At 29.9% G+C, this 208,883-nt stretch overlaps 5 protein-coding genes and 2 long non-coding RNA genes across 7 annotated transcripts; 1 reads left to right on the top strand and 6 right to left on the bottom strand.

Moving 5' to 3' along the window:
- The first annotated feature begins 13,803 nt into the window (after window positions 1–13,803).
- Drgx (Dorsal root ganglia homeobox) lies at window positions 13,804–130,999 on the top strand. The gene is made up of 8 exons (XM_065500815.1): window positions 13,804–13,921; window positions 48,721–48,844; window positions 78,976–79,067; window positions 79,207–79,308; window positions 106,298–106,402; window positions 106,506–106,987; window positions 129,753–129,913; window positions 130,371–130,999. Exons 2-8 carry the CDS (start codon window positions 48,748–48,750, stop codon window positions 130,997–130,999), a joined length of 1,668 nt encoding a protein of 555 aa, XP_065356887.1. The 5' UTR covers window positions 13,804–13,921; window positions 48,721–48,747.
- Window positions 131,000–140,738: 9,739 nt separating this feature from the next.
- On the bottom strand, window positions 140,739–141,213 carry LOC135951364 (male accessory gland serine protease inhibitor-like). The gene is made up of 2 exons (XM_065501003.1): window positions 141,055–141,213; window positions 140,739–140,992 (listed from the first exon to the last, which is right to left on the bottom strand). The coding sequence occupies exons 1-2, from the start codon at window positions 141,119–141,121 to the stop codon at window positions 140,811–140,813; spliced, it is 249 nt and encodes an 82-aa protein (XP_065357075.1). The 5' UTR covers window positions 141,122–141,213; the 3' UTR covers window positions 140,739–140,810.
- A 6,430-nt stretch (window positions 141,214–147,643) lies between these two features.
- Window positions 147,644–154,829, bottom strand: LOC135949867 (tissue factor pathway inhibitor). Its single transcript, XM_065499315.1, has 4 exons — window positions 154,676–154,829; window positions 154,185–154,589; window positions 148,171–148,323; window positions 147,644–148,105 (listed from the first exon to the last, which is right to left on the bottom strand). The coding sequence occupies exons 1-4, from the start codon at window positions 154,773–154,775 to the stop codon at window positions 147,843–147,845; spliced, it is 921 nt and encodes a 306-aa protein (XP_065355387.1). The 5' UTR covers window positions 154,776–154,829; the 3' UTR covers window positions 147,644–147,842.
- A 12,013-nt stretch (window positions 154,830–166,842) lies between these two features.
- On the bottom strand, window positions 166,843–167,847 carry LOC135952076 (uncharacterized). Its single transcript, XR_010576011.1, has 2 exons — window positions 167,205–167,847; window positions 166,843–167,130 (listed from the first exon to the last, which is right to left on the bottom strand). It is a non-coding gene; the product is annotated as an uncharacterized LOC135952076 (long non-coding RNA).
- A 4,727-nt stretch (window positions 167,848–172,574) lies between these two features.
- On the bottom strand, window positions 172,575–173,236 carry LOC135951430 (uncharacterized). The gene is made up of 2 exons (XR_010575973.1): window positions 172,902–173,236; window positions 172,575–172,842 (listed from the first exon to the last, which is right to left on the bottom strand). It is a non-coding gene; the product is annotated as an uncharacterized LOC135951430 (long non-coding RNA).
- Window positions 173,237–173,783: 547 nt separating this feature from the next.
- cutlet (chromosome transmission fidelity protein 18 homolog) lies at window positions 173,784–183,858 on the bottom strand. The gene is made up of 11 exons (XM_065501820.1): window positions 183,745–183,858; window positions 182,768–183,689; window positions 182,342–182,700; window positions 181,921–182,266; window positions 181,214–181,316; window positions 181,018–181,151; window positions 180,728–180,962; window positions 179,962–180,137; window positions 179,542–179,902; window positions 176,104–176,167; window positions 173,784–173,998 (listed from the first exon to the last, which is right to left on the bottom strand). Exons 1-11 carry the CDS (start codon window positions 183,836–183,838, stop codon window positions 173,898–173,900), a joined length of 2,895 nt encoding a protein of 964 aa, XP_065357892.1. The 5' UTR covers window positions 183,839–183,858; the 3' UTR covers window positions 173,784–173,897.
- Window positions 183,859–187,812: 3,954 nt separating this feature from the next.
- Window positions 187,813–204,876, bottom strand: LOC135950337 (alpha-tocopherol transfer protein-like). The gene is made up of 7 exons (XM_065499882.1): window positions 204,576–204,876; window positions 190,262–190,481; window positions 190,096–190,187; window positions 188,994–189,147; window positions 188,620–188,924; window positions 188,394–188,544; window positions 187,813–188,322 (listed from the first exon to the last, which is right to left on the bottom strand). The coding sequence occupies exons 2-7, from the start codon at window positions 190,446–190,448 to the stop codon at window positions 188,276–188,278; spliced, it is 936 nt and encodes a 311-aa protein (XP_065355954.1). The 5' UTR covers window positions 190,449–190,481; window positions 204,576–204,876; the 3' UTR covers window positions 187,813–188,275.
- Window positions 204,877–208,883: the final 4,007 nt, after the last annotated feature.

Raw genomic sequence — 208,883 nt, 5'->3', positions numbered from 1 at the left:
ATGGGAAATTGCAACTCAAACCACCGACGACTACTAGCATGTACATTAAATTACAAAACTCTAGTTAAATTGTTTTGCAACATGACCGACTGTTAATATACTCACTCATAGTACATTCTACACATTGAGGCACCACACATACGACAATTGCAAAATATTCGCTTGTGAGTGGTTGTGTTCCTAGGCAACACGACCACCACCAATTGCACCCCTTCTATCACCATATCTCCTTGAGTAAAGGCCTGTTTTGCTTTCAATTTGGCAAATTGTTTTAAAATTGCTTTTTAACTTTTGTGCTCCTAAACAGTGTGAAAAGGAATGAAAACATAATTTCTCCAAAAATTTCAAAATACCTAAAATCATTAATAACCTATGATTTTTTTGTATCAAAAATTCGATATATCTATAATCGTTGAAAACTTGGTAAATAAGCGTAAAAAGGAGGTCGATTTGTGATTACTCATATTTCTGTTGAAAAATCGATTTTCTATCTAAAATCGTTAATAACTTGGTAAATTTTTGATGAAAATTCGATTTTTTATATGGAAAATTTAAAAATATCTAAAATCGTTAATAACTTGGTAAATAAGCGTTTAATTGAGAAAAGCAGCTTGATCTGTGATCACTCATATTTTTGATGAAAATTCGATTTTTTATATGGAAAATTCAAAATATCTAAAATCGTTAATAACTTGGTAAATAAACGATTAATCTTGAAAAACAGCTCGATCTGTGATCACTCACTTTTTTAATGAAAATTCGATTTTTCGTATGAAAAATTAAAAATCTCTAATATCGTTAATAACTTGGTAAATAAGCGATTAATCGTGAAAAGCAGCTCGATGTGTGATCACTCACATTTTTCATGAAAATTCGATTTTTTGTGTGAAAAATTCAAAATATCTAAAATCGTTAATAACTTGGTAAATAAGCCTTTAATCGAGAAAACGAGCTTGATTTGTAATCACTCACATTTTTATTGAAAATTCAATTTTTCGTATGAAAAATTCACAATATCTAAAATTGTTAATAACTTGGTAAATAAGTCTTAATCAAGAAAACGAGCTTGATTTGTACTCATTCACATTTTTAATGAAAATTCTATTTTTCGTAACAAAAATTCAAAATAACTAAAATCGTTAATAACTTGGTAAATAAGCGTTTAATCGTGAAAAGCAGCTCGATGTGTGATCACTCACATTTTTAATGAAAATTCAATTTTTTATATGGAAAATTCAAAATATCTAAAATCGTTAATAACTTGGTAAATAAGCCTTTAATCGAGAAAACGAGCTTGATTTGTAGTCACTCACATATGTAATGAAAATTCGATTTTTCGTATGAAAAATTCAAAATATTTAAAACCGTTTATAACTTGGTAAATAAGCGTTTAATCGAGCTTGATCTGTAATGACTCGCAATTCTGATGAAAAATAGATATTTTTTATGAAAAATTCAAAACATCGAAAACTGTTAATAGCTTGGTAAATAAGCGTTTAATTGAGAAAAGTAGCTTGATCTGTGATCTCTGATATTTTTGATGAAAATTCGATCTAGATCTATGATCACTTATTTCTGATCATTAATTTAGTAATGTGAACAAAGTATTGAAAGCCTTGTACATTATTCATATAAATAAATAAGAATTTTTGAAATTGTTCAAAACATTGAATAAATTCCTTTGAAAACTGTTCCCATACAAGTTGGTGTTTGTGTGTGTTCGGTGTGGTTCTTAATGCCACACACTTTTACCTCAAAACATAATGCATTTTACGATTGCGCCACTGTCGTCAGCATTACAGTAAATTTTGTTGCTTGTCTTTTTTCTACCCGCAAAATGTATTTACAAATATTTGAAACCAACTCCATAGGTACAAGTATTTATATAAACGAATGGTACGTAAGTTTTTAGGCCCAATGTTTTTTTGTTTTTTTTTTAAAAAAAGAGATGTATTACATTTTGGCGCTTAATGAGGGGCTACCATTATGAAAATTTTATTCCCATTTTTATGACTAAAAATTTTACCATTTCCATTTTGACTTTTGACTGAAAATGACTTCATCTTGTACGTTTTTACATTTAAAACACAAATAAACAGCAAGAAGGACCAACAAACAAATAATAAAAAAGAAATTGTGAATAAATTGTGGAATGAATACTATTATTGCTGTTCGTTCCCATTCTACTTCACTGTATGTAGCTGTAGTTTGACTTGAGTTGGCTGGCTGGCTTGACTGGTGCTTAATGTTTTCATTTTGGTAGTTGGTTGCTATTGCCGAGTAGTAGTAGAAATGTTTGAATATGTACTCAACTCAAATATGCATGACTTTTGCGGCATTTGGGCCAGGATACTTTCATATAATGACTGCTAAATTGTTCTGGTTGTTGTTGTTGTTGTTGCTGGTAAAACTTTTATGCTTGTTTAAATTTTATTGCGGTCGCCATCATCATCTCCGGCTCTTATTATTTCTTTATATATTTTTTTGCTCCAGTGCAGAGGTGGAGGTATGCCACACACTCAAGTCGTTTAAAACCGTTTGCTAGCCAGAATTCACTAACAACTAACAACCAAAGAAAAAGCCATAAATGGAGCAACGAGACAAGTTGAAAATACATATTTGTTATTCTTTTATTCATTTCTGTTTTTATTTTCATATGTTTGTAAGTATTTTTCGACTTTAAATATATATTCTCAATTATTTTAAGTTAAATGGTTGAGCATTCATTTTACAATTCTCTGTTATTTATGACTGACAATTTTGTACATCCCCAACCTCTAACAAATGCACACACAAACACTTACACATATCCCAGCAGTTCTGGATTACAGTCCCGAATTACTGATTACACAAATAGCCACGTGACTAGTTCTTTTAACAAGTGCATATCCTAAGTAGGGGGTCAATTGTCACTACATAGATTACTAATAGACTGTCTAATAGCTGGTCTAAAGTAGTCAACGCATTGGATTCACATACCGCTTACGTAGAGTCAATTACCTTACAAGCTACCTAACTGTTCGGGTGCTAAGCGCTAGCTAATTTACCTCAAATAGTTAAAAATACATCTCCTAGACAATTCAATAACCTCTCTACGCTTCCTACTACTACTCTCCAATACTTTACTTCTGAAGGGAATAATTACGACTTTCTAATGCTCAGTACAAAATAAACGGTTAAAGAGACTACACTCTGTATTACTAAGAGACACTTAAGTGACAATTGACTTCACGTTAGATTACCTAGGATGTATAAAGTAACCAATTGTATTATCTCAAATAACCAAAACTATATAAATTCGAGTCAGCCCAGTGATCAGACATTAGCGACAATTACTGCCTCTAAGGGATACATTGGTAACTTGTAAAACTGCTGGGATAGGAGTAGTACACACAAATGTATTAGTGAAATTTTAGTGGCGTTTACTATAATGCATGTAATGTAATGTGATGCCATGTTGATGCCTTGCCTTACCATGGCTTGGCTTCACTTGTTAAATGTGAAAGGATGTTTGTATGTTTGCCTTTGTATCCTTTTTTATGGAGTTCAGTTTCAATTAGGTTTTGAAATATTTATGATATTAGCGCAATAGGTAAAAAGGATTAAATATAAACAACAAAATACAATAAATAAATTTTATGACGCAAAATATTTGGATATAAATAAAATAATATCAAACTGCCAACTGGTAATAAAGTAAAGTGAAAAATGTACTTAGTAAATAAAATTATGTGGATATAGTTAGTATAATCTATGTAAGTGTAGACTTGTATTTAAAGAAATTCATCACTTTTAATAGATTTTCTTTGGAAATTTATTATATACATTTTTTAGTTTAGCAGACGATCCTTTTTTTAAAGGACATTTTAAAGGAATCGTACTTACATATAATAAGATATTAACCTGAAAATTATTTATTGATATGTTTCCCAACAGGTCTCATGTTGGAAATCGAGGATATAACCCAAGCGGTGAAGTCCTCTTTCATATCAAATTGCCATAAGGATTACCGAAGAAAATTCAAGGGTCTAGGCGAAATCTCTCTCAGATTTCTAGCTGTCTATGTATCTATATCATGTCTGAATATATCCTCTATCTTTTTGTATACAAAGTTAAGACAACTATCCCTTGATCTAAGACCAACTCCTTCACATACTGCAAATATTTATGTTTGGAAGATACTACATAAGTTTCTCCGTCTTAAGCAATGTTCAATCTCAGCATCTTAAACAAAAATATTAAAATTCCAGTAACATTATCCTTCCTGGAACCTTCAATAAATACAATATTTTATTTAAATTTTATTATAAGCTAAGCTGAATAATTGATACTTCATGTAATCGGTTTTTGTGAAGATATTGAATAATTTGATTCGAATTCTAAACTGTTTCGTTTCTTAATCAAACAACTGGAAAAAGGATTAAGCTTGATTGAATGTATTTTATTTAACACTATGATGTAAAGTTCAAAATACTAACTGCATCAACTCAAAAATTGGAATATTGTTGGATAAAAAGCTTAACTTTTAGCATATTGTTCGAGGAGTAAATTTTAAGAACTATGGCCGCAACAGATGTGTCTATGCTTTATGTGAGTATCTACTTACCATATCGGCCTTAACTCACTGTGATCTTAAAACCGAATAGAGACAAGTCATTGTCTGACTTGCAAGGAACACACAATTGCCAACTCTTTGTACATTGAATGCATGGATCAATGCACAAGCACCTAGCTTAGGAGGTCAGGCTATCTTATTCCTGCTATCCATAGCTAGTCAATCTGCAAAACCTCACTCCGTCACTCGTAATCCTATCCGACGTATGATCTTTGACTTCAAAAAGCCGAAGCCGATAAAAGTCAAAGGTGCCGATGAAGCACACCGATTGCTCACCTAATCTTATGATGGTGAATGTGTTCCATCGGTTTCAATGGTTTGTTCGGTTCAGAAGTGGTGATTTTGACACGGAAGACAAAGATCGTAAGGTCAGACAAAAAGGTTTGAAGACCAAGAATTGGAGGCATTACTCCATGAAGATTGTTGTCAAACTCAACAAGAGCTAGCAAAATGTTTGCAAAGGCTGGGAAATTGGGTACCATACGAAATGCTGATTGAACACTATAAAAGAAAATTATCAGCGAATCTTACTTGCGATGAAAAATAATCCGAAGCGTTAGAGATCATATGTGAAGCTTGCCCAACCAGCCAATTATCCATGGCGCTTAGTTAATTCTCTATATTTGGTGGGAGCAAAATGGTCCTATCTATAATGAGCAGCTGAAATCTGACCATACTATCACAGGGAACCTTTACAGAATGCAACTGATTCGTTTGAAGTGAGCATTAGCATAAAAACGCCCAGAATATGCGTGGTTGCCTCACCCGCTTTATAGTCCTGACCATGCCCCGTTCGAGTACTATTTGTTTCGATCAATGCAAAACGCTCTCTCTGGGATACGCTTTATTTTGTAACAGAGCATCCGAAATCGGCTTGTTTCGTCCTTGGCCTCAAAAGATGAGCAGTTCTTTTAGCGTGAAATCCATATGTTGCACAGTGGGGGATCTGAGAAAAAAAGTGGAAATAAATCTGTAACTTCTAAACGAATAGACCTATTTTAATAAAAATTCACATGGCTATAGATGAGGTGTTGATAAGTTTAAGTTTTGAATTTGGGCGCCGAGCTACAATGCCTCAAAGTGGGGTATATCAAAAATTAAAAATGATGAAATTGCAACAAAACTGAAAACGCTATATTTGTTTCCAACGTTAAAACAAATAATTTATAAAACCTTTATAAAATAGCCCATTGTATTGATTTAATGTAAGCAAACAATTTATTATATTCATGCACTGTTGTGGCAGTTATGAAGAAATATATATACTGGTGTTGTAAATACCGATGTTTGCACTTTTCTGAGCTCCTATTTGAGTTGCATCGTCTTATTTTTCTCGATTTTTATTTTAAGTAATCTAAAAAAACTCTTCTATTCAAAAAGTTCCAAAAACTCTCAAATTATTTTTAATTTAAAAAATATGGACATTTTTTAACTTTAGAAAGTCTGGAATTTCAAGGGTGTTGGAAATACTTTAATCATCTGGGCGTGACAGTTGGATGATGGAACAGTTAAGAAGAACTTTCTTTTAAAAAAAAATAATCTCTGATGTTTCTTTTTATGAAATGATTAATTTTGTGTACACATTTCATAATATATTAATTAGAATTGATGGTCAAATCAAATTCCAAAAAAGTCTAATAAAACTTCTAATTTACATCTGACTGATAAAGATCTATATATATTTTTTTAGAAAAAAAATTATGTTCTACTTTGCACATCTTATCAATAATAGGTTTATTTACATCCAAAAAAAGTCCACTTCTCTGCCTTTCTCTGCCACTTCATGTAAAATATAACAAATTGTTACCGATGATAATTGATAAAATATGGAAAATATTACAAATGTTTTTTTCAAGGTAGTTCTTGTTTTGTTAACATTTTGAGATAACTAAAAGCCAGATTTTCAAATGGGGTTTTAAAGTATTAAGGCAAAACATAACGTAATTCAAAATAAGTCCTAAAACACTAATAGCTCATATACTTTTTCTTTTGGCCAGTGTCAAATTTTTGTTGCAATTTCATTCCGCTATATGTTATATTGAATCTACTAGGCGAGATCTGCCCCAGGTGCCCCAATTTGGGGCATTGTGGCTCGGCGCCCATTAGATGTTATAAGCCCAAATTCAAAACTTAAACTTAAACAACACTGCCTCTATAGCCATGGGAACTTTTATTAAACTCGGTTTATTCGTTTAGAAGTTACAGATTTACTTCCACTTTTTTCTCAGATCCCCCACTGTGTGTTGTCGGAAAGAGGGGAAAAGGTCATAGCTAACAATGGCCAATACGCATTTTTAAGTCTTACACCCAATATTATAATTACATAAACTTATGTAAATAACTCATGGTTTCTAAAAATGATAAGGCTAAATCAGTAATTCCCAAAATTTCTAATAAAAACTTAATAAAGTAATAAAAGTAATTGCCCAAAACAAAAAAACCCCTATTATTACATTCAACTAATTACATTTAGAAAAACAAACATCAACATAAATACAAATGTATATTGCAAGTTAAATGCATTTAATTTTCCATGATCCTATCCATTTATCAAAAATGAAATCCCTATTTACAAAATGGAATTTATCTTCAAATAAACTCAAATAACTAACAGACACACACACATAAAAACAAACAAATAAAAATCACTAAACATTATTAATTTACTGAATGTTTGCAAAATGATGATGATACTCGTAATTAAGACAATGAAATGAAGATGATGTTGGTTGGTTGGTTGCTGTTGTTATTATTGTTTTCTAATGGTGATGATGATTATGATGATGAGATATCCTTAGGTAAAACAAGCTTAAACGTGTTGATGAACTTATAAAATCCCAACAAAATGGTATTTATAAACATAGAAAAGCCAAAAACAACAAAACTTATATCTATACAGATGCTGAATCAGTATACAAAAACAAAAAAAAAAAAACTAAACACAGATACATTTACTTACAGCTACACATTGTAGTTTTGCCATAAACAAGAATTCATTTCCTAATTGCTCTACAAAAATAATATAAATGTTAGAAGAATTAAGATGAAAAAAGGAAAAAAACCGACATTATTTCATATATTCTACAATATTTTGTGTGAATCTGTTTCGAGGTAGAAAAAAAGGCAGCAAAAAGCTATAATAGCAGCAGGAGCAGCAGTCGAAGTGTAGGAGGTTAATATGTATAAAGGATAATAAGAGTAAAATAAATTATTATGTGTTTAAAAGTATGTGTTTGTATATCTATTTATGTACGTACAACAAATAATAAAAAAACATTGAAAACAATAACAATAAAGGCAATAATTCCCGATAATAAATTAACTGAATTCACTTGCTACAACGAGTGGCATTAAAAAAAAACCCCAACAAAACAAAACAAAAAACAACAATAACAATACAATACAATAAAACCCCACCCACCTATACATACAGACATACTAAAATCTGTGTATATAGATTAGGATGGCCCCATTTGTATCAAGGAAAAATAAGGAGTCGATGTTCTTAACTAAAATGAAAGTTTAGTTTGTTTGAGGGAACCATTTCACAAAATGTTTGCTCTCGCATCAATCAGTTTTTGATGAGCAAAGGTTAAAAAGTTCCTTTTCCAAGGTTTTTACGATTTTTTTATTGGGTATATGATATAAATTTATTCAAAGTATTGGCCATTGTTAGCAATGAACTTTTCCGCCCCAATATAACTGCTCATCGAACGAAACAAATAGTAGTCAGACGGGGCCGAGCGTTGTCATAATGGAATATTTCGGTTTCATGTCTGGCCGCATATTTTGCTCGCTTCAAACCAATCACTTGCGTTCGGTACAGGTTTCCTGTTATAATCTGATTTTGGATATATGGCTTTGGTGTCGATTCGTCTGGTTGACCAGGCTTCACATCGCAAATAATGATTCGGTGCAAAAATTATTTTCTTTTATAGTGTTCAAGCAGCATTTCGAACATGTAAAATCGTCTTTCAAATTATTACGACTTCAATTCGTATGGTACCCAATTACACTGCTTTTGGTTGAATCCTGCTGCACGCAAACGTTTTGAAATTGATGCTTGAGTAGCTCCCAATGATTTGGCAAGCTCTTGTTGAGTGTGACAATAATCATCATGTTGCAATGCCTTCAATTCTTGTTTTAGTTGGTTGGCCTGGGCGATGTTTGTCTTCCGTGTCAAAATCACCAATTCTGAACTGCACAAACCATCTCTCGCACGTTGAAGCCGGTGGAACACATTCACCATAAGCTTCGGTAAACAATCGGTGTGCTTCAGCGGCACTTTTTTTTCAAATTAAAGAATTAAAGCAAATGACAAAACTCGACATTTTCGAAGCAAAAAAAAACTTTGTTGTTTACACTGTAATGTTTTACAACTTAGTGACCTTCAAAATTACAGTAAAAATTTAAAAAACTTAAAATTTTGAAAAACAAATTACAAAAGTTCAAATATTTGTGGACAAGCAGGATAAGTGAAAGAGCATTTCTTTGTCCTTTGCGAGAAATATGAAAAAAATCATAAAAACCTTAAAAAAGACCTTATGATCCAGCTCACTAAACACTTATTCTTAGAATGAATTTAACTTTTATTTTAGTTGGGAACATCCTCAAAATTTTTTGGTGCTTCCATAATATACATAGATACACACACATACATACATATATTAATATGAATTTAAGGATGTACGAGTACTAACATAAACAAGTTTTAACAGTACTTGCTCGTGTCTAAAGAACACTCTATGATTTTGAGTTTTCTACAAAATTTCAATATTTATACCTTACACCACCATAGTTCGATAAAATTGCCCAAGGACGAATCCTATTGAAACTGTTTCATTATTTCACCTAGCCTCTATACAAATATCCTCCCAAAATTGTACTTCATAAATACTTGCTTTATATAGATATCCATACAAATGTTTCCACAAATATATTTTCAATTCATAATTGACCAAAGCTCCCACTTCCGAAAATTACTTTAACGAACATAAAAAAAGTTACCCCTTAACTTAACTTATCCACTGTAGTTCTGTATGTTTTCATGAATTTTTAGTCATGAGATCTCCGAGACCAAACATTGTCTGTCTGCGTTTCCATGACAATCGCAATCAGACAACATCTGCAATAGTTATTACGTAGGTACTCATGCGATCCGGCATTTGAGGGGCGAAATCTTCAAAATCCATTTTGTGCGAGAACATATCAAATCATACCATCTGGTTACATTTGATGAATGCTTGTGATTAGTTAATATTCGTTTAAGCAATATATATCAATAGTCAAAAACTACCGATTAAAGTAAAGGCTTCCATGTTCACACTTCTTTTCGTAATTGCCCAAAAACTTCCATATGAAATTGATTAAAACTTGCTTTATATCTTAATTTAATTCAGAAATACTGAGCAACGAAACATACATATAATAAATATGCGAATCTAAAGATTCGCACTGTCTTGCTTCTATATCCCTTATTTCACCAATTATAAAATGGCCAGAAACTATGCCTATAATAAGTTTAATCGAGTTCCTACCAAAAGTGAAGGGAGTCCAGGATATTCTAGAAGTAGTAATGGAAGTAATATTCAATACCGCAATCAAGGGTATATGAAAGACCCGCTGAGCCACAGTTTCCCGACCATGGTATTCATGAAATTGAGAAAGTATTACGTTGGATTTGAGATCCTTGAATGATGCAGGTCTGTTCACGTAGACATCAATCGTCGACTTCTCAAAATAAGTTTAACTATATATTTCGATGGCATAAATGTTTGCTTGGAAAACAGTGCAAGTATCATCAGAGAACATTTCCAAGCCAGTGGCCATTTCCGACGTGTAAACTGAGATCATTTTTAGATCAGTCAGTCATCTCTTGTCAGTACTCCGATCATTGAGTCCTAAATCAGAGATGCATTGGATGTAGATGTCGAGAGGAAGTATGTAGAGAATTGTCCTCAGACTGGTCTGAGGATTATTTGGATAATTATGGAGAGAGTAATAACAAGACTACTACTGCCCAGGCGCGGATCCAGTGGGGGTGAAATAGGAAATTTCCCCACCCAAAACCGAAAAGTTTTCATATAACAAAAGGAATACAAAGAAAAATGTAGAACAAATTTTAATTTTACCATCCCCCCAAACGGTTGATCAGGATCCGCGCCTGCTATTGCCATAGGTTAAAATACATATGTCTTATGACCGCTGTGTATATGTAGTGTACAATAGTTCGAGTATACATTTTCCTCGACCGATGATAGAGTACGCTAAGACTGTTTTCATGAGATCACTTATCATTGAAAGAATTTCTTCCTTTAATGTTATCTGCATCAGCATATCATAAGCTATGCAAACGTAAAAAGTTGAAAGTAGTTTTCTTAAAAAAAATAAAATTCGAGGTTGTTCAACATTTCGCTTGATAATATTATGCGATTATGCTGATTTTCAATACCAAACTACATAGGAGACTGATGAACATTCTAGATGAATTTCATTAATTAGGAATTTATATTTTGGACGTGAGCGTGTTTTACACAGACAGACGGTTTTAGCTACATCAAATTAGAACTTCCAAAGAATCAAGAATATTGGGGGTAAAGAAAGATTTGGTCAATTATATTCGGAAATTTCGTAACAGAGGAGTTTGTGATTTTAGGGAAAATGAGAAAAAACAAGATTAAAAACAAATAAACTCAAAATAAAACAGGTAGTGTTTGAGAGCTAAAAAACCTAAGTCTTGTTGTGTCAGCCATGAAATTTGGGTGAGCGATTCTTTTTACTCTCAGCATACTCTCAGTTGAGCCTCTAGTTCAACCCAATGTGACATCGTTCAAATAACCGGAGCGGCTTCGAAAGGTGACATGAATTCAGGAGATACAATTTTAAGACTCTGTCGTCTTCAAAGCGCCTAAGAATGTGATGGCCTGGGTTATGTTGAATTTGAGAGCATCGGTTGATAAGGACTTCCGAAAATCGCAATGATGTCATATTCGTGAGAGATAAACATATCCTCAAATTGTTCATGCTGAATTACAAAATGTCACATCGTTCAATTTGAGTCAAAATACGTCACTTTCGAAGATGCAAATCCTATAATAATGTTGTGTATGATTAACCAAATCAACGCATTATTCTTAATTTTGTAAAGATTTTCAATGCTTCAGCTACACACTGTATATCAATTTGTTAGTATGAATATTGATGGTATGGCTTGGCTGGTTGTTTGTATGTTTGTATGTTTGGTCTGGCGAGGAGAGGAAAATTAATAAAAATAAATTGAGTTGTCAAAAATGATATTCGAAATAAATTCCTCAGTGAGTAATCGTTTTGAGCGCCAAGCTTTACCAAGAAGAACAACAAAATCTATATGTACATACGTACATATAATAAATAAATATCATGACCACCCAAAAAGACACCCAAACATACATACATACATAAGTATGTACTACACTCGCAACAAACATTTGTGAACGAATTTCTTTAATACTGCTAAATGTAAATGCCTGACGATGAAAATCCAATTTCATTCTTCTTCAAACCATTTGCCATCTCACTTCCACTTGCTGCTACTAACCGAATGGGTTTGGAACCCAGAAAAAAAACAATCTTAATATTCTTTTTATTTCAAGTTGCTGTAGCGGAAGCATGGGAAAACCCTAAAATAGCTGTAATAAAATAAAGTATCAAGCTTCTTTTTTTGTGTTTTGCCAAACAACCTGCTCAAGTGGGGGGAGATAGAAAGAAAGAACCTAAGGGAAACAAAGGCAAGAGAGCACAACACTTGCACATATCCACACACTCCTGTTAAAAGAGGCCATTGTCGTAAGCAAACCATATACAACCCAACAAACGAACAACATCCGTATCCACTATAAATATATGTATGTAGCTACTTCAACTACAACCAACTTCACCTTCAACATCATTAAGTTGCAAAAACAACAAGAAAAAAATTGGAAAAAATTGAATTTTCCAACGAAACGTGAAGAAAATTCACACAAAATGAGAAAATTGTCTTTTAATGAAGACCCATAACAGAGTTAAAAATATACAGAACCGAAACACAAGAAAAGCAAAACGAAGAGGGGAGGGGTAGGAAGCGATTGAGGTGGAGGAATAGGATAAAGAAAAACAACAGTAACAACTACAACAAAATCTATTAAATTAAATCTATCACTTAATGGAATAAACAGCAGAGTGTGAGTGTGAGAGAGACAGAGAGAACAAACACAAACTCATACACACACTTTAAATGCACTGCATGTTAAAGCATGAACAAACAAAATAGAACAAAACACATATTGAGTCTGCGCTTTGGCTAAAAAATACAGGGAAATTTCTCTCAAATGTTCAAATATTCACTCTAAAGCAGGGCGGTCTTTTAAGATTAACCCCTCGTTTTTATACAACAAAAAAAAACCCTCATAGACGCCATTTGTACGAGGAGTTCCACAAAAGCAGAGTGGTGAGCGAAGTGTATGTATTTGTTTGTGTGATACAACAAACACTCTAGTAATCGCCTGAATTTGTTGGATTTTTATCACTTGAAGCAACAAAATTGTGTGATATTTGTTGATGCAAAATAAACCGTTAGATCATTCGCTATTTAGCATTACAACTTAGCGGTCGTGTGTAATTCTTGTTAAATTGAATAATAATAAAAAAAACAACAAAATTAAACCATTTTAACGGTAATAAATACTGTTATAAATGAAACGTCAAATCAGTGACAGCTTAAACCAGAAGCAAAACAACAACAAAATAATTGTACATTAATTAAGACGTAAATTAAAATATATAATGAAATAAAAACTTCAAATAAAAATTAATTAAAATCAAGTGTTTAAATAAAAAAACAAATATTATTAGTAAAAATATAACAAAAAAAAAGTGTTTTAAAATTAAAAAAGAAAAGTTTTTCTAAAGAAAAAAATACTTTTTGTTTTCAATACTCATTTAAACACCTAAGCTTTTTCAAAACCCCACATGCTTCCAGCTCATCACCATTTATAAGGATAATTAACTTTCGAAATTGTGTGTTTAAACCCCCCAATAAAAAAAACTTTTGTTCAAATCTTTTACATTCATTTTTATACGGTAATTTAAACTTTACAAAGTTTATAACGTGCCGCACACATTTGAAAGGAGTTAGTTGCTACTATTCTACTCCTTTGTCGTATTAAGTGTGTTTAGTTGCTAAAAAAAAGGAAATAAACTTTTTCCATTCTAATCGCACGTAAGGCAGAGTTTCTTCAGGAAACTCGCCAAACAATTGCTGCCAAAATTTTCACAGACGGGAACAAGGTAAAATAAAATATAAACTTTTTATTTTTGGAATAACTAAATAGTACCTATGTTGTAACATTTTAGTTGGTATTTTAAGTTTTAAAAGTTAAATTAAGTTAAGTTACTTTTGGAATTAGTAGTACAAAAATGTCGGCTCATTTGTCCTGCTTAGATTTCGCCAATTACATGAAAATCGGATTATATCCAATGGATTGTTTTGAATTAAATTCAATTTTGAGACCAAAAACATGGTTGTGGTAAACATATTATGATAAGATTTATGATTGTAGTCCAAATATATCATTATAATTAAATGTAGTTGGAATATCATTTCATACAACATGTTCTAAAGTAATAATATTATGATCCAAAGCTATCATAATGTGACCCAAATAAGTCATATTAGGGCCCAATAAAAGCCTATTATCATCAAAAGTAACACAAAATTTTATTAAGGGTGTGAAGTTAAATTCGTAAGTTAAATACGTCCCACATATATGTTAACTACTTAACATAGCACTGTTAAATAAAGTAAATTTGAAAAACATAGTTTTTTTTGGCAAAAACATAATAAAATTAATTATTTTTATTCACCAATTAAAGAAAATACCTTAAATTTAAACTTTTAGTTAAAAAATAAAAAAAACGTCTTCATATTAAGATTAAAATTACAGTTTGAATATGTAGTATTCAAGTTCATTGGCGGGCCACTTAGGGCAGACCTGAATGGGGTTTGGATATGGTGGGTCAAAGCCGGGAGGGAGTAGATATCAAAACTGTATAGGGTATACCCAGTTGTTTCTCAGGGAGGGCGCTACGATGAGTGGACTTTGTTCAATTACTTTTTTAACATTTATGTTCAAAGTGTTATAGGGGCCATTTAGGACAGACCTGAATGGGGTTTGGACATGGTGGGTGAAAGCTGGGAGGGAGTATATATCAAAACTATATAAGGTATATCCAGTTGTTTCTCAGGGAGGGCGCTACGATAGGTGGACTTTTTCAATTACTTTTTTAACATTTATGTTCAAAGTGTGATAGGGGCCATTTGGGACAGACCTGAATGGGGTTTGGACATGGTGGGTGAAAGCTGGGAGGGAGTAGATATCAAAACTATATAGGGTATATCCAGTTGTTTCTCAGGGAGGGCGCTACGATAGGTGGACTTTGTTCAATTACTTTTTTAACATTTATGTTCAAAGTGTGATAGGGGCCATTTAGGACAGACCTGAATGGGGTTTGGACATGGTGGGTGAAAGCTGGGAGGGAGTAGATATAAAAACTATATAGGGTATAACCAGTTGTTTCTCAGGGAGGGCGCTACGGGGGGTGAAATTTGTTCCAAAATTGTTGTAATGTTAAAAGTGTTATAGGGGCCATTTAGGACAGACCTGAATGGGGTTTCAACATGGTGGGTGAAAACTGGGAGGGAGTAGATATCAAAACTATATAGGGTATACCCAGTTGTTTCTCAGGGAGGGCGCTACGGGGGATGGATTTTGTTCCAAAATTGTTGTAATGTTTAAAGTGTTATATGGGCCATTTAGGACAGACCTGAATGGGGTTTGGACATGGTGGGTGAAAGCTGGGAGGGAGTAGATATCAAAACTATATAGGGTATACCCAGTTGTTTCTCAGGGAGGGCGCTACGAGGGGTGGAATTTGTTCCAAAATTGTTGTAATGATGAAAGTGTTATAGGGGCCATTTAGGACAGTCCTGAATGGGGTTTCAACATGGTGGGTGAAAGCTGGGAGGGAGTAGATGACAAAACTATATAGGGTATACCCAGTTGTTTCTCAGGGAGGGCGCTACGATGGGTGGACTTTGTTCAATTACTTTTTTAACATTTATGTTCAAAGTGTTATAGGGGCCATTTAGGACAGACCTGAATGGGGTTCGGACATGGTGGGTGAAAGCTGGGAGGGAGTAGATGTCAAAACTATATAGGGTATACCCAGTTGTTTCTCAGGGAGGGCGCTACGATGGATGGACTTTGTTCAATTACTTTTTTAACATTTATGTTCAAAGTGTAATAGGGGCCATTTAGGACAGACCTGAATGGGGTTTTGAGATACCGGGTGAAAGCTGGGAGGGAGTAGATATTAGAACTATACAGGGTATACCCAGTTGTTTCTCAGGGAGGGCGTTACGAGGGGTGGATTTTGTTGAATTACTTTTTTAACATTTATGTTCAAAGTGTTATAGGGGCCATTTAGGACAGACCTGAATGGGGTTTCAACATGGTGGGTGAAAGCTGGGAGGGAGTAGATGTCAAAACTATATAGGGTATACCCAGTTGTTTCTCAGGAAGGGCGCTACGAGGGGTGGAATTTGTTCAAATACTTTTTTGAAGAATTTTTGTGTAGAAATACGTAAACATGTACGTACTTATTTTTGCTTACACTATAAAAAATAGAATTGTACCAAATTGCAGACTATTTTTATTTTTGTTATTGTATATTTAATACTTTTTGAACAATCTAAAAGGCCGACTTTTTTCGACTGGAAATCGCCAAATACAAAAAATATTTAATTAAAACCATACTGCCCAGCAAAAACTTCGCTTACAAAGGCTACAATGTCTTTTTTAATAACTTACTTTTTAAGTAGTAAAGTCTAAAAAAAACAAAATAAACAAACAAAACAAAAAAACTGTTACTTTTTTCAATTTGCCCATTTTATTTATTGCATGTTTATTTTTAGAAAAACAGTAAAGAATATTGCATTACTGTGTGAAAAACATTATTTGATGTACAATGAAATAACTAAGCACTGGTATAGTGAGCACAACGGCAGACTACCAAACGGAAGGTTGTAGGTTCGAATCGGGTCTGCGACTTATTATTTTTTTATTTTTATTTTTTTGTGTAAATAAAAATTCTATAAATAACTCTACTAACAAAACAACTGATTTCTGGCCAAAATATAAAGGATTACTTTTGGGACATCGCGAACAAAAATAATGACTTCTTACAGTAGAAAAATAAGTAGTTGAATCGTCAAATTCCCCTTATTTTTCGGCTTATTTGTAAGAGAAGTTTTTGCTGGAATATTTTGGACGGAAATAAGTTGTTTTGTTAGTAGAGTTATTTATAGAATTTTGTATTTGCAAACAAAAAATAAAAAAAAAAAATAAGTCGCAGGCAAGAGTCGAACCATCAACCATCCGTTTGCTAGTCTCTTGTTGTACTCACTACACCACTACTTAGTTATTTTATTGTGCGTCAAATAATGGTTTTCACACAGTAATGCAATATTCTTTTCTGTTCTTCTAAAAATAAACATGCAATAAAAAAAATGGGCAAATTGAAAAAAAGTAACAGTTTTTTTGTTTTGTTTGTTTATTTTATAGTAAAGTCTAAAAAACAAAAACAGTATACTTAAAAAGTAAGTTATTAAAAAAGACATTATTTGTAGCTTTGTAAGCGAAGTTTTTGCTGGGTAGTTTGAGAAATTCAGCAAAAACTTCGCTTACAAAGCTACAAATAACAAAATAAACAAACAAAACAAATAATCAGTTACCATTTTGGAACAAATTCCACCCCTCGTAGCGCCCTCCCTGAGAAACAACTGGGTATACCCTATATAGTTTTGACATCTACTCCCTCCCAGCTTTCACCCACCATGTCCAAACCCCATTCAGGTCTGTCCTAAATGGCCCCTATAACACTTTGAACATAAATGTTAAAAAAGTAATTCAACAAAATCCACCCCTCGTAACGCCCTCCCTGAGAAACAACTGGGTATACCCTATATAGTTTTGACATCTACTCCCTCCCAGCTTTTACCCACCATGTTGAAACCCCATTCAGGTCTGTCCTAAATGGCCCCTATAACACTTTGAACATAAATGTTAAAAAAGTAATTCAACAAAATCCACCCCTCGTAGCGCCCTCCCTGAGAAACAACTGGGTATACCCTATATAGTTTTGACATCTCCTCCCTCCCAGCTTTCACCCACCATGTCCAAACCCCATTCAGGTCTGTCCTAAATGGCCCCTATAACACTTTTAACATTACAACAATTTTGGAACAAAATCCACCCCCCGTAGCGCCCTCCCTGAGAAACAACTGGGTATACCCTATATAGTTTTGACATCTACTCCCTCCCAGCATTCACCCACCATGTCCAAACCCCATTCAGGTCTGTCCTAAATGGCCCCTATAACACTTTTAACATTACAACAATTTTGGAACAAAATCCACCCCCCGTAGCGCCCTCCCTGAGAAACAACTGGGTATACCCTATATAGTTTTGATATCTACTCCCTCCCAGCTTTCACCCACCATATCCAAACCCCATTCAGGTCTGTCCTAAATGGCCCCTATAACACTTTTAACATTACAACAATTTTGGAACAAATTGCACCCCTCGTAGCGCCCTTCCTGAGAAAGAAGTGGATATGCCCTATATAATTTTGACATCTACTCTCTCCCAGCTTTCACCCGGTATCTCAAAACCCCATTCAGGTCTGTCCTAAATGGCCCCTATAACGCTTTGAACATTAATGTAAACAAAGTAATCGAACAAATTCCGCCCCTTGTAGCGCCTTCCCTGAGAAACAACTGGGTATACCCTATATAGTTTTGATATCTACTCCCTCCCAGCTTTCACCTACCATATCCAAACCCCATTCAGGTCTGTCCTAAGTGGCCCGCCAATGAACTTGAATACTACATATTCAAACTGTAATTTTAATCTTAATATGAAGACGTTTTTTTTATTTTTTAACTAAAAGTTTAAATTTAAGGTATTTTCTTTAATTGGTGAATAAAAATAATTAATTTTATTATGTTTTTGTCAAAAAAAAACTATGTTTTTCAAATTTACTTTATTTAACAGTGCTATGTTAAGTAGTTAACATATATGTGGGACGTATTTAACTTACGAATTTAACTTCACACCCTTAATTTTATTTTAATGGGTTTTAGTTTCAATGTGCTAAATTCCCAATTTAAAAAAATATTATTGGTAAATTCATGTTGTACACAGAGAAAACAGATTCGTGATAGCAACCGAATTTGTTGCCAATCAAATGATTCGGTTGCACACATAGAATTTTTCAGTTCTAACGATAGAAAGTCAGTTGATAAAGAAGAATTTCAGTTGAGGCAACCAAACTTTAGTTGCCTCTTCCAAAATATTGTGGCCACAACTGTAAAATTTGGTCACTAAGACAGAATCATTCGATTGGCAACAAATTTGGTTGCTATCACGAATCTGTTTTCTCTGTGTAAGCATTAGGAAAACTAAAGATATTATACAAATCGTCATCTAAAATGCAAAAGGAGAAATAAAAAACATAATAAAATTAAAAGTGTTGTGGTTACAAATATTATATTCTTTTTTTTAACAAAGTCGTTATTTTTAAAAATAGAAAGCTAAAACTTTGTGAAGACTTGTGCCTTGATGCGCTGGACCAATATCCAAAAAAAACAATAATACAAAATCATTCTATTGGGTGTATGACTTAGAAATGCAGGGTTTTTTCAAATGTTTAGCATGTATTTTGAAACACTTGTACAATATAAATTTATTCAAAGTACTGACCATTGTTAGCTTTGGCCTTTTCCCATCTTTCTGGCAACATATGAATTCCGAGCCAAAAGAACTGCTTATCTTTAGAGGCCAAGAACGAATCAAGCCAACTTTGGATAGTCTGTAACAAAGTGAAGCGTATCCCAGATAGATCATTCTTCATCGATCGAAACTAATAGGGCAATATCTGGACTATAAGGCGGGTGAGGCAAAATTTGCCAATCACTTCATTCTAAATAGTTTTTAACAGGTATTGCATAATGTGGTTGAGCGTTGTCATGATGGAATATCTCGGTTTCACGTCTGGCGGCATATCCTTGTAATTTTTCGGCAAATACTCGCTTCAAACGAATCAGTTGCGATCGGTACAGGTTCCTTGTGATGGTCTGGGCAGATTTCAGCAGCTATTAATAGATAGCAACCTTTTGCTCCCACCAAATATAGAGAATTACCTTAGAGCCATGGATATTTGGTGTTGGTGCCGATCCCGCTGGTTGTCCTGGGTTCACATACGATCTCTTACACTTCGGGTTATAGTAATGGGTCCATTTTTCATCGCAATTAATGATTCAATGCAAAAATTATTTTCTTTTATAGCTTTCAACCAGCATTTCGGATATGCAAAATCGTCTTTTAAGGTCTCTCGGCTTCAATTCGTTTTTTTTTCCATTACTCCTCTTGGGAGCATATGGCTTCCACAAAGCCAGATGCAGTTGTTTTCGCATCTTCCCATGTAAGATTGCACTGTCCTAGATCTTAGAGTATAGTGCGTCTCTATGTATTCTTTGGACGACCACGGCTTCTTGATCCTTGAGGGTTCCACTGTAGCGCCATCCTTGTTATACTGTCACCTCCATTTCCTACATTTTATTTGTGTTAGTATTCGTATGGTACCCAAATTCGCTGCTTTTGAATGAATCCTGCTGCTCATAAACGTTTTGAAATTGCTACTTGAGTAGCTCACAATGATTTTGCAAGTTCTTGTTGAGTTTAACAACAATCTTTATGGAGTGATGCCTTCAATTCTTGGTCTTCAAACCTTGACTTCCGTGTCAAAATCTCCACTTATGAACCGCACAATGGATGCATATTCACCATAAGCATTGGTGAGCAATCGGTGTGCTTCAGCGGTACTTTTTTTCAAATTAAAGAAGTAAAGCAAAACTTCCCGCATATCACGCTTTGTTGGCACAAAATTCGACATTTTCGAAGCAAAAAAAACTTTGTTGTTTACACTATAATGCTCAATAACTATGTGATAATAAATGACAGATATGTACACTTCAAAATGACGCATTTTTAAGTCATACACCCAATACAAATGTTGAGAACAAAATATCATTAAAAGTAATCATATTTTGTTTTCATACGTACTATGAGCACACATATACCCCCGTATTCATAAAAAAATTTAAATTTAAACAATGTTCTAAAGCAAAATTTCCATACAAAATTTAATTTTAAAATGTTGTTTAAATTTAAAAATTGTTTATGAATACGGCCTATAGAAAATTAATTTTTAATGGTTATTTGTAAGTTAAAATGTAAATAGCTGTAAATAGTTATCATTCTTTACTTGTTTGAAAAAAAATTGTTTCAGTGAATCATACCCAAATTTATAATTACGTTGAACATACAAATGTGTACAGTAACTAAAATATTGTTGACATTAATATAAAATAACAATTATTTGTAAACGACAAAAATATATTGTTACAAAGAACACAGTATAGTTGACGTAACCGTGCCGAACCATGTTTTTTCTCTGCTTGTGGATGTGTTCTTAAAACCCCAATATTTATTCACATTCCAGAGTTCTGGACAGTCATACTAAATCCGTTAAAGATCGCTATGATATGATTATGATGTGAAATATGTGAGCATTCTGCATTGTACTAAGAAAGACAGTATTGGTTGCATGGTCTGATTGTTCTTCGACTTGTCTGTATTCAAAACCAATCTGAAGTCTGAAATCCGGCATTCAGTATGTTAAGCTTATTTAAGTAACAAACCAAACTGTTTAACTGTTAAAGATAATATGAAATATGCCTTAAAATACGAAAAACCTTCCTGTAAAGTTTCGAAAAATTCTTAATTTAATTTTTAAAATCAAATCAAATTACATATTATATTTTTTTACCATTCCACGAATAGCTTAATTCTCTAGTACTTCAAATGTATTATATTCATTCCTCTGTGAATTCATTCTTTATAGAATTAATTCCTTATGAAATCCTTCTTGTTTTCTCCAATTTAAAGTCATTTCAAAATACCTTTATAAACATTATTGAATGATTAAATTTTTTATTAAATTTAAATCTATTATTCAATTCATTTTGTAAATTATTAAAAATAAAACAATAATAAATTGAATGACGAAAACACATTTTCATTCAATTTGGATTAGATTCTTTAATCATACAAAGACTGATTGAATTTTATTACGAATTAATTAAACAATGATTGAATTATATTAAAATAAAAGCCTTTGACTGAAGCTAAAGAATTTGTGTTGTTGGGAATGATATTATGTAAAGAATTCCTGACATTTTTAGTTTTGGGAAATTTAACAAAATGGCTCTCTTTTCACATATGGGCAATTCCACGAGAATCGCTAATACGTCTGAAAATACAAAAACCCTTGAAACTTTTTTTCAAGATGATTTGAATAGAAGAAAATAATAAAATGTTACTATGTGAAAGTATTTAGATCATAATACAACATTTTAAAGACAACAATAATAGATTAAACTGATTATATTTAATTTTTTAATGTTTTAGGCATGAATTGAATTTGACTCCGATTGTTTTTTTTTGCTATTGTCAAATTGTTTATTGAAACCGAATGTATATTTTCTATTCACTTCTTTAGTTTTTGTATACATATTTTTACAGAATATATGTATATTGTTTTATTATAAGAGAAAAATCTGTCACGTACAATATTAAATTTTATTTATTATAAAATCATCCAAAGATTGTTTTTATTTTATTATAACGGATTAGTGTAGTGTAAGAAATTAAAAGAAAACAACGCCTCTCACGATTCGAATATTTTCGCCTATTTCTACATGTACCACAAAATGAGTTTCATTTTATGTCACGTACGATATACCCTTATTTCGCTCAATATTTTGGACAACAATATTTCGAAAGAACTTTTTATTATTTTAAAATATAGTACCCTCTGAATGGAACATAAAGACCAAATTATTTTTCAGATACTCTTATTTTTGCAAAATCTATTCCACTCTATACGCGTACAAATGTCACGTACGATGATATGGAATTGCCCATATGTGAGTGGCACAATAACAAAATACATGGCAATACATTCCCATGAATTAGGTTTTCAACAACAGACTTTGTTTTTTTGGCTCTCAGTTAACTATCTAGTTGTCATCTATGATAACACAGTTTTAGTTTTGCTTAACAGTTATAGCCTATGGTCCCATACTGATTCGGGATCTTTCGTCCATTTTAAAGTGTTTATAATACCGTTAAATAGGTTTTGAAAATTAGCTTTTAGCTGCGCTACTGGCATTTTATAAAGTTTATAAAGAATTAGCCAATTTCGGATACTCTGTTCTATGGTGAAGCATATCCCCGAGAGAGCGTTCTGCATCGATCGAAACAAATAGTATTGGGACGAGGCAAGTTTTGGACTATAAGGCGGATGAGGCAAAACTTGTCAATCACTTTATTCTAAATAGTTTTAACAGGTATTGCTTAATGTTGCCAAGAGTTGTCATGATTTAATATCTCGGTTTCATGTCTGGCCGTTTATCCTAGTAATTTTTTGGCCAATGCTCTCATCAAACTTTGGTCAGATTTCAGCAGCTCATAATAGATATGATCCTTTTGCTCTCACCAAATACAGAGAATTAACTAAGCGTCATGGATATTTGGCTTTGGTTTTGATTCGGTTGGTTGCCGGGCTTCACATACGATCTCTACCGTAATGGATCAAATTTTTCATCGCAAGTAATGATTCGGTGCAAAAATGATTTTCTTTTATAGCGTTCGGAAATGCAAAATCGTCTTTAAGGTCTGTCGGCTTCAATTTGCATGGTACCCAATTTCCTTGCTTTTGTATAAATCCTGCTGCTTCATCCAAATTACTGCTTCAGTAGCTCCCAATGATTTTGCAAGCTCTTGTTGAGTTTGACAACAATCTTCATAAAGTAATGCCTCCAATTCATGGACTTCTAACTTTTTTGGCTGGCCTGGGCGATATTTGTTTTCCGTGTCAAAATCAGGACTTCTGAACCGTACAAACCATCTTTCGCACGTAGAAATCGATGAAACACATTCACTATAAGTGTGCTTCAGCAGCAAAACTTCCCGCCATGACACTTTGTTGGCACAAAATTCAGTATTTTCGAAATAAAAAAACTTTGTTGTTTACAAATTAACATATAAGTTATTGAAAACTAAAACTACAAAAAGATACACCATCTATTGTAAATCCCACATTATTAAGTCATACACCCAATAGTAGTCTCTGAGAATCATGAGTTAACTAAAGTTAAAAATTTGATACAAAAACTTTTCAATCCAAATTATTTTCATTATTATTATAGATTGCAACCATTTTATTAGAACAAAATATTTATGTATGATTGCATGTGTGTAAGTACGTTGCATCATTAATATGTTATGTTATAAATTTTTGATTAAATTTCGCGATTATTATCAATGTCCCCTGGTTTGTCGGTCGATATTATTTGTAAAAATTCTAGCCACACATGTTGCATCAATACAATCATTTAGAGTTGAAAACAACAACAACAAAAAAGGCATAAATAATTTGACTCAATATAGAATAAATTGAATACCCTCCATTAGAGCTCCTTTCTCAATTAATTTGTGGTTTATCAATTTAATTTACATTTGTTACGGGGTACTCGCATCTATCTATCCACTTCTACATTGAGTGCGTGCATGCATTGGAAATGGTACGAGTAACAACAAAATAAATATAAACGATACAAATGCAGCAGTGATAGTGGCACAGAGTCATACCCTGTAGTTCTAGGAGACTGTCCCGAAGTTATGGATTTATCGTATCATTTAGGGTGACAACTAGTTACATAACTAGCTACGTAACTAGTCATTTTAACACATGCATACCCTAAGAAGGGGGGTCACTTGACCGTTTTGGATTAAAAGAAGACTGTCTGATAGCTGGTCCATAGTAGTCAACGCATTGAATTCACATACCGGTTACGGCTATTTTAACATGTACGGGCTCTATTTGATCCCAAATATACAGTCCAATAACAGATTGCTTATAAACAAAACTTCCTCCTACAACTCTCTAATAGATTAATTCTGATGGGTAAAATAACTACTTTCTAAAGTGCATTACAAAATAAATATTTAAAGTGACTACACTCTTACTTAGAGACACTTAAGTGACAATTGTCCTCACGCTAGGCTACCTGGGATGTATAAAATAACCAATTGACTTTTCTCTACACTACAAACAGCACATAAGTGACAAATGATCCAAAATATATGAATTGGAGTCAGCCAAGTAAGCAGATATTAGTGACAATTACTGTTTATAAGGGATACATTGACTACTTGCTTAACTGCTGGGATATGGTACTGGTTGCATCGACATCGATTATATTTGCAACATATGTGTGTTTTATATGAAGCAGGGTTTCTGACGGCAATAACAAAACAGCACAACCAATTAAAGGCAAAAAAAAAACGAATATTTATTTATGAAAATGGGAAATAACGTTTGATTGGAATAATTCAATATTGATTTCAACCAATGGATGAGTCCAATAATTAATGGCGGCGGTTGGCAATTATATTTAAAAATAAAAATGTGGCAATTTTGCAAAAAGGCAACCCAACCAACCAACAACTTTAGCTGCATATTAGGGGTTAAATTTTTATATTTTTTTTTCAACATCATCATCATCATCATTATTAATTAAACAATTTGCAAATTAATTAAATGTTTTGTTTTTCTTTATTTTTAACTAATTGTGAGTTTAACATTTTTCTGCTAAAGTTTGTTTGGGTAGAATTTATGTTTTTCAGTTTGAAGAGGAAGTCCTTGAGAGCTTTGTTGTGAGTAGTTTTCAAGGGTTCTTGGACAAAATGTTTATTTAATTTGTGTAAAAGCGTTTAATATCACAGGCAAGGTATGAATTTAAACACTTCATTTATTCACTGATTTTGTGTTTTTTTTTTTGTTGAAATAAACACCATGTGTACTCGAAACATCTTGATAATTTTATTTATAATACACTGGGAAAAATATTTCTTTTTGATAATCTTTGTTTTATGATGGAAAGAAAGCAAACTAAATTGCCAAATATTATGACGTTTACAATTTTAAAAATGGTATTCAGATTGTTTGCTCTAACTAAGTTAGCGTTTAGATGTTTATGCCTGATCACCGATTGGAGAGATTACTCGACAAGGAAATGTCTCATGCAGTAATTGAATTGTTTCACGGGCTGCACAGTAATTTACAAAGATTTTATTGTGCAAAAATAATTATTGAAACATTTTAAAGAAAAAATGTTTTCGACCAATTCTGAAAACATGAAATATCTGATGTAGTGATTTGTTGTTAAGTAAAAATTTAAAATATGAACAGATTAAGATATCGTAACAATAATTGGAACTAATATACACCCAAAGTGATTGCTAGAACTGGTTTGCTATTGTCTTTATTTAAATACCAAAATTCGTAAAACGGACAAAATAGTATATTCCAAAAATATTGTTGTTTTCTTTATTTATTGTGTGATGTTAAATTTTGTATGACCGAGACGCTTATCTTTGGCCTATCGTCCAATTACTCTAACTCCAACTATAAACCCATGTAAATGCAAATCAACTAAGGAACACTTCAGGTCTAACTATTAAGATATCTCCAATCGTTCAAAAGCTACAGAATTATTTCTAAAATAAAATGTTTCTTGTTGAACAACACTCCTCGACTTTTTGAATTTCCCGGCTCTTAACTGATAAGACAACACTGCTCCTGTCAACAGGCATCTGTCAGTTGACTCCTGTGTCATTTAGTTTGTGTTTGACAGCCATTGACAGCAGACTACCTACCTCGTGACTTGATGAGAAATTGGAAAAAAGTGAATTTCATCTACTCATTAAGCATTATTTTTTGCTGAAAAAAACATCACTCAAATAAAGGCTAATCTTGATAAATACTATGGGAACTCTGCACCATCAATTTCAATGGTAAAAAGTGGTATACTGAATTTCGTTGTGGCCGTACAAGCACGGATGATGCCGAATGTTCTGGAAAAACACGATATGATGTTGGACTATCGGTGATTGAAAATGCGAGAGATTGTGCAAGCCATAGGCGGCTCATATGGCTCAGTGGTTTCAATTTTGAAAGATCACTTGGATATGAGAAAGCTTTCCGGAAGATAGCTGCCGAGTTTGCACAACATCGAATGCTCAAAATAGTGCACTCATGTACAGTTTACAGAGCAAAAACCAATGAATTAGGCTACGAATTGCTCCCTTATCCACGCAATTCTCCGGATTTTGCCCCGAGAGACTAATTCTTGTTTCCATTTCAGATAACGATATGAAGAAATAGCTCGGAAAGAGATTTGATTGCAACGATCTCACAAACAAATACCTATTTTGATGACCTCAACAAATCTTATTTTATGGAAGGGATAAAAATATTGGAGAAACGTTGGAAAAGTAAAATAATTTTCATTCAAAAAGGCACAGACTTTTGACTAAATCATAAAATTTAGGCAGAAAGAACTTTGTTAAAATGCCGCGATATCGAGCAACAGTAACAGTCACTGACTGACCAGCCTCATTTTCGAAGATGATTGGTCCAATAATGCCTAGAAAGTTCACACCAAACAGTGGCATGTTTTGCATTTGGTTTTCGACAAGCTCATGAGATGTTCTCTGAACCATATATACGGAAATTTTGAAGATTAATAAAGACATCAAGGCGAAAATATAGTTAATCGTTGGAATGATTTTGCTTGAACTTTTTTCGATGAATATGATTATTAGGCTCTTCTGGAGATTTGCAATACTTGTTCACGACTCTGAATTGATATTCCCGGGCTTTCACTAACACTCTGACGCTCTGTTTCGGTATTGACATTTGATCAGCATGTTTTTTTTATGACCAATCCCTGATTTTTTCAATTACTCTCTTCACAGTTAACAAAGTTAAATCAATATTCCCACCATTTTTTTAAGAATTCAACAAATTCATTATTTTACGATCATGGCTACAGTAAACTGTCAATTAATCCCGCCTATAGATGAATTTGGATCAGTCATGTGACAGGTCTTTTACGTATATAATTTTCGCAAGAGACACGCTGAACTATGAGGATCTGACCGCACAGAGAAAACAGATTCGTGATAGCAACCGAATTTGTTGCCAATCGAATGATTCTACCGTAGTGACCGAATTTTACAGTTGTGGAAACAAAATTTTAAAAGCGGCAACAAAAGTTTGGTTGCTTTAACCGAAATTCTTCTTTGTCAACTGACTTTCTGTTGATAGAACTGAAAAAATCTATGTGTGCAACTGTATCATTCGATTAGCAACAAATTCGGTTGCTATCACGAATCTGTTTTCTCTGTGCGGGTTTGTGTAATAAAATATAAAATTGTGTTTATTACAGATCAAAAATCAACAAAATCCAAGTCAACGTTTTATGAATAGGAGTTTATTTAAAAGAGTTTGACAAATTTTTACAAGAGTATATAAATTTTTGATGATTGATGAATGAAATTCACTACATAATCTCTAAGAAGATCATTGAAGAGTAAAGTAAATTCATATACTAGTAGAAAAACTGGATTTTTATTGTTAGGACAGACCTTTTCAACCACATAGTAAGTAAATGTTGATGAAATTATTTTCAAATCTAAATGCGATCGAAATGTAAAGAATAATGCTGACCTAGTTCACAAACCAGCAGCTTAGCATCAAACAATCATAATTACCTAAAAAAAAAACAAATTTAATTACGTTAAATATTTAAAAGAAAAACTTAATTGAAGATCACTGATCTTAACACTAATTAATGCAACCCTGAAACTCTCTCTCTCACACTGCTTAAAATGCTCATACGTTTTAAACAAATAATTAAATGTTGGCTTAAGATTTAATTTTATATGCCACTAGTTTTATTATTTTTATACATTTTCCAACTTGCAGTAGGTATTAAGAAGAGCAGAGTAAAAAAGTGCATTTAACACGTGCTAAATCTATTTAGCTGGGCTTTGCGGATGTAGGCACTTTTTATTTGAATTTAGATGGACGTAATGAAATCAACGCTATACTTAATTTAAAAATAACAATATGATTGCTAATGTGTCTGTCTGGTGATTTTCAAATTGCTGTAGTTAGTTAGATAGATAGTTAGATAGATATTCGTCTAACTAGCAAGCTAACTAGCTATGTGTGTTAAATGTCCGTCTGAGAGTAAATGCAATTTCAGACCTAATTATCTATCATTGTGTGTATGCTTGGATAGTCTAACTTGGAAACACCGCATTTACATTTCTAATGCTGCTGCTGCTGCAAGTGATACTCGTAATAATGATGATATCACTCTAGCAGTTACAGAGAGCAAGTGCAAGAGAGAGTGTTGCAAATTGAACGGATGCAACACCCACCCACCTCTACGCTTAATGACATGACATACATTTTGTTTAAACTTGAGAGAGTAAATAAATTAAATAAAACACTTTTTGCTGCTGATTTTTTTGTGCAGATTGCACTTCTAAAGCAATAAACATATAGGTTTTTTTTAATATGAAACTTTTCCGCCGGTTGTCTTGTTTTTTTTTTTTGTTCGCTAAACGTATGTATATTTTTGAGTTCATTAAATTTTTATCATGCAGTTTTTTTTCTATTTCTATTTTATACTAAACTAAATTTGATTGTCCACGGTTGTTGAAAAGTGCCTGGCAAGTTTATAGTAGTTTGTGATAAGTGTGCTGCTATTGTCTCATCATCATCAGCAACAACAACAACAACATCGTCATCTCATTGACTGTGATTTCGAAATAAATCTGTTTGTAGAAAAATCCAACAAAGATCACGATTTCAGTTTAAAACAATTGTTTTCTAAATTCAATTATCGTTGGCATCACTTTAAAATTGTTTGAACAAAAAAAAAAACAACAACAAAAAACTGTAATAAAAACTCAGACAGACTGAGAGAGAGAAACGAACGAACGATACCAGCGCTCTTATATCACAACTAATTCAACATTCAACAAAGCACACGTTGACAATGACACTTGCAAAACACAAAAAACAAGACGACAACGACAGCAGCATAAATACCCCAGAAATCTGGCGAATTTGTTTTGTTTTGCTATTGAAAACGAAATGGGGTTGTTTGTTTGAAAGTCCTGCTCCGTTTTTACTTCAATAAATCCTTGTCTTTTCATTTTTTATTTTTCTATTTCCATTGTATTCCTTGCTAATGTCTTGTTTTATTTTCTTTGTAATGGTAACAGTTTGACTTGCGTTTTATGAATTTTTGATCTGTAAATTGCCTTAATTTTCTATTTAATTACACAAATACAACAGTCATCATCAGCATATGTCTATGTCTATGTATTGTAGTATACATGACACTTATACATAGAAATACTTGTAAAAAGGGTTAAAGGGCGTTTTATTTTCATTGTTTAAAATTAAATCAAGTTATTCCTTTATATGCTAAATGAAAGAGCATGAGTATAACAAAGAGAAAGTTTACATAAATATTCTATTGGTTATATGAAAATGAAGTTGTAAATTTTTAACGTAACTCACCCAAGAATTGTTCGTTTTAAGAACTTGTCTTGGGAATACAGTTGGAAATTATGTTACATGATCTAGGGTGACAATGCTGATCACCGGAATGTTCTCTTTATGCCTACATATGTAGCTCTGATATACATAAATACATCAGTATTTTACCAAATATTGGGAAAGCTCCGAAGTTTTCTAAATAGTCATTTAACTTTAATAAACATGTTAATAATGCAAAATTTTAAAACATTTTTATGCTCCAAAAATTTCATAATGATGAGAAGGCCATTTATTAATTAATTTAATAAATAAAATGTCTGTCAATGTACATATTCATACATACATATTTGATAAAAATTAAACAAATTGAATTAAATTGTTTATTTGACAATAACATTTTACTGAGGAGCTAAACCATGCTTGCACTAAAAATATTATTTAAAAACATTTTTCAAACGAAAAATATATAAACAAACCAATAATTATTTGAAAAATTTATAATTTAATTAAAATTCATACAAACATTTTAATATTTTTTGAAAAGACAAACAAACAAATACATTTATAATTCCCAGCAGTTCTAGTAGACTGTCCTAAACTAGTGATTTTACCAATAATTTAGGGTGACAATTAGTTACATAACTAGCTACATAATATGAGTATTGACCCTTTGGATTCACATACCAGTTAGATAGAGTCAATTACCTTACTAGCTAACTAACTGGTTACTTGATCAGCTGCATAAATAGTTATTTTAACTTGTTGACTTCAAATAGTCAGATGAAACGACATCTAATAGACAGTTTCTTGTTAACAAACCTTACTCCCACAACTATCCATTATATTACTTCTGGTGGTTAAAATAACTACTTTCTAAAGTTCAATACGAAATAAACGTTTAAAGTGACTACACTATTGATTACTTAGAGCCACTTAAGTGACAGTTGACTTCATGCTAGATTACCTGGGATGTATAAAGTAACCAATTGACTTTTCTCTGCACTACAAAGAGCATATCGCTGGCTTAACATGCAAAGGCTCTAGTCCACTTTTTTTAGAAATTGAGATTTTAATGCAGTAATGTAGAATAAGTAAAAATACATTGATTAAAAAGAAAAAAAAGTTCAGTTATTTCGCTTTTTATTGTTGTTTTGTCCAATTTATCACAAGAAAAAGCTCTAAGTCCCTATAAAAAGTACAGTTTAACAATTTCTGTCAAATTGTTCAATGACATGTATTAAAACAAGTAAGTAAATGCGCTAAATAATTTTTCTTTTAAAATTTCAATAATTTATTTTCGGAAGAGGGTGTTATATGGAACTATGACTAATTATGGACCGATCGGCATGAAAGTTATTTGCGTTGAATTTTATGTGTATACCAACATTTTTAAGAGATTTATGCTCGTTAAAGTGATTTTTGGGAGCAGTTATATAGGAGCTATGACTAATTATTAGGGTATTCGAATTATTCGATTTTTCTCTTGTTCGAATAAAACGAATAATTCGAATAAGAGATTTTAACTTGTTCGAATAATTCGATCACATGTTTAAAATTAATCGAATTATTTGAATAATTTAATTTTTTTTTTAAAAAGTAAAGAATGAAATTTTGATGTCGATTTTTTAGTATTTTATTGTTAAAGAAAAACAAAAAATAAAGTTAAAGTTAACAATTCAAGTATTGATAATGTTAAAAAACATTCGAAAACAAAGTCCATCATTAAATTTTCAACATAAATATTCTGATGAGATTAACTCCCGAACAATCTACTAAACAATTGACTAGCAAACCCTTTAGTTTCCGTATTGGAGATATGCTTTAAACAATTTGAGCTAGTTGGACATGATCCTGAATTCAAATACAATATAAACGTATTAAGAACTTTTTTATGTCGTTCATTAATTCGGGTTTTAAATTGAGTATCTAATTCTTTAGTAAATGAATTGTTCACTTTTTCTAAATTATTTATAACAAATTGTATTATACATCAAGCTCTATCAACGTTGACGAATCTTTGCTTAATAAAGTGGTCTTGGGGAATTACACAATAAAGGTTTGCAATATTTGTTTTATCATTCGATTTATTAAATATTTTGATTAATAACATCACTTATATACATACATACATTTTAAGATCATGGCCTTCATCTATTTCAATGTAATCATTATAAATGTCATCCTTAATATCAATTTCGACGACCGTTTCAAAATCACATTCTCCATCACATTCAACTCCATTTTAATCTAAGTTAATATTTTGATTATTAATTGCGATTCTTTTAATATTTCTCCAGTTAAATAACAAAAATTTTATTCCATTTCTTTTATTTTCATTGGTTCCAGTCCTAAGTTAAAAATTTTGAAAGATTTGTTTTTAGAATTGTAACTTCTTGCAGTAATATTTACAGGAGCTATCGAAACACTCATCGACAGTGATCGAAAGTCTCTTTGTCTTTTGTTGTCAAATTTTAGAAACAATACAAATTTTGTGAGTCTTTATTACATATTTAAATTTGAAATTATGATAAATTTAAATATATATAAACATTTATTCGTTTTATTCGATTATTCTACATAAAATTGTTCGAATTATTCGTTATTCGAAAATAGCCATTTTTAAATTGTTCGAATAATTATTCGTAAGAAATTATTCGATTAATCGAACGATCATTAGTCGAATGAATACCCTACTAGCTACGTAATATGAGCATTGACCCTTTTTGATTACAATGAGACTGTCTGATAGCTGGTCCAAAGTAGTCAACACATTGGATTCACATACCAGTTACATAGAGTCAATTACCTTACTAGCTAACTAACTGGTTACTTGATCAGCTGCATAAATAGTTATTTTAACTTGTTCGGATGCTAATTGACTTCAAATAGTCTGTTGAAACGACATCTAATAGACAGTTTGCTTGTTAACAAACCTTACACCCACAACTCTCCAATATATTACTTCTGGTGGTTAAAATAACTAATTTATAAAGTTCTATACGAAATAAAAGTTTAAAGTGACTATACTCTTGATTACTTAGAGACACATAAGTGACAGTTGACTTCATGCTAGATTGCCTGGGATGCATAAAGTAAGCAATTGACTTTTCTCTGCACTACAAAGAGCATATACGTGTCATATGATCCAAAATATATAATCCAAAATATACAAAGTCAGCCAAGTGATCAGACATTACTGCCAATTGCAGTCTATAAGGGATACAATGACTACTTAGCTTAACTGCTGGGATATAAATATTGTTTGCAAACTACTACAGCTTTTATAAAGAAAGTTTTTTATATAAAAATATGTGGAAATGTATATGTATATTCGATTTTAATTAATATTGAAAGTTTTATATTTTTTTTTCTAAATTTTAATCTCATAGAATTGCATAGAGCAGTCAAAATGTGTTTGCATGCAGTTATATTAGTCAAGTTTAGTAGTTTTAGGCCTAAAATGTGACCGCATTTAATTGTGTGTTCACACCACTTGAAGTCTCACTCACTACTAATGGGGAGTTACAGGGAGTCAGTAAAAATGTATAAATGTAATTTGAAAATTTGAATTTTGATAGACTGACATAATAGTGCAAACATCAACAACAGCAACAAAAAAAAAACAGGATGTCCACACACATCTGTGATAGAATTTACATCAATATTCGAGTAGAACTAAAGCGATGAATGATGTGTGATGATTGGTTGCAGTTGGTGTGATGATGATGGTGATGATGCTGCTACATTCACGAATTTTAAGTGTTTGTGAGGCGAGTGTTTGATGGACATGTTTTGATTGAATTTGCATTTGAATTAGATGATGTAAATGATACAGATACAAAACAGCTTTCATTAGCTAAAATAATGATTATGATGTTTGCAACTGATACATGATGATCATGATGGCGATGATTGTTATTGTGGCGGCGTTTGTTCGTTCGTTGGCTCATTTGCCAGAGAATGAAAAATAATGATACTTTGGATGCTGGTGTTTATGCTGTTATGCAAAATGAACAAAGTGTGCCACAAAATTTAATCTTCCCAAAAACATGTTACATCATTTAGGGAATCAGGGACGAGCGCAAAAAAAAAAACTACAAGTTTGAAAACCAAACCAACTAATTGAAGGCAATAACTGTTTTGTAAAACCTAAGTAGAACAGCTACATTACACGAAAAAAATTACTACATATTAGAAAATATTAGAGAAGCTGCGATTTAAGCCAGTAGGCTAGGCTGGCTGGCTGGTCGGCTACACCAGTTGTTATTGTTGATGCTGTTGCTGTTGCCTCTACCCTTAAGCTGTGATAATATTTTTCGCTGATTTTCTACTTCATTGTCTGCTGCTACTTCATGATGGTTTTGCTTTGTTTTTATTGTTGCACGTTTGCTGTTTAATGTTAAGGAAGTGACATTTCTGTGTGTGTATGCTTGTGTCTGGCTGTGTTTGTGTTAAAAACTTAATTGAATTTCGCGTGTGCGCAGCTTTCATTGTCTTGTTGCAAGTCTCGGTAATGCATTACAATTGGATAATTGCATTTACTTTGTTAATGGCAGCCGTACAACAAAAACAAACCATCATCAGCAACATCATAAAAAAACGAGTGCCACTGTCAACCCAAAATTTAATTCAAATTAAAAAAAAATATCATCAGAAAAATGTTAATGAAATGAAAAATTACTTTAACTGGGGAATAAAAGACACACGATTGTTGGTGAAGCCAGGTCAATATGTTTTGAATTTAAAGAAATTTAAAAGAAAATTAAATATTGAATTGAATTCAATTTTAATAAAATTTTCTAAAATGTTTTAAGAATACACTTGTTGATGAATTGTTAAAAATTTATTAAAATATTGATAAAATTGTTTTTGGAAGAAACAATTTTTAAACTAGTTCACTGAAGCAACAAAAGTGTTGTAAAGATCTGTAACGACTGCTTGCAGCATTCATCATATTTATAAACATTTCAATCAGTAGAAACTTCTACTTATCAACAATGTTGATAACACGCTGTTATTACCATTGTTTATAAGTACGACAACATTAACTGTTAAAGCTGCTAACATTAACATTAAGTCTGCTAAAAGCTCAAGAAATAGAACATTCTAGTTTTGGCCGTTAGATAATTCATGAAACTACTAGAATGCACTGTGTATATAAATAGCACTGTTAGAGTTAACATCAACTGTATTACCAGTGTGTTTTTAAAGTATGTTATAAAATTGTGCGTATTAAAAGAGAGTGACAATTTAAATTGTTGTGTAAATTTGTATAAATAAAGAGTTGTTTCAAATTATAAACTACTGATCGCTTTTATTTGCAATTAAAATAATAACAATTTATTTAAAGGAAATAAACCATCGTTTTTAAAAGGTAAAAACGTAACAGTATTAATTTCAAGATAAAAGGAAGCGTAATTTGCAACTGAGTTATACTAGTCATTCCTTTTTTATATGTGTAACATTTTCAACCAGGTATATTTCAATATTTCCGAACATATTGTATGCTCCTACTACTTTACTAATATCATCAACAACCTCATATGTTTTAAATTAATTTTTTCATATATATATTTTTTTCATTTGTTTATACATATTCGAATTATTGAAATTTGTATTAAGCTCAATCCCTGACATTAGTATAAACCCCATTTTCAATAATAAATTTATAAATAATTTATTTAAAATTAATTCATATGCTGTAAAGAAATGTCAATTCATTTACATTATGACATCAACAAACCAACCTCATCAAATGTGAATAATATACACAGTCATCGCAACAGGGTCCATCCATATTACAAATACAACTGCAGCAGTAACAACAGCAACTCAACAATAATACACAGTGGGGCCAAAAGCAAAATGCTGGTTTTCAAATTCACACATCTTAAAAATCAATAAAACATACGAAACACTTTTTAAACCCTTCACCATGAGTTTTTCATTCCGTTTGTAATTTCTACTATTCGGTTCGGTTACTATTTAAAATTTAGAAAATCGGCTCACAAATGGCTGAGATATAAGCAAAAAACCATGACTATATTTATTTTCTACCTGTTTTTGATCTATATATGGATTACTAAGTCATTAATATAGACAATATGGACCTTTCCAACGACGTATATAACGCTGTAGTAATTCTGAACTACAATTTAAAAAAATTAAAAAAAATTCCATAAAAATGGTTTCAACCATATTTTTTCACTAATAAAGTTTTTCTTCAGCAAAAAAATTTAAAAAAAATTGTTTAATTTTTATCTTAAAATATTAATGAATAAGCGTCTTAATTAAAATAAAACTTAAACTGTTCAATAAAAAATTCTCAAAAATGCCACACAAGAAATATCTTGGGTATTTTTTTTTTGCCCAATATAGTTCTTGAATATTACCTCGTCCATCTGCGACATACAATTATTGATCCGGAAGTTGTGAAAATTCTGCCAAAAGTCATCATCCATCACACAACAGGTGTATTTTTATATAAAACAAGCGGATACCCGGTGTGCTATTACGCTAAAAAGTATTTGCCTTGTTATTGTACATAAAAAATATTTTTATATTGTAGTATTTCACTTCTTTTTTAAATAGTAGTATTTTTACTACTTTATAAAAAAGTAGTATTTCTACTACTGTTTGAAAATAGTAGTATTTATACTACTTTTTATAATAGAAGTATTTCTACTACTTTTACTTTTTTTAAAAAAGTAGTATTTCTACTCCTTTTTTGAAAAAGTAATATTTATACTCATTTTTTTTTTAAAAAAAGTATTATTTCTACTCCTTTTATTAAAAAAAGTAGCATTTCTACTCCTTTTTTAAAAAAAAGTAGTATTTCTACTCCTTTCTTAAAAAAGTAGTATTTCTACTCCTTTCTTAAAAAAGTAGTATTTCTACTCCTTTTTATGAAAAAGTAGTATTTCTACTCCTTTTTATAAAAAAGTAGTATTTCTACTCCTTTTTATAAAAAAGTAGTATTTCTACTCCTTTTTATAAAAAAAAGTATTTCTACTCCTTTTTTAAAAAAAGTAGTATTTCTACTCCTTTTTTTAAAAAAAGTATTTCTACTCCATTTTTTAAAAAAAGTAGTATTTCTACTCCTTTTTTTAAAAAAGTAGTATTTCTAATCCTTTTTTTAAAAAAAGTAGTATTTCTACTCCTTTATTTAAAAAGTAGTATTTCTACTCCTTTATTAAAAAAGTAGTATTTCTACTCCTTTTTATAAAAAAAAGTATTTCTACTCCTTCTTAAAAAAAAAATAGTATTTCTACTCCTTTTTTAAAAAAAGTAGCATTTCTACTCCTTTTTTAAAAAAAAGTAGTATTTCTACTCCTTTTTTAAAAAAAGTATTATTTCTACTCCTTTCTTAAAAAAGTAGTATTTCTACTCCTTTTTATAAAAAAGTAGTATTTCTACTCCTTTTTTAAAAATAGTAGTATTTCTACTCCTTTCTTAAAAAAGTAGTATTTCTACTCCTTTTTATAAAAAAAGTAGTATTTCTACTCCTTTTTTTAAAAAAAGTAGTATTTCTACTCCTTTTTTAAAAAAAGTAGTATTTCTACTCCTTTTTTTAAAAAAAGTAGTATTTCTACTCCTTTATTAAAAAAGTAGTATTTCTACTCCTTTTTATAAAAAATAGTAGTATTTCTACTCCTTTCTTAAAAAAGTAGTATTTCTACTCCTTTTTATAAAAAAAGTAGTATTTCTACTGCTTTTTTTAAAAAAAGTAGTATTTCTACTCCTTTTTTTTAAAAAAAGTAGTATTTCTACTCCTTTATTAAAAAAGTAGTATTTCTACTCCTTTTTATAAAAAAAAGTATTTCTACTCCTTTTAAAAAAAAAATAGTATTTCTACTCCTTTTTTTAAAAAAAGTAGTATTTCTACTGCTTTTTTTAAAAGTAGTATTTCTACTGCTTTTTTTAAAAAGTAGTATTTCTACTCCTTTTTATAAAAAGTAGTATTTTTACTCCTTTTTTAAAAAAGTTGTATTTTTATTTAATTTTTTAAAAAAATTTTAGCATTTATATTACATTTTTTAAAAAAAGTAGTATTTCTACTACTTTTGCCGTATGGGAAAATTCGAAAATCGGCTTTACGAATGGATCTAATGTAGTGTTTAAGCTGTCTAAAACCATCTCCACAAAATTTTCTTTCAAATGAAACCGGTTTGGAGGTAATCGGTTGGATGGTTTTAGAGTCTATAACGGACTTAGGTAGAAACATTTTTTGTGTTTTATATATGTTTATAGATAGAAGATCTGACCTCAATTTTTTCGCTCGTTATTTTGTTTCTAAGTTCTTTAATACATTGCGATCTGGAACTTTTTAAACTTAATACGAATTCAACCCAGCATTAGCTTTGGTTCCGCTCACAAAAGAATCAGAGCATTTAACTTTACGAGCTGCTTTTCTGATAGAAGTTTTTGGTGCTCTTCGAAAGAGCTGTTCGACTTCTTTATCTGTTAGATCTTTCGGTAGCCCCCAAATTACTTACATACATGATTCATACATCAATATATCGGTTATTGAAGCCGGACCTACAATGGGTCAAAATCGGGAAAAAAATTTTAACCAAAATTTGTTTTTTTACTAAATTTTAAAAATAATTTTAGTTTTTTTAAAAAAATTAAAAACAAATTTAAAGAAATTACAAATTTGTTTAAAATTTTCATTTTAGAGAATAATTCGGCACAGCCGAATATAGATCTCTTATTTGTATTTATTAATTTAGTGATCTAAAATTTACTTCTTTGTAGCTTTTTTGAAAGTTCTTTATAAGTACTCATATTGAGTATTGTTTTTTTATGAAATTAATAAAATAATTCGATTAAGCTTAATGAATTCAAATATTTAGACAATTTCTTCCAAAATTATTAAAATAGCAGATTAATATATAAAAAGTGGCATTATATATTATTATCCGACCCACTATGCAACATTAGCTTCTAGAATACATCATAATGGTCACAATAGAGTCTGCATGAGAGTGCGTTGTAAAGGTCCCTTCTAAATAAATATTATAAAATTTCCATTTGTAACAAATTAAACATTATCCTGTTCATTCATTTATTTAATGAATTTTTCGTTTTTATTACTTCGTTTTTGGTGGGGGGATGGGTGGTGTTAAAAAGGGACAACAAATAAAAACTATACAGTTGTAATGAACACAAAAAATTATGCAAAATTTACACACGACACTTCATCTCTAATGGAATTTTATATCCTTTGTACACAGAATCACACTCATGTGTAACAACTACAGCAGAAATATATTTAGTAGTAAAATATTAAAATAAACTGGGACCCCAGGTGCCTGGTAATATGAAACCAAAATAAATGTTCTCCCAGCACACTCGCACTCACAGTTCCACTAGCATACAGAACACCAATGTCTAGTACTTACTATATTATTTTTTATGAGGGGATGATTATATTTTTCTTTTTTTTTTTTTGCTCCCAGTAACCACAAATGTTGGCATTTTTGGTTTTTATTTTTGTACAACCTGGGAATGTTAAAGTGGCCGCCCATTTCTGGTTCTCCGTGTTGGACTCAGGTGTTTTATTAATATTATTTATAGCAATAGATATGTGCGTTTGGGTTTATGGGTCTGTGCTGTAAATGTTGAATGATTTTATTTGCTAAAATTCATGCCGTGTTGAATGCCGCGAGTAATTTTTGGCGCATGGGGAGCAGAGGTGTTAAGCAATTAGTTTTAGTTGATTTTAAATGAATATTTGAATTTACAAATTCAAATACATTTAGCTATTATTTTAGCAAATTCTAAGTGTGTATGTATTTATGTGAGTATTCTGAGGATAAATGATGTACAATTGAGCGTAAAAATATGGGTAATTTATTGTGAATTATATGGTAATATTAATGAAATATTTCATTATTTCAAAAACGATATAAATTAATTTAAATTATTTGACTATTCGAATAATATTTAAACATTTCTGTACCCATTCTAATTAACACTTTGAGTTCATTAAAGTTTTAAAATTAATGAAATTAATTATACAAACAAATTTTTCACATATTTTGTATGTAAAAATTTCAAATGTTCAAAGAATTTAATTTTGAAATTATAAAATAAGTTTATAATGAATGGCCTATCAATTTTATAAAAGCAGGATGTAAATTATCATATGGGCAATTCCATATCATCGTACGTGACATTTGTACGCCTATAGAGTGGAATAGATTTTGCAAAAGTAAGAGTATCTGAAAAATAATTTGGACTTTATGTTCCATTCAGAGGGTACTATATTTTAAAATAATTAAAAGTTCTTTCGAAATATTGTTGTCCAAAATATTGAGCGAAATAAGGGCATATCGCACGTGACATAAAACGGAACTCATTTTGAGGTACATGTAGAAATATGCGAAAATTTGCGAATCGTGAGAGGCGTTATGTTTTCTTTTAATTTATTACACTTAACGAAATATTTTTCCTTTACAATCCGTTATATTTAAATAAAAACAATCTTTGGATGATTTTATAATAAATAAAATTTAATATCGTACGTGACATACCGTACGTGACAGATTTTTCTCTTATAATAAATCAATATTTATTCTGTAATTATATGTATACAAAAACTAAAAAATTAATAGAAAATATACATTCGGTTTCAATAAACAATCAAAGTCAAATTCATTTCATACTACATACTAGCTAATTGGGAGCCTAGTTTTCGCCGCAATTATAGCCTAAAACATTAAAAAATTAAATATAATCAGTTTAAACTATTATTTTTGTCTTTAAAATGTTGTAATATGATCTAAATATTTTCACATAGCAACATTTTATTATTTTCTTCTATTCAAATCATCTTGAAAAAAAAGTTTGAAGGGTTTTTGTGTTTTCAATCGTGGTAGCGATTCTCGTGGAATTGCCCATATATGTTCAGCAGTTAGAAAATGTTTAAGAAATGTTTTGAAAACCTGTCCATCAACATATTTTTTGAATCACTTTTAAGTTACTGAATCGAAATCGTGCTACTGAGTATCAAAGTTTGTCACCTCTAGTGTGGGAAATAGCGAACATCTTTTATGGTACTTTTGTGTTGTAAATGTTCAATAAAAATACTGTTATACTGAACATTTTCTATAGAAAATACTGTTACATTAAAGACTTTTCATAGAAACTACTGTCATACTGAAGATTTTCTATAGAAAATACTGTTATACTGAAGATTTTCCATAGAAAATACTGTTATACTGACATTTTTTACAGAAAAAACTGTTATACTGATAATTTTCTATACAAAATACTGTTCTACTGATTTTTTTTTTTACAGAAAATACTGTTATGCTACAAATTTTTTATAAAAAATACTGAATATTTTCTATAGAAAATACTGTTCTACTGAAATTTTTTTATAGAAATACTGTTATACTGACATTTTTTACAGAAAATACTGTTATACTGATAATTTTCTATACAAAATACTGTTCTACTGATTTTTTTTACAGAAAATACTGTTATGCTGAAAATTTTTTATAAAAAATACTGTTATATTGAATATTTTCTATAAAAAATACTGTTATACTGAATATTTTCTATAGAAAATACTGTTATACTGAATATTTTCTATAGAAAATACTGTTATACTGAATATTTTCTATAGAAAATACTGTTATACTGATGATTTTCTATAGAAAATATTGTTATACTGATTTTCTATAGAAAATATTGTTACACTGAAATTTTTTTACAGAAAATACTGTTATGCTGAAAATTTTTTATAAAAAATACTGTTATACTGAATATTTTCTATAGAAAATACTATTATACTTAAGTTTTTTTATAAAAAATACTGTTATACTCAAGATTTTCTTTAGAAAATACTGTTATACTGAAGATTTTCCATAGAAAATACTGTTATACTGAAATTTTTTACAGAAAAAACTGTTATACTGATAATTTTCTATACAAAATACTGTTCTACTGATTTTTTTTTACAGAAAATACTGTTATGCTAAAGGTTTTTTATAAAAAATACTGTTATACTGAATATTTTCTATAGAAAATACTGTTATACTGAAGATTTTCAATAGAAAATACTGTTATACTGAAGATTTTCTATAGAAAATACTGTTATACTGATTTTCTATAGAAAATATTGTTATACTGAATATTTTCTATAGAAAGTACTGTTATACTGAAATTTTTTTACAGAAAATACTGAAGATTTTCTATAGAAAATACTGTTATACTGAAATTTTTATAAAAAAATACTGTTATACTGAAGATATTCTATAGAAAATACTGTTATACTGAAATTTTTATTGGAAAATACTGTTAAACTCAATATTTTTTAGAAAATACTGTTACATTGAAGATTTTTTATAGAAAATTCTGTTATACTGCAGATAAGTGGTTTATAAGATTCGGCACAGCTGAGTATAACACTCTTACTTGTTTACATTTCAACAAAAATATAAAAAATACTGTTATACTCAAGATTTTCTTTAGAAAATACAGTTATACTGAAGATTTTCCATAGAAAATACTGTTATACTGAAATTTTTTACAGAAAAAACTGTTATACTGATAATTTTCTATACAAAATACTGTTCTACTGATTTTTTTTATACAAAATACTGTTATACTGAATATTTTCTATAGAAAATACTGTTATACTGAATATTTTCTATAGAAAATACTGTTATACTGAAGATTTTCTATAGAAAATACTGTTATACTGAAGATTTTCTATAGAAAATACTGTTATACTGATTTTCTATAGAAAATATTGTTATACTGAATATTTTCTATAGAAAGTACTGTTATACTGAAATTTTTTTGCAGAAAATACTGAATATTTTCTATAGAAAATACTGTTATACTGAAATTTTTATAAAAAAATACTGTTATACTGAAGATTTTCTATACAAAATACTGTTATACTGAAATTTTTATTGGAAAATACTGTTATACTCAAGATTTTTTTTAGAAAATACTGTTACATTGAAGATTTTTTATAGAAAATTCTGTTATACTGAAGATGTGGTGGGTTTATAAGATTCTCTTACTTGTTTACATTTCAACACAGTAATTTCATCCAAAAAACCATTATTAACACCCACTTTGGTGTATTTTAAATGAAAGAAAGTCTTTCATTTCAGGGCCAACAACATTTGTATTCCTTAAAAAATAATAAAATAGAGCGAAAAAGTTGTTGCAATTTGTAAATGCCAGTGCAGAGCAGTGTCTACTTAAATATGCATTTACAGCAAATAAATTAAATGCATGTGCGGTGGAAAGAAAATTGTACAAAATGAAATTAATTTAAAGCAATTGCTTTGTTTGAGGACAATTTAATCAATTTATACATACAAACTGATAAATTAAGAAAATGACAATACAACAATGACAATACAATTCCATAACAAAAGCCAACCACAAAACCCACCCATTACTGCTCTCACAACGAAACGAATGACTTGAATCGAACAAAACTCTACTTGATCAAGAGAAAACAAAAGAAGAGAGCTGGGCTGGAATGCTAATGTACTGCTGCACTGATGCATTTAAATGCAATAATATTTTCCCCCTTTGCAAAATGCAACATAACAAAAACGCATGTTGTGCTGGCATTTTATGACAGTGATCTTAACAAAGTTTCATAAAACTAATAATTCCAGCAAGTTTATTTATAAACCATGTACTTGCTCTGTATTGTAAATAATAATAATGAAACTTTTAAAAAGGAAAAAAAAAACAAGCAACAAGAATAACAATAATTGATTCTAATTGAATCGAATTAAAGGTGCAATTGACAATATTAACTCACTGACAAAGATGAAATATAAAGAGATGCATTTACCGCCTTTCAAATTGTTCTGTTGTAGTATTTATTAAATGAATTGAAAAAAATATTATTCATACTCATATGAAATATAACCATTCCCCTGTAAGACTTACAACTTACAATTCTTAATGATTTGTTTTTATATTTATAAAGAAAAATATATTTTCTTTCATTACTTATACAAAAATGTACATGTTTGTTTTGGATGTGGCACCCGTATATTGCGTGCACCCCTTTCTTCTGTGTTGTGTCCCCTTTTTGGGTAGTAATTGCCACCGGGTTTTTTATTGATGTAATTCTTTCAATTACTTTAATATTATGCCGCATAATAATTGAATATCAATTGAATTTCTAAAACAAATTATTATTGATTCAGCTTAAAGCGTGATTGAAAATTAAAAAAAAAAAAACTGAATACAAAATTTATAAAATATAAAAATAGATGCTAGATAAAAATCTTTTGAACAAATATTTTTGTTATGAATTTAAAAGTTATAGAGATTTTAGGACAAAGAACATTTTCATGTAAATTTTTGATAAAATAGTGACTCATCCTTACACAACCTAAAGCAAAACTATGATCTGTACGTTCAGTCCAATAAAGGGTGTTTCATTAAGCTCTTCCTATCATTAAATTTAAATAAATCAAATTGTGTGTGAGATATCATCGACCTTTAAAAAAAACTTTAAAATAAGGATTTTTTTTTAAATTTTTATTTTTTATGTTGAAACATTTGTACAATATAAATTTATACGAAGTATTGTATCTTTCTTGCTACATAAGGATTCCGAGCCAAAATAACTGCTCTTCTTTTGAGGTCAAGAACGAATCTATCCAATTTCGGATACTCCTTTCCAGAGTGAAGAATATTCGTACGGGGCAAGGTCTGGACTATAAAGCGGGTGGAATAAAATTTTCCAACCAATTCATTCTAAATACTTTTTAACAGTTACTTTTTCCATAATGTGACCGTGTCATGCTGTAGTATAACAGTCTTATGTCTGGCCGCATATTCTGGGCGTTTTTCGGCAAATGCTTGCTTCAAACGAATCAGTTGTATTCGGTACAGGTTCGCAGTGATGGTCTGGCCAGATTTCAGCGGCTCATAATATATAGATCCCATCAAATACAGAGCATTGCCTTAGCACCATGGATATTTGGCTTTGGTGTCTATTCGGCTGGTTGGTCGGTCGCTCTCTTACGCTTCGGGTTATCGTAATGGATCCATTTTTCATCACAAGTAATGATTCGGTGGAAAAAATATTTTATTTTTTAGCGTTCACTCTGCTTCAATTCGTATGGTACCCAATTTCCCTGCTGTTTGATGAATTCAGATGCTTGCGAAATTGCTGATTGGAGTAATGCCTCCAATTCTTGGTCTTCAAACTTTTTTGACTGGACTGGGCAATCTTTGTCTTCCGTGTCAAAATCACCACTTCTGAACCGAACAAACCATCCCTCGCAGGTTGAAACCGATGGAACACATTCAGTGTAAGCTTTGGTGAGCAATCGGTGTGCTTCAGCGTCCACTTTTTCAAACTAAGTCCCGGTCCACACTGTGAAACATTTGCTGCAAAACATTTGAGTTTGTGGATGAAAGAGGAATGAAAAAGGGAACTTTGTTTCATGTACATGAAGTTTTTGTTGAGTATGTCATCCACATTTATTCGTTCGTATTCATACTGTACAGAAATGTCAAAAACTGAAAAGCAAAAACTTCACTGTGTGGACACGAATGCAGTTTCAAAAGAGAATTTAAAAATGTTTTGCAGCAAATGTTTCACAGTGTGGACCGGGACTAAAGAAGTAAAGTAAAACTTCCCGCATATGATGCTTTGTTGTCACAAAATTCGGCATTTTCGAAGCCAAAAAATATAATTGTTTACACCATAATGTTCAATAACTAAGTGAGAAAAAAATGACAGATATCGAGCCCTTAGCGCCAAATTATCGTAAGCGACAAATTGGAACAAAAATGGACATTTTTATTTTTTTGGCTATAATATCCATACCAGGGTCGGAGTTATCGGAATCCTTTACAAAATAATTAAAAGCATATTGGGCCATCTAAAATCGGTTACTATATTTTGATATCGAATATGCGATTTGAGAATTTTTGCCCTAAAATTTAATTTTACATAAAAAATAGGTGTTTTTTGATTGGCCCTGGTCCCCTCGGTAACATAAATTTTTAATTTTTTTTCATTTAAAATATTTTATGCAAATTTAGCTTTCAGATAGTATAAATTCCTTATACATCCTCTTAGATATTTTTTGCGATAACTTAAAAAGAAAAAGTTTTTTTTTCCCAAAAAATTAGCGAAAAATTGTTTTTTTTTTTAAATTAATATGGATATAACTTTGTCATTATTTTTAAACAGTTCTTTTTCTATTTGACACATACTTATGTTGTTAGTCTAATGAAGGAAAACTGGAGAATTCGGAAAATATTTGGATATGCTGTTATCAAAAAACTGGAGTAGGTTGGGTAAAACTGTTGAAAATTTAATTTTCAAATGTGAATATCTCCTAAGCTATAAGAGATAATTGATAATACGACCAGGTCTTTTGTAGCGCTCGATGAAAATATTTTATATGTGTAATTTTTATGAAATCGTAACATACCCGAGGTGTCCTACTTTGAGGACACTTGGTCGCGCCCCTGTTGGGCACATGAGGTCCACGTTCAGAACTTAAACTGGACAATACTTCTTCTTTGCGCATGTGAAATTTCATTTAAACCAATCTAACCATTTAGAAGTTATTTATTTCCCTTTTTTCTATACCACTATGTGTCGCTTACGATAAAATTCGTTTTCTGTTCAATGTAAACATTGACTTACGATAAAATCGTACCCCCTATAATTTTGAAGTTATTAACAATTTTGATATTCTGAGAACTCTAAGACATCAGTCGATCCATAAAATTTTAATTTTTGCAATAAAAAAAAAGTTTAGAAAATGTCGCTTACGATAATTTGGCGCTAAGGGCTCGATATGTACACTTCAAAATGACATATAAGTTATTAAAAACAAATACCGCATATTTAAGTAATTCACCCAATTTATTTTCTGTACATTAACATTAAAGTAAGGAGAGGTTAAAATCATGCAATGGCCATATTAAAGTGTACATTTTCTTTCTTATATTGGTACTTCTTCGTAATAGTACTTTTTGATTTTTCTTAATTAATAAAGCTAGAAACATTTAATTGTTCTAATTTCCATCTAAGTGAAGAAAAAATCCATATAAAGTGGAACTTTGAGTTATTCTTGAAATAGTACTAATTTCTAAAACAGTACTTTTAAACAAGGTACTTAAATACTGACAATATTGTTAATATTATTTCTTTTTAAAAATTCCTTTAATGAATTCATCAAATTAATGCTAGTTATTTATAAAATCAGGCAATGGTAATATTAAAGGGTACATTTTCTTTCTTATATACATAGATACTTTTCCGTAAGGTACTTTGCCGTAATAGTACTTTTTGATTTCTCTTAATTAATAAAGCTAGAAACATATAATTGGTCTCATTTCCTTCTAAGTGGGTATTTCCTTAAACTACATTCGATAAAGGGGAACTTTAAGGTAATTTTGGATTGTTCTATTTAATGAATTTAGAAACATTAAATGATGGCCTACATTTTTCTGAATGAAAAAAAAACTACAAGGAAGGCATAGTGGTACTTTTTCCTAATGGTATTTATACCCTACACCAACATAGTGAGGAGGGTATAATGCGTTTGTGCAGATGTTTGTAACGCCCAAAAATATTAGTCTAACACCCACCTTAAAGTATACCGATCGACTTAGAATCTTTCTGAGTCGATTAAACGATGTCCGTCCGTCTGGTCGGCTGGCTGGCTGGCTTTCCATGTAAACCTTGTGCGCAGAGTACAGGTCGCGATTTTGAAGAGATTTTGATGAAATTTGGTACATAGGACCAAGGACCAAGCCTATTGAAACTGGTCGAAATCGGTCCACTATTTCACCTAGCCCCCATACAAATGTCCTCCCGAAATTGGACTTTATCGATCATAAATGTTTAATTTATATATGTATCTCCACAAATTCCGCTCCAAATAAGTTTTATATACACAAACTTCATGTCACCAAATTTTGTTACGATCGGTCCATAATTAGTCATAGCTTCATTATAGACCCGCTTCCGAAAATCACTTTAACGTGCATAAATCGCTTAAAAATGTTGGTACACACACAAAATTCAACACACTTAACTTTAATATAGACATAAATCACACGACCTAATTGTGATCGGTGATCGGTCCATAATTGGTCATAGCCCCCATATAAGGACCACTTCCGAAAATCACTAAAAAATATAAATTATTGAAATTTTAAAAGAAAAATGTTACTTAGTGTAGGGTATTATATGGTCGGGCTTGACCGACCATGCTTTCTTACTTGTTTTATTTCAGCTCCTTGCTGAGGCATTTAAAGATATAGAAAAAGTAAAGATATTTTGGAAATGGTACTAATTTCTAAAATAGTACTTAGAGGTACTTAAATACTGACAATTTTGTTAATATCATTTTATTTTAACAATTCCTTTCATGAATTAATCAAATTAATGTTTGTTATTTATAAAATTTATAATTTCATTATCTTAATTTTTGGCTACTTTACAGTTGGGTCCTGCTGCTGCGGGAAGAGGCATGTTTTGTTATCAATGTCCACCCGCTTTACATCCCTGTGGTCCGCATCCACCACGTTTGCCTACGCTGGAATATCCTTTTGCAGCCACACATCCATGTAAGTACAACTACTACATACATATGTACATCTGTAAACAATGAATCACAATATTATCTCAGCAATTCTATCAACAACATCATCATCATTACATGCTTGTAAATTCAGCAACATATGGACAAAGCAAAAAACAACAACGAAAAAAAAGAGCAATCCTCAATAATAATAATAAAATCATTATAAATCTTTTATTTATTCACTCTTAGCAGAGATAAAAAGCTAAAGATAACTTTTACGCCAAAGTGCTCTACATTGAAAAGCAACCAAAAACAAAAAAGGAACATTTATTGATGATGTTGGTTTTTTTTTCTGTTTTCTAACTACGTTTTCAATTGAGTTCTTCCTTACTGTCACACAGGATGAGTGTGTTGTGTTGCTAACAGATGCATTAATGTTTTATTCTATTAGCGTTACTTGCGGAATAACAAAAGTCCTTTAGAGTATGAGAGCACGTACGTTCGTTGGTGTTGTTGAATGGAAATAAATATGTTTGTGCGTAAAATATCCGATTACCATTTTAAGATAATAATTTATGGTGCCAGGAATTTAGTCATATTTTTTTTTGTTGTATTTCAACTACTAATACTTCTAATGTTGTTGTATTTCTTGAGTACTTTTATTTATTATTTTGAGGGGTTAATTGTTTAAGGGTTGTTTGTTTATTTTCTTTTCTGTTTGCTTTTTTTTTGGTAAAGCTACTGCTGATGATGAACATTTTTCTGTTAGATTGTGATCTAATATTTTATTATGATTTGATTGAACTCTATATTAAATTATAAAGATTTTTTTTGACAAAAACATAAAAAGGCTACAATATGCTAATCTTTGTAAAAAAAACTTGTGATAAATAGTAAAGAAAAGGTTTTAACTAAAGAAGATTGTAGGTACAAGATAGATTTCAAATAAAAATAAAAAAGTCCTTTTAGATTAAATATTGTATGTTGTTTTTGCGCTGATTTGTATCTAAGATAATTTCAATTATTACACTGGTCCCTTTTACCCTTCAGTCACTCTATATTCACAAATAAGGTGTACAACTTTTGTTTTTATTAATGAAATAATTAAAAAGGCATTAATGCTTCTCTTATATGTGATGATAACTCATTATATTCACTATATTACATAAAATAAAGCCCTTAACACGATCACATTTTACGACACACATTCGGAATAATATCATATTAAACTGTTTATGATTTAACATAACTAGAGAGCTATATGTTATATTTACATCAAATACGGATGCTCTCTTAATTTTTTGAAAGTTGGATTTTATTTGTGTCCCAAAAGTCTTATGTAAAGTCGTATCGTCTAAAGTTGCCATTAATAGTAATGATATTTTAGCAATTACACAATACTTTGCTCATTATTAGATGGGAAAATCTCTTCTAGAAATTGAATATTGGTTTCCAGGCTATTTGATCTTGAGTCTAATTAAATAGAGCCATAATAATATACATATGTCGTATTCAACACACATTCGGGGGACAAAAATGATATCACACAGGTAGCATTTAATTTTTTGGAATTTAATGATTTAAGCCTCATATTCACGATGTTTGGTTATTTTTATACCCTTCATCAAACAATATACAACCCAATATATCCAATATATATATCCTGGTAAGGCGCGGATCCAGAGGGGGGTGAAATGTGAATTCCACCACCCCAAAACCGAAATGTTTTCATATAAAAATTAAAAAATAAGAAAAATGTAGAACAAATTTAAATTTTTTCCTCCTCAAATGGTAGACCAGGATCTGCGCCTGATCCTGGGTCCTCATGAGATTCTAAGAATATCTAGCTATTGGATATATCGGGATTTACAATAGATGGCGTATCTTTTGAACGTGGTTTGCACGTGGAGCATGTAAAATCATCGGGAGCTACTCAAGCAGCAATTTCAAAACGTTTGCATGTAGCTGGAATCATTCAAAAGGGAAATTGGGTACCATACGAATTGAAGCCGAGAGATCTTGAAATACGATTTTGCATGTCCAAAATAATGCTTGAACGCTATAAAAGAAAATCATTTTTGAACCGAATCATTACTTGCGCTGAAAAATGGATTCAATACGATAACCCGAAGCGTAAGAGATCATTTGTGAAGCCCGGCCAACCAGCCGAATCAACACCAAAGCCAAAGACAAAATGGTCTCCTATCTATTATGACAATTAAAAAAATCGTGGAATACTTTTTTAAAAAATACATATGAAAAAAATGATTTTTATTGAGTTTTTATAGATAGACATTTTTTAAAATTTAAATAAAAATTTTATTTATGAATATTTTTTTAATGAAATTTTGCATTTGCATTTTTGAAAAATCCCAAAAATTAGATTTTTTAGTTTTTTGTCTCTATTGTCCATACCAGGATCGGAACCCTTTACAAAATACTTAAGAACATATTTGGCCATCTAATATATTTTTATATCGACTATGCGATTTGAGAATTTTTGACCTAAAGTTGAATTTTACATAAAAAATAGGCATTTTTTGGATGGACCTGGTTCCCTCGGTATCAGCCAATTTTTAAATTTGTTTTCAATTAAAATATTTAAATATTTTCAAAAAGTATAAATTCCTAATACATTTTCTTAGAAATTTTTTAGATAACTTAACAAGAAAAAAAACACTTTTTTCCCCCAAAAATAAGCGAAAAATAGGCTTTTTAAAAATGTTTAAATTCAAATGCATATAACTTAGGATCCAGTCACGATTTTTAAACAATTCTTTTTTTGTTTGACATAGTGGAGAAAATCGGGATATATTTGGACCCGCTGTTATCAAAAAACTGGAGTAGGGTGGGTAAAAATGTTGAAAATTTAATTTTCAAATGCGAGATATTATACGAGATAATTGATTGCTACTATGAGGTTTTTTGTAGTGCTCGACGAGGAGGTTCTATGTTTGTCGAAGAAGAAATAAGATCGCTTTAAAAATGTAATATACCCGAGGTATCCTACTTTGGGGACCCCTGGCAGCCCCCCTGGTTGGCCCATGCGGTCAAAATTCAAATCGGACTAAGGGTTTAGAAATTATTTACCCTTTTTTTCTATACCACTGTGCAGCGATTATTAAAGACAAACATTGGCCGATTTCGGAAGAGTACGAAATAAATATTAATTCAATATTAATAATTTGAACTTGGAGCTGAAAATGGTCGGGATAGTAAAACTAGGCGTGGGGTTAATTCTCTAACCCGCAAGAGTGCCTCAAGGCATGCATTACAAAAAACACCACTTATCTCAAAAAGTAATTATAATTTATTTTTTAAAATTTAACGGTTACTTTAATTACAGATTTGTTAACATTTCACTCGAAGGTCGAAATTTATCGGCGTATTATATTTCATAGTTTTTTACATTTTTGTTAAAAATTATAGGAATGGCCACCACAGATAGACCACAGCCTTGGCTCAAGATCAGTTGGTACTCCACAAGAAGATCCACAGCCACGAAGTTCAAAAGTGGACAAAAGAGCAAAACATCCAGCTAATGACGTCCGGTATGACAATATTGACCACTTTCCAATCTGGTTGGGCAAAAAATATGGTACAAACTATGCAAAAAGTCGCAAACACTGTGTGCCTGCTCAAAATGCGATCTTCATTTATGCTGCTCAAATGCCAAAAATTGTTTTTATGAGTATCATCGTAGAAAGTAAAATATAATTTCTTATTTTTTGTATCTTTTTCATTAGTTTTTCGATAAAATCGTATCATAATTAATATTTACATCTTATTGTTTTTTTGCACCTTAACCGGCAACAATGCCCTGAGAGACCCTTTACCTTTTTCCACCTGGTTCCTAAACTTAATTAGCAAATTAGTTTCTGATGGCTGTTATGAGTTTGTTGGGTAATAATTACCCCAAAAAAATTATTCGACAACTTTTTTTTAGCTTTTTAAAGCTTGCGGGTTAAGCTACGTTTCCGCATACACCGTAATCGCCAGCGAAAACGAAATTCCATACATTTGCACCGAAAAAAAGTTGGTTTCAGAAATCGGCAACGAAAATTGGTAACGAAACGGCACCGATCAATAACGAAAAACCTGTCATTTGGGGCCGGAACGAAAACAACTTCAAGTAGGTTGTTTTCGGTGCTGTAGGAACGAAATTATTTTAATTATTTTTTTATTTCAAATTTAAAGAAAATCAAAATGAATAAAAAAAATAAATTTTCTTTATTGGAAGAGGAAAAAATAATAGATTTTGTCAAAAATAATGAAATTATATTTAATTTCCAAATGACAACTTAAAAAATAATTCCGTTTCTGTTTTATGCCGCAACGCATCCAACTGAAACGAAAACAATTCAGAAACGAGACGGTGACGAACACCAACGTTTTTCAGTTTCAGTTTTCGTTATCGGCGCCGATTACGATGTATGCGAAACGCAGCTTTAGAGGGTTAATATTAATTGAATAATTTAGGTTGTAGTAGTAAAAGTATTCAACGTATTCATCGGTCCACGATTTTACCTAGCCTCTAATTACTCTGGAATTATATTGTAAAGTATGGCGAAAATCGGGCAACATTTGTCCCTAGTCCCCATACAAGGTCCCCCCTCAGAAAATGACTTGAACATTCATAATTGTCTTATACTTAATAATTAATATAGTGATGAAATTGGCAATAAATAAATTTTATATGAACCTAAATCTATGTTGTGTAAAATACTGTAATTATTAAATTGTTGGCAAAAGTAAAACAAAATAAAATAAAATAAACAAAAAGTGTGTGGTGTATGTAAAAATAAAAAATTACTGTTACATTACAAACTTTAATTAAAGCTACAAAATGCCGCTACTATTATTACTGCAAAAAATTACATATGGAAAATCATATTTCCCAAAGAAAATTTCAAAGGCGGTTTCATTAAATACTTTTTGATTTGCTTCGACAAACATTTTGGGTTTTACAATATTTAGGAAAATTTACGTGAATAAATGAATTGATTATAAAACTACAATATTTTTATAACTTTTAATTTAAACACATTTACATAAATTGTAACATTTAAAGGGAGATATATTTACACTAGTATACATTCAGATACACTAGTATACATGGTGTATTTATGTATGTATGTAAGTAAGTAATAAATGTATATTACATGTTATGTACATATATGAAGGTTTGGATATTGCTACAATGTGTACTAAGTTAACACATTAATGGAAATTTAATAATCACTATCAAAAACAGTCAGAGAGACACCTGAATATTATGTGCAGCAGTAACAACAACAGCAATAAATTGCCAACATCAACAGCATCAGCATCATCATTGCCAACTCAACATCCAATCAATACGGAAAATCTACAAACAACATCAATTTACATGTAAAAAAAAACATGTAAAAGTAACGTAAACTGCATGCAGTACATACAATATGTTTGTTTGTATGTTTGACAATAAAATTTACAATTCTCTACCCGGTAATTTACATTCCATTGCAAATAACAATTTTATTTATTTATTTATTTCGTTGCTTTTTGTCAATATTGCCAGTATTCACTCTCTGAATAATTGTATCAAAAAAAAAAAATATTGAAAAATTTTAAAATCATCAACAGAATAAAATCAAAAAAAAAAAATAAAAAAAATGATGGAAGGCACTCCTGAGTTTTTTAATCTTGTCATTGTCGTTGTTGTTATTCTACCTTGCTCCTGCTGATGACGGTTGTTACTGTGTCTTTGGCTTTTAAAAAAATTGTTGTAAATCGAATCAAATCGAATCCCATTCAATCAAATTGTTGGCAAATTGCATTCACTCTGTACATTTTTTTTGGTTGTTTTTCTTTATTTTTTTTTGTAGCAGTGTGTTGTAATTTTTTCTTTTTGTTTTTAACGTTTTTTATCTTCTTTTTTCGTTGTTGTTGTTTGTTTTGGTTTATTTTAGATTGCTTTACTTTTGGTGTTTGGGATTTACCAAATTGAAATGACAATTTCATTACTGCCACAATAATTTCTGTTTTTTTTTTCATCAAATTGAATTTTAGAAAAAAATGTTGGTTGCTGTTATCCTGCATATGTCGTTGGCTTATTTTGGAGTTTATTTTTTTAACACAAACTATAAAATTTAAATAAATATTTAATAAATTTTTGTGTAATTTAAATAGGACAGTTTTAGTTAGACACTAAACTGTATAATTATTTGTTACATAAACAATTTATTGCTAAAAAATGTCTTTAAATTAAATTCTGATTGTTTTAGATTTAGAAATTAAGTTGGGTTAGGTTAGTTAGGTCAGATCCAATAGGTCAACTGTAATGATCTCAGTAAACTATAATTTAAGTATTTTGGGTTAGAAAGTTCGATTTTAAGTTTTATTTTTAGTTTAATTCATTACAAAAGGTTTGGGGTATACTGATTTTGTCATTCCGTTTGTAACACATAAAAATATGTGTGGCAGACCCACATTAGTATATATATATTCTGTGTCCTCATAAGATTATAAGACGACCTAGTTATGTCAGTCTGTCTGTTGAAAACACGATAGGACCCAAACGAAAGGAGTTAGCTGGCTGAAATTTTCCACAAATACTCCCTGTTGATAAGGTATCGAAAATGGACAATATCGATACATGATTTCCACTATCCCCCATACAAATGTCCTCCCGGAATACTGTTTGAACAGTCATAAATATGTTGATTAAGCGGCAATCCTGATAAAATTTTGCACAAATTAGTTCTAACTACTCTGAAATTATACTTTAAAGTATGGCGAAAATCGGGCAACATTTGTTTCTAGTCCCCATACAAGGTCCCCCATTCATTTAATCATTTAGTTTGTGTTTAACAGCCATTGATAGCAGACTACCGAGTGACATGAGGAGAAAATCGAAAAAAATCAATTTCGTGTTTTGCATTACAAAACACCAATTATTTCAAAAGGTAATTATAATTTTTTTTTTAAATTTAACTGTGACTTTAGTTACAGTTTTGTTAATATTTCCCTCGAAGGTCGAAATGCATTCTGACTTTTAGTTTTTGTTTTAGCTCGTGAAATATTGTGTATTATTTTTTTTTTTTAAATCAAAGTTTTAATAACTTTTAGTCGCCCGATCTATTCGAAATATTTTTATTAGTTCTTTTTCATTAGTTTTTCATTAAAATCATATCATAATTATTGTTTTTTACACCTAAACCGGCAATAATGCCCTGAGGCACTCTTCAGCTTTTTTTACCTGGTTCCAAAACTTAATTTGCAAATTAGTTTTTGATGGCTATTCTTAGTTTATTGGGTAATAATTACCCTAAAAAAAATTATTCGACAATTTTTTTTTAGCTTTTTAAAATTTGCGGGGTAGAGGGTTAAGCATTATTTTTTTGGGGAAAAAACCATTACTCAAACCAAGGCTAAGCTTGATAAATACATGGGAACTCTGCACCATCAATTTCGATGGTAAAAAAGTGGTTTACTGCATTTCGTTGTGGCCGTACAAGCACGAAAGCTGCCGAACGTTCTGAACGACCAGGTCTCTAAACTCGAAACAATTTAAAAAAATTCACGATATGCTGATATGACCGATCAGAGATTGAAAGTGCGAGAGATTGTGGAAGCCATAGGCATCTCACATGGCTTAGTGGTTAAAATCTTGAAAGATCACTTGGGTACGAGAAAGGTTTCCGCAAGATGGTCGCGTTTGTTCACGATCATCCGCAATCGTGTGACAACTTTGCAGGAGTGTTGGAGTTTTTGCGTCGTTTCGTAACCGTGGATGAAACGAGGATCCAACACAATACACCAATGAACAAACAGCTGTCAAAACAGTGGATTTCTCGGGGTGAATCGGCCACAAAGAAAGCCAAGGTGGGTTTGTCAGCCAATAAAGTCATGGCGACCTTCAAAAGGGTAAAACAATCAACTTATGCCAACTTATTGAATAGAAAAATGTTCTTTATCACCAGGACAATTCATACGTGTGCAGTTTGCATTGAAAAAATTCATGAATTATGAAAATATTGCTCCCTCATCCACCCTATTCCCCAAATTTAGCCCCGATTGACAATATCTTGTTTTCAAACCTTAATAAAAAGGCTGGGTGGAAAGAGATTTGACTCAAACGATAAAATCTTTTCACAAAAAAATACCTATTTTGATGAACTCGACAAATTTTATTTTGTGGAAGGTATAAAAATATTGGAGAAACATGGTTGAAATATAAAATTATTTTTTATCCAAAAAATTGTGTTTCATTCAAAAAGTCAGCGACTTATTTACCCGCCCTCATATTTACCTAATAATGGATCTATTTGTCCAGATAGAAAGAAGCAATTCGAGTTTAATTTAGGTTGGGCGAATATAAATCAGACAATCATTCTTTAATACAATTTTATATATCAGTCGTATTTAATTTTTTTCACCCTCCTTTACATTTGAACAATCGTTAATGTTTAAATTTTAAAGTAAATCATAAATATTTCATAATTTTCCATACAACATGACAAATATACAGAAGTCACTTTAAAACATTTATTGAATCACAGAAATAAAATTGGTTAAGAGGATTATTGCTTTAATGTCTGGTCACTTGGGCGAAAAAAACAGCAAACATAAAAAAATAATAATAAAAATCCGCTTTTAAAAACTCAGAATTGAAATGACAGGGAGTTGGAAAGGAAATCATTTTTAAAATCAACAAATATTTAAAGCATAACGTATGGCGAAGGGAAAATATTTGTAAAACCGTTTGGCAATTGGGGTATTCACACGGTCTACTTACTATTTGGTCATATTGTCATAATGTCCTAATTTATTATGATAGTTTAAACAAATTTTTGTTGTGTCTCAAACAGAAAATTTTTAAACTAATAAGACTATAAAATAATACTTTTTTTGTTAAAAACACAACAAAAACTATTATAATATATTAGGAGATTATGACAATATGACTAATAGCAGACCGTGGGAATACTCCAAATGATTCATAAGTAAAATAATACAACAAAAATTTGGTAATGACTTGTGAATTTCAATCATAATACTTTTCAATGAATAATATAATTTTCAATGACTACTACATACTATCAGCCTTACTTGGAAGTAGTTGTATAATGACATATTTATTACATGTTATATAACTGCTTACTTTCAAGTCATTGTTATGAGATTTAGTTTCTATCTCTACCATTTTAGGACCGATTTGACGTATGTCAACGATTTCGCTGATTTACAAATAGTCCAACATTACCCCACTCTCCCTTTAACTATAGTTTTCTTTATAATTCATATTACGTACTTACGTAAATATTCCAACAATTCTCCTTTAATAAACATTCAATTGCATCTTTCCTACAAAAGTGATATTAAATCTCATTAATAGCAAGAATGAATGAATATTATTTGACTTTCATTTTTCGTCTTCTTAAATAATTTATTTTGATGTCTGTCTCTTAAGAGGAATATTATCCTCGGATAGAATATAATAATATATGTATGTGTATTTATGTATGAATGAATGTATATAGATATGATTTACTAACTAAAACACCTTGAGTGAAATTTAATCTTAACGAATAGTTTTACGAAAAACACATTCAGACTCTCTCTCAAACATACTTATGGGGATAATTGAAAGACAGACGGCATCAGAACCCGGTAGTTCTTGATATGAAAACGAACTCCCTTTTTGGCAAAACTTAAGACAAGAGAAAGGACTTTAATCATATCTATAGTAGATCCCAAGTTATTGAGAGTGGTGTATAAATTGTTTAATTGGGACTGGTAAAAGCACTAGTCCTAAGTTATATAAGTGGAGGTTAATGACCTCTAATAGAACATTATTTTGTTAAATTAGTAAAATAGTCAACTGTGTAGTTCACTCATTTCTCTCCCTTAGAACTACTGGGAATTCTCTTGTATGAGTTTGAGTGCAGCTATATGTGTTTAATGTAAGTATTTAGTAAATGGTTGGTTAGAGTCCATTAAAAGGAACTTGAGACAGGGCCATAATGTGCTAAAATACCTATAAATATTACAAATACATAAATAACTTTATTTCTATGCATGTGTATGGGGTGGTTATAAATACATTTTCATACAAGTGTATGTACACCATTACTGCCACAAGAGTTCAAGAACTTTTACTCATAACATCCTTGATGCAGCAAGTGTGAGTAATACAACTACTAATAAACTAATAATCGTATTATCTAAGTGTGGAAATATGCAACTACTCCTACTACTACCACCTCTAATAAAAACTCCGATTACTCGTAGCTTCTAACTTTAGTTACTGAAATTTTCTCAAGTTTTTTGGCTTTTAAAGTATGTGTGCTAAGGAAGTTTTAGAATTTAGTTTAGTTAATATTAAGGATAACGTGTTACTAATTAAGATTTTATAGATTAAATCTTTACAACAAAGTTAAGACAACATTCTGCAAATATTAAAACACCTGCATTACAAGTAAATAAATATGAAATAGTTATATTTTTTCTTATTATTAAATACACATATCAAAAAGTTTAAACTTTTGATGAAAGACATGGAACATTTCTAGGTATTATAAAAGAAGGACTGGGACAAATATTTATCCTTTTTCTGTGTCTGTAAAGGATAGAACATCACCATGAGTGGCAAGGGTATATAAAAGTTTGTCATTCCGTTTGTAATTTCTACATTTTTCATTTGTGACCTCACAAAGTTTATATATTCTGGATAATGTGTCCGTCTGTACATATGTATGTTGAAATCAACTTTACATAGCCCCCAAATAACTTACACACTTGATTAATACACCAATATATCCACTATAGACCCGGTTCGGTTGCTAATTAAAATCGAGAAAATCGGTCCACAAATGGCTAAGATACATATAAGGAAAAAATCAGGACAACCTCGATTTTTGACATATTTTTCATCTATATCTGGATTACTATGTCATTAATATCGACAATATGGATATCTAATGATAGATATTTCAAAGTCCATTGCAACGATGTATATAAGGCTATAGTTAGTTGGACCAACAATGGGTCAAAAACGGGAAAAATATTTTTGAACTCGAACATTTTTTCACCAAAAATTTTTTTTACATAATTTTTGTTTCACTAATAAATTAAAAAGAAAATGCAAAAAATTAAAAAACAATTTCAAAATTTTTTTTTTAAATTTTGAAAAACAAAAATTAATTTTATATTTTAAAGTATAATTTGGTGAAATGTATATAAGATTCGGCACAGCCGAATATAGCTCTATTACTTATTGAGCTTAACTTTCATCGCAACGTTAATATCCGAAACTTTTGATCCTTGAATGTTATAAGCCCGACATTAGCTTTAACTTAGGATATAAGGGCATTCTCACGGTCAGGAACGCGACATTCGTAAACCTTTAAGTGACAAAATGAACAAATACATTTGTCTCTAGTTTACATTTTTCGGAATTATTTTAGTACCCGTATGTTAGGAGCAAAAAGTAAATTTTACAAAAAAAATAAATCTCGTTTTTGACTGCATACCAATATAAAAAATTTCTTTTTTTTTAAAAACGATTTTTTTAAACTATAGTAGAATTATGGTTTCATGCTGTCATATTGAAATATTTAAATTCATTACTTTTTTACAGCTTTCAGTATGATTAAGCACGCGACATATTTCCCGTCACGTTTGTAATAAGGATTAGTTAAGGCATAAGACTTAAAACTTTTCTTTAGCTTAATTTTCCAGCTTTATATTTTTCAGTAGCTTGCTTTGTTTTTATACCCTTCACCATGAGTGGCAAGGGTATATATAAGTTTGTCTTTCCGTTTGTAATTTCTACATTTTTCATTTGCGACCCCACAAAGTATATATATTCTGAATCGTTATAGATAGCGGAGTCGATATAGCCACGTCCGTCTGTGTGTTGAAATCAACTTTCTGAATCCCCCAAATAACTTACATACATGAATGATACATCAATATATTCTTCCGGCTCGGTTGCTATTTAAAATCGAGAAAATCGGTCCACAAATGGCTGAGATATAAGGAAAAAACCAGGACAACCTCGATTTTTGACCTATTTTTGACCCATATCTAGATTACTAAATCATTAATATAGACAATATGGATATCTAATGATAGATATTTCAAAGACCTGTGCAACGACGTATATAAGACCATAGTACAATGTGTTAAAATCGGAAAAAATATTTTTTAACCCGAATTTTTTTTTTCACTAAATATTAAAAAATTAAAAACTAAAAAAAAAATTTTTAAAAATTAAAAAAAAAATTATAAAATTTTAAAAAAAAATTTAAAAAACAATTTCGAAAAAACAAATGGAAAAAAATTTAAATTTTGTTTACCTAAAAATATTTAAAATTTTTACTTTAAAGTATAATTTGGTGAAGGGTATATAAGATTTGGCACAGCCGAATATAGCTCTCTTACTTGTTTTTTTTATAATTTAGTGCAATACTAGATTACAACGATCGCTGAGTACTGATAACAACCCATAATTTAGTTACAAGAACACGACATTAGAATATGAACAAAATCAAACCAAAACATTTTTGGCTTTGATTTCATTTCATATCCCTTTTGTTTTACCCGTTCTAAGTTTCCTCTCCTGATTGAATTTTTTATATTCAGCCCAATTATGAATAAAAAATTCCGCGGGAGTTTGTTCCCCGGGAGTTTTTTCCCATTGAATTTGTATAGGAAAAATGAGAAAAGGGAAAAAACTCCCGGGGAATTTTTATTCATAATTGGGCTGATTAGTTATTTTTCTCTCCATTAAGAACGAATAAACCATGTGCTTTTAAAAACTCGAATAAGTATTAATTAAATCTTTTATATTTCTAAAATATATTTTGATAAAATTAACTATGTTGTTGCCAAAAGTAGTTGTCATGAAAAATGTGTACGCGCATTGCTTACTCATTTAATATAATTTTATTCTAGAATTGACAACCAATAATTGTCACAATGAAATTTGTCTTTCTCATCATGATGTTGTGGAATCAAATTTTGCAAAATTACTAAAATTAGTTAGTAATTACATTAAGCTATCACTTCCCCTTCAACAAAACACTACCAATATTACTAAAATACTAATTGAAATGGGTGGGACTATTCGTTAACAACATGACAGATCTTTAAAGAATTAATTCATTTTGCTCAAGATTATGATAAATAAAAATAAGTTGTTATAGCAATACGCACTCAAAGAAAAAACATGGTTGTGGTGAACATAATGGAATAGTTTCATTTATGATTGGATTATATAGTTGCTGCCAACTTATAATGTTTACCATCATAAACTATAATCATTTGATTCTACTTAACCATAATTGAATCCCTTATAATAATAACACGGTGCTACGATGAAAAAAACTTGGAAAATGGCGTAGCGTGGGTTATAGGTCTTGCTGATTGCTACAAATTGTCTCTAAAAATTTCAGAAACACCCCTAAATTCAGAAGTTATTCTGAAAAAACCGTTTTCAGTGATGTTCGTCGACTTATCGACATGTAGCTTAGTCAGTTTTAGTCCGACTTTAAATTTATGCATTTTTTGTATACATTTTTAAGTTATAAGTATTGTTTTTGTTAAGAATATCTAAAAGAAAAACAAAATTTATCAACATTTTTGATTTTAGTCGCTTTTCATTGCTTATTTTGATATGAAAGTTTATAAAAATTTATACCAACATATATAGAAAATTTAGTTCTTAACAAAACATGGTTTTAATTATTCAAATCGTATGAAAATTCTAAAAGTTATTCAACTTTTAATTAACACCATTTTTAGTATTTTCTCCCCCAGCGCATATATGTAAATAAAAATAAAAAAAAACCGTTTGGAAAAAAAATATTTGTAAAATTTTTGAATTTACAAGGTAAATTTTTTCTAACTTTTTTCAAAAAAGTTTAATAACTTTTGCAAATATAAACCGATTTTATCAAGTAATATCTCATATTTCCCATATAAAGTTGTCTTTGTGCAAAAACGAATAGGTTTTCATAGAAAAAAATTAAATTAACTATAGTTGAATATGAAAAATTACGAAAAAAATAAAAAATAAAGCGAAACTTTTTATAAAAACTTACGCAACTTTTCTTGATTTACATTTTATGCATAAATTTTATGAAAGCTTAATTCTTTGTCTATCCATAATTGTTTAAAATTTTGAAATCGGTCTAAAAATGTGTGAGTTAGAGGTACTAAAGTACTACGACCTACCTTAAAACAGTTTTTTCAAAATATCTCAAAATTTTGAGGGTGTTTCAAAATCTTTGAAAACGGTTTTAGTCGCTTTTCAAGTTCTGACAAAAAGTGTCATTTTGTAGCAGAGTGATAAAATGACAAAAGATAAACATCAAATTTGTTGTCTCATATTTTAGTTTATAACTTTTTCCCACTAATCTGAATTATGTGATTTTCAATACCAAACTACTTAAGACAATAATAAATATTCCAGGTAAATCTCATTCAGTTTGGTTAAGTATTTTGGACGTCAGCATGATTTACACACACTAAAAGTTAGAATTTCGTGAATAACATGTGGGAGCTTATTTGGACGTTTTTAGGAGTTACGAACGTACAAAGTCCCCCCAGAAAATATCTTGAACATTCATAATTGTATTATAATAATTAATATTGTAATGAAATTGGACATAAACTAGTTTCCCATAGAAAGCCAATACTACACATTGATGGTGGGTATAAAGACTAGGAACAGTCAAATATAAAACACTTACTTGTTTATGTATTGCTATAATTTTTAATCAGATTATGTTTCAACTGTCATATTATAATAATAGCATAACAATAATATTGTTACGAAATTTTACTTGAATTCAAATTTTAACGGCTGATTTAAAAGTAGCAGAAAGCTTTCAAATAGCAGTGCTGTAATAGCAAACTGTAACATATCTGTGGGGATTATTAACATTGAATAAAAGCTTTCAGTTGACCATTGATCGTAAGTATGGCAACGTTTTTGCTGCGACCGTGTATTCGAATTCGAATATTCAGTTAAAGAACATTGTAGAAAGTACACCACAGATGGCGTATGTATTAGAAAGCTCTAGACAGTTAAAGAGCAATCTAGAGTGCAGATGGCAGTAGTGGCAATAGTCGCAGAGGTTGCAGTCGTTAGTGAGTTTATCAGAGACGCTTTTCGAATAAACATCAACTGAGTGCCTTAAAGAGTGCTGCGTTTTTCAAGTGAATTCGTGTACATTATAAAGTGTGTCTGTATTGCTGAGAATTTATAAACGTGTATAAAATAAAACATTGAGTGACTATTTAATTCTGTTGTTGTACATTTTAAATAAATGAAGAATTGTTACAATTTTCAAACTACTAAACGGCTTTTATTTGCAATCAAAAGTATCCGGTTTATTTAAAGGAAATAAACTAACGTTTTGAAAAGGTTAAAACGTAACAATATGATTGTGACCAACTATATTATGATTACACCTCAACTACAATATGGTTCTGTAAAAACATGATAGCTATTATGATTCCATTAAGCCCAACCATATTATGATTATTTTTAAACCAAATTGTATGGTTGTGGCCACCATATTGGAGTATTTGTTATCTTGTCATGATTATAAAATTAACAATAGTTTTTCATAGTTATCACTATTTATGATAGCTTAGAACATAACATAGTTCCAGCAACCATATCGTAAATGTATTTTCTCTACGTGCTGGAAAAAATTGTCACTTAATAACAAAACATTCTTTCATAATTCTGTTTACTCTAATTACATTTATTAGAGAATATCAATATTCATTTATGCTAATTTATTTATACTCAATTTCAAGTTATGTACAAGATATTTATACACAAACCCACATACAAGGAGTATTCATTCATTCCATTCAGTCCTTTGTCTTGTCGTCACAAATGAGTCAAGTGTTATTAGAGTCTACTGTCAACTGGGTAATTATCACAAATTAAGTTTAGCAACATGCAAATCCCAGCGAACACATGTTTCTACAACAATTATAACAATGTAATGTAACGATGATAATGACGATGATAATGATGATAATAATGCCACAGGTCACACAACCCACCCTTCTTAAATCCTGAAATCCAACACACACAAACATTTGTAGAATTTAGCATGCAGCACTTATTTGTTCAATAATTTAACAATGGATTAGATACTACTACACTTACATACATACATATGTAGTTGATACAACAAAGAAATCTTGCTGCCACTTAAAACATTGTAGCATCACAAATCAAACTTGAAAATCCAACCATCTAAGGATGGCATCTACACAAAGTACTGGTACAACTACAAGCAAATTCTGGTATCAAACAAACCGCACTTGTCAAGAAGACAAGGATTAACAAATCTATAGTTGCAAAACTGAATCAAATAGACAGACAAGACAAGCAGGCAAAGTTCGGGCTACAAAACACACACAAATCTACAAGAAACTCCCCTTTTTTGTCCATAAAAAGGGTGTTAAATGTACAAACATTTACACACAAACAAACATGTATTTGCTTCCGAAAATCTATCACAATTAGGATAATGATGTGGAAACCGATGATGATGATGAAGCTGAACAACCCTTAAAAAGTCAATAGTCTAGTATTTTTACTCCAGTACTCTACTGACTAAGATGCACACAGACTTGACTTGCTTTTTGCCTTATTGCTCGATACGTTACAGATAGATGCTTATAATGAAAGATAATTCAATTTTCAGACAGTTGGTTTAACGGTAAAACCATCATTAAAGGATTTTTCTTTCAAACCCAAACTCAAACACAACTGATGAAATGTTTCTTGCTTTCCTTCCGTTTACTTCTTTTACTTTACTTTACATTTTTATTTACCTTATTACGTTTTCCCAAACCACTTGGAGACTGTGTTACAAATCAAGTAGACTATCATTGGTAATCAGAAGAAATTATTATTGGCATCATTATCATTATCAAAAACATCAGCATCATCATCATCATTCTTTTAAACGATAATTTTATTACTTAAATAGTAAGAGTTTTACATTGAATGCGAAAGCAAGTTATTTTCTTTCGTTTTCTGTTACTGTTTTACTACATATTGATGATTTAAAACAGATAATGGCTCATAATGATCATTAAAATGATAAAATTATATTTTTATTATAATTTTTAAATTAATTTTAGTTTGAAACCTTATTTTACACAACACAGTGGGGCTGAATACCAAAAAAGTGATACTACATTATTATTTTAAAAAAATACATGACTTTTTTTAGATGTTATCTCACATTTTGGTCCATAACTTTTTTCCCACTAAACCGATTTGGCTGAATTTCGACGATGTAAAATACCCAGCAGATAAATTTACCTAAAAGGTAACTTGACATTAATTTCAAATCAAAAATCACCAAATATTTTTATTTCACTGTTGGTGGTGTAGGAAATACAAAGATTTATAATTATATGTATTCCAAAGAATTTCTTAGATTAAAAAATCATGCTAATTATAGTAAACTAGCTGAACCCGGTCCGCGTTGCTGGACCTTACAATAATTCTGATTTTACCACGCCGCTCCTCCCACAGACCGAAAATCAAAAATCTGAAGATTGACTTCAAAGTACTGGCCATTGTTAGCTATGATCTTTTCCCAACTTTCTGGCAACATATGGATTCCGAGCCAAAAGAACTGCTCATTTTTTTAGGCCAAGAACGAAGCAAGTCAATATCGCGGATATTCTGTTCCAAAGAGAGCGTTCTCTATCGATCGAAAAAACTTGAAGTCGTACGGTACAAGGTCTGGACTATAGGGCAAATGAGGCGAAACTTCCCGAGCAAAATGAGTGTTGTCATGATGGAATATTACAGTTTCATGTCTGGTCGCATATTCTGGACGTTTTTCGGTCAATGCTCGCTTCAAACGAATCAGTTACGTTCAGTACAGGTTCCCTGTGATGGTCTGGCCAGATTTCAACAGCTCATTGGTTCCACCAAATACAGAGCATTACCTTATCGGATCCATTTTTCAAAATCTCGGCTTCAATTCGTATGGTACCCAATTTCCCTGCTTTTGGATGAATACTGCTGCATGCAAACGTTCTGAAATTGCTGATTGAGTAGCTCTTAATGATGTTGCAAGCTCTTGTTGAGTTTTAAAACATTATTAATGGAATAATGCCTCCAATTCTTGGTCTTCAAACATTTTTTAGCTGGCCTGGACTATCTTTGTATTCCGTGTCAAAATCACCACTTCTGAATCGAACAAACCATCTCTCGCACGTTGAAACCGATGGAACACATTCATCATAAGCTTCGCTGAGAACAAGTGAGGTTGTAAAAATCTAAAATTTCATGTGACCCTAAAAAATATTGAATAAACCTATTTTACAGGAAACCTTCCAACGATATCTAATATGCAAGTTTTATTACAATCAGATTTTTGGTACTATCTTCTGTACCAAAAATCTGATTGTAATAAAACTTGCCCTTCAAAGTTGACAGATTTTCAGTGTTCAAAAAACCGAAAATTTTTAGGTTATTGTTGTTGTTGTAGCAGCAGTGTATGCTGAGTTGACAGCTCTTGCCCGAGTGACCTCGGGTCATTCCGGTGCGGAGAACCGGCTGTCGTGGGAATGACCATTTTCAGATATAGTATCTCGAAAACTAGATAACGGATCGTCATTCGTTTTGATTCTGTTGATAGATATATTTATTAAGAATAAAACTGAAAAATGGACCGTTTGTTTTGTGTTTGGCCAGGTAAATCGATATTTACCAATTGTTCATTTTTTCAATATTTCTCAAATTTAATGGAAAATAAAAATTGCTATATTTGCCATATTTTCAAAATAAGTTCTTTGATTATTCCTTTACTTACTGCAAAAATTTCCAGTTGTCCGTCTTTTGCTAGAGGTAAAATTTTGAAAAACGACAAAAATGTGTTGCATGTATTTTTGGACAATTTATGACATATAACCGTGAAACCCCATTAGATATATTTTCTTTTACGGATTATGAATAATATTTTACAAACAATTTAAAAAATTTGAAATCTTTTCTTAAATATTTTACAAAAACCTAAAAAAAAACAAGTAAGAGAGCTATATTCGGCTGTGCCGAATCTTATATACCCTTCACCAAATTTTTTTTTTTTTATTTATTTATTTCAATGTCAGTCGTAAGCCTATAAGGCCAATTAACTGCAGATAAATCTTATAATATGACATTATAATTAATTTTAATTTTATATATAAATTTATGTTTTAATACGCCTTTACATTTTACAAAATTAACCCCCCAAAAATATTTGTACAAACACAACTGTTAAAAATACAATATTCAAAATTTAGTTTTAAAACAAGAGAAAAAAAAATGATTTAGTCATCAGCAATAAGATTTTATACTTATAGATGCATTTTAAAAATATTAGCAAAATGTGTCACCTTATGCGTAAACTTTCTTTCTGAATATGGAATTACTGAATTCCAAAGCCTAGCTACTTCCATTAGAAATGATCTGTTCATAGCTAATGATGAAAATGTTGGATATATTACTGAATGAGTCCTATTTGAAGTACCGAAATCTAATTTATCAGCTAGATAGGGAGGAGAGTTATACTTCTTGATCCTGTAAAACAAAATCATTTGTCTGGAAAAATCACAGCCTAGTAAATCTAATCTATGTCCAGAAACGTGCTCTCTTACTCCGAGCCTGTATATATATCTGATAACCCTATTAAAACACAACTTTAGAATATCATAATATTAATAGGCAAGTCGATTTCTTTAGACCCCTTTTACGCTCACAATATACATAAAATTTGGGCAAGAAATATACCATTTTAAAGGGATTTATTCACAGAAGTGCAGAATATATATTCTATTGAAATCGGTTCAGTTTTTTAGGAGTTATAAGCGTTTAAAGATGTTACTAACACATATGCAAAAACGTGTACATGTGAACCTTAAGCTAAAAAGTAAACAAAGCAAGGCGTGTTTGTCCAATTTGTTGTTGTAAATAAATAAGAGAAACAATTAAACCGTATTGATTTCGCTCTGTTTTAAGTGAGAGTTGTTATAGAAAACAAAGAAGAAGACTTTAGTAATTTAAATTCGCTTTAATAAATATATGTTGAAGCTGTTTTATTTATTTTCTAACTCCCATATGCATAAACAATTTTAAAATTTTTATAAACCTTTGACAAATTTAAATCTGTTTATGCATATGGGGGTAAATATGTAATTGTAGATAAGTTAATAGTTATTTTATAATTGTGACGATTTCCAACGGTTTATCACTGAATGAAGTTTAATGAAAAATGGGGCGGGTCGGAAAAAATGGTGAGTCGCCTCCCATACAAAGTAAATAGTTATTTCTAAATATTTTGTGAACTATAATTGCAAGATTCCTCAAACTGAGTCTAAATGGCTCTGTTATAATTTTGCATAGTTTCGCTGAAATTGTTCGGGATTGGAATAGTGGGCGTGGCACACCCTATACAAAGTATATAATTAATTTCGAATATATGTAGAACTATAATTGTAAAAGTGTTTAAACTTTTAGCGAATTAATTTCTTATTACTGTGCGGAGTTTAGCTGAATATAGACGGAATTAGATTAGAGGGCATAGCACCCAAAATGGGAGAGGTGGGAAACGGATGTGAGTCACCTCCCATACAAAGTAATAATTGCAAGGTGCTTCAAACTTTGTCCACATAGCTCTCTTACCAATTTACACAGATTGGCTGAAAATGGTCGGGATTGCATTAGTGGTTATGGCGCAAAGTAAATAATTCATTTTGAATATCTGGAGAACTATAATTCTAAAAGAATTTAAACTCTGTATCAATCAATTTATTACCATTCTAAGGAGGTTAGCTAAAAACGAATTTATTCCTGATCCCTGTAGGAATGACCCCTCCCTTATAAAGGAAGGTTAAAGTAAAGCTTGATATTTACATAAAAGGTTTAATAATGGGTGGAATCAGAGCAGTGGAGTGGTGTCTCCCATACAAAATTAGTTAGTTATTTTCGAATATCAAGTGAACTGTAATTTAGAGATTCTCAAATTTTGTATGTGTTATTTTCGTATTTCCATTCATATTTTTTTAATTTTACTAGGGTAGGGGTAGCGAAGTACACCGGGTTATACTAGTTTATATTATCACGTGATGTACAGCTAAACATTTCTAATCCATACATAAATAAGGGATAACATAAAGCCATTCCCACTCTGCGTCTGATCGCCAATGGTAAGTAAGTTGAAACACTGTATAATCTACGCAAAGTGAAAGACACTCGTGAGACCACAAAATTTATATGTCGATCGAAGCTCAATTTTATTTTTTAAAATTATACTTTAAAATAAATTTTTTTTAAATATTTTTAGGTAAACAAAATTTAATTTTTTTCTTTAATTGTTTTTCAAAATTTTTTTTTTGAAATTGTTTTTTAATTTTTTTAAAAAAAAAAGTTTTTTCAGAATTTTTTAAAAAAAATTTTTTTTAGATTTTTTTTAGTTTATTATGTTGACAAAAAAATTTTTTATGAAAAATAAAATTCGGGTTCAAAAATATTTTTCCCGATTTTGACCCATTGTAGGTCCAACTTACTATAGCCTTATCTACATCGTTGCAATCGAGGTTGTCCCGGTTTTTTGCTTATTTCTCCGTTATTTATGGACCGATTTTGTTGATTTTAAATACCAAACTTCTCGAAAGCATGTCTGACAGAATTATTGAAGATTTGGATCCCGAAGATATCTGGGGTCTTCAGAAAATTGATTTCAACAGACAGACAGACGGACAGACAGACGGACATGGCTTAATCGACTCCGCTATCTATAAGGATCCAGAATATATATACTTTATAGGGTCGGAAATGAAAAATGTAGAAATTACAAACGGAATGACAAACTTATATATACCCTTCTCACGAAGGTGAAGGGTATAACAAGTAATCCCGCTGTGACTAATTATGGACCGATCATAATAAAATTTGGTGAAATGAATTCAGTATATATAAAACTTATTTGGAGCGAAATTTGAGTAGATGCCTATATAAATTAAACATTTATGACCGATAAAGTCCAATTTCGGAGGGACATTTATATAGGGGCTTGGTGAAATAATGGACCAATTTCAGCCAGTTTCAATAGGCTTCGCCCTTGTGCCGAAAAAATGTTATGTGTCAAATTTTAACAAAATATCTTCAAAATTGCGATCTGTACTTTACGCACAGACGGACGGACATCGTTTAATCGACTCAGAAAGTGATTCTGAGTCGATCGGTATACTTGAAGGTGGATGTTAGACTAATATTTGTGGGCGTTACAAACATCTGCACAAATGCATTATGGAGAAGGCCCAATATGCTGGTGTAGGGTATAAAAATACGTTTTTGTTATAACAAATCGTTTTCTTTCTTAGTAAGAAAACACAGTTTTTGGAAGATACTAATCGGGGTTTATATAAATGGATAAATTTTTAATAAAAAAAATACAATTTTTATAAAAAATCGCTTCTGCCTTTTTTATGAAACCTGGTTTTACAAAAAATATATTTTTTAAAAGAAAAACTATTATTTTAAGAAAAATATGATTTATGATGAAGATTTATCGAAAATTTAGTTACTTTGAAATTGGTTAGTTTTAAATTATTCGCCTAATTAACTGCCCTTTATTATTCGCTTAATCGGTTTACATTCGATCAACTGCTTTCGTTGTGTACTATATATAAATATATATATATATATATAAAGTTTTAACTAGTAAAGGGTTTAAGGAAGAGAAAAATACACTAAAATATCCAAAGTAATTAAATAAAACAACAGAAAAAAACTGCTCCTTTTTATATTATAGCAACTATAAATTAATTACTGCTTTAATTATTAATAAGTTTAAGAAATTTAATAATTTAAAACAATTTCTATGAATATATAAATAACTCATAGAGGAAAATATAAATTAGGCTTTTTTAGATTAAATAATAAAGAAAGAATAAAAAAACAAAATTTGAAAAGTGAAAAGGATTCCTTAAACAATCACAAACAGGCAGGCAGGCAACAGTTTTTTATTTTTACACCAAAGAAAACTCTCTCTCTCACATACACAGTTGCAGTAGATGTTACAAACACAAACATTCAGCTACAACAAAGCTGTTGGCAACTAACAGTATTACTGCGCATTAAAGGATCCCCAGAGACATAGAAAAGAGAGGCAGGCAAGGCAGGCAGTATAACTTGAATTTAGTTTAATGTGTTTTGTTGGATTAATACAACACAAATGTATGGGTATGATGATGGAGAAGAGCAGAGGAGTTGAAGTCAAAGGAGTTAAAAGCGTAAACACTAATGGAAGCACACAATTCAATGAGAAAAAAACAAGAGGAAAAAAGCAATGGCCGTTTGTTTTGTAAGTAGGTTACACAACAAATACTAACTAACACAAATAAAAGAAAACTTACACTCTCATACTTAGAAAGCAAAAACATTTGTATCTGTGTGTGTGTCCTGTATTTGTAAATGTATAAAAGCTCTCTAATCCGATTATATTTAACAGAAAATTACAAAAGTACACAAACAACATTAGAGGCAGGCAGGCAGCAGCATCATCATCAACAGCACTAAATACTCGAACATCTATCTGAAGCCAGCAACTAAAACAAAAAAAAGCAGCAGAAATTGTTGCCACTAAAGGTTGTTTGTAGCAAGTGCCTGCTTTGCCAACTCCAAGTCTATTGTCGTAGCCAAGTACCCAAGTTTATGGTTGACTTCCTTTTGCTGTTTCGGTTTTTTATGATGATGGTGTTGTTGCTCCTGCTACTGCTGTTTTTATTACTTTCCCAACTAGAATATTTTTCCAGCAACACAACAACATGAGAAAATTAAAATTAAATTTTGCAATTTGTAACTCATTATTTATTTAAAACAAATTGAAAATTAATTTCGCATAGAGTCAAAAATTGTATTCGTTTTAAAAAAAAAGTTGTAAAATTTATGGCCCAAAGTAAGAGATGGAGAGAGAGAGAGGGGATCAAAATAAAATGTAAAACTTTATTTTCCTTGATGAAATACAAATGTTAACACTCTGGTGTTTTTTTTTTGTTTCCTGCTGCTGCTGCTGCAATGTAGCATAATACATTTTTAATCATGTTTAAGGATGTAATGAAAGGCCTAAGGTCAATTTGATATCATGGTCACTGTAATGTACACAATCATTCAAACATACACAAAAATATATTTACACATTTACACATATAGAAGAGTTTGTTTCATTGTTTATTTATTTATTCATTCATTTATTTGCTGGACATCATCATCATCATGATCATTATATACTTACGAGTACATATGTATGTACACATGTTTATATAAAAGCTGCTACATTTGTAAATATTAATAATGAAATATATAAAGTTTTTATGCGAATAAAAAGTGATGGAAATGTGATGATTTAATTATTTGTAAATAAAAATGAAACGACTTCAAATAAAATAAATAAAAAAAGTAAACAAATGAAGTTAAATTATAAGCGAAATTATATTAAACCAAAAAAAAGAGATATATGTATAACACTGTGCTACAAAATAAAATTAATTAATATATTCGGCAAGAGAATAATCATGCAGTTTTTTTTAAATAAAAAAAGAACACCAACATTAAGCCACCATTACTCAAATAACTATATTTATCAATAGCGATAAAGTACAGCTACCGACATAAACGTAAATATCCTTAGAGCTAAACTACAGTTTCGTTGTTCTCAATATTGGCTACCGTTTTATCGCTAAGCTACCGTTACCTCAAAAAATACTATCAGCCGGGCTACCATTACCGAAACAATGGAAAATAGCATAAATAATTCTGAATCATATTTGTTTTCCATAGTTGAGTTTATTGAAATCTTAAAATGTTAAAATTTTGTGGTTATGCTGAATATGTCTTTAATACTGTTCTATAAATAATTTCAAATTATGAAAATTATTTCAATAATAGAGTTTATTGAAATCTGAATCATTTAAGTCACCCCTTACCATCAAATCACCAAAAATTCAAATCAGATTTTTTTTTTCGAACACAAAAACCGAAAAACAATGGCCCTAACCATAGAGAAAACACATAGAGCGGAAACTCTCCTGTCAAAGACCTAACTCAGTTGTCAAAAACCTAAGTGGTGAGAATGTATTAGTAAAAAAAACTATGTCGAAACAAAAACAACACTCGTATGTGTAACTTTTTTGAGTAATTTTTTTGTTTGAGTTTTTTTCGAGTTTCCGCTCTATGTTCTCTATGGCCCTAACTATGAAAGAAATTTTAAATTTAAATTTTATTTTAAAATAGAACTTTTGTTTTTATTTGAAAAAAGCTTCAAAACTTTTTCCAACATATACATTCAAATAATTGAAAATATTTTTCAATGAATATAAATAAAAAGAAGAAATTTCAAAAAATTATAAAAAATATTAAGGCCCTAATTTTGTAAATCACGTCACAAAGTGATATTTATATGGAAAGCAAAAACAAAATTTCAAAAATTTTAAAAATTTGTTTTTGTTTTATATACAAATTCTTAACAGAACAAACGCACCAAAATTCAAGCGGTTTGCCTTTCATAATTTGAAAATTTTGTATATAAAACAAAAAAAAAATTTTAAAATTTTTGAAATTTTGTTTTTGTTTTCCATATAAATATCACTTTGATGACGTGATTTACAAAATTAGGGCCTAAAAAATTGTACATAAAAGTTCAAAACAAAAAGCTTTTTTTTGAAATAATAAAACTACATTTTAAATTATATTTGAAATTTGTTTTATGGTACGAAATTGTCATAATAGTCAACTTTATGGACTTAAAATAGATTTTAAGGCTTTCGTAGTTAGGCTGAATATTTTATAATTTGGAGCCTTTCAAAAACTGGGTACATATTTATAAAAAACCCGAAGCAAAAATAAAAAAAAACTATTTTTGATATAAAATTGTTTTATTCATAAAAGACCAAAATTACCCCTATCGTTATCTTTTAACCATTTTGATACCGATGCCAATCTGATTTTAATCAAAAACAATTTTACATTAAACAAGTAAGAGTGCTATATTCGGCTGTGCCGAATCTTATATACCCTTCACCAAATTATACTTCAAAATTTTAAATATTTTTAGGTAAACAAAATTTAATTTTTTTTCCAGTTGTTTTTTGAATTTTTTGAAAAAAAAAATTTTTCGATTGTTATTTTAAATTTAATTATTTTTTTTTTTAAATTTAAATTTTTTTTTTTTAAATTTTAAAATTTTTTTTTTTTTAAATTTAAAAATTTTTTTTTTTAAATTTTAAAATTTTTTTTTTTTTTTAAAAAAAATTCGGGTTCAAAAATTTTTTTCCCGATTTTGACCCATTGTAGGTCCAACTTACTATGGTCTTTGAAATATCTATCATTAGATATCCATATTGTCTATATTAATGTCTTAGTAATCCAGATATAGGTAAAAAATAGGTCAAAAATAGAGGTTGTCTTGGTTTTTTCCTCATATCTCAGCCATTTGTGGACCGATTTTGCTGATTTTAAATAGCAAAATTCTCGAAAGCATGTCTGACCGAATTATTGAAGATTTGGATCCCGAAGATATCTGGGGTCTTCAGAAAACTGATTTCAACAGACAGACAGACAGACAGACAGACGGACAGACAGACAGACAGACAGACAGACAGACAGACAGACAGACAGACAGACAGACAGACAGACAGACAGACAGACAGACAGACAGACAGACAGACAGACAGACAGACAGACAGACAGACAGACAGACAGACAGACAGACAGACAGACAGACAGACAGACAGACAGACAGACAGACAGACGGACATGGCTTAATCGACTCCGCTATCTATAAGGATCCAGAATATATATACTTTATAGGGTCGGAAATGAAAAATGTAGAAATTACAAACGGAATGACAAACTTATATATACCCTTCTCACGAAGCTGAAGGGTATAAAAAGTTATTTAAAAAAAATCCGGATTGGAATTTAAAAAAAAAAATTAAATCAATAGATTTTTCATAAAAACCCCAATTCAATCAAAACTTAAAACAAATAAAACTTTAATTTTAAAAAAACTTATTTTTATATTACAAATAAACCGAAAACGATTTTGAATAAATTTTTTTTTTTATAAAAAAACGTATTGGCATCGTCCTAAAACTGGAAACGAGTGTCTTTCACAAAAATCGTTTTATAAAAAAACCGGCTTTCAGAAGAAATATTTTTTAATACATTTTTTTTATAAAAATAAACTGAAAACGATTTTTCATTAAAAACAATTTTTTTTATAAAAGACATTTGTATGCACGCAGAGAAAAAATATAGTTGGGCATGGTTACTGTAACCATTTCAATATTGTTACAAGTTTTTTAACTATATTATAGTCACAGTAAACATTTACATGATTGTGGTAACCATAATATGGTTAATTTACGATTCACATGATTGTATCAACCATATATATGGTTACAGTAAACAAATATATGGTTACAGTAAATATATATATGTTTGTGACAACCATTCATATGATGAATGACTTATCATATTATGCTGCTCTCGGCTTAAGGCTTATCATAATCTGAGACAACATATTATGATAAAATTATTCATCATAAATATGGTTGCCACAAACATATATTTGTTTACTGTAACCATATATATGGTTGATACAATCATGTGAATTGTAAATTAACCATATTATGGTTACCACAATCATGTAAATGGTTACTGTGACTATAATATTGTTAAAAATCTTATAACACTATTTAAATGGTTACAGCAACCATGCCCAATTATATTTTTTCTCTGCGTGTGGGGCCTAGATGAACCAATTTCAATACAAAACAAACTTATCCGCAGAGAGAATTTGTGAAAAATGTGTTTTCGTGTTTTCAAGAGACAGACAGACGGACAGACATAGTGAGATCGTCTTAGAATTTCATAAGGACCCAGAGTATAAATACTTTTGTGGTTACAAACGGAATGATAAAATCAATGTACCCTCATCTTTTTTGAAGGTGAGCATAAAACAGAAACGACATTTATAAAAAAACGATTTTTCACTAAAAACAAATATTTTTTTTTATAAAAAAACCCAGGTTGTAATCTTCAAAAAAGGGCCATTTGATAAAAAAAAACAAGAGATGAATTTCGATTTTTCATGAAAACTCCGATCCAATGAAAAATGAAATCATAATTTTTTCATCAAAACCCAAATTCTTATAAAAAAAATAGATAGATTTTTTGTATGAATTAAAAATGCGTTCAAAAGATGACGTATTTTTTGAACGCTGTTTTGTTTTTAATAACTTATATTTCATGTTGAAGGGTATTCCCACTTAGTTATTGAATATTATAGTGTAAACAAAAAAGTTTTTTTCTTCGAAAATGTCGAATTTTGTGTCAACAAAGCGTAATGTGCGGGAAGTTTTGCTTTACTTCTTTAATTTGAAAATAAAAGTGCCGCTGAAGGACACCGATTGCTCACCAAAGCTTATGGTAGACAAAGATCGCCCAGTCCAGCCAAAAACTATTGAATTGCAGGCATTACTTCATGAAGATTGTTGTAAAACTCAACAAGAGTTTGCAAAATCATTGGGAGGTACTCAAGCAGCAATTTCAAAACGTTTGCAAGAAACAGGATTCATCCAAAAGCAGGAAAATTTGGGAACCAAACGAATTAAAGCCGAGGAATACGAGAGACCTTGACAGACGATTTTGCATGTCCGAAATCCTCCTTGAACGCTATTAAAGAAAATCAGTTTTGCAGCGAATCATTACTTACGATGAAAAATGGAACCATTATAATAGCCCGACGTTTAAAATATCGTATTTAAAGCCGAGTCAACCAGCGCAATTGACACCAAAGCCAAATATCCATGGCGCTAAGATTATTATCTGTATAGGGTCCTATCTATTACGAAATGCTGAAATCTAGCCAGACAATCACATGGAACCTGTACCGAATGCAACCGATTTGTTTGAAGCGAGCATTGGTCGAAAAACGACCAGACATGAAACCGTAATATTCTATCGTGACAACGCTCCGCCACAAAAAAAAAGAATTTAGAATGAAGTGGTTGGAAAGTTTTACCTCACCCGCTTTATAGTCTAGACCAGGGCACACTTAGAAAGGTGACTGCATCACTACAACAATACAAAACCAACAGGTACATTGTTTCTGTTAAAAAGTAGGTGAACTGTCAAAGTTGCCTGTTGTTGTTTTTGCTTTTGGGTTTGTTGTATTTTTCGCCACAACAACCACAAGTGAATTGACAATTCAAACTGAATAAAAAAAATAATCAGCTGTTTCATCGCAGTCACCTTTCTAAGTGTGCCCTGGTCTAGACCTTGCCCAGTCTGAATGCTATTTATTTCGATCGATGCAAAACGCTCTCTCTGGGATATGCTTCACTTTGGAACAAAGTATCCGATATTGGCTTGAATGATGGGAAAATGTCATAGCTATCAATAGACAATACTTTGAATAAATTTATATTGTACAAATGTTTCAAAATAAAAGCTAAACATTTTAAAAAATCCCCGATTTTTACGACATACACCCAATATGAAAACCGTATTGTAATCTTTTAAAAAGCACGTTTCCATAAAAACAGAAAGCTATTTATTTTCATTAAGAAATTATTTAGTGTTTTATAAAAACATGGTGATGCCTTGCAATTACTGAACAACTTACATATTAATGACTGCATTACTTAGAAGTAGTTTGGTAATGGCTGACATATAATCATTTTGTATTTTTTTTAATCTCTTAGAAAATAATAAATGAAGAATAATTTTCAAAGAGAATTTGTAATAGATTTAAGAGTAATAACTTATTTAATAAATAGTTTTTTATAAAAAGCTGGAAACTATTGTTGATATCGATTACATAACTACTTACATGTAACGACTATAAGGTCTACAGAAGGCGTTATTTAAAAAAAAGAGAATTGCTGGTTAGTTACTAAGACGGCGGGGAAAATTTGTAATTTTGTAATAAGTACTTATGTAAATGTCTTAAAAGTACTTACATAACATATGATAATTAAGTTACATATTATTAGAGTACTTCTAAGTAATGAATAGCTGTGATTGTGATATTTTCTTGGTGTAATTTAATCTCTAAATTTCTTTATTTTTCATTTTCTTTTCAGACACCAGTTATTCATACCATCCTGCCATACACGATGAAACATTTGTGCGACGCAAGCAAAGACGTAATCGCACCACATTTACGTTGCAGCAGGTAGAATTACTTACTTTCTTATTTACTAAACTTTTTATCGCTATTTTGCAAAACTTTCACAAAACTTTAAACATTCTTTACACATGGTTTTATTTACTTTATTTTGTTTTCTTTTCTATTTTTGTAATTTTTTTCACAGTTGGAGGAACTAGAGACTGCATTTGCCCAAACTCATTATCCGGATGTTTTCACACGTGAGGATTTAGCAATGAAAATAAATCTAACGGAAGCCAGAGTACAGGTGGGTAAAAATTAAATAATGAAAATGTTTAAGAATAAGAAACATTAAATTTGTTACTTAATAACATTTTTTTAAAATGTGTTAGGGTTGTTAACAATGTATCATTTACTTTTGTTTGGAAATTTTCAAATTGTCTCAAATTTCGTTTTTTTATTCCTCTCAAGAGGATTCTGATTATTTCATGCAAAACGACCCCTTTTTATGGGATTTTTAGTGTCCTTATTACAATAATGTTGTTGTATTTATATTATTCATACTTAAAAATATGTCATGCATTGTGATCAAAAGGATTTTTTCATGTTTCATGCTAACTTCTGTTTTTTTTTGCTACTTTTATTTCTTATTTCATTTAAAGAATATTCAATTTTATTAATGTTTTCTGCATTAAAAGTTGAGAGTAGAGTCATAACCCAGCAAGATTTTGAACAATATAAATAATACAACTTATTATAATAGGGTTTAATAAAAAATTATACTCTTGTAAAAATACATCATAGCAAAATTACAATTTTTTACATAATTGTCCATAATAATCAAATAATTGTTTATTCTTTTCGACGATTATGTATATTAGAAATTAATTTGATAATCATTAGAATGAGCTTAGATTTTAAGCCTTGTAACTGCTTTTGAGTATTGTAAAAATGCAATGGTGATTTTGCAAAGAGTTTTGTCCATACATTAATGTTATTTTTATATTGTAAGCTGAATTTAAATTATTTATTATTATAAAATAAAGTTGCTGGGTTGTGTTTTGTATTTTTTTTAACAAAAGTATTTTTATAGTAAAAAGTAGAAATGATTGTTGAAGTTGTACTGTTTTTCATAAATAAAATTCCATTTTAATTCTATGCAATTGTTTAATTATTTAAAGCAATAAAATTGAAAGTTTTATTTGTAGAAGGAAATTTTCAAATCAAATAAAGATGAATTATTTGAATGTTTAGTATGAGTGTGATAATGGCCAGGAGGTAGGTCGTCTTACTTAAAAGGATTAAAAGTTTATTTGATAAAAGGCTCGAAATATATGTTTTTAGATATAATTTATAGACTTAGTACGATCTAGGTTTAGAAGAGCCTAATCGCAAAATACATGTTTTAAATAAAACTATCAGTTCGATTGGAGTAATGTTGCCCTGTTGAAGTGTATATTTTTTTGAATGTTTCCATTTTAATTTTTTTTCTTTTATTACGCTAGAAGGACTTTAACTTTTAGAAAAATGTTGGAGGATATCATATTTTAATTGTTATCCAATAATTCCCAATAATATTAAAAAAAAATCCCCAAAACAGGAAATTTGAAGATTGTTGCTCATAATACCCCATTTGTTGCGAGGCTGATAGAAGGATTAAATGGTTTATTGAGAACATATTACAGCCAGAGAAAAATATTGTTTTATATGTTTAATGTAACCATTTCAAAATGTTAATATTTTTAACAATATTATAGCCACAGTAATTATTTATAAGATTGTGGTAAGTATAATATGGTAATGTTAAGATTCCAATTCTTGTCGGAATCATGTTCATGAATCATTATATTATAATATGTGGTTCTTAGGTTATGATATCCATAAGCCGATATCAACATAATATGGTAAATCCTTCATCATAAAAATGGTTGTCACAAAAATATCGTAACTTTACCATATTGTGGTTACCTCAATCATATAAATAATTAAAGTCACCATAATATTGTTCAAAAACTTGTAAACATGTTGAAATGGTTAAAGTAAACATGTACAACTATAATGTTTCTCTTCGTGTAGTACTCCACATTGTATTCCGTTCCCAGCTTTGGGTTTCATTTAGCATATTTGTATACCCTTCACCATATTCTGGGTCGATAAATATAGCGGAGTCGATATAGTCATATCCGTCTGTCCGTCTATATGTTGAAATCAACTTTCCAATGCCATAAAATAACTTACCTTCATGATTTAATATATGCGTTATAATCCAACTTAGATTGTTATTTAAAATCGAGAAAATCAGACTAGAACAGGAAGATTTTAGATTTACTCAGCTATTTCAAGCAATTTTTTTTTAACGAAAAATTTTTTTTAATAAAAAGCGTTTTTTAAGACCCATAGAAAGGAAATTTTAAAAATATTTGATGTATGGCTTTAAAATGTAAAGTATTGAGCAACATATGAATTCCGCGACAAAAGAACTGCTCATCTTTGGAGGCCAAGAAGGAATCAATTCAATATCGGATACTGTGTTCCGAAGTGAAGCGTATCTCAGAGAGAGAGGGTGAATTCCAAAATGTATGCAATGCAGTCATATCCTCATCAAGACAAAGCATACAAACGCGTAGTTAAAATTTAAAAATATCTTATCAAAAACTTAGCAAAACTTTCCAACCATTTCATTCCAAATAGTTTTTAAAAGGCATTGCAACATGTGCGGTTACGGTTACAAACAAATCAGTTGCATTTGGTACAGCTGTGATGTTCTGGACAGATTTAGGACGCGTTTGGCCCCACCAAATACAGAGCATTACCTTAGCGCCATTGATATTTTGCATTATTGTCAATTCGACTGGTTGGACGGGCTTCCATACGATCTCTTACGCTTCTGGTTATCGTAATGGAACCATTTTTCATCTCAAGTAATGATTCGGTACAAAACTCATTTTATTTCATAGCTTTCAAACATCATTTCGAAAATGCAAAATCGTCTTTCAAGGTCTCTCGACTTCAATTTGTATGGTACCCAATTTCCCGGCTTTTGTATAAATCCTGCTGCTAGCAAACCTTTTGAAATTGCTGCTTGAGTAGCTCCCAATGCTTCTACTAGCTCTTCCTGAGTTTTTCAACAATCTTCATGGAGTAATGCCCCCAATTCTTGGCCTTCAAAACCTTTTTGATTGGCCTGGGCAATCTTTGCCTTCTTTATAAAAATCACCACTTATGAACAGAGCAAAACATCTCTTGGACGATGAAACCGATGCTTTGGTGAGTAATTGGTGTGACTTTTGGTGTAAAATTAAAAATTAAAGCAAAACTTCCCGCATATAATGCTTTGTTGTCATAAAATTCGACATTTTCGAAGCAAAAAAAACTTTTTGGTTAACACTATAATGTTCAATAGCTAAGTGAGAATTAATGTACCTTTCAAAATGCAAACATTTTTCAGCTGCTCGGCCTTGTCCCATTTTTAGCGATAAAATTTTGAAAAAGACATGGTTCCAAAAATTTCAGTAGATTACCTTCTTTTACGGATTGTAAGCAATATTTAAAAATAAATTAAAAAAAAATTAAATCTTTTCGAAATATTTTATAAAAAATTTAAAAATAAATTAAAAAATTTAAATCTTTTTTGAAATAATTTAAAATTGTAAGAAAGCTTTTAAAATTTAATATTAAAAATCAAAAATTTTAAAAAATATTTTATTTTACTTCCCATAAAATTTATTTTTCTACAAATTTAAAAATTTTATAACTTGATTTCGAGAAATGGACCTGTCAATTAGACTCCAAGGTTGTGCGATTTGACACCTCATGATAATTTCCTGTGAGAATTCACTGGTGTATGCTGATAAACCAGCAACAATGTACTCCAATATAGTTCATGTTATTCTTGAAACACGGCCAGTAATGCTTGAATGTAGAATGCCTTTGGTCAAGAACAGCCGCGGTAACTATATGACCGAAATCATTGTCAAATGTTAATGACATGGGATTTACAATAGATTGCGTATCTTTTGAAAGCAGTTTTTGATTTTAATGACTTAAAGGAATAAATCTTTATAGTTTTTTTATTTTCCCCCAAAGTTGAGAAATATTGAAAAGCATATAAAATGGTAAATATCGTATAACCTGGACAAACATAAAGTTCACAGTACAATTTGATTTATTCTTTTCTTAATAAATAGACCTATCAATAGAACCTAAAAGAATGACGAACCGTTATCTACTTTTCCAGATACTGTATCTGAAAGCCGACCAAATTACTTAAAAATTATATGTTTTTTTTGAACACTGAAAATCAGTCAACTATATCTTCTGAACCAAAAATCTGATTATAATAAGACTAGTATATTTGAAATCGTTGGACAATTTCCTGTAAAATATATTAATAATCAAATGTGCAGCGTCTAAACCTTTACAAATGGAGCATTTTTCTAGTAGTTTCCGTTTATAAAAATTAAATTCTTATTTTCAAAATTTGACCAATTTCACAAATTTCTTTTTTATTAAGCTAAAAAGCAAATGAAAAGCCTTAAATATTAAAATTTAATTGCTGTAGTAAAATTAACACGTTTTTATCTTTGAAATATTCAGGTACTCATTCTCATATTCTTTCCTTCCTTCATATACAATTATACATATAAATAACTTTATAATTAGAGTAAATAAAACACTACTTAAGTTTACGTTTTTTCGACACTTATGCAGGATAATTGTGCCGGAAATAGACTTAAAATCTACCACTAGAGAACCCTAATAGCTTTAGACTCGCAAACTCAAAAACACCAACACACTTCTACAATTTTATCTCTTTTAACACGGATGTTTTAAGTGCTCAAGAGTTGAACTACAAAGAGCTGGCAAGTGAGAAATGGAAAAAGAAAGAAAAAAAACTGAAACAGAAAAGGAAAGAGATTGAAATATTTTAGCTCGTTAAAACGACAAATGTTGGCAATTAAATGTGTTGTAGCATTTAAAAGTAAACATGATGATTTGATGTTGCAAATCTTTCCGTACGAGTAAAATAAAAAGAAGGATAATTTGTTTTATAATAAACAATACAACTAACTAAACAACAACCGCTAATGAACGTTTTACAGAGGAAATAACGTGCACGAGTGTTTCTTTTTCCGTTCAAGGAAAAAGTACTAATGTGTGTATTTTGTTTTGTTTTTTACATAATTAGTTAAGTTTTTTTCTTTTTTTTTTGTATAACAAACATTATATTTGTGTTAATTACATTTTCTTTATTTATACTAAAAAAAAACAGCAACTTTTCTTACATGCTTAAAAAGTTGTGACGATATTTTAAGCCTTGAGTTGTCGTACTTCCCTTTTGAATATGAAAATAAATGAATGATTTTGTTTCTTTCTGTGGGTTTATTTTTGTGTCTTGTGTCCAATAAATTTTCATTTTAATCTTTTCGTATTTGCTTAATAAACAAATTAGCATTACTAAAGGTTTTGCAAAAAAAAAAAAAATACAATTTGATACCTCTTAAAATGTATAAAATTAAAATTTACATGCTATTTTGCATAAGACACTGACTGACTTGACTGACTAACTGACACATCTCAGCAAATCAAACTAAAATGCTTTTGATTAAGTTTTTTGAGGATTAATTGAGGATGTGTGTTTGTGTATGTGTGTGTGTGGTGTAAAATTAGCAACAATTGACGTCAAATTTGAATAAAGTTTAATTGAAGACAATTGTGTATTAAAATCAGGTAAACGAAACATGAGATAAACTGTTAGATTGAAATGAGTGTGGATAAATAAAAATGAAATTATTTATTTATAAATACATTTAATGATTACAATTTGTTTATTTGTTAAGAAGAATTTATAATGAAACCTTAAAGTACCTAGCAAGAACTTAGTAATAACTGATTTACATACATTTAATGGCCACTACATACTGTCTGCATTACCTAGAAGTGGTTTAGTAGGCGGAGTTTAAAAAAAACGATTTTGCGTATTATAAACCTCTAGCATTACATTAAAGTATCCAGCAAAAGCTTGGTAATAGGGGTTGTCATAGAATCCAATCATTGTCGGAATCGGTTTTGAAAACGACTGAAAATGTAATACATTGGTCTTGTGAAATCGTAAGTTATTGGTTTTATATTCGATCTAAAATTAAATTCTTTATCGAATAAACAAAAAATTAGATTGGATTTCATAAGTCAAATGTACATTTTTTGTACTTTTCAAAACCGATTCCGACCATGATTGGATTCTATGACAACCTCGAATACCTTGAAGACCTCTACACACTGTCTGCATTACATAGAGCCAGTTTAGTAGACGGTATTCTAGTGGCTGCTTTGCGTATTAAAGAATTCTTGCATTACATCAAATTACTCAGCAAAAACTTTTAACTCAAATTTCTATGTCTGAATAAAATCTCAAATATGTGAGGAATTCAAGTGGCTTAAGTTTTCATTTCATTGCAAAATAAAATGGGCATTTGGTATCATTTGTTCCAATAACAATAGTTTACAAGGTTTTTGCTCATGAATTGAAACATATGGGGATTTGTGTATTTAGGTCTTCTAACTTCTGAAAAAATATTAAAAAAAAATCCTGGACGTCAAACTTTTGAGATATTTATTAAAAAGGAAACATATAATAATGTACATTAAATTAGGACAAAAAAATTAAAAGTGAAGTGTTTTATAATTATTTTCATTTGTCTCCCTCATGACACTCCAACAGTAGTCTCCTAGCATATTCTGATCCCAAAAACCTTGATAATTCCACTCGAAAAACTTCAAATCTTGATGGAAACGCTCTCTATGTTGGTCACTCATGTGTCCGGGAAAAAATCCACATGAGAATGTAAAAAGTGAATTTTAAGGGATATATTTTCAACCAATCAGTTCAAAATTATGTAATAAATTCGCAACAATATCTCTGTAATTTTGACATTTCTTATTCCCCAAAAATTCTTGAACAACAAGTTTAAAAGAATTCCATGCTGCTTTTTCAACATCGGTTAATAGACACTCAAATTTGGTATCACCCAAAATGTTTCTTATTTGAGGACCCACAAATAGCTTCCACAATTTAGCCTCAGAAAGACTCGGGAACACGATTCATAAATATTAAAATGCTGGTTTTGTCTTATCTAAAGCTTTTACGAAATTTTTCATTAAACCTAATTTAATGTGGAGTGACGGCAAAACTATTTTTTGTGGGTCAACCAAACTGACATTTTTATACCCTTCACCTTCGTGAGAAGGGTATATATAAGTTTGTAATTTCTACATTTTTCATTTCCGACCCTATGAAGTATATATGTATATTCTGGATCCTTATAGATAGCGGAGTCGATTAAGCCATGTCCGTCTGTCTGTCTGTCTGTCTGTCTGTCTGTCTGTCTGTCTGTCTGTCTGTCTGTCTGTCTGTCTGTCTGTCTGTCTGTCTGTCTGTCTGTCTGTCTGTCTGTCTGTCTGTCTGTCTGTCTGTCTGTCTGTCTGTCTGTCTGTCTGTCTGTCTGTCTGTCTGTCTGTCTGTCTGTCTGTCTGTCTGTCTGTCTGTCTGTCTGTCTGTCTGTCTGTCTGTCTGTCTGTCTGTCTGTCTGTCTGTCTGTCTGTCTGTCTGTCTGTCTGTCCGTCTGTCTGTTGAAATCTATTTTCTGAAGACCCCAGATGTCTTCGGGATCCAAATCTTCAATAATTCTGTCATACATGCTTTCGAGAAGTTTGCTATTTAAAATCAGCAAAATCGGTCCATAAATAACGGATATATGAGCAGAAAACCGGGACAACCTTGATTTTTTATCAATATCTGGATTACTAAGTCATTAATATAGACAATATGGATATCTAATGATAGATATTTCAAAGTCCATTGCAACGATGTAGATAAGGCTATAGTAAGTTGGACCTACAATGGGTCAAAATCGGGAAAAATATTTTTTTTTAACCCGAATTTTTTTTTCATCAAAAAATTTTTTTTGTCATACATTTTTTTTACAAAAAAAAATTTAAAAACTAAATAAAAAAATTTTAAAAAATTTGGAAAAAACTTTTTTTAAAAAAAATAAAAAAAAAAAAAATTAAAAACAATTAAAAAAAAAATTAAATTTTGTTTGCCTAAAAATATTTAAACAAATTTATTTTAAAGTATAATTTGGTGAAGGGTATATAAGATTCGGCATAGCCGAATATAGCTCTCTTACTTGTTAATGTTCATTTACCTGGATATATTCACTACAATTTGTGCAAATCGAATGAGGGACCCACTTTTTATCCCGATTTGTAACGGGGAATCCAAAATAATGTAAATAAGCATTTTGCAGTTTTTGTGTTATAGGAAAACCTCGATTTAACTGAATATTTTTACCGCAAATAAAACAAAAATGGTCTGGGTTGATAGTTTTTACTTTAGAGTTTTTTATTTAATAGCGATTTCTTAACGTTTATCTACAAAAAGGATGTTTTTATTTTTTTTCCTGTTAATTTTTTTTGGAATTTGTCAAAACAATACAACTCTGAAAGTATCTAGTAGCTTCGCCAGAGTGTTGAGTACCCAAAAACGATGTAAATACCTAATTACCACAATTCGGTACACTACAGTATGCATTAGTAGTACTCAGGTGAAAAATAAAAACCCATATATGTATCTCAAAATTTTTACCTATATGTGGGAAACAAAAAAAGGTCAATTAGCTAGCGTCCCTAGCTCTTCTCAAAAATATAAGTTTCATTCAATGAGCAAATAAAAATGTTTGATTTGTAAACTAGTGTAATTTTTCTTAACATTAATTGAATTTTTTATTTTATTTTACTTATTTGATTAAACCCAAAAAAAGCAAAAACCCACAACATAAATCTTTGAAAAATTGCATAGAAAAAAGCACATGATACCAAACGATATCAAATTTCAGGCAGACATTGTTTTATACAAAAAATTGTGTTACAAACTTTTGGTTTTATATCCCCTCCTTCCATCCTTACTACAAGAAAACATTTGTTAATATTACATTTAAACCAGTAATTTTTTGTTTTTTATTACATTAATGTATGTAAAAACGAAAGAAATAAAAATAAATTTTTATAAAACAAGAGCCACTTGTATATTAAAATATATTACGAGTTTCCCCTGAAGAGCTTAAGCGCTGCTCTGGCATTAGCCAACCAGACGTATGAAAAGACTAAAAGACAGACAGTCACTCACTCAGTCAGTTAGATTGCTGTGAGTTTGGTGTGTTAAATTTAACAAACACCCTTGTCAATTTTGGTACAAAAAAACAGTTTGGCAGTTATGTCATTTATGTTGGCTAAAGAAAAATCTCCAAATTTTACCTTCTTCAAAAAACTAAGATAAAAAATTATAACTTGTGGTTTCCTGTACTTAGCAAACAAATTACTAAAAACACTATATTAAAGATAATTTCATAAAGTCAAAAATTCTCTAGTTTTGCTATAAAATTCCATTACATATCATTGTTTTGGCATTAAATTTCAAGCAATAAAATAAAAACATCCCAAAGTTTGCTAGGTGGTTGAAAGAAAGAAATACATGGCAAGTATGGTTGTTGTTTTTTTTGTGTGAGAAATGACAGTAGCACGTGTTTGAAAATTGACATGTATGAATATTGTTTGTTAAATCTAAATTAAATTCAAAGTATCAAGTGTCAAAATTATTGTTAACAATTACATTAAAATTACTTTTTCTTGCTTATTTTTAACTTAAACATCAGGTTCACTTTATTTTCCATTTTGAAAATAATACTCGCATCTCAAGAAATTTGGTTTTTGTATTGTAGTATTTTGAAAAATCTCCAAGGATTTAAAAACAATGAAATTCTTGTAGCAGTGTCATGTACAGGTTAAATGTAAGAGTAGTAAAGTGTCTGGATATGGACTAGCATTTGACATACAGTTTACACAGGGAATGTAAAATTTGAAAGAAATTAAATAAAAGTTCACACGCTTACAGAAAGTAGTAAGTAAATTTGATACCCAAATCAACTATACACTACTGTTTTTTTCAAATTGGGTGAGATTCATTTGAAATAAATTATTTTTGGTGAGAAAACTTGATTAGCTTTAACCTTCATAAGGTCTTCGAGACAAATATAACCCAAATTTAAAATAAAATTGAATTTTTTTAAATCGATATTTTATGACTTTTATTTAATTTCAAGAAAAAAACATTGGAAAAAAAAATTATTTATTTTCCCTTTAAAGGGACCTTATGAAAGTTAAATTCATTTAATTGTGAAATCTGTTACTGAGAAATGCGTAGGAAAATATTGTTGCATACTTCTAGGCTTACTACTTTGTTTACAAAGTTGTGGATTTTGAGCGGTTTTTGGGAACAGACTTTTTGTTTTTTGGAGACAGAAAATATCGGTTTTAAAAATATAATGAAAGATCTACATATATTGTACTTACATAAATTATTAATTGGATGTCTATAATCTGCTGTTTGGTAAAATGTTTCGCATTTATAAGTTATCACTACTAATTTTACATATAATCTCCATTCATTTGCTTATGATCCAATGAATCTAAAATTACTAAAAAAAAAATAACAAATTCTTCACTGAAAAATTTTATTTTTCAAGAAAACAAATATTTGGGAAACTTTAATTCCATTTTGGGAAAGAGGAGAAAAGTAGCTGCCAGTCAACCTTTGCTGTCAGAAACGTCATGCTTTACCTTGCCTTATATTCGGCTATTGTTTTCCATCAGATCGGAACACAAATTTAAAAGTTCTAAACATCATTTCGTGGGATTGGTGATACGTTATATCTTAATGCCTTTATCTATATATGGGGGATTTCACGTCAAATGAACCAACTAAAATCGATGTCTTCCGATCGGGATGAAATTTACACCAAGGTTATACACAATTTTTCAACAAGATCGGTTCAGAACTCTCTGAGTTAGAGGGGGTCAAAATTTGACATTTTGGCCAAACATGTGATTTTTCTCATCCATGTAACTTTTACCTATTGTTTTTAGCAAAATGTGTTCCAAATAGTTTAGATAGCTATTTCTTCAATTTTCGAAAAAAATATTTAAAAAAAATAAAAAATTTTTAATATTTTTTTTCCGAAATCAAAAACTTTTTTAACTTTTTTTTTTAAAATGCGCCCTTTTTTTCTTAAAAGAAAGCATGGATATTTTCCTTTGAGACCTATTTGGTGGCTTAGTGGGATGCGAGTGGGATATCTTTCAAAATAAATGTTTTGTAACTCAAAACATGCAATTTTTGATTTTTTTTTGGTTCACTTGACGTGAAATCCCAAATATATAAAAGAGTAACGTTACTGACTGACTGAATGACTAACTGATTCATCATCGCAAAGCCCATACGACTGAAGCTAGAATCATGAAATTTTAACTGTGGATTCCTCCCTCCCCAAAACGACTCACTAAGAAGGAATTTTTGGAAATTCGAAAAAAGGAAATTCGAAAAAGGGTAAATTCGGTAGCCTTATATCTTCAAAACTAATAAAGATTCAAAACAAACAAACTTAAAATTGCCTGTTACTCCATTTAAAAAATAAGCTGACAGGTGTTTCGTACTTTTTCGAAACTCAAACCTTTTAGGGGAGAAAACGGTGTATCTCTTAACCAATAAACATAGAAACAAAATTTTAAATTGTATTGTATATTGGTACTTTTTGGAAATTCGAACCCTTAAGGGATAAAAATTTTGTTTATTTTTGGTAATTTTTCATAAAATAAGTTTTTCTATAATTTGACATAGACATACGAATATTTTATTATGAGCTCCCACAACGATACAGAAATTTATTTGAATAAAATTTTACCACCGCAATTTGGATAAAAAAGGTACCAAAAAGGCAATAAAATCGGGAAATACATTTTATTTTAAATAATTATGCCAATTTTGATAAATTTTTAACATTAGTTCCTGGATTCATACAAAAATTTATATTGGGCCAAATCCGGCTAAACAATTTGGTACTTTTTTTAAAACATATTTTTTCTTGGGCATATTAACACAGATTTTAATCGTTTGAGACATGTCTGTAGCATAAACAATTTTGGCAAAATTAAATATTTTTAAATATCAAACGGTGTTCAAGTAGGAAAAGGGAAAGTGGTATTTTTCTCCTAATGGTGCTTTTTTAATACATATTTTAAATTATTTCACTTATCGAAATTAAATTTAGCTGATATGTATCTGAATGGATTCCGCGCCAAAAGAATTGCACTTCTTTTGAGGCCAAGAACGAAGCAAGTCAATATCGGATATTCTGTTCCAAAGTGAAGCGTATCCCAGAGAGAGCATTCGGCATCGATCAAAACAAATAGTAGTCTGATGGGACAAGTTCGGGACTATAAAGATGGTGAGACAAAACTTCCCAAATTCTTCATTCTAAATAGTTTTTAACAGGTATTGCAACATGTGGCCGAGCGTTTTTATGATGGAATATTACTTTTTCATTTCTGATCTCATATTCTGGGCGTTTTCGGACAATGCTTGCTTCAAACGAATCTGTTCGGTGCAGATTCCCTGTGATGGTCTGGCCAAATTTCAGCAGCACTAAATACAGAGCATTACCTTAATGTCATGGATATTTGGCTTTTTTGTCGATTCGGCTGGTTGACCGGGCTTCACATACGATGTCTTACGCTTCGGGTTATCGTAATCGTATTTTTCATGGCATATAATGACTAGGAGCAAAAATATTTTTTTTTAACGTTGAAATCGTCTTTCAAGGTCTCTCTGCTTCAATTCGTATGGTACCCCTACATTTGGATAAATCATGTTGCTCGCAAGACTTTTTGAAATTTCTGCTTGAGGTGCTTCCAATGATTTTGCAAGCTCTTTTTGAGTTTGACGTCAATATTCAAGTAGTAATGCCTCCAATTCTTGGTCATCAAACTTTTTTTCGTTGGACATTTAACAGCAGAAACCATATACTTACTTTGAAACCGATTGAGCACATTCACCATAAGCTTTCGTGGGCAATCGGTGTGTTTAAAATTAAAGAAGTAAAGCTAAACTTTCCGCAAATGACACTTTGTTGGCACAAAATTCGACATTTTCGAAACAAAAAAAACTTTGTTGTTTACACTATAATGTTCAATAACTAAGTGAGAATAAATGACAGATATGTACCCTTCAAAATGACATATAAGTTATTAAAGACAAAAACTGAGTTCAAAAGATACACCATCTGTTGTGAATTCCGTATTTTTAAGTTATACACCCAATAATAAAAATATTAAAAACAGTTGGTTTATTGTGTCCTGATTATGATTCCGAATCAAAATTTTACAAATTCAAAATGGCGGCTTGAATATGGCATCATCGATTTTCATTTATTATTTGATGCTACTTTATATAAACGAAACTGTTAGATTCTTGTTCGCTGAACATGGAAATAAAGACAAATTTTCAATATATGATAAATAATGAAAAGTCGGATTCAATATGTTGAATTACAAGTATTTCGTGCAATAATAGAATATGAAGAGTTCTCAAAAAAGTAATATCGAAACGTATGGTTATTTTATCGTTCTACAACCACTTTTCAATGGTTGCGGTTTGCAGAGTGAGAGAAAAAATAAATTTTTCAGTAGGCAACGAGTCTTAACCAGGAACCAGCTGATTCATATCTGTGTAATCTATATATATAAAAATGAAATGATCCATGTATGTAATGTCATCACGTGAGAACGGCTGGAGCGATTTGGCTGATTTTTTTTATTCGTTTCGAAATTTTCAGGAGATGGTTTGTAAAGAAAAAAAATTAAAAAATTACGGCTAAAACCGGCTTTTTTGAGTCCAGTCAACTGTAATAAAAAAGCCCCTAAAGTATGCAGTACAAATTTAGATATTTTATTTGCAAGTAAATAAGAACAGGCAGAGTTGGAGAAACTTGACGAACTAACACCAGTAAATGCTACCGGGCGAAGCCGGGGCGGTCAACTAGTCTGTAATAAATACGGAAAAATACGATTTGAAGGTATTACTTAATAAAGAATTTGAATTAAATTTTTTAAAATTGTCCGAATTTAAAATTGTTAATTGATTTTAATTAATAATCGCATAAGGCGCATTTTTAGACGTAGATTTCACTGTGGAACCTTTTCGGGGTCATTGTCTGGGGGAGCGAGAAATTCCAAGTCAGGGTGATAGTACAAGGACAGTATAGTAAAACCTCCAAAGGGCCTTCGGGTGTCTCCTACCCACCTCATAGCTGCTGATATATCTATTTTCTGACCTTATTCACGCAGCTTTAACAATCAGATTCATTCATAGGAAATATATTGAAACACTATTCCTATATCTTAAGTGTGCTTTTGGCCAAAAACCCTAAATCCTGAATAGTGGAACTTTATTTTAGATAATTAAAACATATTAAAAATAAACTATATGTAATTGATTCGTTATACATACTGCTATAAAAATAGCTAGTTAGTTAATTCAATAACTATACTCAAAGTTGGGCATCTGTTTGAATCTTAAATATTTAATTGCACATTTTTACTTTTACATATAAACATTTCCATAAAATAAGGTGTAATTTTCCCATCAAAAAAAAAAAATTCTTCAACTACTTGCCACCACCCACTTTATCAAATGTAATAAGCTGCTGCTTTCCTCCTGACATAGTATAATAAAATTCAGTAATACTTTATAATTTTTCTATTAAACAGACGCATGATTAAACAATTTGTCAAATAAAATCGGTCTAATAGGCCATGACTGACTCTATGTATCCCTTTTACACAATTGTGGTGGCTGCTGCTGCTGCTGTTCAAATCGTAAATAATTTGATCTATTGCCAACCAGAAAAAAAAGAAACCTTAAGGCATTCCATAAGTTAGAAAAAAAAACAAGGAGAAGGCAGCCCTTCTAAACAATTGCCAGTCAGCCAGCTATATCTATTTATTATTGTGCATTAAGTTGTTAAAATAGTTGCTGAGTATTTGGAATTTAATATTCATGAAACCAATATTTAAGCCCGCGGCCAACAAGAAAAAAAAGGGGTGGTAGCAGTTGGTTTTTCGTTTCACAAATTTCAGTGCGCCTTAGCACAATGGGTTGAAATTGTGGATAATTGCATTTGGTGAAATAATCCTTTAATGCCACTCTCTGATGTCGATGCTGCCACAATGATGATGTTGAATGAAGTTTCTTATTTTTATTTTTTTTTTGCTAAAATGTTCATTTAATGGAAATAAAAGGGTGTTCCTGGCTGGTTGTTGGTAGCAAACATCAAAAAGTGCTTGTGGTTAGCCTCACACATAAACACACATTCACTCGGATTGGAAAAATGGAAGGGGTAGGGAGCATAAAGAGTTTGTTGGCTGAAAATACGCTTAAAATTAACACATCTGTTCTCTTGTGTTCTGTGTTGTTCAGTTCTGCTCGCTCTTACATTCTTTAGTTCATTACACTTGAACTGCATTTGCTGCCACAGGACCTCATTGTTGTTGTTATTATTGTTGTGTAAACGAAGTGTTGTTGTTTATTTTTGTAAGCGTTTTGTACACAATTTTAACAATTACCATTTGTTTGTGTGTAAAACCAACCTCAAATGTGTGTTTTTTTGTTTGTTTAAGTGAAATAATGATGATGTTTTCTATTCACTTGTTGTAATTATTTTGAACACATACTGTTGGTAATTGTAACAACTTATAGTCCTTGTTGTGAAGGATGATGTTGTTGTGATTTTAAAGGATGTTTGCTAATAATGCTTTATCATGTAGACAATTGATAGTTGTTTGTTTGTTTCAGTTGGTTTCATACTTAAATAAATATTGAAATGATATTTTTTGTTAGCTTGAGGTGTTTGTTGCAATTGTTGTTTCCATATGGCATGATCGGACAGGCTCATAGGAAAACTTGTTTGAAGGCTAATTTTCTTTTATATTCCAGGAAATATCTCTACTATAACATTGAAAGAACATTTTAAAAACAAAAATATGTTTTTGTTTTTAAAGGGGTTAAACGTTAAACATGGATCTATTTTAAATAACAAGTTTTAATATTAATCCCTACTAGATTTAATTTACATTTAGATGTTCTAAAGTACTGCTCGATCTGGACTGAAACGGAAACGAAAAACCTTTTTCCTATCCAATGTTCTTTCAATCTCTAGACTTCTGTGTTCGGATATGAAAATTTAAAAAAAAGTTCTTCAAAAACTTTTCAATATAAAACCAATTTTGTTAATTTCAATATGAAAATTTTACCCTAAAAAGATTTACTTAGATTTTTTTTCGAGAGGTAAGAATTGTCATTTCGTGGGCATGGCCGATTTTATTGAAACTCGGCATACGTTCTTCTTTTGTTTCAGAAAATATATGTACCAAATTTCTAGACTTTTACTTGGATACGAAAAATTTTATGCGAAAAAATCGATTTGGACTGTATGGGTAGTGGGCGTTGGGCGTGGTCGATTTTGATAAAATTTTATATTTTTCTTAGTTTGGTCCATATAATTCTCGGTGCCAAATTTCAGCGCTCTACGAGCACTCCTTATAATTTTTGCCAAAAAATGTATGAAGCTATCCCTCTGTGCGTCATGTGCGGGAAGTTTTGCTGTACTTCTTTAATTTGAAAAAAAAAAATGCCGCAGAACCACACAGATTGCCCACCAACGCTTTTGGTGAATGTTTCCCATAGGCTTCAACGTGCGAGAGATGGTTTGTGCGGTTCAGAAGTGGAGATTTTGACACGGAAGAGAAATATCGTCAGGCCAGCCAAAAAAGTTTGAAGACCAAGAATTGGAAGCATTACTCCATGAAGATTTTTGTAAAAATCAAAAATCTTGCAAAATCATTGGGAGCTACTCAAGCAGTAATTTCAAATGTTTGCGAGCAACAGGATTCATCCAAAAGCAGGGAAATATAGTAACATACGAATTGAAGCCGAGAGACCATATCCGAAATGATGTTTGAACGCTACAAACGAAAATCATTACCTGCGATGAAAATGGATCCATTATGATATCCCGAAGCTTAAAATATCGTTTGTGAAGCCCTGCCAACAACGATTGGCCACATATTGCAATACCATTTAAAATTAATTTAGAATGAAGTGGTTGGGAAGTTTGTCCTCGCCCTTTTTATAGTCTAGACCTTGATCCGACTACTATTTGTTTCGATCGCTGCAGAACGCTTTCTCTGGGATACGCTTCACTTTGGAACAGAGTATCCGATATTGGCTTGATTCGTTCTTGGATATGGCATCGAAAGCGCCTTTCAAAAAACCAAATTTCCTCGAGATCCGCCAATTTCAAATCAGTATCCAGTATCCCATAATAGCTACATACAACTGTTAAAAAGATGGGGGGAATATTGATTTTGTCATTCCGTTTGTAACAGATCGAAATATTCATCGCAGATCCACTCTGGGTCTTTATGAAATTTTAAGACGATCTTGCTATGTCCTTCTGTCCGTCTGTCTGTTGAAGGTACGAAATTTTCTACAAATATTCTTTGTTGATCAGAAATGTTTGGTATTGTACATGGGCAAACTCGGTCAAATAGAACAAGAGTTATGGACAAAAATATGAGACATCCTGCAAAAAAAGATAATATTTCCCAATTTTTTTTTGGCAATGCAGACGGTTGAAGTTTTAATTTGAAATTTTGGATACAGAAAAATTTCTGTTGAAAATGGTAAGAATCGGTTAATGATTTTTCCTAGCATCCCTACAAATTGCTACCCGGAATATGGTTCTATGATACATAAATATCAAATAGTAATATAAATAAAAATTTAATTTAAAATTTAATAAATCTCCAAAATCTAATAAAAATAAGTAAAAGTTTTATCCAATTTTATTCAAATGTTCTGCAATTGCTTATTAACTGACAGAGAAATAATATAACCTAAAATCAAAAGACTCTAATATAAGAGTGAGACAAATTTGGCGGACACCTCTGAATTATATCCCTAAAAATCATTCAAACAGATCTATAAAAGGCTGAGATTGGCAATTTGTATGCATTTCTACTTATAATAGGATCACAATTATTTTGTTCCCCTTTGGAATATCTTTAGATAAAGATTATGATATTTCATTTCATTTAACATTTCCACTTGAGATACTTCCCTTTTGTTACTAACAACTAACAAGAGAGAAGGGAAATTAAATTTTGTTTCTTTTTCTAAATAAACTTTATTTTGTTAGATTAAGGGCAATTTGCAAACAAACTCCTTAATGCATGTGTTAGTTTTTCCTCAACTAATGAGACAATTAGCTTTACGATTTGTGTTTGTTTTATGCATGACAATAAGATAAATTATCATTTCTTCGTTTTTCCCCAAATACAACTGCTATACAAGGACACATACAGACAATCAAATATAGTAAGTAAATAGATACATATATGCAAGGGAACATCCTGTTTTTCTTGTCGATATTGTTTTTGTGTGTGTGTGCTGTTTCCGTTTCCTGTAGACATGTTATTGTGTGGAAAATAAATAAAACTTATAAAACAAATGCTACCATAATTTTACTTTACTAACTTGTCTACTAAGCCTGTCTCTCTGTTGTTTTGGGGCATAAACAGGGAATATTTTTCTAATCAAAATTCAAATTTTCTTTCTTTCTTTATTTCATTTCGTTTTGTATTATTTTTATTATCATCATCTTACTACTACTAGCTTTTGATCCTTAGAGTGTAGAATCTTTTTCTTTTACTATTCGTATACATACACAATCTTGATATGTATGTAAATATTGTAAATGTAATCATCATCATCATCAACATTTCTATATACGTACATTTACATACTCTTGTACATTAAATACATATAAAATGTGTTTATGTAACAATAAATTGAATTGTTAGCATTAAGTATGTAAGTGTACTCGTTCGTATATGTATATTGTAATATTGTACATATTTGTTAGTGGAATGTAAATGAATGTAACAATAAAAATCTATCTAAAAGGTCTTCATAATGCTTTTGTTTTATAAAATAATGCAATCAACTTGAGACCTTATATACACACACTCTTGCATTCATAAATTCATACATATTTACTCTACTCCTGTAATGTATATATGTATATTAGGTTGGCCCTTAGTGTGCACTTTTTCGATTGTCCCAGTTCTCAAGTTCTAAAATGGTTTTATGTCATATTCAAATAAATTGCAGAAAATTAAAAAATTGTTTTTGATTCTATTAAACACTAGGCATTACTAACACAAATGCTCATGGGTTAGCGTGGTGTCAGAATTTCTAGAAATTTGATTAAAAGTAACAAATTTCTAGAAACTACTAAAAACCCAAAAAAATTTAGAAACTTTACTATTAATAGCAAATTTGTAGAAAATTTACTATAAATAGCAAAATTCTAGAAACTTTACCATAAATAGCAAATTTAGTAAAAATAAGAAAATTTATAGAAACTTTACTATAAATAGCAAGTTTATAGAAAATATACTAAAAATAGCAAAATTCTAGAAAATTTACTATTAATAGCAAATTTAGTATAAATAAGAAAATTTGTAGAAACTTTAATAAATAGCAAATTTTTAGAAAATTTGCTGAAAATAGCTCAATTCTAGAAAATTTACTATAAATAGCAAATTTACTATTAATAGCAAATTTAGTATAAATAGCCAATTTCTAGAAACTTTACTGTTAATAGCAAACTTAGTACAAATAAGAAAATTTGTGGAAAATTTACTATAAATAGCTAATTTCTAGAAAATTTACTAAAAATAACAAAATTCTAGAAAATTTACTATAAATAGCAAATTTACTATAAATAGCCAATTTCTAGAAACTTTACTATAAATAGCAAATTTTATACAAATAAGAAAATTTGTAGAAACTTTACTAAAAATAGCAAAATTCTAGAAAATTTACTGTTAATAGCAAATTTAGTATAAATAAGAAAATTTGTAGAAACTTTACTATAAATAGCAAAGTTCTAGAAAATTTACTATAAATAGCAAATTTACTATTAATAGCAAATTTATTATAAATAGCAAAATTCTAGAAAATTTACTTAAAATAGCAAATTTACTATTAATAGCAAATTTAGTATAAATAGGAAATTTGTAGAAACTTTACTAAAAATAGCAAATTTAGTATAAATAAGAAATTTTTAGAAAATTTACTATAAATAGCAAATTGTAAGAAACCTTACTATAAATAGCTAAATTCTAGAAAATTTCTAGAAACTTTACCATAAATAGAAAAATTTTAGACAATGTACTGAGGTTATTTATTTCAAAAAAATGGTAAATTACACTCTGATTTTTTTACACTTTTACACAACAAAATTCCACAAATAAAATAAAAAAATTTTCAAATTTTTTTTTCTTGTGTTTGTTGTGTAAAAGTGTACAAAAATCAGAGTGTAATTTTCCATTTTTTTGAAATGAATCCATCACTATAAATACCAAATTATTAGAAATTTTACTAGAAATAGAAAAATCCTAGAAACTTTAATATAAATAGCAAATTTGTAGAAAATTTACTAAAAATAGCTCATTTCTAGAAACTTTAATATAAATACGAAAATAACTATTGGGTGTATGACTTAAAAATGCGGTAATTTTTAAAAATTTTAGCTATTATTTTGAAACATTTGTACAATGTAAATTTATTCAAAGTATTGGCCATTGTTAGCTATGACCTTTTCCCATCTTTTTGGCAACATATGGATTCTGAGCCAAAAGTACGGATTATCTTTTTAGTCTATGAACGAATCAAGCCAATATCGGATACTCTGTTCCAAAGTGAAGCCTATCCTAGAGAAATCGTTTTGCATCGATCGAAACAAATAGTAGTAGGATGGGGCACGGTCTGGAATATAAATCGGGTGAGGCGAAACTTCCCAACCACATCATTCTAAATACTATTTAACGGGTATTGCAACATGTGGCCGAGCGTTGTCATGATGTAATATTACGTTTTCATGTCTGCCCCGCATTTTCTGGATGTTTTAAGGGCCAATGTTCGCTTCAAGCGAATATGTTAAGTTCGGTACAGGTTTCCTGTGATGGTCTGGCCAGATTTCAGCAGCGCCTTGGATATTTGGCTTTGGTGTCGATTCTGCTGGTTGATCGGGCTACACACGATGTCTTACGTTTCGGGTTATCGTAATGGATCCATTTTTCATCGCAAGTAAAGATTCGGTGCAAAAATTATTTTCTTTTATAGTGTTTAAGCAGCATTGATATACAAAATTGCCTTCAAGTTGACTCAGCCTCAATTTGTATGGTACCCAATTTCCCTGCTTTTGAATGAATCCTGCTGTTGGCAAACGTTTTGAAATTGCTGTTTGAGTAGCTCCCAATGATTTTGCAAGCTCTTGTATATTTTGACAACAATCTTCATATAGTAATGCCTGCAATTTTTTCTTGGTCTTCAAACTTTTTTGGCTGGCCAGGGCGATCTTTGTCTTCCGTATCTTCTCGCACCATTCACCATAAACTTCGGTGAGCAATAGGTGTGCTTTAGCAGCACTATTTTTCAAATTAAAGAAGTAAAGCAAAACATCCCGCATATGACGCTTTGTTGGCACAAAATTGGACATATTCAAAGTAATAAAAACTTTGTTGTTTACACTACAATGTTCAATAACTAAATGAGAATAAATGACAAATATTTACCCCTCAAAATAACATATAAGTTATTAAAAACAAAAACCTCGTTCAAAAGATCATCTATTGTAAATCTCGCATTTTTAAGTCATACTCCAAAATAGACAACGAAATTTTGTAGGAAATAATTTTAACAAATTTGTAACCAAAAACTAAATAAATTTGTAACATGAAATCCGCCAATTTTGTATTTTGAATTTACCATTTATTAGATTCGAAATTTTTTTTTTAATTTTTGAAAATTTCGTTTTTGTTATGAGATATGCTTGGAATTGTATGATAATTATATCAAATTATAATGGTTTAGCGATGCCAGAATTTTTTTTTATATTTCATCTTAAAACATCTTTACATAAACTATATTTAATTTGATTTTTTTTCATCATAAAAATTGTCAGCATTTCGTTTTTAGATGAAAAATTATAATTTTAGATCTTGGGAGCATTGAAAATCATAACAGTAAGGGCCACCCTAATGCATAGATTTTTACTTAACTCCTTTTAATATATATATACGTATATCAGTTCTCATTGTGTATGTGTATGTTAGCTCTCTCCCTGACTACTGACTCGCACAATATCCTTTTATTATTATTTTGTTATTATATTCATATTTTTCCACTTACTCTTTTAAGTTTAGGTGTGTGTGTGTATCTGTGTACCTCCTTCAACCACCCACCAATTTAACCATTATTGTTTTTTACCGTTATTTTATTTCATATATATTTTTTTCCCATATTCTTCCTTATTTGTAACGCCCTCACTTTTTTTGTTCCTTTTTTCCAGTTCAATTTTTTTTTTGGGGGTTGTTTGCCCTTTGCCGCGCGCATGTTTCCCCATTTTTATATTGTTTTGTTGGGGTTTTTGCTTAAAGGCTCCATTGCTTTTTCTTTTTTTTTTGCTCCTTTTCTTTTTATTTTTATGCTTTTCCTGTTGTTAGCCTTTGGGAATCATCGATTTCAATTTAGTTAGTTGTTACTTATAAAATGAAATGAAATAATCTTATAAATTACATTTTCATATTCTTTTCTCTCTTGCCTGAGCTTTAGATTTGATAGCATTTTTTTTATTATTATTCTTATTAATTTGCGGAATGTTGATACAATTTTGTTTAAGTTTGATGAACATAATTTGTTTTTCTTTGTTGAACTTTTATGCAGAAATATAGAGGATAATTGGGATTAGTATTAAATTTATGTAACACAGAATGGGGCAGTTTGTTAAATGGAACTTAATGTAGAGATTACAGAGAAATTATTGCACTATAAAATAGAAAGACAACAAATAATAACTTTTCACATTTTAAAAATTTTCAAATGCTGAAAATAAGAATTACACAGAGAAAACAGATTCGTGATAGCAACCGAATTTGTTGCCAATCGAATGATTCTAACTTAGTGACCGAATTTTACAGTTTTGGCTATAGAATTTTAGAAGGGGTACCAAAAGTTTGGTTGCTTTAACCGAAATTCTTCTTTATCAACTGAATTTCTGTTGCTAGAACCGAAAAATTCAATGTGTGTAACCGAATCATTCGATTGGCAACAAATTCGGTTGTTACTACGAATCTGTTTTCTCTGTGAACATTTGAAATAAGTTTTTGTTTTTTAGTGAACTTAGTATCCAGGATATATTAAAAGAAATCGAGGTAGTCGCGGCTGATTGCTCATATCTTAATCTAAAAATTATTTAAAATAATATATAAAAATGAAATGGTCCATGTATGTAATGTCATCACGTGAGAACGGCTGGAGCGATTTGGCTGATTTTTTTTATTCGATTCGAAATGGTTTGTAAAGAAAAAAAAATTAAAATATTACGGCAAAAACCGGTTTTTTTGAGTCCAGTCAACTGTAATAAAAAAGCCCCTAAAGTATGCAGTACAAATTTAGATATTTTATTTTTAGTTTAAAATAATTGTTGAAAAATAAACAACAGCAATTCTAGCAAAAATATTATTCAAATTTTCATTTCAAAATTTTTTAATTTTTAGTGAAAAAAATTGTATGCCAAACATTTTTTTTAATTATACTTTAAAATAAAAATTTTAAATTTTTTATTAATTTTCTCCAAAATTTTATTTTTTTTTTTTAATTTTTAGTGAAAAAAATTTTATGCCAAACATTTTTTTTTTAATTTATGATAAAAATTTTTTTTTGGTAAAAAATTCGGGATAAAAAATATATTCCCGATTTTAACCCATTGTATGTCCGACTTAATATTATATACGTCGTTGCAAAGGTCTTTAAAATATCTATCTATCCTTATTTGTAGCAACCGAACCGGGTCTATAGCTGATATATTGATGTATGAATCATGTATTTAAGTTATTTGGGGTCTACGGAAAGTTGATTTCAACATATAGACGGTCAGACGGACATGACTATATCGACTACGCTATCTATAACAATCCAGAATATATATACTTTGTGGGGTAGCAAATGAAAAATATAGAAATTCATCATGGTGAAGGGTATAAAAAAAGAATATAAGACCTAATAAGGAACAAATAATTATCAAATAATACAGAACTTTTGTTAAATAAATCGTAAAATTAATAATTTTTGATACTAAAAATCTTCAAAATGTCGATAAATATACAAATCTAGGTTCCAGGGTTATTTTAAAACATTTTCGGACGTGTGGATGTAAAGATAAATAATAAAAGTTACTGCTGATTGTAAAATTTGAAACCCGGGAGAAAATTCGAACCACTTAAATTAGTTAAATTGGTTAAAGAAAAATATTCTAAGATCGGTTAAATCTTTGGAATAAACATTTATAACAATATACTAACATTTTGGAACAATTTCTTCGAGTTATTGGACTCAAGAAATAGTAAGAAAGTCCAAAAAGTAATTTTTATTTACTAAAAAAAAAAGTCGACTATTCAAAAATTTTAAAATTCGAAAGTTCAAAAAGTCAACCATTAAAAAATTGTAAAAGTCGAAAGGTTGACTTATTGTTTCAATGATAGAACCCTAGTAAGAAACTCCTTTAACCCTTTCAGACATTAAATAGAATTAGTTGAGATAAAAAACTGAAAATTTCAGTGTAGGCTAATTTGAGGCTGCTAATTAAGAATATGAAGTCAAATTACAGGTAAATCGTCACACGTGCCTGCCAGATGAAGTCAAATATATTGGGCTAATTTTCTTAAATGACATGTATCTCATAAATAAAATTTAAAAAATTTATGTAATTAATTGCAATTAATACACAAATATCTAAACTAATACTCAATTAATACTTACACAGTTTTAAAAAAGCACCGAATATTACTATGTCTAACACATTCTTATAGAACGCTGACGTACTTCTGAAAATAACTTAATTTAACAAAAACCAATAAAAAATTAGATGTTTAAATCACATATACATATATACAATCTAGTAACACTTTTTTGATAACGCTATTAACTGTAAAAATCTATCCAATTGCGTCAACGCTACATGACTTTAAAAGGAAAAATCCAAATGTCCAATATGTTAGACAAAATGTCTGAAAGGGTTAATAATTATCAGGGAAACCAAAATATGCAAATGCATGTTTTTTCTGGTGAGTCTAATGAGATATTTACACGTTTCAGAACTATTTAAGAATTTTGGCATCGATTTGTTAGTGCATATTTTTGCATTATTTTACCCTTAAATGCATATTTTTGCATATGTCATATTTTTGCGTTTTTAGGGCATATTTTACTGTTTAATAGCATATTTTGACTTTATCGAAAAAAAATTTTGTCTTACTTATTTTTCGCTGTTGTGTTACTTGTTTTTACTTCCTTTGTTTAAAATTCAAAATTGAAAACTAGATGGGTTTTTTTTAATATAAAATAAGCACTATTTTAATAATAGCGCCATCTAAATATCAAATTTTAGTTCTAATTCAAACTTAACCGTTCTAAGTGTTAAAGAAATGTTGTCTTTTAAATTTGCTCCTATAACATCAGTTGATGTCGAAAGAACATTTTCTATGTATAAAAATGTTTTCAGATCCAATAGACAACCATTTTTATTTGAAAATTTAAGTCAATATTTTGTAATTTATTGCAATAATAACCTTAATTGAAGAAGTGACTTTATATTTACATATATAAAATATCATCAAAAAATACCTCTCGAGGTCTTTACATAGCTTAAGTTCCTATTGTTTTTATGTTGTATTTATTTTTTGCTATACTTGTTTTAGTTTTAGTTCTTGTTATTTTTGTTTATTTTTTTAAATAAAAGTATATTTTTTGGTTAAAAATTATGTAAAAGTTTGTCTTTTTAAGGTCATATTTTTTAAATTTTAAGAGCATATTTTAAAGTTTTTACTGCATATTTAAAGCGCTTAAAACGCTTTTTTAGAGCCTATTTCCGGTTTCCCTGATAATTATATACATAATTAAATAGTTAAAAGTCCATGAGAAACCATTTACAACGTAATGTCTTATATTTTTATAGAAATCATAAATGAAAACTATTGTTTGTTGTTAATATTAGTTTAAAAATTAATTATTCCAACTTTTATTTTACAATATTTCGTTCATAAATAATTCAGAAAAAAGTATGTACTTAATATATCATAGAAATAAAAATACTGAAAACAGTAAAACAGTACAGAATTCTCCTCCCTCATGAAACAAATTCTATAATTTCGGTTACTTTTATTACTAGAAATTACTATTTAAATCAAATTGAGCACGTGTAAATAAAGTAACGGTAAGAATTTTGTATAAGCCTTAAAGTATGCAATCATTTTCATGCGCTTAACTTTAGTACTTTTTTCAAACTAAAAATACTGTTGAAATAAAACAATTGCCCTAATATCTTCTTAATTACTAAACTTATTATAATAAAATATATATGTATAAAATTGATAAAGTTGACCCTAAGCTTTCAAATAATGTAAGTATTAAGACCTTTAACAGTTTACTAGGCAAACTACAGAGTGTTGAAGTTATTAACCTCGACTGTGAAAATTGTTGAACTTAATAATTGTTATTAAACCTTGTTACAATAAAATTAAACTTAAGCGTTAAATTAATAAGTATATACTTAGGTTAAGAACGATTTGCTAGAAAAATTATTCTAATCTCATCAAAAAAGAAAGGATGGCAGATTTAGTAAAAGTACTCAAATATAGCTGAACAAATAGCTATATTGAGTGAAAACTTTATTCATACTCTATGAAAGTTTTAAATTTTATAATGATTGAACTTGCCTGAGGTTTAGTATTTCTATTATTTGTTGAAAATGCTAGCATATGCATTACAAAAATATTGAGTTAAAGATTTCATTTTTTTCAAACAATCTTTGTTTTTCAATAAAACAATAATATTATAATTCTAATTCCCTTATTATAACAATAACTTTTCCTTACACCTTTCTGATATAAAATAAATTCCTTCTCTCCTGGTTGCTGAACAACCATTTGTATCACTATCTAACTCCACCTTCAGTTTCAATTTCCATTATAAGTAGTTTATTTTTTGTTTAAGTGAAAAACTTGTTTAAGCGTGAAAAATATTGTGTTTAGTTTAGAAACTTTTTCAATTTATTTGCACATTTCCAATTGCTTCAAGCAATTGAAAAACAAACCATATTGTTAGACATACATACATATATCTACTTTTTTAATATTTTCTTTTTGTTATTTGTGAAACTATTGTTGAAGCATTATGGTTAAAGTAACAAATTTCTATTTGTTTTGTGTTGTAATTTTAGGTTTGGTTTCAAAATCGTCGTGCCAAATGGCGTAAAGCAGAACGCCTTAAGGATGAACAACGCAAGCGTGAAAATGGCGATTGCAGTAGCGTGTCATTGGACAAGGTAAATAGATAGATAGATAAATATAATTTAAGTTCTTCTTTTTTGATTGAAGACAAACAAAATTAAATAAAATTAAAAAATTTTGTTTAATATTTTTTTTCAGCTGCATGATAGCCGCGAATCATCCCCCGATATAACTGGAGAAATGGATGATGATGAGCCACATCATCATCAGCGTTCTCATAGTCCTGGACCGGGTTCATCACACTTGAGTCCTCATGGCGGCACAGGAGTAGATTCGGACAATGAAAGACCCTTGTCATCGAATCAAATGAATAGCGGTCATTCTGGCTCACAATCGGTGGGCTCAATAAGTGCCGGCTCACCCTCACCGGGAGCCAGAACACCACGCAATCCTACCAACAGCCCTTCCAACTCACGCAACACCGATTCACCCATTGAAGTGGGTGGACCCATATCATTGTCAACGCGTTCAAGTAGTGCCTCGACAACGCCCACTACCAGCCTAAATACGGTTACCGCCCAACAGTTTGGCACTCATATATTTGGAACATTTGGCAGTTCGAACGCAGCGGGCCATAATCATAATAATAACAACAACAGCCATAATAATAATAATGAAACGTAAGTAAAGTTAGTTTAATTTATATAAAAAGGTAATTTCTCCAAGTCCTCCTAGTTGAGGACATGTAATGGCACAAATAGATAATCAATTTTAATGTAAGACACGTGTACAACAATTTAGGCATCATTACACTCAACAAAGAAACAAACAAACAGCTCCAGCTAAGAAAAGATCTTAATGTTTCCGCCAAGCATCATGTTTCCGCTGAAATCCCAGCCATATCCGTTTAAGATTAACACTGACTTTGCTTTAGCATTAAACGAAACAGTGGCAAAATTGTATTTTTCAACTTTAGTGGTTAAATTGTTTAAAAACATTAAGGCAAATATTTCCTTTTGACCAAACACAAAACAATAAAATAGAATACAACAAGCAAAACAGAGAAGTGTGCAAACAATTTTGAAACCCCCTACACACTAAAAATCATTTCAAAACAAAACACCCTGTGAATTATAAACAAAAACAAAACGTTTTATATAAAAAAAAATTTAAAACTTTTTTCTTATTTCTCTATCAAACTGTGAGGTTGTTGGTTAATTGCTCGAAAGTGTAGCATCAAAACATTTGCAATTATAGTCAAATTTAAGTTTTACACCCTCATTTCTACTTTTTTTTCATCCATAAACCTGGGGTGACAACGACAACGACAAATTCTTAAATAAATACTTTAGGAATTCTATTAATAAAAATCTCTTGTTGTTACTGTTGTAACTTAGACTCACCCCTAATTGTTGTAACAAACATTTGTGTTTGGTTGTAGCAACATACGAGTACTTAAATCGGTAAGTGGCTTAATGATACCCCAGCAATTAGCAGCATCATAATGATGAAAATGTTACAATAATTTTACCAGTATGAGGACAAACAAGCTAATTTTAATATGAGTGTATAAGAGATTGTGTATTTATACACTTACACACTTGTTTATTGAGTCCTTAAAACGGCCATTATAATAAAATTTATTTGTTGTCATTTTCAAATTTATACAAAAACACAAAAGAAAGAAGGGGTTGAGTTAGGAAAACAAGGATATTTTTCAATTTGTTTGTTTTAATGTTGAAAACCTATTACAGGTCGTGTGTTGACAAGAGCCAAAAAGAGGTGTTTTGAAAAGTTTAGCGAAATTAAAAATAAATAAAATAAAGCAATTTTAATATACTTTAAAGATTAATCGTTTGGTTGGGAATTTTTTGCAAATATTTTAATTAAAAATAACATAAAAGCACTTACCGATTTCCAAAAGAGACAAATTGAACTGTAATTAGAAAAAAATATATGAAATTAAAAACAGGACTGTAAGGGTTATTTTGTGACTTTAAAAATAAAAATCCATCTAAAATAGTTATTATTCAATGTAAAAATAAAATTTCGCATGAAACTCTTAAAAAAAAGTTTTAAATAGCCATCATAAAAAACTCATTTCAAGAGTTTTATTTTTTTCCGCACTAAAATTAAATTCATTTGAGGAGTTTTATTTTTCCCGTCAGAAAAAAAAAACTCATTTGAGGAGTTTATTTTTCTCGTAAAAAAAAAACTCATTTGAGGAGTTTATTTTTTCCGTCAAAAAAAAAACTCATTTGAGGAGTTTTATTTTTCCCGTCATAAAAAAAAAACTCATTTGAGGAGTTTTATTTGTCCCCGTCAGAGAATAAAACTCATTTGTGGAGTTTTATTTTTCCCTTCAGAAAAAAAAAACTCATTTGAGGAGTTTTAGTTTTCTTCTCAGACAAAAAAAAAACTCATTTAAGGAGTTTTATTTTTCCCGTCATAAAAAAAACTCATTTGAGGAGTTTTATTTTTCCCGTCAGAAAATTAAATTCATTTTATGTAAATTGACACCTAAAGCTTGCCGCTGGTCAAGTCATTACAATTTGTACAGCACCTTGCATTGCAATTGAATTGTCATTAAAATAAAATCAAGTGTTTTTTTTAATTTGTTATTGTTTGATTCCTATTATCAAATTGTTGTTGTTTTTTCATTAAGAAATAAATTACTACAAACATTATATCAGATAGACTCAATGAAGAAAGATACTGAAAAAAGTAGAAAATAAACGAAAAGAGTTTTATTTTTGCGTAAGAAAAATAAAATTCCTCAAATGACTTTTATTTTATGAGGGAAAAAATAAATCTCCTCAAATGAGTTTTTTTTCTGACGGGAAAAATAAAACTCCTCAAATGAGTTTTTTTATGACGGCTATTTAAAACTCTTTTTTTTAAAGTTTCATGCGAACTTTTATTTTTACGTTGATAAATAACTATTAACTGTGGAGTTAATTCTGAAAGAGTACGTCAATACGATTATATTGGTATATAACACTATTGGTATATCCGTTAACTCCAACATAGAGTTTTTGATTTAAAATTTTCTGGATAACCGTCATTTACGGTCCCTGAAATAATCGTATTACAAAACTAGTCCCCTTATTCACTATGATATTTTCTAAATTAAATCAATTTAATATTGGGTGTATGACTTAAAAATGCGTTAGTTTTTTTAAAATGTTTAGATTTTATATTGAAGTTTTTATTTGTACAATATAAATTTATTCAAAGTACTAGTTGACCCACATCAAAACGGGGTCCCTTCGACTCTACTTGATTGTTCGCACGTAGTGAACTACCACGTAAACCAACTAGTTGACCCGCCCGGTATCATTTACTAATGTTAGTTCTTCAAGTTTCTCCAACCCACATACACCTGACTCTTATTATTTATTAGCAAATAAAATATCTAAATTTGTACTGCATACTTTAGGGAGCTTTTTTTACTAAAGTTGGACTCAACAAAAAAATTCCGAGTTTTACCCGGAATTTTTGAATTTTTTTTCTTTACAAACAATCTCCTGAAAATTTCGAATCGAATAAAAAAAAATTAGACAAATCGCTCCAGCAGTTCTCACGTGATGCCATTACATACATGGACCATTTAATTTTTATATATATAGATTGCTATGACCTTTCCCATCTATCTCCAACATTTGGATTCCGAGTCAAAAAAACTGCTGATCTTTTGAGGCCAAGATCGAATCAAGCCAATATCGGATAATCTGTTACAAAGTGAAGCGTATCCCAGAGGGAGCGTCCTGCATTGATCAAAACAAATAGTATCCGAAAGGGCATTTCCCTGCTTTTGGATAAATCCTGCTGATTGCAAATGTTTTGAAATTGCCGATTGAGTAGCTCCCAATGTTTTTGCAAGCTCTTGTTAAGTTTGACAACAAACTTCCATCCATAAATCAATCTTGTCATAAAAAACATTTTTGAATACATAATATTTTGATTTGAAATACAATCAATACAAGTGCTAGCTAGTACGACTGTAAATAGCAAAACATAACAATAGCAATACGATTATATACTTCGGAATTAAATTGAGTGTATGTAAACAAGTCCTTACCAGTCCATTAATGATGTCTTTCTTTCTTTCTCTCTATCTCGATGTGTGGCGTATGCTGTGTGTTTTGAAGTAAATTGAGGCAAACAAAACAAAATTATTGCCAACTTAACGCCTTTTGCAGCACAGTGGGAGAACTGCCCCGTTTGTGCTATTGAAAAAAACCCCCAACTAAAAAACGATACGCATACAAACACATCAGGGGGTCGTGAACAATGAATCAAAAAAACCTATACATACGCTTTAAATACAAAAGGACTTTGCAAAGTGCCAAAAGGCATACAAATGTCTGTGACTGCTAAAACTAGCTAAAAAAAAAACCAAACAGGAAAATATAAAAAATGTGGCCATTGTGCTAACAATTCAACACACAATTATTAAGCAAAATAAAAAAATTGCGAAAATAAACAACATGACAATGTTGTATAGGAGTTCATATAAATGATGAATATATGAATGTCTGAATTTAGTTATGTATAAATAATTACGCATAAACAAACCACAAAACACTCAATATTACACGAGTCTGATGATGATGATGATCCCTTATTTAGACTTTGATTTCTGTCTGGCTGTTTATTATTCTTCGGATTATTTTTTGCCAAATTCATTTACAAATATGTCAACATTAAACTGTAGGACTGTAATAAGGGGAGAGGGGGTGTTCTGGTTCAATAAACAAAATTATTCAAATTAGTTACAAATATGTATGTATATTTTGTTTGTTTGTTGTTTTTTATAGAAAAAACTTAGTTGTAATTTCTTATTGGGCTTGAAAATCAAACTGGTACAATAAATTGGAAAATTTATGTAGAAGAATATTTCATAAAAATCTGTTACTAAAGAGTGAGCCAGAAAAAACGTATACATACATGATTTTATTAAGTTAAATAAAACTTAAACCGTTCAATATAAAAATTCTCAAAAATACTTAAATTTCATTCTTTAAACATTAAAATCTATATTTATAAATTTATCCACTTTTTCAGGAAATCCACCCATTAAAGATTTTATAGTTGCTTCCATTACCATTTTGAACGAAGTGATCCACTTAGGCTTAAAATCGGACATGTCCTGAGATACCTTTCCTGAGTTCTTTAATTCTTTTCTTTTACAAGAGCCCAATACCTTTCCACAGGCCAAAGTTCTGTGGTACAAAATTTACATTATTGTTTGAATACCACTCAATGGCCTATTTTCATAGTTGCATGATGCCAAATCGGTGTAGAAATATGAAAGCACTCTGTGCTGTTTTAAGAAAGGTAAAAGCCGCTTTTGTACACACTCCGTAATATATGTTTCTGTGTTTATCTTGCCTGATGTCACAAATGATTGTCTTCTTTTGCCACAACTGCAAATGGTTTGCCACACAATAAACTTATTGCGGAATTTTGTTTGCTTTTTTGTGCGGTATTGTTCTTGAACATTACCTAGTCCATCAGCCACATAAAATTCTTGACCAATTTTTTCGCTCGTTTTTTTGCATCTAAGTTCTTTAACGCATTGCGATTTGGAACATTATACGACTTCAACCCAGCATTAGCTTTGGCTCTGCTTACAAAAGAATCAGTGCATTTGCCTTTACGAGCTGCTCGCTTCAAACGAATCAGTTGAGTTCGGTGTACAGGTTCCCATTGATGGTCTAGCCAGATTTCAGCAGCTCATAATAGACAGAACCCTTTTGGTCACACCAAATACAGAGCATTACCATAGCGCCATGGATATTTGACTCTGAACTCGATTCTACTGTTTGGTTGGGCTTTTATAACGTTTAAGCAGCATTTCGGACATACAATATCGTCGTTCAAGCTCGATCGGCTTCAATTTGTATGGTATCCAATTTCTCAGCATTTGGATGAATTCTGCTGCTCTCAAACGTTTTGAAATTGCAGCTTGAGTAGCTCCCAATGATTTTGCAAGCTCTTGATGAGTTTGACAACAATAATCACGGAGTAATGCCTCCAATTCTTGGTCTTCAAACTTTGTTGGCTGGTCAGGGCGATCTTAGTCTTCCGCGTCAAAATCACCATTTCTGAACCGAACAAATGATCTCTCGTACATTGAACCCAATGCAATACATTCACCATAAGCTTTGGGGAGCGGCACTTTTTCAAATTAAAGAATTAAAGCAAAACATCCAGCATTGATGCTTTTTTGGCACAAAATTCGACATTTTTGAAGCTAAAATAAACTTTTTTGTTTACACTATAATGTTCAATAACAAAGTGAGAATAAATGTGAGATATTTTCCTTTCAAAACAACATATAAGTTATTAAAAACAAAAACCGCGTTCAAAAAATACGCCATCTGTTGTAAATCCCTCATTTTTAAGTCGTACACTCAATAATAATTGGGTCAGATCTAGCGATGTCTGTCCTTTTGTCTGTCTGTTGAAAACACGATAGGGGCTAAACGAAAGGAGGTAGCTGTTCATAAGGTTTGTTTGGTATTGAAATTAGTCCATGATTTCATCTAGCCCCCATAAAAATGTTCCCCCGGAATACGGCAATCATGATACAATTTTGCACAAATTAGTTCTAAGTACTCTGAAATTATACTGTAAATTATGGCGAAAATCGGACAACATTTTCCCCAGTCTGCATACAAGGTCCCCCTCAGAAAATGACTTTAACATTTATAATTGACTTATAGCAATTAATATCATGATGAAATTGGACACAAACAAGTTTTATATGAATCTAAATATTTCTAACAACTTTTGTGAGGATTGGTCCATAATTGACCCTACCTACCCTCTATAACCTCTATATCAGAAAATATTTTATTGTCAATCTCTATCAAATTCTGTACATTTTCGGACCATAACTGATTCAAGTTCAAATAGAAGGTCAAAACTACATATTTCTTGTTAGTTTATGGCCACTATTATGAGTTGCATTCGACAAACGATATTCGTTGGCTATCGACTATTGAATATAAAATTCGTATTATAAGTTGGCATCGCTGTCGAGGTCTAAGGTTGTAAGCAACGAATGTGCGCCATAATACCAAATGACAATTCGTTCGATCAGCTATTTCGACTACAGTCGAAAATCGAATTTAGTTCATAATAGGCACCTACATATATAATTTTCTTACTTGTTAGTTTTTTAAACGGTTTATACAACAAGTGGATATGGCCGCGCTATCTTTATCGATCAGAAAATATACTGTATGGAGTTGCAAATGAAAATAACAATATAGTTATACGTATATATACTCCTATCACTCATGGTTGAAGGCAATTGAAGCTTAAATTTTATTCGTATTTCAACCTTTTTATTCATTAATCTATTTTTAATACTGTACTCAGGAGTTTAAACGAAATTGTATTTATTTTGGCGGATTTTTTCTCTGATTTTATAAGGCTTATTTAATATAACAGAAAAATCTCTTTTTCATTTTCTTGAAAACAATAATGAAATTTTTAATAAACAAATTAAGGCAATATTAAATTATTCATTAAGTAATTAATAATAATGCACAATAAAAATGAAGAGAGAAAAAAAAGAACATAAAATAACTCAACACAACACAATCAACTTTTAACTTGTTTTAAGCACAACAACAAACACATGCGACAAACCCACTTAAACTCACACACACACATAGACTTGTGTTCATGAATTTTCCAACGGTTTCATTAAAACGGAAATTAAATTTAACATCCTCTCAAATTTAAACAGTGGAGGGAGGGTGTGTGTACCTACATATTTTTAACTTTTCTCATACTCAAACTCATTTATTAACAAATACATAAAAGTGTGCATATGTATATGAACATGTGTATTTCAAAATGAGTATGGATCTGTTGATTAACCAGGCTTTTGGCCCAAAGGCTTTGATTTTTCAACTGACTGTGCCTGTGTATGTGTGTTCAAATTAAAAAACTTTTTGACGAAATTAATACAAAAATCTTTTTTCAAAAAGTTTTATTTCATTTTTTATTTTATATTAAAAAAAAGTTAGCGTGTGAAAATTTGTAATTTTATTAATTAATTACCAAGTGAAAAAAAAGCTGAAACTTTGTCTGAAATTTTTAACAACAGAAAAAAAACAGCACAGCACAAATTTTCCTCATTCATTTGTCTTTTATTTTCTATCCTCCAGACCAATTAGTCCTGACACAACAACTGCAGCAAACACTTGTAAAATCACAAGATTCTTTATTTGTTTTTTTTTCACTCTCTCTGTTGTTTTATTTTATTTCTTAATTTGTATAAATTCTCTCATCTTTATTTATTTACTTGTATGTCTAACTTAAGTGTAGATGTGTTAAGAAACAGTGGAGTTGGAAAAGGAATTTTCATCAGATAATTTAATAAAATTAAAGACAAATATTAAAATCCTTTTGGGGCGCTATTTTGGTTGCAATAATCTAGCTTCAATTTGTTTCGAAAATGTGAAGGAATCAAAGATTAAAATTTCAAGGTTTGTGAGTCTCCTTTAGATATTAAGGTTGTCATAATAATCGAAGAAAAAAAATATATTTTTTAATCGAATGAAAAATATTTTTCAGTATAGAATTCGATCAATAATTGTCGATACAACGAATACTCCAATAAATTTATTTTCAAGTTAAAATTAAAGAAGAAAATATGCAGTTTATTCAAAAACCTTTGAAGAAAACACTAATTTTTCAATCGACTTTGGATTAACACACCAAGATCAGATCAAACTGAAACTTAAAAACGAAAACCTTGACTATGGACATGGGAAAAGTCTACTAAAGACATGTTCCAACAAAGCGTCATATGCGGGAAGTTTTGCTTTATTTCTTTAATTTGAAAGAAATACCCCTGAAACACACCGATTGCTCACCAAAACTGATGGTGAATGTGTTCCATCGGTTTCAACGTGCAGGAGATGGTTTGTGGGGTTCAGAAGTGTTGACTTTGACACGGAAGACAACTATCGCCCAGGCCAGCCAAAAAAGTGTGAAGACCAAGAATTGGAAGCATTACTACATGAAGATTGTTGTCAAACTCAACAAAAGCTTAAAAAATTATTGGGAGCTACTCAATCAGCAATTTCAAAACTTTTGCGAGCAGCAGAATTCATCCAAAAGCAGGAAAATTGGGTACAATACGAATTGAAACCGAGAGACCTTGAAAGACGATTATGATGCTTGAACGCTATAAAAGAAAGAAATTTATGAACCGAATCATTACTTGCGATAAAAATGGATCCATTACGATAACCCGAATCGTAAGAAGACCGACCAATGAGCCGAATTTAACCCAAAGTCGAATATCCAGGGTGTTAAGTTAATGATCTGTATTTGGTGAGAGGGTTATTATACACTGCTGAAATCTGGCAAGACCATCAAATGAAACCTGTTCTGTACGTAAGTGATTCGTTTGAAACGACCATTTGAGAAAAACACTCAGAATATTCGGTCAGACATGAAACCATAATATTATATCTTGACAATGCTCGACCCCATTATGCAATACCTGTTAAAAAATATTTAGAATGAAGTGGTTGGAACGTTGCCTCACCCGCCTTATACTCTAGATCTTGCCCTGTCCGACTACCTATGTGTTTCGACTAATGCGGAACGCTCTCTGGGATAATCTTCACTTGACCTCAAAATATAAGCAGTTCTTGACAAGATAGAGAAGTCAACATATCCATGTTGAAATCAACTTTCCGTAGCCCCAAGTAACTTACATGATTCATACATCAAAATATACACAGAAAAAATTATATTTTAATTCCAACATTTATCCCATATTGAACTGGTTTCAATTATTTCATAATTAAATCAAGTATTCATTTGCTCAAAAACTAAATTTCTTGATATTTTCTATTGAATTTTGAGTTTTGAATTTGAATATTTTGACATAGATAATTGAGTAGATTATTGAATAGATAATTTTCGTAATTGAAACACAAAAAATAAAAAAAATGTGTTTTCAATTACGAAAATTATCTATTCAATAATTTTTGTATTTGAAATTCAACCAATAACGAAAATTGTATATTCAATTGTCAAAATAATCAAATTCAATAGAAAATATCAAGAAATTTTGTTTTTGAGCAAATGAATACTTGATTTAATTATGAAATAATTGAAACCAGTTCAATATGTGACAAATATTTGAATTGAAACGGTTTAAGAAATAGTTTTTTCTGTGTATGAGAATTCTTCTGGCCCGGTCTGAATTCGGTCTGACCAGGACAACCTCGATTTTTGACATATTTTCGATCTAAGTATATCTGGGTTACAAGGTCATTAATATATACAATATGGACGGACATCCAATAATAGACATTTCAAAGACCTTTGCAACGGCGTATATAAGGCCAACGAAAATCGGAATGGGTCTAAATCGGTAAAAATATTTTTTACACGGATTTTATTTTTTACCAAAAAAAAAATTAAAAAAAAATTTCCTTAAAATTTGTTTTGCTTGTAAAAATATTTGTCTTTTTTTTATTTTTTTTAATTTTTTTAATTAAAAATATTTAAAATTTTTATTTTAAAGCAGTGAAAGGTATATAAGATTCGACACAATTTGTTTTTTATAATCGGGGCTTGCCTCTTTAGACATTTTTAGATAAATCTAAAATTTTTCTTAAAAATTGGCAAAGTTTCAATTTTCAATTTGATATATTCTTAATGACTGAATTATTCTACTTGCTTCTTTTCCAACTAATTATCTGTTGATAGAACCGAACAAATCAATTGAAATAATAGAAAAATATTGTCAACTTATAAAGAAATTCCAGACAAACAATTCCCGAAAACCAATATTTCATCACTGACTATGTGTAATTTTATTAACAAATCTCTTATGGTTTCCAAGATAAAAAGTTTCTAAACCACTGTACGTCAAAAGTTTTGACAGCTTCAACAAAAAAACTAGATTTTATCAAATACTCCTAAAAGTATACTATTAAATTTAAGTGCCTGGGACAGAAACACTACCAGAAAACAATTTTCATATTTTTGTATGATAAACTCTAATATTATTTGAAATCTGAGTGATTTTCATACAAAAATTTCAAAATTGTTTGCCGGCTGAGTTTTTGTATGAAAAAAAACCAAAAAATTATTGAAATCTGAGCGATTTCATATAAAATTTTAAAAATAGTTTTTCTGTAATTCTTTCCCTATTAACTGATTACAATTGAATTCATAACTTACACATGAAAATGTTTGACGACTGTGACTCACTGTGAGTGAGCCTAAAGCTAATTGCTGTTGCAAATGAAATTGCTGAAGCTTTTTCAACTTGTTCTAACTTTTTTGTATGAGTATTTAGCTGAGTTGTTGTTAGTGATGATGTGTTGTTGCCACGTCGTTCTTACCTCTCTGTATGCCTGACAATGTGCCTGAATGTGCACATAAGAAAATCTAATTACGACCAAAGGATGAGTGCTTAATTATACGCAAACAATTTTGTTTTTACTCCGAGACTCTCGAGCAATGAAAATTTATGTTTTTTTTTTTGTTTTTTTATTATTTTGAATTTGTACTTTCCATTGCAATCTACCACTTGCAACATTCAACATAGACAAGCAGTTATACAAATGTTTCAAAGACTTTTTCCATGAACACAAATCTAAGTTTTATCCAAATGCAATTAACTACAATTAGGGGTAAAATAATAGCAGAAAAAACTAGTCATTTAGCTTGTAATACATATGAAAGCTATGACTATTTGTAGGATCATAAATGTTACCTACTTCAAGAATTTAAGATTTTCCTGGAAACAAATTAAGTTTTCTTTTTTAATACATTTAACTTGATCTATATTTTGTTAACAATTTCAATCAGTAGCTTAACTTTTCTAACAAATTTATGAAAAGCTTGGCATCACCGAATAATAAACCAACAAAACAAATTATTTGCACAATTTCAAGGTTTGTGCAAGTCAGTTTTAGCACAATTTGTAAGTGAAAATATAACTGGCTTGTGCAAACCTTAAATTTGAGCAAAAAGTTTGTGTCATTGGTTGCTATTCTGCTTAAAGTTTGCGCAAATTTGTGTAAATTTTTCTAAATTTTGAAGCATTATTTAACTTAAGTAAGGAACACACAAAACAACTGACTTGCACAAACTGGAATTTGCACAATTAACTTATGTCGCCCGTATAGAAACCCCATGATATCCTCAGTAGGCGAGACCACAGACTTCTTAAACCCCGTTAGTACCTTCATGAATTCTTGTTAACTTTTTAAATCAATTTAAAAAACAAAATTCCTATTACGGCTCTTTTTCTTTGCAATATTTTCTAGTTGAATTTTGAGTATGATTAAATATCCTCAAGCCAACAAGAACAACAACAACGACGACAAAATGCCATTATAAAATGCAAAAACCAACAGTTATTACTCATACCACCTTCAAAATTCACAACACATACCCCCCCCCCCTCCATCACATCCACCATCTAACCTTATCATGACCATCAACCAACATCATCGTCATTTTAAATTCTCTTTCTTTCTAAATTGTACTAAATAAAAGTGAAACAAAATAATTTCATTTGAAAAACATGAATAAAATGAAAAAAAAAGTTTATTTAAACTTCATAACCACTAGGAAAGAACAAAATATGAAAACCAAAAAAATAATAAAAAAAAATACCCTCGAATACGATTAAGGAAAAAATTGTATAAATCGCGAAAATATGTGAACATTTTTTTTTTTTTTTTTGAACATGCATAAACGAGAGGAATTATATAATGAAAATTTCATTTCAATTTGCGGCTTTTACGATTTTTTATTTATCTTTGTTGGTTTTTCACTTTTAAGTGGCGACAGTGAAAATAAATCCAACCAAATATAAAATAAATTAAATGACATGACAGGACATGACATGAATAATGGCAACAGTTGTCCACCCACAGGTTTGACAGAATTGGCGATATGTACCAAAAGTTGGGGATTTTAAAAGAACTGAAAATTTCGTTTAGAAATACGGAATTTCATGGGAGACTTTATAAAATATTTTGAGTATTTTTGGCTAAAGTATGCCTTTAGCATAAGTTTGTTTTTATTGTAGATAATGAGCATGAAATGAATAATGAAATTTATTTCAACTTTTTTTCATATTCTTAAGATCGAAAATGGAGATTTTATTACTTTCCTTCAAAGACATTTATTAAGTACCATAATATATTTAAATCAAAATAAGTATTTGCAAAAAGTTTTCTAACGTATTTAATAATATGCAAAAAAGTACTTTTCCTAAAATCACATTTTTCACAACTTTAATGTGTTTTCATAGTATTTATAGCTTATTTTTAAATACTTATTAAGAAAATACACTTTTTATAATAGTACCAAACAAGTTCATTTTAATAAAACAACTTTTACAAAAATTACCATAAAAGTACTTTTTTCCATTTCAGTTTTTTTACAAGTTTAAAGAGTTTTTTGTTATTTAGTTTAAATTTTAATGAAAATTATAAAAAAAAACATCTTCAAAAAAGTACTTCTTTCTGTTTTTTATTTCTTAATTTTCAATTTGTACTTTCCATTATAAAAAGTACTTTTCCGAAAGTCACGTTATTCCCAACTTTAAAGTGCTTTAATAGTATTTATAGATTGTTTTTTTTTATTAAGAAAATACACTTTCACAAAATAGTACCAAACAGGTTCATTTTAATAAAACAACTTTCACAAAAGTACCAAAAAAGTACTTTTTTGCATTTCAGTTTTTTACAACTTTAAAGAGTTTTGTTGTTGTTATTTAGCTTAAATTTTAAGAAAATTAAAAAAGCATCTTCAAAAAAGTTCTTTATGTTTTTTTATTTTGAATTTGTACCTTCCATTGCAATTTTAAGTCGGACCTACAATGGGTCAAAATCGGGACAAATATTTTTTAATGCGATTTTTTTTGACTAACAACATTTTTTTGTCATCAAATTTGTTTCACTAATAAATTTAAAAAAAAATTGCAACAAAATTTATTTATTAAAAATTTTTTAAATATTGTTAACCTAAAGATATTTAAATTTTTTATTTTAAAGTATAATTTGGTGAAGGGTATATAAGATTCGGCACAGCCGAATATAGATCTCCTACTTGCTTTTTTGTTTTCTATACGCTTAGAAAAAATTATCGGTGTAACTTCAGTTTCAATTTTTAAAAACCAAAAATTTTAAAATTTTTCTAAAAAATAATTTTTGTTTTGCCAAAAAAAAATTATATTTCTAAAACGACTGCGAAGATTAAAAACCTGTTAAGCTTAATGGTAATTTTATTGCATAATTTCGTTTTTTTTCAGTTTATTCAAGAAACTAAACCGTTTTTAGTTACGCGAATATACATATATTGTGCAACCTGCTCCATTTTCGAAATAACGAATTAGTTTAAGCTTGGGTGCCTTTCTTTACAGAAAAAAGTGTCAATTTCGTAAACAGTGTTAATCGAATAATTTCATTCAGTGTTTAAAAAAATTATACTTTTTTATCGATTATAAGAATAATTTTAAATTGAATCACAAGAAAACCCAGAACTTCGAATTAATTAATTCAATTTGAGCTTAATTCACTAAAATCTTGATTCGGAATTGTTAAAAGGTTATTCGGGAATACAAAATTAATATTTTAGTAACATTTTTATACTAAATTCCCAATTTTATTGAAAAAAATTACTTAAGTCCTAGATAAATACACATAGATCGGAAACTCTCCTGTCAAAGACCTAACTCAGTTGTCAAAAAGCTAAGTGCTAAGAATGTATTAATAAAAAAAACATGTGAAAACAAAAACAACACTCGTATATGTGATTATTTTGAGTAATTTTATTGTTGGAGTTTTTTCTAGATTCCGCTCAATGTTTCTCTATCAGTCCAATTATGGACAATTTTTCCTATTCAAATTCAATGTTAAAAATAAGAAAAGGGAAAAAACTCCCGGAGAATTTTTATTCATAACTAGTTGACCGCCCAGGCTTCGCCCGGTATCATTTACTAATGTTAGTTCGTCAAGTTTCTCCAACACTGCCTGTTCTTATTTATTTGCAAATAAAATATCTAAATTTGTACTGCATACTTTAGGGGCTTTTTTATTACAGTTGACTGGACTCAAAAAAGCCGGTTTTAGCCGTAATTTTTTAATTTTAAAAATTTAAAAAAAAAATCAGCCAAATCGCTCCAGCCGTTCTCACGTGATGACATTACATACATGGACCATTTCATTTTTATATATATAGATAGATAGAAGATAGATTGGGCTGTATGACATAAGCCTTTTTGAATAGATTTAAATTCAAGAAAATTTTAGGGCCTGATTCAGAAAACATGAAAGGAAAACATTTTAATTTTCGTTTTATGAAAATCAATCAGTTTTTAAATCATTTTTGAGTATACAAACATTTTAAATCACTCGACATATTTTATTAAGCTCTCGATTTGAATTAAATAAAACTTGAATGATTCCTTAAGGAATTAATTCTTAAAGGAATGAATTCAATATGTTTGTAGAACGCTTAAGTACACGAATTAATTAGTAATGAATGGTTTAATGGAATTGTTAAGAGGATATATTTAATTTGCTTTCGAAAATTTAATTCAAAATTAATTATTTCGAACATTCAGTTGGTTTATTTCAATTCCTTCAGTTGGTTTATTCAATGTTAAAAAAAAGTAACTATAATTATACAATTTAAAGAAATTATTTATGTATAACTTCATTCGTTAAATATTTGATTTGTTTTTTTTTTTCAAAAACATTATTTTAATGTATGGGTGCCCTAAATTTAAACAATCAAGCCTTTGATTTAATTTGTTTTTATTATAAAGAATCCAGTGTCATAATATTTCTCTTATTACACCCGCATTTTCTAAATGATCGCATTAAAAAAATATATTAAGAAATTTAAGAAAAAATTTTGTTTATATCCAAACTCACAGGCAAATAATGTGTCGTAAGTGTGTAAATAAAAATATAAATATGAATAAAAATCCAAAATCGTGTCAATTATTATGTTTTCCAATTAAATAATTAAAAACACTTAAATGATTATAATTATTTAAGAGACTGAGAGAAAAAAGGGGGATATTTACATGCAACCAATCCATTATAAATTCTCATTACGAAACAAAACAGTGGCAATGATCTCTTCTCTTACAGTTTGTATTCGTTTAACAAACGATAAATATTTTGTTGTTGTTGCCATTGGAAACGGCTGGCTGGCTGCATTATTAAAAGGCCTCCCATATTTATATGACTCTTAATTAATTCTTAATTGAAGTAAATTAAAATATTTTTACTGTCTAATCGTATTATTCATAAACATTCAATTACAAACTACAATATATATTTTTTTATTCATACTCAAATACTTGCACACACCAAACCCATACATAGCTACATATGTATATAAACATAAATATATTTACACAATTCGCAGGGATAGATGAATGAAAATTCTATATTAGGGTGGCTGCTATTGGCAGAAATATATAATATAAATTTGAAAATTTCGGAAATGAATGTTTCACAGTATAATTTTTCTATAAAAAAACTTTATTAACCTTACTGTTTTATGTTAAAAGAAGTTTTTTGTTTAAAATTAGTATCACCCTAATGTTTGCTCTGTTTTAAAAAAAAAACAATAATTGTCATCATACAATACAATTTTTGTATTTTAGAAATATGCAATAGTGTATCATGTATCTATAAAGCAACTGACTACTTTGGTGGTGGCATGAATTGCCTCCGCTGATAGTCAGATACTATTTTTTTTATTTATTTTTATAATTTTTCATAAATTTCAATTGCAATAGTTTTTATTTTTATTTTTTTTGTATAACGACAATGATGCTGATGATGGTTTATGATTAATTGAAATGTTTCATTTATCAGTCTATGCCCATATAAACAAACAGTCTATGTAGTATTTTGTTATTTTATTTGTTTTTTATGTAATTATTAATTAATTGTAGAAAATTGAATTAATTTATGTTTACATAGCAATTAAAACCAGTAAGTAAGCTTAAACAACAAAATATTTATTTATTATATGCATTGTATATGGATATTTTGTTGCTAGCTATTTTTAATTTAATAATTTTTAATTGAAAAAATACATTATTTTAATAATTTGTTTATAAAACAAAATTCTATTGTATTAAAATTGAATTTGTCGCTTCGTTTAAACTGCTATTTAATAGATTTTTTAATAAATTTAGTTGTTAGTTTTGTACAGGTTACAATTACCCATAAAGAATAGCTAAGGAGTGTGTTAGTAAAAAATGTAACAATTAAATACTACAATGGTTGTCTAAGGGCACTGCTACACGTTCAATATATGTTGTGATATTTGGATCGCGATCCATTTAATTGGATCACTCAAAGTTAGGTTATTCTGCAATTTGGATCGCGATCCATCAATACTGCATGCCACATGTTCAATAAATATAGCGATACTGGATCGCGGTCAATATATATTGAACGTGTAGCAGTACCCTAAGGATTTGAAACGTTTAAAAAGTAACGATATTTTGGCGTAATTTTATAATAACTATAATTTAGCTGCCTTAAATTGTTAATAAAGTTTTAAAGAAGAAAATCAATTTTAACCCTTAACTGGTGTCGATATTTCTAGTTACGTAATTGGTATCGAGTGTCCAAATTGACCCCATTGAAGAAATTAAATATCTTCTAAACATTATTTTAAAATTGTATTTTTTTATATTTTAAATTAAACAACATTTTCTTATATAGACTCAGAAAAAACTATTTCTTAAACCGTTTCAATTCAAATATATATCACATATTGAAGTGGTTTCAATTATTTTATAATTTAATCAAGTATTCATGTGCTCAAAAACAAACTTTCTGATATTTTCCATTGAATTTTGAGTTTTGAATTTGATAATTTTGACAATTGAATATAAAATTTTCGTTATTGGTTGAAATTTAAACACAAAAATGATTGAATAGATAATTTTGTAATTGAAAACAAATTTTTGTTATGTTTTGTGTTTTCAATTACGAAAATTATCTATACAATCATTTTTGTATTAAAAGTTCAACCCATGGTATAATCAGTTACCAGGTACAATTATTAGAGAGAGTTTCCAATGTACACTAGGGTGGCCCTTAATAAACGAAAGTTGGATTTTGGCCATTCTCACCCTCCAGTTTGGTGAACATTAGCAAAAAAATCATCCTGAAAAAATGTTAGGTAAATCGGTTGGGGATAAGGCACGCCCTCTGAAGTTTTGAGATGCATTTACAAGGGGAAAAAATGAATTTTTTTCAGTTTTTGTAAAAATTTTGCCATTAAAAAATTACTTTTGTAATTTAATTTAAAAGAATCGAAATGTGTACGTAATTGTCGTTCTAATGAGATATAAGAAACAGAAATCGGTCAAAAAATGTTAAAGTTATTAAAAATTCGCCAGGCCTTTAACGTGTCTCAGGCCACTTGAATAAGAAATGTAGGAACAAAATTAACATCTTTTGATAAATATTAAAATAAAAGCTAATTTTTACTTAAAATATGTCCATATTTACTTGTATATGAGTTTTTGTCTTCGTAGGATACCGTTAACCTACTCTTAGTATGATCAAAAAAATAAAATTTTTTTAACGGCAGTTTCAAAACTCCATTTTCAAATTTTTAAAAATTTTGTTAAACAAATTTAAGAATTTTTTGATCATCTCATTGGGATTTATTAAGAGTATAATAGGGAATAACAATGTGAAAAAATTATGAAAATATCTCATATAGTTTTTCCGTACCTGCGATTTAAATTTTGAAATTTTCGAGAAAAAACCATTATTTGTCAATTTTTAGGCGAATGAGCTCTATTTCCTTACTCTTATGAATTTTAAGCAAAACTTATTCTGAATATTATAGTCCAGATAATTCTGAATATACTCTGAAACTTTTACTAAAATCGGAGAACGTTAACCCTTAAATCGTGAAGGTCAAATATCAAATTTTTCAATATTTGGAATTTCTCTTGTAAAGATTTCGAAATGTTCGAAATGTTGTATATTTTTGGGCCGATTTTGATGAAATTTAACAAAACTATAACATAAACTCTAGGGTTTATAGTAACAGCACAGGAATGGAAATTAACGCTTAATGGCACTTGGGGTTAAAATGACACCAAACTTTTAAAATCATAATTTTTTTATGGTTTTAGAAGTTTGGGGTCATTTTAACACCAAGTGCTATATAGGGTTAATTTTAATTTTTCTGCTGTTTTTGTAAATACTAGGCTTTGTGTTATATTTTTGTTAAATTTCATCAAAATCGGCCCAAAAATATACAAAATTTCGAACATTTCAAAATCTTTCCAAAAGAAATTCCAAATATTGAAAAATTTGACCTTTGACCTTCACGATTTAAGGGTTAACGTTTTCCGATTTTAGTAAAAGTTTCAGAGTATATTTAGAATTATCTGGACTATAATATTCTAATTAAGTTTTGCTTAAAATTCATAAGAGTAAGGAAATAGAGCTCATTGGCCTAAAAATTGCCAAATAATTGGTTTTTCTCGAAAATTGCAAAATTTAAATCGCAGGTACGGAAAAACTATATAAGATATTTTCATAATTTTTTCACATTGTTATTCCCTATTATACTCTTAATACATCCCAATGAGATGATCAAAAAATTCTGAAATTTATTTAACAAACTTTTTAAAAATTTGAAAATGGAGTTTTGAAACTGCCGTTAAAAAAATTTTATTTTTTTATTCATACCTAAGAATAGGTTAACGGTATCCTACGAAGACAAAAACTCATATACAAGTAAATATGGACATATTTTAAGTAAAAATGAGCTTTTATTTTAATATTTATCAAAATATGTTAATTTTGTTCCTACATTTCTTGTTCTAGTGGCCTGAGACACGATAATGGCACAGCGAATTTTTAATAACTTTAACATTTTTTGACCGATTTATGTTTTTTATGTCTCATTAGAACGACAATTACGTACACATTTCCATTCTTTTAAATTAAATTATAAAAGTAATTTTTTAATGGCAAAATTTTTACAAAAACTGAAAAAAATGCATTTTTTCCCCTTGTAAATGCATCTCAAAACTTCAGAGGGCTTGCGGCACGTCTTAACCCCAACCGATTTACCTAAAATTTTTTCAGGATGATTTTTTTACTAATGTTCACCAAACTGGGGGTGAGAATGGCCAAAATCCAACTTTCGTTTATTAAGGGCCACCCTAATGTACACCACTAAAACATCAAATATGTATTTAATCACATAAAATTTTTTAATTTTTTTACCGCAATGTTTTATAAATTCGTAAAGTTTTAACTGAAATTACTATGTAACTTATCCAAAAAAAATAATTTTTCTTCAATTGATGTTTGAAAATGATTTTTTTTGTAACAAAAATTTAAATTCAATTATTTTTTTTAGACATTTCCTTTTTATATTTTTTCATTTTCTTTTGTTTGACGTTATAGGGAATGTATAATTGAGAACATACTTTCTAATAATTGTACCTTGCTTGTTCTGCCATGGTTCAACCAATAACGAACATTTTATACTCAATTGTCAAAATTATTAAATTCAAAACTCAAAATTCAATATAAAATATCCGAAAATTTTGTTTTTGAGCACATGAATACTTGATTCAATTATGAAATAATTGAAACCAGTTCAATATGTTTGAATTTAAATATAATTTTTTCTGTGGAAATAAAAGTTTTATTAATTCATTTTGTATATAACATAACTTTTTTCTTATATAAATAGTAGCCTTTTGTTTTTAAGTAATTTTTTTTTAATGTTGGATTCCATTTTGATCAATCAAAATTTGTATTATATTATATAATTTATATGATTAAAAGAATGTCGCTATATTTTCTAGACTTGTTGTTAATAGTTTATTTCAATGACTACGCAGAACAAGAAGCGAGTGATAAATATCTTTTAATAAAGCATTAAAATTGTCTCTCTGTTCTGAAATTAAACAATAGATATGAAGCTAGAGATAAAATGCTCTAGCTGTTTTTTTTTTTTGCTGTCAGGATTCTATTCATATTTTTCCGGCACTCTGTAAGAATTCGAATAAAAAGAAGCTGGAAAAACATACATATGAATCATTTTAGTTCATTCAAATAATGGAATCGTTCAATTAAACTAGTTCTTTCATGAACTACCCAAGTTTAATATTTTGATGATGGAGGGCTTTGGTCGACAAGCTTTTATATCATATAAATTGTATAATGAAATAAATACTTTTAAAGTTTATTTTAATTTTTTTGAAGCATTTAAATAAAAGCTTGTTTTTAAAATATTTTGTATTAATGATTTATTTCATTTCTTTTAGATCACCCTGAATATTTCGAATTTCTATTCGAAATTTCTAACATATCCTAAAAAGCATATATTCTGAAACTACAATGAAAATTCTTTAAAATTCATTACCATTTTGATTTTTTTTTTAAATTTTTAAGTTCGAATTTGGAAAATGTAAGAAATTGGACACAAATAAAACTAAAATAATTTTTTTAAGAAACCTCAAGATTTAGAAATTATTTTAACATCTTTTAAAAATTTTTGAATATAAGTTCGAATTTTCGAAATAAATTTCGAATTTTCGAACATAATATTACAGGTATATTCACGATCAAGAGATTTTTTTAACAGCTTTAAAAATGTTTCGAACATCAGTTTTAATTTTTGATTCCGAATTTTCGAACATAATACTGCTGCAATATCACAAGATGTACGCATGAATGCCAAATTTCAGCATATTCGGGCTACGAAATTCAATTAAAAATGTTATTGTAAACAAGCTTTAATGTAAAAGCTTTTAAAAATATGTTATTATATTTAATTTTAACTTCAACAAGTAAGAGAGCTATATTCGGCTGTGCCGAATCTTATATACCCTTCACCAAATTTTATTTCAAAATACAAATTTTAAATATTTTTAGGTAAACAAAATTAATTTTTTTCATTTTTTTTAAAATTTTTTTTTTTAAATTCAATTTTTTTTTTTAAAAAATTTTAATTTTTTTTTTTAAATTTTAAATTTTTTTTTAATTTTTTTAATTCTAAAAAACAATTTTTTTTTTTTTGGTGTAAACAAAAATCGGGTTTTCCGATTTTGACCCATTGTAAGTCCAACTTATGATCTTATATACATACATACGTCGTTGCAAAGGTCTTCGAAATATCTACCATTAGATATCCTATTGTCTATATTAATGACTTAGTAATCCAGATATAGGTCAAAAATCGAGGTTGTCCTGGTTTTTTCCTCATATCTCAGCCATTTGTGGACCGATTTTGCTGATTTGAAATAGGAAACTTCTCTAAAGCATGTCTGACAGAAATATTGAAGATTTGGATCGCAAAGATATCTGGGGTCTTCAGAAAATTGATTTCAACAGACAGACAGACGGACAGACATACAAACGGACATGGCTTAATCGACTCCGCTATCTATAAGGATCCAGAATATATATACTTTATAGGGTCGGAAAATTATATTGTGGAAATTACAAACGGAATGACAAACTTATATATACCCTTCTCACGATGGCGAAAAAAATTCAAGAGAAGGCAAAGTTAGCTAGTCTCCTGAAGGGTAGATATGAGCATTATGTACAAGTATTTGGTATTTGGCTAAAGGACTAACATTTTAAAGAAAAAGATGTATCAATTTTCAAAATAAAATTTTTACCAAAAAAAAAAACTGAAATTTCATGAAGAAAAATTTAAAATTCTAATTAGTGTACAATTCCAATTTAAGATCGTAACGTCTTTTAATCAATGGGTTGATAATGTTTGCAATTCTCTTCACTTAAATATCGCGAAATCCCTAAAACGATTTTTTTAAGATCTTTTAATTTGTTTGTGCCCGAGGTGAGAAACTTTGGGGGCCCCATTTCAACTACGAACCCATGTGAACACAAATCAAATCAAAAACACTTCAGTTCACAAACTACGAAATTATTGCTACTGTGTGTCGGTATCGGGCAATCTGAGAGAAACCAATGGGGTCAAGATCATCAGAGACACGAGTTTCATTATTCAGTGTTTTGCCTTGATGAAGTTACCCGGAGTGAGGATAGTTCAAAATATTAAACACATAAAATTTTTTCTTAAAGTGTATAGATTTCCAGAAGTACGAAACCAAAACGTTTCATGTGCCGTGACCAAATCGTACCATTCTTTAGTGACTAACTGAACTTGCTATGATTATGGAACACTACTTAAAATGTAATTGATAATGAAAGGTTTTGATGCACGGAGAATACAGATTCGCTGTGATATTTGTTGCCAAACGATTGATTTAGTTACAGCAACTACAAATTTTATTACCTTTTTTAAACAATTATTACTAATATTTCTTTATTTAATAGTACTATTGAATTAATTTAATTGTTTTATTTCTTTTTCTTATAGTAATTGCGGTTTCCGACCTGTTCTAAATGACACACCAACATCCATAGCCAGTGGAAGTTCCACGGGACGTCCAAATCACACAGCTTCATTATTTTTGCCACCACATTTGGCTTCTTTAAGTTCACAGTTTTCACAGCAGCCACTGTTTCCTGGTTTGAAAGGTAAGTTCTGATGCTTTTAATGAAATAAGATATTTCAAATCACTCACCCACCCCTCTTTATAACAAACATTATTGTAGCGTTAAAATTGAAGTGATTTTAAGATTCCATCATCTTTAATAATAAAATTTTAAATTTATTGAGTCAGATAGACAGACACAAGATACTCAATCAATGTTTTCAACAGCTAGATAAATTTCCAGCCTGTCAATTGCAATTAATGTCCTAGAGAAAAATCCTTATCGATTGATGACAAGTTCCTTTAGTATATTCATAAACATAGACATTGACAGTTGTGATTTTTTAAGCTTTTAGTTAAATTAGCAGAGCAGCTGCAAATAGGAAAATTCCTTAACATTTAATGGAATTAAGGACATACAGAAGTTTAATTTAAAATTTAATGCCTTGAAATTTATTTGATTTACATATTTATGCCTTTTTTCTATTAACTACTTGCAGGTGTACCCTCATTTCCTGGACTCTGTTCATGCTGTACTTTAAAGCCACCACATTCCAACGCCAACTCGGTGGCAGTTTCTTGCTCATCGGCCACCAGTTCGCCTGAGTCACCTCCCCATTCCACACACTCCAATTGTGATCCACGTTCTTCTTCGGTTGCAGAGCTTAGACGCAAAGCCCAAGAACATTCGGCTGCCTTATTACAATCGCTACATGCTGCCGCTGCAGCTGGTCTAGCCTTTCCCGGCCTACACTTGCCACCGCTATCGTTTCATCATCACACTTCCTTGACCAATGCCCATCATCATGCGGCCGCAGCAGCTGCTAGTGTACGTTTGAAAAATGAAGCTCAGGATATGACCGCCAGTACCATGAATGGTTTAGTTGCCAATATGATGCCTTCAGTAACCAGTTTAATGGAACAAGCCTCGCCCAACTCAAATCAAACACCACCCTCATACCAACAGCAGCAACAACAACTGCTTCAGCAGCAGCAACAACAACTACAACATCAAGTACATTCCGTAGGCCAACTTTCGCCACCCACCACACCAACCCAAACATCAAATTCATCGAAAGACACACCATTAAATTGTACAAACGGTACGATTATAACCAAAACTGAATGAATATGATGAGTATTTCCCTAATACTTGGAGAGGTTTCTCATTTGTACATTTCCCTATATGGGATTTTTCTTTATATTATTTGTTTTAATTATATATAAATATAAATAGTAGTGTAATATTTAGCTTATAGATATTTAGTATATATTGTAAAAACTAAAAAATAATTAACATAATATTTATCATTTATTATTAATTATTACTTTAAAGTACAGAGCCCTTGAAATAATGTGTCAAGTATTTTTAATTATATTTTATGAAAGAAAAACAAAGAGAGGCTTTAATCACTCTTAAACAAAACTGATCTTCAAATTAAGAGTACGTTTTCACTATGTTTAAAACAAGTGGTTTTAATCAGCAGTTCCGGATGACTGTCCGGAACTAGTGATTTTACATATCACTGGTTTTAAAATTATCTATGTAACCAATTATTTTGACATGCTCGTGTTCTCGATGATTTGTAGTTGAATTCAATGACCTCTCATTTTAGTTCAGAATTCAAAAGTTGAACTAAGTGAGCAAACATATTTGAACTAGTTCATTTAGCACAATCAAGTTAATTGAACTCGTTCGTTCATATTTTGTGTAAACTTAAAAAACTAGTTCATATTGGGTGCATAACTATCAATTGAACTAGTTAGTGCATGAACTAGCCAAGTCTATCAGTTATTTGACCCAATATAGACCAAATTCCGGATTTCACTTAGTGACAATTTACCCCCCAATAGATTACTTCTGGAGAATGAAATAACAGCATCCTAAAGTAGTGCAGTACAAAAAGAGATAAAGTGATTTCAACCAAGATTACTTAGAGGCACTAAAGTGAAAATTGTCTTTACTCTAGATTACCTTAAATGTATAAAGTAACCAATTACTTATCTTTGCATTACAAAGAACACTTATGTGTCAAATAAGCCAAAAATATTGGTATGTATAGACTTAGAAATGAGCGATTTTTTTTTAAAATTTTTAACTTTTATTTTGAAACATTTGTACATTTGTAAGGGTGCCCCGATAGACTACACGATAGTGTGCTGGACTTTCAATCAAAGGGTTGCGGGTTCGATTTCTGCCAGAGACTCTGGGTGTTTCTGCAGACAAGCAAAACGATTCGAAGTTTATTCAAAGTATTGGCTATTGTTAGCTATGACCTTCTCCCATCTTTCTGGCAACATATGGATTCCAAGCCAAAAGAACTCCTCATCTTTTGAGGCCAAGAACGAATCAAGCCAATAACGTATACTCCGTACCAAAGTGAAGCGTATCCAGGAGAGAGCGTTCTGCATCGATCGAAACAAATAGTAGTCAATAGATTCCCAACCGAATCTGACCGCATATTCGGGTCGTTTTTCGGCAAATGTTCGCTTCAAATGGATCAATTGACTTCGGTACAAGTTCCATGTGATGGACTGGTTAGATTTCAGCACCTTATACAAAGAATTATCTTAGCGCAATGGATATTTGGCTTTGGTGTCGGTTCGGCTGGTTGGCCAGGCTTCACATACGATCTCTTACGCTTCGGGTTATCGTAATTTTATGAACGCAAGTACTGATTCGGTGCAAAACTGATTTTCTTTTATACCGTTCAAGCATCATTTCGGACATGGCAAATGTTCTTTCAAGGTCTCTAGACTTCAATTCGTAGGGTACCCAATTTCCCTGCTTTTGGATGAATCCTGCTCCGTTTGAAATTGCTGCTTGAGTAGCTCCCAATGATTTTGCAAACTCTTGTTGAGTTTTACAACAATCTTCATGGAGTATTGCCTCTAATATTTGTCTTCCGTGTCAAAATCAACACTCCTGAACCGCACAAACCATCTCTGGCACATTCACCATACGCTTAGGTGAGCAATCGGTGTGCTTCAGAGGCACTTTCTTCCATATTAAATAAGTAAAGCAAGCAATTTATAAAATCAATTTGATGTGCTTCAAATAAGCTTACGTTAAGTACACAGAGAAAATAGATTCGTAATAGCAACCGAATTTGTTGCCAATCGAATGATTCGGTTCTACACATAGAATTTTTCGGTTCTAGTGATAGAAAATCAGTGGATAAAGAAGAATTTCTATTGAAGCAAACAAACTTTTATTACCACTTCTAACATTTTGTAACCACAACTGTAAAATTCGATCACTAAGGCTGAATCATTCGATTGTTGCCAAATTCGGTTGTGAACACGAATCTGTTTTCTCTGTGTAGACGTTCTGTTTTGTGTTATTATCCTCAATACATTGACAAACACTATTTTATTCTTGAAGATATTTAGCTAAGACACAATAAGCAAGAAATCGAAGTCACAATACTGTCCGTTCTTATTTGAAACAAATCAAGCAGTCTGATTTACTAATTGTAAAATGTATTGTAAATCACATAGTAATAATTCTAGAAAAAAAATATATTTTCGGTTGTTGAGGCTTCCTTTTAAGTTCTCTCATTTCTAAAAGCAAGAAAATTCAAAATCAAATCTTGATGATTTAAATTTAATAAAATGTTTTCTATAATGATTCTATATTGTCAGACATATTTAAGAAGAAAAAAAACTTGGCCGATGTAAATAAGTTATACATTTTTCCAATGGAAAATTCAACGATAAAATCTCTTTTCCATACATTTGATTAAAATTTGTAGAACTAAAGTTCTTTTTAAAACCTATCATTGACAACCTGATTATTTTGTCTTACTATTGAATGAAGAAATGTATGAGAAACTTAGTAGCTGTTAGTAGGGGTATGTTAATTATGACATACGACAGCAAATGAAATATCCTAATAAATTCAAGAGAAATTTGTAAACAATGTCACAATTAGTTTCCTGATCTAATACAATTGGTCTAAAACACCAGATTTAAATGTGTGGAAAAACTCACCAGCTATGTGAAATTATTGGAATCAAGGGCCTTATATATAAATATATAAAAAACAACAAAATAATTATAACCTATAAACATAAATCAATATTATAAAATACTATAAAACAAAATTATTAATTTTTTAATTCTTTCATAATAAATAAAATATGTTAATGTAAAAATCTTGCCTAAAATAACAAACTATTTAAGTAAAGTAGTATTTAACGAGAAAATATTTAAAGACAAAGAAATAATATCCCAAAAAAATATGTATTTAAAATGAAAAAATTAAGTAATTTAAAACGTCTTATGCGATTATATATGATCATTATTATGTACTTGTATAAATTTAGGAAATCTAATGAATTATTAGTTAATAAAGATATAAACAATAAAATTTCACAAAAAAAAAAACAGACAACAATCGAAATTAATTAATAATGAGTAAGTATCAAATTATGGGTAAAATCGAGCAACAGAGTTACAGACTTGATCTATTTTTATTAGAGACCGAATATAAGGGTTCCACAGTTTGATAACTTTTATTATTTGAAATTCGGGTTTTTTGTGGTATTTCATGAAAAGTCGAAAAAAAACTACCCAAATTCACACAAAAATAATCAATTTTGTTAAAAACAATATTTCATATTTATAAAAAACGCTAATTTAAAAAATAATCTCATTTAATAAACAAAAATTATTATCTTAACAAGAAATGGCAATTCAACAATTAAATTGTGTGTAATTTTTTGAGTCATGGAAATATAACCATATACGGACACCACTCCCAGTTTTGCCCAAAGTCATGCACTTTTTTATGGATTTAAGATTTGGGGCCTCGGTGTCATTTTTGCAAAATAATTTTCTCAGGCCCATATCTTGCAAACAGATCGGAATTTTGATTTACACTCTGAGGCAAAGTTGTAGCCCTTGGCATAAAGAACATATAAAATCAAAAATAACTTCATCTTCAAGATCAAAATCGAAAAAAAACTTTGAAAAAAATTTGATTTTTTACGTTTTTTCCCCTGTTTAGGTCCATAGGTAGCAAACCGCTCAAAATTCAAGGAAACAATCAACTACAAAAATGTACCTAAGATCTCAATAAACAACTTTCTTGAACGTATGAACTTCCTAGGAACGATTCTTAACACCGTTTAGGTAGGTCAATATAAGTTAGTAAGAAAAAACAGAAGGAATTAAGTGTATTAGGACATAAACTATTAAATTATTATAAACTAAAGCATACTTTTAGGCAGCTTAAAAAAAATTATTTCTAAATTTTATTTCGATTTTTGTTTTTTGCGATTTTGATCTTGAAGATGAAGGTTTTTTGATTTTATATGTTCACAATATTTGTTCTTTATGACAAGGACTACAACTTTGCCTCAGAGAGTAAATCAAAATTCCGAATTGTTTGCAAGATATGAGCTGTTTGCAAAGCCCAAAATCTTTGGAGGCCCATAAAAAATAAAAATTACAAGGCGTTCGATTTAAAGAAAGTGTTGAATTGATAATTTTTATATTGCAAAATATTAACTGTATACGATTTTCAAATTTCCCATCTGTGTAAATAAGACTGTAAAATTATCAATTTGAATATTAAATAGCGGAAAATTAATTCGTTCAACTTAAATATTAACAATATTTATAAAATGTCATATAAATGTCTTAGCATTAAAACACTACCCGCATTTGCTCAGTCGTGTGTAAAAAAATGAAACTTTTTATATTATTTTTACTTTTTGGCATAATAGCAACGGATACAATCATAGAAACTTTTAAGCCTGGTAAGTTTTAAATAGTATTAATTACTACTATAGTTTCATTATAATCTGTATATCCTAAAATATCCTAATTATTGTTTCTAAAATATTTTTCAGCTAAATGTGAAATGGAACCCTTTGAAGCACCTTGGGGTTATGCCTGTTATGGTTTATTTATATCATGGTCTTATAATCAAGAAAAAAATGCCTGTGAGCCATTTCTTTACGGTGGTTGTTTGGGTAATGACAATCGATTTGATTTTCAATCCGAATGCGCTGATGTCTGTGTAGATTAGTTGAAAATTGGTTTGTTTTAGTTTTTACACAATATTGCAATAAAATAGCTTTTTTGTTTTGCAAATACTTGTTTGTTATTTTATTAACATCGTAATTAGTTGAGATAAAATTGGGTGGAGTAATAATAGTGGGCGTGGAAGCTCCCAAATAAAGTAAATTTAATTGTGGAATATTTAGAGAACTATTAATTTACACCTTTCCATATAAAAAAAAATTTCAGTGATCTCAGATTAAGCTTACTGAATTTATATATAGAAACTTCCAATTTACTTTTACTTTTTTGATAAATAGTAGAACAGATTACTACAGATCTACGAATAAAGTTGGAATTAGACTGTATAAAGATCTACAAATGAAGCTAAATTTGGACTGCAAGATCAACGATTGCAGCTTGAATTGGACTGTATAAAGACCTTCCTTCAATCTGAAATTTGACTGTAAAAACCTACAATAAAACAAGTAGAGAGCTATATTCGGCTGTGCCGAATCATATATACCCTTCATCAAATTAGACTTCAAAATAAAAATTTTAAATATTTTTAGGTAAACAAATTTTTTTTCCCCAAAGTTGTTTTTTCATTTTTTGGAAAAAAAAATTCAAATTGTTTTTTTAATTTTTTTAAATTTTAAAATTTTTTTTAATCTTGTTTTTTTCAATTTTTTTAATATTTAACGAAAAAAAACTTGGTGAAAAAAAAATTCGGGGTAAAAAATATTTTGACCCATAGTAGGTCCAACTTACTATGGTCGTTGCAAAGGTCTTTGAAATATATATCATTAGATATCCATATTGTCTATATTAATGACTTAGTAATCCAGATATAGGTAAAAAATCGAGATTTTCCTGGTTTTTTTTCCTTATATCTCAGCCATTAGGACCGAATTTATCGATTTTAAGAAACATAATAATGACCTACGAATAAAGCTGGAGTTGCACTGTATGAACAGCATCAAGAAAATCAACGACTGAACCTGCTTTCAATCTTAAATTGGACCTTTAATTGAAGATAAAACAGGACAACATCAAGATCAAAAATTGAATATAAAATTTGCATAAACTGCTTTATTCAATCTAAAATTAAGCTGTAAAACTAAATTAGGACCTACATAGCAACCGAATTTGTTGCCAATCGAATGATTCTGCCTTAGGACAGAATTTTACAGTTGTTGCTACAAAATTTTAAAAGTGGTAACAAAAGTTTCGTTGCTTCAACCGAATTTCTTCTTTATCTACTGATATTCTGTTGCAAGAAACGAAAAATTCTATGTGTGCAATCAAATCATTCGATTAGCAATAAATTCGGTTGTTATTACGAATCAGTTTTCTTTGTGTACGATTAAAACTGGAATTGGACTGAATTAACATCTTTAATTTGAAAAAAAAAACACACGATTGCTCACCAAAGATTATGGTGAATGTTTTTCATCGGTTTCAACGTGCGAGACATGGTTTGTACGGTGCAGAAGTGGTGATTTTGAGATGGAAGAGACAGATCGCCCAGGCCAGTCAAAAAAGTTTGATGACCAAGAATTGGAGGCATTACTCCATGAAGATTGTTGCCAAATTCAACAAGAGCTTGCAAAATCAATGGTAGCTACTCAATCAGCAATTTCAAAACGTTTGCAAGCAGCAGGATTCATCCAAAAGCCGAATTCATGCTTGAACTCTATAAAAGAAATTAATTTTTGCACCGAATCATTTGCACCACCAATCGATGCAGAGCTGCTGAAATATGGTCAGACCATCACAAGGAGCCTGTGCCTAACGCATCTGATTCGTTGGAAGCGAACATTGGCCGAAAAATGGCTAGAATTGGCGGGCAGACATGAAAACGTAATATTCCGTCATGACAACACTCGGCTACATGTTGCAATACCTGTTAAATAGTATTTAGAATTAAGTGGTTGGGAAGTTTTTCCTCACCCGCTTTATAGTCCACCCGTAACCCGTCCGACTACTATTTGTTTCGATCGATACAGAACGCTCTCTCGCACACTTTGGGACACATTATCCGATAAAAATCTACGAATAAAGGTGGAATTAGATCTTCATATAACAGATTCTATCTTATATTATTGGGCAGCATCTACGATTAAAGCTTATCATTGATCATAGAGAAACAGTGGTTGGACTTAAATTGAGAGGAAGTATTCCCATAAAATGGACGATGGAGGCAGTTATTTATATCAATTTCTATGAAAATATAATTCCACTCAGTATTTAAAGAGTTCTTTAAAGACCATGGTTTCTTTGAAAAGTAGTCTGTTACAGATCTGCCTTATTTCTTCAGCAAACGATTGAGATTTTTTAAGCCATTATGGGGGTTTTGTTAGACTACATCTCGTTTTAGTAAGAAGTTACGCAAATACTTTGACTCTTGATCTGAATCTATAGTCGAGGGCCTATTTTCAGGAGAGCCAAAAAACTGTTTTTTTCGCGAATACTTGAGTTATTAAAATTTGGTATTCTACACACATATAATTGGTTTTTAAAATTTTGCATTATTTGGGAGGGTTTTTCTTCTCAAAATATTGTATGAAAATGATAAGATAGAGGATTTTGCATTTTAATAAAATTAAATTATTTTGATTTCATTTATGACATCTGTCAGTTTTTAACGTGATTTATTTAAGATAACGGCTAATAATACAACATGAGATAAAAAAAATTAACAATAAACAATATTAAACAAAAAGTTATAGAAAAATTGTTTTTTTTTTTGCTTTTTTAAGTTTTTTTTGGAGTTTGATTGGTGTAAATTATCGTAAAATAATAAATAAAACTTTAAAAGTAGACACTTTTTTAAGCAAACTCCAACTTTAATCATTTATTTTTATTCCATGGACCTTATATTTTCCAAAAACAAAAAGGTAAAATATTTTCATGGTAATTTAATTCATTCGCTATTTTGATAAATGATTGAAAAATGTAAAATTCATGTTCAGCATGCAAAAATTAGTAAAAACAAGTAAGAGTGCTATATTCGGCTGTGCCGAATCTTATATACCCTTCACCAAATAATACCTTAAAACTTTAAATATTTTTAGGAAAACAAAATTTAATTTTTTAATTTTTTGGAAAAAAATTTTTTTCGATTGTTATTTTAAATTTTTTTTTTTTAAATTTAAAAAATTTTTTTTTTTGCTTTTAATTATTTTTTTTGAAAAAAAAATTCGGATTAAAATTTTTTTTTTTTCCGATTTTGACCCATTGTAGGTCCAACTTACTATGGTCTTATATACGTTGCAAATGTCTTTGAAATATCTATCATTAGATATTCATATTGTCTATATTAATGCCTTAGTAATCCAGATATAGGTCAAAAATCGAGGTTGTCTTGGTTTTTTCCTCATATCTCAGCCATTTGTGGACTGATTTTGCTAATTTTAAATAGCAAAATTCTAGAAAGCATGTCTGACAGAATTATTGAAGATTTGGATCCCGAAGATATCTGGGGTCTTCAGAAAATTGATTTCAACAGACAGACAGACAGACGGTCAGACAGACAGACGGACATGGCTTAATCGACTCCGCTATCTATAAGGATCCAGAATATATGTATATACTTTATAGGGTCGGAAATGAAAAATGTAGAAATTACAAACGGAATGACAAACTTATATATACCCTTCTCATGAAGGTGAAGGGTATAAAAACATGAATTGTAGGAAGAAATTATTCCAAAAAAATATTTGAAAATTAATTATTTGAAAAGATAGAGGGTTTTGTATTCGGAAAAAATTAATTGTATAAGATAGAGAAATAACAAAAATTCAAATAAAACAGCAAAATAGAAATAAGTTTGTTATGAAATTCACACCATAGATGAGGGCTGTTTTACTGAACATTTTACCATCAAAAAGTAATTTTCGTGAAAATCAAAGATAGGGGATTTTGAATATAGACCCTCGATATGTTATGATATTCGAATTTGATCTAAGAGGTTCCTTCATAAAACATTATGAACTACTGGAAAATGTTCTATTTGGATATTAATGAACGGAACACTAATTCGTTCAACTTACATTTTCATATCTACATTTGTTTAGTAACTAACTTACAAATATATTTAAAATTGAATAGATACCTGCATGGTTTCTTTAAGTAAATGTCGTATGGAATATGAAACTTTATATTTTATTTTTCCTTTTTGTCTTTGCAAGGGCTTCCTCAGCCTTAGAAGATTTTAGAAGTGGTAAGTAGAATTTAAAATTTTTTTTTTAAATATCAATCGGTCCTAACCATTAATATGTTTTTTATTTATATTATTAGACAGATGTTATATGGAGCCTTTTTATTCCCCCTATGGTACAGATTGTTTCGGTAGTTTTACTGTCTGGTCTTATATCATTAACACCAATACCTGTGAGTCATATATTTACAGTGGTTGCTTGGGTAATGATAATAGATTTGATACGCAAAAGGAATGTGCAGACATGTGTATGGAGACACTAAACGAAGATGACGATGAGGATATTGCAAATACAGAGATCAAGAATGGACCCACAAACCTATAGTATCGATTATAGCCTAAAGCTACTTATTTTAGCAGCAACCAAGTATTCACACAAAATCTTAAGCCGTAAATATTAGAGAAACCACTACTTCCTGCAAATGTTTGTTTGTTCTAACATAATATTTGTTAAAACAAACAACATTTGTTTAAAAGTAGGAAAACTATCCAAGTTAACTCATCAAATATTTAAACAATCTGAATGTAACTTTACATCACTTAAACTTTGTATCTTGTTCCATTTAAACACATATAGAACGACAGATTTCTGGAGTTTTAAGAAAAATTTTGTATAAAAGAATAGAAAGAAGCACCATTTAAACTTTAAATATTAATTATATTTACAAAAAAAAAATCACATTTCACGTTCCTAATTTATTCCAATAATTTATTCCTTGCACATATCCTCACATTCTTTAAGAGAATTGAAACGGTTGTTGTTGCCACCGCAACCTCCATAGACGAATTCAACGCACTCGTTGGAATCAGCTTTGTAGGACCAAGAAGGAATGTAAGCGGCACAGGCAATCAAACCATTACCGTCGACGGCATGTTTCAAACCACAAGCAGCTAAAAATAAATAAATTAATTAATTAAGAAAGATTCCAAAAAAGATTTCTTTAAAAACTCACCATTTTTAATAGCAACGGCTGATGACACCAAAGCAAAGATGGCCAAAAATAAAGCAAAGATTTTCATTTTTTTGAAATTTATTTTTTCTCTAGAAGATGAACTTTCAACAAAGTATAGTTTTAGACTGTTTACGAAACTTAAATGTTTAAAAACTTTTATACGAAAGTTGATTAAACCAAAATTTATTTTTATTTATTGTTTAAATAAATAAATAATCTATAAATCATAAATACAAGATGAATTCACACTTTCAGAAATATTATTTTTGTATCTGTGTATGAAATGGCGTATGTGTATGGATGTTTGTTTGTCATTATTTAGGTTTTCGATTAGAGATAATTCATAAAGCTACGGGAAAATACGTGGCAGAGTTTAGCTAGAATTATGTCAATTATCATATAGACTTGATTATACCAACTAAATTATGTATATTAAAATGTTAAATGTATGTTTATATTCTATTTAAAAACAAGATTACAGAAAAAAAAATCTCAATATATTTCAAGGACAAATTCATAATTCAATCATAGTAGTTTTAAGAACTGAAAGTATCTCAGCATTTTAATAAATATATACTTTTGGTTTAACTTAAATGTTGATATTTTTGACCCTGATCTGTTAAAAATATTTCAAGTTGTATATAATCGGTGTTGCCAAATCTTACATATGTAAAGGGTCTTCCTATCTTTAAATTTAAATAAAATCATCGTCATTTTTTATTCGTTTGAAACGCCTATCGATACTATTCCCAGCAGTTAAACATGTAGTCAATGTATCCCTTAAAGACAGTAATTGTCATAAATGTCTTATCACTTGGCTAACTCCAATTTATATATTTTGGTCATTTGGCACGTGTGTGCACTTTGTAGTGCAGAGAGAATACAATTGGTTACTTTATACATCCCAAGTAATCTAGCGTGAAGACAATTGACACTTAAGTGTCTCTAAGTAATCTGGGGTGTAGTCACTTTAAACGTTTTGTGAGTAATTCGTACAAACTGGTTTTATACAAATTGTGTTGATATAATTCTCATAAAGTTTATTTTTATTTTTGCTTAAGTATCTGGTATCCCATGTAACATAGCATGAAGTCAATAGTCACTTTAGTGTCTCTTAGTAACCTATGGAGAAGTCACTTCATACTTTTTTTTGTACTGCACTTTATTTTACCCACCAGAAGCGTTGACTACTTTCGATCAGCTATCAGATAGTCACATTGTATCAAAAGAGTCAATTGAACCCCTGCATAGGACATGTACGTGTTAAAATAACTAGACAAGTAGCTGATCAAGTAACAAGTTACAAAGCTAGTAAGGTAACTGACGCTATGTAACCAGTATGTGAATCTAATGCGTTGCCTACTTTGGACCAGCTATTAGACAGTCCCATTGTAATCAAAAAGAGACAATTGACCCCCTGCCTAGGATATGCCCGTGTTAAAATGACTAGTGACGTGGCTATCGAAGTAACTAGCTCCCACCCTAAAGGACGGGTAAAATCACTAGTTCGGTACTGTCTCCTCGAACTGCTGGGTTATGTATGCAATATAACATCGACCAAATGTCCCTCGCGGCTACTCTGGGTGGCGCATCCGAAATGTCAAATTATCTATGACCTGGCGTATGGGTCAAATCGATCAATCTCGGTGGCCAGTTCATGACCATGCCCTCCAATTGCTCGTGCAGAATGTCTAATCTGGCATAAGCTGTGTCTCACGTAGCGCATCCCTGTTGAAACCATATGTCGTTGGTGTCCATATCATCCAATTCAGACCAAAAGAAGTTGCTAATTATTGACCTATAGCGCTCGCCGTTGGCGGTAATGGTATGGCCAGCGTCGTTCTCAAACAAATATAGACCGATGACGCCACCAGCCCAAAAGCTACACCAAACAGTGACTTTTTCGTGATGCATTGAACGCTCTTGGATCTCATGTTTGTTGATATCGTCCCAATTTCGACAATATTGTCCAATTTGGTCGAATGGGCCTCATCCCTGAAGATGATGTTTTAATGAAAATTACGGTCAGTTTCCAACTACTCAGGGCCCATTCAGAGAACACACGTAGTTGTCTATGGTCGTTTACCTTTAGCTCCTGGCTCAGTTGAATTTTGAACGGGAGCAGGGCCAAGTCACGACACAAAATTCTACAAGTTGTGGTCTACGAAATGCCGAGTTCGTGTGAGTGGCACGATATAGTCTGCCTCGGATTCTCCTTACAGACAGCGACGGTGTTGGTTCATTGTTTAATGATCCAATGTACTCAGATTTATCCACCACACTGCGAATAGTTGAATGCTATAACTATCCATGGTGATTTGGCAAAACAAACTGAATTTAGTTTATGAACTGAAATTAGTTTATTTTTCACCGTTTGAGTCAAATCTCTTTCCGCCGAGAAATTTCTTCTGGTTTGGAAACAAGAATTAGTCACTTGGGGCTAAATCCGGAAAATAGGGCGGAATAGGCAGCATTACGTAGCCCAATTCATAGATTTTTACCATGGAAAGAAACTGTGCAACCGATTGTGAGCAAGTGCCACATCGAAATTTAGTAATCCATTTTTTTACCATTGAAATTGATGGTGCAGAGTTCCCATATTATTTATCAAGCTTAGCCATTATTTGAGTAATGTTTTTTTTTAGCAAAAAATAATGGTTAATGAGCAGACGAAATTCCCTTTTATACAATTTCTCGTCAAGTCACGAGATAGTCCTCTATCAATAGATGTCAAACACAAACTAAATGACGCAGCTTGTTCCAATTTTGATAGGACTCAACTGACAGATGCCTGTTGACAGAAGCAGTGTTGGCTTTCAGTTAAGTGCCGGGAAATTCAAATAAGTCTCTATTGGAATATTCACAACTTTTTTTGGACCAACCTTAATGTATGGATATTATAGTAATGTTATTCTAAATTGTGCCTGCATAAGTCATGCTTTGTTCCGCAATTGCTTAACTAAATGGTAAATTGTTAAGTAAAGTATTGTTACCTTCCCCAAATACGCACCTGAATTATATTTCGCAGAAGTATGTACGCTGTTATATGTATATCTCTAAATATTTAGATATGTAAATATTAATAAACAATATTATTAACATCTTTAAAATTATATTTCTTCTTCGAAATAATAACAATGGCAGTTTTTTTGCGGCAAATACTCGTACTCGAGAAAATTAACACATTTACAAATTTCAATACCAAGAAGCAGAGAAAGAGAGAGAGAGAAATTAGGACATTGCAAAACACTCTCCCCTCGATTGTATACGAGGGAAGTGTCAACATTAATAGAAATCTTGAAATAGATAACATTTTATTTTCCAACTAAGGAGTGAGATTGGAAAACATTAACACACGTTTTTCCTTAAAACCTTTAACCCAAGTATTATTTGATTTTTTTTTTTGATCAAGTTACCTTTGAAAAGTATGACAGTTATTATGTTATTTCAACAATACCCAACATGGTTAAAAGGTTATTCGGGAATACAAAATTAATATTTTAGTAATATTTGTTTATGCTAATTTCCCAATTTTATTGATAAATTCACTGAAATTTGTTGATGGGGGATAAGCTAGTTCCCATTTCACTGGTTGCTTAGGCCAGATCATCAGAAAACCTTTTCCCAAAAACCTTTAGAAAAACTAAAAGTTGGCCAAACAATCAAAGGTCTCACGTCAAACTGATTCCAATGTTATTAAACCGTACCGGGAGAACTTGTCCGTTGATAGAAAACCTGGTTCAGGTAGAAGGAATGGTCCACATGATGTTTCTAATGTTAATAAATTAAAAGCATTTTCAAAAGTGCTCCCAACACATACAGTAGGAATGCAGTCCGGTTATCTCAATATTCGATAACTTATTTGGTACGAAAAGTTAAAGCCAATGCAGGTTTAAAAACATACAAGGCTCAAAAAGTTCCTGACAGGAACTCTGCTAAAAATTAAGTTGCCTAAAACACAACATGGAAATTGAAGTAAAATTTTATACAAAAAATATACCTGCGGCATAATGGATGACGAAACGTATGTTCTTTAAAATTTTTCGCATCATCCGGGTCAATATTTTTATGTTTCTGGTGCTCGAGGGAATGTTGTAGAAATGTTTAGGACCCAAAAGCAGAAATTTTTCCCAAAAAGTTCTTGGCAAAAGAAGCCAATCATTTGTTACAAAGGGCTTTATAAATACCGAAGTTTACATCAAGGAATGTTTACAAAAGAGGATGCTTCCATTCATAAGACTTCCACTTATTTTTGGCCTGATTTGGCATCCTGTATTTGTACCAAGAGAGACAAATCCTCCAAACTGCCTGGAGCTAAGGCCAGTGGAGAGATATTGGGATCTTGTTAATAGAGTTGAAGAGAACAAAAATGTTGTACAAAAGTGCGGTAGATTTTAAACGGATAAAACCTTAATGGAAGGGTTTTTGGAAAAGGTTCAAAATTCCACCACTAGTGGTGTAAAAAAGTATTTTTTTGTAAATATTTACAATAATTTCAATCAAATAAAAAAATCAAAACTGTAGGTTTAGTAGTTTCTTTTTTAATAACATTTATGTAAGTTAAGATTTTTTCGATCCCACTCCTTAGTTATTGAAAATTATAATGTAAACAACGTTTTTGGTTTTGCTTCAAAAACACCGATTGCTCACCAAAGCATATGGTGAGTGTGTTCCATCGGTTTCAATGTGCGAGAGATGGTTTCAGAAGTGGTGGTTTTGACACTGAAGACATAGATCGCCCAGGCCAATCAAAAAAGTTTGAAGACCAAGAATTGGTGGCATTACTAAAAGAATATTATTGTCAAACTCAACAAGATCTTGCAAAATCATTGGGAGATACTCAATCAGCAAATTCAAAATGTTCGCGATCAGCTGAATTCATCTAAAAGCAGTGAAATTGGGTACCATACGAATTGAAGCCCATAGATCTTGAAAGACGATTTGCATGTGCGAAATGATGTTTGAACGCCATAAAAGAAAACCATTTTTGCACCGAATCATTACTTGCAATGAAAAATGGATCCATTACGTAACCCAAAGCGTAAGAGATCGTATGTGAAGCTCGACCAACCAGTCGAATCGACTCAAAAGCCAAATATCCATGGCGCTAAGGTAATGATCTGTATTTGGTGGGACCTAAAGGATCTTAGCTATTATGAGTTGCTGAAATCTGACCAGACCATCACAAGGAACCTGTACCGAACACAACTGATTCGTTTGAAAAATGGATCCATTACGTAACCCAAAGCGTAAGAGATCGTATGTGAAGCTCGACCAACCAGTCGAATCGACTCAAAAGCCAAATATCCATGGCGCTAAGGTAATGATCTGTATTTGGTGGGACCTAAAGGATCTTAGCTATTATGAGTTGCTGAAATCTGACCAGACCATCACAAGGAACCTGTACCGAACACAACTGATTCGTTTGAAGTGAGCGAAAAACGCCCAGAATATGCGGCAATACAAGTTAATAACTATTTAGAAAGAAGTGGTTGGGAAGTTTTGCTTCTCCCGCCTTATAGTTCAGACTTTGCCCAGTCCGACTACTATTTGTTTCGATCGATGCAGAACGCTCTCTCTGGGATACTCTTCACTTCAGAACAGAGTATCCAAAATTGGCTTGATTCGTTGTTGGCTTCAGAAAATGAGCGCTTTTGGCGCGGTATCCATATGTTGCCACAAGGATAAATTTATATTATACAAATGTTCTAAAATATCCGGCATTTTTAAGTCGTATGTCAAATGTCTTCAATTTAAACTAAAATTTTGTTTAGAGCTAATCAAACTATCTCAAACATAGCTATGTCTATTTGGTTATAACGAACACAGTAATCTCCAAATTTCTTATCGTATTTACAGGAAAACCTCTACATGAATTTGTTTCAAACTTGCTTCATATCTTCATTTAATTCTAATATATTGTGTAACAAAACATATAATATATTAAATGTGAGAATATTTACAGATACAGATTTTTTGTTATTTATTATTGAATCCAAAAGAAGTGGAGATTCGTTACCCCTCATTTATCATTCAATTGTTTCTACTCAGTTTCCAATATTTGTGCGAACCTTCAAATTAGAAATTGAAACGCATTGAACGCACTCATATGAGTCTGTAGAGTGAATCCTTTTTGAAAAGTACACATTACTCAGTGAAATTAAAGTACTAGTTCAGGACAAGATACTGGAGAAATGAGTACAATATCCCACCTGCGGCATGAGGTTGTTGTTCTAAATTTAATCTATATTTAATCTAGTGGTTGTATATGCAGATCAAGTCCATAAAATTTAGTATTATTCCATACAAATTATTGCTGAATATCAGTTATGAGAAGTCAACATAAATATGTATTTTAAACTTGAAAATTGAATTCTAGAAACTTAATACAAATGTACAACAATATTCTTTAGTTATTTTAAGTAATTTAATTTTTCAAACTAAAATCAAGTCCCTTTCGAAACCGATCAAGCCCTCCGATTTGAAATCACTATGTAATCACTTGTGTAAACCGAACATTTTCAATAAATAAATACTAAATATGTACACTATTACATTTTCCTAAATCAAATAAACTAATGCATTAACATTTATTTTATTATTCTTAAGAATTTCACTTTATTTACGTATTCGCAACTACATACGAGTATAACAAACAAACAAAATATAATAAACTTAATTGAGACGATAAGACCTTATGACACTAAATTATCACACTCTACTTAATAATACTAATTAAAAAAGAGAACGAACAAACTCATATTCATTTCACTTATTAACGCTCATTTTCAAGAAGAGGCGACAACAACTTGCTCAGTTACAGTCTCCAAATCAGAGCTTGGCAATACAGTGGTGTTCAAAACTTTGTCATCGGAATCTTGCTTGTTTTCTAGAACACATTTTTGTTCACAATCCTCTTTAGTTTCAAAGTTATTGGAATTGCCAGCACAGCCGCCATAAATGAATTCTACACATTCACGTTTTTCCACATCGAAAGCAAAGCGATAGAAGAGAGCAAAACAACGGCCGGTTTCCTTGGGTTGTATGCAATCTGGAAATTGTCAATGAAAATAATGAAATTATAGGAAAATTAAAATTACATTATTGGATATTTACCTTCATTTGTGGGCAATACTGCCTCAGTTTCTGAATTTTGGTTATTATCCTTTTCTAATTCAGCCACCACGGTTTCTACGGCAGCTGCTTGAATGGCCACCATGAAGCAGCACATGCTTACAAAGACAACAATAAACGATTTCATTTCGATCAGTCACAGGAGTTGAAGTTTCACTTGAGAATGTTTAACTTAAAATGCGTTTATTATTTGAGTCAATGGTTATTAAATACTAAACGAAAAGAAATCAGTCACATTTTGTGTTTTCGTTTTTGTTAATAAACAAAATCAACATCATCATTATTGTTATTATTATTTTGTTTACTTTGTGATAAATTTACTTATCATTTGTATTCTAGAGAAAATTTGCATAATTTCTACATAGAGTGAGTACATGTTGGAGTACCTAGCTAGATACTACATAAAAAATAAAATTCAATTTCAATTTCAAAACAAACTTTACCAATCACGTCTCTGTTTTTTTTTTTTTGTTGGCCCGCATACGGGAAGTAATTACACTGAATTTTAAAATATATGTTCGCATATATGTTTGTATGGAGCTCATTTAGCTCATATTTATTCAAGTGATTTGATGACAGGTGTAAACTAAACACTGGCGTATCAATATTCATTAAGGCTTCTACATAATATTAACATAAATGTTGTTCCCGCTTGATAAAACAAAATATTTCTGATTCATATCTGTTTAATTGTAATTGAAAACTTTTGTCAAATATGTTTACATCTTAATTATTACAACTGTTCTTCATTATTTTTGTTAAAAATTAAATGGATCCTATTCTTATGAATCTTTATATATAGAAGAAGAGTAACGTTATTGAGTGAGTGACTGACTGATTCAACATCGCTCAGCACAAACGCATAAAGCTAGAGACATATAATTTGGGTTGTAGGTTCCCCTCTCCTCCCATAAGAACAGATTTTTGGAAATTCTAATGTTTTGGAGGTAAAAAGGTTTAAATTTACTAAACTTATATATCTTTTAAACTAATAAAGAAACCAAAAAACATTTACAATGCATCTTTTTTATCTACTTAAAAATTAGGAGACAGATGTTTGGAATTATTTTTAAATCCGAAACCTTTAACACTTAATCTACAAATATAAAACACAAAAAATGTTTATACCTACATATGGGCAATTCCATATCATCGTACGTGACATTTGTACGCCTTTAGAGTGGAATCGATTTTGCAAAAATAAGAGTATCTGAAAAATAATTTGGTCTTTATGTTTCATTCAGAGGGTACTATATTTTAAAATAATAAAAAGTTCTTTCGAAATATTGTTGTCCAAAATATTTAGCGAAATAAGGGTATATCGTACGTGACATAAAACGGAACTCATTTTGAGGTACAGTAGAAATATGCGAAAATATTCGAATCGTGAGAGGCGTTATGTTTTCTATTAATTTCTTACACTAAACGAAATATTTTTCCTTTACAATCCGTCATATTTAAATAAAATCAATCTTTGGATGATTTTATAATAAATAAAATTTAATATCGTACGTGACATACCGTACATGACAGATTTTTCTCTTATAAAAAATCTGTAAATATACATATGTATACAAAATCTAAAAAAATTAATAGAAAATATACATTCGGTTTCAATAAACAATTTGACAGTAGCAAAAAAACAATCAGAGTCAAATTCATTTCATACTAAAAGCTTATTGGGAGCCTAGTTTTCGCCGCAATTTTAGCCTAAAACATACCTAAAACATTAAAAAAAATAAATCAGTTTAAACTATTTTTTTATGTCTTTAAAATGTTGTAATATGATCTAAATACTTTCACATAGTAAAATTTTATTATTGTCTTCTATTCAAATCATCTTGAAAAAAAGTTTCAAGGGTTTTTGTGTTTTCAGTCGTGGTAGCGATTCTCGTGGAATTGCCCATATGTATGTCCGTTATATACTATGAAATCATACAACCGATGAGCTCCAAAACGGTTTCATTCGAAAGGCAATTTTGTAAAGATGATTTAAACATCTAAAACACTTCATTCGATTCATTCGTGAAACTGATTTTAGAATTTTCTCATACAATTGTTTCCCAATTTTAAAATTTTGAAAATTTTTATGTCTCGAAATTTTGTATGTAGGCACATCTCCCGATGTATAGATCCATTAAGAAAGGATTTTTGGAAATTCAAATTTTAAGGGGGTAAAAATGGTTAAAATTTGTAAAATAACAAAAAATTAATCAAAATTTTTGCAAAAAAAAACAAGTAAGAAAGCTATATTTGGCTGTGCCGAATCTTATATACCCTTCACCAAATTAAATAAATAATATAATAATTTTTTTTTAATTTTTTTTTCGAAATTGTTTTTTTAATTTTTTGTTGAAAATTTGTTTTCAATTTTTTTTTTTTGAAAAAGAATTTATGACAAAAAAAATTGTAATCTAAAAAAATATATTTCCCAATTTTGATCCATTTAAGTCCAACTTACTATAGCCTTATACAACATCGTTGCAATGGACGTTGAAATATCTATCATTTGTAATCCAGATATACATAAAAAATAGGCCAAAAATCGAGGTTGTCCCGGTTTTCCTTATATCTCAGCCATTTATGGACCGATTTTTGTCGATTTTGTCGATATATTGATGTATGAATCATGTATGTAAGTTATTTGGAGGCTACGGAAAGTTGATTTCAACATACAGACGGACAAACGGACATGGCTATATCTACTTCGCTATCTATAACGATCCAGAATATACAAATATACTTTGTAGGGTCGCAAATGAAAAATGTAGAAATTACAAACGGAATGACAAACCCTTGATACTCATGGTAAAGGGTATAATAAGTGAATAGGTGTGTGGTACTTTTAGCTTTTTGTAAAACGGGCAAAACCCCAGTTTTAGTACTTTTTTGTATCCCATATCCCAGAAATTAAATTTAAATGGAAGTGTAGTCATTCTAAGAAAAACTCAAATGGATTTGGGCACTTTTTTAAAATTTTACAAAAATATATTTTATTTAACTCCAAACCCTCCCCATTAATAAAGTATTTTTACGGTAGCAGCACACGCCGGGTATCCACTAGTAAACATATAAATACAAACAAATAAATACATCAAACAACACATTATATAAATTAGGTACTTTTTGGAAATTCGAAACCGTAAGGGGTAAAAATTTTGTTTATTTCTGGTACTTCTTTCATACCATAAGCTAATTTTCATAAAATTTTTATTCCTATGGTCATACAAAAATCAACAAACATGATGTTATTTGTAACTCGAGTGCGAAGATGTAGATTGGATCAAATCCGGGTAAACAGTTTGGTACCTTAAACATGTTTTATTGAAAACATGAACACAGAGATTTGAGTCGATTAAGACATATGGAACAGTTTAAATTTCAAATTTGACGGGTGTTCAACAGGTACTTTTTCTTCTAATGGTACTTTTGGAATATATTACATTATTTAACCTACATACATAAAAGTTAGCTGATATCCTTTTGTGCAAGGAAAGCATACAGGAGACTAATGTTATTAAGGTACCAAAACGGGAGAACTAATAACTTTATCGTTCTCCAAATGGTACTTTTTGAATTTTCTATAGTAATATAATTTACACAAATTATTCCACAAAAAACGCACTTTTTTCTTACAAATAGTACTTTTTAATTATTTTATATTATCGGACCTAGAAACATGAAATTAAACATATATGGTTCTATGTGAATAAGAATCCAAAATGGGTAGTTTTGGTACTTTTCCTGTTTCAATTGTATGAGATATGGATTGTCCGGTTCAGAAGTGTTGATTTTGACACTGAATACAAAGATCGCACAGGGCAGATAAAAAAATTTGACGACCTAGAATTAGATGCATTACTCCATGAAGATTGTTGTTAAACTCAACAAGAGCTTGCAAAATCATTGAGAGCTACTCAATCAACAATTTCATAACGTTTGCAAGCAGTACGATTTATCCAAAAGCAGGGAAATTGGGTACCATAATAATTAAAGCCGAGAGTCCTTCAAAGAAGATTTTGTATGTCTGACATAATACTTGAACTCTATAAAAGAAAATCATTTTTGCACCGAATCGTTGTTTGCGATGAAAAATGGATCCATTACGATAATCCGAAGCATAAGAGATGTGAAGCCCGGCCAACCAACCTAATCGATACCATAGCCAAATATCCATGGCGCTAAGGTAATTCTCAGTATTTGGTGGGAGCAAAAGGGTCATATCTATTATGAGCTGCTGAAATCTGACCATACCATCACAGGGAACCTGTACCGAACGCAACTGATTCGTTTGAATCTAGCCAGACATGAAAATAATATTCCATGCATGTTGCGACATGTTCCAATACCTGTTAAAAAGTAATTAGAATGAAGTGGTTGGGAAGTTTTACCTCACCCGCTTTAAAGTTCAAACTCTGCCCCTTCCGACCACTATTAGTTTCAATCGAAGCAGAACGCTCACTTTGGAACAGAGGTTGGCCTCAAAAGATCAGCAGTTCTTTTGGCTCAGAATCCATATGTTGCCAAAAAAAAAATGGGATCACTCTCCGACAGAATCCCGCAATGGTGGTTGTTTTGACAGCTTTGATTATTACTCCACTGTATATCACTAAACCTACATTCGGACGAATAGTTTAGTAGGTCGGTAGCTAGCAAGATTTCTTCTTCCACAATCCAGAGTTTTCAGCAAAGCGCTTTGAGTATATTGTTCCTATTTAGCTAATTTCGCGTCATCAATTAAAAGTGAGACGACCCACCATTGACTACGATGACTAAGTTTAGTTTTATGACTTGTGGTTAGAGTGCTTTGAATAGCAACTGGTTACCGTGACCAAACATATGATTCTCCTCGGGTTGATCTTAAATTCTTCAAATGACTTGGAACTCAAAATTTTTTTTAGATTTAAAAACTTAGGCCGTTCTCATCTCGTTAATGAGCTATCCAACTCATACTGAACAAATGCACCAACGATTCAATAGAGTTAGATACCGAATTCTTATTTGCATTTGATTGTTATTTGATCTCTCCATTTGAAACCATTTTCACAATGGATTTTCATTTGAAAAACAAGCCTGGAACTATGTGAAGTTCAGAGAAAAAAATAATTCCGAATTACAGAGAAGTGCAAAAGCTGAGAAATATTAAGTAAGGAAAATACCAAAACAATGACTACAGAAAACAATAATGTTCGGATTTCTTAAATCGAAATTTGTACCCAAAAATATGGAAATGATTTCTATGTTTATGATTTTAATGATTCTTGCTATATAAAATATGACCCCTTTCACACTAGGCAATTTAGTTGCGCAAGTCTCTTGTGGTTGTAGATGCCAGAGGTAATGTCGGGTTAAGGAGAAGAAAATTTTGCATGCTGTTTTGTTGTTGGGCAAGAGACTTGCGCAACTAATTTGCCTAGTGTGAAAGGGTTCTATGGGTTATTCCATCAATATATTCTAAATTTTGAAAAATGATATTACAACGAATTGCAACGGTTAGTTTTTGTGATCTCATTTAAATAATTATCGTCTCGATATTTTTCCCGAATAAAACTGAACATTAATATCATTAGCTAAAATAGCTACGCCACTGAAAGTTATAGATCGTATTCTAAATTCATATTAAACTCACAATAAGGGGAATTACCAGCTAAAATTTAATGCAAATATTCAATGTTGTCACAAACTACGTTCAATCAACTCCAAACGTGTGCGTACGACACAATGAGTACTTCTCGTACACAAACACGATTCAATTAACAAATGAAAAATATGTATGTAGTGTAAACAAATAAAGTTCGATCATGAGTCATTCGCATAGTTCCGATAAAATATTTCGTCAAAATTAATAAATGTAGTTTTATTAACAATTTGTTTTGTTTATTTAAATTTCATGCAGGTAGTTTCCAATCGCTCATTCATTATTTGTTAAAATATGTTAAATATTTATTTATGTTAGCCGGTTTTTTTATGGATTTTTTATGAACCATTTTAAAAACGATTTGATTTTTGTGTCGTAGTTGTAGTAGTTCCGCTTCTTGGTGTAGACGATGATTTTATTTTGACTGTGGTACGTGCTGCCATAGGTTTTGGTGTTGTGGTGCTGGTGGAAGATGCATCTACATTAGCAGTCAATGATTTTAAAGTATCCCCATTCAATTTCTTGTTATTATATTGTGGAGTCTTGGTGGTCGTTGATGTTACTGTAGTTTTTCCTGGCGCAGCTGTTGTTGTGGACTTTTTACAGGCCGCTTCGCAGGTTTGTTTGAAACCAAATTTATTATCATTTCCCTTGCAGCCGCCAAATTTAAATTCTTCGCACGTATCTGTCTGGGCGTTGTAATAAAAACGATTCAAACTCATGCGACAGGGGCCAGGTTCCATGGGCAATAAACATTTAGCATCTAAAAAACAATTTTACGCACTTAATAATATTTGTTTACAAACTGAACACACTGTGTAACTGATTTATATCATTAATTGTGTTTACCTTGTTTTTTGTCACTGTTGTTTACTGCGTCATTTACACTTATCAGCAGTGAAAATATTGTTAATTTTAACAAAAAGTTAAATTTTTCACAAAAAAACATTTTGTTTTTATTATTAATTTGAAATTTTTTGTTGGTTAAATTTGTTTTCCGTTTATGAATTTTTTGTAATTTAGTCGTATGCTCTCTTAATCGCAATGATGAACAACTGCAGATAGTTCGTTCCAGTATCAATGATGTTATCAGAGTGTTCTGTTTGAGACAACCACTCGCCACATGAGACTACGTAGTTTGTGGTACGAATGAGTGAGAATATCTACATATGTATGTATGATGTATATTAAGGAGTGAGATCGAAAAATTCTTAACATACATATATGTTTATAAAAAAGAAACCACTAAACTTACAGCTTTAATTTTTTTTTTATTTGATTGAAATTATTATTACAATTTACAAAAAAAATTATTTTTATAGTTTTAATCACTAGTGATGAAATTTTGAACCTTTTTCGGAAACCCTTCCATTAACGTTTTTATAGTGCTTTCTGTCACTTTGCTCGAACATGTAGTCCATCTCCGTTTAAAATCTACCACACTTTTGGACACCTTTTTTGTACTCTTCAATTCTCTTTTAACAAGAGCCCAATATCTCTCCACTGGCCTTAGTTCCGGGCAGTTTGGAGGATTTGCCTCTCTTGGTACAAATACCACATTATTGTTCTTGTACCACTCAAGGGCTTGTTTGCCATAGTGACAGGATGCCAAGTCAGGCCAAAAATAAGTGGACACATTATGAAGTCTTATGAATGGAAGCAGCCTTTTTTGTAAACATTCCTTGATGTAAATTTCGGTATTTATAGAGCCCGTTGTAACAAATGAGTGGCTTCTTTTGCCGCAACTGCATATTGCTTGCCATACCAAGAACTTTCTGGGAAATTTTGTCTGCTTTTGGGTCCTAAACTTTTCTTCAACATTCCCTCGAGCATCAGCAACATAAAATTTTTGACCTGGAAGTTGCGAAAAATCTGCCAGAACATACGTTTCGTCATCCATTATGCAGCAAGAATATTTTTTTATAAAACTTGACTTCAATTTCCGTGCTCTGTTTTTGGCCTCTAAATTTTTAGTAGCGTTCCTGTCAGGAACTTTTTGAGCCTTGTATGTTTTTAAACCTGCATTAGCTTTAACTTTTCGTACCAAATAGTCCGAGCACTGAGCTAACCGGGCTGCTTTCCTACCGGATTTGTTGGGAGCTCTTTTGAAAATGCGTTCTATTTTTTTGGCTTTAGAAACATCATGTGGACCATTCCTTCTACCTGAACCAGGTTTTCTATCAACTGACAAGTTCTCCCGGTACTGTTTAATAACATTGGAAACAGTTTGACGGCAGACCTTTGTATGCTTGGCCAACTTTTCGTAAGACCAAGTTGGGTTTTGTTGAAAATATTTAATAATTTCAGTACGCACTTTTTTCTGGTCACTCATTTTAATCAGATTAACAAAAAAATTAATATAATTGACATTACACATAATAACTGACATGTTTTTCAAAGGTAACTTGATCAAAAAAAAATTCAAATAATACTTGGGTTAAAAAATGTAATGAAAAACGTGTGTTAAGAATTTTTCGATCTCACTCCTTATGCTCTTGTTAGCGAGATTTTTGAAGCATACAGTGACAGCCATACAAATAAGTAATTGAATAATTACTTTATTTTATTTTATTGTTATTAATACGTCTTACATGAGCAATTATTAATTAAAAATTAGTTTATAAATCACTAAACTAATATACATAGTTAGAATTTCGTAAGAGATGACTGCTTAAACTTATTTTAACCAAAATATTCTCAATATTCGAATAAAATTACAAAGTAATACCCCATTACTAGCATTAATCGCGATACTCCGACCAACTTTTTACAAAAAAATTTATTTTCAACGTTTTTGAACTACAATAGAAAACCGATTTTTCACACAACAACGTTTTTTCATTAATTAATTTCCCCTAAATCAGTTTTTTCATTCAATACTACATTTGTATACCCTTCGACTTCGTTTGTCATTCCGTTTGTAATTTCTACATTTTTCATTTCCGACCCTATAAAGTATATATATTCTGAATCCTTATAGATAGCGGAGTCGATTAAGCTATGCCCGTCTGTCTGTCTGTCTGTCTGTCTGTTGAAATCAATTTTCTGAAGACCACTGATATCTTCGGGATCCAAATCTTCAATAATTCTTTCAGACATGCTTTCGAGAAGTTTGCTATTTAAAATCAGCAAAATCGGTTCACAAATGGCTGAGATATGAGGAAAAAACCAGGACAACCTGGTTTTTTCTTTATTACTAAGTCATTAATATAAATATAGTAAGTTGGACCTACAATGGGTCAAAATCGGAAAAAATATTTTTTAAAAAACAAAACAATTTTTTTTAAATTTTAATAAAAATTTAAAATAACAATTCGAAAAAAAAAATTTTCCAAAAAATAAAAAAAAAAACAACTATGGACAAAAAAAATTAATTTTGTTTACTTAAAAATATTTAAAATTTGTATTTTGAAGAATAATTTGGTGAAGGGTATATAAGATTCGTCACAGCCGAATATAGCTCTCTTACTTGTTTTTAATCAAGTTAGAATTTAAAAATATGTCAGATATTATCTTTTCTAAATCATTAATTTGCAACTGTTATTTACATAGGTCAAAAAGGACAGCTAAAGAAAAGTACGTGAACAAATATTTAAAAGTTTTTAAAAATCCAATATGGACTTTCAAAATAATAGCAAAAGATCTAAAGGTTCATCGTCACACTGTTTCAAAAGCCATTAATCGGTATCAGGAAGTCTTGAAAGGAAACCTGAATCAGGAAGAAAAAAAATCTAACAGATATTGGTAAGACAAAATAAGTCGAACAACTCTTTCGAAGAGCATCGATCACTTCTATCAGAAAAGCAGCTCGTAAAGTTAAATTCTCTGATTCTTTTGTGAGCAGAGCCAAAGCTATTGCTGGGTTGAAGTCGTATTAATTACAGAAAGTTACAGATCGCAATTCGGTACAGAAATTAGAAGCAAAAGGAGCGAAAAATTTAGGTCAAATTTTATAAAAAAAGTGTACCTGCATACCTGCAGACTTATCACAACATCCGGGTCAAGATTACCGGACAAAAATCAAACAAAATTCCCCAAAAAGTTTCTTGTGTGGCAAGCCATTTGCAGTTGTGTCAAAAGAAGCCAATAATTTGTGACATCAGGCAGGATAAACACAGAAATATATATTACGGATTGTCTACAAAATCAGCTTTTATCTTTCTGAAAACAGCACAGAGTGCCTTCATATTTTTGGCCCGATTTGGCATCATGCAACTATGGAAAAAGGCCATTGAGTGGTATTCAAACAATAATGTTAATTTTGTACCACCGGAGGGCTCTTGTAATACAAAATAAAAAACACAGGAAATGTATCCCAGGACATAACCGAAGCGTAAGTGGATCACCAAAAAGGTAACGGAATCAACTATAAAATCTTTAATGGATGGATTTCCGGAAAAAAAGGATAAATTTATAAATACTGAGTAATATGCCAATATTTTAATGTTTAATGAATTTGTACAATATTTGAATAAATTTACATATTTTCGAGAATTTTTATATTGATCGGTTTAAGTTTTATTTAAGTATAAGTTTTTTTCGGCACACTCTTTCTGATATTAATTGAAAACATACCTTTTTTAGGAGAACCAAATCCTAACATCTTAAATTGTATTAAATTTCTTAAATTGTATTCCATTTCTGTCTCGACCAGTTTAAACGATCTTTGGCAAATTCACTTCAAAATTAGGGATTTTTTAAAATTTTTAACTTTCATTTTGAATATTTTTACAATATAAATTTATTTAATGTATTGGTCATTGTTAGCTATGACCTCTTTCCATCTTACTGGCAACATGTGGATTAAGAGCAAAAAAAAAATACTCATTATTTGAAGAACGAATCAAGCCAATATCGGATACTCTGTTTCAAAGTGAAGCGTATCCCAGAGAGAGCTTTCTGCATCGATCAAAACAAATAGTAGCAGCATTTCAGACATACAAAATCTTTCAAGTCCTCTCGTCTTCAATTCGGATGGTACCCAATTTCCCTGCTTTTGGATGAATCATGCTGCTCGCAGGCGTTTTGAAATTGCTGCTTGAGTAGCACCCAATGATCTTGCATGCTCTTGTTGAGTTTTACAACAATATTCATGGACTAATGCCTCCAATTCTTGGTATTCAAACTTTTTTGGCTGACCTGTTCGATCTTTGTCTTCCACAACTTTGTCAAAATCACAACTTCTGAACCAAACAAAACATCTCCTGCACGTTGAAATCGACGGAACACCTTCACCATAAGATTTGGTGAGCAATCGGTGTGCTTCAGCGGCACTTTTTTTCAAAATTAAAGAAGTAAAGTAAAACTTCCCGCATATGACGCTTTCTTGGCACAAATTTCGACATTTTCGAAGCAAACAAAATACTTTGTTGTTTACACTATAATGTTCAATAACTAAGTGAGAATAAATGACAGATTTCTACCCTTTAAAATGACATATAAGTTATTAAATACAAAAACCGCGTTCTAGATATAGAACGATAGATGTAGATACGCCATCTATTGTAAATCCCGCATTTTTAAGTCATACACCCAATATGTTTGTGAAAATTCTAACTACAACTAAATTACGAATCTTGATATGATCACAAATATTCCATGATAATTTCATCTAATAGATTTATAAATAATCATATGGAATCATAGTATGATTGAGGTGGATAATATGGTTGGGCGAAATCATAATATGATTGCGCTACTATTATAATATGATCATTGAACCGTAATATAATTATGTTATTACAATATAAATATGGTTATATTATGATTACCAACTATAGTAAGAAATTTAATTATGGTTAAGTAGGAGAACATTATGATATTGATTAGGATGCTTATTATTAATAATATAATCGTATAAGAACAATAATATAATTGGACAGCAACCATGAAATCAAATCATAGTAGGACGTTTGATTATGGTCCCACAACCATATTTTTTTTCATTTGTTTTTTTTGGTAAAACTCAATTTTTGTTACAAAGTAGAAGCGATCAAAGATTGTGCTTATTTTATAAAAAGAAAGCAGTACAAAATTACAGAAGTTATTTCATGGAAAAATGTATTTTTCCAAACATAGATTTTATCATACAAAGACCAGATTTTTTTATAAAAATCACAGATTAATATTATTTTTTAGAATATATTTATGATTTAGCACAGCTTATTTACTGTTGTTACTTGTTTAAATTTTTTTAAAAAAATAAAAACAAAATATTAAAAATCATCAAATTTTAAGACTTTCAAAACAAAGTCAATGAACTTCAAAATAAAATAAGTACTTAAATGGTCATTATTATTTTAACTAAGTATGTATGCAATTTACGTTTCCAATCGCAAAAGTAAATTGCTTTTGAAATCAACAAAACCGAATTTTTTATATTTAAAAGATAATTTTGAATGCAAGGTACACATGGAATACGTGCATTTTTTAAAGCAACAATTTACTTAAATTATTTTAGCTGATAGACACAAGCTAAATTTTCCACAAGAAGAGGATTAAAACAGACTTTCTAAATTGTTGAAGGTAACAGGAGAATAGATTAGATTTAGAACAAACTTAAAGAATGTAAGGTTATTGCTTAAAAAAAAAAAACTATAACAATTTAAAACAGAATTTGGCCTTTAGCTTAGATTCATAAAGCCCTTCGGTTACATTTGGTTACAGATAAAGAAACTATTGTACTGTTAGAGGTTGTTCAATGAACCTCAAATATATACAAAAATTAAGTTTGTTTTACAAATTTAATTTAATCGCATGTGTATTTAAACAGTTCTAAATCCAATATCAAATTAATCTAATTTAAATGTATTCATTCGTTCAGCCTTTATGTTTAAGCATTAAATTGAAACATTTTAAATTGAGTGGAATTTATGAAAATTGAAAAATTATCAAAATTGTTTGTTATTGAAAATTTATATAGAAATATCATTAACAAAAAAAAAAACCGCATATTTAATTTACTCGAAATAATTGAAAAAACTTTAAAAATAATTTAACTTAATTGCCCAATTCACAATTGATGTCGTAGTGTTGTAGCATTGTATGTCATAAATATTTTTCAAACAAATTTTTCGAAACAAAAACAAATCATTAATAAAAAAATTACGACATACAACGATACAACGCTACGACACCAATTGTGAATTGGGCAAATAAATAAATAGTATGTTCATAATAAATAAGTAATTATACATACATATATACACACATATATACATACATACATATTAAATTAACATTGTCATACTAATATATGTATATTCATATATTTCATGTACATCTGTTTGTTTGTTTGTTTGTATATTTATCTATTTAATAATTTATATTATAATTTGATGACATTTGGCACGTTCCAAAGACACATTTAATTACTAAATTAGAAAATTTTATATGAGAAAATTAAATTTTAACAGCTTTTGTGTGGTAAGTTACAAATTGTTTAATACACACGAAACTATAACTACTTATGTATATTTGGCCAGTCTTTGTTGTAATACACACGATCTTATATGCCCGATAGTTCTACAAGAGACTGGTTTTATGACCGATGAAAATTCATCTTTCTAGTGGAATCAACAGATACTTGACTGTCCTCATGTTTCTTAAAGTCCCTTGGATGTGAATAAAAACAAGTTTTGAAATGTGTAATCGGGAATCCCGCTTTTTGGCTATAATATCCATACCAAGTGCGGGGTTATTAGAACCCTTAACAAAACAATTAAAAACATATTTGGCCATCTAAAATGGGTTACTATATTTTGATATCGAGTATGCGATTTGAGAATTTTTGCTCTAAAGTTGAATTTTAGATAAAAAATAGGGGTTTTTTAGATGGACCTGGTCCCCTGGGTATCAACAATTTTCAAATTTGTTTTCATTTAAAATATTTTACGTAAAGTTAGCTTTTCAAAAGCTATAAATTCCTAACACACCTTTTTAGAAAATTGTTAGATAACTTAAAAAGAAAAAAAGTACCTTTTCCCAAAAATTTGAGAAAAAGCGCATTTTTAAAATTTTTTAAATTCAAATGCATATAACTTTGGTTTCAGTCACGATTTTTAAACAATTTTTTTTCATTTGACACATATATTTGTTGTTAGTCAAAAAAAAGGAAAAATGGAGAAAATCGGGAAATATTTGGACCCGCCTGGTGTAGGATGGGTAAAAATTTTGAAAATTTAATTTTCAAATGCGAATATCTCCTAAGTTATAAGAGATAATTGGTATGTATAATTCTATATATGTAATGGTTTTGAAATCGGAACACAGCCGAAGAAATAGGATCGTTTTAAAAATTTAACATACCCGAGGTGTCCTACTTTGGGGAAGCCTGGCCGCACCCATGCGGTCAAAACACTTCTTCTTTGCGTATGTCAAATTTCATTCAAATCGGACTTAGGGTTAAGAAGTTACAGATTTATTTCCATCTTTTTTTCTCATACCACTGTGTGTCATATGCGGGAAGTTTTACTTTACTTCTTTAATAGGGAGCTACTCAAGCAGCCATTTCAAAACTTTTGCGAGCAGCAGTATTCATCCAAAAGCAGGGAAATTGGGTACCATACGAATTGAAGCTGAGCGACCTTGAATGACGATTTTGCATGTCCGAAATTGAATGATTGAACGCTATTTTTGCACCGAATAATTACTTGCCGAATCGATACCAAAGCCAAATATCCATGGCGTTAATGAAATGCTCTGTATTTGGTGGAAGCAAAAGGGGTCCTATCTATTATGAGCTGCTGAAATCTGACCAGACCATCACATGGAACTTTAATTTGTCCTGGTTTGTTGAGATTTATTCTAGTACAGTCATATGTTAATGTAACAAGTCGTAGCTCGTGAAGTGACCAATTAACTACACCTCCCAAGAACTACATAGTTCTTTAAAACATATGTAAGTACTTACATGTATAAAATATGTAAATTATTTCATATACACACATGTATTCTTTCGTTAAGATATGCCTGTGTCTCTTGCATTTAGACATAAAATAGTCTTAAACTTATTTAATTAAAATTAATAAGTTTCAAAATTTGTCTGGCCTTCCAATGGTGTTTCGGAATTCACAAGTGTTAATTATGTTAATGCAAAATACATACATACATGCATAATTGTATTTGCAAAATAAGGAAACGGAAATGAATATAAGCTGCAATTTTGTTGTAAATATCAAATTTCATTGTTTGTTAGAATATGGTCGCAAAAATAATCTTTAGGCAGAATGCATCTCATTGCCATTAAGCTTTTGCTTTTATTTGGAAACATTTGTACAATATAAATTTATTAAAAGTATTCTCCATTGTTAGCTATGACCTTTCCCTATCTGTTTTCAACATATTGATTCCGCGCCAAAAGAACTCCTCATCTTTTGAGGCCAAGAACGAATCAAGCCAATTTCGGATACTCTGTTCTGAAGTGAAGCGTATCCCAGAGAGGGCGTTCTGCATCGGTCGACAAAAATAGTAGTCGGACGGTTCAAGGTCTGGACTGAAAAGATGAGGGAAAACTTCCCAACCACTTCATTCTAAATAGTTTTAACCAGTGTTTAAAAAGCTACGATAACTAACAAATTTTTAACTGTTGCTACAACTACTGCTTCAAACAAGTGTATGTAGCGGTAGCAGTAGCAGTAGCATTTGTCTTTTTTCGTTTTCTTGTTTTTATTTTTTTGCTACCTTCAAAATATAAAACTCTTAACAGAGCAGTAGTAATAAAACATGAATTGTAAATGGAGTAGTAGCATAAAAATACAAATCATTGCTACTGCTCTATATCGAGTTTTAATTTTTAAGGTAGCAGTAAAGTAGCAGTTGATGCAGCAGTTAAGGTAGCAATAAAAGTAGTCAAAAAAGAAAATCTTCAATCATAACACCAAAATTGACAGAATTAAACACTGTGTGTTGTTTTTGTTTTGAGAGAGTTCGAAAGAATTATTCGTTTTTATTCGTCTCAGATGTTCGTGTTGCTAACAGTAAGATCGTGTTTTCTGTGTGTATAACAACTTACACAAATATACATTCACAACAACAACACATAATATAATTTTTTGGCTGAAGATTTTTATTTTTGACTTATTTTATTGCTACCTCAACTGCTACTTAGCTGCTACTTCAACTGCTACTTAACTGCTACTTCTTCTACTTCTATTACTACTAAATTTTAAAAGTAGCAGAATTAATAAAAAACTAATGACTGCTACATCAAAACTTTTTCTTTTTTAAGGTAGCAATAGAAAATAAATTACTCTGCTACTTTTAAATTTTTTTCTTATTAGTACTACTACAACTACTGCTACCAAAATGTGAAGGTAGCAGTAGTAGTATTAATTATTGACTCCGAGTTTTTATTAATTTTTTAACTAAACTACTTGTGTTTTTTTGCATAATGTTGTTATGATGGAATATTACGGTTTCATGTCTAGCCACCAATAATCGCTTCAAACGAATAGTTGCATTTAGATAGGATCCTTTTGCTCACACCAAATACAGAGCATTATCAGAGCGCCATGAATATTTGGCTTTGGTGTCGATTCGGTTGGTTGGCCGGGCTTCATATACGATATCTTATACTTCGGGTTATCGTAATAGATCTATTTTTCATTGCAAATAATGATTCGGTGCAAAAATGGTTTTCTTTTATATCAATCAAGCAGGGTTTCGAAAATGCAAAATCATTCTTTAAGGTCTCTCGGCTTCAATTCGTATTGTACCCAATTTCTCTGCTTTTAGAAGAATCCTGATGCTCGTAAATGTTTTGAAATTGCTGCTTGAGCAGCTCCCAAGCAAGCTCTCTTTGTCTTTCGTGTCAAAATCATCACTTCTGAAACGCACAATCCATCACACGCACTTTGAAACCGATGGAAAACATTCACCATAAGCTACGATGTGCTTCAGCAGCATTTTTTCCAAATTAAAGCTAAACTTCCTGCATATGACGCTTTGTTGGCACAAAATTCGATATTATCAAAGCAAAAAAAACTTTGTTATTCACACTATAATGTTCAATAACTAAGTGAGAATAAATTACAGATATGTACCCTTCAAAATGATCAAGCAAGTGTTTTCTATCCCGATTCCCCGTTGTCAATCCAACGTACGCCTTTAGAATGATTGAGCTTATAGAAAAAATGTATGGAAATATATATTGTTACGAAATTGTACTTGAATTCAAATATAACGATTTTAAGGGCTGATTTAAAAGTAGCAGAATGCTTTCAAATAACAGTGCTGTAATAGCAAACTGTAACATATCTGTGGGCATTATTAACATTGAAATAAAAGCTTTCAGTTGACCATTGATCGTAAGTTGGCAACGCTGTTTGCTGCGACCGTATATTCGAATTCGAATATTCAGTTAAAGAACATTGTAGAAATAGAGCTTTCTAGGTGGTAATGCAGTGTTATAAATAGTGGCAGAGGTTGCAGTCGTGAGTGAGTTTATCAGAGACGCTATTCGAATAAACATCAACTGAGTGCCTTAAAGTGTGCTATGTTTTTCAAGTGAATTCGTGTACATTATAAAGTGTGTCTTTATTTCTGCGAATTTATAAATGTGTATAAAAAAACACTGAGTGACTATTTAATTCTGTTGTTGTTGTACATTTTAAATAAATAAAAAGTTGTTACAATTTTTAAACTGATAAACGGCTTTTATTTGCAATCAAAAGTATCCGGTTTATTTAAAGGAAATAAACCAGCGTTTTGAAAAGGTTAAAACGTAACAATATTTACATACTTGATTGCACAGTGCAACACGAAAAAAAAATAACCATATACGGACATAACCATTTTACCCAAAGTCATGCACTTTTTTATGGACCCCCAAATATTTTGGGCCTCGGTGTTTTTGATTTACTCTGTGAGGCAAAGTTGTAGCCCTTGTCACAAAGAACACAAATTTATATAAAACCAAAAAACTTCATCTTCAAGATATAAAACGCAAAAAAAATTAAAAAAAAATCGATTTTTGTACCTTTTTTTTAACCTGTTCAAGTCTATAAGTAGCAAAGCGTTTAAAATTCAAGGAAACAATAAACTACAAAAATGTACCAAAGATCTCAATAAACTTCCTAGGAATGATGCTTAACACCGATTAGGTATTAAGGAATTAACTAAACTATTATAAACTAAGGCATACTTTTAGGCAGCTTTAAAAAATTTTAAATTTTTTTAAAGTTTTTTGCGATTTTGATCTTGAAGATGAAGTTTCGGTGTCACTTTTTTTGCAAAAATGACACCGAGGCCTCAAATCTTTGGGGACCCATTAAAAAGTGCATGACTTTGGCAAAACTGGGAGACACGGGTCATTTTTTTTTTGGTCTTTTATCACGTACTGCTATCCGTATATGGTTATATTTCCATGATCATTTCCATATCAAACAAAACTACACAATTTCCAATTGCATTTAATAAGTTTATAATTCCATTTCAGACATTTCCAATTTAATTTCAGAAATGTTTAATTATATTTCAGAATTTTCGATTTGTATTTCAGAAAATTCTAATAGCAATACAAGTGGAAATTTCGGAAATACAATTAGAAATGTTTGAAATAGAATTAGAAACTTCTGAAATACAATTGAAAATGCTGTAGTAGTATTTTCTATAAAATCGAAAATCGATTAAAGTAAATTGATATTAAATTTAGAAAATATAATTAATGTATATTATGAAATGTTTTCAAACAATCGTATATTAATAATTAAAACAATATCGATTTGATTGTCCCTATACCTCTGTGCTGTAGTCGAAATATTTCTTTTAATTGCCTTATACTCGAATACGACTCTTAATTATTTTGACTGCACACACATTTCATGTCAAGGTAATGTATTATGTATTTAAAATAAATAACAATTATTATAGTATATCCTTATCATCTGCCGCAGTCTGGCCTGGCCCATAAACAATAAAATTGCGTTTTATTTTTTTCAAAAAAAAAAGCTATTTTCAATAATTCTATTGAATTCCAATCAATTTCTTGTCAATACTGCTTCTAAGAAAAATACAGATTTTTGTTTTTTTAATTGAAACAACATTTGTTTACTTATAAAATCTTGCACTTGTTTCTAGTTTACAAATAATTTAAGGTTTCGAATAACGAACACGTCTATGACGGCGACGATTTTTTCTATTACAGATCTTTTCACAATCCTCTAGAGACGAGAAAATTTTCTTATCAGAACTGCAGCCCAAATATTTACAGCGTTGGGTTTCAGCATCATAGTAAATGCCTAAAGTTGAGGAGATACATAATCCAGTAATGGTGGGTTGACGATTACAGATGTCAACAACAGTACCTGTTTGGGGAGGGGGACGAAACCAATACAATTAGTTTTAGAGTTATTTACAAATAAACATAAGAATAACTTACGTGTGCGATTAACAGCTCCTTGTATAGCATCAATAATGTTTAAAAGGATACAGCAGATAATTATAAGACGCTTTGCGCTTGAAAAGTTCATTTTAAACAAAATACTGTGTGTTTATTTGATTTGATTTGAATCGATTCAAAACTTCTTTGTTTGCACGCTCAAGTTGTAACAATGTCTACACGTTTTCTTTTTGCTGTTAATTGTTTAGCATAAAAACAATTTCCCATTTGATTTTGAATAATAAATTAAATGATTACTTGTAACAAATGTTTACTACTTTGATTAGAAATATAACAAAATTTTTATAATTTATATTTAGTGCTTTAGTTTTTTTTTATTGTTTTACACTTTGTTGTAGTTTTTTTTGTTTCAAATTTAACAAACTCAAAAATAATTAACCAAATTAGATGATGTTTTTCGTTCACAGCAATAAATGTATAAATTCTGGCTAGATTCGTTATTTCTCTACGATCACAGCGAATGTTCGCTTGTAATTGAATGTCTGCCACTCAGATTTTGTATTTTTATTAATGAGTTTTTATTGCGATAAGAGATCGTTTGCTTCTCTACTACTAAATAAATAAGTCTTTCTTTTCTTTATTTTTTTGTAAGAATCTGGAATTGAAAACAAACAATGTTTTGCAAAAGCTAAAACGAAAATGAAAACGCAAAGATGGAGTATTCTTGTTAAACAAAAATTTTTTTTAAATCAAGAGCGATAATACATAGCAACTTGTACTACATATTTGATTTGTCACAGAGCAAAGATCAGTTTATTGGGAGGATGTATTTATATATTGCCGTTGCTGTAATCTTCAAAATTAGAGTTGAGATTTTAAAAATGTAATGAAGCTATGTTTTATGCTACGAGTATTGAATGTTTTAAAAAACACTATTATAAACGACCTGGCCAAGAATAAAAAAAATATATTTTTATCTCATTGTGGACGGACTATAATATATATCTGGACCCAAAGCTTAGCCTGCCCTATAATAATGAATTCTGTGGAAGCTGTCAGAATGAAGAGGAGGATGAGACCATTTTTCATCTACGCATCTAGGTTTCTAGATGTGAACTCTCGAACATGAATTTAGAATGCATCAACGACTTTATCTATTCTATCTATCTTCTATCTATATAAATAAAAATCAAATGTCGTTCGTTGGTAATTGCATCAGTAGAGAACGGCTGGCCCGATTTAGACAAATTTTTTTTTAAAATGTTGGTCATAGCCCAACTTAGGTTTTTACGGAATGAAAAATTGACCACGCCCACTTTTTTTCGATTTATCTAAAATCGGAAAACGGCTACATCGATTTGGCTAATGTTTTGTTTAAATGATCATAGTAATCCAATTTAAGTTTTTACTGAAAGAAAAATTTACCACGCCAATTTTTTTTCGATATATCTGAAATCGCAGGACGCCTGGACCGATTTAACTAATTTTTTTTTTAATGTTCGCAATACATAGTTTTTACATAAATAAAAATTGTCCACGTCCACTAATATGCCCACTTATTAAATATATCTGCAAAATACAACGGTCTGTGATCAATCATATTTCATACAAAATTCGATTACTTATGTAAAGACTCACAATAGCTTAAATAGATAATAATTTGGCCAATAAGCGTTTAATCAGGAAAAAGAGCTCGATCTGTGATTACTCATATTTCTGACCAAAAATCATTTTTTTATATAAAAACTCTAAATATCTAAATTCGCTAATAACTTGGCCAATAAGCGTTTAATCAAGAAAAGGAGCTCGATCTGTGATCACTCATTTTTCAGACCAAAATTCGGTTACTTTTATAAAAACTCAAAATATGTACATTGATTTATATGTATTCTGTTGTTACAAGATTTAGGTTTTTGACAACAAACTTAGGTTCTTTGTCTCTCTGTAGCGCTTCTATGCATATTTTATTCTATGCCCTATATGAATAATAATTATCATTCAATAATACGTTTTTTGTTTCTTTTTAACTATTTTTAACCTTCTCAAACCGCTTCTCACAAATCGAACACAAGCATTTTCTAACTTGGACAGGACAACGTCTGTCGGGTCAGCTAGTAAGAAATAGAAATTGGTTACTAATGACAAGCACGGAAATTTCGTCGGTGTAATCTCCAATCTTTCACCTCATCTGACATCTTCCTCTATATTTCGTCTACACCTTTACTCTATCTGACTTTCCTCTTCTCTTTTCATCTTTATCTGCCCCTCTTTATTTCTCTGTTTTCAGGTAACACAAAGTGACCTGTTCTACTAGACGAAAGCCTGATAAATTAACCTATAACATACATCTGGCAATGGCCCTATTATATTCCTATACCCTTATATAAAAACGTAATATCGTATTCAAGCGAGATCTTCCCTGGAGCATGTTTTCAACTTATTTAAGAAATATTACCGAAATATAAAAATGAGGTATTACTGAATGAATTCTTATCTATTTACAATTTCCTTTTAAAATTATATCAGGGGCCGAATTACCGCACTCGTGATCGAATGAACTATCGCATCGAAAAATAATTTCGATATCGTAATAATAACAAAATGTACTAAATTTCATGCTCGATATCGAATGCCGTAATCTCAAATAAGAAAATTACGATCGAATTTACTCGATATCGAATGCGGTAATTCGGCCCCAGATATTAAATTAATTAATTGAAGACTAAAAACTTTAGTCTTCTTCAAATATCGCTACAATGTCAGCACATATCTAGGCAGTTACTCGATTCGTTAATGAAAATATGTATTCGAATTTGTATGATTTTTTCGAATCGAATTGCAGGGTACGTATGAATTCAGAGTAAAACCAGGATCCCAAGTGGATTGAAGCTACAGTAGAGATTTTAGTTTAATTAGTAAACAATTACCAACTCTATGAATACTATGATAATGGAAATGTTTAAATTGCAGCCCATGTTATTGGAATCTGTCTTCAACAAATCCTGAACAGATTCAAAATTTGTTTTTGGAATGCAATATATAAAACCAACTTAAATGATTCCAGAAAATTGAAACAAGCTTGATGTCCACTTCTAAATCAGAAAGTGTATTAGTGAAAATACTAAGAAAATCGTTTATTAAGCTTGTGGATTTCGATACTGATATTGTGTTGCAAGACTAGTCGAATAGTAGAATCTATTTGCATTACCAATTTTGTGAGAGAACCGCAAAACCTCTTGGAAGATTATTATTTAAGATTGACGATGTAAATTCCAAAAATCTCATCTGTTCCGCAAACCAGAACCAAGTAACGTAATCATATTTAGTAGTGAGTGACATCAGTAATTTTTGGTTTCAGAAAGACAACGTCACGAGCCACACAGCCGGTCAAACAATTCAGTTGTTCCATGAGAAATTTCCCAATCGCATATTTATTTACTGGATTTTTAGTTTACAATGAATCAATATAACTGAATTTGTCCAAAAAAATGTTTTTTTAATTTATTTCCTAACCTCAAATTTGCCCAATTTCTTAAATATGTTGGTATTTGACAAACGATCCACAAAAAAGAACCTGGATATAACTTGATAAAAAGTATACTTTGAGAAAAGTGAAATCTTTAGACACGACAATCTTTAGAGTGACAATAATGTGAAAGAAATATAATGAAAGAAGTGCTGAACAACTTATGAATTGCAACGGAGAGACAGATATTTGCGAAGATGGCAGTGTTAACGGTTGATAGGACTGCCGATTAACGACTGTTGTTACAGCTGTCGCTATAATGAAAAAGAGTTGTCAGTCTTTCATACTCTATGCGAATGTTCAGGTCATTACTCCTATAAGCGATGAGAACGATATATTAATTAAACGATGAGACAATACAATTAACTACCTCCAGATAATTCAGATTCCTAATGCAACAAAGAATGTTCCAATTTCTTTTACAATTTGGCAACAGGTGACGCAATTTGGATTTGTCCAAATAAATCTATTCAGATATGTGATGGAAATCGAATTCAGAATCAAAATGATTTGAAAATGAAAAAGGATGTGATTAACTTATTGTTTTCGTTTTGTAAATTGTTTAATCTTTCATTTTGAATTAATTTATATCACTTTTCACATTTCATATCGTATTGAAAAATGATTTCGATATCGAAATTATAATAAAATGTACTAAATTTCTTCATCTTTATAAAATGCCATAATTTTAATTCATTTGTAATGCAAAGCCTAAAAAAATAATCTAAATAAGAAATTTGCGATAAATATAGATCGCGGTAATTTTGCTCCTGATTAAATTGATTTTAAGATAAACATTTCCATAGACAAAAAAAGCTTGTATTTTAGCAATACTGAGAGGTTACTCAGTAACTCAATTGTAATTTGAAAATGTTTCCTCTCAAATTGAATTACATAATACTCAAACTGCTGGGACCGCATTACCGCATTCGATATCCAAGAATATTTATCGAACTTAAGAAAGTTAATAAAAGGAGATTATTATAATGTAGGGCAGCAAAAGATCCTTGATCAGATAATTGTTAAAGCTTTCACAAAGGATATCAGAAAATTAAAATTCTGATTCTTTAATATGGAGTTGGACTAGAACAGGGTAAGTTTACAACTTTTATACATCCCGAAAAGGGAAAATATCTCAACTTCTCCAACCAACCAACAACGATAAGAGCACAAAGGTAGCACAAATACAATATAAATTGTCATATTAGCTCTTAAGATAGGGCATAAAGGAACAAAAAGTCAAAAACAAAATTGGTGATTAATGGTTTTTAAGATCTAAAAATTTACTAATTCAATACGCTGTCTTGGAGGTAAGAACATCGAAATTGATTTATAACGTTCCTCAGTCGCATTAAGCATACAACATTTATTTGGTAAAGTAGTTTAACTTATTAATAATTTGCCTCTTAAATGAAAAACAAAAACACTAAATTAAATAGAGCAAATTTGGAAATATTTTTTTCTCCAACAACTTCTTTAAAAATACTGTTACCTTGTGTTGGTAATAAATAAAACAATACCCCCAATATAATACAAGGAACATTAAAACATATAAACATAACTGATAAGAAATGTTGAGCACGAGTTAAAAAGTAAATAAAAACTAGCTTAAAGTGGACAGAGTAAGATAATCAAACACATTACTTTTAAGCGACAAGAACGCTTTAACACAACAAAAAACACAGTTTCGATTAAAATTACTTTAAAAGATTAAAAACATTTTAAAATTATTTAAACAATTGGAAAATAATATTTAATACTAGAACTTTTTAAGGAATTTAAGCGAAAACAGACAGCGAAATATTTTGTAAAGCTCTATTAAATAAAACTTAAAATTTGATTTATAACGTTTCTCTGGCAAATGGCAATTGCAAAGTCAAATCTTTTGTTTAACATTATTTCTTTTATTATTTAATTATATTAATTCGTAGCATTTTAAATTTTACTCCTGTCTTATGTCTTGAATACGTCTGGTAGCATGAACGCATGTTGCTAAACAATCTTGGAGCGAACCAAAGCTTTGACCACCCGATAGACGACAGCCTCCCACAGTATACTTCTCACAGTTATTCTTTTGAGCATCAAAATAATATCCTTCAATCTCAATCGTGCAAATACCCTCAGATCTGGGAGGTGGTTGTAAACAAATATCTATAAAATACAAAATAATCAATTATCGACAATTCTAGAAATAATGTTATAAAACTTACTTGGAATACCCCAACTGCGAGATTCTATGGAAACAAAGCAATGCGCCGCAATTGAAAATATTAACAGTGCAATAACAAATTTTGACATGATGATTTATCTGGATAATACCAATTAAAAACTCGATTTATTTTATTTTTTTCTTAAAAACGCAATCAATATTTTTGTGCTGCTACGCTCTCGGGAGAAATACTTGACGCAATAACGAACAAACTGAGACTTACTCTATGTAACAGTAAAATAATCGGAGACTTGAAAACAAGCTCCACACTATAAATAACGTAATAGAAGAGACCTTATCATCTTATCAGCACAACAAGAAGAATAACACGATGAAGAAAACAATATTTATAAATTTAAAAGAAAACAAAAACGAAATGGAATGACCACATGCTCAAGTATATTATTACGCACATAAACTACTCATTTAAAGAGATTTAGTTGTAGCTGTAGAAAGTAAATCTGTGTCATAAATATGACACACCCTTGACTTAATATAGTAAATTGACGCCTACAACATTCTTAATAATTGCATTCTACAACAATGTACATATATTTCAAAAATAACCGACTGACTTTTAGAGTTAAAGAGAATAATTCTGCTCGCAATCACACAACATGTGTAAATTTTAATATTTTAATGCATCACGCAAAATTTGCACTGAGAGTTTGAATTCGCTACATTTTAGAGCAATAGATGTTTGAATGCATTCAACTATTATTTGGATTTTATTCAAGTTTTAGAATATAATAATTTTACAATATAATAACATCTATTATCCTTTTTGTATGATTTAAAGTATTTTCATGCCTAACGATTACCAAATTAGGGGGAAACTAAAACAAGTTGTATAAATTTCGTTTGATTAAAATAATAATAAAAACCATTTATTAACACAAATTTAATACATAAATACATTTAAAACTAATATAATATCGTATATTAAAAGAAATAAAAGAGTAAATCTAAACTAAATTTATGTACGTTTATGTATTTGTTACAACAATTCATTCATATGAATATCTTTGCGTACAGCATTATTGAAACCCTCCTTGTAACGATACCAAATGGGACTTTTAACAATTGGATCAGATTTAGCTGGAAAACAAAATATTCAAGCGTAAAATTAGTATTTAATAAACATACACATTGTATGTATACACACACACACGCAAACACACACACACCCTCCTCACACTTTACGTTAGGAGAAAGAATTACAGGCTTTGTTTACACACACAGGGGTTTAAAGTGGTTGATTCTTTAAATAGTATTGCATAATTATTTCCATATTAATAAAAAATTATGTTATTTCTATAGAAAAATTATGTTCAAATAAGTTTTTCTATAAAAAAAATTATGTTCGAATAAATTTTTTTATAGAAAAATTACGTTCGAAAAAGTTTTTCTATAGAAAAATGTTTGAATAAATTTTTCTACAGAAAAATAATGTTCGAATAAATTTTTCTATAGAAAAATAATGTTCGAATAAATTTTTCTATAGAAAACTTATGTTCGAATAAGTTTTTCTATAGAAAAATTAAGTTTGAATAAGTTTTTCTATAGAAAAATTAAGTTCGAATAAGTTTTTCTACAGAAAAATTATGTTCAAATAAGTTCTTCTACGGAAAAATTATGTTCGAATAAGTTCTTCTACAGAAAAATTATGTTCGAATAAGGTTTTTTATAGAAAAATAAAGCTGAATAAGTTTTTCATTAAATAAATTATGTTCGAATAAATTTTTCTATAGAAAAATGATGTTCGAATAAGTTTTCCTATAGAAAAATAATGCTGAATAAATTTTTCTATAGAAAACTTATGTTCGAATAAAAAACACTACTTTTTTTTAAAAAAAAGGTAGTAGAAATACTACTTTTTTAAAAAAGGTAGTAGAAATACTACTTTTTCAAAAAGGTAGTAGAAATACTACATTTTCAAAAAGTATGTAGTAGAAATACTACTTTTTTGAAAAAAAGCAGTAGAAATACTAATTTTTTTAAAAAAGGTAGTAGAAATACTACTTTTTTTTAAAAAAAAAGGTAGTAGAAATACAACTTTTTTGAAAAAAGGCTGTAGAAATACTACTTTTTTAAAAAAAGGCAGTAGAAATACTACTTTTTAAAAAAAAGGCTGTAGAAATACTACTTTTTTTAAAAAAGGCAGTAGAAATACTATTTTTTAAAAAAAGGTAGTAAAAATACTACTTTTTAAAAAGTAGTAGAAATAATACTTTTTTGAAAAAAGGCAGTAGAAATAATACTTTTTTAAAAAAAAAGTAGTAGAAATACTACTTTTTAAAAAAAAAGGTAGTAGAAATACTACTTATTCAAAAAGTAGTAGAAATAATAATTTTTTGAAAAAAAATAGTAGAAATACTTTTTTTCAAAAAGGTAGTAGAAATACTACTTTTTTGAAAAAGGTAGTAGAAATACTACTTTTTTTAAAAAGGCAGTAGAAATACTACTTTTTCAAAAAGTAATAGAAATAATATTTTTTTGAAAAAAGGAAGTAGAAATACTACTTTTTTCAAAAAGATAGTAGAAATACTAATTTTTTTTAAAAAAAGTAGTAGAAATACATTCCTACGAATTTTTTCTATAGAAAATTTTATTCGGCTAAAATTTTTCCATAAAAAAATTTATTATTATTATTTATTAAATATTATTTTTTTAAAAGGTAGTAGAAATGCTAGTTTTTTGAAAAAAAGTAGTAGAAATACTACTTTTTTTAATAAAGGTAGTAGAAATACTATTTTTCAAAAAGTAATAGAAATACTTCTTTTTTTAAAAAAGGTAGTTGAAATACTGCTTTTTTTAAAACAGGCAATAGAAATACTACTTTTTTTAAAAAAAAGGTAGTAGAAAACTACTTTTTATAAAAAGAGGTAGTAGAAAACTACTTTTTTAAAAATTATGTTCCAATAAGATTTCTAAACAAAAATTATATTCGAATAATAAGACAATAATTATATACACAAAAAGGGTATATGAAATCAACTTTTTTAAGGTCTGTATTCATACCTACTCGTTTACTTAATCATAATAAATAAACTTTTTTTAAATGAATACAATGAATGGTAGGAATAGAAAACAACTAACCAATGTAAACAATGAAATGAAAATTATATCTACCAGAATAAGCGTATAACCGTTTGTGTGTGTGTATAGATATATTTTTGTGTTTTACAACAATATGTACTTACATTCCTCAGCCAATGTTTGTGCGGCGGTTTTACGTTGTATACGACCAAAGAAATCCTTAGAGACCTGTAACGTTACATATTTAGTGTTTGTATTGAAATTGATATTATTATTAGAATTCATATTCACATTTGCAACAATACACCACAATGACACTGATGAAGAAGATGTTGATGTTAATAGAAATGGTGATTGCAGATAGAGCTACATTTTACATTATTACATTTTTGTTTTATTTTTTTTTTTTGTTACACAATTGCAAATAATATTTAGAACTTTTGTTTGTTAGTCAGCCTTTGGGTTAAAGTTAGTAACAAGTTTTATATAGAATTTTATTTTCAATTTAACTTTGTATTTCATTTTAAAACAAACACTCAGAGTCAGTCAGTCTGTTGGTTTGGATATTGTTAGCTTTGAAACACCTTTTCTTATTCTATTATTTGTTTTATATGTATTGTATGTTTTTTTTTATTGTCTTTTGCATTTGTACATGAGTATTGCACTGAGATTTGATTTCAATTTCACAGGATGCTAAAGACAATGAATTTTTACGAGCTATATTATTACATATTGTATTATTAAGGCAATGAATGTTTATTTTGTTGTACATACTCATTTTGAATTTATTTTATAAGCTCTTAATATTGTATAAAAATGTAGAAAAAGTAAAGTAATTTTATTTTCAATTTCAACTTCAACTTATAGTTGTTTATTAAGTGGATAATTAATAATTTGGGAGAGGGGGTGGTGTTGATAATAAAGCTAGGAATGACTAAAGAACAACATTATTGGAAAAAACTTTATACAAAAATGTTTGTCTATGGAAGAATTTTATCAAAATACATTTTTTTTAGATTTAATGGTACGAGAGTTTTTCTAAAAAAATTATTCGGATGACTTTTTATAAGAAAAATTGTATCCGAAGAAGCTTAACATTTTAATCGAATAAGCTTTTCTACTGAAACATTGTATACGAATAAATTTTGTTATAAAAAAATTGTATAGGAATTTTATTTTTTAAAATTTTTCTATTAAAATTTTATACGAATAAATTTTTTAATGGAAAAATTTTAGCCGAATAAAATTTTCTATAGAAAAAGTTTATCCGAATAAGTTTTCTATAAAAAAGTATATCCGAATACTTTTTTTTATAAAAAAAAGTTTATCCGAATAAGATTTTCTATAGAAACAGGTTATTCAAATACATTTTTCTATAGAAAAATAATGTATGTATGGAATGTATGTATTTTTGCCGAATAAGATTATAGAAAAAGTTTATCCGAATACGTTTTTTTATAGAAACAGTTTATCCAAATACATTCTTGTATGGAAAAGATTATCCGAATAAATTTTTCTATAGCTAAAGTTTGTCCAAATTAGTATTTCTGTAGAAAAAGTTTTCCCGAATAAGTTTTTCTATGGAAAAAAAATTATCCGAATGTTTCTATAAAAATATTATCCGAATAAATTTTTCTATAACCAAATTTTATCCGAATAAATCCTATAAAAAATTTATCCGAATAATTTTTTTTAAACAAAATTATTCGAATAATTTTTTAATGGAACAATTTTATTCAAACATACAATTTTCTAATGGAATAATTTGTATGAATACATTTTATTCGAATAACATTCTATAGAAAATTTTTATTCGAATAAATCTGTCTAAGGAGCAATTATATCCGAATAGGATTTTATATAGAAAAAGTTTTATAGAAATCAGTTTTTCTATAGAAAATTTGTATCCGAATAAGTTTTTCTATAGAATAAAAAAAAATTGTCCCAATATTTTTTTTAAGAAATATTTATTCGAATTATTTTTATGGACTAATTTAATTTGAATAATTTTTGTTATAGAAAAATTTTATTCGAATATTTTTTTATAGAAATATTTTATTCGAATAATTTGTTAATGAAAATATTTTATTAATATGTAATTGTTTAATAAAATAATTTTATTCGAATAATTTTTTTATAGAAATATTTTATTCGAATAATTTTTTATAAAAATATCAGGTCTCGTTTTATGCGATAGATGCGTTCCAAAAAAAATCGCATAAACTGAATTCGCATAAAACGATAAAAATTAATGATTCGTTCCAAAATACTGAAAAACCGCATAAATTCAGATTTTAATTAAAAAATCAGAACAAAATCGCATAAAAAAATCAACAAAAAAAATATATTTATTTAATTTACTTAAACAATAAAACCCAAATACGTTAAAAAAATAAACAAAAATATAGAATTAATTCATTAATTACAGAAAAAGTGAAAATGATCCAAAAAAAAAAAAGAGCTAACACATTTTTTAAGGAAATTCTGTAAATATGTATGATTAATCTGAATCACTGAATAATTGTCTGCATCGTTTTGGAATTGGTTCAACGTAACTTTCATCACTAGATGATATAATCATATGGTAAAATATCATTTTCATCATTAGAATTAATCTAGTGAATAGGGGACGAAAACAAAGAATTTTTAGGAGCTTCAATTGCTTTTTTTCTTGCAAAATAATTTGTCATTAAACTTTGCGATTTTGAATTTTTAAGTTGCTTATGCAACTCTTGATATCCGGAAAACAGATCGAACTTGGTTTAATTTAAAAATGGTAAAAAAGCTTTAAAAATCATCTAAAATTTCAAAATCTTTTAAAATTCTAAAAAAAAAAAAATTATTTAAAAACCGCATAAATTTGAATCCGCATAAAACGAGACCTGAGTGTAATTTGTTAGTGGAAATATTTAATTTAATGAACAATTTTATTCGAATAATTTTTTTTCTAAATAAATTTGTATAAAAATGTTTCCGAATAAGTTTTAAAATATTTTATTTTTATCAGAAAAACTTATACTAAAACATGTTATCAGAAAAATATTTTTTTTAGAATAATTTTTTAAGCACCAATTTTCTATAGGGACTCTTTTTGAACGGTTTTCTGGACTGATACAGTCCGAGTTAATAATTTTAAGAGGTTAACAATTTTAGAAGGAGATCTGTTATAAATTCTGAAAATTATTACCAAAGCACCTAATGCATGATAAATAAATCGAATTTATATTTTTCATATTGAAAGGAATTGTATGTGCTATAAAATATTAGTTTTTTTATCCATTTAACTAAATATTTTTTAACTACTTTATAATTCCAGCTACATATTTCAATTGAATTTCCTAAGCACGTTTATGTTAACAGTTCTTTCTTTTTGTTTGTTTTTTTTTTTGCACACAAAGAAAAACTAAATTCTATAATCCTTGCGTTTGTTATGTAAATCGAATGCGAATAATTTTTTCTCAATAGTTTTTATAGGATAGTAAATGGCAGAATGCAAGCGAATAAGAAAAAAAGTTTGTGCATAATTCTATGTAAATATATGTATATGATTCAGTGTGGTCATGCAGTTAGAAGTAATAAATGAAATAATAAAATAGACTTACCGCTTCAACCGCCTTGCCACCAGCTGTTGTTTCAATTCGTTTAGGATTGAGACGTTGCAAGTGATTGGGTAAACTTTTAGGTGAGATATTTTTCGGTGCAGGTTTTGATGGTGGTGCAAATCTATTAGGTCCTATTGCTTTAGGCGTAGAACGGTGTATGCGTTCTAATTCCACCTCACGTGCCACAAGTTGTCTGCCAAAATATGAGAGTGTTACTCCCGGGTAATTAGGGAATTGCATTATGGTATCAATATCAGGTTCCATGCGAAATATATAGGGACCATCGGCCGACTTTACTTGGGTATAGGTAATGCCCAAGTCCACCATTACTTCTACACAATGCTTTAAGTCGGATTGTTCTCTGCAAGAGAAAATTGTTTTTAATTTAAAATAATTTAATTTAGATATTTTAAAACTTACTTTTGTGATAACAATTGTATGGCCACGGATCTTAATTGTGGTGATAATATGGACTTTAACAGAGGCACCGTCTCCAATAATACCGCAGAGCCCTGGCCAATGCCCACTGTGGTAGCAGTAAACGATTTACGTAGAGATTGGTAGATATTCTTTTGTGTTGTCAATTTTTGTTGAAACTGTTTTAAAAGAAGATTGAAAAGAAAAGGATTTTTAAACGATTTGATTATAACTGGTTGTTCTTTAAAGAAAAAAAGTTTAGCATCCAATAAATGCATGTATGAGTATTAAAACAAACTCTGCACGAAATGGGTTTATGTTTTGTATGACAACTTTGCTTTGTAAAGGCTGAATATGAAATTAAAAAGTGTAAAATGAATTCATGTTCACCCCCTCTTTTGTTTATTTGTTTCTTTACATATCATCACATTATGTTTATATTATGTTGTGCTACAACACATTTAATCTCTTGATTGCATTTTATTCATTCAAATCCAAAAAAATCTACTTATACATGTCCTAAAGACGCTGAGATTAAACAAGACAAAAAATGTTTAGAAATAAAATGACATTTACAAGCTAAACAAAAACCCCATTCATTCTTCTAACAGCAGTTATGGAATTTTAAAACATTTATAAGCTGTTTTAAGCAAAACCAACAAACAAAATGTTGATAATGTTGGTGATAATTATAATGATGAAGATTTTTATGGTAATACTTAACAAATACTACTATAAATTGTGAAATTTAAGCATAAAACTTACTTACCTCATAGCCTTTAGTGGGAAAATTTATTTTAGGCCAGGCCAACGAAGCAAACATGAGATGCCATATAACGAAACCATATTGCAAATAAGGATAGACGGTGTAATTCTGGAGATGATTGATTTGAGACTGAACTGTGTCCGAGAAACAAAACCATTGAGTGGCCTGTACTATGCCATTTAAATTTGGATCGGGCATTTTTTGTTGCAAATAATTTTCATAAACACCCTGCATTAGACTGTAAAGCAGAAAGGTCAAGTTAAATAATTAAATTTAATATGAATTCTAGTTACCGTCCATAATCTCCACCCGAATGTACTACATCTAGGGTATGACGTACTCGGGTATTCAATGACATGTCCGTCATTGTAACTTGAGCTTCATCTTCACCGCGTGCCTGTGTTAATTGTTTTTTAGGACGTTGAATCTGTAACGAACAATGGACGGGTTATTTTTATTTCCTTTTTAAAAGTAATTTTGAGAACTTACTCTGAATATCGCACCCCAAACATCAAATAAACCTTGATGCCGATCTTTTTGTCCCAGATTGTTGTTTAGAACATCTTGTAGTTTTAAAGCATTTTTTTGAGCGCTAAATTTAAAACGTTAATTAATAGTCTTTCAAGAGATTCAAATAAAACGTTTCTAAAGAAATTTGTATTTAGAAAAAAATAAAGCCCTTTGTAAAATATTTGTATACAATTCATTCGAATAAAATTATATAGCAAATTTTCATTCTATAAAAAAAATTCATTCGAATAAAATTCTATGGAAAATATTTATTCGAATAAAATTCTATAAAAAATAATTATTCGAACAAAATTTCGAATAAAATATTTATTCGAACAAAATTTCGAATAAAATTCTATAGCAAATATTTATTCGAATAAAATTCTGTGAAAATTTTATTCGAATGAAATTCTATAGAAATCATTTATTCTATATGAAATTTTTATTAAATTCTGTGAAAATTTCATTCAAATAAAATTGTATAGAAAATATTTATTCGAATAAAATTCTATAGAAAATATTTGAATTTTATATAAACAATAAAATTCTATAAAAAAAATTATTCGAATAAAATGTTCCTACATTCGAATAAAATGTATCTACTTTATTCGTATATTTTTTATGTATTTAAAATTCTACAGAAACATTTTTTTCTAATAAAATTCTACAGAAGACATTGTACCCACCTAAAGAATTGCATTGTTGAAATACAGCAACGCACATCATTGCCAGATTTTTCAGCTAATGAAATTAAAGTACCAAAATCAGTTTTCAGACGCTCATTATGCGCCACCTGTATTAAACGTTCGGCCAAGCGGGCCGAATCAATGGGCGGAAATGTAACAACAAAAGCAATTTGCCTTAAAGGTCTCAAAGCCGGATCATAAACATCGTTACAGATGCATATAATGGGACGTTTCAAAATATTGTGAGCTGGCTTGCCACCTTTCGCTTTAGCCTTACTTAGTACACTGTCCGTAACGAATTTAACCAAAAACTCAATAGATTGACGTGGTGCACCATCAATTTCATCTGAAAAATTTAATTAAAATTAAACAATTTATTTATGTTTTCCAACTAATTTTATATTTTTTTAGCATACTTTACCCAATATAATACAATTTGGTTTTTTCGATTCATTCATAACTGAGGTCATTTGTGTACCATTTTCCAGGGCCAATTTAAATGCTTCCGGACTTCGATCATCGGATGCATTAATTTCTCGTACATTGTAGCCAGCATGTCGAGCTATAGTGTGAGCCAGTGTAGTTTTACCCAGGCCAGGTGGTCCACATAACAAGGCTACTTTTTGCATAGGTCTGCCCATTTCATCAACATTTGTGTTGAGAAATTGTTTGGTTTTACGTGAACGCCAACCGCCTGTAGATTCAAACTTTCCAGTGCGTTTATTAAAGGTATTCAGTTCGCTATTATTGTTCGCAGTGGCCTGCAATGCTTTAAATTCTCTGTAAAATAGTTTAAAACATTATGATTAATAGTATTTATTATATTTCTTATTTGTATTATACTTACTTGCCAAATACCACTTTATCCCACATTTTTAACCAATATAAAAGACTGCGATTGGTCATTTCATCTGATAAAAGATCCATATATTTGCGCGGTTTATATTTCTCCACCCACAATCGAGTATCTTTGTCGGCAGTGGGCTCTACAACTATGACATCAAGTTCTTGTGTGTCCTTTGCTTTAGAATTAGTTCTTTTCAACACTAATTCATTGGCTTCTTCCCATATTTTCTGTTTGTTTTCTCCCAAAAGGCTGCCCATGGTGGCTGCTGCTTTTATTTCATTTATGGCTTTTGTCTCATAATCTTCAGAATGGAACCTGACATACACTCTCTCCTCATCGCTGCGTCTGAGTGGCATAAATGGCCACTGAGGTATTGAATAAGACAAATTTCTCATTTTGAATACATGTAAAGCCTCCAAACGTGACACATTATCCTTGCGCACAGCTTTACTTTGTTCCTGTAATTTTTTTCTGGTTTCTAAAATCTTTTCAATTGCTTCCATATCTCTTTCTTCCTCTGTGCGTGCTTTTTTGGCCTCTGGATCTTCATAGGTTTCATTGCCGAATATATCATCAATATTACCAAATAGATCTCTTTCCAGCCGCTTGCGTTTAAGTGTAGCTCTTTCTAATTCTTCTAATGCTTTATTGGCAGTTGAGGGCCCCTCTTCTTCTTCGACGTCGATCACTTCTTGTATGGTGGCCATTTTATTTTTTGAAGCCAGCGGTGTGGAGGCACCTCTGGCGTGAGGCTGTTTGGGTGTACCAAATAAACGCCGATTAACCGGTCCCGCCAATGTGGAAATTTGCGAATCATCACCACTAAAACTTATTTGCGATAGTTGTGGAGAATTTAGGGTAATTTGGCTTAGTGTAGGTTTCAATATATTGGCACTGTTTGCTGATTTTCCAGGTTGAAAGTCTGCAAAGGTTTTCTTAAAGTACAACAATATTGTTGCTAACACCACAAAACTTACCATTTTGCTCATCTGAAGGAAACTCATTCATCATTTCCAATTCATCTTGATATTGTAATTCAAACTCTTCATTTTCATCTGGATATTGATCCATAATTATTTTATTTATTTATAGTTTTTATTTGTTTAATAAATTCAATAAGCACTAATGTTTAGAAATTGTTGTTCACAAATTGGCGCCTTTTTGTATTGTTTTGCACATTTAAAATGTCAATTTGTTTGACATTTGCTTTGTTCTGTTTTTCTGTGCCAGAGTTGTATTTGTATAAATTCAAAGTTCATATTGGTTTCTGTATTTACTCCGTGTGGAGTTGCCAATTAAAATGACATAGTTAAAACCAGAACCCTTTGTTACGGTATGGTAAGACAGTTTTCAATGTGCTGGGTTAATTCATAATAGGATAATGCAGTTTATCGGTGATGCAGTGCATAAATTACGAAACTTTATTCACCACAACTGCAGAATTTCACAAAAAACACCATATCTGAAAAAACTCACCACAACGCAATTTCTTTTATAAATAATTTAATTTTTTTCAAATATTGATTCATAATTTTTGAATTTGTTTTTTATTTTTTACATAAATTTTTTTTTTATAAATTATTTATAAATTTCTATTATTTTTTAATGGATTTTTTTTATAAAAAATTATTTTTTTATGTATTTTTTCTCATGCGGAAAAAATAAGAAATTACAAAAACAAATTTTATGAATATGTACCTTGTGATGCAGTTTTTGTTTCCATCCGGGGTATGCTTGGTTTGTCCAGGTTATTCAAAGGTATGTTTCCTTTGAAATCTTCTTTACCACAGAGTTGTTTTGCATCTTTGGAATATGTTTGTTAATGGGCAAAGCTTCTAATAGAGGATTCGACGAGATAAACGCTTCGGCTCTCAATCGTCTAACGAATAATTACACTGTGCACGAAATTTTCTGTCAGGAGGGGCAATTTGGGTAGGCTGAATTTAGTGGTAAGCTTGTTGCAGTGCCCTTTAGCAAAATCCACTTGACATTACGCCTATGGGGATTAAAGAAAAATTTTGCGTGGGGGGTACTATCCCAGTTGGCCAGCAGTTCTGACTGCCTTGATCGTGGCCGTACCCTATTATGAGGAAAATTTTTGGGTTAATTCTAATGTTAGTATTTTTTTTGTTTTGGTTTGATGTTAGTTTCTATCTACAGATATTTATTGGCTCAGTGGCCTATTTGATAAGGGTTCCACCAGGAGAGTATGCGAGTGGTCAGCTCGCAGTGGAAACACCAACCTGGGAATGGTCTAAAAGTCATGTGGTGGAGTTAAGCCACAACCTTTCCCAAACTCAAATACCTGAAAAAAAAGAAGAAAAGAAACAAATTAGTAAAGATAATCCAATTAGGTTGAAACGATACAGTTTTACCAGCATTCCTGAAAAGAAAAGAAAATTTAATAACTATTAATTATAATATATTTTAATAAATACTTACCCTCAGCTTATGTTCTGTCTGCTTCTTTGTTGTCATTAATTAATGTTTTGTATCAAGTTCTCACATGTAATGAATTCGCCGCAAACATCTGTAGTAGTAAAAAGGGGTTACCAGATGTGATATAATGAAAGTACTCAGACACAGTGTGAGAGAAATGTGTAGGTAGAATTTTATGAATGAATATAAATGTTGATAGTTCGTTAAATTCGAATAAGGCTATTCAATGTTTATAAACAAATTGTGGGAAAATTAGAAAAGGATGGTTGGGTAAGCGATGTGAGAATACGATGAATATATGATTTAAAGGAGCATAAATATAATAGGCCCAATTGGAATATAAATTCTTGGAACATATAGGGTATAAATATAAGTTTTTGCTCGGCCATCTTAAAGAGATAGAAGATAACCAACAGTCCCTGTGTATACCTACATTTTTTTTTAATAAATTAAATATTTGAAAAAAAAAAAGAATAGAAATTTAAATTAAACAATAAGAAAAAAGGAAAACATCTAAATAGTGAATTTCAAATAAACTGTGAATTGAAAATAAACTTGCCAAATAAGTAAAGGTAAGATAAATTGTCTTAGCCTATTTGATAGATGAGTGCTGATTAATTTTATTACTTATAGCAGGTTAGATTCTGCAACAGGAAATTGAGGAAATCCCTGCACTATTCAACCAGACAATTAAAACTCTTAGTCCCCCATAACTGGAGCAGGGCCAGAATAAAAAAAGGGACTACAACATTTTTTTTGGGAGAAGTTACAAAACGCAACAACAGCACAACAAATTCTAATTATATGAGGTATTACATCACCAAAGGAAAACCCATTATAAACAGGGAAGTGATTAGAGTTAAGAAAACAATATTAATCTATCTCAGATCATTTTTAAATACATTTTAAAAATCCCGATTAACGTCTTTAGTTTAAGTTTGTTAGTTTTAGTGTTTTTTGTTTGTTGTTATAATTAGTCATTAGGCACCCTAGCTCTTCGATGAATACCTGACTTTTTTTTTTTATTCCATAAAATTTAGTTATTATCCCAGTTTTAGTGTTCTCATCAAATCCGGTAGAAAAATTTTAAATCAGGCATAAATAAGCCAGAAAGAAAATCGTTTAAGTGAGCTCTCTTAGGCTGATATTAGGTTAGGTTTAAAAGTAAATCCCCTAACAAATTTCTGGGGCATAAGTTGATGAGGAAACTAATATATAAAGGGATTTGTTTTGTTGTGATTTTTGAAAATTTAATTGTTCTAGTTTCGGTATTTGTTGAGGCAGGAATTAATTAGTTTAAGAATTATTGTTAAGCATTTGTTTTGTTATATAAATATATATTAAAGTTCGATTTATAGTTATTTTTTTAAATAGAGTTAATAATATTAGTTCACCTTTTATTCGTTAAGCAAATCGATATAATAAAAGAAACATGTTATGATTAAGTTATTCACTTAAAATGCAGGAATAATCTTAGTTAGCAGAGTGGTTTATTAAAGGTAAGTGGTGTGGTTTGAGGAAAAAAAGGGATCCCCGTAAATATGAAGGTATGGGAGATTATGGAAGGGAAAGGGCAAAATGGAGTAAACATCTAACTCCACTTCATAGGTGTTCCATTTGATGTTAATATTTAGACAGAATGATTGATAATTTATTGTGACAGTTCTTTGGGCCATAACGAAGGGAGGTTCTCGCACCGTGAGTAAGATACATGCGTGTGAGCTGGTCGGCAACTAATTCGTTATGGTGCCTTTTCGGGACTCGTAACAAGCTCGTATTTTCGAGATATACCGTTATTTTGAAAATGGAGGAGGTTGCACAACATATATTCGTGTAACTCAAAAACGGTTTAGTTTATTGAATAAACTGAAAAAACCGAAATTCCGCAATACCTTTAAGTAAGGCATTTTTTTTAATCTTCGCAGTGGTTTTAGAAATATAAATTTTTATTTGCAAAAAAAATATTTTTTTAGAAAAATTTCGAATTTTTTGATTTTTTAAACGGCATTAAAAATGAATTAATGGATGCAATTCTTCAGGTCTCGTCGTCTAACAACTTATTGGCTACGACTAGCTAATGAGTACGATCCGATGAGATAAATGCTTTGGCTCTCGGTCGGCTAACTACGTTATTAGTACGAAGTAAGAATTTAGGTTTATCTAATTATGCTTTGTTACCCGGGAGCAAAGTATAAGTAGATCGGGACTTCGATTCTAGCTTTCCCTTGTTCATGTCTTTCTTAGATGTCTTATATTAAAATTCACATAAACTATTTGGGAATTATTAACAACAAATCGACTTGGACTCAATCCACCTAAATGACCACTCTCGAAGTTTCAATGACAAGGCAAAGAGAAAACGGTTTTCCACCTCTTTTGCGAATACCCGGCCATAACTTTCAAGATAAACAGATTCCTGAATCTGGGTTTACGCAAATGACACTATATCTGACGAGTTGTGTGATCTTGTCAAGACGAGGTCCTTTCAATTCTACTTGACCGTTTTCCACGATAACCAACCAACCTAGCTATCGATTGGAAAACATTAGCAATTTACCCCATTTCTACTACTTAATTTCAAAAAATTAAAACAATTGATAATTAAATTGTTCACTTTAAACCATAAGTTTTTATTTTTTATTATTTCTTATTTGTATTATTATTTGTTTATTATCAATGAGATAATAATATTAAACTAATTTATATTTATATTCAAATTAATCCCTATATAAAGTGTATTTTTAATTAAACAGTTAAACATAAAAATTGTATAACTATATAGAACAAATTTAAACAAAGAAAATACTCAAAATAATGCGAAAGAAATATCACAATGTGAAATAAATATCACATTTAAAACTACACTAATTTCAAATTGTTACAAGACGTAGAAGAAGGAGAAAGAGGAGTACAAAACAATATAAAACATATAAAAATACTAATAAAATCAAATACATAATAACAAAAAAAATGTGTAAAATAATAAAATTAAAAAACACTTTATAATAGACAATACAAAGAATTTTGTAATGATTTGGCAATAATGTTTAAAAGGCACACGGACTGCAATTATTTCTTAGCTTTATAGCCCTCGGTAAACCCGTAACTGTCTGCCTCTGTGATAAAGGAGAAAGAAACAAATATTTAGAAAAAAAGATAAATTGAGACAAATTTTAATTTAGCTTACTTTCAAAATCGGATGAATAACAATTGAAAAATTCGCCTAATAGTTTACCAGGTGGCAATTCCCAAGTGGCAGTACCACCATATTTGGCCGGCAATGCAGAGGCCTCAATGTGACTAGTCAAAGATTTGTAATCCTTGCCATGGAAGAAGATCTAAAAATTACAGAACAATACACATATAAATTTTAATGTTTAAAAACTAATAAAGATAATTTATTAAATACTTACGCGCTTCCTTAGCTTCTCTCTGATGAAAGGTTTGAAAATATTAAACAATATATTGAAAATATAAGAGTTATTGACAATATGAACTGCCTTCAAACGCATGCAAATACAATCCTGCACATAATCCAATAACATGGCGGCAAATGTTGGCGTAAATTGCATAACATGACCCATGGGCAAACCTTCGACATCAATAATGACAATGGCACCGCATATTTGCGATAAAGGTTCCACCATCGAGCCCAAAACTGTCAGTTGAATGCCACGGAAAAGATCTGCTAAAGGTACTTTTGAGGGTTTCCATTTTTCTAAAAATATTTATAATTTTTAAACTTCCGAGCTATTTAGAATTTGGGTGTTTTTGTTGGTCTACTTACTGCCAGCCTCTAAAACTAAAATTCTGCGTCCATGTTGATCTCTATTGGGTAATAATTGTAGGATTTCAGCTTCGAAAACATTTTCCAATTTGGCGGGTAAGACATTGCAACAGGCTTCACCATATTTCTGTTTCATATTGAAAAAGCATTTTATCTGAAAAGGGAAATAAATAGATAAATTAACTAAATCTTGTAAAAATGTGTTAAAATTTCGCAATTTAACCAAATTTATATATAGAAGGTTTTTCCAAACTAATTTCAATATATAATTTAATAACTTAAAAGAAGGTAGGACAAATTCCAGTTCTTCTTAAATAAAGAACAATGAGTTCGAAAGAATTAATTCTTAATTATATTGTTACGAAATTGTACTTGAATTCAAATATAACGATTTTAAGGGCTGATTTAAAAGTAGCATAATGCTTTCAAATAACATTGCTGTAATAGCAAACTGTAACATATCTGTTGCATTATTAAATAAAAGCTTTCAGTTGACCATTGATCGTAAGTTGGCAACGCTGTTTAAATTCGAATATTCAGTTAAAGAACATTGTAGAAAGTACACCACAGATGGCGTATGATTTAGAATATTCGAACTTTGACTAGAGTGCAGATGGCAGTGTTATAAATAGTGGCAGAGGTTGCAGTCGGTAGTCAGTTTTATCAAAGACGCTATTTGAATAAACATCAACTGAGTGCCTTAAAGTGTGCTTTATTTTTCAAGTGAATGCGTATACATTATAAAGTGTCTGTATTTCTGAGAATTTATAAATGTGTATAAAAAAAACATTGAGTGACTATTTAATTCTGTTGTTGTACATTTTAAATAAACAATATTTTCAAAATCGAATTGTTAGTTTTCTCTAATCCATTTCATTAAAGATTTTAGTGAATTATGCTTAAACTGATTTTTTTAATTCGAAGCTCTGATAAAACTAACTAAAAATTGTGTATGTCTTTGTCTGTCTGTCTGTCTGTCTGTCTGTCTTTCCTAAATGAAACTCAAACAATTTACAAATTTCTTAATATTAAACATAATTTGGTAATTGTTCCTATTTTATGTTCAAAGTTTAGAAAATAATAATTCTCTTTAAATACTTACTCTTTTCAAGGCACTCTCTGGATAATAATGTGTGGGTCTTAAAAACATTTGCATATATTCATCATCCAAAGGTAGTTCCAAATAGGGTTCAGCTAAAACAAACAAAACAATTCAATTATTAATTCAAATTTAACATAAAACTGCTTAATTATGTCATCAATCTTACCTTTTATTAATTCCTTAAGTTTCTTTATAGCTTCTTCCACAATCTCGGGCGTTTCACGCAATTCTTTTTGTGCAATTTCTAAGGCCCATTGTGGTGGCTGTTCTTGTTCCATGCGTATAATGGCCGAACCCAAATCGATGTAAGCCATTTTATTGTCATCATAACTTAATGCTTCTGGTTTTCCCATCCTGGCTGATTCACCCACTCAATCAATTAAAAACTGCAATAAAGATAAAAACATTTAATTAAATATGCTAAGAATTAAGTAAATATATATACAATATAATGTAATAAATTTGTATTACAGACACATATCATCTGATCATTTGAACTACACGATCGGCATAATGTTAATATGCATGTTAATTTTAAATTATCTAATAATCATTTAAGAAAAATATGTATGTACGAACGGGGATTTATTCAAGTGCTTGAATGTTAGTGTAAATATTTGTTAAACATTTTGTTGTTTTCTTTTTATGTGTCATCTATTACTTTACTTAAAGTTTGTTGGAGTTTTTGTAAAAATGTTTTAAGATGATTATTCATCAAAAATCATCAAAATACTACTTTTATTTGTATACAGAGTGTCTAGACTCTAGAGCATCTTTAAAAAATTCATGCTTTTAATTTTTTTTTGTTACAATGTTCGTTTTTTAATGTTTACTTATTGATTTAAATAAATATGGGCAATTCCATGACTATGTCAACCACGACTGAAAAAATAAAAAACCTTGAGACTTTTTTCAAGATGAGTGAAGGTATTTATTTAGAGCTTATTACAAATTTTTAAGAGCAAAAATAACAGTTTATACTGAATATCTATAATTTTTTAATTTAATTAGTATTTTTAATTTAATAAGGTGGCGGAGAAAACTAAGCAAAAAATTTAGTGTAGTAAGAAATGAATTTGACTCTGTTTTTTGCTACTACTCGTATCACCTTGTTTTCTGAAACCGAAAATATATTCTATATTTGTTTTTTTACTTTTTGCATACATATATTTACAGAATATATATTTTATTACTATAAGAGCTAAATCTGTCACGTACATTATGTCACGAACGATAATAAATTTAATTTTTTATAAAATCAGATTTGTTTTTATTTAAATATGACGGATTATAAAAAATATTTGGATTAGTGAAGGAATTCCCAGATTTTCTCATATATATACCTCAAAATCTCTCCAGTTTTATGTCACGTACGATATACCTTTATTTCTCGATATTTTGGACAACAATGTTTCGATTGTATTTATTTTGTTTTAAAAATATAGTACCCTCTTCTGAATGGAACATAAAGACCAAATTATTTTTTAGTTAGTGGATCAGTTATTAGTTGCGAAACAAGTTTATGGAACCGTCTTAAAACCTTTTCTTTTGGAGAAATTAAAAAAGAATCGTACGTCGAAAAATTCAAATCAAAAAAAAATAATATAAAATGTTCGCTTAAATGCACAAATAATATTAAAAATTAAATAGATAGAGTAAAAGCGAATACGAAAAACGAATCTTAATTTAATGAAAATGCGATATAACGCGATATAGGATTACAAAAGGGACACGGGGTAAGGCTTCTTAAATAATCAGGAGTGCAGTTATTATCCCGAGCTGATAAAATGCGGATGGAACTGGTCTCTATTGGAAATACTTCCATATAAAACGTTTATTCTAGCGAGGGTACTAGTGCTCCAGGAAAAAAGTTATCAAAGGGTATAGAGTAACAATTTTACTTTTCTATAATGCATTTTGAATAAAGAAATATAAACCTTTTCTTCTTGGAAAGTCAAGGAAATCCCACTCATTTCGTAACAAAGTGTTTTTTGAAATGAGCGGTGTGATAATGATCTTCATTAAAATAAAGCGTGCATATTGTTTAATAGTAGAATTATTTTTAGAATATTGATAATTCCTAAAGTATCTCTCTTAATGAACACTTAATATTGACTGTATGACTTGAAAATATGGCGTATCTTATTGAACAACAAAGTTTTCTTTTGCTTCGAAAATGTTGAATATTGTACCAACAAATCATATCATCATATGCAGGAAGTTTTGCTTTACTTCTTTAATATAAAAAAAATGCCGCTGAAGCATACCGATTGCTCATCGAAGCTTATGGTGAATGTTTTCCATCGGTTTTAACGTGAGAGAGATAATTTGTGCGATTCAGAAGTGGTGATATTGATACGTAAGACAAAGAATGCCCAGGCCAGCTAAAAAAGTTTGAGGACCAAGTATTGAAGGATTACTCCATGAAGATTTTTGTAAAACTCAAGAAGAGCTTGCAAAATCATTGGTAGCTACTCGAGCAGCAATTTCAAAACGTTTGCGAGCAGCAGGATTCATCCAAAAGCAGAGAAATTGGGTACCATACGAATTGAAGCCGAGATACCTTGAAAGCCGATTTTGCAAGTCAGAAATACTACTTGACGCTATAAAAGATAATCATTTTTGCATGGAATCATTACTTGCGATGAAAAATGGATCCATTACGATAACTCGAAGCATAAGAGATCGTATATGAAGCCCGACCAACCAGCCGAATCGACATCAAAGACAAATATCCCTGGTGCTAAGGTAAGTCTCTGTATTTTGTGGGAGTAAAAAGTTCCTATCTATTACAAGCACCTGAAATCTGACCATACCATCACAGGGAATCTGTACCGAACGCAACTGATGTGAAATGGTCATACCTAACAATTTTTCGATTTAACGAATGGACCTGACAACACATCGTTCTTTGTAACGGGATTTACTTGTATGTATCTTTAAGGAATTGGACGAAAGAATTAGGAAAACGTAAGTATGAATGTATTTATGTGATGGAAATCCATTTCGATAAAGGTTGATGAATCTATTACTTTCGTTTTGTGTGTTTCAAATCGATTGTTTTGAAACCGATCGATTTCCATTACATACCGGAATGCATACAAAAATCAATTCACAGGCGTATTTTCAGTTTATAAAACACAACTTCATTAAAGTTACTCGACAAAAGCTGGTTCTATAATTGAAATAAAGAGAGAGAGAAAATAAACTGCTTCTAAGATCTAGTTCCAAGACTAACAATTTCAAACAAACATTTCTAAAGCATTTGTATAACTAATTCAGAGGTTGACAATTTCGAACAAAAATCATTGAATAAAGAACTGGCTCCACAACTGTTCCAAATAACGTGTGCCAGCTTCGTAAAGCTTCTCTAGGTCTAAAGGTCACAATTTCTAGGTCTAAAGGTCACAATTTCAAACGAAAATCTTTGGTTTCAACCTTTAATTAGTTTCAACCTAAAACGAGTACTGGCTCACTTTCGAATTGTGTGCATCTGAATAGTCGATTGCATTCGGCCCTGGTGGCTATGAGTGTCGTCCACTTTTTCCAGATTCTAGTATTAGCTCCGTGAACTATTACAAAGAGTGCTTAAAAGGTGTAAATTTACCCACTCTAAGGATGTCTCTATCATATAAAGTGTTAGTACTAGGAACAAGAACATTTTTATTTAAAAAATTTTAAAAATGAATTTTAGCACGTTTTTGCTCCTAACTAATGATTTGTTATAGTTTTTGTTAATCCATAGCAATTAATTCTATCGTTTGTATTACTCTTATTTATAATCAAATTATTATGTATGTATAATACAATATTTTAAAACTATCGAAAGTGTTTTGTATAATTAAGTACGATTAAAAAAAAGTTTATTAATAAAATAAGAAGTTTTTATTGGACTTTGGCCTACATTTATAAACTGATTAATGATTTCATCTTCTGTCTATCACATTTGCATATTAATGATGGGTTTTAAAAAATCTTTATTATAAATAATTTCAAGAAACAAAGAAGAAGATATTTTCAAAAATATATTTTAAAAAAAACAAAAGGAACTTTTTTGCACTCGTGTTCCGCTTAATTTAAATTTTGTTAATTTCCATAAGAATAAATTAAATTAAAATTGATTTAAACTAATTTTGAATAATTAAAGTGGTTGGTTACTAACTAAAAAACATAAGGCTTATTTAAGACATGAATGTCATAACACTAACATGACTTTAGTTTTAAATGATTGAAGAAAGTCACTCAATAATTCTCAAAACAAGTTTTTATACAAAATCGCGTGTTTTATTTAAGTTTTATTAAATATTAACTTATATTTAAAAGCGTGTGGCGAAAAACGGAATATTTAGTAAATATTGACTCATCTAAAATAATTTAGTCAACGCAAATGTTTCATATAAAAACTCTTAAATTTTTTAGTTATGACATTTTTGTTCATAAACAGCGATATGTAAGTAAGCAACGTATATGGTTATTCAAAGTAAAATTCTTTGCAAATTTTGGTACTTTTTACCTATTTGAATAAATTATTAACATTTTTACGCTCAATTCAAACAATCATGGCTGAAATATTTATTACCCACAGACACATTATATTTATCGCAAAAACCAAAAAGAAAAGACCAAAAAAAGAAACAATAAACCTAAATAAGTATGAATAAAGACATAAACAAAACATATTTATTTCAAGATCAATGTTCGATAAAAGTTGATGGCATTAACCTAAACCTGATTTAGATAAATGTTTGTAGTCAACATACGATACGATACGATCACTGAACAGTTGTACTATACATTAATTATGAATGTATGGTTTTAGGTACTTTTTTCTGTATGAATGAATAGTTTTGAAAATTGTATTGACTTGGTTGTAAGCTTGCTTTAAATGAATGCGTTTTAATTGGAATTTTCCACCTTTAAATTACTCTTGGCTGTTGTCAGTAACTGTTTTTAAGGTTTCGTTTTTTAGTGCAAAATCATTTCGCTTAATTGCCGGTTTTTTCTCGTTAAATTATTGTTTTTATATTCTTGTTGAAATATTTTTTTTTTAAATAAAACCTTGATGAAGATGAGTTTTGCTTTTTTTCACTTTTTATTATTAACTTCTCATGATTTTTAACTTATTTGGTTGAGTTTACAGTTTTTGTATTGTTTTTTGTCATTTTTGTTTGTTTTGTAGTGTTGACTAAAAGTCAAGGTCAAGGTTTTGTAAATCAACTGATTGAATTATATTTTTTTGGTGATTTATTGAGAATTGAGTGAGTGCCAATTTTGCTCTCTTACTCTCTTGGGGTAATTATTATTTGTATAGCAAGTAATAAGTACTAATAATTGGAAATATACTAGGTATACATATGAATATACAAAGGTATTAATATCGTCACCGAAAATGCAAAACGTCCCAACTAAGATTTTAATTATTTTACAAAAGTATCATGAAAGCGTTATGAATTTAAAAATAATGTTAACGTTATTAAAAAAAAACTCAGTATTTTTTTAATATTAGTTACATAGATAAATACACATGGATTGGAAACTCTCCTGTCAAAAACCTAACACAACATTTGCCGAGAACGCCCAGAATATGCGGCCAGACATGAAACCGTATTATTCCATAATGACAACGCTCGGCAACATGTTGCTATACCTGTTAAATAGTAGCGGAGTTCAGTATTAAGTGCGAATGGTATTGCATCATTGCAAATGCAAAATTGTTAATGTTTTTGTGTGTATTTTGTTATTGGATTGCGGTAAAATTTTGCATTTGCAATGATGCTAGACCATTCGCACTTAACAGTGAATACCGCTAGTATGTAGAATAAAGTGATTGGGAAGTTTTGCCTCACCCGCTTTATAGTGGCTTGATTCGTTCTTGACCTTAAAAGATGAGCAGTTCTTTTGGCTCGGAATCCATATGTTGAAAGAAATATTGGAAAATACATAAATAAATTTATATTGTACAAATGTTTCAAAATAAAAGCTTAAACTTTTAAAAAATCCCTCATATTTAAGTCATACAACCAATATGAAAGAGCGTTTTATACACATTACAACAACAATGTTTATAAGCAAGTGAGTTGTTGTTGTTATATTTATATTCAATTCACAAAGTGTTGTCTTCTTCTTTTTATCAATGACAATTCATTAGAAATTGATATCTTAGCCAGGGATGGAAAGTGAAATCTTTGTTCAATAACAGACTATGTATTTTGAAAGAATTTTTAATTTTTGCATGCAACTTAACATATTTTAATAATTTGAAAATGTTTTTTACAGCCCTTTACGTTTTAGCTAACGACATCTTCATATAAACTCAATTTTTCACACTAATGACTTTTCGAATTTTCAAAAAATTTTAACTTGTTGATAAAATTAATAGTGCGACACTGTTTATTCTGTCAATTAATTGTATTATTATTACACATTATTTAGAATAATTTCCGTTCATACATACAGTGGGGGCCAGCTATTTAGGGACAAATACTTGATTTTTTTTATCGACGGAATTTTGAGTATGATAGTGCCAAAACAAAATGACCTTGAGGTATGAAAATTGGTATTAATATTTCTAGTTTCTAAAAAAAATCTTGGAAAAATCGGTACAACATATATGGACAACGATATTTGGAAATATGTAGACCCGCCTCAGTGAACATTCGCTGTTAATAACATGATATGAAATTTGGTCTGAATATTTTCTAATAATTAAAATGTAATCATATAAAAGTTAATAAATAAGTTCATTAAAAAAAATGTTGGTCAAGTTTTAGAAAAATCGTATGTGTATATTCACCACAATATATTCATACATATATGTATGAATTGACACAACTAAATAAAACACACTTGTGTATTAAAACAGTCCTTTTGCATATATATTTGTGGAAATATTTGAAAAATTAATTAAGAATCACATTGAATTTAGCAAACAATTTTGTCCCTAATTTGCTGGCCACCACTGTATGAATGTCGGTTGATCTGTATGTTGCTTGTAAATGTGTTTAATAACTTGTTTTAAATTCAAATTCAGAATTATCATTTTTGCACACAACACTATGGATAAGTAAAACAAAATACAAAAATAATAAAAACAATTTTAATAAATTAAAAATACCTTTACAATAATACTAAACAATTCACAAAATAATTAACAATTCTAAACAATTACCGGCTTGTGGTCTGTCAAACAAACGCTGTGGAACTTTTATAAGAAACAAGTTACAAACAAATCGTTACTTTTTTATGCAGCTCAGGTCAGTCAATTCATTATCGCCTCAGACGAATACAATACTTGTTCAACGGATTAGGATTTGAGATAAGATTATATTATTTCGATTATATTCCAATATTGACAATTTAGTGGGTTTTGGCAGTAAATACACCGTTACTTAAATAAATTTTAGACTTATTTTTTTCTTAAAAAATTTTGTAAATTTTTTATTTTAGTCAAATCGGATTATGTATAAATACGTTATTAAATGTAAACGCTACATTTTTTATAAGTTTAACTATTGAACATAAATCAATAATATTTGGTTAGAAACTTTGTTCCATATTATAACAGAAAACTGTTTCAATTCAATAAAAAATACTATATACTTAACTGATACAAATAGTGCTAACTACCAAAAAATACTTATAAATCGCCGCCCTTACCAAATAAGTACCAAAATTGGAAAAAATTTGCGACTCATTGCGGCCCCTAACTCACTAACTAACTCTGGAGTGTGTCCAACCAGGGTCCAAATTATCGCATACGTGATTAAGTAAAATTCGATATCGAGCAAGAAATGTAGAACATTTTCTTATAATTTCGCTATCGCAATTATTTTTCAAATTTCTCGAATGTGGTACTTCGAACTTGGGGCCAAATTACCGCATTCGAGATCGAATGAGTTATCGTATCGAAAAATGATTTCGATATCGAAATTATGATAACATGTACTAAATTTCTTGCTCGATATCGAATGCCATAATCTCAAATAAGAAAATTACGATAAATTTTACTCGATTTTACAGTTTTGCATAATAATTGTTCTATAAATAGCAGTGATTTTTTTAGGTCTATTACATCTAAAATATTGGAGTGGTAATAGTGGTGGAAAAATCAGTATTCAAATCAAAAGATTTACATTTTTTTTATTTCTTCTTTTAAATGTATAAAAATGGACTTAGCTTATTTGCACCCTAAACTAACGATATATAAACTACATAACATTTTCCCGGTGTATGCACTTTTTAATCTATTTTAGTATAGATCGTAAACAGTAATTTAAAAAAAAAATCGACAACATTTTTAACAATTATTAACACTATGGCGTGGATTTAAGTTTATATGACAAAACAACAATTTAAATTAATTGTCTTTTTAGTGGCGATATAAACATTTAATTATTTTAAACTATTATTAAATAATTTTGTTTTTAATTTATTTGTGAAATTGTATACTTAACAATATTTAGATTGTCATAGTTAGTAAGAAATGGAAAATGTTTTACGTATAATCATTTTAATACTCAATTAAAATGTATATAATAATTTATAAGAACAAAAAAAAACAGTCAAAAGTCGACAACTTGTTTAATAAAATGAATCGTTGAAATGAAATGCAAATTGTGTTTTAAGATAAAAAATCAATAAATTATTTTAAAAACAATTCTTAAACATACATAGGTATATAAATACTCACATTCTATATATGTATGTTTAGTTGCTAAATTTTAAATATCCAAGCAAAAAATATTCTGGATTTGAAAACTAGTCTGAAATTTCAACTATACTCCCAGGGACTATTTATCAATCAGTTCAGCTTATATTAGCGCTTCTTTATAACTTCTCTAATTATTTGGCTTACTAAAACATCGTTAAATGCTTTCTGAACGCTCTAATGGAAACTTTACCCCCTGTCTATACCTGACAATTTTTTATCATGATAAACTTCAAAATGGTTGTCAAGATAAAAAATTATTACGTATAGTCCCCATTTATTAGTATTATTGCTTCGTTATGACAAAATTGTTAGTGTTTTTGCTCAGACAACTTTGTCTTGACAACAAACGTCATTAATTGTTATGATAAATATTTGTGAAGTATAGACAGTTCAATGTGTATCTAAGCAATATTTCACAGATTATTACAGATATGCAACAAATGACACTTGTCAAAAATGTAATATCGAACCGTATGGTTATTTTGATGTTCCACAACTTCTTTTCTATGGTTGTGGTTTGCAAAGAGATTGAAAAAATAAAATTTTCAATAGATAATGATTGTGATTCATCTTTCCAAACTACAACCATTTCGAAATTTTCTTTTTTTTGTTTTATATTGCCATATTATTGAAACCTGCTGATTCATTCTTATATTTGTTTAATTCCCAACGTCTTTTGCCATATGTCTACACCTGATACATTTTTGTCATGATAAACGTCAAAATGGTTGTCAAGGTAAAAAAGTATCAGGTATAGTCTCCTTTTATTGCTTCGTTATGACATTATTTTTATTGTTTTTTGTTCAGACAACTTTGTCTTGACAACAAACGTCATAAAATGTTATGATAAATATTTAACAAGTATAAATTTGCACTTTCTGCGAAATTAACTTGTTTTCTTCTTTTTATAAATTGTCACTCATTATGAACTGTTAGCACATTCAGGGTTGGAAAGTGTAATTTTTGTTTGGTAAGATAGTTTATGAATTTAACAAATATTTTCTTACTGGGATGTTGCAAAAATAATAATATTTGTTGCTTCTGTTTGGATGTTGCATAAGTTTGCAATTCAATAAACAAGTTTCGATTGCTGTTGAAATGTGTTGTTAATGCCATATATTTATTATATTATCGTCCGTACGTACACTCATACTCATGTACATAAATTATTTATTGTTTTATCAAGAAAATTAAATATTTTTTTAGAATTTGTAAGAAATAAAAAAACTGGTTAAACATGATAAACGAAAATTGTCTTGGTTTTTATTGAAGATTATTTTTTTCTATATGTACTTTGTACATTAATTTGTTTATTTATGCCGCAACATACATTAAAAATCGGAGTTAATTTCAATTTAAAGAATTTTTATTATTTGAAAATAAGCTGTTTGATCTGAAGTGTGTGTTAAAGTTAAACAAGTGCAGATTATTGGTACGAAGATCAAGGTGAACAACAAAAGTACTTGTATTAGGTTGAATCAACCAAAAAACGATAAAAAATAAAAGCATATTGGGTCTGTTCGTTTGCTTGCTAGTTTTTACCAAAAATTCAAAAAAAAAATATTGAAAAAACTTAAAATTTATTGTCCCTGTAGTCTTTTTCATTATGTTCCTATAAAAAACTAATAACTCGCTCTATATTTGCCAATAAATTTGAGTACTTTTGGCAACCTGTTAGTTTGAGTCTGCCAACATTTAATCAAATATTTAAGAAAGTCTAAAAGTGTGCAGGTCATCAGGGTCGTAAAAATTACTTATATAATATATACATACTTAAATACACACATAATAAATTTTAAAAACAATGTTAAACTATAAATAAAGTTTTCTATTTTATTAGCTGGACTTTAAACAACATGCGTTCACACTTTTAAGGGAATTTACACTACATGTGGAAATAGTTAAAAAATGGAAATAATTAAAACAATTAAAATAATTAAAGCAAAAATATCGTAATTACCATACGATTAAAAATATATCTTATTACTACACTGCTATTGATACTTCTATGCGAAGTTATTAATAAGTGTTAAAATTGATGTAGGTCTGTGCGACCGATTATTTATTTAATTTATAATTAGATGTAAATAATTTTAAATACCATAATTATCGGAATGAATGATTGTATTATTAGAGATTAAAAAGCTGGCTATAAAATAAAGGTCAAAGGTTTTAAAATATATATCACTGCTATCATGATTGTATATCTTTAACCCTTGACCTTTGACTTTTAATAATGCATATTTTGTTCTATCGATTTGTAGAATGATTTTGCTTTAGTGTTTGTCTAAGCTATGATATTTTTAAAGTAAAGTTTGAGTGTCAATATCTTTCCTAAAGCGAACAACAATATATTTCAGTGAATTTATCAATAATATTTTAATTGGGAATTTAGCACATTAAAACTAAACCTATTAAAATTAAATTTGTTTATTCTCAAAAATAACTTTTGATGATAATCATAGTATGATTACTTTGTATCATTAATATGATTGCATTGATTACTATGCTAATTAATTTGGGTGATACTATGATTACTTTGGTTTATAATATGATTACTTCAGAAAATCATGTATGACAATGATCATAATATGATATTTTATGATACTAATAATGATCATAATATGTTTGAACCACAATCATAAATTTGATCATATGTTTGTCTTAGATTAGGCGAAAAGTTTCCCATAAATTTTAAAATTATCGTATATTTCCTTGAACAATTAATGAGTTTTTTTGTTTAAAATCAAATAAATTAACATATAATTAATACAAATTCTGCGCATTTATATTATTAACGTAGTTATAATCAATTTAATTTGATTTATATAATAAATTGATAATTTTTAATAGGAGTTTAACAAAATGGACTTAGCTCTTTTGCATGACATAATAACACCAATAGCTATAAAAAGTAAGAGAGCTTTGCCGAATCTTATATACCCTTCACCAAATTATACATTAAAATAAAAATTTTAAATATTTTTTGGTCAACAAAATTATTTTTTTTTTTTTAATTTCAAAATTTTTATTTTAATTTATTAGTGAAAAAAAATTGTATGGCAAAAAAAAAAAAATTTAAAAATTGTATTTTTCAATTAAAAAAAAAAAAAATGGTGAAAAAGAAATCGCTTTCAAAAATATTCATCCCGATTTTTACCCATTGTAGGCTCGACTTACGTCGTTGCAAAGGTCTTTGAAATATCTATCATTAGATATCAATATTATCTATATTAATGACTTAGTAATCCAGATATAGACAAAAAATAGGTACAAAATCGAGTTTGTTCCGGTTTTTTTTCCTTATATGTATCTCAGCCATTTGTGTGAAACATGTAAATATGTAAGTTATTTGGGGGCAACGGAAAGTTGATTTCAATATATAGACAATATATTTGTGTGAATCATGTATATATGTAAGTTATTTGTGGGCTACGGAAAGTTGATTTCAATATATAGACGGACATGGCTATCAATAACGATCTAGAATATATATACTTTGTGGGGTCGCAAATTTTTTACATTTGCGACATTTGTACAAATGGTGAAATTTGTTCGGGTGTATTTTCTCCACAGTTGTATTAAAGGGTTAATTTAAGTATTGAATATATTTAAATGTTTTAAAATCAATTATTTATTGATAAGCTAATTAAACAATTCTTAAATCAATTTTAAAAATCAAATTAAATTTGAGTTCTTAACCTTTGAGTTCCTAACCTTTTATTAAATTCGTTCAATAAAAATTTAATCATTAAATTATTCTTTAATTCAAATCCATTACAAATTATTTTTGGACAACTTTTGTTCATTCATTTGGTTAACAATTAAAATGCACTAAAACAAATGAAGAAAACAAATATTTTAATTCTATTTGTATAATATTTGAATTAACAAAAATTTAATCAATCAAAGGTTCAGTGAAGTCAACAATGAATGAGTTCTATTCAAACAAAATTCTTTGAATGAAGTTAAGGAATAAATGTTTTGAGTAATGTTTCATGGAATGAATTGCAGTGAAATTAATAATTAATACAATTTTCAAAAATTCCAAATTTGCAATTTACAACTGCTCAAACAGTTATACGGTGGGATATTTGTATGGGGGCTACATGAAATTATGCAATACCAAACAAATTTTATCAACAGAGAGTATTTGTGGAAAATTTCAGCCAACTAGGTCCTTTCGTTTGGGGCCTATCATGATTTCAATAGGCAGCCGGACATAGCTAGATCGTCTTAGAATTTCATAAGGACCCAGAATATATATAATTGTGTGAGTCTGCAATGGATATTTCGATATCTTTTTTTAAGGTGGGTATAAAACCTATCGAAAAAATTACAAATATTTTTTTAGATATAGACATTTTGAAATAACTAAAGATCAGATTTTCAAATGATTTTTTAAAGTATTATGACATAACGTAATTCAAAATGAGTCGTTAAAACCCTATAGCTTAAGTATATTTTCTTTGGCCAGCATATAAATTTATGTTTTTATTGAATATTGCATATTTTTTCAACCGATTTTTGTTTCGTATATCTTGTTAGAAAGATAATTCAGTTTAGATTACTTATATTGTATTTCCAGAAGTTTGGAAATACAATTAGAAATTTCTGAAATATAAATGGAAAATTCTAAAATAGAATTGGAAATAATATAGATGAGACCAAATATATTTACTTAATTAATATTTTCAGAAACTAAATTAAAGTAATTTTTCACTTAAAGCTACATTCGATATCGCCCAAACGCCCTAATTTCAGAATTAGTTTTCAAAGAAAAAGAACGGAATATGGAGTTTGACATTTAACTTTTATACAATAACCTCCAAATGAGAAGATTCTCAAACATTAAATTAGCTTTATATAAAATTTCATGTTTGAACTATGAAACCTAAATGAACTTTGAAAAGTAACTTAAATTACTTAAATCCGTCTTATACTTCAAGAGATATACCCAGATTGTCTAAGTTACAAACTATTAGTTTGCGTGTGTTATATACATATGTAGATATACATTTATACATTAGATAAAATTACTACTAAAATACAATTTTGTAATAGCAGATAAAACGTGTCAAGTCAACAGGGTCAGCTGATAGACCTGAATACACACACTTATGTAGATTCATATTTATTTAAAAAAGATATTTTATTATAAACCATTCAAATGTGTATACAATTTTGGTATATTAAAGAAAGTTACAATTTTTGTTGTTGAAAAAATAACGCTCATAAACATTAAACTATTTAGTTGCAGCTATAAATATTACATAAATTTAAATTTCATTATTACATACGTCCATAATATTTTGTTAGTTACTTTAAATTACAATCGACAAATATCATTCACTGTTTCTTTTATATTTTTTTTGTTTTAACATAAAAATCACAATGCCAGTTTAGTGTTTAAAGAAAATATTTAATGAACAAATCCCAACACCAGGCCAAAGTTGCGAGAGATTGCTGCAATACGCTGAAAACAACACTTATTTTGGTTTTGGATTTTATTTTATTACACTGCTACTACACTACTACTGTACACTCTAAATTACACTAGACCTGACTGAGAGTTCAGTTTTGTTGGTTTTGTTTAACACATTTTGTTATTTTTTATACACAAAAACCATTTACAATTTATTTGTTAATAAAATTACAAAAAAAGCGGTTTTGCGGAAGTTTCATAAACAAATTTTGGTTTTGAAAACTTGAAGCTCTAGTATTAACCATTCAAGAAATGTATGGTCACTTCTGCTGTTAAAAGACTTACCACTGTGAAAAGTTGTATTCTTGTTAAATTGGTTAAATTATTATTACAAGTATCCGTTCGTGATATTAACCGTTCAATTGATATTATTTTATTTTTTTTATTGAAAAACTACACAACACTAGTTTTAGAAAATATGTAATTAGTTAGTTAGATAGTTAACTATTCAAGTCAAGTTGATTGCACGTTGTAACGAAAATAAATCTTCGAACGATTTATATATTTGTTTGACCCGTTGTTAAAAGTGCTAACGAACTAATGCCATTTAAGGTGAGCAGGTAACTGACGTTCTACTCCGTTAAGCCGCTACTGATGTATACTTGGTAAACTAACCAAATTTCAATAATAAACTCGCATTTTAGAGTGGTTTCGTTGTGCCAAGTCAACATTATAGCACTCAAAATGTGTGGCTTGAGTGTGATTTTCAATACAACAACTAATGTAAATGTGGTTGTCAGAGTTGCCATTATTTCCAGATAAGTTTTATCCAGTTTTATTAGCAATTGTATTTATGCCCTCATTTTATAAAATATGTATCTTACCAAGGTTGTCTCTCGTACCGTTAAAATACCGGTAACGAAATAGTTACTTACCGAAATTATATAAATACCGTTTTCGCTATTCTAAATTATTACAAGTAAGAGAGCTATATTCGGCTGTGCCGATTCTTATATACCCCTCACCAAATTATACTTCAAAATACAAATTTTAAATATTTTTAGGTAAACAAATTTTTTTTTCCAAAGTTGTTTTTTTAATTTTTTTAAAATATTTTTTTTTCGAAATGTTATTTAAAATTTTTTTCCGATTTCGACCCATTGTAGGTCCAACTTACTATGGTCTTATATATGTCGTTGCAAAGGTCATTGAAATATGTATCATTATTGTCTATATTAATGACTTAGTAATCCAGATATAGGTCAAAAATCCTGGTTTTTTCCTCATATCTCAGCCATTTGCAGATTTGAAATAGGAAACTTCTCGAAAGCATGTCTGACAGAATTATTGAAGATTTGGATCCCGAAGAAAATTGATTTCAACAGACAGACGGACATGGCTTAATCGACTCCGCTATCTATAAGGATCAAGAATATACATATATACTATAGGGTCGGAAAATTATATTGTGGAAATTACAAACGGAATGACAAACTTATATATACCCTTCTCACGAAGCTGATGGGTATAAAAATACCAATTTTTGTTTTCAGTAGTTGAAATTTAAAGAAGTTAAAGGTAATTAAATACCAACAACTTTGTCAACATATGTTAAATTATTGCAATTATTTTTTTTTATAATATAAATCAAACCGAAATTATAATATAAATCAAACAGAAATTACCCAAATATCGTTATCCGAATAAACGTTACCGTTAACTCTTCAACTATTTCAAACCAGCTTTTCACTAACAGGCCTGTCACAGTACTCCGTTCCAATTGAAAGTGGAATTAATTCTGTATATCGCTTCTTCAGATAATGCAAAACAAAAATTATTTTCGGAATGAAATTATTTGTTTTTCTAAAATTTTTCACTTTTGTTTAAATATAAAAAAATAATACATTCCACGGAATCTGGGGCCAAATCACCGCATTCGAAATCGAGTACTTTGTCATTGAAATGTAGTTTACGTGGATCACGGCAGTTGTTATCGAAACGTATTTACTCGAAGTTGTACACGATTGGTAATCTCTTATCGAAAAGAAACAAACACTGCCGTTTTGTGGTAAAACTAAACAAATCAACCAAAACAATGAAGTAAAATAATAAATAAAAATATACATTACACGGAATCTGAAGAACGTAAAACGAAATCGATCGGAATAAAAGCTACGGAATTAATCGATTCCGTGACAGGCCTGTAATATTCCTTAATTTTCTGGAAGAAATGTTGACATGGATTTTATAATGGATTTTTATGCAGATAAATTCGTTATCAAAATAATGGTATTAACAATATAATTAAAGGGATTTTACACTACAATACTTTTTGAAATTTTGATTTGTATTAAAATTTTTTGGAAATAAACCGCCAGGTGTCTGGTACTTTTTTGAAATTAAAAGGTAAAAAGGTTAAAAATAGTCTTTTTTAGGGCTAAAAAATGTATTTTCTTTTGGTACTTTTTTATCAACATATATTTTCTCAATAAAATTCCATTAACTATTATTTTCAAATAGTACGTACTACTGATAAATAATAGGAATTCTCGGGAATGAACAAATATTTTTAGGAACCCTATCTAACAGCTACAAAATAAAGTCTGTAAAAAATCTCAGCTTAATACTGATTACTAAATTTAAATGAATTCCAACATAATACGGGCACCGATTGATTTTAAACCTTTGTCAGGTTCACCCGATTTGGTTAATTTTATATTACGAGAAAATATCAGCGGTAAAGTTCACCTCAACATAGAATAATTGGGGAACATTTCACCACACTAGGCTCTATCGTGCCTACAGCAGACATAACTAAATTGTCTTAGAATTTTGTAACTACCCAGAATATGTACTAACTTTAATACGACCAATATTTCGGAATGTAAAAATCAATATACCCCCATATTTTTGGTGGTGGGTATAACTGAATAAATAATCCTGTATAATACCGGAAACGTCTTTAGAATACCGGTATTTTACGCAACAGGTTTTATATCGGTTAACATTTTCAAAAACTGTTAGAAAAAAATACAATAAATTATGTTTATTGCCAAATCATTGACATTACAACTAGGCTTTCAATTCAAGATCACAGAAGAACTTAATTAAAAACTGCGATGTGAATTTTTTTAATAAACTTTAATGTTCATGATCCTAAATGAGTCACATATTTTCATTATTCATTATAATGTTTAAATTATCCCTGTAAATTGTTTCTATATGGCAACTCTTACTTTTGTTTACCACAGCAATACGAATTTCACTCATTTAAACCTTGGCTTGGATAAAAACTCTCTCACTTATCGCAACCAACTCCGACTTAAAATATACTCTTAAATACAAATAACATGTTCTCTTAATTATTTAATTCATACATAAATAATTAATTAATTATTTTATTATGCATGTTGTATTACATTGTTTAATTATTCTTAAACTTCAAATGGTTAATTGTGCATATTTATTTTAATGTTTTTTTTGCCAGAGTCTGCTTAAATAATTGGGTTAAGTTCGTTCGTTATTTTTTTTTTCTTTTCTGTAAAAGCAACAATTTCTTTTTTGTCATTGGTTTTCTTCATCGAATGTCGAAATGTTAGCGAAGGCCACTGTAAACCAGCACCACTATTTAGTAAAAAGAATAACACCTTTGTATTATTTACTGCATAAATTACAAAGACAAAATTGTAATTAGTCTGATTTTGAAAACAAAAAGTTGACGATAAAATTTGGTTCAGTGAATTAAAGAAAGAACTTTGATTTGATATGGAAAGACAATGTTTTTTTTATTTTATATTTTATTTTTATTTTGAATAAATTAAGGTGTCATAATGGGATAGGTTAATCACCAACACAATACAGTGTGTACATATTTGAAATTTAATTGAAATGTTTGATTTTTTTCGTTTTAGTGAACTATAACATTTTGAACGAAATTGCGAAATCTGCAAGTTTTGAAATATCTGTGTTTTTATTTGAAATTAATTTCTAGACTTATAACATGGATCCTCGTCTAACAATGAAAACCAAGTTGGGAAAAATAGTTCCTTAAGCAGGGAGTTTAATTTGTCTGTAGCCGAAGTGTATAACTGTTTTTCAAATCTAAACTTTTTAAAAATGCTAAATTTATTAATTTTGAACTAATATTTACTAAATAAAACTAATGCTTTTTAACTTTAAACTAGATATTCAAATTCAAAACATTAAGCTGGATAATATAATTCACCATGAGTGTTAAGAATACAATAGATAACCTATAAGTATATAGTACGATCTTTCGGATCGGATCAAATACAGAAAATCGTTTTAAGTTTTGCATATACACGAGGCAATATTTGAATTCGACTATCAGGCCTGTCACAGAATTCCATTCCGATCGAAAGTGAAATTAATTCCGTTTTTTGCTTCTTCAGAAAAAGTAAAACGAAAATTTCTTTCGGAATGAAACCGCTTTCAGTTTTCAAAATGGAATTGATATTTCTTAGTAATTATTTGTTTTTCTAAAAATTTTAATCAGTTTCTGTAGCAAAAACTTCACTTTTGCTTTGACTGTGTATTAACACAAATTCAGAAAAACAGAATTATTAAATATTTTTCGAATTAATAAATTACATGGAATCTGATGAACCTAAAACGAAATCGATCGGGATTGTA

Source organism: Calliphora vicina, chromosome 2 (genome assembly GCF_958450345.1).
Source record: "Calliphora vicina chromosome 2, idCalVici1.1, whole genome shotgun sequence".
In the NCBI taxonomy this organism is placed as follows: Eukaryota; Metazoa; Arthropoda; class Insecta; order Diptera; family Calliphoridae; genus Calliphora; species Calliphora vicina.
This window is presented reverse-complemented; position numbering and strand designations above follow the sequence as displayed.

Excerpts from the sequence above, each read along its gene's own strand:
- Drgx (XM_065500815.1), top strand. The coding sequence starts at position 48,748 with ATGTTTTGTTATCAATGTCCACCCGCTTTACATCCCTGTGGTCCGCAT. Across the intron at positions 79,068-79,206 it reads CCACATTTACGTTGCAGCAG|TTGGAGGAACTAGAGACTGC; the intron begins GTAGAATTACTT and ends TTTTTTTCACAG. Across the intron at positions 79,309-106,297 it reads TAACGGAAGCCAGAGTACAG|GTTTGGTTTCAAAATCGTCG; the intron begins GTGGGTAAAAAT and ends TTGTAATTTTAG.
- LOC135951364 (XM_065501003.1), bottom strand. The coding sequence starts at position 141,121 with ATGAAAATCTTTGCTTTATTTTTGGCCATCTTTGCTTTGGTGTCATCA. Across the intron at positions 140,993-141,054 it reads AGCCGTTGCTATTAAAAATG|CTGCTTGTGGTTTGAAACAT; the intron begins GTGAGTTTTTAA and ends ATTTATTTTTAG.
- LOC135949867 (XM_065499315.1), bottom strand. The coding sequence starts at position 154,775 with ATGTTTTTTTGTGAAAAATTTAACTTTTTGTTAAAATTAACAATATTT. Across the intron at positions 148,324-154,184 it reads TACGACACAAAAATCAAATC|TGATCGAAATGAAATCGTTT; the intron begins GTTTTTAAAATG and ends AACTCCTGTGAC. Across the intron at positions 148,106-148,170 it reads AGTATTGCCCACAAATGAAG|ATTGCATACAACCCAAGGAA; the intron begins GTAAATATCCAA and ends GACAATTTCCAG.
- cutlet (XM_065501820.1), bottom strand. The coding sequence starts at position 183,838 with ATGGATCAATATCCAGATGAAAATGAAGAGTTTGAATTACAATATCAA. Across the intron at positions 182,701-182,767 it reads GATAAAGTGGTATTTGGCAA|AGAATTTAAAGCATTGCAGG; the intron begins GTAAGTATAATA and ends ACTATTTTACAG. Across the intron at positions 173,999-176,103 it reads ACAAACATTGGCTGAGGAAT|CTAAATCTGATCCAATTGTT; the intron begins GTAAGTACATAT and ends TTTGTTTTCCAG.
- LOC135950337 (XM_065499882.1), bottom strand. The coding sequence starts at position 190,448 with ATGGGAAAACCAGAAGCATTAAGTTATGATGACAATAAAATGGCTTAC. Across the intron at positions 188,925-188,993 it reads TTTAGTTTTAGAGGCTGGCA|AAAAATGGAAACCCTCAAAA; the intron begins GTAAGTAGACCA and ends AAATATTTTTAG. Across the intron at positions 188,545-188,619 it reads GAGAGAAGCTAAGGAAGCGC|ATCTTCTTCCATGGCAAGGA; the intron begins GTAAGTATTTAA and ends TGTAATTTTTAG.